Below are 288,358 nucleotides of genomic sequence, written 5' to 3'. Positions count from 1 at the left end.
TCTTATTTAGGGATGTAATGGAAAGCTACACTAAGATTTAAAGAGATATTGGAGACTCCATTATTCCTTCCAGTGGAAGTGAAATTGCCTTCAACTTGAAAAAACAATGTGCTACAAATGTTTATCACAGTGACCATCTCTGCCACAGGAACAAATCCCGCCTTTCACGTCTGTCTACTTATTGGTAAATTTTGAATGGCAGTTAGTCAATGAGACTGATGGTGCTTTAATGATAGTCACAAAAACCCAATTAAAAAGAAATCATGGAAAAGGGGTGTTTCCAAATGTTCATAAAGGGTTAAGAAACACAGTGAAAGTATAAACATTTAATAATCACACTTGAGATTGGAAAAATATAGGCACCTTTTCTTAAAATTTCAATTGAATTAATTCACAACCTCACCCAGAATAAGAACAGAGCAATATGCCCGAATCTTTGGCTAAATCCTTCATTGTCAAAGTGTTGAGTTATTGCAAAGACCTCGAGATTTCAGAATAATGATGATACAGAGCAGTAACTTTCTATCACTGCACAACATGTACAGACCAATAAATCTTATTATAACATAACGTGGAGCTCTAGAAATGCTTAAAATTCTCTTAAATGCCAACTCACTAGTTGGTAGAATGTAGCCTCCACAATTCACTGATAGAAAACTAAGGTGAATGACCTCACTATATTCACAGCAGAGAAGGGGGGATTTGTTTAGCTAATTACTCTACAACAACCTATCTGGTCTCCAGCCTCTTCTGTCGTATCTATTTTAATGAAATATATAAAAGTTTGTAAACAACTTGTCTGCCTTATAAGTGTTTCCCCCAGGACTATTTAAAGATCAAAAAAAGGAAATTTGAAACGTGCAATCTGGCAAAAAAACAAAAACAAGCCAATAAACAACAAAATAAGTGCTTTTTCAGTAGACAAACTGGCAGCTAATACACTCTTATCCCACACCCTCCAACTCTTTCCTTACTGCGCCAGTCCCGTTATTTAAAGGATACCTAAAACCATGGACCTGGGAGAGCCCACCTTGTTTCCAGGCTTGTGAGCGACGCCTGTTTAGCACAACCGTTTATAAAGTTTCTAAACTACCTTGTCCCTTTGCATTCTGATCTTCACCCCTGCTCCTTAGCTGTCCAGCACCAGGTGGGCACTCGATCAATACCACTAATCAATGCTGATGATTCCTGGCTCCAGCCGCTTGTCCCTTTCTCTTGCTGGGAACACCACTTCAGGATACCGCTGTTCCAGGGAAATTCATTCGGCCCCTCGCCTTGCCCTGCTTTTGATACAGACCAGCAAAAATCAGTTTAAGACAGTGCGAGTTTACCAAGAACTCTAAGACAATGGTTTCCTGAAGGATAAACTGTCAAAAAAACCTTTGAGCAGGGAATACACCCACTGCAAAACGTTCCGCTGTGTCGTTACCTGACGCTCCTATTGCCCCCTGCAGGGACTGAATCCAGGGGCAGGAGGGAGTTTCTTACGTGGGCATAAGCCTCGCGACTCTGCCTGGTGCACACTCTCCTGGGATCTTGTAAGGACACCATCAACAATAACAAACAAAAGGAGAGAATAAAACATACCAAATTCACCACCACACAAAAAGGTGAGGCTCGCAGAGGCATCAGCTGTCCCTCGAAGGTCTGGCCTGGAATGCGCCCAGCAGGCCGTCGTTCGGGTCCCGTAACCTCGTACCCGATCTGGGAAGCGAGGCAGCACCAATGGCTGAGCCCCAAAATGCCAGAAAGCTGGTGAGGCTGAGGAACAGAATCCGGTCGTGCTGAAGTCAACTCCCGGCCGGAAAGAGTTAGTGTGCAGGTTCCCATTTTAGGAGAGTAACGCAGAGGCCCTGGCTGCGGGCTTGGGGACCTGAGGATGGGGAGGGACCCTGCAACCCCATCGGTGGGAGGGTCCTCTCGCCCTGTCTCACTCCTTCCCAAGCTCCCTTGACCGGGTTAAAAAGGAATGAGGTAACAGTCGAACATGGAGTAGTCATGGGGATGGGAACGATGCTGGGACACGGGAGGGGACCTTCTAGGCCGCCATCTCCTCACCTGTATGGTAAAGAGCGTGTGGACGACATTGGAGAGTCTGTTCCCCAATGAGAACTGTGGCAAAGACGAGCGTTAGGAAACCAGAGATTTCTCTCAGTATATTCCTTTACGAAAGCCCCGTCAGCCCCGGATCCAGTAGCACGGTGGGTGGGATGGTGCTCATGAGTAATTCACACCCAAATTCTAGACATATGAAGAAGACGCTATCCACCCACTGTCAGTCGAGCATGTGTGTGGAGTTCTGGCTACAGATGGGGCGAGGAACCCCGATCACCCATTTACTCTCAATCCCAGCTCTTGATTCCAAGGCCTCCCCTCCTTCCTCTGTTTTAAAAATGTCTGGTTGGCATAAATGCTCGTGAAATAGATCAAAACAAATTGGTTAAGTATTTACATTGAAACTATTCCTTTGAACCAGTTAACATGTTCCAGATAACTAAGCTTATTGACCGTGTAGGTTTGTAAATATATATGTGTTTATAACGTTCTCTAACACCAAACAGCTAATATCTGCTCTGAATTAATACAGTATTCTAATGTTTAGCCCTCCTTTACCAAGGTTAATTGTTAATTATTCTGAGGCAGTTATTTATGTGCTTGGAAGTGGATTTGCTGAGCCTGGGTTCTCTGTGTTATGCGTTAAAATTTGTAAGAGGCAAACACACTTGCATAAAGGCAAATTAATTATTTAGGGAGGAAAGACTTAATCAAAGCAGTGGGCCACGACAGTAATTAGATTTCAGAAAGGAAAGCTAACAGCGGCACAATCCATGATTATTTATTGTTCTTCTCTTCAAATATCAGGATTCGATCTCTAGCCCTGAAAATATACACGGAAAGGCACATACGCCCTGCGTATACCTGAGAGGACCTGCTCCCTGCTCCTCTGCCCCAGCCCTTTCATTATCACGGCTGAAAGACGGAGAAGCAGATCACTTACAGCATTTCAGAGCAAATAATCCACTTGGTCTTTGCTCAAGGCTCCAAGAAACAGACCTTTGAACAGCGACAGCTAGAAAATCCTGAGGCATCAGATGCAGCTAATAGAGGATTCTCCTCCTGTGTTCAGGAGTCTTTGAAAACTAAATGGCATAGTCCACAGCAGGACATGTGACAAGACATTTATTTTCATCTATTTGCTGCATGCCGTTGAAAACTAGAAATATCAAATTAGATCAAATGCTTTAAAACAGGTTAAAATCGATCCTTTCCTTGCGTTTTGGGTTCTGCCCAAATAGTGCTCAGATCGCAGCCTCCACAGCATGAATATATATTTCATCATAAGAGGGAAGGAAAAGCCCCCGATGGTGATAATCACTGTCACCAAACTGGAAGGCTAATTGTCAGAGGAGTTCTCTCCTCTCTGTGCAGTGAAATGGGCTTCACTCTGATGAAGGGCTGAGCAGGAGTGCCCGGCCTCGTTGGGTTGAACTGTTTTGTTCCGGTTCTTTCAGGATGTTTAAAATCATTTCATCTATCAACACAGACTCATCAGATTTAAAAAAAAAATCCAGTGAGAATTTTGTCAAACGGAGGCTTTATTTGGTATTTTTGTTTTGTTTTGTCCCTGCCAACCCTCTTTGAGGGATGAAGGATGTGGAAGCCCGCAGGACACAGAGCCCTTGTGACTTCGGCCTGGTGCGTCTTTATTTATTTTTATGACTCCCATCCAAGGGTAAGCAGCACCTTTCTGAAAGAAACTCCAGGCCCTTCACTGCCTTTCTCTCATCATTAATCCTTGCAACTTCCCGGAGCAACAGAGAAGAGACAGCTCTTGGCACCCTCCTTTCATAGCCGGAGAAGCTGAGGTTTGGGAAGGTTAAGTGACTTGCCCAAGGTTATTTAGTAAATTAGGAGAGGCCACCTGGGAATAGAGCTCTGGGTTCTTAGGTTCTGGGGCTGCAGCCAGGAAACCTCAGCCATAAAGAGGCTCTTCTGTGCTTGATTTTGTTGACCTACCTATTTGTGTAAGCGACTAAGTAAATATTTCAGTTCTTCTGCCCTGTCGTCCCCCTGGACACCACACCAGCACGCGCGCCCCACCACTCAGGAGCTGTGCGGGAAAGCATAGCCCCGCGTTCCAACCAGCAGATAAACTCACGGACTGGCTGCAGGGCCCCAACGTCGTCTATTGTTTTAGGCCCTATTGCTTGGAGGTGTCGCTCCTACTTCCGATGCTCACACTGAGAACTGGGCTCATATGCCTCATTATGGCCATTTAAAAAGGGTTGGAATGAGAACAACTACTCCATTAATACGGACTTTCTTTTAAAAAAAGAACTTTAAAGAAAATTAATTGGGGAAGGATAAAGGTGGTGTGTAATTCGTGTAATGAACGTTCTACACGTCAAGGTGCTTTGACAGGACACACAGGATTAGCATCCATACACCGGCCTTAAAGAGGCCACACCTTAGTGCCCAGGAGTGAGTAGCGTCAAGGTACAGGGAAGAAAGAAACCGCATCTTAAGGAACACATTTTGCTGCTTGGCCACAGGGCTAGAAATAGAAGAATGACAGAAGTTTAAAAGGTGAACTCATACAGAGATGCTGCCTGGGGGTGACCTGTCCTGAGGAAAGAGGGAGAGGCGTATCAAAGTGTGGGAGGAAAGAAAAGCTTACCATCTCCAGGGCAAGCATCGCCTTCTCGCTCGTGTGGACGCAGGTTTGTAAGTACAATAGATCCTTTGGTAAAATGCTCACACCTCAGGGGCTGAGACTTTTTTATTTTTGAATTGCAAGTGCTCCATCTAGTGGCCTGTTCCTGAAACAACAACCTCATGGTGTGACTGATGTCATCCTTTGGATGCAAATCTTTTAGTTCCAGATTTTTATTATTTTTTTAAATGACTAATGCCTGCATCAATCATAGAAAACTACTGAGAATTTAGCTTCCGGAAGGCACAGCTGGCAGTGGCTTCCAAGAACTAAAAGTATCTGTATATTGGCAGTTTGAATGGAAGCGTTTTTTCTACTACTGACATCGACTTCCCTGATTCGTTATTATCTAAAATGTAATTATCATGACATTTTTTCTGGGGTGAACAGAAAATTTACTAAGATTTTTACTTAAATTCAACATGTATTCTTCTGTGAAAAATGAAGGAGAGTCAGGCATTCGTTTGGCCCTGAGTGACCAAACAGAATGTGCATGAAGCTCTTTTGGTGTAATATCCCCAAAGGCCTTGCTGTGCAGAGAGGGGAGGAGTCTTCTGACCTCTCAGGAGTCAAGGCTGCCTGACGTGGCGGCATTGTGGGCTGCAATGGTCTCCAAGTGTGAGAATATCCTACTGATTGTGTCTGAGGAAACTTTCTTCTCAATGGTATAAAGATGGTACTAGATAACATTGGAATCAGGTCCGGCATCCATTTTCATTTAGTCCTACTTGGTCTATAGAAACTCTGAAACTGGCCAATTGTCCTTTATAATGAAAGGGAACAGGCTGGCAGCTCGGTTTCCATGCCCAGGCAACAAGAGCCAGTTAGAATTCCATATAATTATATTTTGCATTCTCTTTAGTTATTCAATGGCAAGTGATACTGCTTTTTTATTAGGTGACAATATAAAATTGACCTTTGAAATAAATTTATGTAAATAGAAAGGGGGAAAAACTTGAAGAAAAAGTCTTGGATAAATAATAGTACTGGAGTTACGCGGATATAGGACAAATCAAGAAGCTGGACATGGATGCAGGACTGTTAGAAACACGGGCGAGGTCAGACTGTGCTCGGGGAACACCCAGCCTGTTCTCCCCTGGGCCTGCCACCTGTACCTGCCGGGGTGTGTTGTTCCTTCGACCTCCATTTTCCTCACCTGCAGAAGGAGGCTTTGGTTTTAGGCGAGCTCAAAGACACAATCAAACCAGAGCTTCTTAGAGCAATCTTTAAACTGGAATTATTCTTTCCCTGAATTCAGAAGATCTAGAGGGAGATCAGAAAGAAATAGAGCATCCTAAGAGACCCTTCATGCAAGAATGAAGAGGGACACGTGGAAGACGCGAGAGTGCAGAGTGGTGGTGAATTACATCTGGCATCTGAGTTGTACTTAACCACAAACCCCAAATTATAGTCATGTTCTCCAAAATTCTAGCTCATGCATAGTAAGGACTCATCAAATCAGAGAACCATCAAAATATATAATTTCTTATTATGGGGTACCAGGAAAAGAGCAATATCCTTCCCCTTAAAGCCATGCAAAAGACTTCCCATGGGATATAACGCACCTTCTAGTGCCCTTCAAATGGGCTTTTCTTGGTGCAGAGGGAGTGCTTGCTGGGGAGTGCTGGGTGCAAGGTGACCAGCTAAGTCTGGGTCCATGGGGCTTGAGACCCTCATAGCAGAAAAGCACAGCATGTGAGCAGGGCAGTGTCTAGTTCAGGTTCACGAGGGCGCCATCTTCTCCCTTCACTGAGTTGCCAGGGTTAACTGAGCCCTGGGGGCCGGGCCCTGCGCTCACGGTCTCTGTACACCCTCTGGCCCAGTCCTGACGTCAGCCCTGCAATGTGTGTACTTTATCCATGTTAACAGACGTGGAAACTGGGGCTTAGAACCAGTAAGTTCCTAACCAGAGGTCACCTGGCTTATGAGCGGCAAGATCAAATTTGAGTCTAGGTGTCTCTGTGATCAGGGAATGCTGATTCCACCTCCAGGCAGGATGGGAGGTCTGGGCTGCACACTGGGAAGCCGTGGCTCCCCATCCTCTCCACGACAGACCAAGGCAGCGGGGCACAGAGAGACCGGCCTTTCACCTCTCTGCAGTGTGACTGGTAAGGTTAATCAGTGCTGAACCTGCCTGGTGGTCCTTTTATCAGCCCCCAGTCCGCAGTATTCATGCTGTGATGCCCAGAGTTACAAACTCCGACCTTTTGTTTTCCTCCTTCTAACCCACCTCTACCCATTTACACCCATCAGAGTGGTGGCCAGGCTTGAGGAACTGGAGCCACTCAGTTATGTGCTATGCTGGTTATAGAGGGACACACGTAGGGCTGTCCCCATCACATAAGGGGAAGGTGGATCCCCTTCCTTTCTTCCCCATCTCCCTCAGGAACCTGTAGGATGCTGCCTTCTACAAGGGCAGATGGGCCTCCCATGTTCTCCTCCGATGCCAGTTGCAAGAAAATGCAACGAGCAGCTAAATTCTTGCAGCCCTATGACATGACACCCAATGTGCTGGAGTGGATACCACCCACCAGGCACTGACAAGGCAGGACAGGGTAAAATAAGGGGAATAGGACCCCCTGCCTGCTCTTGAGACCTTATAGGGAAGATGCAAAATGGATACAACTTAGAAGGTGTTGTCAGGTGTCAAGTCACCTCTTTGCATCTCAGTGTTTTTAATTTTCTTTGTAAAGTGAGATAATCGCACGACTTGCCTTGCAGGATCGTCTTGAGGATTAGACAGAAACACCCATACACTTAACACGAGACCTGGCATGTAATAATAATGTTGTACACCAACATCTTCCTCATCACCATAATTTGGAAAAAGAAAGTATTAAACGGTGGAAGACGTTTGGGGTGAGCTTTGGTGGCTGGGTTTGGGCAGGTAGAGAATCCTGAGGCAGGCAGGGTGACATTCTAGGTGAGGGAGCTAATCTGAAAAAAAAGTAGGGAGCTGAGAAAGCTCAAAGGAGAAAAGGTAGTTTTAGGGAACTCGACGAAATCTGGTTGGGCAGGAGGCAGGTCTGTGAAGGGAGTGGTGAGCCGGGCGATGCAAGGCCTGCGACTCCGAGGCAAGCGCTGGTTTGAATTGGCAGAGGAGACCCGCCGAAGCCTTTTGACGGGTGAGGATAACCCTGGCTCTCGTGTAAAGGCGACAGAGAAGGGGAAGCCGGGCAACCGGCCCGGTGGCCCTCACAGCACCCAAATGGCAGGCAAGCGCATTGACCTGCTGCTGCGCCCTGAGCAAGGTGACCAGGAACGCAGACACCATCGCCACCTGTTCCTCGCCCTCTGAAGCGGGGCTTCTCTCAGGTGGAGCAGCGGGAGGCCCCATTATCAGAAGCTGGATGCCCATTGCCCAGTGCTCTATTGGGAGAAAGGGAGAAGCTGGGTGAAAATCCAAGTCCATTCCCTCCAAGATCATGGCCCCTAGTCCTTCTTAGAGGCAAAGTTCAGGTGAAGGTTTGCAGAGCACCGCTGACCTTTCTAAATGCGGTGAGGGTCTCAGGAGGAAACCAGCTCCGGGTCTGAGGACACCTGTCTCAGGAGATCCCCTTCCCTCCCTTGGCCAGGTCGTGGTGAGTGGATGTGGTCTGAGACACGGCTGGACAAGTCACGAGGGGACGGAGAGGGGCTTTGGGAGAGGCCAGGCCCAGAGCTGCCTCGTCTTGCAGTGGCCAGCCACCCTCTCCTCTGGGAAGCCTACAGGTCTGCCCCAGCCTCAGCAGGGCTGTGAGATGGGGGCGCGAGTCTTCTGAGAGGATCCCCTACAATGCTTACAGTGCGTGGGTAGGTGCTCGGTGATCCTAATTTGGCTCACGGGTAGAGTAGGGAAGGAAAATACTGAAGCCAACATACCCGTCTTCACAATTAAATATTGGTTGATTTTCACTTGTAAAAAAGTGTCCATTTCCCCTTTTAGAATGTTGGGACTCTAGGTCTTTAAAAAAATGACAGTCAGTGATTATCTTAAATCCCTCCTCCCCCTCTTGTTGTCCAGTAGAATCAAATAAGAGAACTCTGAGGCCGCCTGGTGTGGCCATGGACAGGCCGCTGGATGCAGGGCCGGGAGTGAGCACGTTAAGCTCCCGGGCTCTGCAGATGCCCGTGGGGCCCTCAGCCTCCGCGGGCCAGTCACTTCCCTTTCTAGTTCTCACCTTGTCATCTGCGTGATGATGGTGTCTGGGGCCCTTACAGTCTAAAAGTGAGTTCCAGTCTTAGAAAAAGCAAGTGCCAGGAGTAGCCTTATAGTCCATTTTAGTTCTACCCCCAGCCCCTTTCCCTCCCTGAAAACTGGAGAACCCCAGGTGGAGCAGACAGGGTGAATGCCCTACAGTCCTTCCAGCTGACTTTGCAGCGGCCCCTCAGCTTCTGGCCACGCTCTGAGCCCTCAACAGGCCTACGTGACATCTGGGAGGACAACTCCTCAGCTGCATTGCTGCTCCTTGTAGCACCGCAGTGGAAAAGTATGGTCCCTGACTTGTCACAGGCAGCAGGGAAGCCATGTCGGCCTGTCCATGAGCAGCCTGAACCGAGACAGAGGTGTAGGCTCCTGTTACCCTTGGGAGTCTTGATCTGCTTCTGCAAATAAGCCTGTTTTCTGAGTCCCAGATCTGAGAGCGTTCCAGGAAGGCTAGGAGAGCTTCCTCTCGTTTTCCCCTTCCCCTCGGGGCTGCCTTATGGGGCAAGAAGCTGTCCCCAGTTCCCCTGGATGACTCGATAGAAGAAAGGCATTTGGGGCTATTTACCTCTTGAGTATAAATCTTTTACCTGACTTGTCAAAGCCAAAATCTTTGGCCCCTTAACCCATGACTTTGAGCCCGGGTGTGTCCTTCATGCCAGCCCCTTGCTGGATTTAAAGTCCAGCACGGCTTCTTCCCTTGAGTTCAGGGAGGTCTCAGGCAGGAGAGGAAGAGAGAGGCACAGGGATTGTTCACTTCAGTCCCCTGGAAGGAACTTCATTGCTACTCTCTTGAGAGTATCACCACTGTTTTTACATTTGGGGCCTTAATCAGACACCCTGGTGTCTCTTTCATTGCTTGTCCCTGTGTCATGCTTTATTGAGGCTGCCACTGCGTCAGATAATCACATTCACCCTCCCCGGCCCCCCCTTCACAAACCTTCTTGGAAGGCTGAGCTCATGACTCATCCTTCTCTGATAAAAACTGACTCTCTGAATTCATCAGGGCCTGACATCGGGCTGCCCCTGTCCCCATTAGGCACTGCATCATTGACTGGTTAGTTAATTTCAGGATTTGGGTTAGGGTCATAGAAATGGTTGCAAATGTTTTTTACATCAGGCTCTTCGAGCCCATCAGCTTATCCAGGATCTAGGAATAGCCTCCAATGTGAAGTACAGTCTGTCCTTGCGAATTCCTTGGTGACTAGCGCTCGCCTGAGAATGAGCCGCTGTTCCTCCTACCCAGCATCCCCACCTTCTCTTTACGGGGTCCATCTGCTGCGAGGCTGCTGACCCCTTTTTTCTTCTTCGGAAAATGTCTGTCCCTGTACTGTTGGCAGGAGCAGCCAGTATTAAACGGGCCCTCATCTCTCCCTTTGTCTCCCACAGAGAGCCACATAATCCTGAAGGTTACAGCTGAGGACCCCAAGGCCCACAGCGACAACTTCCTCGTTATTGGTAGAGCCTGGACGTCAGGCCTGTGGCTTCCCCAGCCCTTCTCATCCCACAGGTGCCCTGACTGGCCTCTCCAACATTCCTGCCTCTGCCACCACCACCCAGCCCTCCATACACTGGGGCATCCACCACGCAGGCCTCTAGCCCTACCTGCAGGAGCCTTGTAAGGACCACGATGGCCCTGGACTCCCAGTTCAGATTCAGGGAGTGTTCTCTCACAGAGGCAATGTTTTCAAAGGAATGTGTATTGTTTATGAATATGAGGAATATGGCTCAGCTCTATAATGATATCTGGAATGGTCTAGACAGAGGTCCATTATTGGACTGAAAGCTGTCTGCAATCCAGTTCTGCACATGTGACCAACATTTCTACTGACTGAGCCAAGCTTCTGCCTCATACTTGCTATAAGCAATGCCAGTAGGGTAGAGTTGTGGGGACAGACATGCCTGTTACTGGCAGCCATGCACCACAGAGGATCCTGGGACTTGGAACCAGGCATCCGGGTTCACCTGCTAACTGGTCCACTTTGGACATTGCTGTCCTCTGGGTGACTCCATGTTTCTCAAGTGTAAACGAGATTGGTTGTGAAGATGGAGTGACACAATTATCGGGAAGATCTTAAGAGTAGGTGTTCAAGAAGTGTTAGTTGAATAGGAATTCTAAAACTAGTAAGTGGTGCCATGAGCTCCAAAGGCTATTTATAGGTTGTACAATTCGGGTGCTTACTCCCTTTCTGTTTCCAAAACCATTATCTTTCCCCCTTCGAAGCCTCACTCTCTTATCTTTAGACACTTCCAGATCCTCCTCCCATAACTGAGGAGCAAGGTTCCTGCTGCCTTAAATCTCACACCCTTGGCTAGTGTGCTGGACACCAGAGTGGCCTCTCCCCACACCCACTCAGTCACTCAGCAGGAGGCACAGGGACCATTGCCAGGTTTAGCAAATACAAATACAGGACATCCAGTTAAAATCTAATTTCGGATGAACAACAAATAATTGCATGGGTCATTGTCATAATTTAAAATGGCTCATTGTTCATCTGAAATGCAGATTTAACTGGGAGCCATGCATTCATTGTGTCTGCAACAGACGTCCTCAGAACAGGGTCATCGTAGCCACGGGATGATAAAACTGTCTCCAACCTTGAGAAGATTCAGGGTTAGTCACAGATATTTTGGGGGCTTCACTCGTGTCTCCTCTATTACTCATTCCCTAATCAGGATGTGCCAATACCCAAGGGCTGCCTCTCAGCACTGATCTCCCTCCTGGCCTCCCCAGCTCTCCAGGAGCTGACCTCTGAGGGGATGGATCCCAGGGTCTGTGGGGTTTCAATGGGCCTAAGAATCTGGGGAGAGCAAGGGCTCTGAAGCCAGATATACCTGGCCTCAGATCTTTGGTATGCCTCTACTTACCTATATGATGCTGAGCCTTGGTTTTCCCATCTGTAAAATAAGTGATGACGCCTCACAGGGCTGTCAAGTGGATCCCATGAAATGATGTGTGTTAGGGGCTAGCACTGTGTATGGCAGCTAGTAAAGTGCCCCATGAACACTAATTCCCTTTCCTGATTATACTGCGCCTATCAAACCGAGGGGCCCAGGACCCACACCCTGGTCTAATGCTATCTGCTTTAGTGGCTTTTACAACCCTGTCTCTCACTCAGGCTGCAAGTCGGGCACAACCTTGTTAATTGATTCAGCAGCCTTGGCCCGCTAAGCTCGGCCTCCCCGCTTGCCTCCTCTTGGTTATCAAGAAGGCTCTGCAAAGATTGCCATCAGCAAGGCCGTCCAGCCTTGTTCCTGAGTGGGTCGCACCAGTGATTTGCCGTGATGGATAGCGTGCCTCAGACGGCCTGCGTAATTGTGGCGAGCGGGCCGAGTGCTGCAGCCGCCGCGCTGGGGAAATTCAGACCTGCAGGGAACACGGCTCTGCTGAGCCACAGCCATTCCGAAATTAGACCTTTCCTCCGCTCCATCATTACACGGGTAAGCAGTCAGAACACTTCCTGAATGCGAACCACATATCAGAAGTGATTTATAGAAACATCCACATGTGTGTGGATGGGTGGCAGAGCCAGGGAGGGAGGGAGGGAGGGAGGGTGCCTTGGAGCTGGCCCCAGGCCTCGGGGCTCTGCACGTCTCTGCTGGACCAGCGCCGGCGCCTCAGCCGCAGCTCTAGCAGTCTGACGACTGTTCCTCTACTACAGGGACAGGGAAAGGCCACAAGCTACTGGGCAAAAGAAATGTGAGGATCTTTTAGTTCACAGACTTGCCAGACCATAAGGCCACCTCTTCATGCATGTTAACAGCTCAGACGCCCTGATCCTGCCCCAATGGTACATACGATTCAGTGGGTCTAGCTTGGGACCTTGGCATCATCTCGGCTCCCTCGGTAAATGGTTCTCAAACTGTGCCCTGGGGAGCTTTAAAGTACCCCAATGCCCAGGGCTCATCCCAGACCAATGAAATCAAAGCCACTGGATATAGGACCCAGGCACAGGGGCTTTCTAAAGAGCTGCAGGTGATGCCGATGTATGGTCAAGTTTGAGACCATGCCTACATAATTTGTTAAACAGGCAAGTTTGGGAAATATCAGTTCAGGGCAAAAGCCTAAATTAGGAGAACCAAGAGCAGGTAAAGTCATGTTATGGGGGCTATTCTCAGGCATTGTTCTGAAACCTGAACACCTAGGTTAGAACCACCTAGTTTGTGTACTTTTCTAATAGTTCCCAAGACCTCAGCTCAAATTCACTGAGCCACATCTATATAATTCTTAAAGGTCCCATAGATCACTTGGATGCTCCGCAGGATCTGGGAACCAGTGACTTTGGAGAATTTTTAAAAGGTTGTTTTTTTATTTATTTATAATTATGTAGGAGGTGTGAGGGTTTGAGCTCCGCTACAAGGAAATTTAATGACGACTGAGCTTTTCTGGACACTGGGGGGGTTTTTAAGTTTTTGTTTTAAAAAAGATGTTTGCTTGATGAGTAGAAATTATGAAATAGATGCCATGCTCTAAATTTTAAACCTGGTGTTCCCTTAACTCTTGAGCTCTCAAGTAGGAGAGGAGGTGACATACCCACTCAAGGTGATTTTCCCTTCTTGGTGCCACTTCTAGACAAAGCAAGGAAAAGTTCAAATCTCCCTTCCTTCTCCCCATCACCACAACAGGGAAAAAAATCGCTGAATCAGAAGCTTAGTGAGGTCCCTGGAACCCATAGCCTGGGTCGTCACAGGCCAGTTGTTTCCTGTGGGGGCTCCCCCTGGTGACAGCGAGTGGGATAATTTCTGATTAGAAAAGCCCCGGGCCAGCAGGGGCTTTGTGAGGCTTCCTTCAGTGGTCTGGGAGTGCTAGGCTTGGGTTTATCTCAGACAGGGCTTCTCTGAGCCACACATTTCTCAGCAACTCTCTCCAATTTTATTTTCAATCCTGCCAAGGGCAGATTAAATGGCTACATAAGTGGGAAAATGCAGAAGACTTTGAAACAGATGGTTGGCTGAGCAGGCTCAGTGACTTGCCAGGCGCTGGATTGTGTTGCCATATGAATGGAAATCCCATCGTGGCTGGGTTTTTATTCCTGCAACCTATGGATGACAGCGGCTCCCTGGTCCTCCTGGCAGTGGGGCCTGGAGCAGTTACCTGCCATTATCTGCCTCCCATCAGGGCTCAGCTTCTTGCCTCTCTGGATTTTCCCGGGTTCTTTTCTCTGAAAGGAAGTGTCATTCTAGACTAATTTCCTGGTGGTGTAAATGATTTAGCAGGGCTGATGAATATCAATAGAGCTGCAGATGGGTGTAAGGCTCCTAATGAATGTGACAGTCACCAGTGCCAAAAAATTTTCCAACTTGCATTTAGGATGAAAACAAGCTTGAATGGTACCCACAAAGGTTACTTCTTTAATTATGCATCATACATTTTAAAGTCTCTAGTCAGGTGTCAGCAGATTAGGGCACAGAGGAGAGGCTGTGTCCATGGCCATGTGCTGAATGCACAGGAGCCAGAGAACCCTGAGTTCGAATCCCAGCTCTGCCACTAACGAGCTGTAATTTTGAGCAGGTTATATAATTTCTCAAAAGTTGATTGTAAAAGGCAGAGAATAATACTTGGCCTCGGGCATTTTTAAAATAATAAGCATGAGGAAAGGTAGTGTTTCTGGCATTCGTAATTTAACAAATAATTATTAAGTATCTACTGTGTGGAAAGGGCTGTGTTGGGTGCTGGGGATTCAGAGGGTTTCGGAAATGAGAGGAAGGAAACAACTGGTCAACGGCCTGCTAAGCAGGGGGCAGAGAGCCCACCGAGCTCAGGCAATACGGGGTGTGTTGTCTCTAGAGAATTTAAGGACAATAATAATGCCAACTAAAGGTTGATCTGCTTTTTATTATCTACATGGGCCAATAATTCTAAACAATGCCAGTGAGTCATGGTGGGTAGTCATGTCCCAGGCCGCTGCCATCCTTGACAAAGGTCTATCATTACCCTCACTGAGCCTGCCTATTTGTCTTTTCGCATCCAAGAAAACCTACCTTTGGAATATCAGAGTCCTCCCCTTTTTCCAGACTCCTCAGGGTACAATCTCCCGACAGAGCAGGGAACCCTCACTGTTATGTTGTTGCCCAAATACCATCTCTGTGTGCTGGAAATGTTAATTAACATGTAAAAGAAGTATGTATCTCTCCATTTTACTCTTTATCTAGTCTCAGAGATTCTATCCCCTTACTTTGCTTTCTCCCACCTCCATAATCTACCGCCAAAGGGTTTCATATAACCCCCTTATGACTCCTCCTTTGATTGTAATGTATAAAATAAGCTGCAAAACTGCCATTCTCTGGAGCATTTTCTCAATCTGCTGAGATTTTGCTTCCTGGCAATTGTCAGTTTGGCTCAAATGAACTTATAAAAATTCTTCACAGTTTCGGATGTTTCTTACGGTGACATCCCCCAAAATCTCTTGTTGGTCTAAGTTCTAGAAAACTACTGCAGTGACTGTTGGGTTTTAATACTGTATATGTAAGCTTCATAGTATTTCATTTTTAAAATGACTTATCCTCAAGTAAATACTGTGTTCTATATGGAGGTTAACTTGAAGAACCACCAGTTATACAATGCGCCTCCTTTCCTCTCCGACGTCTGTGGACTCAACCACGGGAGTTTGTTCTAGAGAAAGTTTGCAAACGTTTGCAATTGTTGGAGCAGTTGGTTCTGGTGCAGGTTTTGCTTCCAGGCCCAGGTGGTACCACCTCTTCCTGCGTTTAAATAGTGTTGAAAATAAACAATAGCCACTCAGTGATTGTAAAATCAAAGAAACAAAGATGTTGAATTCTACCAGGTCTGTCATTTCTGTGTAACCTCTTGGAGGTTTTGTATTTCAAGTTTAAAACAAGGAAACTGAACTGCGAGGTATAATATTTTGGTTTGGCAGTGCACCTTTAGTTCATACATGAAATATTTTACTGAATTTGAATATCTTTAAAGCTGCAATTGGCTCTTTTTTTAAATGGTTAATTATTTGTTTTAATACTAAAGAAAAAGTAGAGAAGATAATGATTATCACTGATTGTTAAGTAATAATTACTGGAAAAAATTTTATCATACGGAGAAGGGAGTGTTAAAAAATGATCCACTCCAGATGTCAAGTTTGTGAGGTATGTCACTGTAACGAATTGCACAGTGTGTTTTTTTAAATTGGAATTGAGATAAATGGAGGCCCTCCCCTTCTATCATGGCACTCCTCTAAGGAAGAAGCTCACAATGGAAGAGCTAGATGTCTATAGTCTTTCTGAATGATGGTCTGATTCTGTGGCTTTAAAAAAAGAATAGTAACTGCTCTTATGGGACCCTTCATATATGTCAGGCCTGGAACTGGCATCTCACAAATATTATTTAGTGATTTCAACAGTACAGTGAGATGGGTATTATTATTCCACTTTAACTGATGAAGTAACAGACTTGGAGAAGTTTGCTCCAAGTCACAGAACTAGTAAGTGACAGAGCGGGGCTGACACTGTGCATTTATTACCTGATTCAAAAGCTTATTCTCTTAACCACCATGCCATCAAAAGACGGGGACACTGATGCTGACATTTCAATTCCTGACTAGATTACAGGAGAGGCTTAAGGCCAGTGAGATTCTAGACTTTGCTTGTCCAAACAACCATGCAATTAATGAGATAAGACACTGACGCTTGCAAATCAAATCAGTCTCAGAGCTAAAATGCAGCAGAGGAATCATGGAGAATTTCATTCACAGGGAATGAAGCCGAGGCCCTGCGGAATTATTGCACCAATAACCACACAGCTACTGCTGGATCAGAAACCTACACCAGGCTACCCCAACCCTGAATCATGCACAGTAAGCTGTTTTTCCCTTTCCAGTTCTCCCACTCTTTTACCTCCATGGGTTTGGTCTTGGAAAGGGGAGATCCTGCCTGTATGAAGCATTAGCCTGGAGGCAGCAGCCTGACAATGTCGCTGATAGAAGTGTTTGGGCCAGAGTTAGTGCAGGTGCCTTGGCTGGGATGACTTTGGACATCTACTATCTTCCTTGGGCTATAATATCCAACTTCCTAGACACTGCTTAATGTTGATGGTGACAACCTGTTTACACCTGGATAAAGCTTCACCTTTCATTGTAGAACCATGGGAGGGGTTTTCACAGAACAAGTCTCTACAGAAACCCCTCCCATGGTGCTCTTTCGTCTCCTCTTGGGTCATTCTGTCCTAGAAGATTTTGTAACTTTATTGTAGCTCAGTTCACCTGCCTGGCTTTAGAGAATTTGCATTATTTGCCCGCAGATCTGATTCTCCACGAAGAAAATGTAAGCCCCTTGCTTAGTCATTCTAGCAGTTTAACGCGTATGACTATTGCTTAGTGTGGGTTCCCAGGCTTCACTCCAGATGTTCTGATTCAATAGAACTGGGTCCTTGAATCTGCGTTTTCAATGGTTTGTTGCAGATGCTCTGTAGGTCCCACTTTGAGGTGCTCAGAAGCAATGACATGTTCTTCAATTCTTCCCTGACCCTTGTGAATGACTGGTCCTTGGTAAGTTATCTGTTGACTGAAAATTAAGACACTTCTATTCTTCCCCTGCAGATAAACACTATTTGGAAAATTTTGTGACTACTTTAGGCTCAGCTTATTTTAATGATCGCTGGTATTGATTCTTCATGCCGTCATTCTCAGACATTGTTCATAATTTTTTTTAAGGGTCCAAAAGTTGTGTATAAAAGGAGAAGTTGCTTTATCAGCAATCTGGTTTAGAAAAGCATCAGCAACATTTCATAAACATTTCACATTAACTGTCAGGAAATAGTTTGAAAGGCAGACTAAGAAAGAATAATCCATTTGGAGGTGCTTATAACTACAAAAAAGATACAGCTTAAAAGAAAACATTGGGTTTCCCTTTCCTGATGATATAGAGACCTTCAGTTGCAATGTCAAAAAAGAATTAAAAAGATTCATAGAGCCTAAATTCAAAGGAAACACAACAGTCATTTTTACAATAATGAGACCTCCCAAGCATAATATAGGTGGCAGAAATTGAAATGTGATAGAGCCTAAGAAATCTAGGATATTCCCTTAAAATATAAAATAAAATCCCAGGGTTCTTCTGCCAGTTTTTGTGACAGTCATTATTTTTACACTTACACCAAAGTTTTAGGAAACCAATAGGAAGCATATATTCCTCGAACATCTGTCAACAGTTTGAGACCAAAAAAAATTAACAGAGGACTTGATGATTTGCTCTACAAGTCATTACAGGGCATCATTCAAGGTATTTACCAATTATTATAGCATCTCCTGGCATTAGTGTTCTGCTGGAGGTTTTTACCCATTATTTTCAAGAAATTCTATTTGGGAATCCATTTTCAATATGTGACTTTATAATCAAATTATTATACAGCTCCCAACTGAGCCACTTGGAAGTTTGGTAAGAAAATACAAATTCCCTTCCCTTTTTACAAAAATTTAATCTAAAAGCCAAAGCAAACCATTCTAAACCAATCATCTGTATGGTTCTAATTTCAAAATAGGATAATTTAAAAATTTAAACACTCATGTGCCTTTCTTACCAGGGTCTTCCAACCATGTCTTGTCTACAGCTCTCTGAACTTTGCACCTAAATGCATTGGAGGTGCTGTTGTCCCCTGAAATGGCAGAGGAGTGTTTGCTGGTCATCTCCTAGGCTCTGTATCAATTTGTTTTGCCCAACAGAGTCAGATGAGGATTTATCACTTATCTTGAAAAGAAAAATTCTAAATCAAACTCTAATACCAAGGTAAACGAGCAGGAACAACACTATGTTTTCATTTCCCTTGATGCTAAGGAATATTCTGAAGAGACGCTGGTTTCAAAATAGAGCGACTAGTGACTATCCAAGACTTCAGCAGATTTACATTTTTTTCTGAACAAGCCACAGGGGAACAAAGGTAGAAGAAAAATCAACTTCAGGACATAATCACTGTGGTCCTTAATTTCTCTAGATCAGTTTCTAGATCAGTTTCTCTTATAGTGTGAGGAAATAGTGTTAGCTAACTTATTTTTTTTCCAAAAATAATGATGGATGTGAACGTTTTTATCACCTATGCTTTTAAGAAAAAAATAAAATGGAACAGGGCAACATTACCTTGTGATTACATTTTATGATGACTTGTTATACAGTTTTTTTGAATTTACAAACAAAACAGCCCTGTGACAATTCATTAATCTAAAGCAATGAATTATTCCTACCCTAGATGACCAAAAATTAACTGATTCAAAAGACAGTGCTTTTTAAAAATTCAGGGTTTAAAACTGAGTCCCAGACAGGTGTGGAGCTCTCTCTGGCCCTGTGAAGTGTTTCCCCCTTCCTGTCAGCTGTTTAACCCAATCTTGCTCTTCCCTGGTGGTGTTAGATGACAACAGTGCTATAGGTTTGCTCGGACACACCTGTAGGCTCTACCTGTCTGGAAAGTTCCTGGACCTGGACTGATAGAAGTCATTGCAGGCTGAGAGTCAGGGATTCGTTTTAGGCCTTCCACTTAACCTGCATGACTTTGCTTAAGTCATTAAACTTCATGCAGCCTCAGTGTCCTCATCTATAAAATGGAGAGATTGGCTCATTCTTTTTAGCTCTAGCTTTCTAGATTGTGTGGCATATCACTTTCAAGTCCCCTTCATTAGTCAAGAAAAAGCTAGAAACTGTCAAATAACAGGAGCCTCTATGGTTTAACATTCATTGAGGACCTACAATGTGCCAAGCAAAATTTGAGTACTTTATGCCCACCACACTATTAGAACATAGGGAGTTCTTTTTTCAAAAAATTCTATACATTTCAGTGTAGAATGCTCCCGAAGTCTTAATTGCTTTTATGGACACAACTTGACTCAACCAATATAGAAATCATAGTTATGTTATGGTTATATACCATTCATACGTCAACTTAATAGGATCGCCAGTGTCAAGGACCAAGGTAAATCTTTGAAGTGATTTATAAAGAAAATCTCCATTTATAAATATTCATTGTAACATGGTATAAACACATGTAATACCCAGACATGTTAATTTCACTTATCTGAAGCAATATGAGTCACATAAAGGGCACAGGTCACCCAGAAGTGACAATCTAATCTTCCTGGTGATAGACTTTGAATAACTGAGGTTGGAACATCCTGGGAAAGGGAATGTTAATGATAAAGTATTACCCAATGTTCACATTTCAATGTCAGTGAATGCTGGTTCTATCTCAATACAGAATACCAACTTGCAAAGGCTTGCCTATATTCCAGGTAAATTTTGATGAACTAAATTTGCTAAAGTCTAAAAGATCTTGCTCTTTTGTGACCTCTTTGCATTTGTACCTCTATCCACTTATAAACTGTACTTGAGGCAACCAGTACATAGCTGGATAATACAAAAGAACCTGCACATTTAAGGTATTTACGGTAGCCAACATATTGTAACGGGAACATTTCAATCCTTTAAAAGTAAATTAAATAACAAGTTATAATGAATTATAATCACACATAATCACACCCAAACTATACCAGCTACTCATAGGAAAATATCCATTTTCAAATAGGCAAATGTGCCCTACCAGACAAAGGGATTGAGCCCACATGCTTACTCAAAATGGGCACACACGGAGCAAGCTTTGCATGAAATTCTTGTATCAGACCAGTAAGGTGTGTAGTTTGAGAGCCAGGGAAGTGCTCTAGCTAAGGACAGCCATGGCTAATGTTGGCATGCCAACTACTCTAACACCTTTGTACTAAAACTTGAAATATTTCTAACAGCACTTTCAACAATACAAGTATGCCTCAAATCCTGGGTGAATCCATTCATTTCTTCTTTTTTTTTTTTTTAATTTCAACAAATATTTATTGACTGCCTACCATTTTCCTAGTAAGATATCCTGGGAACTACAAAAAATAGACCAAGTTTCTGCCCTCATGACACATACATAATAACGGGCGAAACCAAGGTAGTATAGGGCATAACTAATGCATTCAGGTGAGTTAATTTTACCAAGTTAATTTCTCCTATGGCCATAGCACTTTGAGTATCAAGACAGAACTGGGCACTTGACCTAGGAAACTGAATATGCCACTGTTCTAATTCCTTGACTTATCTCTGGTCTCTATACATCCCTTTCAATGGCATCACTCTGAAGTTGTGTATTTGCCATTAAGGTGTGTTAGAAAGACACTTAAACTTTCATAGAAAGATAATAAGGCAAAGTATTAATCACTATTTTTTCTTTAGTACTTCTGTTTTCACTAGTGGAGAAAAACTTGAATTCATATTGTTCTTTAAAACTACTTTTGTTATCGTCTTGGAGTTTTTGAAACAGGCTTATAGGGAGAAAGCTAAGTAAAGGTCTTGATTCTTTTTAACTAAATGAAGTCAAGATCCTCACATAAGAGCAAAGTAACAGAATGATGTTAGAGAGGCCACGGAGCTGGTGTTCACATCACAAGTTGAGGTGAGTGAACATGATTTCCAGCAAGAAAGCTTCTATCAAATTCAATTTCCTTTCACAAACTTATAGTGAGTAAATGCAATTTCCATTCCAAGCAAGCATGTCTCTGAGATTAAGGATATAGTCCGCAGAAAATAACAATAAAGCTTAAACTCAGTATTTCTCCAAGGAAATTATCACAAACAAGTCAGAGAATGATTTAATGATAACAAGATACAGAATAAATATAAACATGGGGTGGGGGATTAACCTTCACCCTAACAGTGCTTCTTATATTCTTAGTATGTTTACAGTAAACATCTTCTGTTTCCCAGCTATTAGATATCAAGATGGTCTAGCTCACTCAGTGCCCTGTATTCACCAAGCCCTGTGCCAACATTCTTCAAAGCTCTTCATTAAACTGATCACTGAAGCTTGTGATCCTCTGGCTTTGGTCACAACTGCAGCCAAGGCTGAATCAAATAAATTTCCAAGAAGGTCTAACCTTCTATTTCCATTACTGCTTAGTGTCACCCCATGCTTTCAACTGGGTGCTTACTGCCTTGGAACAAGTGATGGTGCCTAAAGAGAAAAAACAAGGCATTTTCTCTGATTTGTTCAAAAGCCCAACCCTCAAAGGAAAACTGAAAGGATGCTTGTGCAGAAGCAATAAAACCGATTTGTGAGAAAGCCCAGTTATGTAAGAGAATGCTTGCTGGTCCAGAGATTAGAAAAGATTCCCTCTAGCAGAGGGAGTGGCAGGGAGGAGCCAGTGCTGGGGGCCTCAAGGGAGCCCTCCCGACCCTGCAATCACAAACACATCCGAATGGAAGAAACCCATCCGTTTTTCCTAGGCAGAGCATGGGGTGTGGTAAGATCTCAGGTTAGGAGACCAGTCATATTGGATTAGGGCCTACCCTGATGACCTCATTTTTAAAATTTATTTATTTATTATAATTTTTAAAAATGTTAAATCACAGTTGACATACAATTATTATATTAATATTAATTTCAGGTGTCCAACATAGCAATTAGACATTTACATAACTTATGAAGCGATCACCCAGATAAGTCTATTACCTGTCTGACACCATACATAGTTACTACAATATTATTGGCTATATTTCCTATGCTGTACTTTACATTCCTGTGACTAGTTTTATAATTCCCAATTTGTACTTATTAATCCCTTCACCTTTTTTCTTATTTTAATTTAATTACCTCTTTACATACTTTGTCTCCAAATATGGTTACATCCTAAGGTACTAGCAGTTAGGACTTCAACACATGAACTTATGGGGGACACAATTCAGCCTGTAACAGCTGCCTTCTGGTCACTCAAATTGCAGCCCAAAGTGACCTCTTGTCCTCTCTGCTGATTGTCTCTACTGCACTTAATGCTTAGCAGCAACTGGACTTCTACCTTTGTTCCCCTCAGCTGGGGATGGTCACACCGCACTCTACATGGTGAGAATTTATTAGAGTAGAAGCTGCTTCACAGGTTCCCCCCACTTACAAATTCTGCATGTGAGTGGTCACTCACACCCTCCGTAAGCCTCCCTTCCCCTTCCCCTTCCCCTTCCCCTTCCCCTTCCCCTTCCCCTTCCCCTTCCCCTTCCCCTTCCCCTTCCCCTTCCCCTTCCCCTTCCCCCACACTGAGGGGGCCTTTCTCTAGAGCTGCTGGGCCTCTACTCTGACTGGCCAAGTTGTGAGTTCACCAGGAATCAGTTGTTTTTAATCCCCAAACTGCATGTGCCCTGTTAATATATTCACACAATTTAACTAAATATTATGGGAAGCAATGAAATATGAGTGCAAAAGGAAGGAATTATTTATATGAAAATGAAGATGGCTGTTTTGGAAAGGCTCCCCAAAGGGAGCTCCTAAAAAGTACCATTAAGTTAAGTTACGCGTGAGTGAGACAACTGTAAAAGTCGCGGGGAAATAACAACTCCAGTCTGGAGGCCTCTGCTCTCAGATTACTCTCCCGGTGTCTTTAAGTTCTTGGTCCACTTTAATGAAGCCATAACTTTAAAGAAACCAAACACTGAGAATGGTAGCCGATGTATTAGAAATGTGTGTTGTGACTGGCAACCCCAATATCAGACCCAGATTTGAAGGAAAGACTTTGCCCTCCTATACTCAATGATTCCTGAATGAATATATAACTTTATATTTTCAGTTAAAAGAAAATGTTTATGGTATGTATGCATCTGTTCTTTAAAATTGACTCCCCATTTTATGTATGTTTTCCAATCAACTATCCAACTCCTCACCCCTCTTAGCTACTGAGAGGCACCCTCCTGAATAAGCTGTGTGTGAATGAAAGGTCTACTGAAGTGCATTTTCATAAACAAAGAGCCACTTGTAGGATCTGCTGAACTGCAGGCAGCAGCTGACTGACCTGAGGCTTGAGAAATAATAATACTTCCTTCCAAACAAAGGGCTCGGGACAATCGCCTCAGAGGCAAAGTCCGAAGCAGAGGCTCCCTGTCTGGAGAGTGGCTGCAGCCATCACCGTGCTGGCCTGGAGGGGAGCGTCTGCACTGGGAACCCTCCCCACACCCCCCCCACAGCATCCCCACCCCACAGGTCGGTCCACTCCGCAGGGTCTGAGCTGATGTTCACGGAGAGCCTGCTCACACCAGGCAATTCCACTTTGAGAAGGTTTTACAATCTTTTCCAGAACCGGTTCCCTCTACACTTTATCAGTATGGCCTCACGGCCCCGTAGGAAATGAAACATTTCACAATTACCCGCCACAGAAGGGGCCTAATCCCCGCTCGGCCCCTGTCTGCTCTAAGACACCAGGCGTCACACGGAACACACCTGAGTGCTTTCGGTTACTGCGCACATTAAAGAAGTAAGAACCACTGGCTACTGAGTAGGGTTAGAAGCAGAGACAGTGATTCCTACAGATTTTCAGATCAACTAAAACGTAGCCAGTTGCAGGAAATCTTGATGGGAAGTGCATTCTTTTCTGTGTAACCCACAGACCTGGTTGGGGCAGAACGTTACAGAGTGAACATGCTGCAGGGAGGAAAAGGTGCGAGCTCGGCCCCGCACCCACAGGGTCCCAACAGCTGGAGTTCCTGGTCACACCCAGCACAGAGGCTGCGGCTGGCACACGGGGATCCCCTTCGTTACCCAGCAATGGCCCTGCTTCCAGCCCCGGCCACGGGGCCGTCCCGGTCCCTGCCTGCGGCACAGCATGCACTGTGCAGTCACCTGGCATGTTTTTCTTAAGGAAAGAGTTAAAGGGCTTATTAACTCTGACACCACTTACAGAATTACACTGCAAATCATCGGCTATTTTCCCCTCATATTAAAGCTGAGATACAGGAAATGAATCCCCCCCGCCGTTCTCTCGCCCCATTACTTATCGATAAGCCTGTTTCCTTTCGTTGTCCTCCAGGTTCGCTTGCACCCTGGTTTCCCTTCCTGATCTTTGCCTTCCTCGCCTCCCTCCCTGGCTGGCTTGCTCTCCAGTATTAGGACACCCAAAGGAATTAAGCAAACAAATTACAAAAATAGCCTCATGAGTTGAATAGAGAGTATAGACAACGAATTCTAAAGCTGGAAAGGCTGTTAAAGATGAAATTCAATTCCTTCCATCACTAAGCCGAAGTGAATGGCCACGGCAGCCGGTGGTGGGGACTCCTTGGCTCTGGTGGCTCAGCATGTGGCTCTCGGTGGGCACCAGGGACGGGCCTGCTGATCCAAGGCCCTGCTGCCTCTTTGAACTCGCTGAGGCCTCTGCTCCCAAGACCAGCAGGTCTGAGACGTCGGGTGTGAAACGGCTTGTCAACTGGATAACGTTTTGAACATTTTAAAGACTGTGTTTATCATCCGTACATGCCACGACTCTCACATCGCCCCAATTCCGAAGCGACACGGAGGCACCGTGAGGACTTGTGCGAGCGCTCCGTGTAGAGAGCGGTCTGGCCTCTTCAATTCTCACACTGCAAAGGGCCCGGACTCTCAGGGGAGCAATAAGAAAAAGAGGGAGGGTTCCCCGCGCTGGGCCGATGTGTTATCCTTGTCAGCACCCCGAGTCACGTGCGAATCCATTCTCCGGACTGTTCTCTCAGTTTAAACAGGAAGAAAATGTATTCTGTGAATATTCTGAGCATTTTCCCTCCTCTGTTTGTTTGCTTGCTTCGTATTTGGCTGAGTCACTGCCTGGCCTGCAGGTCTTATCTAAGAGATATTGTACCTTTGGCCCAGGAATTGCTAGAATTAAGTTCATGGCTGAAGGGTCTTCCAAACAAAAGAATTCTGTGGTATGGAACACGCCACGAAAAATACTGCAGAGAGCTCTAAATCTTTTCCATCCTGTAATCATCACCCCCAAGGGATACTGTGTTCATTACTTTTATTTCTTTTAAAATACAGAGTAAGTTGTGCTATTAAAAACTGTAGTGAAATTGTACTAACTTCCCCTCCCTCTCATCTAGGGTCAAATAGACCATGAGGAGGTTCAATGCCACTGGCATCTAACATTAGTTGGGATCACGTGAAGATAGACACAATCCCCGTCGTTCTTTCAAGCTGACTGAAGTCAATTTAACACCTCCAGGGCCTGCAGCGGCTCCGGCACCCCTTAGCTGAGCCACAGCATCCTGTGACAACATGGGCACCACGTGGTCTCCAGAGATTCCACCCAAAGCGAGGTACAGTGGCACAGAAAGGAGGGCAAGAGAGGTGCAAAAGGCAGAGACTGGCCCTAAAGATGAGGGAGGGGTGGAGGAAACACCCTTAATTTCAGCCACTGTATCAGAAATCAAAGCAGGAATCTGGAGGAAAAAATGAATCCAAAAATCTCATTTCCTCTCAATTTAGAAGAATTTTAAAAGAGTTTTTTCTAAAAGCAGAAACTGCCACCAAGGGTGTAGGAGTCAGGCTAGCCGGGGTCTGTGACTGGTCTGACAAAGGCTAACTCTTACGCAGATGGCCAATAAAAACACTTAGAGAGTATCATTTCCATAAGGCTTTGTCGACTCAAAACACAAGCCAATTGTTTGGGTCCAATTTATGAAGCAAGGTCTTACGAAGGTTATAGGGTGAGGAGGCCTGATGACAACTAAATTGCCTTAAATGGAGCTCAAAATACCACCTTAAACATTCTCCTCTCCCAAGAAATGCTTAATCATAAATCAAGGGGCTCAAAACGTATTAAAAATGACGAATTGAGCAAGCACTTACATCTCATTTTTTCCTTTTAATTCACCAATGCATCAAAGATTTCTGAGGGATATTATTCCACACAAAAAAGATAAAGTGCACCAGGAATGCAAGATTCCAGGGATAAAAGCGGAGATTAAAAATCAAATGGAGGACCAGACTTAATGCTGAAACTTATTCTGAAAATAGACATACTCATTCTAAGACAAGGAGATGAGGACTGTCTGTTCTGAACTTGCAAGGAATGGCGAATCTCACAATAATTGGACACATGTTTTTCATCTCGGAACTTATGAATCCATTTTAATGTATTAAAGTTCATGGGTACTATTTGTCCACAAGTAAGCTTTCATCCCCCTTTCCCAACCATGCATACTTAATGGGGATTTAATTCAATGGGGAGAAAAACCTCCCAAACTTACTAATGTTTCCTGAATAGCAGCTAGGCTAGCTTTAGAAGAAGTTTTAAAGCACGTGCTAAATGAAACTTTGTGTGCAAGAATTGTTAATATTCTAGTACTTTTGAATAACAAGTTATTTTCATGTGTGCCTTCTATATGCAGAAATTCTCAGCAATAAGAGTTATTAAGTGGCTAACACAAGATGCCAGTTTGTCTTGACCTGGAGCAGATTAGACAGTGAACCTGGCTGATCATAACCCGCCTCCCCAGGAGGCGCTGCTTTGAGCACTTGGCGGGCTCAGTGCGGAAGGAAGAAACATCAGACTCTGGGAACAGTGCTCTCTTCTCCCTTCCTGTGGATTGCAAATACCTAGAAAATTCAACCGATTCTAAAGGCAGTGAACCTGATTTTGCCCTCACAGCCTTTTTCAGTCTACTTGCGGATATGTTTTTAATTGCATTTGAAGTTGAAAACGAATTTCCAGTGAGAGCGGGTTCAAGCTCCAATCAAGTCAGAACTGAGAGGTTATTGCTTATCCACACACCCCCAAATTCAGGGAGGCTTTCCGAAGGCACGCACGAGGCACATACATTTAGAAATGAGAAAAGGAATGGCCTAATTCTCTCAGGGAGCTTCTTTAAGGCCATGATTTGGGTTTTAGGTTACAGCTTTTAGACTCAGGATTCCATTTTGGGGGAGGTCAGTTGGAGGACAATATCCTCCTGTGCATTCCAATATATGGAACAGGAGATTAAGCATTCATAGGATCAAATCAAAATAAAAACAGTGTTTGGGGTTGTTCGTTGAAGAGATCATAAATCCACCCGAGTCCCCAAATTTGAAAGAAATTGAAACAAATATGCTCTCACTCAACCACAGTTTCCTTGCTACGGTCTTGCAACAGGAAGGAGCTCTAGAAGGACTCATGGTTCCCCATTGTCTGGGTTCTGTGTCTGCCTTTTCCCTCTCTGAGACCTGCTGAGGGCAGGGGCTCAGGGGTCGGTCCCAGCCTTGTCATTCACTCGCAATGTATTCCCAGACTTTCTGCCTCAAAGTATCCAATGTTAAATGGGCTCTTATCTTTCTACTTCACGACAATATTTGGGAGGACTCATTAGTGAGCAAAATACTAAAAACCTTTAAGAGCTGCTAAAGTGCAAGAAGCTATTCGATTTTTTTAATAGCTGAGTCCAAAAAAGTAAAAGTAAAATTCATGCCAAGGATGCTTAAGTGATCATTTAATACTCTAACAGTCCAGAACATGAGTCCAAACGACTACTAGTGCCAGTTTTAGCAAGCTGATCGACAATAAACACGCCTAGGTGTTTTGAAACTCGAAGTGACAGTGAGTAAAAGAACACAGTAATATAATATTTGAATTTGGCTACGTAACTATTATAAATTTTAGTAAGCTAAGGTAGTTAGATGAAGAGTGCCATCATATTTATTCTCTACATTCAAATGATGTGGGTTTAAACACTAAAGTTAATTTTCATGAAATTCACTAGTCAATTATTCTAGATGTTTTATCTACCATAAACTATTAATTCAGAAGATTCACTTTATTGATGGAAGGCAGAGCATCAGTTATCATATATTAATTCTACGTGTTCTCTGTGGAGATTTTCAGAGGTGGCCTGGCTCATTTTCTTAATATCTGCCATTATAATGTCCCCTGAAGAAAGTGTTGTTTCCACAAAACTTCTTTATTCTGAGCCTGCAGTGTTGCTGGTTACTGGTTTATTTATTTATTCCTCTTGGTATATATAAAATAAATTATGTTTATAATTTTACCTTTTGCAATACTTCATTTCCAAATATTTATAAATGCATAAAAATATTTGAACCATGTGGAAAATCAAATGCATTAAATAGAAAAAGTACCACTTTTCTCTCATTAAGCATTTGGAAGTTTAGTGAGAGGTTTCAGTTTCTAGAACCTGATGGAATGAGAGACTATACAACTAGAAATTCAAATAAACCATGGATGATTTTAAAATCAGGATAAGGTGCACCTCTCCAAGTTGGGTCCCTTCCAGGTTGCCACAGCGAAGCATGTTAGCTGCAACTTGCATGGGCATAGTGACTTCCTCACAAGTTGAAACAACCACAATATCCAGGCTAAATGCTTTGTACAATTTACTGTGACTTCATTGTATTGGTGTTAATATGCAAGCCCAGCAAAAACAGATTTAGACAACAATTCTGGCTGATCTATATTCCTATGCTTAAGCTGAAAGGCGTTTGATAAAGAGCAGCCAAAAAAATCGCAAACCTGACAAGAATCAGTTCAACACAATGGGTCCCAAAACCACTCCTCAGACTTCCCAGGCACATCTTCCAAAGGTAGATAAAAAAGAGATAAGAAGCACCCTTGATTGATCAGAGCGTGCAGAGCATATAACATACTTACATTTCTCTATAGTTGGGGGACTCGAGATCCCAAGGAGAACATACAAGATATAGAGCCACAAACAAAGCCTGACATTCCAATTATGCCAAGAGTATCCTAAAAGCAGGAACACAGCAAGAATAACAGCATTAAGGGGCACTCCAAACATACATTAGGATCTAAATATTTTCAGGGAAGCTGGAGTCATTAGAGAAAACTGGGATGGAGCATTTTTTTCTCTGTGTCCTTGTTATTTTAGAGACCCATGAATATTAAGCATTTCTTTCTGGGATGGGTAGCATTTCCTCATCAGGAAGCAAAATCACTTGTCTGCCTACTCCCCTATGCTAAATTGTTTTGAATAATGGCAATTAAAAAAAATTTTTTCTAGATAACTGCAATATAGGTTTGGTTACTTCTCTGACCAGTATAAAACCATCTGCCTGTAGGAGGGGCCAGTGGGCAGGTTCACCAGCAGGGCGGGTCTCCGCGCTCTGGGTGAGGCCTTCCTGCCCACCAGCCTCTGTCCTGTGCAAGGAGGTGTTCTCCATATTTTCACACATCTGGTTCTTACCAAGCCCTGATCAATTCTGGCATATTAAAATTCACTATTGTGAAATCCCTAAGGCTTAAAGTTTCTTAGATGTATTTCAAAAAGTTAATAAAAATTTCTTCTTAAATTTTTTATTAGGAAATCATGGAGGGAGTGGAGATTGCTTCCCAGCACAGTCTCATTTCTTTTTTGAAATAAAATATTTTCTAGACTAACTTCAGTACATCTACAATATCTTTGTAGAGGTTATAAGATTAATGACAGTGAAAAACTGCAAAAATATTTCTAAAGTGACCCCAGAAACAGATCTAAAAGAAAGAGTTTCTGGCTCTCAAATGAAGATTACCTTTTTTGCTTCTGTTGAAGCCCTATGCCAATTCTTCATCAATAACAATAGACTTGGTATTGTCACTGACAGCACAAGGGACACCAGTGCCCCAATCACACATCAGTTCTGCAGGCTTCTACTCCCTGGTGCTTACAAACAAGCAAAGCAATGGTGGACAAGGGCCACCAGCTAATGTGATACCCAGTGGCACGCTCAAAGAAATTACTGCAGCTAAATAGCACTTACCTGGTATTTACTCTCCAGAGTACTTGAGTGTCTGGAGTGGCTCTACAATCAAAAGTATCCAGGAAAAAAAAAAAAAAGTCCTTTACTTAGAACTCAAGACTGTGATTGGCTGGATCAATTATATGAAAGGAAAGTACTGTGTTAATTGCCAGCTACATGTCTATAAGCCCAATGCCTCCATCCTAGCACTGACCAGCCCTGGGGGGGGACATCAGACAAGAAAGGAGAACACAGCTGAGATGAAGTCGGGTAACGGTGGAGACCAGCGCAGAGGAGAGTGAAAGCGGTGCTAGTGGTGACAGCGGCCAACAGAAATGAAAAGCACTAACAAGGACAGTGACCCAGTCCTCGCAGAAGGAGAGGGGCAGCCAAAAGGCCTACACTCGAGGCAGAGAAAAAGCAAAGTGACCGAGAGAAACCCAAGAAAATGTCAAGCAGGGGTCCTGTGATATGGGCAAGAGGAATCATTTAATGAACAAATTTTTTTTTTAAGTTTTTGTTTTTTAAATATGTCTTTATTGATTTCAGAGAGAGGAAGGGAGAGGGAGAGAGAGAGAGAGAAACATTAACGATGAGAGAGTCATTGATCGGCTGCCTCCTGCTTGCCCGTCACTAGGGATCGAGCCCGAAACCCGGGCATGTGCCCTGACCGGGAATTGAACCCCTATCGCCTGGATCATAGGTCGATGCTCAACCGCTGAGCCATACCAGCCAGGCTTAATCAACAAATTCCTAGTAAACACCTACATTTCTAGGGACCAGGAATGCAAAACTGAATAATTCACGCTCATGCTCCAAGATGCTATCAATTAAGTCATTACATCCTAAGGACCACACCTCATATATCGGCATCTAGATCATTCACGGTTCAATCAGCAGTGCCAGTAAAGCCTCTCCAATTTAAAAAACGAAAAGCCGCTGGTCCATAAACCACTAACTGTACAGAATAGAAGGGCTCCTTCTCCATGGGCACTGGCTGGCTATGTGCTTACTCCACCGGGTAATAATAAAAGCATGAGAACTTCCCGGAGTGATCATCAAATTGAAAACCCTTATTTAAGGAGCTAGGAAATATGGGGATGTAGAACCTTAGCAAACATGAAAGGCAAAGCCAGACAAACAAACAAACAAAAATTACAAAAACTTAGGTTTAAGTAGAAAACATGGTCTCAAAAGCCACAGCATCATCCCCCATGGACTGACAGAGGCAGAGTAAGTCCATGCGGTTTTAACCTCTGCACTCTAGTCTCAGTTTTCTCAGTTATGTTGCATCTGTATCAGGGAGACATCAGGAGACACCAGACACACAGACATCTGAATGCAAGACCCGGGGTAAATCATTCCCACTTGTTTAACATCAAACTGATGAAGCATTTATTTAAAAACATCCGTGGAGTTATAACAGCAGAGGGGGAACCCACAGTTTCTTTCCTATTACAACCACATGTTAAGACAATAGGCTTCAATAAAAAAATTACCTTCAAACACATTTTGTATGTGGGGGATTTGCTTTATCCCTTAACACTCCAGGTTGGAGAGACCATCGAGCGCACATTCCTTTGCAAAACTTAATTTTCTTTTGAACCCTGCATTGACCCTCAGTTTAACATCGTTCCAAATGCAGTCTACTTTGCCCGCACAAGATATTGCAGCTAAGCAAAACTGTTCTGGAAACCTCATAAATTGTATGAGCTGCTCAATTTAGGCCTGAGGGAGTAAATTGAAGAGAGCTAGCCTGTCATACCGTTTTAGACTGTTTGCCACAGAAATTGAGGATTAGTTCTAGATTGATTGAACTAGTTATGGTGGCGACTATATATATATATATGTGTGTATACATATATATATATACACACACACACATACATATCCTGCTATTTTAGTGATTTTTACCAAGCCGTCCTTTTACTTTAGTCCTTGATGCCATGCTCTATTTAATATACGTAAAGTGGGTTTGGTGTTGGGGTGAAGAGGGTACAAGGGAGGGACTGACTGGGTGCTCTCTAAGAACCCAGAGCTTTACTGGGACTTCCACACATTTTATAATTCATTCCACTTTAACCACTGTTCACTGGATGCCTGCTATGTGCTAGCTGCCTGGGATTCAGTATTGAACAAACAGAGGTAGACCCTCTTCTTATGAAGGTTATGGTTCATGTGACACCATTTAAACTGTGAGTCAGATAAATTCCTGACTTCAACCTTATGTTGATTTAGAAATCTAACGCTTCAATTTACTAGCTGTGTGACCTTGGTCCGTTTTATTGATGCCTCAGTGTCCTCATCTGTAAAATGGAGTTGCACTGAGGAATGAGTGAGAACAAAGAGCTCATGTAAAAGGCTGGTGCAGTGCCTGGGCGCACCTGGGTGGTGTCTGCCTGCCTTCCTCAGCATGGTGCTCAGTAGGACGCCGAGGTGATTTTGTAGATTTGAGTAGGGGTTTCACCCTTATTATAGTTACAGCCACCAGGGGACAGTAGGAAATATGACGTGTCAGTCCCAGGGAATGAAACAGGGCCACTAAAAACACATTTTGTTTTTGTGCTGTTTCATAAAAATAAACAAATGAAAAAACAAACAAAAAAATTAAACAGTCATTTAAAGAAACTGTAATCAAAGCAAAAGGAAAAATAATGTTCAGTTATTCGAAAAATATATGTTGAGTGCCTAATCTGGGCCAGCCTCTGAAGATAAAAATAGTACCTGCCTGTGGAGTGGTTTGAGGATTAAATGAGTCACAACAGTCCTGAAAAACAGCAAACAGGAACTCTGTGCAGTTATTATTTGGTGGGGACATGTTTTCAGAGTGGCCAGGAGAGAAAAAGTGGTACCGTTTGTCATCTGCCGAAATCTCTGAGTATTTGACTTTTCCTGGGAATCTCTTTTTTACTAGAGGAGCCAAAATCTTTCTGAGTTATCATTTGTTAATTTTTCAGTCACACAGGCCAATTAAAATAAAAGGTAATAAGATGGAATTTAAATATGCCACATGTAAAAATTCTCAAAAGATTCATTGGGATGATTAAGAGAAATGCTATGTCTGATCAAAGTCTGCCTTATCTCATAGAAAATGAATCTAAAATGTTCTGTAGGTTTTTAAGTGATAGTGTCAATTACACAAAGAAGTGTTAGGATAGACTGGTACTGATCCTATATTTTTTCTTCTGATTCTTTAACTTCTAGTATGTGACTTGTGAGAGCATGGTTGCACCCCTGTTCATGCAGAAGACAGCTGCAAATCTGGGGTGATGAATACGCACAGACATTTGTGAATGTAAAATCCAAAGTCATCATTACCCAACATCTATAATGCAGTACATAAAGGTGGCAAAGTCATTCACGTGATTAAATACATTAACAAGGTATTTTAAAATCTTCCACTTTAATGTCTTCCCCATTTGAATACTGTCACTGAGATGTTTGCCCATAGCCACTGACTGTATTTTTAATGATAACTCTCACTGTGGAGTATCTGTCAGCACCTGCGGATCGCTCCTCAGCCCCAGTACAGAAAAGGATGAGATATTCCCTAACGGCGACATGTCCCGTTCAGCTACCTTGAGGCAAGAAAATATTAAAACTCGATGAAGGCAAGAAATTAAAATGGGATGCAGATTTTTTTTTAAAAAAAAAAGAGGATCTGAAAACAGACTGGCCTCTATTCTACTCAATAAGTTGCAACGTTAAGAGGGTTATCAGATAAAATACAGGATTTTTATGTAATATTTAAGGCATGTTTTATACTAAAAAGTTAATCCTTGTTTATCTGAAAGTCACATTTAACGGGGTGTCCTGTGTTTTTACTTGCTCAATCAGGCAAGCCTATACATAGGACACACATGTAACACAGAATCTTCACTCTTTGAAGATAAATACTGAGAAGACTTTACCTGACTAGGCAGCTGGGTAGACAGGGAGCAGCTTATGGAATTTGTCAGGTCCCTCACTATCCAGCACAGCAGAAAGCCCAAGAAAGTGCTTCACCTACTTGTCCATTTCTGCAGGCCACATAGAGCTGGCTGCAAAGTGGCAAGTGACAATCACTCGAAGCACAGAGCCTAATGAGGCAACGCAGTGCCAATTACAAACAAAGCTAATGATGTACAGAGTGAAACATTCCAGCACTCGCAGCCATGGTTCTAGAACTCTTCTCTAGCCTGTCTTCATTTACAGCAAGCAGCGAGCGCGTTTAAGTCTGAAAGAAACACGGTGGCGATCCTAAACAGTTCATCTGCCTCCTCCCCGCTTCCCTCTGCCATTTGTAAGGCAGCTCTTCCTCGCGTCCTAAGTACCACATGCTCTGTTTTCTTGGCCTCATATTTCTCCAGAGAAAATGCACTAATAGCCAATAAACACATGAAAAGATGCTTTACATCATTGGTTATGCAAATCAAAGCCACAGTGAGATGCTTCACGCCTACGAAGGTGGATATAATTTAAAAAATGAAAAACAACAAGTGTTGGCAAAGATGTGGAGAAACGGGAACCCTTGCACACCGCCAGTGGGCATGTAAGATGGCTCAGTTGCTTTGGAAAAAAGTTCAGCAATTCCTCAAAAAGTTCAACATGGGATTTCCATATGACTCAGCAATTCCATTCCTAGGCAGGTACCCAAGGTGTTCAAACAAAAGTTTGTATGCAAACATGCATAGCTGCATTATGAATTCATAATAGCCAAGGGTGGAAAGAGCCAAGTGTCAGTCAGTGGTGAATGGATAAACAAAACATGATGTATTCATACAGTGGAATCGTGCTCAGCCACAATGAAGAGAGCACTATAGGTACTGTTATCAGGACGGCAGTGCCCTTAAGAGAAAGGACAGGTCTGCCACTTGCCTTTCCCTTCTTCCAGCGGGACGATGCGGAGAAACGAAGGCAGCGCCACCTTAGATCGCAAGAGGAATTTATGTGCTGAAGGCCGCAGCAAAGCTGGATCAAGACCCAGGGTCCTCATACGGTTCTCACACATCACCTTGTCACAGAAGAGAAAAATAAGCTTTCATTTTGTTTTGGCAATTATCAGGTTTTTGATATAGCAGCCGAGCCTTTGTGCTAACTAATCCAGCAATCTCTAGTTTGCTTATGTACTTGCTTCTAGCAATATGTCATCTACGAATATTTATATTCCAGAGTGATTCCGGATGACTTGGGGAAACCAATCACTATCTCATCTTAAAAACTGGAGTAACTGCAAATGAAACAGCCAATCTTTGCTAATATCTAATAACAAAGGGGAGTGAGGCAAGTGCCAAGTAAAAAATGCAATGTAAAATTGACAAGTACTGGATGCCTATCATGTTCTAGGCAGGATGCTAGGTGCTGTGCATAGAGTGGTGGGCAAGAGTGATATAGTCCTGCAGCCACAGAATTTGCAGTCTGGCTGGGAAGGTGGGCAGGGGCTATGAGAGGGTGCATGGAAGCACTCAGTATGAGTACTTTACCTATTCTGGGCCCAGGGAGTGAGGCAGGGGTGAGGGAGATGTGTGTGCAGGATGATATGGTGCTTAGAAAAGGCTCCTCAGTTTCTGCCTCCAAACTACACAACTTTAACAAGTTGAGTGTAACTACAGAAACATCTAAGCTCCTACTATGTGCAAAACTCTGTGCTAAGTCCAGTGAGGGATACAAAGATACGTTGTATGCATAAATAAATTGCAAATTAAATTTAATAAAGGATATTCTATGGTTAAGCCTCTTAAGAGGACACACATACAGTATTATGGGAATGAGGAAAGTGATCATAGTTCAGAGTTCCAAAGAGGAGGAAGCTGTGAGAGAAAGAGCTCCAGGAATCTGCATATGAGTCATCTTGAGTCTTTAGTTGAATATTAATTCAAATCAGGGCAATACTCCATGAGGCCAGGCAAAGAATAACTACCAGTGAAAGAAAAACGACTTAGGAACCATTAACTGAGAAGCTACTGGAGCTCATGTAGTACTAGAAGGCATGTGAGTTCTGGCAGGCAGGGCAGAAAGACCTTGCTGCATATCAGGAATATTCGGTAGATTCCAAAAAGGCCACGCTTTGAGAGTAGGGGTAAACTAGCCTTAAAGGATGTCTAAAATTAAAAAGAATAACCATACCAAGTCTTGGTGAGTGTGTGGAGCAACTGATTCTCATACATTGCTGATGGTGTTCCAAGCACTCAGGAAGATTTGGCTTTTTTTCACAAAATAAAGTTAAACACACATTAACTGGTATTTACCCAAGAGAAATGAAAACTTACCCACACAAAGAGTTGTACACAGATGCTTATAGGAGCTTTATTAATCATTGCCAAAAAATTGGAAACAATCCAATGAATGACTGTATAAAAATGTGTGGTTTAGCCCTAGAGGGTTTGGCTCAGTTAGAGCTTCAGCCCTCAGGCTGAAGGGTCCTGGGTTCAATTCTGGCCAAGGGCACATACCTTGGTTGAAGGTTCTGGCCCCCGGGCCATGTGCGAGAGGCAGCCAATCGATGTGTCTCTCATCAGTGTTTCTCTCTCTCTCTCTCTTCTACTCTCTCTGAAAAGCAATGGAAAAAATATCCTCTGGTGAGCATAAAAAGAAAAAAAGAGAGAAAATGTGTGGCTTAGTCATGCAATGAAATCTGCTCAGGATTAAATGAGTTACTGATACACTAACAAAACGGGCAAATCTCAAAAACATACCGAGCCAAAGAAGCCAGCCCCCAAAGAGTAGACATACTGTATTTGTAAGAAGTTTTAAAACAGGATTACTAATCCATGGTGTGAGAAAACAGATTAATTGTTGCCTGGGCTGGGCATACAAGGAGGCATTATGACTGGAAAGGGGTAAAAGAGGGCTTTTTGGATGATGGAAATATTGGATATTTTGATTGAAGTGGTAGTTATATGGGTCTGTGTAAATGGCAAAATTCATGGAATATCTACACAAATTGGGTGCATTTCATTGCATGGGTATCATACCTCAGTATAGCAGTTTTATTGAGATGAAATTCATATAAAAGTAACCATTTTAAAGTGTATAACCCAGTGGATTCTAGTACATTCACAATGTTGGGAAACCACCACCTCTATCTAATTCCAAAACATTTTCATCACCCCCAAAAGAATCCATATACCCATTAAACAGTTATGCCCCATTTCCCCCTCATCCTGCCCCATAGCAACCACTAATCTGCTTTCTGTCTCTGTGGGTTTACTTGTTCTGGATATTTCATATAAGTGAAATCATACAATATGTGACTTTTTGAGCCTGGCTTCTTTCACTTAGCAAAATGTTTTTCGGGTTTGTTCATACTGAGCATGTATCAGTACTTCGTTCCTTTCATGGCTGAATAATACTCCATTGCATGCACGTACCACAGTTCATTTATCCATTCATCTGTTGATGGGCATTTGGGTTGTTTCCAGCTTTTAGCTATAGTGAATCCTCCCCCCCTTCATTGTAGTAATGTGATGTATTAAATTGCATTGGTTGATTTTCCTTATTTTGACCCTCTCTTTCGTTCTTGGGCTAAATCCTAATTGGCCATGGAATATAATCCTTTTAATTTTCTGTTGGATTCTGTTCGTTAGTGTTTTGTTGGTGATAATTTTTACATGTATATTTGCAAGGGCTATTGCCTGCAATTTTCTTTTCTTGTGGAGTGTTGGTTTCCGGGTGGAATGAATTTGGAAGTGTTCCCTCCTCTTCAATTTTCTGGAAGAGTTTGAGTAAGATTGGTATTAATTCCTCTTTAAATGTTTGGTAGAATTCACCAATGGATCCTCCTGGTTCTAGACATTTCTTTGCTGGGAGGTTTGATTACTAAGTTAATCTCTTGTTATATAGATCTGTTCAAATTTTTATTTCTTCTGAGTCACTTTTGGTTATTTGTGTATTTCTAGGAATTTGCCCATATTTCATCTAGGTTATCTATTTTGCTGACCTACAATTGTTCATAGTATTCTCTTTTAATCCATTTTATTTTCTGTAATGTTGATTAACAACCTACTTTTATTTCTGATTTTAGTTGCTATATTTGTGTCTTCTCTTTTTTTTGATCAGTCTAGCAAAAGGTTTGTCAATTTTGTTGATCTTTTCAAAAAACCAGTTTTTGGTTCATTAATTCCCTCTATTGTTTTTCTGTTCTCTAATAGAATGGATTTTTTTAATAGTATGGCAAAGAAGACAGATAAATCAGTCCTAATTAAGAACTCTTTGGGGGGTTCTTTGAAGGGGTAGGTAGAATTTGGCCCTTAAATTCCTAAAAAGCAAAGTTTTATTTCACATCTCTCTCCCAAATTGAGAAAAAAGCCTGGAAAATTGTGCCACTTTTGAAGAGTTGCTAATTTAGAAAAGGAGACGCATTTGGAGAAGTTTGTGTGTTTATTTCACCTCTTTTTTAGGGCTTTGGGGTAGTGGTTAGCTCCTAAAATGCTAATACTAAGGAAAAAACTTATACGAGCAAATCAGCTTACCTTTCTGTTCATTGCTTCTTCCAACTTCCTGATCCCCGACAGCATGGAGTATGATTGTTGGTTTGGAATCTGAAGTAATACAGAGGCCTATCTTATTTATCAAAGGGCTACATGCTTAGGTCCTGAAGAATGTGTTTTGAAAATGAGTGTGATCAAAAGAAATGGTATTAAAAATAGTGCTTAAAGGTAGAGCCTTTCAGACTCTTTCAGACGCAGGGAGGAAAAACAATTTATGCATAAGTATCTTGGAAGCTTGTTTTAGAATTTGAAGATTGAAACCTTTTCTTTTTTACCATTTCCAATCATGCCACTTCTTTTAACATATATATTAAAGAAAAGAACAGAACAGATCAAGGTGGAAAAACAAATTTCCTAAAAGTTTTAGACCATGTTTCATCATTGCATTCCTCATGAAATTCACTCCCCCACACACAAAATGCAGCGATAAGCTATTACCTTAAGAGATGCTATCAACTTTATTAGTATGAAAATCCAGGTTCTATCTATCAAATCCAGTAAGGTTTTGTTTGCAGCTAATGATTGAAAGGTGTATTTTTCTTTTTGAAATTACAGTGAGCTTTGAGACACATACACACATTTTATTCTCCATGTTCAACCTCTCAGTAATCTTTTGTTGTAAAAGCAAAACGATTAGAAAATGGGAGTCTTCAGTTTAATCTTTTGTAAACTCTCCTGAATTGTTCTCTAAGTAGTGTAAAAGGAGAAAGCTCACTCATCTCACACAACTCACACATCGATATCAGTCCATCACAGCCAGTAAATGTTAGTCAAATGAGGCAAATTCCACCCACTATGTCATCAGCAGGCTCTTACTAATAGTTCACTGTGGCTCTAGCACCATTCTGTTGTGCTCAGAAATAAATTCAAGGTATATATTATGCACTAAAGAATATACTTGCATTTAGGTCAGTCCAGCTTTCTGACTGACCACTTACAAGTTAAATAGCTGCCATGTAGGAAGGCCCAACAAATTTTGCTGCTGATGTTAATACGTTATATAATTTTTAAAACCTGCTGGTGGTCAAAGTGTACACACATTTCTGTAAAGATCCCCACAGCACTTCCTCCACAGTGACGTGGAGCTGTGACATCAGTATTTTTCCAGAGATTTATTTTATTTCTAAATAAAACCCAACTCAGCAGATTTACAATCATGATACGAATGATCAAAGCTATCCAAACATTGAAAAAGGGAACTATTACTCACTGGAAATTCTGTCCTTATCCTCTTACTTGCTTGAAGAACACGCTTTCACGATCTCCTCAGACCACATAAGAACAACGAACAAAAGGCTGTTGAATGGAAGACACCAATTAAGACACAGAAGCGTCGGATAAAGAATTTCCACAGTAAAAAATATTTCACATCTTGCTCTTCACCTGAGCTATGCTGGTCAGATACTTTGTAACACACTATGTCCCCTTTTCTCTCTCAGTCTGACATTGATAATAAGGTCCAGGATGGAGACCTGGTGGTGTCTGATTGCCATGTACAAATTGCCAAGCACTGCTTGTCAGTGCCACACACTGCGGGGGCCGGGGAGCAAACCGGCAGCCAAGGTGCATGCCCTTGACAGGGAATCAAAGCCGACGCTCTAACCACTGAGCAAACTGGCTAAGGCTATAAGAGATGTAACTTTATCACGTGAATGAGGAGTGTCTTAACTAGCAGGATATAAGACTCAATTATGTGTTTGCAGTACAACAATCGCACACTAGGCATGGAAAAGAAGTCAAGCTGTCACACTTGACAGTTAGCTGCTTCTGCCTTTGCCATTAACACTCATCTGTCCCTCGATCACTCACTTGGCCTTCTGCTCACACTCACAAGCCAACAAGTTGGAACAGGCCCCAAAGCTTTAGCAAACGTGAGTGAGAAAATACTTAAAGGTAAGATAATTGCGTTAATTTAATCCCACCCCCTCCAACCCCCCTTGATCAGGATGCAACCATACCTGGCCCATTTGGGCAGCTCCCAGGATTTTGACAGAGGAAGTTTGAGAAGTTTACTGTTATATTGGGGCATTTTATGATGCAGAGAAGCAGCCATGCAGCCTCTTGATGCTGGGAAGCCTTCCTGCCTACACAGCTCAATACAAAAATCACATCCTTTCTGTACATCTCCAACCCCTGAAAGTACCCACAGCCATCCATGGACTACTAATGGCAACCAGGTGAGACAGCCCGCCTCCCAACTGCTGTAGGCGTTAAGTACCTACAGGCCAGGAATCTCTTTCTCCATCTCCCACCTTCCCCCACTCCCATGCATTCAGTGGGGGTGTTTTAGATAAGACAAGTCGACAATCCTATTACCATTCATCAAGTGCCTCCTACCTTGTGCTAGACACTGCTCCAGGGGCTGGGTTAAACGAGACACCTGTACGTAGGTCCAGAGCATAACAGAAGCTCTTAGAGCCACGCCCATCTGGCGCACAGATGTTGCAAACATCGGCCTCAGAGTCCAGGCGCCAAGCCTGTTAGTGGGAGTTCACACCAGCCCTTGATGAAGAGAGAATCTAAAAGGAACTCGGCAGTAAAAAAGGTGAAAGAGGCTTCTTACCCTCAGAACACAATAACTTTTCTCTCCACCCTCCTAAGTCCCTTTCATTTTCCGCTTTTCCCTCCAGCCATGCGGCACACTTTTCCATTCAAGACTGAACCCTCCAGGGAGCAGGGTCTGTGATTGGCTCCCTGTGCCTCGCTCTGCTGAATGAGGTTCCCTTTCATCCCTTACAGTCACCCCAGCTCCTGTACCCACATACAGCTAATCCCTCCCAAGTGGACTATCGTCTCTCTGCTCCCTATTCCACTTCAAATGGTCATCTCATCTCTCACTTGAGCTACTTTCATAACCTAACTTCCTCTAAACTGTCTTGTTAGTGGCAGGACAGAGCTCAGGCAGAAGTCATCCATCCCCAGAATCTATGCTCCATCTACAACACTCTACTAGCTCTCAGCACACACATCTTTCCTCCGCACTGACGTGTCCCCCCATAGAAGGGACAGCCTCAGTCTACTGTCACAAAGGGACACTACTAGCTTTCTGAATGAGACAGTTCCTCATAGTGTCAGGCTGTCTCAGGAATCATAATACATCTGGCAACCCTGGCCTTAATCATTAAATTGGGGTAGTACTCCAGTGTTTGTGACAATCAAAACTGACTACATATTTCCAAACAGAGATGGGGGATGTGAGGCTACATGGGTGCAGCAGTCCTCATTAAGTTTTATTTTTCAGTTTAATTTGGCCGCCATATTTTCCTCTCATTACACTTAATAGTGTCTGATTTAGCAATAGGTATCCATAATTACAAACAAAGCAAGTGCCCAAGAATATGCAGTAATTTTTAAAAGAGAATGTTTCCAAAGAGTCAATGCACTCCAGCACTGTGATCTTAGGTAGATTGCTTAGCCTCTCTCTGCATCAGTTTCCTCAGCTGCAAAATGGAGATATAAGGACAGATGATTCTTGTTCCCTTTCAATAGTATAGAATTGTTCTATGAAGCACGTCCCTGGCCAGGAACTATATTTCCTTGGCCCCTATTGCATCTAGGTGGGGCTATGTGGTTAGTTCTATAAAAGGTGAGCAGAAGTGATGTGTGTTACTTTCTGTTAATGTGACTTGAAAGTAAGTACATCTTCAGTACCTGTTTTTTCAATTGCCAGCTAGGTATCAGTATCCATAACATCCTAGGAAGTCACACATTGGAAATGAAAGAGCAATAATGTGGAAAGAGCCTGGGACCCCTGGATCTCCATTTGGAGAAGCACCTGCCAACCAGAAATACTCATACTGAACTTGAATGGATAAGAAAGCTTCTATTGTGTTTGAGCCATTATACAATTTGGAGTTTGTTAGGGCAGGAAGCATTGCCTTAACTAATACACATATCTACCTCCTGTGATAAATAATGTAAAGCACTAAGGAGAGCTCCTGGTACATAGTAAACATTCAACAAATGTTAGCTATAGTTATTTTAATTATTATTATCTTTCTATATTTTTTAGTGGGGCTGAAGACATCAAAGTCTCCTCTATTGTTTGGTGAAAATTAAGTGTGTAGGATGATTTTGGATGCCCTGTTCTACGTGGGACTGAGGGGTTTCCTGAGATGTAGAACTTTTAATGTAAAAACGGGATGAGTTGGCCACCCTATCTAGGGCCTCTGTAATCGGTTTCCACCTCACCTTCCCCTTATGAGTTTATGGGTGGGAAAGATATATTTTCTATTGAAAACATAAGGCTTGGTACCCTGGTTTTATAAAGGCAGCTAGTTTCACTTGAATAAAAATAGTCGCTTTCTGTCATCATGGTCATCATGCCATCTGTGGCTAGCACTTTAAATCCTTGGAGCATTTTCTGACCAAAAGACAATACTAATCTCCATAAGGGAACTCTGAAGGGAAGGGAAAACAGCATGGGACAGGTTAGAACTGCTTGGCCAGCCACCTCCCCCATCTTCCAGGGCTAAACCTTGATGAGGCTTGCATTTTGTTTTAATAAGGGTAGCAATCCCTTATTCCATACTGCTTAAGAGCATGAACTGTGGAAACAGATTGCATGAATTCTGACTTAGTCAGCTCGGGCTGCCATAACATACTGCAGACTGGCTGGCTTAATCAACAAAAGTTTATTTCTCACAGTTCTGGAGTTTGGGAAGTCCAAGATCAGGTTTCTATTAGTGTTTGGTTTCTGGTGAGAGCTCAGTTCCTTGCTTGCTGATGGCTACCTTCTCACTATGGCTTCGCATAGTCTTTCCTCTGTGGTGAGTGCAGAGAGAGAAAGACAAACAGGGAGGGAGGAAGGGAGCAAGGAGAGAGAGAAGAAGAGTCAGAGAGAGCAGGTTCTCTTTTGTTTCTTCTTATAAGGGCACTATTAATCCTACCATGAGGGTCCTACCATCATGACCTTATATAAACCTAATCATGTCCCAAAGGCCCCATGTCCAAATATCATAACATTGGGGGTTAGGGCTTCAACACAAGATTTTGGAGAGACATAAACATTCAGCTCATAACAAATTCAATTCTGGTTCTGCCACTTGTAATCGAAGTGACCTAGGATGAGTTACTCAAGTTCTCTCTACCTCATTTTCCTCATCTATAAAATGGGAATCATTTAAAAAACCACCTCATAAGGTTATGAGGATTAAATGATCTAATAGTTGCAAAGTGCTTAGAAAAGTGTTAGTTGTTGTTAACATTATTATTTCCCCAAAAGACTGCTTTATACTTCTAATACAAGCCTATTTTATTCATTTTGCAATATCCTTTATTCAGATCTACCTCAATGCCTTTGCTCACATTAGTTGTGTTCCCTGGAATGCCCTCTGTTCTTAATAATCATTATTCAAATGTCTCCTAAAGTTCTATTTCTTCTGTGTAGCATTCTCTGAGCATGACCGTCCTCTTCTACAAGCATCTATAGTTCTTATAGTCAGTATCACATTTCAGTAGTTATTATATATGCTCATCGCTCATTGCTTAATTGTTTGAAGTATATAGATTTTTCAACTAAAAATTATTATTAAGCACCCATTATATACCAGGCACTAGGGAAACAGTGATGACTAAAGCATGATCCTTGCCCCTAAGTTTCTTATAGCAATAGAAAATTCCATTCCTCCGATGCCTCCAAAGTCTTCCATGCTCATCAGTCCTGAGCCAAGTATAAGGGGAACATTTAAAAATTTACCTGTAACAGTACACTCAGGGATGTATTTGGAAAACAAAGAATCCCACCCCACAAATCAAATTTGTACAATGCTCCCCCTTTAATGTAACTCAACCCTCATGGTAAGCACTGAACTAAGCCCAAGTGGAAACCTCATCATTACAACTGCACCAAGAATTTTAAAATGGTAGCTTCTCAGGAGGTGGAGGGACTCTCAATCAATCTAGATATCATGGTTAATCATGTATTTCCTTCCTCAGAAGAATGTGTCACTATTTGTCTCTTCTCTGCAAAGATATCCAGGCCATTAAATCACAAAGGAGAGAAAAGACAAGAGGAGAATGGATTTAGGATTACTTAGTAATTGCCTTAGGACTTGCACATAGAATATACAAGATGAAAGAAAGTGAAGACACAATCACTTTCAATAGTCCCTTGGAAAAACTCCATCCCCAAATGTCCTTCATTCTTGTTGCTATTTGTTGAAGGTTTGCAAAGCTGACTAAGAGTGTTTTATGCTAATTGGCTTTATCTGACATCCCTTTATCATTTGAAATTAATAGACAGCCTAGTAGATCCAAGGTTAATGGAATATCTTCTCCACCTCAGATTTGCAACTTGGCGTTTTCCCCAAAACACCACTTTCATCTTTATATAAGAAGTCGTGCCTATAAAGTCTTCTAAGAAAGGCATGCTGTCTAATCCCATCAACCTTTGTGAACCATTCCAGAGGGAAATTGTAGAAGCTGTCTTCTCTTGGCATGCTTGCTCCTAAATACCCAACAGATTTGACATCCTCTTAGCATGGCGGGGAGACAGCAGCCTGACTCATCAAGCACCAAGCAACAGCTGGTCCCAGAGCAAAGTCCCTTCTTCCTTAACTCTTTGGAATGGTGCCACCTGAGAAAAGGAAAACTTAATGTGAAATAGAACCAAACTCTACCCCGGGGGTGCAAAGATGATAAAGGTCGTCTCTCTCTCCTGCTTCTCCCCTTCTAGGAACACAGACTGAGGAGATACTTGGAAAGGAAGGGCGAAAATGTTATAAGACTGAAAAGACTCTTGGCTGAAGGCTTCTCTGAGTGTCTGTGAGGGGCAAGAGGAGAGGAGAGGAGAGAAAGTACATAGGGTGACTGTTCTGACCTTCAAGGAAAAAAGTCAAGAGAATCAGCAGGTTGCCAAAGAGACAGGAGAATTGAGGGAGGCAGATTGAATGCGAGCCCGTGATGGTAACTTCATATACTCTAGGCTCCAAGAGCTCCAAAGCCTCGGAAGTCTTAGATGGTACTATTCCAGTACTTAAGACATACACAAGGTATAAAGAATCAAACAGTACAAAACAAAACTCAGTTCATGTTGTATATACACCTCCCATTTCGTCCCCCTGTATCCCACCCCAGAAGTAATCATTATTCTGAATGTTTACCACGGCACACTTTTCCATGCCTTTGCTACATACTAATTGCTTTGCATGGATTTAAACATATTTACATCTATATCAGATATAAATAGATGGGGGGGGGGATTTAAAAAGCTTAAACAAAATATAATTTATTCCTTTATCACATAAAAAAATATGGAAGTAGACCAATCCAGGGCTGATATAGTGATACCCAAGAATCTGTTTCATCCTAGCTCATGGCTTCCATCTTCAATGGCACTTAAAGTTTGTTGCTTGAGTTTCACTCATTGTGTTCACATTGCTGGCGGGAAGAAGGGAACAAGACATAAGGGCAAACGAAGGTCATTAGCAGCTGAACAGAACCCCTTTAAGAATTTCCTGGAAGTCCTACTCATCACTTCCACTTACAACTCATTGGCCAGAACTAAATCACATGACCATGCAAAGGTGTGCGGTCTCCTTTATTCTGGGAAGCAATTTGCTGAGTAATATTGGTGTTCTATTACAAAGAAGAAAGTAGAGAATCACTTAAGCAGCTGTAGCCTCTGTGAAGATTCATGGTCTATATGTGCTTCTTTTTGCTTAATTCCATTTCTGAGACTCATCCATGTTAACAATTACAGCTCTGGTTCATTAATTTTCACTATTTCCTCCCTCCCTCCCTCCCTGCTTTCTTTCTTTCTTTCTTTCTTTCTTTCTTTCTTTCTTTCTTTCTTTCTTTCTTTCTTTCTTTCTTTCTTTCTTTCTTTCTTTCTTCTTCTTTTCTGCTGTTCTCTCTCTCTCTCTCTCCCTCCCTGAATCTCCAGTTCACTGATCAATACTGAATATAAGTGGTCATAGCAGGTCTTCTATTCTCATTCCTGATTTCAAAGACTGTTTTCTTAACATTTCACCAGTTTTAAGTTTGCTATAGGTTTTCATAAGGTTTTGTATTCAGCCCCTTTTATTTCCCCTCAGCACAAATATTTATTTAACATGCAACATGAAAGGTGCTAGGTGCTATGAAGTAGATAAAGATATACAGGACATGATTCCTACCTCAAGAAACTAACAGGACCATTAATGACATGAAATACATACAAATAACTTTAATACAGAACAGATTGGAAGGTGACAAGTGAAAGACACAAATCAAGGGTTTAAATGTTGCATCATCTCCTTGGAGGATGCAACTCAATGAATATTGAGTACCTACTCTGTGCAAGGATTAGGGAAGGCTCTATAAGAGGTTATTTGAATCTCAGAAGTGTTTCTAAAAATTAAATGAATAAAGTCTTAGGCGAGTACTAGGGATAAGTCTGTGTTTAGTACTATGATTATTTAATGATTTAGTTCTAAAAACCCCAAGGTTTTAAGAAGAAGAAAAGGAATTTTATCCCCATGATAGAGCTAACCTCTAAATTGTACAGAACAAAAAATTTTATGTCAGTATTATGGAAAATAATGTTTCAGGTACAGAGATACATTTTAGACATAAATTTGAGATGTAAGAGTTGTAATGCTATTTTTACAGAAATGGGAACAAAAAAATACTGCCCATAAATAATTGCTTTTAGTGCCCTTAGAACTTGATTTTTTTTGGTAATTTTGTAGTTAAATTTAATATAGTAAGCTGCAAGGAAAAAATAATCATCCTCTAGGGCCTGGATAAAACCATTTTTGGTATGTTTTTCTCATTACGAGTAATTACAGGTAAAACTTGATTGTACCCTTTTCTGACTATCGTTAAATAAAGTAAATAACCACTTTCCTAAATCATTGGACTTGGCAATGTTACATATGTATTACCACATAGAAAAAAAAGACTTCCAACATTTTCCCATACAGAACATCTATCAATCTTATTACTGTACTATTGTGTAGCTAAAATCTTGTCTGGCTCAGTTGTGTGTGAAGGTGAGAAAAAGCAGAACCTGATTCTCTTGGGTAAAGTGTAATAATTCTAGAGAAACCAACAACGAAAGAATGATGGAAATGATCAACAGTTTCCCTTGGCGCTGAGATGAAGAAAGATGTCTGAGAAGTGTCCGTCCCACTGGATCAGTAGGAAGTCAAGGTCACCTCCTGAGACCATTTGGGGTGAGGTGATGGCAGGGAAGGGGCCCCTTCCTGTGGAAGATGAAGGGAGGGTGAGGGAGAGGAGACAGTGAGTACAGACAACTCTTGCCAGTGGTGAGTCTGCTGCTGTATCTCAGCTTCTCTCAGGGGAGTCGGAGTCCCAGAAATCAATGATTCCCTAATACCAACTGTTGATCCCAAACAGATGCGTAAAAGAATTGTCACTGCTCCAAATCAAAGTGAGAAATATAGGGATTTGTAGGAAGTTGTGCATAAAACTACATTTATTCAGTTTAAAGAATTGGCTCTTACTCTGAAATAATGATTCCCCATCTCTTGGAGGAGGTGGGGTGGGAGTGGAGGTGGGAGAGTGGGGAAAAAACACCCTTTTCTCTATGAAGTGATGAAGAAAGTAGGAATATTTTAGTAACAGTGTTTTTGGTAAAAATGTTCTAATTTAGTAAAGTTTTAATAGTTGGAGTTGTATATTTGTGGGTTTTTTGTTTTTGTTTTTTTCCATTTCTGTTGTTTCTTTGGTTTTCTGCCGGCCTAGGATCCCAAATGTTTTGGAATCAGACTTCTTACTGCCTTGGACAGACCATTACCGCAGCAGACCCGCCTGGGATACCCCCTTCCTCTCAGGGGCCTGTCTTCTCCTCCCCAAGCCTCCTCCTCAGCTGCCGTGCCCTGGGGAACGTGCAGGGTCCCTTTCCTTAGCCCAGCGGCGGGGAGCAGCAGCACAGAAGAGAACATAATGCTGCCTCTTCCGCTGCAGGGCTTCTAACCACCCCCTCCGGGCTCCTCGGGGCCCTGCAGGTCCTCACGGGGCATCTGCCTGCAGCAGCTCCGCCGCGTCTTCTGGGGGTTGTGGTAGAAGAACTTGTTCGCTTTGATCTGGCAAGAAGCTGCCCACATGGCTTTGGTAGAGAGATACTTAGATACGAGGCAGGGGTTCAGAGGAGCTCTGGGGAGATGTAAGTTTGAGAGTTACCTCCCTACAAATGGTCTTTAAAGTGATGGAAATGGTTGTGATGCTTAAGAAAGTGTGATGGAGAAGGGGCCTGGAACTAAGCCGAGTCCCAGCATTTGGAGCCTGGCGGGTAAGGAGGACAAGGTAAGCTTCACTTTAAAGCGAGAAGTGTGTTTCTGTGTCTTTACCCTCTGTGCTGGCTCTGCGTGGTGAATGGTGCAGCCGATGGGGAACCAACATGACCAGCCCCGTTCCTCACACGACTCCCTCTTAAGGCTCGAGTGCGTCTCCTTCCGTAACAGTTTCCTCAGCGACACAAAAAGGCCCCTGTGGTAGCAGCCACTGCCTCCCTTACAAGGTTTGGTGAGAAGTGTCAAGATGGAATTAAACTCAGGCGCAAAGATTTACATCCAAATGCCAGCTATTTTCTCCGACTTTAAGAATAGTCCAGACGTCGTATTTTAGGCCTTTAGAAATACTAATAATGCAAACGGAATCAAAATCATCATTCATATTATTAACAAGCGTTTTTGAGTAATGTTTTGAGTAAGTGCCTAATAAAGTTTAAGAAATAAAAGTAACTCATGTTTATTAAAGAGGAATTACTAGGTCTCCATTCATAAGCTTCAATATCCTGCTTAATGGATTCCATACAACATAACACAGAAATCCAGTGAATGAATTATGGAGAAACAGTCCACAAAAATTATATGGTTTCCTCTTTTACTGTTGGTCCCCCTCCATGAAATAACAATGAGGAGTGTAGCTTGAATAAAGCCATTTCTTGTAACAGAATGAAAGCATTAGGGTGACACTGGTTGTATTTCAGCAGCCTGGCCAGAACATCAAAAGCTTTATGGTCAGAAAGCGCCCCCTTGTGGAAGACCTGAGTGAGAGAGGGTGCAGAGGAACCAGCCTTGCGCCAAGACCCTGCGCGAAAACCAAGGGCGAGGCCATGAATAAAACGCCTGTTGACCACATTTTGTAAAGAGCTGCGTAAGGAAGCAGGCACTTCATCAAAGAAGGAAATGAGTGTAGCCGGGTGGAAAGGAGAGCCTGGGGCAATTAAGCTTGCAGGCTTAGGTTCTAGAAAACTTGAATCATTTATGATGAATTATATATGAAAAAGCCACTGAATGAATTGTAAAGTGGTAAAGAAGTGTGTTGTCTCTGAACTCAGGCTGCCTGGGTGCGGATCTTGGCTCTGTTAGTAGCTGTGCGACTTTAGGGAGTCATTTTGCTGCTCTCTAAGCTGCAGTGACCCCATCTGTAAAATGAAATAATAACAGTGCCCTAGGACGTGCTGGTTGTAGTTGTAGAGAAGGGTTGTTGTGAGAGGCAAATGAAATAACGATAGAAAGTATTTTTGGTGTAGTGACTGCTATACTAAAATAGCCATCAATGTTACCTGCAGTGTGTGCACGTAAAACCAGGGAAAGGCATTTGCATCTCTATTTTTACAAATGGTTTCCAGGTTCAGACATTCGCTGACTGCAGAGTTTGGAAGCTTTGTGGCTCCGTGAAAGTTGTGAGATTGAAGATTTTTGAGCTTTCCTGCAAGACACACCACAGATGATCAGTCAGCTTCCACTTGCTCACCTGCCATGTGCATCACCGAAGGTGTCCAGACGCAAGTGAGCAATGTGGCCAACTCGTGCCCGCTGCAGCTGAGGCCAGCTCCGTGGGGCTGGTGGGGTGGGTGGGGTGGGGCAGGGGGCAGCGTCTGTGAGTGACAGGTAAAGGCAGGGATGGGAAATCCAGCCAGGGCACGGGGCGGGCACGGGCTTCCCGGAGCCCAGAAGAGCTGTCCTCTAGGACACAGGAGAATGTTCTCAGGCAGTACCCGTTTCCTCTCAAGCAGCCACGTGGTGCCAGGGGGCAAGCAGAAGAACAGCAGGATAATTATAGGAAGTTTTCTGAAAGTTGTTTTAAACAAACAAAAAGAAAGTGTTAGTCTTTCCGTTCCCTCAAATGTGCTGCCAAAAATTCAGGTATTTGAAAATGTCAAGAAGCACTAGTGGAACTAAGAATCTCAAGCTGGAAAGAGGGCGGGCAGGCGGCGAGCCCAGGTCTGAGGCCCTCCTCAAGGAGGAGGCCCGGGGAGACTTGCTGCTGGGCGCCCTGCCCACCTCTCTCCTGCAGAGACAGAGTTCCCACGTGGGATTATTAATGCAATTTTTATGAAATAGTCATCAGATGGGGAATTCCATTTTAATTAACTAACATTTGAAGTTACCCGACTTTTTCCCCTTTTTAGGCACTATAGGGGGTGAGTTTCTCTTGTTTTCTCATATCACAAAATGAGAGCTCAATAAGCTTTGGAAATTAATTCATATTAAACAGTGTTATAAAATGAAACAAAACCAGCTTAATGATTCTAATAATTGATATCGGGCTTCCATGACTCTGCAACCGTGCCATCCTCGGGGCTTCGCTTGCCGGCTCCTTGGCCCGGGTCATTCTTTTACTATCGTCCCCACAGCACTCTCTCTAGCGTCCACCATGCCTCTCCTCATTGGCTTTCTGCAGTCCCCATCTAGCCTGCTCACACCTCTGGGTAACTCACGCTTTCTGCTTTGTCTTTTCTTGATCTGGGCTGACAAGTGTTACTTGAGAGGAAAATCCCCAAATAGTTCTATTAGAACCCATCATGTATTTGTGCTCCCAAAATCTGATCTGGGACCTCAAGGTCTCTTGCAAATCTTTTATTCATTTCTTATTGTTCCCTCACATTCCCTGTGGGGTCTGGGTCAGACGTATTCCTCTCCCCTCAGTGTCTGACGAAGGCCCTAGCAGCCCAGCTCTCTGCCCCTTCATTGGCAGGGCACCCAGGGTGCCCACTCTGCCTGGAGGAGTTATTTTGGAGTCAGCGACTTGGGGTTAGAGACAGCAAGGTTGGAATATTTATTTTCCAAAAGCATAGAGCCAATTCTAAGCCCTGAACATCGACAGAATCCAGAGAGTGTAGCTAAGGACTATTGTTTTCTTCCTGTTTGAACTTGTCTAGAATTACTCCCTGACTTCTTAGTTTATCTCATTTATGTGTGTGTGTGTGTGTGTTGGGGTAGGGGAGATGGCGGACAACCCAGTCTTCCTGGCCAAAACCTGAAAATGAGCAAAGTGCTTTAAGATCTAACAAATGCTACTCTAGTAAATATTGGTTTTGATACCATCTGAGCCCCGAGGTACAAAATATGAAAATTCCAATGGTTATTATTCAGATCAATCAGTAAGAAACACAGTAACGCCTTGGTGGAGCTTCACAGTTCAATTAGCACACACAGCATCCACTCCACGCTTTCCGGATTCAGCTCACATCGCCCAGGACCCTGCACGGGCAAGGCTGTGGTTAAGGATATGTCATGGTGAATCAACAAAATATGCAGTTTGATCAGCACATTCTGAGTGCAGATCATTAAAATATGCAGCCAGAACCCCCAAGTGCATGAAAAATTAACTAACAAGTTTTGTATCTTGATCACTTTAATGAGTGAGAAGTCGCTGAACAAGAGTGTCAAATTGTACAGTCTGGCAAGGGGGCAGATGATTGCCTGTGAGGAGCCGGGAGGGCCAGAGCTAATAGTGTTGGTTTTCAAAATACCAACCCTTAGAATTCAATGTCAGAGAGAGCTGATTAGTATTAAGATGTTGTCCAGCCTGTTTCCAGCAGGATGTGATGAGATGTCGAGCCTTCTGATGTAAATGAAACATTGATTCTGCCTTTCAGGCTTCACTAAGTCTTAATGGACTCAGCCATGCGCCTGGAAGCCCCTGCCAATGGCATCGTATACACATGTGTGGGAGTAAGAGGCAATGGCAGCCTTCTGGAAATATCTAAACCATCTGACCTTGAAGAGCAGCTAAAAGAAAGAGGGGGAAAAAAGTTCTTTAATCAAACTGTATCAGAGAGGCCCCATGCCATTGAGAAAAAAGCAGGCCTTCATAAACCAAGAATGCCCAGCTAGAAAGTTGGTGGGGAATCTGAGTAAATTAAACCCGAGTGGTTGATGATCACCGAGGAGACATTTGAATTGGATTGTCACAGAAGACTACAGGGCCTGCTGTCACCCAGCTATTGGCAGGATGCTGATGGGGAGGTTGACAACCACTTTTAACACAGCCACACATGCCCCCGGTGACTTGGCCCGTGCATAAACGAGGACTTGAGCACCAGTCTATTAATTCTGCCCTGCTACTTTATCTTGGCCGACCGGCTGGCATTGCAGCTGCGGGAGTGTCACTTTCCCAGGGCATAAATTTAGCCCCTTCTATAACGTGGTGGGCAACAGAAATATGGCAATCCCAAATAAAAGCAGAGCACAACTCCCAATGGGAACATTCTGCAGACAAAGGAGGGGATGGGCTGGCTGGCGAATGCTGAGGCTGGAGCTGGCTGCCGCTGCCCTTCTGTTGAACGTGTACTGTTGGGGCACAGGAGGGGGGACAAAGGTAGATGTTTTTTTATTGTCTTTCTCAATTTGATTAGACTTTTCCAAAATATAGCACATGGACATACCCAGAATGACTTTTGGTCAAATGTGGCATATGGACAAACTTTTTAAATGGTGATAGTTAGGATTCTATTTCCAGATTATTAGACAAAATAGAAATAGCACATCAAATTCACTAATTAACTAATATTATTTTTTAGAGTGAGATAAAGATAGTAAAAGTGAGTTTAATTAAAGTAAATTTAAAGACACATTCTACATGTATAATAGGACAGGCAGTAAATGGATATATCAAAAACCATAAAGGGATTTTCAAAGGCTGGAGTTTAGCCTGACTGGTGTGGCTCAGTGGTTGATTATTGACCTATGAACCAGAAGATCGCGGTTCGATTCCTGGGTTGCGGGCTCGATCCTCAGTAGGGGTGGGATGTGCAGGAGGCAGCAGATCAATGACTCTCATCACTGATGTTTCTCTCTCTCTCCCCCCTCCCTTCCTCTCTCTGAAATCATTAAAAACATATTTTTTAAAATCGGTACTTAAAAACACAAAACAAAAAGAAAATGACAAGTATTTCAAAGCTGCCATTGTGCCCCCCCAACAGCAACCTTGCTCCCTCCCTTTTCCAGGTACCTATTTTACTGAGTTCAAGGTCAATCGTTTCCTTGTTTTTCTTTATAATCTTACTATGTGCACATGTACCTCTAAGCAATAGATTATTTAATATTTCCTGTCCTTCAATCTTACATTAAAAGTCTCACACTGTATGAATTAGTCTTAATTTGCTTTTTCATTCAATATTATACTTCTAGTAGTGACATGTTAATGTGCATAGATTTCGGTTATCCATTTTCGTTGCTGTGTACTATTCCACTGACTGCATCACAATAATGTACCCACTACACTGTCCATTTTTGATTGTTATGAGCAGTGCTGCTTTTACAGGTCTCCTGGTGCTCCTGGGAGATTCCCTTGGGTATACACTTGGGAATGGAATTGCTAGGCCCTAGGTATGTGCTTCTTCCACTTCATAAGGTAGTGTTGCACTGTTTTCCAAAATAATTTTACTGATTTACACTCTCACTGTTTACAACAGCAACAAAATAAAATTACTGGCTCTTTACCTTACACTATATACAGAAATCAACTCAAAATGCATTAAAGACTTACATGTAAGGCCTGAAACTATAAAACTTCTACAAGAAAACATAGGGGAAAGGCTGCTCAACATTGGTCTTGGCAATGATTTCTTAGATATAACACCATAAACACAGGCAGTAAAAGCAAAAATTAGTAAGTGAGACTGCATCAAACTTAAAAACTTAAGCACAGCAAAGGAACAATAGAATGGAAAGGCAACAAATGGAATGGCAGAAAATATTTGCAAACCATATATCCAATAAGTAGTTAATATCCAAAATATGTAAGAAACTCCAACTCAATAGGAAACAAACAAACAAACAATACTGTATTGTGCATTTAAAAACTTTGTCAAGAGGGGAGGTCTCATGGTAGGCATTCTTACCACAAAAACAAAAGCAAAGGGGCACAGAAAACTTTTTGAGATAATGAACATGTCTATTATTTTAGTTGTGGTGACAGTTTCATGAAGAGCATATGCATATGTCCAAACTCGTCAAATTGTATATATTAAATATGTGCAGTTTTTTGTATAGCAAATATAGCTTAATGCTATTTTAAGAAGTATTTAACATGTTTAAAAAGTGCAGAAGTTATTTATTGAATTAATTTATTGAAAAACATCAAAGAAGAACTAAATTTTGAAATTATAGCATGCTATGGATAGGAAAATTTAGTATTATATAAATATTAACTCCCCTCAAATTAACTATAAATTTTATATTCCAGTCAAAACTTAGATAAAGTTTTACATGGAAGTTATAATCTAATGCTGAAGTTTACATGGAAATTCAAAGGGCTGAAAATCCCCAGAATAATTTTGAAAAACAAAAATATGAGGCATCTTGCTCTACCAAATGTGGTAATTAAGACAATGTGATATTAGTGCAAGATAGACTGTATACTAAAAGAACAAAACTCAGAACCCAGAAACAGAACATCCCCTAGCAGGGATGGTGCAGATGGAGATGGCAGTGTAGGTCACAAGGGAAGGGATAAACTCCTAAGTATATAGCCCCCTGACTATCAGTTGACTATACCCGGAAAAATAAAACAGAGCCCTATGTACCACCACACACAACAGTTAATTTCTTGTGGATTAAGACTTAAATGTGAAATGCAAAACTTAAAAAACTTTGAGGAGATAGTAAAGAAGAACAAATTTATAATCTCTGTGTAGGGAGAGATTTGACACAAAAAGCACAAAGCATAAAGAAAAAGATTTACAATTTTGACTACATTAAAATAAAGGTATCAAAAGACATTGAAAAATGTCATAAAGAGAGTAAAATGCAAACCACAAACTGGGGAACGTGTTTGAAATGCTTTTATCTGGAAAAGAATCCTTATCAAAAATACATATAAAGGACTCTTATGAATCATTAAGAAAAAGATAAATAACCAAATAGAAAAATGGGCAAAAGTAATGAATAGGCATTTCACAGAAGAACATATGAATGGCACATAAATATTAAAATATGCTCAAACTCATTGGTTAGCAATAAATCATAATTTAAAACCAGGGTAAGATACAAGTCAAGCAATATCATCTGTTGATGATGATGTAGAACTAAGAACTCTCACCCTTTGCAGATGAGAATGTAAATCAGGATGCTTATTTTGGCAAATAAGTAAACATTTTCCAGTATAGTGGAGGATTCACATAGTCTATGACCTAACAATTCCACTTCTAAGTTTATAGCCAAGAGAAATACTTGCATATTTGTGCCAGGAGACATGTATAAGAATCTCCAGAGCAGACTCTCCATAACACAAAAATGGAACAAGTCAGATGCCCGTTAACAAAGAAAAGATACAGTGGGACAAAGGCATAGAGTGGAATACTATGCAGCTGTAAAAAATAAATCAACCACAACTCCATGGGTGAATCACAAAGAACCAGAATGTTGAATAAAAAACCCCGAGTCACAGAAGAATATATACTACATTATCCAAGTATATTTTTTAAAAGTGAAATACTTAGATAAATACCTAGGCTATAAAACTATAAAGATCAACATAATGATTGTATGCAATTCAAATAGTGCATTATTTCTGGATGGGGAAAGGGAGAAAAAATTGGGGAGGTACACACATTCCAACTACAGTTAATGTTTATTCCTGTAGCTGGGTAGTGAGTACGAGTATTGATTTGATCAGCCCTTAAATTGTATATATAAACATGTACATTATATACACTCACTGGTATGTATTGTACAACTCACAATTTAAAAAAGACAAAATCAATTTTACAGCTAACAAATATGGCAAAAATTGTGAAGGTATCACTTGATTGACCAAGTAAGGGTCATTCTATGCCAGAGAGAAAAAGGGGCTGTGATCGCAATATACACACTGTCAAAGGTCCCATTAATTCACTTGGTGCATATGTAAGTATTTGGTACCTGGTTCATAATAGATATTTGATACTGTTGGCGAAAGAAAGGAGGAAATGAAAGAGAAAGGAAGGGAGAGAAAGAAGGGGGTAGGGAAAGAGGGAAGGAAAAAGACAGAGAAGGGATTGGGGAGGGAAGGAGGGTGGCTGCCCTAGACTTGTGAATAATTGATTACACACAATAAATAGATACCTGTTTTCTGGACAGAGTTCAGTCTCATCTTGACTGAGGGAGAGCTCTATTCTCTTGCAGAATTTAGCCCATTGTGTCTTGTGTTACTAATGGTTACACTGACAGCTACAGCACACCACTGAGACTTGCTTGTCAAACATTAAGTTCTATACCATGTTATAGATTTTTTTCTGATAGAGTCATCACTACTACTTATGCGGAATGACAGAAGCTGCCTGATAGTATTTAATCTAATCCGAAAACATAAGAAATAACCCAGCTATGTAAGACAGAAAAAACCCAAAGGGAATTTTTTTTTTTTTGGAAAAGTCAGGACAGGAAGGGAAGCATTAAGCCTATAACTAAACTCTGACCGAATGTACCTTTCGCCTTAGTTGGATGAGAATTGGAACAGTGGGTAATAATCCAGTACATTGATTGCATGCTTAAATTTGCATTTTAAAATTAAAATTTTAAGGTTGAATGAATACAAAATAATATTAATAACATAATTTCAAAGTGTAAAATAATGAAAAAAAAGCCCTACAAGAACTTGAGTACACAACACACAGCTTTCAAAAATGGAGCATTAATGCAATCTTAGAAGAGCTTCCCAAATCCTCTCCCCTCCCCTTTCCATTACCCCACCCAAAGTAACACCTATCCTGAATTTTGTTTATATCATCTCATAGTTTTTATGTATAGTGTTCAGATTTGTATATATTCCTAAAGACTAAGTTCTTTGCTTTCACAGATTTTAAAACATCATATAAATACAATAATACTGCATTTTTTCTACCATGACTTGGTTTTTTACTATTCGGCGCTCGTTTTTTGAGACTTGTCCATGATATAATGTACATACCTATAATTTATTCATTCCCGTTGCCCTTTACAATCACATTATATACATAGCACAACAGACTTATCAATTTTCCCTACTGGTTGGTATTTCAGTTGTTTCCAGTTTTTGTTAGCCTGTCGCGATGAACTTCTTGTACATGTGTCCTGGCTCACACGTGCAAGTTTCTCCGGGCCGAGGCCTAGAGAGAGGTTACGGGCTAGAAGGGCACGCGCAGCTGAGACTTCACTAGGTACCGCTGTTCCCTGCAGCAGCTTACCAGCTGGCACTCCCACGGGCACTGACTGAAAATCTCTGTTGCCCACACCTTCGCTGTCATTCTTGCCACTCTTACGAGTTAGTATTCGTCAAGTTCTCTGATGTGCTGACTTATGTCGCTCTCGTAAGTAACCGCAGATGTGACTGAGTCAGTGTACAATCTACACTTCGGTCTATGCCCCTGATTTGAAGTTAGTGGCCCACGCTGAGTTGGGCCATGGCCTCATTTGGACATTTATCAAAAAGCAGGGCTTCAAAAGGAGAATAAGTCTGCTGTTTTCTCAACAAAGTGCTGATTGACAAATGTGAGGGGAAAATCATGATGTTAGTAGTAGAAATGAAATATTGTATTTGGCACTGTTGGGAAATCACCCAAGTTTTGTGGGTTTTGACTTCATAACTACAAGATATTTGGATCAAAGTATACTTACTTTAGGTGACATATGAATTCATAATCCACGGAAAAAAAGCCTCGTAAAAATAACTTAACATTAAATATATCTTGCAAAAGGACCATTTAACTTGGCAAAATATTAATGAAATAAAACACATGGGTTAGATTTCCCTTATAATACACACAGGAATAAAATGTGCTCAACGAAATATGCTTTGGCTTTCGCTAAACTAGAAACATCTGAAAATAACCTAAGAGATTTTCTTAAACTATAGCATGTTTCTGGCTTTGTCCACCACTTAATTAAGTGTTGTTTTAATAATGAAGCACATTAGGGGTGGGGGTGTATCCAGCCTACAAACCATTCTTTATGGGGTAGTAAAGATAAAGACAATGGTATACCGACATAGAAAAAATATTTAATTTCACGGTCTTACCTTCTTAGCATATGTTTCATATCAGCCTTATGAGTTATTTTCCGAAATCCCCTTTAGTTAAGAAAGTTAGCCATTGTTTTGTCCTTGAAAATGTAGGTGGAAATCGGTTACGATGGCTCAAGGAGAAAGGAGATTGGTGAGATGTTTCCAGGCAACTGTAACACCATTACTTAAGAGGAACCGAGCTACGTGCGCTGGGGAAGCATAACCGAGTTCAGGCGTGTTTCAAAGCATGTTATTGCTTTATTCGTTGTCTTCACAAAATGAACTCTTGAACCTTTCAAACTAAGGTTGTAGAAATGATACGAACATAACCATAAATGCCATTCTAGTACAATTCCAGTGCGTGTGTAGACTCATTTTCTAATATTATGAAAAACACACCAATGCATTTTAGACATAAAAACCTGACTGTCTCTAGACTTCCACTGCCAATAAAGATCATCTAGATAAATCTAACCAACCCATTGGCTGAGGACAATACAACCCGGACAAGACAAGTTTTTAAGTATTTCGGGGGGGATGTGTTTCAAGCATTGAAAAGACAAAAAGAGTAAAGTGCTGGTGAGCCAAGGTGTGGAGGAGATTGGAAGCCAAAGGAGGTGAACGTAGCTTTGGGGGCCATTTCTTCTACCCGTGGGCTTTTGTTGATTTAAAAAGGAACCAGAAAGTCTAAGAGACCGAGAAGCTGAGTAATACTTTTCAGAGCTTCACAGAGAAAAGGGAAGAGGTGTTAGAGTCTAGGACCTATCAAGAAGGGAAGGAGACTCGTAGAAATCCCTGTGGAAATCCTGAAGGGCTAGACCCTAGGAACAGAACATGGTTCTGGAAATAGAGGATATGAAACTCAGTCTCAATTTACCTCAATACCTAAAAATGGATTGAGGTGATGCCAGTGCCAATGCATGAACAAATATGAATCTTCTTCCTAAGACCAAGACATGCTGAGCCTCACATTATTTCTACAATCACTTTTGTAAATATAGTGCCTACTCTCTCTCTCACTCACTCACTCATTTACACACACACACACACACACACACATACACTCAAATACACATAAATAACCAAGCATCCAGGAGCCAACAGAATATTTTAAAAAAAGACAAAAAAAACAAAAGGTAGTAAATGATATATAGTTTCCAAGTTTATTGAGGAGAAAGGAGAAATTTTAAATGCTCAATCAAACCAAAGCAAGAAAGGAGAAAAAAAGAATCATGAAACAAATAGAACAAATAGAAAACAAATACTAAGATGATAGATTTAAACCCCAATAAAAAAAGTAATTAGATTCAATAAAAATGGTCTAAATGTTCTAATTCAAAGACAAAGGTGATCAGATTGGGGGAGAGCAAAATGTGTAAATGTGTATCGCTATGCCACAATTTATTTAATATTTGGTTTGGGGGTATCTCAACCTTTCATTATCTCTAAATATAAAGCTATGTGTTGTATATGTCTTTTTTAAATTTTATTTTATATTTTTTAATTTCTTTCCCCCCAGAAACTAGCTAAGATCTAGTTTCCAGATCTTAGCTATTATAAATTGCTCTGCTACGAACATAGGGGTGCATAAGTTCTTTGTGACTGGTGTTTTGGGTTCCTTAGGATATATTCCTAGAAGTGGGATCACTGGGTCAAATGGCAGGTCAATATTTAATCTTTTGAGGAAACTCCATACTGCTTCCCATAGTGGCTGCACCAGTCTGCATTCCCACCAGCAGTGTACCAGGGTGCCCCTTTCTCCACACCCTCCCCAGCACTTGTCCTTTGTTGATTTGTTGATGGAGCCATTCTGAAAGATATGAAGTGATACCTCATTGTGGTTTTAATTTGCATCTCTCTGATGATTAGTGACGTTGAGCATTTTTTCATATGTCTCTTAGCCATTTGTATGTCCTCTTTGGAGAAGTACCTGTTTAGATCCTTTGCCCATTTTTTAATTGAATTGTTTGTCTCCCTTTTGTTAAGTTGTTTGAGTTCCTTGTATATTTTGGATATTAACCCTTTATCCAATGTGTCTTTGGCAAATATGTTCTCCTGTACAGTGGGCTCCCTTTTCATTTTGTTGATGGTTTCTTTTGCTGTGCAGATTTTATTTTGATGCAGGCCCATTTGTTTATTTTCTCCTTAGTTTCTCTTACCCTAGGAGATGTATCAGCAAACATTGCTACAAGAGATGTCTGAGATTTTGCTGCCTATGTTTTCCTCTAGGATTTTTATGGTCTCATGTCTTACTATCCATTTTGAATTTACTTTTGTGTATGGTGTAAGTTGGTGGTCTAGTTTCATTTTTTTGCATGTACCTGTCCAATTTTTCCAACACCATTTATTGAAGAGACTGCCTTTACTCCAATGTACGTTCTTGCCTCCTTTGCCAAATATTAATTGAGAATAATGGCCTGGGTCAATTTCTGGGTTCTCTGTTCTGTTCCACTGATCTATATGTCTGTTCTTGTGCCAGTACCAGGATGTTTGATTCCAGTGGCTTTGTAGTATAACTTGATACCTGGTAGTGTGATTCCTCCAACTTTGTTCTTTCTCAGGATTGCCATGGCTATTCGGGGTGTTTTATGGTTCCATATAAATTTTTGAAGTGTTTGTTCTAGATCTGTGAAATATGCTGTTGGTATTTTAATAGGGATTGCATTGAATTTATAGATTGCTTTGGGTAATATGGACATTTTAATGATGTTAATTCTTCCAATCCATGAACATGGTATATTTTTCCATTTGTTTATATCTTCCTCTATTTCTTTTTTCAGTATCCTGTAGTTTTCTGAGTAAAGGTCTTTTACATCTTTGGTTAAGTTTATTCCTAGGTATCTTATTTTTTTAGTTGCAATGGTAAATGGGATTGTTTTTTTAGTTACTCTGAGAGTTCATTATTGGTGTATAAAAATGCCATTGATTTCTGGGTGTTAATTTTGTATCCTGCTACCTTGCTAAATTCATTTCTTAAATCTAGTAGTTTTTTGGTGGAGTCTTTAGGATTCTCTATGTACAATATCATGTCATCTGCAAATAATGACAGTTTTGTTTCCTCCTTTCCAATTTGGATGCCTTTTATGTTATCTTCTTGTCTGATTGCTGTGGCTAGGACTTCCAGTACTATGCTGAATAAGAGTGGTGAAAGTGGACATCCCTGTCTTGTTCCTGTTCTTAGGGGAAATGGTTTTAGTTTTTGCCCATTGAGAATGATGTTGGCCGTAGGTTTGTCATATACAGCCTTTATTATGTTGAGGTATTATCCCTCTATTCCCACTTTGCTGAGAGTTTTTATCAAAAATGGGTGTTAGATTTTATTGAATGCTTTTTCTGCATCTATTGATATGATCATGTGATTTTTGTCTTTCAGTTTGTTTATATGATGTATCACGTTTATTGATTTGCGAATATTGTACTAGCCTTGCATCCCTGGAATAAATCCCACTTGGTCATGGTGTATGATCTTTTTAATATATTGCTGGATCCAATGTGCTAATATTTTGTTGAGGATTTTAGCATCTATGTTCATCAGGGATATTGGCCTGTAATTCTCTTTCTTTGCAGTGTCTTTATCTGGTTTTGGAATTAGGCTAATGCTGGCCTCATAAAAGGAGTTTGGAAGTGTTCCTTCCTCTTGGATTTTTTGAAATAGTTTGAGGAGGATAGGTGTTAATTCTTCTTTGAATGTTTGGTAAAACTCCCCTGTGAAGCCATCCAGGCCAGAGCTTTTGTGTGCTGGGAGCCCTTTGATTACTGCTTCAACTTCATCAGCAGTTATCAGCCTATTTAGGCTTTCTGACTCTTCCTGATTGAGTTTTGGAAGGTTGTGTTTTTTCTAGGAATTTATCCATTTCATCTAGGTTGTCCAGCTTGGTGGCATATACTTGTTCATAATATTTTCTTATAATCCTTTGTATTCCTGTTGGGTCACTTGTTATTTCACCCTTTCATTTCTGATTTTGTTTATTTGTGTACTCTCTCTTTGTTTCTTGATGAGTCTGGCTAAAGGTTCATGAATCTTGTTTATCTTTTCAAAGAACCAGCTCTTCATTTCATTGATCTTTTGTATTGTTTCTTTAGTCTCTATGCCATTTATTTCTGCTCTGATCTTTATTATTTCTTTCCTTCTACTTACTCTAAGCTTTTCTTGTTCTCTTTCTAAGTTTTTAAGTTGTAGGGTTAGAAAGTCTATTAGAAGTTTTTCTTGTTTTTTGAGGTAGGCTTATAGTGCTATGAACTTCCCTCTCAGGACTGCTTTCATTGTGTCCCATAGATTTGGAGTTGTGTGTTCATTTTCATTTGTTTCCAGGAAGTTCTTGATTTCTTTCTTGATCTCTTTGGTAACCCAGTCATTGTTTAAAAACATGCTTTTCAGCCTCCATGTGTTTAAATGTGTTTTAGTGTTTTTATTGTAGTTGATTTCTAATTTCACTCCACTGTGTTCTGAGAAGATGCTTGATATGATTTCATTCTTCTTGAACTTGTAGAGATTTGTTTGTGTCCTAACATGTGGTCTATCTTTGAGAATGTCACATGTGCACTTAAGAAGAATGTATATTCTTCAGCCTTGGGGTAGAATGTTCTCTAAATGTCAGTTTAATCCATCTGATCTAGTGTGTCATTTAGGGTCACTGTTTCCTTGTTGATTTTTTGGTCTGGAAGACATATCCAGTGAAGTCAGTGGGATGTTAAAATCCGCTAGTATGACTGTATTGCTGTGGATCTCTCCCTTAAAGTCCTCTAGAAGTTTTTTTTATAAATTTAGGTGCTCCTATATTGGGTGAATTTGGTTTATCAGGGTTATATCTTCTTGTTGGATTAATCCCTTTAGTATTATGTAGTGACCTTTCTTGTCTCTTGTTATGGTCTTCATTTTGAAGCCCATTTTGTCTGATATGAGTATTGCTACCCCAGCTTTTTTTTTTTCATTTCCATTTGCATGGAAAATTTTTCCCATCCCTTCACTCTCATCCTGTGTGAGTCTTTTGTTCTGAGGTGGGTCTCTTGTAGACAGCATCTATTTGGGTCATGTTTTCTTATCCATTCAGCCACCCTATATCTTTTTATTGGGGCATGCATTTAATCCATTTACAGTTAAGGTTATTATTGAAAGATGCTTATCTACTGCCATTTTGTTTCTTTATGCCCATGTTTCTCATTCTCTTTATTTCTACTTCTAATTATAGCAGTCCCTTTAACATTTCCTATAATGCTGGTTTTGTAGTGATAAAGTCTTTTAGCCTTTTTTTGTCTGGGAAGCTCTTTACTTCACCATCTATCTTAAATGATAGCCTTGCTGGATAGAGTTGTCTTGGTTTCAGATCCTTGCTTTGCATTACCTTGAATACTTCATGCCATTCCCTTCTGGCCTGTAGAGTTTCTGATGAGAAGTCAGATGACAGCCTTATGGGGGCTCCTTTGTAGGTAACAGATTGCTTTTCTCTAGCTTCCTTTAAGATTCTCCCTTTGTCTTGAATTCTTGGCATTTTAACTATGATGTGTCTTGGTGTGGGCCTCTTTGGATTCTTCTTCTTGGGACTCTCTGTGCCTCCTGAACTTGTGTGACTTTTTCCTTGAACATGTTAGGGAAGTTTTCATCCATTATTTCATCAAACAGGTTTTCTAACCCCTGCTTACTTTAGACCTCCTCTGGCACTCCTATAATAGGAATGTAGTTACATTTCATGCTGCCCCACAGCTCCCTTAGACTGTCCTCCTGTTTTTTAATTGCTTTTTCTTTTTGGGTCTCTAATTGAGTATTTTCTACCCTGTCTCCTAATTCACTGATCTGATCCTCAGCTTCCTCTAATCTGCTGTTTATTCCTTCCACTGTATTCTTTATTTCTGCTATGTCATTCTTAATTTCCTTCATAGTTTCCATATCTTTTTTCATGCTGTTGAGCATCCTTACAGTCAGTATTCTGAATTCTATATCTGATAGATTGCTTAGCTCCATTTCATTTAGCTCTTTTTCTGGAGGCTTCTCTTGTTCTTTCATTTGGGGCTTGTTTTTTGGTCTCCCCATTTTGACTACTTTTTGGGGTTTGTTTTTAAGTGTTAGGTAGATCTGCTAGGACTCTCAGACTTTTTGGAGGGTCTCTGGTTCAGGCCAATGTCAGACGCAGTTTGTGACTGGCCCTGAGTACCCTGTTTGGAGCTATCAAGAACCCTAGGCCTGAGGTCTCCACTGCTGGGGCTGGGTGCATTTGTACAGGATGCAGATGCAAACCAAAGTCTGCTTTTCTAAGGCCCAGGTCCAGAAGCAGATCAGGCAAAGATTCAAAGCACCCTGAGGCCTGCCTCTGCCTGCGGACTGATTAATCGGATTCTCTTAATGAGCCTCAAGCTCTAGAAGCTCCACAGGGTGGGGCTTCTAGTTATCAGTCTCTTAACAAGCCTCAGGCTGTAGAAACTCCTCTGGGAAGGGGGAGAGGCTTTATAGCAGGGTGGGGCAATTGCTTCCCCCTCAGGCAAAAGCCAAAAATTTCGCAGGCAGAGAAAGCGGTATCCAGAGTCTAGGGAATGACTCAGCACAGGAATCCAGATGTGCGTCCCCTGATCTCACTCTCCATAGCCCACAACCCAGACTCTACCCACACAGCTCCAGTCCACTCCACCCCCCCTCGGCCGGAGCCCAAGGTGAGTGGCTGCACATGAAACGTTGTGTGTTGGCTCTTTAAGAGGGTGCCTGCATTTTGAGCTATCTCTCCCTGGCAGACAGAAACCTGGCTGCTTTTCAGAGCCAGATGTTATGTGGGCACCTTTCTCAGGTCTGGTGCTCTGGGCTGGGCAGCCCAGCCTTTAGTTTAGGCCCGAGTCCTCAGTGGGACCCCCCCCCCCCCCAGCTGAGATCTCCCTTCGGACCTTCAGCTGCAGCCTGTGGGAGCCCAGCCAGCCTTCTCGCGTCCACAGTTCCTACCATTCTCTGTACTGTATTCACTTTTCCTCCTTGGTTATGAGGGTGCTCCCCAGCTCATCTTCAGTTGGTTTTCAGGATGGTTTTTCTGTTTTAGTTGTAAATCCAGATTGGTCCCGGGAGAGTTTCGGTGTAGCTTCCACTCAGCCCGCCGCCGTCTTGGATTCCCCAGAATAATATGCAGCTTTAAAGAAACAAATAAGCTCTCAACATGCTGCTATGGAAAAAGCACCAAGATCTTAAGTGGTTAAAGCAATATGCAGAATTGAGTGTATATACAGCTAATTGCAATTTATGTAAAATTGGGGAAATAAAACATATATTTACATTTGTATTTGAATTAAGAAATTTTGAAAGGATATATGTTGTTTCTTGTAACAGAAGGTCGGGCAGGAACTAAATAGATGGGGGACAGGGGTTCGAGGGTATCTTTTCACTGTACACCTTTTAATACATATTAAAAAATTTTTTTGAACTATGTGAATGTATTACATTTTTGAATTTTAAATTAAAACAAAACATTTCTACAGTAAATAACCTCCCCAAAACAAAGGTGAGACATAAATTAAATTTACTTGCAATATGTGTAGCTGACAAAGCCTTAGTGTCTACGATACATAAAACACTTATTCAAATCAGTAAGAAAAAGGCTCTCCATATTAGATCCATGGAAAGAACATGAGTCTTAAAAGACATTTAAAAGAAGAGGAATTATGAATATATTCAGAATTTGAAATGTGTTTAATTTCATCATTTATCTGGAAAGGCAACTTAATACAAAAAAGATAGCATTTTCATTAAATAGGTCATTAAATTAGAGTCTTTGTTGAGTGTTGTCAGGCATGTGACAAAAATGCCCCTTCTTGTGGGAGTATTGGTTGGTACTGACAGTTTGGAGTGTAAGTTGGCAGTGTTTAGTAAAATAAAAAATGTGCATACCCTACAACTCAGTAATTTCATTTTTGGTATGGATCCTAGACAAATTTCTGCAACTGTGCACCAGGAAGCACTTGCAAAGATGTTCCTTTCAGTGTGTATTTAACAAACACTCATGTAGCACTTACTACATTCCAGTCTGGTTCTAAGTACTTTACAAATATTATCTCCAGATAATCCTTATAACAACTCTAAGAGGTAGGTACAGTTAACATCCTTGCCTTATAGGAAAACAAAACAGAACAAAACAAAAAACCCTGACATACAAAAAAGAAGAGTAGGATTGCGGCCCAGAGTGATATGGCCAGTAAATGTTAGGACTGGATGTGAAGCCAGGCAACCTAGCTCGAATGTGTTTTCTCAATCCCAACAACACAGTGTTTCTTCATAAAATCTTGTACACCACTTATAACTTTATCAGTGAAGGAATAGATAAACAAAATGTGCTAATTCATAGGGTGAAATGCTATCAGCTGCTATATACACCTATAGATATTTATTTATAATTCATATATGAATAGTTCTCAAAGCATCTTATTGTGAAATAAAATTTCTGGAAAATTTGTATACAGTTGGTATTATTTATTTCTTAAGTATTGTATAAAATGTACCAATGAAACTATCTGGGCCTCATGTTTTCCAGGGAATGGAAATCCTGGACATGTCTGAGTTTTTCTGTGCCCTGTAATGGGCTCTTGCAAAGCTGGGTGGCTGAACACAGAAATGGTGATCCTGAAGGACTGTCCCAGGTTTCAGGTAAGAAAATTTACCTACAGAAAATTATATCATCCAGGAATTCTCAGTGTTTATATGTAATTTACCCATTTTAAGTTGCTTTAGAATTTATATAATTGCCATAAGGAAGCATCTTAGTCTGATTTTGTGGCTAAAGAGAATGCTCTTTATTTCAAATTTACCAAGGATGGGGTGGGGACAGGAGCAGAAGGGGGTAAAATTAAAGCAGAGCAATAGTCTGTGAAACTAATTACCCAAAGGAATTTATGAAAATTGTGTACGCATGGATGGATTTCATGATCAGGTTTATTGAGGTCAAACGGTATGTGGCTAGGAACCACCAAACAAGTCTAGGTGGTTAAAGTGGAACCATTTGAGGAACTGAATGTGTAGTTAAAAAGAATTAATTTGGAAAGTTCCACTTTTAGGTACACTGAATGACTGACTACATTCTTTCTCAGGCTTTTCCGGCCTCTACTAGTTGTCGGTGGGAACCTGCAGTTGTTATTAAAGGGACTCTTTTTGTCATAGTTGGTTCCTAATGAGTCTCCTAGTTCATTTCCTTTGCAAGGAGCTGCCCTATTGGGGACCCAGAAGAGCCCTCCCACAAACCTGGGTTTTGCTGATTCTGTCCAGTAGAACTTTTTAAATGGCAAATGGCAGAAAGCCCAACCTAATTTCACATAAACTAGTAAAGAATTGGCTTACAGTGAAGGGCAGAGCTTGTCAGCTTCAGGGGTGGCTGGTTTAAGGGGCCGAAATGAAGTCACTAAAATTTGGTATCTTGGTGGCAATATGGCAAGAGCAACCAGTCCTCACGTTTTCTTATCAAGTCCAGCAGGAACGACTCTGTCCCACCAAAGCCAAACATTTGCCTATGTCATGACTCTGACTGGGCTGGAAGGAGTCACACACCTCCCCTAGACTAATCACTACTGTCAGGAGAGTGCAGTTTCTCTGACTGGCTAAGACCCATTGTCTGTGTGAGTCAATTCTGCCTAAACATTGTTTCCCAAGACAAATTTGGGTACAGTTTTTACCAGAAGTACGATAAGTGGATGTTGGGTGATAAACACAAAAGAAAGTTCTCTTTACACCGTAAATATGCCTTTTAACTGAGCCAGCAATTTATTTACATGGCACCGTGTTGCCAAAGACACAGAAGCATTGGTATTTCCAATTGCACACCTTACTCCCCCGCCACACTCACACTGAGTTTGACTGAAAGCCGGTTAGAATGGCTCAGAAGTATTCTGTCATTCTGTGTGTAGGCAAAACCTCAGATCGATAAGGGGACAGAGCCCATGTCATACACTTAAAAGGGAAGAGAGAGCCTCCAGATATAACAACCCACTGGGTACCACCAATTAATTTATGCATTAGAGGCCTGAAGAGTCTTCTTAAGAGAGAGAGATGCAAGGAGATGTAGGACTGCTTGTAAGGGGCCCCCGTGCATTAAGCCTGAAAGGCGATGTTCTGTATTTGGATGGTAAAAGGAAGTGAACTAGCAATTTGGATGGGTGCAAGAGGACCAGTGCTGGCTGGGAAAATCCCTAGCGCTTCATTTCGTTTTCGGTGTTTCATCAGCAGTATCGGCAGCATGCTTAGGCGTTTTGCTCCTTTTGCTGGTTTACTTCTCTTGTGCTATTTTATTCCTATTATACTTGGCTTAAATACTACCTCACTTCACTACTTCCCTCTCTCCATCCCTCCCCAGGCATTTTTACTGATGCCTGCCCGATAAAGGGCCCCACATCTGATATTAACCTAAAACTTCCTTGATTCCTTCAAGTGGGTTATTCATTAACAGAAGTTAAATTACTGGTTGTTAGGCAAATCTTCTCATTCTTTCAAACGACCGATTCGCTCAGAAAGCTTCTGCAAATCTCCTGTAGAAATAAGCCAAGCTTTGTGCCAATTGTTAGCTCTAAGCAGAAGCTCGGGAGAGGGAGAAGTTACTCATTTGCCTGACTCCACGCGGTGAGTCCAGGGGAGGGAATCAAGTGCACCGCAGCCTTGACAAGCGGCACAGGGGAGCTCGGCGGCTGCCCGCAGGACGGGACAGGGCAGGAGCTGCCGGGACAGGGCTGGCTCTGAGCATGGTCCTGGGGCCAGACGAATTGCTCTACAGATCAAGCATTTTGCCTTCTCTTTCCTTTGATGGCCAGAGTTTCCCATGCTAAGAGGTATGACTATCCTCTTTCCTGTCCTTTTGTTCAGCAAAAACAAAAGCTAATTAAAGTAAATGTCGGAAGCTGCAGTGAGACAAGGACTGGGCTGCGGGAGCTGGGCAGAGAAACTTCCAGGGGCTGGCTGCTTATGCAGATAAAGCGCATTTGGGAGTTGTGTGTCTGGTTGTGTATGCGTGCTTTCCAGTTATTAGGGTAAAAAAGCCACCTCTCTGTGGGTTGTTAAAACATGTCTCTAGGCCTCAGGAGCTGAACACTGTGCTTCTATGTGCATTTTTTTGTTTTACTCCATAATAGTCTAGGCTCATTTCTATTTCATACTTTTGTTCACCTCAAGAAACATTTTGCAACCAGCAAAGAGACTGACCCTGCCTATGGTTTTCAAAGAAAATTCAGTAGCTTCATGACAGTCACTGAGTAGGACTATCACATTACTATTTGTTGTTACTACATTTTTTTTTTCCCATTGAAAGATTTCAGATATCTTAGAAACCATAATTGAATCTAACCATTTCTTTGTTCTTTCAAATATGTATTTTGTTCCTTCAAATTGCTATAGTAATTGGTCATTGGGTTTCATGACATTCATATATGTTTTCAATTTAAAGAATAGGAAAAAATACTTAAGACATTATTGGAATTGGTCATGCAGTTGTTTGATATATGGAATTTAAATATAAATAAAGCTACATTTAACATTGAATTTTCCTTGTAGTTTGAGAGTTTGGGTATGCTTTCTGGAAAAATAAACTACAAAATTTGAATTAAGATTTTTAGCAAGCTGCATATCAATTCCAGAGCCAGTAGGACCTGCAAAGTTCAGCTTTACAGGTGCAAGTGGATACACTATGAAATTATTATGACAGATCACAGATTCTTGGTTTAGAAAATTGGTCAGACTTGAGGATGTTTCCCTCATTCCCTATGAAGAAAAATGTTTCCTGCTTATTTGTGTTTCAATAAGTTGCAATACATACTCAAATTTAAGTATGGATTTTGAGTGCTTGCCTAACTAGGTCACCAATCCTATTTTGTGTGTGCTTATGGTAACCAGCCTGCTACTTAGAACTTTATGAGTCCTAGCAATAGGCCAAAGGGCTGAGTTCTTCAGCATCATTTAGAGTAACCCCGCCTTGGAGGCTTTCAGTGGAAGTGAAGTGCAGCCACATGTCGTGGCGGAGGAAACCAAGAGCCGCCCGGGGACAATGGACATCTTGTGGAGAGGGCTGAAATGTATGCGGCCAATTCCCATGGGAACGCCTGTGGTTCTTTCACACTGTGTGAAAAAGATTCTCCTTGAAAAGAACCTGTAATCCTTTCTTTCAAGGGAAAAATCTATCTGAGAACTTTATCGACAGTTTCTAGAACCCAAGTGGGTCTGTGTGAGTCAGAGGGGATTTTTAATATAGGTGAATTAAAATGCACAGTAGTGTTGTTCAAAGCATAATGTGAATAAATATTGTTATCCTAGAAGTGAAGAAACCAGAGAACATCTGACCCTGGAGGTGGAAGCTAGAGGTTAATTTCCTTAGAATAAATTGGCTTCCTGAGTTTTCCTGTATTTTCATTCAGCAGAATCTACTGATGCATAATAGTGTAAACCAGCAATGTTTTATTAGCATCCACTGAGTGTAGGTCACCTTGAAAAGTCATAAAGAACATTCTCTCCAGTGTCCTGAAGGGAATTATACACTCCCTCCTCACTGTTACTGTTTGGCCATGGTGGCGGTAATGCCACAGTCAGGCTTTCTCTCCAGGGAACACGATAAGTTTGCCAAAAAAAAACAATAGGGACACATTCAAGATAGTTCATGAAGTACCCAGATTGAAGACTGAGGTAGAGTACAAGTAGGACATAAATATGGCACAAATGGGAAGAACCTGGGCATTTTTAACACTGTGCACTCAGTGTTAGGTAACTGTATAGCAGTACATTCGTTTTTAAAAAGGATCTCATGGGGACACGTTAACAGGAGAATGGCCTATAAGAACAATATTACTAAGGATATTACTGCTGTCATTTCTTGTGCGGTTGCTATCTGCCAAGGTCTGTGTTAAATGCTTTACATAATCTCATTAAACCTGCCAACAACCTGTATCACAATTTTCAGGTGTAAATAAGAAACCTGAGGCTCAGGGAGGCGAATTAATCTGCCCAGGTTTACACTGCAAGCAAGGGCATAGCTGAGCCCAGTTGTGTCCAGGTTCCCACTTCTTACTGGAGTCTCACAGTGTCCAACTCTAGACCCTACACTCTTAAAAATGTTAGAAAATTAGATAAAATCTAGTGATCAGAACCATTAAGAATGAACAGAGGAAAAAGAAGGAATGCCAAAGAAATATAAATTATCCATTAAAAGAAGAGATGCTATCACTACCTGTAAGCGAGAAAAATTACTAATAAAAGAATATACTTACTTCCAGATGACCAGATTCTCTATTTTTGTAAAAGAAACTCTTTAAGGGGACATTTCTCCATGTGTTGATGGCATAAAAATATATGATTGATCACCAAGTGTCTATGAATAATTATGAGGTCATTCCCCTGGAGCCCATGACCTGGTTCGGTGGCAGATGTGTGGCCACCTGACCACACCCTTTGTGGGTAGCACTCTGGGAAGACAGGGACAATGTCCACATCTTCGTGATCATACAGATGAGTTTATCTACAGCACTGCTACCAGATAAGTGATTTGATGAGCAGTAGACCTACTACACGAACAGGCAAAATAGGGGTAGAGAATTATACAGTGTTTGTTTTTCTTTAATGCAAAAAAAGTGTGTGTGTTTTTTTAATGTGCTGTTAACTGGTGAAACAATAAAAGAGGGTGTCAGTACCTTTCTCCTCTGGAGTGCCAAAAGCTCAAGCAGGATAATATATTCTCTGCAATATTTAAAGTACTAATTGATATATCCGGTTCAAGTGAATTTTTATGAAGAACCATCTAGCAAATAAAGTGAAAAAAGAGGGTACACTAAGTCTTCACTTAACGTCATCTATAGGTTCTTGGGAAATGCAATTTTAAGCAAAATGAGGTTCAGTGAAACCAATTTCACCATAGACTAATTGATATAAACAAGAGTTAAGGTCCTAGGGCATATTTCTGGTCACAAAAAACCATACCAAGCTTTTAAATAAAGACCCAAAACACTTCTAATAATAAACATTGAAATAAAGGTATAAAGGTGAGCTACACATACATTTAAGAAAGATTAATAAAAACAAGTCAGATCATTATTTTCCAACCCGTTTTTTCCAGTTCAGGGTTTCCGGTGGCTGGAGCCTCTCCCAGCAGATCAGGACACACGGCAGGAACCTCCCCGGACAGGATGCCCTTCCACTGGGGGCACACTCACACCCCCCCCCCCACACACACACACGCACTCACTCGGCCTGGGACAATTTAGACAAGCCCATTCACTTCATGGACACATCTCTGGCATGTGAGAGGAAATGGAAGCACCCAGAGAAAACCCACGCACACATGGGGAGAACTTGCGTGCTCCATGCAGACAGTGGCCGCCGGCTGGGACTCGATTCTTTTTTCCAATCAATGTTATAACAAAATAATGTTGAATAAAAGAAGACTATTCGAGAACCTGCTATACGCATTTTTGTTAAGTAAGTTTGTTCCGTTTATTAGCAACTCCCTGCATTCTTTCAACAATATTAATTGAAAGCAGCGATTTTTCAACCCACATGCTGCAAGAATTTTTAAAACATGAAAGACCTGAATATTTAGTTAAGGGCACTGACCTCTTTTCCCTTAGACCGTCAAATAAAAAAATGACAATGGCCAACACAACAATAGCCATCTGGTGTGAATGAATCAAAATTATACCTTTTTTTGTCAGATCAGCAAAAAATATGTTGTTTGGTGTGCCACAGAGTTGTAGCAGCTAGTTTATGTGCCTTGAGATGAGAGGTTGAAAACCGCTGATCTCGAGGCAGAGCAAGAGGATCACTTCTTCAGGAGCTATGGCTCCTACAGGACAAATGCTCCGTGTTTCAAAATGTGTGTGAAATCTCCAGGGGGGCAGGTGTTAATTAAGTTACAGCTCTTTCTTCCCCGGGCTTTGTGAAATGGCTCCCAACAGTCATCCCAGTCACCTGCTTGAGTTCCTGTTGAAACCCTGTTTCCTGCGTGGCTCCCCCCCCCGCCCCCCCCCATTCTTCCCAGGGAAAGTATAGATTTTCACGAACACAGAGAGTTTTGTTTTCTCTGTTAAAAACAACTCTACTTGACTGGAGCAGGCTTTATGTTTCGCCCCAGGAAACAGAGCACTTCACTCAGAGGGAGCTCTCTGTCCGCCGGGTGAGGTGCAGCCTGTCACCTGACCGGCTCCGGAGCTGCCGGTGGCACTGGGCTGCATTCCTGGAATTCTTTCACCCGGCACCTCACCTCCATGAACAACTTCGGGTTCACTGGGCTGAGTGGATTCCGCTCGCGGTGCCCGGGGTCGGCGGCCTGAGCCTCCTGCCAGCCTCCGAACACACAGCTAAGTGACAGCAGGCGCGCCTTCGAGGAGTAGCACGCAGGTAAACTGAGTGTGCCCGAGACCTGTGACTCCCGAGCTGTGTCACGCTGGGTGCAGAATCCTGTCTCCTTTTGTGGTGTCTGTTTCTTCTTCAAGAAACCTGGCTTGTCAACCAATACCTGCTTAAAAAATGTCTACTAAATAGCGAGAGTATGGGCTTCAGATTAGGCTCCCTGGCACATTAGAAAAAGAAATTATGAGTGCAAAAGTTGGGAGTAAGGAGGAATTTTATAAACCACATATTTTTGTAATTCAAAAAGTATGAGATTTGGAGGCTGACCGACTTGGACGTGAATCTTGGCTCTGCATGTAACCTTGGACAGGATGTTTAATCTCACCAGTCCTGTTTCCTTTTTGGTAATAATATCTACCTGCAGGGTTGATGGAGGACCGAAGAGAAGAAAGTGTCTAGCAAAGAGCTTGCTGTATAGAAAGTATCTGAGTGCACACATATGTGCGTGTGTGTGCATCTGTGTGTGCTTGTGTGTGAATGGTGGGGCATCTGTATACATGCATACAGGCCACAGGGCGATGCCGTTCCCAAGGATCACGGGTTTCCCAGAAGGTGAGGTTGAATTTGATCTGGCTCTGACCTTCTCTGCTGTTGCAAAGAGACCAGACACTTGAGCAAAACACTGACCCGAGCTGCTGAAAAATAAATAACGTGTCTTGCTGATCCTTATCGAGGAAAAGATGGTGTCGTGTAGCATGTGGGGCGCACTTTCAATGAGGACTGACGGGAAGGGAGGCAGCTTACTGATCATCACACACAGTCATGTATACAACTGCACACAGCCCTGAGAGGCTTTGTCCTGGGAGGTCAAGTGCCTTCAGTCCTGGCTCTGCAGCTTACTCTTCATGTGCCTCTGGGCTGGTGGTTTTCCTCTCTGAACATCAGTTTCTCATCACATGGAATTACCATGCGAATTAAGTTACTCAGTACTTGGGAAGTGCTTGGAGCAGTGCCTGACACATGGTTAACACTCACCAAACATCAGCTGTTGGTACCATTATTTTACAAAGAGCTCTTTTACGTGCTAGCAGCTTTGATCTTCAAAACAGTCTGATGAGATAGGCTAGGCAGGTATTAGCCCCATTTTGCAGATCAAGAAACTGAGGCTCAGGGAAGGGAAAAGCATGAACCAAAAGTCCCATAACTACCAAGTGGCCAATCTGGGACTTGAACCTCAGTCCCCAGACAAGAAGCTGACTTTGTATGTACTCAGGACACATGAACTGAATGAAACATGCTCTGAAAGGTTTGGCTCAAACACCGTTTCCTCCACAAAGCCAGTCCTAGCCTCTTCTCCAGGAGAGATCTCTCTCTTCCTTGTGCTTCCCCAAACTTTCCTTTACAGTACACAGGAAACTTTTCTCTGGGTCATCCCTGTCTTGTAGATTGTTTGCCAGCCCTCCATCCCTCCTCCCCCCACCCCTAGATGTGTGAAGATTTTCATGTACAGCTGTGTGTTGAACAGTAATGTTTTGCACATGCTGGACATTCATGAGTAAGAGCTGAAGGTGGAAGTGTGAATGTGGGGCATGGAGAGTGAAGTTGCCCAGGAAAAGCCTGTGGGTGCTCCCCCCCCCCCCATGCCCTTATTTCTGCTCCTTCTCAGAGCTCCAGCTCTGATATGCGTGGGGCAGCTGAATCCAATTCAGGAAGTGCCAGATATTGACCAACAAGCTGACTGGTCAGGTAAAGTCATTTCCATCCAATGTCTTATTTTCCTGAATATTCTTTCACTGAGACTCTGTCACTGTAACTGTCTAAAGAGGGGAGTGGGGGCTGTAGGGGAGAATGTGTTAAGAAGAAAATTCAGGGAGAAAAAGTCATAATTTTTAAGTTTCGCTTCCTTGTGCCTTTCCTGCTCTCTGCTTGGCCTAAATCCCAGGGCACAGATGGGCAGGGGTGCAGGGTCAGTGTAGGAGGGAAGAGGAGTTCGTTTTTCTAAGACTCTACCCATCTCTTCATCCTCAAATGTTATTCGTGCTCTGAGGGCCTTTACTCCTAGTAGTAGCCTCACATGGGATCAATATCCCACAGTGGTTATGAACTTGGAGCTTAGCACTCTGGATCCAAAATCTAGCTCTCAGTTTACTAGCTGTGTGGCTTGGGCAAGTTATTTAATGCCGAGGGTTCCTCACCTGTCGAGTGGGGATGAAATATCCTCATGTAGTTGTTATCGGGGTTAAATGAGTTAATGTTTACAAAGCATCTAGAACAGTACCTGGCACATAGACAAGCATATATAAATATTGGGTGTCATTTTTCTAAAGCTGGTAGGTAGTGTAAAAGTTGCATGTAGCCAATATTACCCTTGAAATCTCTTCAGCGGCTTATGAATTGCATCTTTTGAAATACTACTGAGAGCTCATTTAATTGTCTGGTGAAAGATTTGGGTTGTATTTAGAGACCATGTTGCATAAAGAGTGTGTATTTTTAAACTTTAAAATTGCAATCAGCCCAGAGATGTGCTCCCACAGTGATAGCTCAGAAGGGATGCCTGGGATGGCCCAGGAAGCAACAGCTCCCCTGCTCCTTTTCATACTCCTGTGGAGCTCCTGCAGAGGGAAAGCTGGGCAGAATTGCTGATTGCTTATATTAAATAAACCACTCTTGGCTCTCCCTCTCTGTGCATGTGACTACATTTGTATGTTACTTGCATGTATGAGATGACTCCGCTGTAAATTCTGGGGGAGGCCCATTAGCCTGAAGTTAGGAGAACAGCACTACCATAGCTACCGTGGGGCCTTGGTGAGTCAGCAGACCTCCCTGGCCACTAAATGCCAGCTAAGATCTCTGCAGTGATTTTATTAGGCCCAGAAGGGAGCTGATGAGAATAATCAGATATTTAATTTGTACCATTTCTCTACTCTCTTTGGACTGTTAATTGAGTGAGAAGTACAGGGGGGCTTTACTATTTCTGCTGTGGGGACAGAGAGAGGACTGCCTGATCCCAAAGCCCTCCTCTTTCAGCCTGCACTGAAATGTTATCTTCAAGTTCAATGCTCAAGTTCATGCTCACATTCTGTCAAGCTTTATCTATGCACACAGTCCTGGGCAGAGTCCTTTACTTCACTGCTACTTGTTTAGAGAGTGTATACAAATAGGGCAAGTATTGAGGTCATCTTCTAGACTGAAGGTTGGGGCAGCTTCTGTGGTCAATATAGCAAAGAAGCCCGGCCAAGAGGGTAAACATCGGTTTCCATGTCCAGGAAAAGAGAGGAAACCAGACAGTGGGTCTAAAAGATGTTTCCTGTGTCCTCACTTTCCTTTCATTGCCCTTTTCTGTTTGGTTTCTATGGGAATCTCTTTGGGGGAAATCTGGCAAGTGTTGGGCATATTTGTTGCTTGTCCAGTTATTTCCCAGTGGCATAGAGAAAAGGAGAGGTACCATATAGAGAAAAGAGAAAACTAAGTGTGGGATTTACACTGCTTTTTATGGCTCAAATTAAATTCTGGAGAAACCTAATCCTTTTTTATGGGACTTTTTGAGGCAAAAATAAGGAAAGATCTCATATGAAGATATCAAGCCAGAATCTGTTACTCTATGCCAGCAATTTTCAACTGGTGTGCCACCAGGATTTTTAAAACATGCAACACCTGACTCTTTAGTCAGGGGCACTGACCTCTTTTCTCTTAGGTTGTCAAAGAAAAAAAATGACAACAGCCAGCATAACAATAGCTGTGCTGAATGAATCAAAATTATACCTATTTTTGGTCAGATCAGAAAAAAAAGTAATATATTTTTTGGTGTGCTGCAGAATTTTAGTAGTTTATGTGTGCCATGAGATGAAAAGGGTCAGAAATCGCTGCTCTATGCATATCTCCAAAGGTCTTTTTTCCCCTGCTCTCTGCTGGGCACAAAGCTCACCTTTTAAGGTCATGTTTTTCTACTAATGGCTACATTGTGTCATTTGTTTCTTTTGCAGAGATTGTCAAAGAAGACCTCAAAGTCTGGAGAAAAATGACCTTTCAAGGAATACAAAGTACACCTCCTGCTACTTGTTTTTGTCTTACTGACCTCTGATAACTGGGACACATGGCCCTGGGCCTACAGAAAGTCAATTGACTATCAAACTTCTCACCATGCATCACCTGTTCAGACTGGTCTTGGGGCAAAAAGATCTTTCAAGAGCTGGGGACCTCTTCTCCTTAGATGACTCTGAGATTGAAGACAGCCTGACAGAAGCTTTGGAGCAAATTAAAATAATTAGCTCATCTTCAGTAAGTAAACTAATTTTCAGACTACACCTCTATTCAGACTAGAAATTATCTATTCTAGAGCCAAATAATTATATCTATCCTGGGGGAAGGATCTTCGCGGGGAAAAGAGAAAGAATCACTAATATGGGTCTCTCTTGACTCTGCTCTGTGGTTTAGCTGGCATCTAAGGAGTAACACCAGGGAAGCCATGGACTTAGGGGGCAGCTAAGCCACCTTTTGCCCACTCACAGAGACCAGAATTCTGGAAACTGCAGACCAGAGTGGGATTCTCACAAAAGGCTTTTCTGCAGGTTATTTCTATATCCTTGGAATGACATGGAGAGGAGAGAGAGCAAGTCCAGGGAAAAGCAGACCTGCCGAGCTGCACACCAGCATCAGCAAACAAAGCAGGGTGTGTGGGGGCGTCTGAATAATGAAAGAAGGCAGGATGACACCTCCTGCCATGCAAGTAACACGAGACAAGGACAGCCGTCACTCTGCTGCCAGAAGTGACAGTTGCCCAGGGCTTGATAACACTGATTCTCTTTGCTTCTATATTGTCTCTGTTTTGTTTTGTTTTTCCTTCCTTTGCTCTTTTTCCTACACCCCTGCCCCCCCACACACCATTTAATTCACCTCCCTAATTATTAGCCCCCAGTGTGATCAGACACATTTAAAATTTCCATTCACCCTCCCATTCCTTTGTTTCTCCTCAATGTCAAGATTATATGTTCTGAAAGTACTTCCAAAGAGGGTGGGTGTGGAGTGCCTGGTGTGCTTTGATCTCGACCTTCCTGGTCATGCTTGGACCCTTCGCGAGCCTGGTCCCATTTCAAAGGCCAAGGCCACCAAGCATCCTCTCACACATCCTCCCAGCTCGACACCGTTTGCCAACACGTGGTGTAAACACCCACGGGGCAGGGGAAAGAGGCAGGACTCAAGCCACAAAATACCAAATTAGCAAATGTGTACACTTCAGAAATAAAAGCTTTCCTTCCATGTTATAAAGAAGAAATGTTTAAAAGGCTTGCTAGCAACCAATACAGCTTCCTCCTCAAGCCTGTCAGCGTGTTCTCTTGCCGGTGGCCATTAACATGCCACATTCCCCCAGTGGCCAGTGAAGTCACTGCCCAAATACTCTTCGTTTCTCAGGTAATGTCTTTGACAGCAATTATGTGTCCACATTTTTTTCCAGAACATTAATCAACTTAGTCTGGCTCAAAATACAAAGTATTCCTGGTACATTTCCACTTTCTGGGTAAGATTTATGTGCTATTTCCAGCAGCCCATTCATCACTCTCCTCTAGAAATAAATTGGGTGAGTATGCCACTGATTTTTGTCTAATCTAATAGCATATATGTATATATATGTATATATATGCTATTCTAATAAATATTACCTTATTCATAATATTTATTGGATATAATAAATACATTGTATATATCCACATTCCCTGAAAGCTATTTCCACTAGAGGTCACTAGTGTCAGTAGTTTTTGTTGTTTTTGTTTCCTTCAATTGCTTTGTCTCACAGATGGTAAATTCAGAATTTTAAGACTGGTGAGTTCTGTCCATTATATGTCTCACTGTTAACCATTGGGGCTGGCAGGCCCCTGGTCATCAGGAGCATTGTCCATCCTTTAAGCCCCCCAGTCAGCATCCCACCAGACCAGCAGGTCTGCAGGTCAGGAGCTCTCCTGTGTCCTTCATTTACTAAGGTCTCTCATAACTCACCTCTTCCCCCTCTTTATCTACAACTGTGGCATAGAGCAGATGGGTGGCAGAATTATCATCATCATTTTTTTAGAGGAATCATGGAGATCAATCCAATATTTAAATTTCCTAATCAGTCCTAGTTATAAATGCATCCATTTGTGGAATTCCTTCTCCCTTTCTATTTCTTTAAAATCCAGGTCTAGTTTCATTATCCCTTTAATGATTTCTAGTGATTTTAGTTCTTAGTGATTACTTCTTTCTAAAAAGACTTAATTGCCCTTTTGCGTTATATTTTGTCCTTACAGAAAGTAATCTATTCATATAACCTCAAGTGCAATCTCTACGTGAGGGGATCCCAAATTTATGTGTTTAGGTTTGACATCTCTCCCTAAGCTTTGAGCTTATAGTAGTTGATATCCAGCACCTCAAGATCAATATGTCTTAATTAGAAGTTATCATCTTTCTTGCAGTTATACTGTCATTTTCCTAAATCTCTCGGTTTGAAACCTGGAGTCACTAATGACCCCTGTCTCTCACTCTCCTCTTGCCCTGTGAGTTCTGAAGACACTGCCAGAGAAATGCCTCCTCTGCTCATTCTTCCCCCTTCCTGCTGCTATCACCCTGGCTCAGGCCCTCAAGACAACTGATCTCCTTGCCTTTGGTACTGTCTTTCTCTAGTTTATTCTACGAACAGTTACCAGATTAAGCTGCCTAAACCAGATTTTATTACAGGTCCCTCCATTGTTCAAAACCTACCCATGATGCCTCCACGCCCATGACATTCAATGACCAATTCCAGGGATTAGTCCACTGACCCCTCACACCTCCTCTATGGCTTACTTCCCTGTTATCTGCGTCCCATCTTCCCTTGTGATCAGTTCTTTCCTGATGACCCTGGGTCTCAGTAATCAATTACACTTCTTAATTTCTTGTTAGAAACATAGAACCTTCTAGAAGGGACCTTCTAAATCATCTTTTCCAACTTCCTTCCAGGGCAGAAATTTCTTTAGGATTCCTAACAAATAGGTGGCCTTTCCTTCTGCACTTGCAATGATGAGGACATGGTATGTTTCTGATATTTTTCTGCTTCTTGGTTTTCCTTTCATAAATTTCCCCTTCCCATTGCATGAACCTTGATGGGGCTTTGGTCAACCTCCCCTACTTTGCCTCTGTGTGGAGAGAAGGGAGAAAAGAAGTGGGGACATCTGACCCAAGAGATAGCAATCAGAATTTCTTCCCCAGCAATTCTGGGGGGGAAATCAGCACAGGATGATTAACCATGATGATGGTGGCTCCCAAAACTACCCTTCTAAGGCCAGGTAGTGCGGCTTTTTCTTCAAATCTTTGAGCCATCTAATATCTTTATTATTATTTTAGTAGTTATAGAGACTTTTTCTGTTGCTTATAACCAATGAATCCTAATTGGCAAAAAGATAGCTGTTTCACTGTTCAAATGGCTTAACGTGTTCATCCTTTCAGCCAGATGAAATCTTATTTTTTGTATTGTCTATCTATTGTGCCTTCCCCACCCCCCAACAATCAAAAAAATCTAACCTCTGCTCCTACAAGAACTTTAAACACATGAAGATGGGCATCAACCCCACCTCTGGCTTCTCTCTTCCAAGCTAAACATCCTTAGTGCCGCATGTTTTTCCATGACAAGGAAGGGGCGGGCCTATGACAGGGAAAGGCTACATCACCTCACATTTCCAGTCTTAGGTCTGGAAATTCAATTTTGTCAGTACATGAGAAATGCTATTCAAATCATGCTATTCAAATGCAAGACTCAGAAGTATAAATTACAATGCTGGCTCTCTGATTTACAATATAAAATAAAACTCATGTCAGTTAGAATTCTTGTGTGTTCCATACTTTTCTCTCCAAGTCTATTTACCCAATCTTTCACTGGACAAGGAATGTTATTGTTGATTAGATTGCTTCCTCCTGTTATAATTACATTTCAGTTCTACCTCCTTGAGATTATATTTCACTCACCTGAAGTCACCTATGTACATATAGCATCTTGGGTTAGCCCAGTAGCTCGCTAATTCCACTTATACACGTGGCTTTTAATGTTGTTGTTGTTGTTTAATCCTCAAAGGACAATCTTGTTTTCAAGTTCTTGGAAGATGTCTCATTATAGCTCCCAAGTACTGCCTGAATTCTCAACGTTCTAGTTACCCTCCCCTGGAATTTTCCTAACTTATTATTGCAATGTATCGTTGCCCAGTACTTGAGCCAATTGCTTAGAACAACTGCTAATACCAGTCAGACACTCTGTTTCAAAAATTTCTTTTCTACAATAACATCACCCAATTGGCCAAATTCATACCGGGATTTGCCAAGATCCTCAGGTTGAATCAAGACTTGTAATTGGATAACTTGAAAAAAAATTTTAAGTGAATTATGTCACATTTTAAACCATTGCAATAATATTTTTGTTTTTAGGCCCTTCTTCCAGGATACCCATACCTTTTAAAAAATCATGATCTGTCCAGTATGTTAGTTATCATTCCTAGCTTTGTAGATCTGAACACTCAGTAAGCAAACCTCCAATCCTTCTTCTAAAGTCACTAACAAAATAATTGAAATTTGCTAGAGTCCACTTTGCAGTTCATGCCTCTTTTTCTACTTTGCTTTGAAAGCGTGACTTCGCACTACAAATTCTGAGTGCCCCAGCTGACTTTAAGTTTTGTCTTTTCATTTCAAGTCCGTCTAATAATCACTTCTTTACCTAATAGTCACTTCTACTATCTTGGCTCTGCCCCCGACAGCTTCAGGTGCGCCTGCCTCCTTGTGCACTCACCGCTTCTCCCCCTCCCAGCCCCACCTTTCCCAGGACGTCCGCCCATGCCTCATTGCTCCACCATCTTCCAGTCCTCTTTAGCTTTTTTATAACAATAAAAAAATGTTAGGCACTCAAGAATCACCCAATTTAAGCGATAAGATAAAATTTAAATCACTTGCATGTCAATCACTCATCCATTTCTCCTCCCTTTTCTCCCAGAGCTAACCAATATCCTGTCTGTGGTACTTATTTATGCATGTTTTTATTTTTTTGCTACATGATCATGATTCAAAATCACTTATAGTGTTATATTTTATGTTTTTAAACTTTATGTAAATACACTTATGAGCTCAGTATTATGTTTTTGAGGTTTAGCTGTGGTGGTACACGCAGTTCCCATTCATTTGTTTTCAGTGGATAGAGTATTTCATCACGGGACTACGCCACGGTTGTTTATCTATTTTTCATTTGATGGATGTTTACTGTTTAAACAGTGCTACAGTGAACATTCTTATGATTAGCAATTTTGGCAAATGTACTAGTATTTCTAGTGTATACACTCAGAGTGAAGGAACTGGTTTGGGGCTTTTGTATGTTTTCAACTTTCTGACATACCAGCAAATTGCTCTCCGATGTAGTTATACCAATTTACACTCCCATCAGCCAAGAACTAGAGTTCCAGGGGCCTCACCTCACCAATCTTCGCTTTTATCAGATTTTTAAAGTTTATGTCAATTTAAGTGAAACAGTATCTGATTGTTATTAAATGTGGCAATCCCCTCATTAGTAGGGTAGTTGACCATTTTAAAAATAAGTTTATTTGCTATTTGCTATTTGGCTTTCCTTCTCAGTAAAGCGCTTGTTTATGGTTGGGTTTGGTTTTGCTTTTTGTTTTTCTATTGAGATTTAAAATATATATGTTTTCTTATTAATTTGAAGGAATTTTTTTCTGTATTCTTGTACTAATCCTTTGTCACTTATGAATCTCTTACTCCAAATGTAGCTTGCATTCCACCTTTTATTATAATAAGTATTGGTATCTAGTAGGACAAGTATCCCCAATTCTTTCTTTAAAATTGCTTTGATTTGATTTTGTTCTTTAACAGTTTTGTATTAGGCTTCTCAAGTTTCATGAATAATTCTGTCAGTATCTTGATTGGAATTTCATTATGTCTATAGATTAACTTGAAGAAGATTAACATTTTTATGGCACAGTCTTCTTATCTGTAGATTTTGTATATTTATCCATTTATTTAGCTCCTCTTAAATATCTTTCAATAAAGTTTCATAATTTTTCCCCTAAGGATCTTGAGAGTCTTACAAATCTTTTTTCAGTTTGTAAGTATTTTATATTTTTAGCTGAGATTATAAGTGGAATCCTTTTTAAAAATTGTATTTCACAACTATTTTTAAGGTGATTATAACAGAAATGACACTTGTGTAGTGATCTTGTACCCAGTAGACTCATTCAACTCTCTTATTAACCCTGATAATTTGTTTATAATTTATTCAACAAATTTACTTTGAAAATAGAAAGTATCTTGATTTTAAAAACTTTGTTAATTTTATTGGTCAAATTTACTATATCCTCAATAGATTTATGTTTGCTTGAAATGTCAATTACTAAGAGAGGTGTTTTAAAATTTCCCACTACAATATTGGATTTGTCAATTTTTCCTTGTACTTTTGGCAAGATTGTTTTATGAATCTGAGAGCTTTTTACTTATGTACATACAAGTTTAGGGTTGTTATTTTTTCCTTGGAGAAATTTTCCTTTAATTATTATATACTGAGCATTTTTATTCTATATGATATAAAACATTTATAGTATTGTCTTGCTTTCGATCATAAAATTTTATATCAAAAATAAGGAACTAAAACCAGAAACTAAACCAGTATTCTTGCTCTTATCAGTTTTATGTGAAATAGCTTAGGAAATTGTAGCTGACACAATACACCATGAGATATATAAAAGGTATAGATATAATACAGAAATATTTCCAGAAAACCCATGAGAATGACCTGAAACATTATCAAAATTAGGAGTGGAGCTAAACATTTGGGTAAAAAATAAATACAAAAACAAAGCACAAAATCAAAAAGAACTGTAGTTTGATTTAATCATCAATAACTAAAAGTTCTAATGAGGAAAAAACAAAGATTTTGCTAACAGCAACAATAAAAATATAAAATACACTGGTAAACACTTAAAAATTTGTGAAGCTTAGATGAAGAAAGTGCCTAAGTTAATATTGTAAAGAATTGAGAAATGGAGCATGTAAACAGAAAGATGGCCTTGAAATAGAATCTGATGCATATAAAACAGTTATTGAGAATGAATTATTCAGTAAATAATGGTGGGGGAATTGGATTAGCTATTCAGAATACAACGTGCTTATTTGCTTACTTCCATAAATATCAGATGGATTTAAGAACTAAGTGAGTATTTAAGAGATTAAGTTCTAAAAACCAAATGTTAAATGTGTTTTTTTTAAATATATTTTTATTGATTTCAGAGAGAGGAAGGGAGAGGGAAAGAGAGACAGAAACATCAACGATGAGAGTCATTGACTGGCTGCCTCCTGCACGTCCCCTACTGGGGATGAGCCTGCAACCTGGGCATGTGCCCTGACCCGGAATCGAACCTCAATCTCATGGATCCTAGGCATGATGCCCACCCCTGAGCCATGCCAAATGTTCAATGTTTTGTCTTATTTTTTAATCTAGAAAAAATATGGGTGAAATTTTATTAAACCTTTGATAAGGAAAACTTGAAGTAAGAAGAATAACTGCTGTAGGAGTTACAGAGAAAGAAAGGAGTTGGAATAAATGAACATTTGCATGTACTTGGAGTGTCTGTCAAATACAGAAGTTGGTGAGCCTGGTCGCCCTTGGGCAAGGGGACTGGGGTGAGAGGGAGACTAACTTTTCACTGTGAATTCTTTCTTTTATCTTTTGAATTTTTGTAACATGTCCATGAATTTCATTTTTAAAAAATAATGATTTAAACAACTTAAATTTCCAATTTAAAAAAGTAAAATCAATAAAATCCCAAAAGATTGACATATTTCACTACCTAAAAACTTAGCATGCCAATAAATAGCAGCAAAAAATAATAATAATAAATCTAAAAATACTGAAGCATGGAGACACATTCACACGCAATATGCCAAATGTTGACTTAATATTATTAATAGAAAAAGATATCGCACCAAGGGAGGACCAATAATAATGAAGTCATCTAAGGAAAAATAAACATAAGATACAGTGGGCAATTCCCAAAGGAGGAAATACGAATGGCCAATAAACATGACAAAATATTCAGTTTCCCTTCTGATCAAGGAAATTCCAAGTACAATAGCAATTTGACACTGTTTTTTTACTGATCACATTAGCAAAACTTAAAAATACTTTGCTCTTGCAAAGGTACAATAGGCAGGGCATGTTTTCACCCAGCTGACGAGAGTATAAATTAGTAAGACCTTTCTGGAAAATAATTCGGCAGAATGTATCATATGCCTTAAAAATATTCCTGTCCTTTGCCTCAGAAATTCCCACTTCTATGAAATCTAGGCTAGAAGTGACCCACAGTGTGGCGAGGGCTTCATCCTGCCTGGCTAGCTCAGTTGGTTAGAGCATCGTCCCGATGTGCCAACATTGTGGGTTTGATCCGATGCCCTGTCAGGGCACATACACAAATCAACAAATAAATGCATAAATAAGTGGAACAACAAATCCGATGTTTCTCTCTCTGTGTGTCTCTCTGTGTCTCTTTCTCTACCCCCTTCCTCTCTATAAAACCTAAAAAAAATAAAATCTTTATATTTAAAAGAGAGAAAGAGAGAGAGCTTTGTGCATGAGTCGGTTACTGCAGCAGTCGTTGTAACAGCAGGAAAACGCCGTCGGAGCTGGAGCTTGCAGTGGGAGAGAGGGCCCGTCACTCCCTCCCTGGCGGCACGCGCTGGTGCGGGAGCCACGCTCCTCGCTCTTCTATGGTGCTTGCAGCTTTGTCGCTCTGCCAGTGGAGTTCACAGGCAGACAATTTCCAGATTAAAGCAAAGGGTCTATTTTTCACATGTAGATGTTTTGAAGGGTCACATCATCCCTCAATAAAGATGATTAGACATTTGAGGGAGAATTAAAATAGAGCAATGGCGTTGGGAAACGTTAAAGTGGATTTGGCAGTCATTTAAACTGCAAAAGGAAAGATGAAATGATGAGTCCTATTGTGTACAGAGAGAGAAGGCTTAGGGAAGTTGGAAGGTTACTTAAAACATTTCACAAAAGTTACTGAAATGTCAGACCAAAAAATAATGGACTTAGAAACTGAAATAGCCTGAGGATTAAACCCACATGCAAGTGAATAATTAAGTTCCTTTGGACTCTCACCACTCCTTGTCTCTGTGTCTGTGATACATGGACCTTGTCTATTTGAGCATGTTTCCAACTCTGTCTTTTCCTCAAGATCCCCGTCTCAAAAGAAGAAGGCCCTTGTATTGGGCTTTGCAGCCTCGCCTCCTAGCGTACAGTGTGACACACCTGTTTGTTAAATGACTCAGTTTGTATTTGGTTGGGTCTTTGAGGGATAACTTTACAGAATATCATTTAACTCAAAGGTTTTCTTCCCAATAGGATTACCCAACCAATAACAATGACCAGGCAGTGGTTGAAATCTGCATCACAAGAATCACCACAGCCATCAGAGAGACAGAGTCCATTGAAAAGCACGCGAAGGCCCTTGTGGGGCTCTGGGACTCCTGCTTGGAGCACAACCTGAGGCCCTCCGGGAAAGACGAAGACACTCCCCACGCAAAAATCGCCTCTGATATCATGAGCTGCATTTTACAGGTATGTCGATGGGTGTTCAACATCGTGCCTACTTGATACTGGCTTGGCCATTTACGTGAACACATGATGTCTCTGAGCCAAGAGCCAATGTTCTGTAGTGTTTGGATACTGTAAAAAGATACCACAAACCATCAATAGCTTAGCCAGACAGGCTGGTCATTAATAAACCAAGAAGGTTCTATCAAGCCCCTACTATATGCAAGACACACTGTGAGAAGCTCAAAGGAAAACCAAAGCAAGCTCTAATCTCTTTGGAGAGATAAGACACGTGCGTATAAAAAGCTGACAATAAAGCAATGTGTACCAAGATTCAAGTGAGGAATATTGGAAAATGCAGAAAAGGAGACCTTTTTCATCCAAGGAGACCAAAGAGGAAGTGGAGTCTGAACTGAGGGGCGATGAGCTTGGAGTATGTGAAGAGAATTAACTCAGTCATTTTTAAGTGTATTTCTATATGTACATGGACTCTCCATAATAATAATATTAGCCTGTTCTGATCATGTTTAAATTCTTTCCTCTGGCATAAACATCATTTTGGAATTTTGGCTCAGCCACAAAACAGTTATGTGAGATTGAAATGTTGGGCAAGACACTTAACTTCCTAAGCCACAGTTTCCTCCCTGTAAAATACAGAGGAAGCAACATTGTCTATGATAAATTTTACCAACCAGTGATGTTGATGGATGTTTCTCAAAAAAGAATTCTGTGATCAAATAAGTTGCTAAACACTGAATTCAATATTTCCCTTTTGAGCTATCACAATGCTTCATAGTACAGTATATTAAAGTCTCCAGAAAGTCGTGCAATAAAGAAAGCTGGTTAGCTGTATAGAACAGCATTTTCCACTCTGATATGACCATGGAACTTTCTCCCCCCCCCAACACAACATCTATAAACAGCCCTCAGAACTAAGGTTCCACTGGGCACAGTTCAGGAAATTCTCATTATATTAAAGCATCTAGCTCTGTATATGGCACCTAATACTAGTTTTGTTTCTTCTTTTATTTTTTCTCACAGTTGTCTATGCCTAACTGGAGCATATTTCATATTTCACATTCAGTCCAAGGACTGGTCAACTGAACAAAAGACTCCACACACACTATTGCACTGGTTTTTCTGTTTTGTTCTGTTCTGTTTTTTATTCTTAGGGTTAGGGGTGGGAGAGGAGGAAATGGGGATTTGAAAATAATTAATGAGAGATGAATACTGCTTGGAATTAACAACAAAGACTGAATGTATCTTTCTTCATCGGTTACCTTGAATATGTTATTGACATACATCAGAAACAGATTATTTTACTCCAAGTGCCACTCCACAGACATTCACACAGAAACTCACACAGCAGCCGCGCTCCTCAGCTCCCACTGCCATTTCAAAACATCGGTCTAGACGCTAGAACATCGCCACCCAACAGAAACAGAATGCAGGCCACAAGCACGAGCCACCGATGTCACTGGAAACTTTCCAGTGGCCACATTAAAAACAAGTACAAAGAAACACATGAACTTGATTTGATGATATACATTCCTTAACGCAATATATCCAGAATGTTATTATTTTAGCATGTAATCAATGTAAAAATTAATGAATGAGACATTTTACTTCTTTTATACTAAGCCTTATAAACGTGCTGTGTGTTTTAGCACGGCTCTTTGGAGTACTCACTGTTCAGATGCTCAGCAGCTTCACGTGGGCAGTGGTTCCTGTGGTAGCCAGTTTTAGAGAGTCAGGAAGATTTTCTGGGTGGAGATCACATTTGGAAAGGGTTATGGACAATAAACAGGAATTTCACCAAATAGAAAAGGTGGTGGTGAGAGGACATTCCAAGCAGAAAAAACCAGTTTGTGCAAAAGTCCAGATTTGTGAAATAAGACCAAGGTCAGAAGAGCAGGCTGCCCTTCCAAGTGCCCTAAATTCTAAGACAAAGGATATTTCATTCTGGGTCGGGGGTTATGTCTCCTACTTAAAAGTTGGGGGTGGTGTGGGAAAGAAGGAAGAAAATGCTTTTGAGAAATGAAAATGCTAAACTTACTGCTGGTCAGTGACTCAGTGTAAATGAGTCTGTAAGATTGTTGAGAGTAGGACCCCAAGGACAAGCACTGATATTTTGGGAGGACATAGAGAGAAGGGCAAAGGGATAGGCCGCTTGGTTGAGAGGGACAGGGGACACCATGCTGTAGAGCCAGTGTGGGTACAGGGTGTCCTTCGTGTGCCCTGCAGGCAGGAAGCCCTAAAGGCAAATTTGCCTTTCAGCAAAGGTCACGATGTATCCTGGCCACCCCTGGGGATGTGATCCCAGGAAGTCAGCCCAGGAACCACAGGCAAGGCTGTGGTCGCGGCCAGCACTGGCATTTAACTTTCATCAGATTTTAGGAGAACTATTTGGCCTGCAGTAAATACTGAAAAGATGATTTTTATCCTACTTGTAATTTGGGTTCTTGTGGGAACCATGCATAAATCCAGATGACTCATATTCTGTTCTGTTTTTTCAGTAAAATAGAGTAGATCAACTTTCAAACGATAGCCTTAGCATTTGTAGCTTGCACAACAACAAAAAAAGAGTGATTTCCTCTCCATCCACCCTTTCTCCCCAGACAAGCGATCCCAGCATCAGGAAAGGGCCCACCAGTTCTGTCCATGTCCTTGGCCATTTCACTTGATGTTTTTTTCTGGCCACTTCACTGTCATTTCAAACTTAGGTATGTTCACTCACACAAAAATCTTTCTGTCTTATTTTCCCGCCTTTTTGAATCTTACACCAACCTACCCCAAGGGACCATTTTTATTCCTCTTTTACTGAGTAATTATAGAGGATGGGTGAAAGTAGGTTTACAGTTTTACAAATAAGTAATACAATAATTAATAGATAATAATATAAGAATAAACTCTGTGTTTCATGCAATCACAACTGTAAACCTACTTTTGCACACCCCTGTATTAAACCCTTTCTTTTCTTGGTCACTAAATTTATGGATTTGCCACATTAACCTTAAAATTATATAAAATTCCAGAATTCACCTTCTAGACACTCCTCAATATAAAATTTGTACAGGTGTGCAGCATACACTTCTGGGTCTGCCCTCTTGCCTTGGGAGATACACTTTTACCAACCCACCCTGAGTCCTTAGACAAGTCTCCCAACCTGTCATCTAGAAAACAAAGGATGAGCCAGATCACCTTCTGGTTTGAAATTCTGATTCCCTTAGGAGATGCTGAGAGGCAGAATAGCGAAGAGCTTTAGAGCTTGAAGGCCTTAGAATCAGATGTACTTGGTCTTACATAAATGAGAGATAACTTATTTTGTCTCTCTAAGCCTCTGTTCTGCCACCTGTAAAACAGACCTAACAAAGTTATTGCTCACAAAGAACATCTTTTATTATAAAAGCCATCTCCCTGTGCGGTCTAGCCACTATCCAGGAGTACCTATGACCAGGGTTTTGTCTGGAGTTGGTCAATGCCTATTTCTTCGCCCCTGGAAAAATCATGAAGGGGAAGACACCCTCCACAAGGCACATTAGATTCTAGGATAAATCCAAACCTGGAGAGGGTTGAAAAAAATTAAAATGTACCTCGAAGGTTATAACCATTGACATAGCTGATGTGCTAGAATGAGATTGTAGAGCAGCTACAGCCGCTTCTCCAACCAAATCACTTAGCAGAGCTACTGTCAAGCTGGCTCTGCATTTCATCTTTCTCTTCTTTGCTCACACTGTTGATGAGCCCTATGAGGAAGATTGCCCAAGGGGGTTATCTGGAGGAAGGAATGGAAATAATCCCCAAATCTACCGTTGGAAAATCAGAAAGTATTTGTTTTTCCTCTTTAGAAGGATCCCACAGTTCATTCTCTTTGATTCCACACTTCAATTTTTTTATTTATTCTTCCCCAGTTAATGTATGAAGATTCAAAATCTGTCCCTGATTGGCATTGCATGCGAAGCACTTTGGGCAGTTTTGAGAGCATTTCTAATGCAACTCTTAGAGGCAGGGCTGGTTATTTTGTTTTAGAAGTTTACTCAATAGACAACCTAGCTGTATCATTTACTTGCAGTGCAATCTTGAGCAAATTAATCTTTTTGTGCCTTCATTTTTGTCACCTGTAAAATGCAGGTGACAAGAGTAGCTGCCTCATGAGTTTGTTGTGAGGATTAAATGAGTAGACATTTTAAAAATAGACATAAAATCTTTAGGACACAGAAAGTGCTGCATGAGTATTGACTCTGGTGCCATCATTAACATCATCGCAGAAGACTCTAGAATAGCACTCAATACTTTCTAAGAGGCTATTAATTTAATTACTTGTTACAGCCATTGTTCATTGTCTATGTCCCCTTCTCCAAAATATAAGCTCTGTTTTATTCACTGATGTAGTCCCAGCACCTAGAACAAGTGAACGGCATACAGTCGATGCTCAAAATAATATTTATTGAATGAATGAGTGAGTGAATGATTGGACAAATAGTTTAAGAGATGTGACTGTTTTCTGGCTTCCACACTTTCTTCTAGAGTGGGCCAAACTACTTATTTCTCAATTAATGCCACATGAGGCAGTGGCATGACATGAAAGGAGACTGGGACACCCCTCCAGGTTTCTGAGACCTGCTCTCTTATTATGTGTCAAAAAATATACTGGGAAAACTTAGGAGTATGTGCTATATAGATTTTCCATATAGCCATGCTACTAAGAACCAAGCATTTTATATGTAAATCCAAATTTAGTTTGATTATCTAATCAATGATGCCAGGTGGATAACCATAAAATAACTATTTTAATAAATGGCGTTTACTATTTCTTGAGGCTACTCTTTTACAGCTCTTACTTAAATTCAAGGCCAAAGAGCTTTTGAGTTGCTATCAGCTCAGATAGATATCTCTTCTACTTAGCTTTATTCTTTTCAATCTTAAAACTCTGGGAAACATTCCCAAAGTGCATTTTCAAAAGGAAAAATCTCCACCAAAAGCTCAAATTGGTGCTAATCTAGTTAAGGAATATAATTCTTGGCAGCTGTAGAACAAGGGCCTCTTGTTTTGCTTCCCCAGCCAGATATAACTGTCTCCATGAACACGTCTTTATTTCTACCCTGTATTTCACTGAATTTGTTCCCTGAGAACTGGGCACTGAGTTGCATGTAAGACGATACACGTGCCAGCAAGCTCACGCCTGCACTGAGGGGCAAGATCTCTCACAGGCTCTGGCATTAGCAGCTGCTGTTAAAGTGGTTTATTTGTACGCGTGTTCATGGGCCTTTCTTGGCATGTGTGCCCTTAGCATTCCTCTGCTCCACAGAATCCAAGCGATATAACAGTTTCGTGGGCCTGGGGTCTACTGCATTAGCAGCTCCTTTTGCTTCACTTGAGAGCAAAGCTCAGCTGTCAGAAGGAGATTGTATACTACCTGTCAGGTCCTAGGGCTTGTGTCTGTCCAGCCTTATCTTGGCTTCCCAGCTCCTCAATTGTATCCTGTTGCTATCAGCAGCGCCCCTGGCTTCTTGATACATTAGGAACTGTCTAGACACTTTTTAGAGATTGTGAGCCTTTGGTCACAATCCCTTAGTGTTTATATGAACTACTTGCTCTTTGCTTACTCAATGTTTCACTTCTCCTATCATGTAAGAGCTTTCCAGATGATCTATGTGGGAGGAAAACAGAAAAATTGAGTGTGTTAAAGTGTATGTGTGTTTAAATAATGACATTATACATATCTCAGGGGTTTTTATACCTTTCCCTTGGAAATACACTTTAAAGACTTTAATAGCCCCCCACTATTTTTCTCAAGAGCACTTAGAATTGTGGTAAAAAGAATATGATCAGATTGACAAAGACAGCCTGTTATTTCATTGCTGCTGGCAAGTGTTAGTTCATGACCAAGGTGCAAAACATTAGTTGCTGGGGATACTGACTTTCATGGACCTTTCACCGCGCCTGTCTGTGTTCACAATTAGTTGGAAACACCTGAGTTGTACTTCCCAATGCTGCCAGCTGGGGTTTCTCAGCAGGTTACAGGTAAATGTGCTTGGAGACATAGCCCTCTCATGGAACACCCACACCTCTCTAGCTGCCAGTTGGCTAAGGACTCAGAGTAGATAAAGAAAACCTGGGCCTGCAGTTCATTGTAGGAAAGCCCCAAGAAGAATTGTTGGATTGTATTTTACTCTCAAAATGAGGGCTTGAACCTGCCATCACAGGGACAAAGATATGTCACCTTAAATTAGCAAAAGTCTACACAGAATGGAGAAATAGACTTTCTATGGGGGCAGCCCAACAAATTATATACGTAAGATTGAGAGGTTTGGAAAACATCCAAGGCTCTAATTGAGGTAATATGGATATAACTTCAGAGGAGCAGGGACAGAATATTATTATAATTGAGAAAACGGACACATGACTCGGCCTTCCTAAACACTACGTGTCTGAAGAGTAAGTCAACAGGAGAGGATGCTCAGCACGGGGTCATAGTTTTGGCACATTCATCCAGCTCTGTCCGGGGGGTTGAGTCTGAATCTGATGAACAGGAAAGTTCCAGTCTCTAGAGATGGTAATTTGCAGGAGTGTTATTTTAGTTAGATTTCACATGGCCTAGATGAAATATCCCTCAGGATTTCTTTGCTCCAATCTGATCTTGTGCCCGTGAGTGAAAATTCTGGTTAGTAACCTGGTTCCTGACATCCTAATAGTGTGATAGGTGTACCCTGGATGTGACCGGGGAGACACTGCGGATGAGTAAATTGGCCTGACTGGTTGTGCACCAGCCTTTTGGAAATTCCTTTGTGTAAGTTAGTGTCAGTGGATCCAAGAATTCTGTGTGGCTGACCAAGCACATACCCTGACTTCCAAAAGTGAGGGGAACAGCCAGCCTCAGGGAGGCCTCACAGTTCATCATATCAGTGATGGCCTAGTCCAATCAGGCCCAATCAAATCCACCAAGAAGGGAGACACTGGATAAAGGCAAAGCCTACTATCAGAGAAATAAGGCCGCAGGCCATGGTCTTGATAGTTGTATAGAAGTTCCTAACAGAGATCTAATAAGTGAAACTGCTACATAAGCATGATTTGTCACCAAGGGTAGGGTCAGAGCTTTCAGTGTGACTGACTTAATGGTGGGATGTTGGATTAGGTTGTTGAACATCTGTTTTCTCTGCTCAGAAGTCAGTAGACACGTGAGTGTGGTAAGTGGGTGAAACGACAGGAATGGATTAAGGGTTGACTACGTCAATTTTTTTTAGGGTCTGGGAGGAAAAAATGTTTAAGCACAAGAGACTTAACAGGCTCACTTAAAAAAAACTTAGGGGTAGAACTGGCCTAAGGCACAGCCATTATAATGCATGGGGTTCAAATGATATCACCAAGACTGGTTTTTCTGAACTTGTCTCTCAGATCCATATTGCCTTGAATGTCAAACAAATTCTCTCCTGAGGTCACAAGATGGTGACCATCTTCCATTTTCAGTACTTTGAATCCATCAGAAAATAGAATCTCTTTCATAAAGCCCTTTAATGGCTCCTTAATTATAATTGAATAACTTGCCCATCCCTGAGCCCACCAGCTGGACCAGGGAAACGTGATTCTCTGGTCAGTGTCTGAGTCATTTGACCACACTTGAAGTCAAGGGTGGAAATGTCTGAGTGAGAAGTACCTGAGATGATAGCTGTGGAAGTTGGAATCTGCTAAGGAGTTTGTAACAACTCACCTGCCCAATCAGCTAGCCCTGAAAATGAATGGAGTTTGGGCTCATACTGAGCCATTGCTGTCCGTGGGTTATACCAGCAAGAGGGGTAATTCCTACCACATTATGTTCCCAATGACAGCTGTAACAATAGATTTAAATGTTTTTCATTAGATACTTGATTTGACAAATATTGAACACCTACCATTAACCCAGAATTGCGGGAGGTATTAGAGGGGATAATTCACTGTGGAAAGATATAGCACTTTTCATGTGAACAGTTAGAGAAAAACAACCACTTTTTGTTTCTTATATAATATGAAGTCAGCTTCCCAAACACATTGCACACTATGCAAGTTTTGCTTTATATTTAGTCTAAGGGGTGGAGTTGATGCTCAGAATGGTTGATGGTAGTGAAAATATACCATTCATTTTTAAGAAACTAATTTGTACTTTTCAAATATTATTCCCAAATTAGGTAATTAAATGCTGATAGAATTGTTTTATATGTAAGATATTGATGTTCAGTCACAAAGTAAATCAAGAAGAGAATTATTTTAAGATCAAAATTCCTTTACTTTTTAGTCTTATGTTCATTCATTTTTTCCTTATGAATTTCATTAGCTGAAACTTTAGTTTTTAAGATACAGTCAGAAAGCAATTTCTTCCACATTCCTTGGGTTATTTTCTCAAGTATCAATCTAATGTTAACCTTCTCATCAATGACTCCTGATCACCCTAGCGATTGATTCCACACTCCTTAGCATATATGCCAGACCTTTCATTATTACAACACCCCTGCTTACCTCCCCAGTCCCTTCTCTCACAATTTTTCCACATGTACCACACTCCAGCCATACCGAACGATTTACAGTTCCCCAAATGTACAACCTCTCTCGCCGCTGTGCCTCCATGGGTGCTTTTCCTTCTGTTCATTCTTTTTCTTGCCATCACCCAGCCATCTCCTATTCATCCACTAGGTCTCAACTAAGACACCACCTCCTCCATGCAGTCATTCTTAACACCCCCTGCAAGACTGGGTTAGGTGCTCCTTCTTTGCTCCTTTAGTGTCCTGCTCTTTGCCTATCATGACCATCATTAGTCTATGCTATTAACTGCCTGTTTGCCCTAAGTCTCCCTAATAAGAACGAGAGTTCCCAAATTAAATGAGAATAGGGTGGGACCTTTGTTTTCACGCCTGCACTTTGGAAGCTTAGCTCAAGAAATATTTTTTGGATGAATGAATAAATGAATGAATAATGAGCCTCTTACTATGTTGTTTTCTCGCATTTTCTCAGAATTACAACCGGCCCCCTGTGATGGCATTAGCCATCCCCATTGCAGTGAAATTCCTCCACAGAGGCAACAAGGAACTGTGCAGGAATATGTCCAACTACCTGTCCCTGGCTGCAATCACCAAGGCAGACCTCCTGGCTGATCACACAGAGGTCATAGTAAAGAGCATACTCCAAGGTATGGTGTGAAGGCTGAGCTTGGGGGCATGTTTTAGGAGTCGTTTAAAAGTATTTTCAGTGTGTGCAAAGTGAGACCTAGCGTATTGAGCGGTACCTTAGATTCCCTGCTTTATAACTAGTTGACTTGTGAACATGGGTAAGGTTACTTGAACTGGCTGAGTCTGTGTCTCTTCACTGGGCAGATGGATTATTTGGGCCCATTAGATAAGTTGTAAGCTTCCTTCCAGCTCTACATCGCTCAGTTTGGAAACTGTCTTTTCCATGCTTCTGGTCACCTTGTCCATCTACTGACTATGGTGAGTCTGTCTGTCTTCACTGAGTGAAACATATCGCACCGTTCTCAGTGGCAGATGAAAAGCCTCTTCTTCCTTTGGTTTCCAAAAGCAAGAAATGTTAGATAAAATACACCAGAAAATGCGGGAAGACTTCTTAAATGTGAACATTACCGGGGACTGATTTGTGTTAGCTACTTTCATAAAAACTCAAATCAGGATACCTCTGTTAACTGTTTTTACATTGGAATGAAAGAGATCAAGTTAGTCCACTCAAAATATTTTCTTTGTCTTGCGTTTTTTCCTTTGATTTCAGATCTATCAAAAACCATGTTTTTACGTATTTTTTAAATTTGGGATCAGAGAATATATGGTATTATTTGATAGACACCAAAATGTCCACAGTGCTCATTAATAAAGCTGTATGAGGCCCATGAGTATCTCGGCCTACACTTTACTGACACCCCTCCCCGCATGCTCAAGTTGAACATCACGCCCCCGTAAAGGTTCCCGGACAAAGTATTCCTTGGAGTCCCCAAGGGAGCCTAGACGTGCTCTCCTCCTGGGGTGTCCAGGCCAGGCCACAGCCTATGCTGCCATTCTTTCCACGCTTCCCGCATGGCCTGCTCTGCTGGTTCCCCCTCCACCCCCGGGCCCAGCAAATGCCGTGGCTGCTACCACCAAGGTCCCGGGAAGGACCTTCTTGACTGTTCTTTTTTTTTGTGCTGCTCCAGTTGAAGTTTAGGAGCCACCAGCCCTCAGTCCACTAATTCCATGTGGCAGGATCAGGGGGAACACCTGTCTTTCTCCTTGGTGTTACATTTTGGTGGAGAGGCCCCAGGACAGGGTTGCGTGGCTCCCGGTGCCAAGCTGTGCTACCAAGTTTGCGGTCAATAGACAGTTCTGTTTTATCTAAAACTCTCTCTTCCCAGGGATCCACTATCAACCCAAGAGTTGAGCTAGCAAGAAATGAGTCCTCTAGTTCTCAAAATGCCTATGGCCCACCAAGGACCAAAGTTCTGTTTATTGGACCAAATGTTCCCAAGAAGGGTTCTTAGCACCCCACCTCCACCCCAACCCTCCAGACATCTGACCCCAATGGTCTGCCAGATGCCCAGACACAGCTGAACCCCAGCCACGACAGTGAAAGTTTATCGGTCTCCCTGTGCTTCCCTCTAAAGATTTGTCATTGAGATTACTAGTCAGTATTATACTCTTGGCTACAGGATTGAATTGCTAATTTCACTTTATACAAATTAAATTCACTAAAAGTCCAGAAAAGCAATTATGTTTTTTTCACCACCTTGGCTACATATTTGGAACAGACTTTATAGGAATTACAAACACTTATAAACACCACACATTTTAAATCCATGATAGTTAGACTTGTAAGTAACTGATATATGGAGAAAAAAAAATTGAATTGTCTCTTTGTAGCTGCCAAAAACTTAGGTCATGTATTTGGGTGTTTTTTTGGTTTTTTTTTCTTCTTGAAATGCAGTTGCAATGACAAAGAAATCTTTTGAAATGCAAAATACACTTTCTTAATTCACTGCAAGCATTTGAAATAAACAAATGATTTGGTTTATTTGATCTGGCACAACGAAAATTACCATAAAATAAATAATAATTTGACCTAAAAGGTTGGGGCTACATATTTCAGGGTTTAGATTTTTAGGACAAATATGTCGTAAAACTCCCCAATCACCCACATGAGCACATCAAACTTTGAGCTACAAACTTTGGCTGTCTCTGAGTAGTAAGTTTATTGCTTTGCAAATCTTGGAGATATATATATATCTACACACATATATCTACATATATATATATATGTATATATATATACACCCTGCCAAACAGCCTTAGGAAACAGCAAAAATATTTGTTTTTTCTTTTCCTATAGTTTTCTCCCTTATAGCAATAGAAGGAAGGATATCTAAAAAAACAAACAACCCTATAACTAAAATTATCCTTAATGGAGAAATATTGAATCTTTTCCCTTGAATTAAAAAATAAGACAAGGATGTCACTTGGGTAATGAATTTGTTTTCTCCTTAAGTCATATCAGAGGTAATTTCATAATTTGTAACATCAGAACCTTTTCAGAGTGGGAGAGTTGTTTTTCAGTGGTCCTGAGTAATTCTCCAAACTTGTTCTTTGCCCGGTGAAGGTGCTCTGTAGAACCTGGCCAGTATTGGAATATAAAAGCATTACTAATGCTTATCTTTTACCCAAGAAGATGACAGTATTATTGGAAACCCCTAAAATTAGGGTCTCTCCAAATCTAAGGGATTATTTAAGGGCTTGCAGAGAAACCCTTTCCAAACGTTGATGTGGAACTCTGTGATGCAAGGCATACCACTGGTATCAAAACTAAAGCAATGATGCCCCTTCCTTTGCATTTCTGAACCCATGGTCATAATAAGGAAATACAATGTCTCTGTCAGTATGCCTTTTACATGGTCCCCTGGCACAAGTAGCTAGATGACCTCAAATGATTTGAAACTTAAGTAGGAAGTCTTTGGAATGAAAATGTAATATTGTCTCAGCAAGAGTCCAAATTCCTTTCTTATTGGCAATAGCCTTAAAAAGACTGTCTAGTTAATTATGATGAATTCACCTCATTTCTTTCTTGATGTGAGACAAAATTCAAACCACTTATTAGTGAACTGTCTCAGAAGAAATGGAGATAGCAAATTGACACCCCCCTCCCAATTTATAATGACAGTAATAATATGTACCACATAAGGTAGATGTGAGGCTTAAATAGATAAAGCAGATATATTTTGCACAATGCCAGACCATAGTCCATTATGGTTACTATTATTCCTCTTAATATCATCATCATCCTTGTCATCATTAATTATTATATGCCATGTGCCAGGCCCACACTAAAGTCCTGAAGGCAGATCCATGTCCATTGGTGGAGTTTAATAATCCCTAGGAGATACTTAGCCACTAAAATTCATGATACAATTATTCTTTTCTTTTTTTAAATATACTTTTATTGATTTCAGAGAGAGGAAGGGAGAGGGAGAGAGAGAGAGATAGAAACATCAATGATGAGAGAGCCATCGTGGATCGGCTGCCTCCTGCACGTTCCCAACTGGGGATCAAGCCTGCAACCCGGGCATGTGCCCTGACCGGGAACTGAACCTCAGTCTCCTGGATCCTAGGTCAATGCTCAACCACTCAGCTAGACAATACAGTTATTCTTAAAGGAAAATGTTTTAAGTTCACCATATTACAGGTTGTTGGGAAAGAATTTATTAATCAAATACTCTAGGGAATGGGTGACTAAACAATATTATTAAGAATATTCAACCTGAATATTTATATACATAGGGAAATATTAAATTTAATGTTGTAAAAAGCCAACCTAAGTGTGGGTTAAGAAATAGAGACATATTTTGAAGCAGAAAAAGATAAGAGTTGTTGACCAAATCTTGGATCAGGTGCTGGCCAGAGTTTGTACCTTTTCGACTCCACCAGCAGATGGTGCTGTGAAGTAGAGTAAGACCTGCCCAGCGATGAGCGTCCCCTGCTGAGCTCGGAATGACTCATCCACAATGCAAGGGAATCCTTACATTTATTTGTTTGTATTGTTGTTTGTTTACTTGTTTTCTATTCAACACACAGGGAATGACTTGGGGAAACATTCTTTTAAGATAACTCTTTTATTTCAAGTATTATTTTATGGTTTAGAAAGCACTTTTAGACACATTACTTGTTTTTATGTCATTTTCATAATAACCCTTCAGCAAGGTAGGCAAGTCCTGGTATCCCTAATTTTTTGGCTAATTTGGATGCATAAAGATTAGTTGGCAGGCTCAACTTCTTATAGTTAGTAGGTAATGGCAGTAAGATTTGAATGCTGGATTTCTGACCCCAAGCCCAATAAGCTTCTTCTATACTTTAGATTTATAAAACTGAATGCAAGTGTCAGCAATCTGAGTTTTCAAGTTCACCGGATTTAGGAATATTTAAATGAACATATACATTACTTAGACCAAGATTTTTAACTTCAGGAGTGCTATTTCTTTGTTGTTGTTGTTGTTAATCCTCACCTGAGGATATTTTTTCCATTGATTTTTATAGTGGAAGGGAGGGAGAGGGAGAGAGAGAGAAGCATTGATGTGAGAGAGGCACGTTGATTGGTTGCTGTCCGCACACGCCCCAACCAGGGCTGGGGATCAAGCCTGCAACCCAGGTATGTGCTCCTGACTGGGAATTGAACCCAAGACTCTTGGTGCTCCAGCTGATGCACCAACCACCGAGCCACACCGGCCAAGGCATGAATACTGTTTCTTAAGTGACTAAACGATAGTTCTTTGTTAAAGTGAAGTTAATTACACAATTGTAAATAGCAAGCTCTAAAATTCTTAGTAATCAGATGTTCTAAATATATTTTAAAGGAATTAATAATTGAAAACCAATTTACATTATAATAGAAAAGGAAATATTATCAACTCTGTTTCATTCAAATATTATCACTGCAAAAAAAGGTGTTCCAGTGACATACATATGTATCTGCTAAAGTGACTAAATGACAAATTGTCACAATTTTCCTGGAGCTGAAGGGTTTCCTGGGACATGGGACTTTCAGTATTAAAGCTGTGACAATCCTAGGCTAACCAGTTGGTCACCCTAACACACACATACAACATTTTATTATTTGTGCATATATAATGTATTATATTTTTCTTCCTAATAGCTTGAATGATCTTGCACAATTATTTTACTATGCCATAATATAGCGATGCCCATAGCAACCTTTTTTTTAAAATCCTCACCCGAGGATATTTTTTCCATCGCTTTTCAGAGAGAGAGGAAGGGAGAGAGAGAGAGAGAAACATCGATGTGAGAGAGACACATCGATTGGTTGCCTCCAGCATGCACACTGACCAGGGCTGGGGATCGAGCCTGCAACCGAGGTATGTGCCCTTGGCTAGAATCGAACCCGGGACCCTTCAGTCTGAGGGCCAACGCTCTAACCACTGAGCCAAGCCGGCCAGGGCATATAGCAACCATTTTGATAAATGAATGTGCTAAACTAAGCCAGCATACTAATATTTTTTTTAGATATTTTATCTCAGTTTTACACATTTTTTACTGTCTCATTTCATTGTCACTATGTATTCTTAACCCCTTTAAACGCTGTTGTAAAAAAGAAGAAAGTCGGATAGCCAGACTTTGTAAGAACTATTTTCTAAGTATAGTCTATAGTTTAAAAAAAAAATTTTTTTTAATTATAGTTGGCATATAATATTATATTAGTTTCAGGGATACAACATAGTGATTAGACATTTATATACTTTACAAAGTGATCACCACATCAAATCTAGTGCTCATCTGGCACCGTACAGAGTTATTACAATGTTATCAACTTCATTTCCTATGCTGTACATTATATTCCTGTGGCTAATTTATAACTGGCAGTTTATAATACTTTTTAATCCCTTTCACCTTTTTTGTTCATCCCCTCACCCTGCCCCCACCCCTGGCAATCATCAGTTTGTTCTCTGTATCTATGAGTTTGTTTCTGTTTTGTTTGGTTTGTTAATTTGTTTTGTTTTTTAGCTTCCACATACAAATGAAATCACACGGTATCTGTCTTTCTCTGTCTGACTTATTTCACTTAGCATAATATCCTCTAGGTCCACCCATGTTGTTGCAAATGGCAAGATTTAATCTTTTTTATGACTGAGTAATATTTCATTATAAATATATGCCACATCTTTTTGATTCACTTGTTTCTTAATGGACACCTGGGTTGTTTCCAAATCTTGGCTGTTGTAAATAATACTGCGATTGACATAGGAGGTCTGTGAGCATTTTGAGGGAATAAAGTCCATGGTCTTTTTAATTTTAAAAAAATTTCTCTACTGGGTAAGGATTAGATTAGGTCGTTGATTGGTAGTGGATTAAAGATAGAAGTGCATTTTTCTCTCATGTAGAAGAAGGCCAGGGACTGGCGACTCAGGACTGGCAAGGAAACTTTACACCACTGGAGAAGCAGGCTTCTTCTCCGTTGTTACACTGAATTTCATGGTCTAAGATGGTTGCTGAGGTTCCAGCCATCATTACCATATTCCAGTGAGGAGAAAGGGAAAGAGAACCGCATTCAATATTTCAGTGTTGGCCAGAACTTAGTCATATGGACACACTCAGCTGCAATTAATGCTGTAAAATATAGACTTTACTCAGAGTGGCCATGTGTGCTATTAAAACCAGAATTCTGTTACTTAGGAAAAGAAGGATTCCTATAAAAAAATGTAAAGTTCACTCACATTTAATTTGTCACCATATGTGTTTGCAGATATCTTGGCCTGCATCATCTTGGGTCTCTTGAATAGACATAATTCATGCTGAAATGTGGAAAAGAATTGAAAGCATTCCTAACTCTCTGCTTAAGGCTGGGTCCAATATTTCTTCTTCCAGATAAGCATTCAGGTCATATAGACAGTAGCTAAACAGGGGTTTACATATGACCACTGTGCCTGCAACCTTGAATTATGTCATCTCCAAGGGTCTAAGACTGGCCTATGACCTCGTAACTGCAATTTTCTTTGAGAGCCATCAGCCTGGTTTTGTGAGTCCCACAGGCAGGATGAAGCTATACTGATACCATAATCATCCTCCAAGATTTCTAGATTCGTGGAACTATTGCTAAAAGGTATTAAGAGTCCAACTCCCTCCTTTTACTGAGAAGACCCAGAGGAGTTAAGTAACTTGTCCAAGGACACCAAGCTATTTAGTTACAGAATGTACTTTGATAATTACCCTTGGCCCAATTCTTCAAATGTCATGAACAGGATATGACCTGTGGTTGCTCGGTCCCTATCTTTAGGTGGACATATCATCACTGTGGTTCTACCAAATTTCCCCTTGACATTCAGAAGTAGCTTTGTGATGTTCTATCAGCCCTGCATCACCTCTATAGGAGGAGGACATTAGTGTGGTAGCGAGTTACCTCCCCATCTGCAGGGTGAAGGGGCTCGACTGTCCCCTCCTTCATGGGTAGTAAGAGAATGTGATGTGCGTTCAGGGCAGGAGTCGTTGTTTCTTTTCAAGATTTTTAGATCTTCCAAATAACAGTCCTAAGCCACCTCTTCCAGGTGTCATGTGTATCTGGGGAACTCTGATAATTCATTTTTTTCCCCATGTTACACAGGACAGAAAGATGTATGCGCTCATAGAATCATCAAATTGGAAGGGACCTAGAGATCACTATTTCTCAATTTCTTGATTTCTTAGTTGCAAAAACTAAACCCAGAGAGATGAATTGCCTTATCCAAGAGCATATTTCTTCCTTATGATTTATTGAAAGGCAAAGCTTAAAACGCCAGTTTGTTTCTAATAATATTAACTTACTATTTACATACTAGACTAGTACCTGAAAACTAATTGCCCATTTTAGATGAAAAAAAGAGAAGTGTGTAGTTGCTCTAAAATATTTTAAATTTATAATTACATGACATGGGCTAGGTTTATAAAATATTTTATTTACAAAAATAGTCTTAATAAAATTAATACAAAACCATTTTACAATATAACTTATATCTTCTCAAAAAAGTGACATTTGATTATAACACAGAAACTACATTTGTATTTGTTAAGTCACATTGTAGTATAAATATGTTTCATCATTATTTTTTTATAATAAGGTACATGCCAATAACAATGAGCAATGGACAACAAATGTTATTTCATTATTCTTACAACGTACAAGTCATCTCTGGACAAAACAAAATCAACCAAAGAAGAGTAAAACAATTGTCCTTCTGTTCAACAATACAGTCTTTTTTAATTATTTGACAGTTTATCTGACAAAGACACAACATTAATTTGAAAGCACCGTGGCATAAAGTCTAGTAACAATATCCCCCAAAGCCTTCTCCAATGTCCTCGTTCAACTGTTTATTCAGTATTTTGCCAAGATAAATAAAGATTGATCTCAACTCTCTCCTTCATTAGTCTCAAGTGTTCTTAATATGCATTGAGGTCTTTAGACATTCCCAAGTGGCATATGTTTAAAATGTGAGTTTCTTTCTTTGGCTTCAAGTAGAGTTTCATGACACTTAGGAAACGTACTGAGCTCCTCCATGTGGCTGAATCTCGGTGACTCCCCACCCAACAACATTTCCGCGGATGTGACAAGACTCTGCACCTCCGCTCTCTCTTATCTCTTCACTGCTGAGAACACGGTCCCAGATATTGAAGCCTGTTAGTCTTCCAGAAAAGGCCAGTGTTTCATCAAAGCCACTGCCCACACAGCAGCCGTTCTTTTCTTGGCCGATCTGCAGTATTCCTCCCTCGGGAACAATGTGACCCGTGGCCACCCCAACAGCGGTCGCCACCAGCTCACCCTTTACCCACAGGGACGCGCGCCCTGTCTCTGAGTCCCAGGAGCTGCACAGATGGGTCCACTTGCCCGGGGAAATGGCAGCCTCGGCAGCCAGCCTGTTCTCCTCTCCGCCCACCACGAGCACTAAGGACTGCGAGCTGAGGTACAGCTGGATCTCATATGGATTCCTCTTCGTGCCGTAGGAGAACAGGATGGTTTTGTTTAGGACATCTGTGGCTTTGACCCAAATGCAGGCACTGAAAGATTCAAGCTTCATTGGTGTCGCCGGATGCACGCTTCCAAAAATCTTCTTGGAACGCATTGGGAATAAAATAGCCGTTTCACAACCTAGAGGCACAAGAAAATAAGAAGAACATGAAAGAAAATATAAAGTCATTCAGAAATGATTCCGGCATTTAGGTAGTTTCGCATGGGCATTTTAATGACTACAATTGAAAGTTATATGCAGTATCACATTATGACTTTAGGGGCCTCTGGTGTATTCTCTGGAGAGCAAAGAAAACAGGGCTAAAGAAAGCCAATTGTCTCATTCAATGAAGCATCTAAATGGAGAAGGCGTGCAGAGAAGCCAAATTGGTCAAACCCACAAAATAATGAAAAACATGTTTTAATAACTATTTCCCCTCCCAATTAGCTTTCTTTGTTAAAACTTTTAAAAAACATTGAGTCACTATGCATTAACTTCAACAATGACACCATAATTTCCAAGAACTCAGAGCCAAACTCGTTTCCCTCTCCTTGACTTCATCAAGATTCTAGAACGAAAACCTGTGAAAGTCAATGGATCTAGCTCAGCCCCTTTGGCCATTGTTAACAGTCACTTTTAAACAAAAACGCTAGGATAGTCGTGTTGTTGCTGAATACATTTTAATATACCACATGTTCTCAGATGTTTGTAAACTTTGCACAGTTTGTAGAAAACTACCTTTGAAAGGCAACAATGTATATGATGACTCACTTTTATTGGGTGCTCACTATGTTCCAGATACTGTTCTCAACACTTTATAAGTCATTTTAATCCTCATATCAGCCCTAGAGATAGTCTTAATATTCCCATTTGACAGATGAGAAAACTGAGTCGTAGAGTGCTAAGTAACTGAGCTATGTTTACAGAGATGATAAGTGGTAAAACTAGGGTTTGGCCTTGGGCACTCTGGCTTGCAGAGGCCACACCCTTAACTTGCACACTGCCTTGCCTTTTAATGGTAGAACCCCTGGATTTGGCTAGAAGAGCCGGAATTCAGTTTGTTGTACCACTAGTGAGCCATGCAGCTTTTGATGAGCCCCCTAATCTCTCCAAGCTTTGCTGTTTTCTATAAAAGGCTCTTCCTTCCATTCTCCTTCCAATATTCTGCAAGTAAGCAAGCAGCAATTATGTAGCACTCAGGAAGAGCTGTGTAGCATTCCCTTTGTAACAACCTAAAGAAGATTTGCCATAAAATAGCTTGGAAAAGTAAACTTCCAGAGCATTTAAAGACTAACTGGTGAACAGACAGAACCTGCAGGAACCAAAGGTCCACGCAAAGTGTGGTCAGCCAAGTGAGAAAAAATAGTCGAAGAAAATACTGAGATTCATAAATTCCTATAAAAGTAACTATAATACTACAGCACAAAATTGGTCCTGTCACACTTTGGTGTTAACTTTTTCACTGAATAAATGGAATTTTTTGAAGATTTTTAAAAATTAATTTTTAATGAGACATTGGTTCTTTCTTCCAATGAAATCAGTAGGTGCATTTTTTTTCTAGCCCAGTTAAATAAATCAAACAAAGATCATGGAACAAAAGATCACATTATGCCTGAGCATTTGAGATATTTGCTGTAATGTTTCAGAAAAGTAGTGTTCAGGAGAGTGCCTACTGCAGCCTAATTAGCCGATTTCCTGTTTAACTAAGCCCAGGCTGGCAGGGTTGATTCCAAAGCCTGCCTTCATTGCATCTCAAAGACCCAGCTTCCCAAGTAGGCTGCACTGGCTATTTGAGTTCACGGAGGGGAACTGCATGCTGGCAGGCTTTTTTCTGGTTTTTTTGGGGGGACACCAGTGATTGAGGCTCTTGATATCTCTTTAAAATGTCAGAAACTGTCTTATAAAATGGCTTTTAACTAATATGTTTTCCTGATTATGTTATCAAAGACCCAAAAAAAATTAAAACCAGGCTCTTCGGAGGCCAACAACAGAATGATTAGGAATCCCTTAGAAGCCAAGCTGGCAGGAAACCAAGAGAAGGGAAATCAAAGCTTGTGGGTAAATGTATCATTGGACTTAATAAAAAATTAGCATTTTAGAATTCAGAAATACATCCCTCTTCTGCTCTAACTAATGTGCAGAGGTGAAGATGAAAATTAGAGTAATTCTTTAGTTTTTCAGGGACATGATATGTACAACGACTTTATATGGTTTGCAAAAGACAAGAAATTTCATTCATTAAAATAGCCACAGATTTATAATTTGTCTCCTTGTCACTTACATTGAGCATCTATTGTATATTTGATATTATGCTCCCTCTCCCCCACCTGAAGCCCTGCTTAATATTTAAGAAAATATGTTCTGTATTGATAAATAATCCTTAATATTTAGGAAAGACTGATATTCTGGTATGGTTCCTGTAAGTTTAAATGAAATGTGCTCTCACACATACTTATGATTTTTCCTCATACTCCATCTAATAAGAGTTGTTCTGTTGGATTGTTTGTAATTGGGTCCTGTTTCTGAGATTCTCAGGAAAAGGGCGATTATATTTTCTTACCTGGAACATCAGTTTTCTAATATAGCCCACAAATGATTGTTGCATCACCATTTCCTAGAAATGCTGACTTACAATGGAGTGTTACTTGGTTCCAAATCTTCTCTTTATTTCTTTCAACCATCTTTAAAATGTATTATTTGGGGCCCACATGCATTTGGAGGTTCATCAAATATCACACGGGACTTTGACAAATTATATCTGGGTTGAACCACCTCTCTCCCGTTTGGCCCTGACCCCCCCCCCCAATCCATGAGGTGGCACCGAGGTACCAATTGGATCCTATACTGATGGTTCCACTTTGGGTCCCTCCCTGGCCAGTTTATTCCAAAGCGCACATCCTGGAACCTCCACTCACCAGCTAATTCCACAGATTCCGGGGCTGGGGCCCCCTCGGAAATTCCACTAACCCTTCATGAGATCAGATTCAGCCTCAAGTCTCTTGCTCAGAACAGGCGGGGGAAAGAGGCCGGCCCAGGGAGTGGAAAACGTCCCTAAAAATGAGTCTGGGCCCTGAAATAGCGCGGGGGAACCGGAGCTCCCCTGGAGAGAGGCCGGCTAAATTTAGAAGAAGTGGAAATCCCTGGCGGAGGGAAGCGAAGCCAGAGCGCCCGAGAGGCCCCGGTTATAACGGGCCAGCAGAGCCCCGCGTCGCCTGGTGGGGTCGGGTGTCAGCCAGGGGCCCTCGCCTATTTCGAGACTATGATGGTCACGTCCACAGCTATCTTCGGGGTTCCTCGGGACTGAAAAATACTTTTTAAAGCCAATTTCCCTGCCTTGCATAGTGCGTCTGAGCTCTTTGGCCGTGCGTGGAGAAATGGGGGGGGGGGCGCCCCTGGAGGGCTGCCTGGCTCGGCTTCCCTCTCGCGCGCTCAGAGAACAAAGCCGCAGGGGCGTCCCCGCCCGGCCAGATCCTTACCTGCGGGCAGCCAGCGCCGGGCCGCCCAGCCCTGCACCTCGGCGAGGTCGGCTCGCGTGCGCTGCAGCTCCTCCAGCACCGCGCCCAGGGCGCCCCCCGCGCCCCCGGGGCGCTGCGCCTCGGCGCCCTCCAGGCGCGCCAGCCTGCGGCCCGCGGCGCGGCTCTCCTGCAGCAGCTCCTGCAGCGCGGGGGCCAGCTTGGCCTCCCCGGCGGCGGCCGGCGGGCACGGCCTCTTGAGGCTGCCAGCGAGCCGGCCCAGCTCCGCGCGCAGCCCCCGCAGCTCGCCGCGGAGCACGTCGTCGGTGGCCTGCAGCATCATGCCCTCCCTCATCTGCGAGTCCTCCAGCATGATGAAGAGCTTGTCCCACTCGGAGGGCTCCCGGCGGCAGTCACACGGCGTGGCTAGGGCGAGAGACCCGCACGTTACCCACCTGCCCAGACCGCCCTCGGTGTGCTTTGTAAAAAAAAAAAAATCTGACCTCCCGAGGTGGTCCCAAGTTATGGCTCATCCCAGCACCCCCTTCCCTTTAAGGACACCTCCAAGAAACTGTGTAAGTATCTCGAGGACAGCCACCTACCTTCACGCCGGTATAAAGTCGAACTCTATGAAATCGCCGTTCTTGTGGCTCACAACCGGCAGCCGTCGGCGATTTCATAGGGTTCAACCCACGAGGTATCTGGGACAGAACTAACTTTTTGAAACCTTTCCTAAAGTGCTTCTCTCTTTTGCAAAACAAACTGTATTTCTTTGTATCCCGTTTCATTGGCTACAAAGTATACGCGTAGCTTCCAGGCGCAGAGGCGGCTGCGTCGCCAGGGCCCGCGGGGACGGGGGGCGAACTCACGGTCCTCGGTGGGGCGCAGCCCATTGTCTATCTCGTTGTCCAGGTTCACGTACAGCAGCTCGTAGTCGTCCGAGGTCTCGGCGCCCGCGGCCGCCCAGAGCACGCAGAGCAGCAGGGCGTAGCGGGGCATGGCTGCGGGGGGACGGGGCTCCCCCAGGCTTCCCGCGGCGGCGGCCCGAGGCCCGCGAGCGTCTGCAGCGGGCGGAGCGCGAGCGGAGCGGAGGCGAGGCGAGTGAGAGGCAGGAGCCCGGGCCCTTAATAAAGGCTGGGGCAGCCCGGACGGGGCTGAGCGAGTGAGGCCGGTGGCACCGCATAGCTGGAGTTCCCCAGATTTTGAAGGGGAGGGGGCTGGGGGAGGCGCGGGAGAGGTGGAGGTTGCGCAATAGTGAGCGCGGAGGTTCGCGCCGCCGTCGGATTAACTGGGGGCGGGTTAGAGGGGAAGGGGCGGGGCGCGCGGGGCGGGGCTGAGGCCGGGCCCCGAGGAGTCGCTGTTGCAACTCCAAGTGGCAGCGCCGAGGGATGAAAGGGCGGAGGCGGGCTGCGGGGAGAAACGGTCCAGGGGGCATCGGGGTGTGAAAGCAAGATCATCCTTTCAGCAGTTCGTGTGCGCTTTTATTATTTCACAGCCTTTTGTGCGCAGAGAACTTTTTTCGCCGTTCCTTTGTAAGCAGTTTTTTATAGTTCTAAACTGTGAAAGTTACGCGCTGGTTCCAAGAAAAACCAACTTAGTAAGAATTTCTATAGGTCTAGAAGCCAAGTCTGTTCCTAGTTATTCTGCCTCGAATCCTTCTGGAGCTGCAACTATACTTTTATAAACACACATTTTTAAATGACAACACGGAAAACTGGTAACCTAAAATGAGAAAGAGCTGGTGGAAAGGAATAATCAAACTTTAGGTATGTTTTTAATAGCCTGATATTATGTGTAAATTATATTATTCCACTAGGCTTAGAGTCAAAGATCATGTTTTTAAAGTTAACTTAGGGATTCCTGTTTCTGCCAATATATGGAGGTCTATGTAAACTGAAAACTTTCCTGCACAAAACACATAGAAGTGTTTAAATTACAGAAATAATAAACATGTTAAATGGTCAAATAAGTGTCCCCTTCCCCCAAATAAGGGAAATATCCAGGGACCAAAGATAGAGAAGAAACCAAAGCCAGAAAGGTAAGCCCAAGAGCTGATGCTGGAGCCCCCCTGAAGGGAAGGTTATCAATTCTGTAACAACCAAGTGCTAGCGACCACGTGGGAGCAAAGCTTAGGTCAGGGTGGGGAGTTAGAAGTGAGACTCTCACCTAAAGCCAGACTCTCAGGTATAGCCCCACTCTCTGCCCTAATACCAGAAAGTGAAAAGTAAGCATGTACAGTTTGACCAAATACAGAGTCCTAAGAATTTGTGATTTGGGGCCTGACCTCACACATGTTCCTCACGCATGTATGCCATCTGGCCCAGTGGGTGTTGCTCAGCTGTTGAGTGTAGACCCATGAACCAGGAGGTCATGGTTCGAGCCCCAGTCAGATCCTGTGCCCCGGCTGCGGGCTCGATCCCCAGTAGGGAGCATGCAAGAGACAGCGGATGGATGTTCCTTTCTCACTGATGTTTCTGTCTCTGTCCCTCTCCCTTCCTCTCTCTCTAAAATAATCAATAAAAACATAAAAAAAGGAGATATCTCAGAATTAGCTAGGTAAGATAGTTTTTCTAAATATATACCCAAGATTGGCAAAACTATAAGGAGAAGTTGACAAATCCATAGTTATGGAGGGAGATTTTAACATACCTCTCTCATAACAGTCCATTTTTGTCATAACTGATCATTTAAATGTCAAAAAAACCTGCTAAAAGATACAGAAACAACTACATAATTTAAAATTCAACTTGTTCTAGCTGGTTTTGCTCAGTGGTTAGAGTGTCAACCCAAGAACTGAAGAGTCCTGGGTTCGATTCCGGCCAAGGGCAGGCTCGACCCCCAATGTGTCTCTCTCACATCAATGTTTCCCTCTCTCCCCCTTCCGCTCTCTCTGAAGAGCAATGAAAAAAATATCCTCAGGTGAGGAGAATAATAATAATAATAATAATAAATAAAGTTCAACTTAATGAAATATAGAGAGCATCACCCAAGTTTCATAAAAAAATTTAATCAAACATTCGAGGAACTCATAATTGCCATCTTACCCAAACTGCTTCTGAGAGTAGAGTGTGCAGAAATGTACTAAATTATTTTTATATGTCTAGTAAGTATGATGCCAAAAAGAGACAAGGACAGTTCAAGAAATTGCAGGCCAATCTCCTTTAAGAACATAGATGCAAAAGCTCTAAATAAAATAGCCAAACGCAGCAACATATGCATAAAAATACATCATAACCAAGTTGAGTTTATTCCAAGACCTCAAGATTGATTGAATGTTAGAAGATCTATTAATTTACTACATTATCAATTTAAAGGTGAAATCATATAATCATGTCAACAGATGCAGAAAAGTTATTTAATAAAACTCGGCATTCATTCATGTTCAAACTAGGAAACACGAACTTAAGCTGATAAAATGTAAATACCAAAAATCTGTAAAAACATATATGTACATAATGGTGAATCCTTAGAAACATACTCTTAAAAACAGAAATAACAGCCTGGCTGGTGTGACTCAGAGGGTGAGCACGGACCTAGAATCCAGGAGATTGGGCTTTGATTCCCGGTCAGGGCACATGCCCCGGTTGCAGGCTGGATCCCCAGTGGGGGGCGTGCAGGAGGCAGCTGATCAGTGACTGATCATTGATGTTTCTCTCTCTCCCCCTCTCCCTTCCTCTCTCTGAAATCAATAAAGATATATATATATATATATATGTATGTATATATATATATATATGTATGTATATATATATATATATATTTAAATTATTAAAAAACAAAGACACAGGAATAACAAAAGGATACTCATGGACACTGGTTCTATTCATCAAAGTGTCGGAAATTCCAGCCAGTAAAGCAAGACAAAAATAAGCCACATGAAGAATAAGTTTGGAAGAAAAGAAACAAAGTTGTCATCAATTATTTGGAGTTGATTATCCATATGCAAAAAACATAAGAGACTGTAAAGACAGGTTATTAATAAGAGAACTGAACATGTTTTGTTGGGTGGAAGATCAACATACAAAAATCAGTTGCTCTCTTAATATCAGCAAACAACGGAAAAGACATTTCTAAAAAAAGCTTCCATTTACAATAGCAACAACAAATATGGGATACTTAGAAACCAATTTAATAAAAGATGCACACGGTACAACTAATATTACAAAATTTTATTGAAAGATGTAAAAAAAAGTCTACTTGGATGGAAGAATATATCATGTTCTTTAGTGAGAAGACTCAGTTTCACAAAGTCAATTGTACCAAATTAGTCTATACATACATTCAGTGTGGAAAAATAAAATCCCAACCTAGTTTTTCAAGAAAGTTGACAAACTAATGGTAAAATTCATGTGAAGGGGAGAAGAAGAATTTGAAGAAGGTGAAGAAATTTGTCCTGTGAGATGTAAAAGTTAATTATAGTTAAGAAAATATGTAATCAGTGAAGGTATGATAGATACCTAGAAACAGACCCAGACACATGGGAAACCTTATTTTGGAAAGAGGTATTACAAATGAGAAGGGCAAAAATTGTTGACTACTTAATAAATGGATCTGGAACCATTGTTTATAATAAACACACACGCAAATATATAATTAGACCCCTACCTCATATGTACAAAAGTAAATTCCAGATGGATTAAAGACAAATATAAAAACAAAACCATAATGCTTTTAGGAGAAAATGTAAGGAAAATTTTTATGAACTTAGGGTAGAGAAAGGTTTCTTAACCACAAAAATAAACTGTAAAGAAATTTAAAAATCAACTAGATTAAGGTTGCAACTTTAAAACTGAAAAACAAAACAAAAAATAGTGTCTAGATTAAGTAAGAAACATCTACAAATCAATAAGAAAACACAAGCATCCCAATTGAAAACAGGCAGAGGATATGAATGACCAAATCATGGGAGAGGAAATGATCTGTAAACATATAAAATAGGGTGTGCTAGCCTCATGAGTAATTAAGGAAATGAAAATTAAACCAAAAAAAAAAAAATGAGGTGGCATTTCACACCTCTTCAGAGCGGAAAAAAACAATGTCTGTCAAGACCAAATGTTGGCAAGGATGCAGAACAACAGAAACATGCTGCTGGTGGATGTGTCAGTTTTTATAATCATGGTGGTTGGTAGACTAGTGTCCCCCCCAAAGATGTCCATGTCTTAATCCCCACACCAGTGAACATAGTATGTATTATTGCAATGAAGATGGAATTAAGGTTGTTATATAAAATGGGGAGAAAATCTGAGATTATCCAGACGGGCCCAATGTAATCACAAAGGTGCTTCAAAGTGGAAGAGAGAGGCAGAAAAGAGAACCAGAGAAAGGTGTGATAAGGGAAGCAGGGTCAGAGACATGCTGTGGTGATTACTTTGAAGATGGAGGAAGGGGACCCCAAACCAAAGAATGCTGGTGGTCTCTAGAAGTTAGAAAAGCCAAGGCAACAGATTCCCTCCTACAGCCTCCAGGAAGGAACCCAGAGCTTGTAACATCTGAATTTTAGCCCAGTCAGCCTTCTGCACTTTAGAAAAGTCTGATAATAAATTTGTGTTGTTTTGGACTGCTAAGTTCTTGGTAATTTCTTATGGCAGCAGTAGAAAACTATCATAACCACTTTGCAAAGAAATTTTAGATCTAGAAACTGTCCCAGGTACATACCCTCTGCTTTGCTACTTAATTATATGATCTAGGGACCATCAGCATCACCGTAGAAGTTGGTTGAAATTCAGATTTTCAAGCCCTACTCTCAACCTGCTGAATCAGTATCTGTGTTTTAACAAGCTGCCCTGGTGATTTCTAAGCACACTGAGCTCAGAAGCAATTCCCTGAGCAGCCTCTCATTTGTATACAAAGAAATAGGTATAAAAATTACAGCACTATTGGTAAAAGCAAGTGTTCATAATAATATATCTTTCAATCAAAGAGTGTATGAATCAATTGTTACATATTTATACAATGGAATACTATACAGCTGTGAGAATAAACAGAGAGCTTCTTGGAGATAAAACTTCAAAATAATGTTGAATGGGGGAAAAGTGTGTGGCAAATAGATATGTTCAATATGATACTATTGATATAAAATTTAAAGCATGCAAAACAATACTATAAAATGCTTATTGATACATACACATTGTTATACACTTTAATCAAAGTATAAAAACATTCATGAAGATGATAAATACCAACTTCAGGATGGTGGTTGCCTCTGGGGAGACAAAGGAATGAATGGATGGGAAGCAATTATGGCATAAGGTTAAGCTCTGACCAGCTGGTTGGTAGGTGCAGCAGTGTTCCTTATATTATTGTCTGCATTTGTCTAATGACTTCAAATATTTCATAATTTAAAAGAATATGCTAATTTATTAATAGAATTTGTAGGATTTCTACACCAAAGTGTCTTCATCAGTTTCTAACTCAAAAAAAAATTCTTATGCATTTATTTTTGTGTTATTTCATCAAAATTCAAGTAAGCTGAAAAATGACTAATCTGGAGTTTTCCCCTTCAATGCTCCAGGGCCCTTAGGGAGCATTGTACCAAAAGCCTCATACCAATTTCCCGTCTTGAATTCCAACAACAGTCCTACTCAGCATGACCTTTTTTAGAGTTGATCAGTTTGTCCATATAACGAAGCTCTGTGATCCAATGTGCTCTGTATAGTTTGGGCATTATATTTAAAATTCCTGACCCTTTAAGGAAAAGCTCTTACTAAAAATAAATAAAATAAAACCATATTTTCCAATGCACACAACACTTTTTTAATTTCACCCAAGGATATTTTTTCCATTGCTTTTCGGAGAGAGTGGAAGGGGGAGAGAGAGAGGGAAACATTGATGTGAAAGAGACACATGATTGGTTGCTTCCCGCACCCCACGGGGCTAAGCCTGCAAATGAGGTACAGAATCGAACCCACGACCCTTCAGTCCAGGGGCCAAGGCTCTAACCTCTGAGCCAAACTGGCTAGGGCTACACACAACTTTTTTTTTTTTTTTAAAGAAAACCCTGACTATTTCCAACACCTTGTACTCTATGGGCATCTGACTAAAATCTGTTTAAGACTAATTCTATGAACCACATGTGGAAAAAGCAATTCTCATTATTTATTGTCATCAAATACATTCAGTTTCATCCAGAATCAGCCTTTTATTAAATTTACTTCCCTTTACTCTCATATCTAAATGTCCTTTATATATGAACCTGTCCCCACCATTTAATAAAGGTCTACATATGTGTAATCACTGCTTATTTGAATCTTTATGTGTATATTTTCTATATACAAAGCAAAATTTAAAGTAAATAGAGGCAAGAACATTCTTTTTCAAGAAATCCATAGGAACCAGTTCTCCAGAGACAGTTAAGTACTTGAGAGGAGTTTGAGAAAAAATCCATACCATAAAGTGATGGGCAGATGTTTCCCATATGTTGTTTGCAGATAAATCCCTATAGTTTATGTAACATTTTTTCTTGAGATTTTGCCGTTTTAAATCCAGTTGTTCATACATGTCTTTAAGGCAAATCACATGTGACAAACAAGCTGACTCTAAACTTCCCTTCAAACAGGGCAGAAATTAGGGATTTAAATTTGCATTGCTACTTTCCTAACTATTCATGAAAATAAGGCATAGTTTCCATATGTTAGTTGTGTAAGTCATGTGCCTGGTATTTCTCAGGAATGTGCACACATTCCTCTGCACTTTTTTGTTGTTGTTCAGTTTCATTTAGGTTCATGCTTGTGACACTGCTTAGTTTTCACTTAAGCTACATCCAAATGTTCTCATCAGTGATTCTTTATTGGAACTGTTTGCTTCTCAAAGGTGTGGTTTGGTTACTGTCAAAGTTTCCTCTCCCCTCATGGTGCATTACTCAGGAAAATTTTTCATTAGATAATAAAACTGATCATGTCGTAAAATATTCCCTTTTATGGAATGGGTTTATATTGTGCTTTCGAGATTTCTCGGAATAAGCAGCATAAGGTACTATGTAATTTTCAGCAGAAGACTTGGACATCAGCTCGTGCTATTTAATGAGTAAAGTGCAAAGGTTACTGCATCAATAGTAATGCTATTTCTCATGCTTATAGATGGATGAAGTCATCATTCCCTTTATTGTTTTCTCAACAGGTAATGCCATGTTGTTGAGGGTGTTACCTGCTGTGTATGAAAAGCAGCCTCAGCCGATTAACAGACACCTGACAGAACTCCTGGCCTTGATGCCTGAGCTGGAACAACCAGAACAATACCATCTCCTACGGCTTTTGCACGTAGCCGCAAAGAGAAAGCAACCAGAGGTAAAGAGTACATGATAAACTTGATGGTCCACACAACCAGGCATGTTTTGGGGTATGTGAACAGGATGTGTACTTCAGGCTAACTCTCTCATATGTCTATACATGCCCATCTTTAAATGAAAGCACTCATCCACTTTTTCTAGAACCGTAAAAGTCAGGAGGTGATGGCAGACATTGGGTACTGTCTTGGGGTTCTCCTGAGAAACAAAACCAATAGGATTTGTGTGTGTGTGTGTGTGTGTGTGTGTGTGTGTGTGTGTGTGTGTGTATTTATGACTTCTTATGAGGAATTGGTTTGTGCCATTATGGAAGCTGAGAAGTCCCACAGTCTGTCATCTGCAAACTGAGGACCTGGGAGAGCAAGTGATGAAGTTCAAGTCTAAGTCTGAAGACCTTAGAAACAAGAGAACTTATGGTATGAACTCTAGTACAAGTCCAAAAGTCTGAGGACCTGAGGGCTGGTGGTCTAATTCTGAGGACAGGAGAGGACCAATGTCTTAGCTCAAACAGGCATATGCAGGCCCTTGACAGATTGGATGAGGCCCAATCTCCACACTGGGGAGGGCAATCTGCTTTACTCAGTCTACCAATTTAAATGCCAATCTCATCTGGAAACACTCTCACAGACACACCCAGAATAATGTTTAAGCAAATATCTGGGTACCCACTGACCCAGTGAAGTTGACACACAAAAGTAACCATCACAAGTACAATAATAAAACACAACAAATGGGCAAATCTGTAGCCATGGAAGGACAGCTTTAACTTAGTCCCAGGAATCTATGGTTTCTCAGACAGAGCCAAGGAATGCCTTTGCATGCCTTGATTCATGAAGAAATCAGCCTATATTGACAGCAAGGCTCATTTTCTAAATAGCAAATTAGTTCTTGCTCTTTGGATTCAAGTAAAAAGATTGTGATAATTAGGATGCTTATGATTATCATAACAGAGCACCCAACCCACAGTAGGGTAAGCAATAAGAGGACTTTATTAGCTAATGTGATGGGAGAAAAAAAACTTCAGATGAGTTTTGACCCAGGGGTTCCAAAATAATGTGAACAGACAGTTTCTCTATCTCTGTTTCTCAGATTTCATTCCTAGGTTTTGGCTTCATTTTTCTGCAGGCATTCTCTTTGTGAGCTCAAGATAGGTGAGAAGGGCTTTCTAGACACTTTTGTTCTCCGACTTTCACCACCAACAGCAACATCTGAGAAAAAGTCCTGACATTCTCTGTCTAGGACACATACTCTACCTCTGGAGCTTCTCCTGAATGCTGAGGATCCTCAGAATGAAATTTGAGGCTACCAGGAAGGGCGAAGTAGAAATGGATTCTGGAGGGTACCAACACATGCACAGTGAGGAATAGTGGTCAACCCAAGGTTGTACCAATTATGGTTGCATCTATGCTCCATACTCTGATAATGTCAGTATCCTTCACTTGAAAAAACAATCAACACTAAGTTGAAAACTGGAACATTTGTGTTCAACATTCAAATTTACCAAAGGAAGGCAGGCAAGAATGGTCATCTGCATAATTAAACCATGATAGACAGCAAGATCCTTGTGGTGAGAAATGAATTCTTTTCTTCTGTATCAGACCTTGATATAGTATCTAATAGCATTCAATAAACATTCATAAAATCAAACTGAATTAAACAGGGTGATAGGTTTTCTGCAAATGGCATAAACAGGGAAGGCACTGAATTCTGCTGTAGGGGGAAACAGGTAAAGTATGCCATGCAGACCCACCAAGAGAGTGGCATCCGGGCCAGACCTGGATGAATGTGTAGCTGTGTTCCAGGTAGAGCAGAGATGCAAAGGGCCTTCAGGAAGTGGAGACAAGGCTGGCAGACCTGGAGAACAGGCTTGAGTCCCACCCCCCGAGATTTCAATTCAGTAGATCTGGAGTGGGGCCACCAATTCTGCTTTTTAAAAAACAGATTCCTGTAGGTATTGTGGGTGCTGAGTATGGATCCCAGAAAGAAGAGCAAGGGTTTAGGAAGTACCTACAGTGATGTGAACGGGCTCCACCTGTGCCAGGATCCTAACTGGTGGGTAGAAGTTGTGACAGGGCACTATCAACCCTTTGTTGATAGAAACAAATCCCATCAACACTCCCCTTCATGTTAAAGCAGCCCCCCTTGCCCTCAGCTCTTCATTAGCTCACCCTTGATTGCCGATAGCTCACAGGCAGTGAGCTAGAGAAGCGCCTGGTTCACCGTCTCTCTCTTAAGTTGTTCCTAATTAGACAGTGGGCAAGGGGAATGGGAGGAATGCAGTGGAAGGGTTTACTGAGAGAGGAACGTGAAATAAGTGCAACAATCCGAAATGAAGGCTGAGGCTTTCGATGATAGTCTAGTTCATTTAACTTCAGATGAAATAGGAAGCTAACTGAAGAGGTTCTTGACCTTGTGGAATTTGGATTAAAGTGGAGCTTTTCTTTCTGCATAAAAGCTGTGCCAATGCTCTGTGACTTGGAGGTAAAATGTTTGGGTTCTCCAATGAGGGCCAAGTGCAGGAATGCCTTCCTCACTGCCCCCCTTCTGTGGCTGGTTATAATCTGGCTTTTCATGGTTGAAGGGTCAATCGTTAGCCCTTGAAAAAACATATTCTCTATGGATAGCTGACGAGTCCATTAGTTTGCAAATGTGGCATAGCTTCAACATCAACCATACATCTGTGAGCTTCCACGTGGTTGGTGGAGCAGGTGGGTTCCCTTCCTCCATCACTGCCCTCTGGGTATCGCTCTCTAAGGAAACCATCCTTCCTAGGTAGAGACAGGCATTTCCTGGTAAGGGATTCATGGCTGGAAGCGCCAGAGAATCTTGAGAGTCCAGTTATAGGAAGAGGCCTGGTGATCAATTTTCCAAGTGGCCTTCTGGAGCTAAGTCTGCATTCTTGGCTGCCACAATTATGCTCTGGTCTAGCCAATGAAAGGAACAGACTTTAGTAACACATATGAGCATATCTGTTGTCATCCCCAGGACATGGGCTTCTAGCCCTAAAGGTACAGAAATAGATGGCAGCAAGTGGCAAGTTCAGCCCTCTGTAAATTAATGGCCAGACCCAGAGGAACTGCTTTTGCGGTCTGGCCCTAGAGAAGAGAGTCATTTTCTAGGAATTATCTCTCACCAGTGTAGAGCATTTCTATTTATATACCTAGTCCTACAGCACCAAACACAGCATCCCCAAGCTGACATGACTCAGAGGTCACAGATAGTGGTGAGAGGGAGTGTAACGCGTGGACACACACACAGTAGCTCTGCCTTTTATTCTATACATTTAAGTTATGCTGCTACGTTTCCAGATAGCCCCATCCATAAGGTGCCTGTGGCCTGGGGTGATAAGATGTGTCTACAACACTTTCGTTCAGTGATAAGATACTGAACATGTCAGCAGACTGCTATGGGGGAAAAAAAAGGCAGTGATTAATTCTGCTCAGGAAGGATCAGAGAAGATAAAGATAGGACCCTTCCCTAGGCTACTTGCTCTACAAGGTTCTGCTCTGGACCTGTGCCCCCATTCCCATCCCCCCCCCCAACACCATTCAAGTAACTGGGAATCCCTTTTCTACATATCTCCATCCTGCTTCCAAGGCTTGTACAGGCCTGTTTCCTGCGTCTGTGCTCCCAAGGACAGGTCATGTCAACAGTGTGATGCCACAGGCCTGATGGGTGGACGGATGAGCTGTGGGCTCATTATATATGGGCTGGAGTACCCACATACATGCATAGGAGACTCCTTGCAGGCCAAAGCCAGGGGTAGAAAGAGAAGAGAGGGGCAAGGGATGGGGGCTAGGGCTCATTCTTCCATGTTCCTTCTACAAAAGCCAAATACTGTAAATTCAAATAGAGCCTCCCAGATTCTTGTAAAGATATGTGTCAGGTAGAAGGAAAAAACTTCTTTTTAATAACTGCTGAATATTTGGGTGTGTGGCCTGGGGGCCTCCATTTGTACTGGCCAGGTCAGGTCCTGCATATGTTAGGATGGCCTGGAGGGAAGGCTTCCCAGAAGTCAGAGCTGAGACTGCCTTTGAAACTATGAGAGTTCTCATTGTGTTCAAGCCACTGTGGGTCGTCAGTGGCATGTTGCCGAGTCAGAGGGCTCATGGGGGAAGAGGCGGCAGATCTGCCCGTCACTGAAGACGCTGGAATGCTGTGGCACTGGCTTCCAGTCGGGGGCTGTGGGAGATCTTTGAAGTCTTGACATGATCAGGTGGGGCTCTAGGACCATGGCGCTGATGGGAGTGAGGATGCTGAACAGAAGGGAGAGAAACTTTAGGCTATGAGGCCAGTTTGGAAGCTTTCTCAGTGGTTTGTGGAATGGGGCTCATGGACTGAACCAAGTTCATGCCAGCTTCCCCTCTGCCAGCCATCTCTAAGGTCTGAGTGGCCCCTCTACTCTCAGCAAAGACAAGGCTTCTCTGAGACATGAAGCAGCTGCCAATGGGGCAACACCAAAGAGGCCAGACTAGAGGATTGCCCTGTGTACGGAAAATAAAACTTGTCCTTATTCAAGAATAATCCATCTAAAGCCCAAAACATCGCTTCCCTATCACACGTATGATAAACTTCAAGAAATATCTATCTTTTCTGTCACCACCATAATAAACTTTGGATTATCAGGAAACTATAGCAAATAATCAATTATTGTCTAATTGGTAAAATTGGTACCACATTGTTCACCTTGTTCAGGGTGTCTCTCCTCTTTGCTTCCTTTCTACATTCAACTCTGGTCAGGCATATGTGTTTGGGCAACAGACATAATATACTCTTGCACGACTTGAGGTGTTTGGGTGGAATTAGAATGAAATTTGCGTGACTGGGAGCACATGTCACAGAGATCTTGGTGTTCCAGGAAAAGGACATGAAGAGGAAGGCCTGGGAAATGGAGCACTATAGAACGGGCAGGAAATGTGTAAGCATTTCATTCCTCAAAGCCTCGGGTTAAGTGTGCCGCCCTGACCCGGAGCAGCTGGCTGACGCTTCTGCCATGTGTGCCAGGGATCCCTCGTGGCTTCTCCTGAAGGACAGTCGCTCCCTCTGTGCAGGAAGCATTTACTGAACTGTTCGTCCGCCTGTGCCAGTTGCCAAAAACTAGGCCAGTCCTTTCCTCCACAAGGACTAGATATGAATGTAAGGTTTCATTTTACATGTAGGATAACTTTACTTATCTCAAAACTGTCTTCTTTTAGGCCCCTGTTAGGCTATAGGGCACATGGCAGTGTATACGTTTAAATATTATGTGCAGCTATTCAAAATACGGGGTGTGCTTATCCAAGTGTTACTCTGTAAAATCATTTAGACTTGCCTTCCTTTGATGTGTTCCTCAGACTGACCTTCTGGCCAGGCTCTGTGCTAGGCACCGAGTATACAATGGTGTACAAAATAGAAATGATTCTTGACCTTGCAGAGCTTTCAGTCCAGCCTGCAAACAGACATCTAGGCCAGCAAGAAGAAGAGAGCGTGAGAAGGACCTGCTCAGAGCCATTTAGGGTATGATCGGAGCTTCAGAAGGGGCACTAGACTAAGAGAAGGGAAGTTGAGGAAGGCTTTTTAAGGAAATAACAGGTAATGTGACACCTCTGGAATGACTAGCAGTTATCCAGCAAGACTGGGGCAATAAGAATTACAAAGTGAATCACATGAGTAAAATCCCAGATGCAAGAGAAAGTTTAGCAGGTCAAGAAAACTTTAAAAAATTCAACGTGATTGAAGTGTGTGATATATGATGAGATCTGGATGGGGAGAGAATAGAATAGGTGGGTGAGGAGATGTCTAGAAAGATGGATAGAAGTCAGTTCAAAAAAGGTATGAGAGCAATGGCAAATTAGTGAGGAACTGTAAGCAGGGGAGGGTCACCGTGGTGGCCACATGTGGAGAAGGGATTGGACAGGCAAGACTGAAGGCAGGGAGAACAGTCGGGAAGCTGTTGTAATAACCCCAATGCAGGGAGATTGGCTCAGTGGTCTCCACTTAAATGCCCTTGCTGAGAGAGGACATCCCTGACCCCCAGCTTAAATTAGGACCCTGGGACAGTTTCACAGCAGCCTGTATTTTCCCTACATGGAATTTATTAATACAGTTGTTGTATGCATTTCTGTTGCAATTATTTGTTTTGTTAAATGTCTCCTTTACTAGGTAGTGAATTATTCCATGAAGTCAGGAACCTGTTATACTTGTGAGCAACTGTAACTCCAGCACATAAAACACCTTGCAGATAAGAAGAACTCAATACATATTTGTGAATGAGCAAATGGATAGATGAGTGGACATGAGGGAAGTGGGCAGATCTGTGGGATACTTGGGAGGTGGAATCAATAGGACTCGATGGTTGAGGCTGCTGATTGACAGTCAGTCATCAAGAATGAGTCTCAGATTTCTGGCTTGAGTTTCCAAGCAGAGACTGGTGTCACTTATGGAGAAAAGACACACTTGTGGCTAAGAAGTGAGAAAAGCAGGTTTGGGGCAGGGGGCGACTGTGAGTTCAGCAGGCTGAGTTATGCATCGGATTTGATTTTAACACTAGAAGCTACATTTCGAGTCTATTTTACCAAAAATGTAACAAACTAAAATGACAAACCAACAACAAACAAAAGAAATAAGCATGTAGAAATACGGATGAACAAATAGTTTTGACTTTTATGGTTCAGTTTTCCACAGGTTGTCCTTTGTAATTCTTTTATTTTAGCAGACAAAAAAATTTATTAAATTATTAGTATGTAACATGTCTGTATTAATAAGGTGACTTTATTCCACAAAAATTCACATTTTCCTTAATATGAGCTATCACATCTTTATAGTCATAAACATATTAAAATACAGCAATATTAAGGTATTAGGAATATAGTAGAAATTGCAATAATTTTTTATCTTATTACATTTTTGTGATCAGAGTGAAGAACTGAAGAAAAGTGGGAGCTCTTTTCTGCTTTCTTATTTTTATTACTAAATGTTTCCAAACCATATTTCTCCAATTTGAGGCCTTTGATTAAAGTCATCAAGGATCTTTTACATAGTTTGTGCTTTAAATTATAGCTCTCATGGTCGTTTGAAAGAAATAGAACACTTCTGATGAGGACACAACGCATCAAAACTTGATTTATGAACAGCAGCATTTAAGCACTTGTAAATTTTACTCTTCAACAGAGAGCACAGATTAAAAGAAAAAGAAACTGAAGTCTGTGTGATTTTATTGTAAATTTAAAATTCCAGACTTGGGAGATCTGCTTCAGTTCCAATAAGGGTGATAATCTCAGAACGTGTTGAGGTCAGATTTAATACAAAAAAATATTAGAGTGATTCTGATTTAATTAATTTTCCTCCTTGTTTCTCTTTCTTCCATCCTTCTCACCTTTCTTTTTTGTAGGTGGTTCAGAAGTGTATTCCTTTCTTAATCGGGCAATTGAAGGACTCTACCCATAGTGACGTCATCCTAAACATCCTCATAGAGATAGCAGGCTACAAACCAGTATCCTTGAACGGTTTTCTTCCAATGCTGAGAGAGATCAGTGAGAGATTTCCCTACCTCATTGGACAGATGGCGAGAATTTGTGGAGCTGTTGGGCATGTTGATGAAGTAAGTTTGGCTTTTTGTTTCTCTCCATTTCCCTAAATTCCATTGGCACACAATCTATTGAAGCTCTATGACCTACACATTTTCCCTGGGACTTCTGAGAGTTCCCATTTCTATTTCAAAACTTTTGCATGGACAGTGGCCTCTGGGTCAAGGGCACATTATAGCAGGGCTACATGGAAGGTTCAGAAAGTGAGGATTTCATTGCTGGAGTGTCACCTGAGGAAGGCGAAGGGTTAAAATGGAGAGAGCACTATGATACATTCAAGACCACTTTATAATACCAACAACCAATAAAGGAGTTTCATCTCATTTCTGTTCATAGTTCTGTTTAACCCAGGAGACCATCAGTAAGCACAGAGTCAGAGACCCCCATTATTAATGAAAGTCCATAGTTATCCTGTCAATAGGGGCCTGGACACAGTATGTTTTGGCCCCTCTGGATGATGTTACATGGGAGAGTGAAATAAATGTTCATGGATGTTTAAAAGTCCTAGCCTAAATATTTGCATGATGAAGTCTTCTGGCAGGGACAACAGGATGCCACCAGATCTTTTGGGGATTAGGCGGCTAAGAAAGAATTTCCAGAAGTTCAAGTTCTAAAGCATGTGTGCATGCATGTGTACACACACATGCGTGTACATCTGGTGATTTTATATTGTGATTTAGGATTTTTTCTTTTAAAAATAAAGGCAAATATATAATTGATAGAAGGAAGCTTTTACTTTTACCCACTGACATATAATATAGCTTTCTGTACGATAAATATAAAATTATACAACTCTTAAAAGGGATTTCATAGTTTATCAACTCAACCCCTTGATTCTACACAGGAGAAAATGAAAAACTGGAAAAGTTAAGCGACTTACCCAGACCCAGACCAGGTTAGTTGGTGACTCCGTTGGAATAAGATCTTTGGTATTCTTGACAGTCTTTGCAAATGTTGTGTTCAAATGGATCTTTGGTTCTGCTGAGATTTATAGAGAGCCTGGTGCCTTCCTCCTGATGTAGGGCTTTCTTTTCTAGATTCCCCAAAGAAGGTGGGAGAGCTGAGCTCCCAAGCAGCCTGCACAGGTCAACGTGAGGGTGGATCTTGTAAAAGGATGACTTTGGTAGGGTCTTGCCGCTTAGTCTAATCCCTTTCTATCCATTACTGTTGGGAATGTCTCTCACCTGCCACAATCTGCTTTCTGGTAACACTTTCCGGTGCCTTTGTCACCTTTGCTGCCAGGAGAACCTGCTCATGTGCCCAAGGGCTTTTAGGCCAACTTCAGCTGACAGCTCTTTGATTGAATCTGCTGGCCTTACAGATTTTTTCATGGACCAAGAAATTCAACCTCTGATGTGGGAGGCCCTGGAATCTTTAAAGTATACTCTTCATCTACTTTAATGGTATTCTTTTTGTCACAAATACATTCATTCATGATTCATTTAAGTATAGTAATGCACATTGCATTACTATTATGTTATCCTCACAGATAACGTAACCTATAAAAAACAAAAACTAGCCATATAACAATTATGCCATTGTAGGTTTTTTCTGTACTAAGGTAAATCTAAAAGAGAATGGTCTATTAGGTGACATTTGTGTCACTACAGGTGGGAGCAGAAAGAAGGGATCCAAATAGTATTAGGAATCACTTATTTCAGAATTCAGAATATTCTCTCCCCCCCCCCCTTCTCTCTCTATCTATTCATCTATGTTTCTCTCCATCTCCCAATCTCTCTTTCTAATGTGCCCATGAACACATTTATGTTTGAGGGAGAAAATATATTTTCTGGTGGTTCTGATTCAGCCTTCCAGTGGAAAACAATTCTAAAGCAAATGCTTCCCAATATATCCAGATATCAGGATTACATGGGAAACTTTTTTAATAATATAAGTTCTTAGGCCCCATAGAATACCTATTAAATAAAAATCTCCAATAAAAGGACCCAGACTCTGGATTTATGGGACCCTATGCCAGGGCAATTCTGATGCAGTGGTTTATGGATCAGTATTTTAGATCCTTTGACATAAAGTATTTAAAGCATTTTCCTCTTTTAAACTTAGAATCAGGCCTTGTCCATCACCCATCCTGCCCTCCCCCATCCACCCATGCTGATCAGTTAAAACTTTTCCAGACTACTGGAAACTAAAGAAGTTTAGACTAGGTGTGGCTGAGAGTAACACAAAAATTCAAGACAACAGTGACTTAAGCAAAGATACACATCTATTTCTCTTGCACATAAAGAAGCCTAGAAGGCAGTCAGTCTAGAGCTTCGTGTTGCAGAAACCCAGGATTTTTCTGCTTTGTTGCTCTATAATGCTTGAGCACACTAGAAAGCACACGGCTTCCTCCTCATGGTCCAAGATGGCTCTTCATCTCTACCTGTCAAGTCAGTATGTCAGCCAGCAGGAAGGGGAAAGGGAAGAAGACTTTTTCCAGACAAACACAACCTACTGTTTATATCCCGTTGACTAACTGGAACAAAGCTGCGCATGACCATACCTAGCTGTAAGGGAGGCTGCAACGTGCAGTGGCCATGTGCCCAGCTGAGTGAGAGAGGAGGGCGGAAAGCATGATGGGGGACAAGGAATGCCTCTGTTGCAGGTCGTCGAGTCATTTCATTGTTCTGGGTCTCTTTTCTCTTAAAAGTAGTTTTACACTGGTGCGCCTCCCTTCTGGCTCTGATAGTCTTTGATTCCTTTATTCCATTTCACTTAGAATCAGCCCGACCAAGTTGCCTATAATTGTCAGCCAGGCTCCTTTACTCAGGAGTAATGCCCCTTGTTATTTGTTTCTAATGCCTAAATAGCACCTTTAGAAAGTCTTTCTTTTAATTTTAAAGAATGATAAAGCTCAGGTGTCCCAAAAATAAGTATAGTAGTCTAAGCAACTATTTGTTAACTGTTTGATCTGAGTGAACCTGTTCGACTTTCTGGAAATCTTGTGGAGTCATATTGCTAAAGACCAAAGCCACCAGGCAAGATATATAGGGTGTCCCAAAAAGTGCACACACACGCTTTGAATTATTGTAAAGGCAGTGTCTACTAAAATGCATTTCCTTTTCAAAATTGAGCTACCACCTGTTAGAATGTGTACACATTTTGGGGGACACCCTGTATATACGTGTGTATTTCTACCGCGCCTCTTTCCTAAAGGAAATGGGAAATTATTGTAGTACACTGCCAGGTGGGCCTGAGGGCAGAGGTTGGGGATGGGTTCTGGACGCTCGGAGGAGGAAACTGCAATAAAGAGAGAGCCCGAGAGCTTGGCCCTGAAAGGGCCGCCCCACTCTCAGGTTAGAGAGCTTGGGCTGTGCTGACGTGATGGGCAGGAGAATACCGCAGAATCTCGGTTTTCGAGCATCTCCGCTGACCAACAGTTCGGTTACGACCGCCATAAACCCGGAAGTGAATGCTTGGGCTTCCCAGCTCCCCTCGGAAGTGGAACACGCCCCTAGCTTCCGGCCTCCGCCGAGGGCAAGACCCCAGGCCCAGCTGTCGGCGGGGATCCCTCGGTTTCCCAGCGTTTCAGAGCTCGAGCTGGCTTCCGGGACAGACCACGTTGGAAAACCCAGGTACCGCTGTATATGAGATATGGAAATATTAGAGTGTTAATGACGAGGTTGGATCACGGGGAGGCCAAGGGAGGCCTCAACCCAGCGGTTGTGTCCAGGTTCTTGCGACCCGCAGGAAGCAATTCAAGAATGAGACAGAGAGGTTTAGCAAAACACAGCAGATTAAAGTGACATTACGCACTTAAGAAGGAAGTGCGGGCGAACTCAGACAGCGGGTCACACTGAGGAGGTCTGGGGAGAGGGTTTTTTTATCAACTACGGGCAAGGGGCGGGAATGGAGGTGGTTTGTGGTCTCTAACTCTGGGGGGGGGGGGGATGGTCATCAGCGCAGCTCATCTCAGGCCCTCTTCCGATGGCGGCATGGTGACCTGGAGGGCAGAGCCGCTTCAAAACTGCCATGTGCATCCACATGGCTGCCAACTCTGGCTGAGACTGGTTTTGTTTTTTCAACTGTTTCTTACCCCAGGAAATTGAGAGGGTGGCAATGGGGAGACAGGTGTCCAACCACAAGTCATATCCACAGTGTTCTCAGAAAAGGCGGGGAGAGGTAGAGCCCGGGGCCTTGGTTTCCTACGCTAGCTTTCCTGCTAAATGGGACCTTAGTAACTAACCTCAGGCCCTAGGATCCTCTCCTCATCCTATCCTGGCCTCATCTAAAAATTGACTTAATTTGAAATTTTTCTCTTTGTCACCAAAGTAAAAATTTCAGATGTATTCAGGGGTTCCAAGTATCAAATTATTTTGTTGCTAAGATTGAAAAGATTTTGGAAATGCAGAAACACTAATCCAACTGAGTATCTTTCTCCAACTTTTGAAATGCACAATCTGTGGCTAATTGGAGCCTACTGTTCCACCCTCCCTTGTTGCCTAGCTTCTGGAAACTGCATTGTGTGATCCTTAAGCGGAAGAAGGGAGTATGCAGGCCAGAGATAGTCTCAGGGGTAGAATCAGCTCAGAATCAATCACACAAGTTATTAATTGAGTTATGCTTCACCTTCTGTGCTTGTGTGAAGTCAGATGTAAGAACTCCAGGGTCAGCTACAGCGAACCAGGCGGGTGCATCTTTCAAATCAGGGCCCATCTGAGTGGGCAAACTGTTTCAACAGCTTGGTAGCTACATCACAGTTTTTCCATCTGCATTGCACCCAGCAGAGGGAAGTTGTATAAAACAAAAAATAACCCCACAGATCCATGCTTTCTCTATCTCCCAAATTACCTCAAGGATCTTTTTTTCTTTTTTGCCCAAATTTACATGAAAACATGCTTACTAGCCATAAAATTCTTCATCACTATAGGAGGCTATACAGGGACTCACAGGCCATTTTCAGCTATGTGCTGACATCCAATGCATATCTGTTGGATGGAGAGTGAACATGGGAGGGCCAAAGGGCAGAGAAATTTTCTTCTGGAGCAACCAATGAGTTGTTGGCCCTGAGGTGCAGCCTTCCTTGGCGCTGTCAAGTAGAGGGCACAGTTGGTTCTTCATCATACCAAGATTCACCCCATTTCTGCAGAATGCTCAGTTGAACAAATGTGTAAATAAGAAATACCATTTTATTAGCTATGTCCTCAATATGGCAAAATAACACAGGACCTTTTGTCTTTCTCACATGGAGACCTTTCACATAACAGCAGAAATGACTTCTTAGTAGAGCCTAAGGTTCCATCTCCAGACACACATCCAGATAGCTCATATTAAGCCCTTAGCTCAGTGCTTGGCATACAGTAAGTGCTTGATACATTTCAACTAGTAATAATAACAGCAGCAGCAGAAGGAATATAATAAAAGCTTGCCTAGCTATCGAGGACTAATAAGAGAGGAATGTGCTTCTTCCCACTCTAATGCATCTTCTGTATAGTTACCAGTTTTCTTCCTAAAATTACAACCATGATCCCACTTCCTTGCACAGTCCTCTGTTGTCTCATCCATTGCCTATAGGATACTAGCTAAACTCCTTGCTTGACCCCAACCTCCTTAGCTAGCTTTAGCTCTTACCTGTCCAGGCTACTCCACCCCCCTACATTCTGTCTAGTAGCATTTTACATCCCTCCCTGAGCACACCTTGCACTCATATGTCCTGATCTTCACAGCCTATACTTATGCCTGGATAGTTCCCACCCACTTCTACTACTTATTTTTTCAGACCCAAATAAAAAGTCACCTCCTATGTAAGTTCTTCCCAGTTTCTTTAGGCAATCACCACCCCCACTCCCACCACACTTTGGTTGTACCTCAAATGTCATACCAACTGTGCCATGCTATAATTTGCCTGTTCATGTCTATTTCTTCTCCATGAACCTCTGAGCTCCCAGGAGAAAGGAATTACACCTTATGGATCTAAAATCACCTTTGGCCAAAAGAATAAATGAATGATTGAGAGTACTGTTAATTAATAACTGCTTTTATTCAATCAAGTCTCTGTTTCTTTTCGGAGACATAATTACAACTTAAGAGAAAGGAGAAAATATATTAAGAGGGAGAGGACTGTTGATACTTAAGAGCCTACACAAGTTATCTCTGTTATCGAACAGCTGAGAGATGAGGCTGGGTTTGACAGGGTACATGGAGTCATTAACCAGAAAGCATGTGATGACGCATGTCCATCTACGATTCTAAAAGATCCTGGCTCCTTGGTAGGTGACATAAGAGAAAGATGACATTGAGTGGGTCATGAAAGGTTTTCATGTATGAGCCCCCAGCAGGCAGCAAACTGGTGGGAGTGCAGTTCCAAGAAGGAACATTTATCGCTGTAGACCAAGCAGTGATCAGCACCTAGGATATGCCTGTGTAAGAGTCCATTGCATGAATGACCTCACGTATCATAGGGATTTCCATACAGTACAACATAGTGACTAAGAGGATGGGCTCAAGAGCCACGCTGCCTTGGTTTGAATCCTGATTCAGCCACTTACCAGCTGTGTGACCTTGGGCAAGTTCCATCACTTTTCTTCTCTCGGTTTCCTCATCTATAAATTGGGAATAGCAATATTAGTCACCTCATAGGTTTGTTGTGAGCATTTAATGAGTTAAACCATGTAGAAGAGTGTCTGGCAAGTGGTAAACATTCAGTAATTGTCAGCACTTCACTTTATTACTTCCTTTCTCAGTGTTGCCCAGGGCTTTCTCATTGCATGTATTTGGATACAGACTGAAACTTAAGCCTAACAGACAAATTAGGGAAGACAGCAACCAGGTCAATGGCTTGTTTTTTCCCTGCTTCTCCAGGAAAAGAGGCTGAGTAGATGGATATGCATAGGACAGGTCAAAATAAGCCAGACAGAAAAAAAATAGGTAACCGCATGTATCATTAAAGGTGTTGAGCAGAGCTGGTTATATCCTTTCTCTTTTTTAGGAAATATCTAGTATGTGTAGACTTTTTTTCTCAGAGTGGAATGTATATCTGCTTTATATACATTGCAGAGCAGTTTTCCTAAAGGGACTAAGAGTAACACAAACAATAATAAAGCCACATTTTGTAAAAAGGTTTATAATTTAAAATAGGTTGTTTTCTTGGGTGCACTGGAAGTACATTGCTTTTCATAAAGGGCAGGTGGTCCCCAGCTCCCTACCTATAAAAACAGCTCAAATAAGTTTGCAGCAATTTTTTAAAAACTCTCATTAACTAAATCTGAAGTAGTTTAAATTAAATGTAGGCCAGACAGACTTTCCTTGTCCATAGAGAACTGAAATAGAATGTTTCAATTCTAGAAGCTATTTTTTCATTATTTTCTTCGCTCATTAGACTCTCTCAGCTGTGCCAGTGGTCTTGGCCCACTTGTTTGGGTACTGGAGTCATTATAGCCCTCCTTCCTAACACAGGTCAACGTGGCAAAGGGACTCCTTTAGAAATGGCTTTGAATTTTTGCGAAGTGGAATTGAATTCATGTGTTCTATCCATCTACTTAAGTCTCAGACGAATTGAAACAATTTTAGTTTAATAGTCAAATCTTCATTAGGACCCAGTCTCAATAGAAGGCACACCAGTTTGTAGCATTTTCTCCGTAGCCATGTTTCCCCCACATTCAAGACCTACAAGGCAGCAGGCCTATGTGGTGGAAACAGAGCTGCTTTCAAATGCTCTTCACAGATGGTCTCCTGGCACGTGGAAGGATGCGGCGCCCTCTGTTTCCCTTAGCTGGAGATCAACCCCGCACCTGCGGCGTGCCCTCTGCCTGCAGCCGCCGCCAGGGTGGGGGTCAAATCCTGCACCCTCTGCCTTGTTTGCCTAACTGGCTGGTGCGTGCGTGTTCATTGCATCCTCTCTGGGCTCAGAGTCACGGACACTTTTCAAGTAGAGAAGTGACACACATCTTGCCCAGGTCGCGTTTCTGTGACATCCGGCAGGCCCTCCACAAAAACACTTTCAGGAGGAAAAGGAAAAGAATGACAAGGAAACCGAAAACCATATTACTCAGCTCATCCTGACTGTGGAAAAACATCCTGCAAAATAGGAGCTGGATAGACAATTTGGGCCTTTAACTTGCAAACCAAGACTGAAGGATTTGGCGCCCATTCTGCAAGAGGAAGGACCTGTGACTTAAAACCACAGTTTCCCCAAAAGTGATGAAGTTAGTTAAAACTTTGGTGGGCTCAGTGACTTTGGGGATTTGTTTTCTCAAGCCTTGGTTGGTGTCAGGCAGCTACTGCTTAGTGCTGTAGAATTGTCATCAATTAGGGACGATTTTTTTTTATCCCAAAATAAAACTAGCTTTATTGTTTTTTTTATATCATAAGACGGTTTCATGCTAATTGTAAATAATGCTAATAATAAGCTTGCACAGTATAAAGAAAAAGGAAAACATTTTTGAGTATATACAAAATATACTTTCAAATAACTGCTGATATTCCATAGCCTCCCTTCTTCAGTGGCATAAGATTGAACTACTGATTGTCTCTGGGTGCCAGACCCAGTGCTGGTGGTGGAGACACAGAGAGGAGAAAGACATGGTCCCTGCCTTAGAGGACTCGCAGTGAATGGGGTCGAGGTGTTACCAGGAAACCCAGGTGGGGCTCGGGCTGCCTGTCGCTGTGTCTAATTCAATGGAGGCAGAGTTGAACCATGTAAGGCGTTTATTGAGAAGGCCGGCCAACCAAGAAGACAGGGAGCATACAGCATCCAAAACCGGTTTTAAGGAGTGGCCTGCCGGATAGGGTTATATGGGGCCAACCGAGGCTGGGACTGGAATGCAGCTATGTGCAGGCCCGGAGGTCCGCAGAGGTCCTTCTTTTGTTCTTGGTCATCTGGCAGTGTCTCGATAGGGTGATATTTTAACCCATTATTCACAGCAATCCTTAATTGCTTCATCCGGGATCAAGGGGAGTGTACAGGGACAAAGGCCTAGGAGAAAGAAACTTAAGGAAAAAAACCTTAAATCCCTGCTCACATAAGTATATGTGTTCTACAATTTTATAAGTAATGTAATTGCATTTTAGATTTATTCAGGTGCTCAATGTTTGGAAGTTATAAGTGCCCCTATCAGAGGGAGATGTACAAGCAGATGATTCAAATTTAATTTGGTGCCTCTTACTCCTGACTTCTGAACTGGATCAAGAAGGAAGCAAATAACCTTGTGTAGGGGAGTTCGAGAATCTGTTAGAAACTGGGCTTGTCGGATAGAGGGATTATGTCAGGGGAGGAGGAAGAGGGTGTCCACAGAAGCAAGGGCAAGAAGATGGGGAAAGGCCTGGAGCTTTCTGGAAACTCTCAGTGAAGAGTTGCAGGTGCCTGGAGCATCGAATGCAGAGGGGGAGCAATGAGGCTGGGAGGTAGACTGGGCTAGATTATGAGAACTCCTCATTGATTAGCAGGCAGTTCCTGTCTCCTACCTTCTCTCTCCAGATGTGTTCAGTACTGGTGCCTAGTGACCTAGGAACAGTATTTTGTTTCCCTTCATGGTGCAGACAAGTAAGTGAATACTGTGTACATCAGTTCCTAAGAAACTGAAGAGCCTGGTAAAAGGACAAAAAGTCCCCCCAAGTAGTTGTAAACCTAGAGTAGTAAATAATGGTTCCAGAAGTTACATGTTGCAACAATTCTCAACAATGGCTTATAATTATCAACTAATTCAGACCAACTGAACAAAGCCATAAAGGCTCGCATGTCCTCTGTGAGCGGGCAGCTTGGCAAGCCCTGTGACGCCACAGCAGTGTCTAGAGGGAGCCTCTGCCCGGCCAGCTGCCCCTCAGGATTCACGCCAAGAATGGTCAGCCCGGTCCCCACCCATCTGATCTTCCTGTCTTCAAAGGGGCACAATCTGACTTTCTCACACTAGGATCTGTGAGGGGTAGGCCTGTGCTTGCCCCAAGAAAAACAGAAAGTCCCTTCTAACCTTGAGCTCAAGAAGTGAATAACGAATCCTGGGTTCACCAGAAAGGACAACTGGCCATTGACCACAGGGGTTGAGAAGGTGAAGTAGTTGCTAATTCCAGCTCAAATCCTGCTCTCTTAAGATGGCAGCTGAAGTCTTTGCCCCCTGCCCCCTCTCCCCCCCTCAGATTTAAATCTTGATATAAGTCTGCTACTTCCAATTGCCAGCATCTGCATTTTTTTTTGCCTATGACAAACCAAAGCAACTGCCTGCATGTAAGTGAACTGGATAAAGCAAGATTGTCTTTCAATAAACAGTTACCCTCCCAAAACAAAACAAAACAAACACTTCCCAGAGTCCTTCTTCTCTGTGACAGCTCCACATTCCTAAAGCACTATTTGGTTACCAACTCCTTCTTATGACTGGTAGGTACAAAGTAAATTAGGGAAGGACAATACAGCCTCCCTTAGAAAGTGACAATAGCCTTGAAGTCAAGATGCATAGATTTTATTAACCTGTACAGTAAGTATAATGGGAACAGTAGATATAATGACCCAACTCCTCTGTTATTCTATTGAGAAATGACAAGATTAAACTATGCTGTGTTGTGAATGTGCCCCCTGCCCCATCCATATGTTGAAAGTTAACCTCTAGGTGAGATATTAGGTGGTGGGGCCTTTGGGAGGTAATTGATTAGTTCAATAGAGTGGAGCCCTTCTGAATGGGATTAGTGCCCTTATAACAGAGTCCTAAGAAAGCTCCCTTGCTCCCTTCCTCCATGGATCCAAGCACCAAATCTGCCAGCACTATGATCTTGGACTTCCCAACCTCCAGAACTGTGAGAAGTAAATGTTTGTTGTTTATAAGTCATCAGGTATGTGGTATTTTGTTATAATAGCCTGAAAGAACTAAGACAAACCATGAGCTCATGTAAGAATTCTACTCAACCCTACCTAGAAATCCTAAAAGGCTGTTTTACTTTATTCCCACTATTTACATAAAAGTGAGCTCACAGGTGAGTGGAAAGGAATTTGGAAGATAATTGTTTTCTCCAGGCTAGGATATTTCAGACTTCTTCATTTGAGCACACCCTGGCCAGACACACTTTCAAACCCCACCCTATTAGTGGCAATTTTTTTGAATATTTTTATTTACTTATTTATGTATGCCCTACTTACTTCCAGCAAGCAGTTAAGGCATTTCTCTATGACAAAAAAAAAAAAAATTAACCCAAGGCAAAATCCAGAGACGAAGAAAGGAAACATTGGAGCAAGGTACAAAAACAAAACAAAAAACCACTATATCAAACTCTCTTAGCTAAAGAAATTGCCACTCTCAGGCAAGGTTTATACTTTTGCAAACTTCATTTTTCCTTTTCATTCTCCCTTAAAAGTAATGAAATAGTACCCTGTCAAATATTGCTGTCCAACTTATTTGGGTAGTTAAATCTCAGCTACCATGAAAAAAATCTGCCTACTTTTTTTGAAAATGACTGGTTGCAAAGAAAGATAGGCATCTTGTATTTAATTATAAAATGAGTAAATTATGTAATGTAATGAGTAAATTATGGAAAGTTCAATTGTAGTTGATGTATAGTTTGACTGAGTTAAGTCTTACCATATTGTTAATGAGCACAAAGTATGTGTGTTTTTTTCCTGGCAAAAGGTTCAAACACAATTTCTTTTTATTCCTTTCTCTTTTCTTTCTTCCTATTTCTTTTCTTTCTTTATGGACCCATAATCAGCATCTTTCTTCAAAACCATTTCCATGATTGGGCCAGAAGCTCTGTGATTACTTTTTCTATCATTCTGTGGTTACACCACATTTGCTAAACAGATATTGTGTAATTAAAGATGGGCTGCTTCTTTGAGCTCCCTAGAAATGTTTCGATGCTAACGTCCTCAATGGTCTTTCAAAAGTTTGCTTAATTGAAGCAAAAGAAATAGTGGAACCATTGTTCAGGATAATCAATGAGAGGTCATTTACATGAGGGGACCATGGTGGAGGGAGAAAAAATTCTGGCTCAGGATAATTCATTCTGGGTCCCTTTAGCCCACACAAAAGATTTACCTTTAAGAGGCTAAGTTCCCAAGCCCCCAGTTTTTAGAGAGTAAATCCAAACTATAGGGCCTCTAAATCTTTTACCAACCCACAAAACAACACTATGGTCAAAGTTCAAATTAGATGGACTTCTACAAGCTTTAAGGTCTGTAAGTATTTGGGGGTCAATGCAAAGAAAAGATGCTGGGAAATAAACTCCCAGCACAAATGGAGAGAGATTTGGGTCTTCAACATAAATGTGCCCCTGACTAAATGCTATTTGGGGGAAAATAATCCTAAATTGGAAAATTTTATTTGACAGCAGACCATGTCCAGTTTTCTGCCCTCATTATTGTCTCAAATAGCAAGGCAGAAAGGTAAGCTACCTTTCACATTCTCTGATTTCTATTTTAAATCCCAAGTCAGTTTCATTTAAACATCTTTTTGAGGAAGACATAGTAAGTTCCATATTTAAATAAAAGCCATTATTGCTTTATCATTACAAAAATTATACCTGTTGTTTTTACAAGGGTGGGGCTTATTTTAGCATTCTGTGCCAAAGGCGTAGAGTTGAACTGAATCCAACTGATCCTTAATTTTTGCCATGTTACAGAATTTGAGTCTCATTGAAAACAAAGGATACATCTGTTTTCATCAGCTGTTTCTTGACTTTCATTACTGGGACTTATTTTTAAAATTGTTTTGCCTAGACAGTATTATTCTACTAAGCATGATTTATTACTCTCCCATGTGCCCACAGAAACTATGAGTTCCTGAAATAATGCAAACTGAATCAAAAATAATAAGGAAAGAATGGAAACTTATTCCATTTACATTGATTAAGTAATCATTTAGAATATGTAAATACATTTAAATTCTAATAGCATTTTTATTTATCAGTGGGAAGAAAAATATGATCAATTACTCAGAGCTGATAAATTAAAACATTGAGGCATGTTCAAAGGATAAAAGAAAGAATTGAGAGATGTGAGTTTTTGGAATGCTATTTTAAAAATCAGCTCAAAATTGGAGGTTTATCTAAGAGAATTTAACAATTTTTTTTGTTTATCTCTACTTTATTCCACAAAAAAAGGATCTCAGTGAGCTTGCCCTCTCAATGCTCTGTTAAAAGAACTATTAAATCTTAGCTTTTAGATATGATAAATTAATACTAGTGTGCAAGTGTTTTGCACATATTTTTATGCTAATATTTTAAAGCTAGAAGTGCATATAATTTTTAAATAAGGTTTATTAACTGTATAATTATTTTAGAATTTATAGATTACTGGATAGCTTGACCACTGCTGCCTTGCCTACTCCAATAACTCTTTGTAGGATTGAAAATGTTACAATAGAAGAATATTTTTACTTCAGACACAAGAAAAGATTGGGAAATAATTGCAAAGAGAAAAAGACCTAGCTCTTGTCCATAGATAATAAGCTAATATTAGGTTCAGGTCACTAAAAAAAGCCTTAAGTTATACAGCGTTTTGACTTAATAATGTTCCATTTTTTAAAGAGGAAACAGGCTTTCACAGTAAAATGAGTACATTTCACTTCTAGGTAAACTTTCTGGCAGGTTACCAAAATACTGGTCCATATTTGCTTTATTCTGAGCTGGTTTGGGGGTTTTGGACACTGCTAGAAATTCTGAACCTTTACCGGTTCACAAAATATGTTAACTGGGAAAAAATTCAGGGAATAGATTGCTTCTGAGACAGCCTATTTTCAGTTTTTGTGATAATTCAAATATGTCTGCATTGGCATTTCATATTTTTGACACTCAAGTAATAATAGCTAACATTTATTTAGCATTCCCACATGCCAGACGTTGTTCTATATGTTTTGTTTCTAACCTACTGAATCCTCACAACCACTGTATGAGGCAGGCACTGCTATTAACCTGTTTTGTAAACTGAGGCAGTAACTTGCCCAAAGCCCATCACTGGCCAGTTGCGGTGCCAGGATTCAAATTTATGAAGGTTCTGAGCCTACCCTGTGACTACCACTCTACATCCCACGGACCTGCTCAGACAAGAGGCCCAGCTGTGAGGATTTACATGGTATTGTCACATTTCTGTTCTCTGAGGGTGGGATTTTCTCTGTGAATATTATCCAAAGAACTTCTTTCAAATTTATTGATAATCTGGACTGCTGATAGTCTTATTTGCCTTGCTAGTCTCTTATTTGCCAATTCTAATTTACCTGCAGTAAAGGAAGCCTCTGGAAAGCTAAACACAATCACTCCTTTTCACAAGGGGAGATTTTAGGCAGTGGAACAATTAGGTTTTTGCTAGAAGAAAGAGCTATCAATCTCTAGGATGGGGGCAGTGGAGGGAGCCCTGGGCAGTGACTGGGATGGAGAAATCTAACGCATCGCTTGGATGAACCGCTGAGCCCAGCCGGAAAGCAGTGCAGGCAGGTCTCCCATGACTCTGACTCAGTTACCATTTAGGATGTTCTAAAAAAAGTGACTATAAACTCTTCAGTCAGTAGAATGTTTGAAATTTTATTTTAAAGGTTAGTGCCTCAAACTCTGAAAAACAGAATGGGTACCAAAAGTCTTCCAGTATAACAGGACAAGAATCAGGGAGCCTCCAGGGAGGGTAGAAAGGAAGGGAGAAGCACTGGGAAGGGGCACACAGATGCCTTCAATGGTATTGCTAATGTTCTATTTCATTACTTAAATGTATTTATATATAGCCTTCCACATGTAGCATATATTCCATAATGTCAAAAACAACTCAAAGCCATTAAACATTTACTTTATGCCTAATAGTTTGCCTGGCATTGAGAACAATATTTGTAATAAACACTGGGGCTCTATCAAGGGGTTTATTTTTTAATTCATTGATATTTCTGGTCTCATCAGATTTTATTCAAAATAATACTTATAATACCAATTGATCACTATTATTTTTAAAAAATCACTTATTCTATGCCAGGCCCTTTATAGGTATTATTTCATTATTCCTCAGAACAATATTATGAGGCATTTATGCCAGCTAAGATGAGTTTGGTAATAGCATACTCAACTGAAACTGTCTTCAGTAATAAAAATATTTATTATTTCATATAACAAGAAGTCTGGAAGACATGATGGGTTCAAAGTTATTTAAAAGTTCTACAGTGTCATTGAGGACCCTTGATGACAAGGCTCTTTCCATCCTCTCTCCACCATTCTCGGTATATACTGACTTGGCCCCAGAAGCATGCTCCCTCATGCTTGCAAGAAGGTGCCACAGACCCAGGCAGTATATGATGTGGATACAGCAGTGTCTGGTTAAAGAAAAGCACGTGTCCTTCCCTGTATCTCTTTATTTGGGAGGAAAACCTTTCCCATCAGTTTCTCACCACAGAAAACATCACCTCAGATCCAAATGCCAAGGATAAATTCAAATACCCATCCCCTAGTTACAAATGAGGCTGAGAAATAGAATAGCTGTCACTTTCACTTTATGACAGGATGGTTGTTCTGCCCATAAGAGAGGAGGTAATTGGGTAAAGTATGACTGTTGATAGGCAATCAGAAGATTCTGCAATTGAATTGTTAGCTCCAGTTTACAATGAAGATGCTGAGGCTCAGAGAGGCTAAATAAAATGCTCAAAATTATACAGCTAATAAGAACACTGAGCCAGAAATCATTTCAAGTGTTCCACTACATAAATACAATCATAGCAAGTAAACCATCAGTACAGCCATTTACCAATAGGAGGTAGGAAGATTAAAAAGTCTTATATTGCTGAAAAGTATTAGGTTTCCCTCCTCCTGGTTCCAGAGCTGTGTCCAGGAGTAGTGGTGTTGGTAGTGATTTTCAACAATAAACATTACTCTATGCCAAGCAACACAGTAAGTGCCGAAGGTACGGAGATGACCATGGCATGCCCAGCCTCTGAGGGGCGCGCCAGGGAAAGAGAGACAAGTCGACACATCAGTTGCAGACAGGGATGTCAGAGCTGTGATGAAGATGCATCAGAGGTCTGAGAGCACAGAGATCGGAGCAACCAACCTTGGCAGGGAGAGTTAGGAAGGGTTTCACAGAGGAGCTGACATTTGAATTGGTTTAAAGATGTTAGGAGTGTTCAAGGAAAAGCAGGGGAGGCAGGGCCCCAGTAGCCGAAGGTCTGCCCTCCTGGAAGACAACTGTTTCTAATGGAAACCGCATTGTGAAGGTTGGTAGAGAAAGAGAAAAAGACGTTAGGGGTGTCCTTTAAAAATGGTAACAAACATCTAGTCACAAGTAGCTCCAAAAAGAAGCAGATTTCAACATATCCAATAGCAACACCGCTTCATAAATGTTTTGCCAAGCATATCGGGACCTATTTTAAAAGGATTTGCAAATAAGTTTCTCTTTGGCTTTCTCATAATTATAGTTCTCATTCAGGGAGAGCTCCCTAACTCAGTGTCCCAAACCAAATAACTCCCATTAATAAAGAAAAAGGGCATTATTCTAACTTTTTTTTTGTCTTATGTGGAGAACAAAGAAAGAACGGGTTTCAAAATATTTCATGTTGCCCACATTTTTCATATTCTGCTGTAGAAAATTGAGCTGAAAAAAGCAAATGGCTGTCGCCAGTCTTCAATCTGCATACCCGAGTTGGGTCATGTATATAAAATAATGTATCATAAGGAGAAGAATTAATATGTGGATGAAAAACTGTTAGAGCTCACATAGGTTTGGATGTATGATCAGCCCCTTGTATCTGTGGGTTCAGCATGTGTAGCTTCAACTAACCAAAAACCGAAAATATTCTTTTAGAGTGTTCCATTGTTGCCAGTGTGGACTGTGTAGTCAGGCCTGCTATGGTTGTGTTTGTGCTGAACATGTACAGAATTTTTTCTCTTCTCATAATTCCCTAAACAATACAGTCTAACAGCTATTTACATAGCATTTCCATTGTATTAGGTAAGCTAGAGATGGTTTAAAGTGGTATCTGCAGGGGGTCTTGGAACCAATCGCCCTCAAATACCAAGGGACAACTGTACAGTAATTTGCTGAAGAAAGAAAATCAAAGTTTAAAGGCAATAAGAGAATCTGCTCATGGTGCAAAGTAGAAGGAAAGACCAACTGGAAAATGTGCTGGAGACCTAAACTCAAACCAAACTCCATCTGACCTCGGAAAATCTGAACTTACATTCTCAATATGATAGTAATGGCTTAGTGGAAAGTCATGTCTTAACAGTTTAGAACATCTTTCAACTCTGTAGATATGACTTTCCCATTTGGAATGTCTTTCAACTCTGACCAACCAAGATAAAAGCAAGTATTTTTCTTTTATAGGAGAGCCACAGACGTCTAAGATCAATGGATTGATCTATCTGTCCATCCATCTATCTGTCTTTCTATCCACCTCACAGATTTTGTATTTGCAAATTCACCTACTCGCTGAAATGTGTTTGTGACCCCAAGTCAATACCTGAGGCACTTCTGGAGTCATTCACAGGCAGGCACAGAGCAGTGAAAAATTTGAGTCGGCGGACACACAGGGTCCCAGCTGAGGTCGAACAAGTCAATGCTCAGCCTCCTTGTTTCAGCTCTCTTCCTGTAAACAAGTGTCTGTTCTTTTGGGGGCCTATTTAGTGCCACATTTTTCTCTTTTTTGTGTTTTTTGTGGGTGATTTCACTGTTTAAAATGCCCCACAAGGGTAGTGTTGAAGTGCTCTCTAGTGTTCTCAAGTACAAGAAGGTTGTGATGTGCCTTACGAAGAAAATTCATGTAATATATAAGCTTTGTTCATGCATGAGTTATTGCTATTGGCTCTGAATTCAATTTTAATTAATTAACACCATATATTAATGAAGATGTGTTTAAATAGAAACACATATAAAACAAAGTTTTGTATTAATGAAAATGTGTGACCAGAGGCTTGCAGGAATGTAATCTGTATTTCCCTTAGAAGCAATGCTTCAGTATTCACTAATTTAGTGTTCAAAGTGACATTTTAGAGCATAACTGCCATGAACAATGGCAACTGACTGTGTGTGTATACACACACACACACACACACACAGAGAGAGAGATAGAGATAGAGATAGATAGAGAGAGAGAGAGAGAGAGAGAGAGAGGGAGAGAGAATGATATATAATCATATTCCAGTGATGTGAGTATACTGAGCAGAGTCATCTAAGGTGAAATAATTTTCCACCTCCACCCAGATTCTAGAGTAGGGTGACTGACTGTCTCAATTTGCCTTTGATTGAAGGGATGAGGAACTTTCAGTGGTAAAACTGGGAAAATTCCAGGACAAATTGAAAAGAATTGGTTTCCCTACTCCAGAGTTTCTCAAAGCTGAAGAATTGGGGTGGGGAGATAGACCCATACAAACCTGTCAACCTTTCCTCTAGAGCTAGTAATCCCACCACCATTAAGAAAGAGACTCATGCCTGGTCAGGCATGGCTCAGCAGTTGAGCATCAACCTAGGGTCCAGGAGATCGAGGTTCAATTCCCAGTCAGGGCACATGCCCGGGTTGCAGGCTCAATCCCCAGTGGGGGGCATGCAGGAGGCAGCTGATCAATGACGACTCTCTCATCATTGATGTTTCTATCTCTCTCTCTCCCTCTCCCTTCCTCTTTCTGAAATCAATAATGATATATTTAAAAAAAGAAAGAGACTCATGGAATAAGTACACCCCCAAGTAGGTAAGCACCACTGGCCCCACACAGGCTTCTGAGGACTCCCAAGGAAGCCTGCATCTCCCTGGCAAAGCTTCCTTGAGAAAACACTGAGGATAAACTCATTTGATTTACATTTGTAATGGCCCTCACAGGTGTCTCAGGTGTGGGAAGACCTGAAAGAGTTGAGCTGTGAAGAAATATAATGATTTTGTCATTATAAAATTAAAAGGCAATTAATAATAATAAAAAAGCAAGACTAACAAATGCTGAATAAAATATTGTCATGCAGACAGCTAAATATATTATTTTCTATTACTGGTTTGTAAATTGATAAAGGATAGAAGAGAAAAAAGTATGGATGTTAGGGCCAAATGTACATTTCCTAAATCATCAAATTCTCAACATTTTAGAGATTTGGGACTTCACATTAAAATTATCTGAAAGGTTTAAAAAATTCCCATGCCTGGAGCATACCCAATTCATTAACATTGGGGAGGGAAGGTTAGCAGACATTGGAATTATTCTAAAACTTTCCTAAGTGATTTTAATGTGCAGCCAGGGAGAGCCATTCCCTGAGAACCACTCACAAGAACAGTGTTCAGGAAGATTTCGGGGAAGTTCAGCAGAGAACACTAGTCCGTTGGTGATGCTGCTGTAGGTGCAAGAGAGAGGAAGGCTGCACTAAACGGTCTTTTTCAGCCCAGGCCAAGTGGAAGCATTCAGGCTCTGTAATCAGGCCGATCTTGATTCAGTCTTGCTCTGTCTCTATGGCTCTATCACCTGTATGACCTTGGTCAAGTGATTGGCCCTCTTGACTTCCGTACTCATCCTGATACTCATTTTACAAGGTTGTAGTGAGGATTAAGTAAGGTAGCATTTGCCAAGTACCTGCCTTAATTAAGGGAAATTATTGTCATCGTGACTAGGCACCTACCCTTTCATTTCTGGCCACTTTCTGAGTTACATTCTGTTATCCTAACAAAGAATAACAAAGGAGCTTTATGATATGAGTAGCAGTATTTTAAAAACAAAACAAATAAACCAATAAAAATGAATGGAATGGCCTAGGCAATTTTGCAAGCATATAATCTAGTTCAGGGGTCAGCAAATTAATGCCTGTGGGCCAAATCCAACCACACCCATTTATTGGCTTATCTGGAGCTGTTTTACCACAACAAAACCATATAACCCACCAAGCCAAAAATACTCACTCTCTGGTCCTTTACAGATAAAGTTTGCAGATCCTTGATTTTAGTTCATCAATTCTCAGTGTGGTTCATGAACCCCTGAGGTCCCTTCAGGGGACCTGTGAGGTCAAAGCTATTTTCACAATAATACTCATACATCATTGGCCTTTTTCACTGTGTTAATATTTGCAGTGAAAGGACAAAAGGAATGATGGTAAAACTGCTAGTGCCTTAGCACAAATCAAGGCAGTGGCACCAGAATGTACTCATATCTGTATTCTTCATCACCATGTGCTCACAGGAAAAAGGGAAAAGCCAGTTTCACTTAACGTAGAGTTTCTCTGCCTTGGTTGTGGGGGGATGTTTAGCAGCATCTCTGGCCTCTACCCACTAGATACCTACTACCAGCCCTTCCTCCCTTTCCTCAGCTGCAACAGCTGAAAATGTCTCCAGATATATTTTTTAATTTCTCAGTTTTAACTTATTATATGGTAAATATCAATAGTATAATTCAGATTTTTAAAAAGCTCTTTGAGATCTCCTGTGATTTTTAAGAGAGTAAAGGGGTCCTTTGACCAAATAGTTTGAGAACTGATGGTCTGTTTTGTATTTACAGAGTATTTATAATGTTTATATCACTAATTCAAAAATAATTAAGTGAAAGGACCACAAAACTGGTGAACAAGATATAGTAAAAAGGAATAGAAAAATATGTGCATGGGTGGGTTTGGGATTTTTGACAGGAGGGGTTGGGGTAAGCCAGTGAGGACCCAGCTGTAAAGACAGAGAGGGCAATGTGACCTTGAGCAAGTTAGTCTTCTATCTGTGCCTCAGTTTCCCCCTTGTGAAATGGCACAAGGACTTACCTCATAGTATTATTGGGAGAAGTATATGAAAAAGTGCATTTAAAAAAACATGTAGAATAGACTTGTCACCTAGATTAATTGCTCTCTGCAGGTCAGCTATTATTATTTTAATAATAATAAAAAATCAATTTATGTCAGAAGGGATGAAGTCAGGCCTGCAATTAAGATGTGCAGGTGCTGCTGACCCTGTCCCCACAGTGGTGTGACTGAAAGCAGGAAAAACGCAGTCACTGGCTCCAGAAACAAAATATCATGGAGCCAAGAAAGAAATCAGAATCTCCTAACCCCCTTCTTACCCTAACATCACACTTTCTAATCCCAAATTATATCTGTTACCCCTGAGAGATATATGGATGCATTCCAACTTTCAGAACAAACCATGTGAGGTTGGCTTGGCTTCATATGTTAGTTCCAGAGCCATGATTTTTCTTGTTCCTGCACTGTGATTAATTTACCCTTCAGCTCAACTTGGCTGCCAGAAGATCATCCAGAATTATGTTGGTTTCAGCAAATACCCACACAGCCTTCATCACCTTTAGGCAGATGAATGCTCTAAAGAAAGGGCTTGCTAATTTTTATAACAAGAAGAATTTTTTTTTTTTTTATTCTCACCTGAGAATATGTTTAGAGAGGAAGGGGGGAGAGGGATAGAGAGAGAGAGAAAAACATTGATGTGAGAGAGAAACATCAATCGGTTGCCTCCTGTACACAGCCTGACCAGGGATCAAACCCACAGCCTAGGTATGTGCCCTGACCTGGAATCAACCCTGTGACCTTTTGGTGTACAGGATGATGCTCCAGCCAACTAAGCCAACTGTCCAGGGTAAGAAAAAAATCTTAATGAAACCATAGGGACACTTAGATAAGAAATGAAATGCTTGTGACATGGTGTAAAAAAATTGCTAAAGAAAAGTCTGAATCAAGCTGAGGAAGTCACTTGAATTTTGAAATTACATTCGCAGTAGTAAAATGTCACATCTCCCGTGTCCCAGTTCTTACATCTTCTGACCTCCCTATATCGACCAGGACGACTTTTACTGTTATAATATATTAATGAATAAATATCTCTTTAATTAGCTGTCAGGCTGTGTATTCTACTTCCCCAAGAGATGTGTTCCAGTGGAATTGTGCATGGAATCTTTGAAAATCAAGTTAAGTATTAAAGAGTAGGGAACTTCACTACTTAAATCTGTTCTGTAATAAGCATTTCTTGTAAAGCACAGGTTCCTTTGCAACTATATATTTTATTTGTCAGGCCATATTTTGGCATGTAAGATTGCTTAAATCAATGAACCGAGATGTACTCACTGGGTAGAGACTATAGACTCAATTCTGTGCCAGGCAGATGACTGATGTATGAGAAGTAGCATCTTTAGGACACTTGACTGGTATATGTAACACACTAGAGAATTATAAATGAAAGGGGGATTGCAGGTCCCTTAAAGGCAGAGACCAATTCTCATTCACCTTTGTCATCTAGAGTCTAGCACATAAGCTATGGACAATATTGAAAGATGCCCAAAGTAAACAAATGAGTGAGCATGTCCTGTGGAGAGGAGGTAAACTTTGGATACCTGCTTGATAGGTGCCATCATCTGACGGATGGATGGACTGAGGGTGCCATTGACCAGGCCTCTCCTGCCAAGGTAGAGATAGTGAGTCACAGGCTTGGGGACTGGCCAGAGAAGGACACAAAGTTGGGATGTGTGGGGTCAGATTATTAATGGAGGTTAAAAGATTAGGACCTGGCAAAATAAGTTAATGAGACTACTTATATATTTATAAGAAAGGAGTCACAGGAAAAATGTTTTACTTTAAAAAGGTTTTCCTGGAAATCACGGGGGAAAAAACACCTCAAAGAAGCTGATTCAGAGGCACTATGAATGAAGCACTGTTTAGCTTCAGCCAGCTCTCTAAGTAAACTCCCGTAGAACTGTCATCTGCAGGTCATGGGACTCTGGTTTTCTTTTAAAACATAGACCTTTGTTCTTCATTGTCCTTTTCCCCTCCAGATTTGCTGAGGTATAATTTACAAGTTAAATTATAGGATATTTAGCCCAGCCAGGCGTGGTTCAGCAGTTGAGCATCGACCTAGGATCTAGGAGATTGTGGGTTTGATTCCCTATCAGGGCACATGCCGGGGTTTCGGGCTCGATCGCTAGGCGGGGGCTTGCAGGAGGCAGCTGATCAAAGACTCTCTCATCATTGATGTTTCTATCTCTCTCTCCCTCTCTCTGAAATCAATAAAGATATATTTGGGGGAAAAATTAAAAATTAAAATAAATAAATTATAGGATATTTCAAGTGTACAATGTGATGATTTGATATACATTGTGAAAAGATTCCCCCATTGAGTTAACACATTCATTCCATATTTTATTTATTTATTTTTTTTATTGTTGAAAATGTTACAGATGTCCCCTTTTTTAAAATATATATATATTTATTGATTTCAGAGAGAGAAAAGGAGAGGGAGAGAGAGAGAGACAGAAACGTCAATGATGAGAGAGTCATTGATCAGTTGCCTCCTACACACCCACAACTGGGGATCAAACCTGCAACCTGGGCACGTGCCCTGACCAGGAATCGAACCCTGATTGCCTGGATCCTAGGTCAACACTCAACCACTGGGCCATGCCCAGCCGGGAAAATGTCCCTTTTTTATCCCCATTGATCCCCTCCATCCCACATCCATTCCCACCCCCAGGCTTTCCCCATACCAATGTCTGTGTCCGTGGGTCATGCTTATAAACATATAAGTTATTTGATTAATCTCTCCCCACCCAGTCCCTGCTCCCTGCCTTCCCTCTGAGATCCCTCAGTCTGTTCCATGCTTCTATGTCTCTGGATCCACTTTGTTCTTCAGTTTATTTTGTTTATTATATTCCACGTATAAGTGAGATCATGTGGTACTTGTCTTTCTCTGACTGGCTTATTTCACTTAACATAATACTTTCTAGTTCCCTCCATGGTGTGCCAAAGGATAAAAGATCCTTCTTTTTAACGGCTGCATAATATTCCACGGTGTAAATGTGCCACAACTTTTTTATCCACTCATCTACTGATGGGCACCTGTACTGTTTCCAGATCTTACCTATTGTAAATTGCGCTGCCACAAACATAGGGGTGCATAAGTTGTTTGTGACTGGTGTTTCAGGTTCCTTAGGATATATTCCTAGAAGTGGGATACTGGGTCAAATGGCAGGTCAATTTTTAATCTTTTGAGGAAACTCTATACTGCTTTCCATAGTGGCTGCACCAGTCTCCATTCCCATCAGCAGTGTACTAGGGTGCCCTTTTCTCCACACCCTCACCAGCACTTGTAGTTCATTGATTTGTTGATGGTAGCCATTCTGAAAGGTATGAAATGATACCTTATTGTGGTTTTAATTTGCATCTCTCTGATGATTAGTGACGTTGAGCATTTTTTCGTATGTCTCAGCCATTTGTATGTCCTCTTTGGAGAAGTGTCTATTTAGGTCCTTTGCCCATTTTTTTAATTGAATTGTCTTCCTTTTGTTAAGTTGTATGAGTTCCTTGTATATTTTGGATATTAACCCTTTATTCGATGTATCATTGGCAAATATGTTCTCCCGTACAGTGAGCTCCCTTTTCGTTTTGTTGATGGTTTCTTTTGCTGTGCAGATTTTGATGCAGTCCCATTTGTTTATTTTCTCCTTAGTTTCTCTTGCCCTAGGAGATGTATCAGCAAACATATTGCTATGAGAGATGTCTGAGATTTTGCTGCCTATGTTTTCCTCTAGGATTTTTATGGTCTCATGTCTTACATTTAAGTCTTTTATCCATTTTGAATTTACTTTTGTGTACAGTGTAAGTTGGTGGTCTAGTTTCATTTTTTTGTTGCATGTATCTGTCCAATTTTCTCAACACCATTTATTGAAGAGACTATCTTTACTCCAGTGTATGTTCTTGCCTCCTTTGTCAAATATTAATTGAGAATAATGGCCTGGGTCAATTTCTGGGTTCTCTGTTCTGTTCCACTGATCTATATATCTGTTCTTGTGCCAGTACCAGGATGTTTGATTCCAGTGGCTTTGTAGTATAACTTGATACCTGGTAGTGTGATTCCTCCAACTTTGTTCTTCTTTCTCAAGATTGCCATGGCTATTCGGGGTGTTTTATGGTTCCATATAAATTTTTGAAGTGTTTGTTCTAGATCTGTGAAATATGCTGTTGGTATTTTAATAGAGATTGCATTGAATTTATAGATTGCTTTCAGTAGTATGGACATTTTAATGATGTTAATTCTTCCAATCCATGAACATGGTATATTTTTCCATTTGTTTATGTCTTCCTCTATTTCTTTTTTCAGTGTCCTGTAGTTTTCCAAGTAAAGGTCTTTTACATCTTTGGTTAAGTTTATTCCTAGGTATCTTATTTTTTTAGTTGCAGTAGTAAATGGGATTTTTTTTTTTTTTTAGTTTTTCTTTCTGAGAGTTCATTATTGGTGTATAAAAATGCCATTGATTTCTGGGTATTGATTTTGTATCCTGCTACCTTGCTGAATTCATTTCTTAAATCTAGTAATTTTTTGGTGGAGTCTTTAGGATTCTCTATGCGCAATATTATGTCATCTTCAAATAATGACAGTTTTGTTTCCTCCTTTCCAATTTGGATGCCTTTTATGTTATCTTCTTGTCTGTTTGCTGTGGCTAGGACTTCTAGTACTATGTTGAATAAGAATGGTGAAAGTGAACACCCCTGTCTTGTTACTGTTCTTAGGGGAAATGGTTTTAGTTTTTGTCCATTGAGAATGATGTTGGCTGTAGCTTTGTCATATATGACCTTTATTGTGTTGAGGTATGATCCCTCTATTCCCACTTTGCTGAGAATTTTTATCAAAAATGGGTGTTGGATTTTGTCAAATGCTTTTTCTGCATCTATTGATATGATCATGTGATTTTTGTCTTTCAGTTTGTTTATGTGATGTATCACGTTTATTGATTTGCGAATATTGTACCAGCCTTGCATCCCTGGAATAAATCCCACTTGGTCATGGTGTATGATCTTTTTAATATATTGCTGGATCCAATGTGCTAATATTTTGTTGAGGATTTTAGCATCTATGTTCATCAGGGATATTGGCCTGTAATTCTCTTTCTTTGCAGTGTCTTTATCTGGTTTTGGAATTAGGCTAATGCTGGCCGCATAAAAAGAATTTGGAAGTGTTCCTTCCTCTTGGATTTTTTGAAATAGTTTGAGGAGAACAGGTGTTAATTCTTCTTTGAATGTTTGGTAAAACTCCCCTGTGAAGCCATCCTGGCCAGGGCTTTTGTGTGCTGGGAGCCCTTTGGTTATTGCTTCAACTTCATCAGCAGTTATCAACCTATTTAGGCTTTCTGACTCTTCCTAATTGAGTTTTGGAAGGTTGTATTTTTCTAGGAATTTATCCATTTCATCCAGGTTGTTCAGCTTGATGGCATATAGTTGTTCATGCTATTTTCTTACACTCCTTTGTATTTCTGTTGAGTCAGTTGCTATTTCACCTCTTTCATTTCTGATTTTATTTGGGTCCTCTCTTTGTTTCTTGATGAGTCTGGCTAAAGGTTCACGAATCTTGTTTATCTTTTCAAAGAACTAGCTCTTGGTTTCATTGATCTTTTGTATTGTTTCTTTAGTCTCTATGTCATTTATTTCTGCTCTGATTTTTATTATTTCTTTCCTTCTACTTACTCTGGGCTTTTCTTTGTTCTCTTTCTAAGTTTTTAAGTTGTAGGGTTAGAGAGTCTATTAGAAGTTTTTTTGTTTTTTGAGGTAGGCTTGTAGTGCTATGAATTTCCCTCTCGGGACGGGTTTTATTGTGTCCCATAAATTTGGAGTTGTTGTGTGTTCATTTTCATTTGTTTCCAGGATGTTTTTGATTTCTTTCTTGATCTCTTTGGCAACCCATTCATTGTTTAAAAGCATGCTTTTCAGCCTCCATGTGCTTAAATGTATTTTAGTGTTCTTATTGTAGTTGATTTCTAATTTCATGCCACTGTGGTCTGAGAAGACGCTTGATATGATTTCAGTCTGCTTGAAATTGTAGAGATTTGTTTTGTGTCCTAACATGTCCATCTTTGAGAATGTCCCGTGTACACTTAAGAAGAATGTATATTCTGCAGCTTTGGCGTAGAATGTTCTGTAAATGTCAATTAAATCCATCTGAGCTAGTGTGTCATTTAGGGTCACTGTTTCTTTGTTGATTTTTTGTCTGGAGACATATCCAGTGAAGTCAGTAGGGTATTAAAGTCCCCTAGTATGACTGTCTTGCTGTGGATCTCTCCCTTAAAGTCCTCTAGAAGTATTTTTATAAATGTAGGTGCTCCTATATTGAGTGCATATATGTTTATCAGGGTTATATCCTCTCTTTTTTTTTTTTTTAAATATATCTTTATTGATTTCAGAGAGAGGAAAGGAGAGGGAGAGAGAGAGATAGAAACATCAATGATGAGAGAGCCATTGACCGAGCCCACAACCCGGGCATGTGCCCTGACCAGGAATTGAACCCCGATCGCCTGGATCCTAGGTCGAAGCTCAACCGCTGAGCCACGCCTGGCTGGGCAGGGTTATATCCTCTTGTTGGATTAATCCCTTTAGTATTATGTAATGACCTTTCTTGTCTCTTGTTATGGTCTCATTTTGAAGCCTATTTTGTCTGATGTGAGTATTGCTACCCCAGCTTTTTTTTTTCATTTCCATTTGCATGGAAAATTTTTCCCATCCCTTCACTCTCATCCTGTTTGAGTCTTTTGTTCTGAGGTGGGTCTCTTGTAGACAGCATCTATTTGGGTCATGTTTATCCATTCAGCCACCCTATATCTTTTTATTGGGGCATGCATTTAATCCATTTACATTAAAGGTTATTATTGAAAGATGCTTATCTACTGCCATTTTGTTTCTTTATGCCCATGTTTCTCATTCTCTTTATTTCTACTTCTAATTATAGCTGTCCCTTTAATATTTCCTGTAATGCTGGTTTTGTAGTGATAAAGTCTTTTAGCCTTTTTTTGTCTGGGAAGCTCTTTACTTCACCATCTATCTTGAATGATAGCCTTGCTGGATAGAGTCGTCTTGGTTTCAGATCCTTGCTTTGCATTACCTTGAATACTTCATGCCATTCCCTTCTGGCCTTAGAGTTTCTGATAAGAAGTCAGATGACAGCCTTATGGGGGCTCCTTTGTAGGTAACAGATTGCTTTTCTCTAGCTTCCTTTAAGATTCTCCCTTTGTCTTGAATTCTTGGCATTTTTAATTATGATGTGTCATGGCATGGGCCTCTTTGGATTCTTCCTCTTGCGACTCTCTGTGCCTCCTGAACTTGTGTGGCCTTTTCCTTGACCAGGTTAGGGAAGTTTTCTGCCATTATTTCATCAAACAGGTTCTCTAAGTCCTGCTTATTTTAGACCTCCTCTGGTACTCCTATAATATAAATATAGTTACATTTCATGCTGTCCCACAGCTCCCTTAGACTGTCCTCCTGTTTTTTAATTGTTTTTTCTTTTTGGGTCTCTGATTGAGTGTTTCCTACCCTGTCTTCTAATTGGCTGATTGGATCTTCAGCTTCTTCTAATCTGCTGTTTATTTCTTCCACTGTATTCTTTATTTCTGCTATGTCAGTCTTAATTTCCTTCATAATTTCCATATCTTTTTTCATGCTGTTGAGCATCCTTACAATCAGTATTCTGAACTTATATCTGAGAGATTGCTTATCTTCATTTCATTGAGCTCTTTTTCCGAAGACTTACCTTGTTCTTTCATTTGGGGCTTGTTTTTTGGTTTCCCCATTTTGTCTACTTTTTTCGGTTTGTTTTTAAGTGTTAGGAGATCTGCTAGGACTCTCAGTCTTTTTGGAGGGTCTCTGGTACAGGCCAATGTCAGATGCAGTTTCACTGGCCCTGAGTACCCTGTTTAGAGCTATCAAGAACCCTAGGCCTGAGGTCTCCACTGCTGGGGCTGGGTGGGTTTGGACAGGATGCAGATGCAAACCAAAGTCTGCTTTTCTAAGGCCCAGGTCCAGAAGCAGATCAGGCAAAGATTCAAAGCACCCTGAGACCTCCCTCTGCCTGTGGACTGATTAATCTGATTCTCTTAATGAGCCTCACATAGTAAAAGCTCCACAGGGTGGGGCAGCTGGTTATCAGTCTCTTAACAAGCCTCAGGCTGCAGAAACTCCTCAGGAAAGGGGGAGAGGGTGGGGCAATTGCTTCCCCCTCAGGCAAAAGCCCAAAATTTGCAGCCCAAGAAAGATGTCCTTCACAGTCCAGGGAATGACTCAGCACAGGAATCCAGATATGCGTCCCCTGATCTCACTCTCCATAGCCCACAACCCAGACTCTACCCACACAGCTCCAGTCCACTCCACTCCCTCTCCACTGGTGCCCAAGGTGAGTGGCTGAACATGAAACATTGTGTGTTGGCTCTTTAAGAGGGTGCCTGCATTTTGAGCTATCTCTCCCTGGCAGACAGAAACCTGGCTGCTTTTCAGAGCCAGATGTTATGTGGGCACCTTTCTCAGGTCTGGTGCTCTGGGCTGGGCAGCCCAGCCTTTAGTTTAGTCCCCAGAGTCCTCAGTGGGACACCCCCCACCCCCCCAGCTGAGATCTCCCTTGGGACCTTCAGCTGCTGCCTGTGGGAGCCCAGCCAGCCCTCTCTCGTCCGTACTTCCTCCCAGTCTCTGTGCAGTCTCCGCTTTTCCTCCTTGGTTATGAGGGTGCTCCCCAGCTCATCTTCAGTTGGTTTTCAGGATATTTTTCTCTACTGTAGTTGTAATTCCAGTTTGGTCCTTGGAGAGTAGCTTCCACTCAGTCCTCCACCGTCTTGGATCTCTCATCTATCGCATATTTTAACTGACTTCAGTTACACAAGACAGTGTTATCAACTATAGTCACCATGCTATCCATTAGGTTCTCAGACCTTATCATCTTATAACTAAATGTTTATACACTTTTATTTCTCCCATCCCCCAGTCCCTGGCAACCCCTTTCTAGTCTCAGTTTATATGAGTGTTTTGTTTCAGATCATACGTATAAGTGATACCATGCAATATTTGTCCTTTATTGTCTATCTTATTTCACTTAGCATAACGACCTCCAGGTTCATCTATGTTAATGCAAATGGCAGGATTTTCTTTTTTTATAGCTGAATAATATTCCATCGCATATGCATGCATATATATGTGTGTGTGTGTTATATTTTCTTTAACCATTCACTTATCAGTGGACTCTTGTTTACATGTCTTGGATACTGTGAATAATGCTGCACTAAATGTGGGAGTGCAGCTGTCTCTTCAAGATAATGATTTCATTTGGCTGTATATTCGCAGAAGTAAGATTGCTAGATCATATGGAAGTTCTATTTTTAATTTCTTGAACATCCACACTATTTTACATAGTGTTTGCCCTAGTTTACAGTCCCACCAACACTCTTACATGTTCTTCACTGTTCTTGGCAGGAGAGAGCCAGGAGCTGCCTGCCATTCCTGGTGAGTCAGCTGGCCAACATGGAGCACTCCTTTCACCATATTGTTCTGCTGGAAATTAAGAGCATCACAGACACATTCCCCTGCATCCTGGGCCCTCAGAGCAGAGACATCTTCCGCATGAGCAACAGCTTCACTGCCATTGCCAAGCTCCTTACCCGACAACTGGAAACCACCAAGCCCAGAAGTGACAGGTGAGCAAGAATTACTGTGAACTCAGATATCTATCGTAAACCCATGGAGGCAGAGCACAGACAGCTACACTTTCTTTTGTAGACATTAAACTTCCCAAAGAAAGCCAAACCCACTATCTCAACCTAGAGTAACTTCTAATTATGACACTTGCCAGGACATTTTCTAAATATGGGGTACTCTCAAACACCATCCTTCAAGGGGTTCACAGTCAGAGTATGTTGCAGGGTTTTAATCGAAATGCATACAATGAGCTATGGAGCATGAGAGATACACTGACCAACAGCCGGGCAAGTAAAGAGTACTTTACAGAGAAGGTGAAATTTAAGTTCATTCCATATTTATTGAGTAGCATCCATGTGTCAAACATCTGTTTAGGTACTAGAGTAACTTGCAGAGGATGAATGAGAGTACCCCAGATAAGAGTAGAAAGGACACTCCTCACATGTCAGGATAAAAGAGCTTAAGAATGTGTGACCTGAACTAAGGAAAAGCAGTTGGTTCAGTGTGGCAGGTTCAAGGTCATCAGTAAGCTGAAAAGTTAGATCAGAGTCATATTATCAGAGGTCTTACACACTGTGTAAGGAAGCAAGGGGTTTGTCCTGTAAGCAACATGGAAATTTGGGAAGATTTTAATCCAGGGAATGATCGCAGCTCCTAGCCTCGTAATTACCAGATAGTAGGCACTCAATAAATATTTTCTCACCAAAGGACTAGATGAATGAGGAAGTGGCTAGCATTGTGGGGCACTGAATGGATTTGGCAGGAGCAGAAGACTGACGAGAGAGAGAGTGGCCAGCATGCTAGTGCTGGAACCTTGACAATAGCCTCCTTCAATTGTGTTCTGTGGTGGGGAACTTAAGAAGTCAGGGCAGATCATTATAAAGAGAGAGCTCAGGATTATGAGGAATTGATCACTAGTAGGAAGTATGGTGAGGAGAAGGAGAAAAGAGTGGATGAAATACACTCTAGCTTGAGTGGAAGATACACGTGGAAGATGATGCTGATAACCAAGAAAAGAGGTAGCAAGAGGGGAGCCAACCTAGAAGGTTCTCTTTGCCCACTGTTCAACAGAGAATATTATCTGGCCAATATGATCATCAAAGTCAACAATAACTGCTGATCCGAGGAAGACAAATGCAAGTGCCCCTTTCTGTCAACACCATAGTTTTGCTTGAGCATATAAAGACCTGTTGTTACCTGGTTCAACATATAGATGCCTATATACCAGGGTTTCTAACTCTGGTACTGTTAAAATTGGGGCTAGATAATTCTTGGTTGTGAAGCAGTCCTGTGCATGATAGCATATTTACCAGCATCCCGGGCCTCTACCCACTACGTGCTAGTAACAACGTTCTCTTTCAGTTGTGACAACCAAAAGTGTCTCCAGACATTACCAAATCACCCCTAGTTGAAAATGACTGCTATCTACATGCTCCATTCAAAAATAGCACTTTCACAGACCTCTGACCTGCCTAGCAACAGCTCAAACACGGCAGCATCCAAGAAATCCAGGGCCAGCCCCATGAAGGGATGACTTGTCATTTATATGCAAGCACAGAGTCACTGCTGGCCAGCTTTCATGGTGTGGTTTCGGAAGTTTTGTTTAGAGCTTCTACAGCTGGTGCTTGGGGGAGCCATTTTGTATTCGGCCCACAGCCGGCCTGCTGGTTCTCCCAGTGATGACTAACATCTGGATCAGATGTGAGAGCTCAGGCACATGTTTTGGCCAGCCACTCATCCGTTCTCTATTGCCTCTACAAATGCAAAGTTGCAAGAGGCCAACTGACATCTGTGAGATCATATGTGTGAAAAAGGTTTATGTAAAGAGAAAACATGTTATACAAGAGTATTACATTAGGCATTCTACCAGGAAAATTGATCCTTAATAAGTAAGCCCAAGCCAGTAAGTAATACTCAGTCTCCCCATGAAAAGAAGAATTTAGCAGGTATGCAGATAGGAGGAGAAAACATAAGGCCTCACTATCAAAACATGAGTCTTCATGTATGAGAATGCCTTTTAGTGTCTCCTCCCTTTATACTTTTCTGAGAAAAAGAAAAAACAAGGAGGAAACTTAAATGCGAAGAGAGAAAAGGTCGCCAGTCACCTCACGCACTACTGCCACCGCCATCACTACCACCTCAGTCTCTTCCATTCAGAATACTTCACCCCGTTCAACCCTCACTGTCAGTCTCCTTCTAATCGATTACAATTATTCGGTGGGAACTGCAAAATGCTGGTGTGGGAAGCCAAGCTTTTGTATTAACTGCTCATCCTCTCTAGGACGGTTGCTAGGGCTTCTCTCCCAACATCTTTCCCCTGAATAGCCTTCATTGTGACCATTTAGCTTCAGTGATTTTAATCTGTGCCCCACAAAGCAGAAAGGTGGACACTTTTGTCTAAAGCATCCAGCAAAGTCTGATCCTTACAATTGGAGGGGAAATGAATAAATGAAGAGAGCTTGAAAGAAAATTAAAGATGATAAAATTCAAAACAGATGTCATCTAATTTACAAATCTGACACATAGCCCAGCAGGCCAGATTTTAGACTTCAGGCCAAAACTACAAGATAATCAAAAGAAAGACAATTAGCATCCTAGAGAGAAGGGAAAACTGGAGCAGACAAGAGCCTCCTTTGTGCAGAGACTCTGCATGAACTGGGTGAGCTTTGTTAGATGCATCAGGTAAGCACACTTGCACCTTTCTTGTTCCTGTGTTTTAGAGAGAAAAAAAGTGTTTATATCTAAATAATAAGCTAACAGAGGCTAAAGAACAGGCCAGCAGAGGAAAGCATTTGAGAAGATGTTAAGTTAGGAGAATAGGTTGATACCATTTGAAACCGTGTGAGCCTTCAGTAGCTTCCAGGCAGCCACTGTCCAGGACCCAGGGGAAGGTGGGAAAGGAGAAGGTGACTCTGGCATCTGTGCTGGCTAAGCACATAGACTGGAAGCTGCCTGTGCCAAATGCATGCGGCTCCCAAGAGGCTGCTCTCATCAGGCACCATAGGAGTTGGGGAACAATTTGGTAGAGGTGGTCTTAGTAGGAGGTTCAGCGCAGGCCCCAACTGGGGATGGAAACTTTGAGGGATGGAAATTGTGGGGGAAAAGCAGGGGTGGGAAGTAAATAGGGGAAATGAGAAAAGGTAGGGAGAAAAGACAACAACAAGAAAGGGCACAAGGGGAAAGCAGAGGGAAAAGAGAAAGGGCACCTGCCCAGCCCTAAGTCCTGGGCCAAGGTGGGGGCTTGAGGGATGGGAGTGACAGTTCCCTCAGACCCAGCTTTCAAACCCTAGCCAAAATCATCAAAGGCATGGGGAAAATAGTTGTTTATAAGAACAGTTTTAATACAAAGTGTGTGATTAAAACTTTCCCAAATCTCTGGGTTGGTTGAATGGGTGGTATGTTCTTTTGTTGTTTTGGTGGTGACAGTGCTAGTAGTGGTGAGATTTTATGTTTATTTTTTTTGTTTTTAAGAATCAGGCCTGGAAAGCTTTTTAAAAAGGAGAATGAAAGGTAAATTATAGTCCAAACCAATTGGATAGGTGTATTTCTGATTTAGGTATAAATGGAAAGAGATGACAGATGGAGGGGAAAAAATAAAACATTGTGTGGCCTGGCCGGGGGGCTCAGCTGCTTGGAGCATCACCCCATACACCAAAAAGGTTGCAGGCTCTATTCCCCGCCAGGGCACAGCCAGGTTTCGGATTGGATCACAACCCATCGATGTTTCTCCCTTTCTCTCTCCCTTTCTCTCTCTCTAAAAAAATCAGTAAAAATATATCCTCAGGTGAGGATTAAAAAAACACATTGTGTGTGGGAGAATGAATGAAAAATAGAATAAGGAGATCATGTTCAGAGGAGGATGGCTCCAGGAAATCTGCACTCCTTGGAGTAGCCCCTAAATTTCATGCAATGAACATCAAAGAAATGGATGACAAGGGAGAGCCAGGGGTTTGAGTGAATGTATGGCCCTAAGGTGTAGACAAGCAACGTGACCTGCGAAGACCCTTTCTAAACTGTGAGACCCTTTGCAACCTGTCATTCCAGAGTCCCCATCTTGACATCCTGGGAGTCACATCAGAACCTAACCCTGTGTCATATACAGTCCCTGAAGGCATTGCCCGGGAGCTTGAGAGTGATGCCTCTGTACTGAGTCCACAATAGAAACTGCAGAGAGCAGGGAGCCAAGTTCTCAACAATTTTGCAAGAAGGACTGTATCTGTAGGTCTGATCAAGCTTTTAATTAGCTCCTACTCTTAATGGAGGGGAGAGGGCCTTGTCTCTCCCTGTTGCTTGTGAGGGTGGCTTTCTTGCGATATCCCAAGAAAGGGAATTTTATGAGATTTGCACGAGAGGATGAGATACAGTAGAAAGCTTTATTTCGGTTGAATTGCAACCCTGGGTTTTCAAAGTCCCATTTCCCTTAGTCCAGTCATAGAAGAAGTGTAGCTGGGGCTTCAATAGAACTAAAATCAGAGCCCGTGTCCAGAGTTTCCTTACCATGTTGGAGCTGGGTACAGTCCAGCATCAGACTAGCTTAGCTGTGTTTCCTACTGCAACCCATCAGTCCATTGCTGTGAGGTCTGCATGGCTGTGGGCCATATGGGGGAATGCAAGGAAGCAGGAACAACAGAGCCCCCTGAGTCAAGAGTCACTAAGAGCCAAGGGAGTGAACGCCTTTGTTTAGGAGATTATGTATTCCCAAATTTTCGTGCACTCGCAGTGGCCACACCCATTCTTGCCAGGTTTGACTAACAGGCAAGTACTTTCCCTATGTCACCCCAACTTTACTGGGCATGCATCTGTATTCCCTTCCTTGAATTCCTTTCCCCAGTGTTTTGCAGGGAATAGGCCAGTGGCTCCCTGAGGAGTGCAAAGCTGCAGCTTCCTAGTGAAGCTGCCCAAATGTCATGCCTACAATGTCTGGCCTTCCCTTTGCTCCTTCCCTATTATTAATAACTAGCTAATTACAATGGTATCACTACCACATGACAGATTCTGTGCTAGGGGCTTTTATTATTATATTGTTTAATCCTCACAACAACAGTCTCTAAATATATGTAAGGATTATACAGAGGCATGATGGAATAAATCTTGAGGACAGGCAAGAACAAAATAAAATTCTCTACCCAATCCCCACTCCCCTCTGGGTCCATGATAGTACTTAGAGGGCAATAGTGTAAATGCCCAGATACCAGCTCATGGAATTTCCCTTCATTTCTTCCTTCTGTGTAGTCCAAGGGATCCCATATTTACACTGCTCACGATACATCATGGATAATTCAGAGGAACTTTAAAGGAATGTCAATGGTGATTTTTGCCTTTTTCCTCCAACAGTGGTACCCACTAACCATTACATTACGGCCTAGAATGCCATTTTTGTGCCTCTCTTCCCATTGAAAGCTGCCCTTCTCCAAGACTCCAGTTTGGTACCACTTCCCCATTAGGCCTTCCCCACTCACCCCTGCCCATGGAGACTCCTTCTGTCCCCAACCTACTACAGCTCAAAATGCTTTCCCACTCGTCCACATTCACAGTCCTGCCTTGAGTTTTAGATATCTTTCCTTGTGCCCCTCCAGTGTCCTCCAGACTTGAGAGAGCTAATATTCAGAATCTTTGCTCAATGGAAATAAATAGTCTTAAAAGTGCTTACAAGAACTCCCACCTTTTTAAGCAAGACATGTTTATACAAAGAGAAATTGATTCTTTGAGAGCAACTGTTGGCTCAGGGAATGTACATGAGGAGGTTCAGGACCATAATTAAAAACATGCGATGTTCTGGTCAGCATTGCCCCCTGCTTAGAAAAAGCTATATGTAATTTCACTCCACCACAGTAACCAGAGTTTTAATAAAAAATAAGTATATCTTTCCAATCAAGAGAGGTTTATGCTGGTCACCGGTATAAAAGGAACATCCTAACTGCCATTTGTGGCAGTAGCTATGGCTATTGTTACCCCTCCTTGCATAGGGAAGGAAGGCAGGCTTTTGGGTTTTTGCCCCTCTTCTTACTGAAGAGGTTAAATCTGACATGTGGTACCACTTACGTTCCATCTGTTGTTCATTTACTCCACCATTTGTCCTTCCTTAAAGCAGCACTTATGGTGATGTGAAGGTCTGTAAAGGTATTTCAGGAATTCGTTTATCAGCAAGAGATGTAGGTGGGAGACATCATTATCAGCTTTGGAGACAGTGAAGGAAGCCCAGGAGGTGTGAGGCCCCGGAGGGGCTGACTCTGCAGATGGGGACAGAGAGGGCTGGGGGGCAGGGCAGCCCTGGCAGGAGTGGGAGCAACACAGTTACAGCTTTGCCAGGGGAATCAGGCCCCTTTCCTGTAACACAGCAGTGTTCAAAATACAAGACACACCAAAGAGGAAAACAGCTTTTCATCAAGCTCCTATGGCTTGGTTTCCCATTACAAACAAGACAGGAACACCAAAGCTTTAGCCTGGAGGAAAGGAAAAAGTGCACTGCGAGAGAAGAGGTGAGAGCGACCCCTACAGCCGCTGTGGGAAGGGTGGCAGCCGAGGCTAAAGCAGTTCTTACTTGACCCCCTGACCTAACTATTTGCTATTTTGGTTCCCCAAGAGCTCCTTTTTGGTATTAACCCTAATTGAACCCTGAGGTTGCTATTTGGATGACATTTCCTGAGTTTTGAGCACCTTTTCAGTTTGGGTTAAAGGGGATGGCAAAATTCATGTTTCAGATCACTGGGAAGGGTTGCTCAATGATTAGATGTTAATTCTATTCTGGTGTCTTTTCCTACAGGGTGCTACTCAAAGATATTAGGGTACAAAAATTCTTGCTGGTTACTGCACTATCACCAAGCCCAGAATAACGGTTACTTATTCCTGGAGTAGATTCAGATACAACCTGAACCAACCAGCTACTGAAAGGCAGTGGGGAGGGGTGGGAAGTGGGTGAGCTCTGGAGGCAAAGTTTAATGCTGGATTTACCAGTTGACCTTCAGTAAGTTACTCAACGTGTCTGTGCCTCAGCCTCTCCATCTGTAAATGGAGAGAGTAACAGGGGCTGCCCCACTGGATTATGGGAAAAGTAATACATGTAGCAAACTAGAATATAGAGCACCCTATGCATAGAAAGCCCTCAGTAAATATTAACAGCATCAGTACTCTGTTCCAGGTGGGCATTAGAGTAGGTAATCTCACTTAGTATGTCCATTAGACCACAGCCACTCAAAGCGTAGCTCGTGAACTACATCTGCAAACTGATCCTTACCACCTGGCACCAAGGTTATTACAGAGATTGAAAGTAGGAGTTTAGAACTTCTGTAGCGATTCGACATTGTTGCCACACCCTAGTGCGTGAACGGTGGACTTATACCCCGCATGTCTTTCTCTTACTCATTTTATTTTTTTGGTAATTTATTTTTACTTTATTTTACAGAAATATTGGTCTGTGACATATGAAAATTAAATTTTAAAAAAGGTGTTTAAGAAGCATTACATTAGATCCTCGAAGCAACTGAACCTGGAAAAATCTCTAAACTTTCTTTAATAACTAATATTTTGCTCCCCAAACTTTCCTTTGGGACCTAAAGAGAGGTTTAATAAATGAAAGGTAATGAATACACAACATGTCAGCTATATGGAATGGCTCAGCTGAGGAAAAACAGTTCTTAATGATATTCATATTTATCATTGGAGAAAAGTGGACTTTTTAGGCCGTTAGCTAGATTTTGCTGTAGGTAAATGCTGAATTCTAGGTGGACTAGGAATTGTCCCCATACACAGGGTTATGTGTATGTAGAGTTCTAGCCCCAGCTTAGTCATCAGTGTGTTTGACTATATTTCTCCATTTCTGGGTAGCTATTCTACCTATTAAAAATAGGGTAGGATATCATATTTGGGGTGGAGAGTATGAAAGGATGTACCAAAAAGGGAAAGTTAATCATTTCCTGCCCTAGCCTCAAAAGCTAGAGAGTGACACAGACTAACTTTTGCCCTCTCCATGGCTGATACCCCCACCTTAAGACCGGCTGCCAGATACTGGACCTGTTCATGTTCCCAGGCTGTAAAGTTAGGCTAGAAAAAGAGGAGCATATTATTTTTACAGTTCTCACCCCTGATTCAAAGCAGTCTCATGACATTACCACTTTCCATTTTTATACCCCTTTATAGTTTATAAGTGACTCGTGCCATGTCCAGATGGCCAGCCATTCATTAGGAACCAGCGGCCTTCTGTTCAGGCTGCTGCTGACGCAGTCTGCCTATTCTAGTCTCCGGGATCTCTACTGAAGATCTGGGGGACATTCGAACAGTCTTTATCAATGGCAAAAACGTTAACCTCAAAACTGATAAAGATCTAAATGTCTTGAGGATGAAAGCTCAGGGATGGGAACTGCATACAGTTCACCATGCACCAACTGCAAAACCGAAGACTGTGCGCATCGTTTTCGGTCCCCCCTCCCTGCAGAGTGAGTGGCCCCTTTAGCTGCCTTGCTTGATAAGGACAAACGCCTCTGCCCTGCTCTGCTTCAAATCCTGTCTTTTCATTGTCTGGGCTGGTGCTGTTCAAACATGTATGTGTCAGTGGGGCCCCTGGGGCTTGTGTTAAGATGCACATTCTGATTTGGTAGGTGCAGGGCAGAGCCTGAGATGCTGCATCTCCAACAACCTCCAGGGGATGTTGATGTCCAGTGCCTGCGCTTTGAGTAGTGAGGGCAGGGGCTCTGCACCTTTGGCTCGGCCTTTTTCCATGCCGTTTTCCCTCATGCTGGCTGGATGAAAACTGAGTAACAGCCTCTGCATTTGAGTGGTCCTTTCCTTGTATCAGGGCTTTTAAACTTTTATTCTGATTGTAGGGAACCTCCCTCTATGTTTGCAATTGCTCAGAATTCATACATGAAGTACAGAGATTTTGAATATCAACTATTTCTACATCCCAGTTCTTATATGCTAACCCAGCAGGGAGGACCGCTCTCCTTTAGTCCACACTCTGTGGGATCTGCAGTGGTAGGAGGGACAGGATAGGCCTCCCAGGCTTTGAGCAGAAGAACCTCGTTTTCCAGGTTTGGTTTTATTCATACAAGCCCGCTATCTTTTAGAGTCAAATGTCCTCACTGGGCAGCAGCCACCCAGGTTTTACCATCTGACTTTTTCATGCCAGTTCTGTCTGGACTCCTTAGTCAAAGCCGTTATCTTACATAAAGCTTTCAGAAACCTGCTGATGCAGTGTCATTAACACCATTTTAAATGACAGTAATGAGACAAGGAGTCGTAAAGAGACTTGCCACATCCCTGATAAACAGGATACTGGAGTCATGAACCTTGGTCTTTTCCCTGTAAGGCCATGTTTAGTTCACTTCCCACAATCTTGTGTGAATCTTGGTGAATGAAACAGACCATAGTCATTTCATTCGATAAAGTTCTCCCAAAGGCATGACCACATTCTGGTCCCTGGATCACTGGGCTCCTGTTGGACTCTGCTCTTACCCACCAAGCAGGTCTGAGGCAGAAGAGAGTACCAAGAACCTAGACTCACCATAGTCCTTTCCCTTAGTACTTGAGTGTGGCAGTCCAGCAGCATTGCTCACTGCAGTCCCCAAATAGACCACAGCACTGTGGAGATGGGAGATCGTCTCTGCCATTCTTATGACTGATGGCCCAAGAAATTGCTGGAGAGTACAGAGCATAGCATCCTGAGAATTTAGGGCTCTCATATGGGTTCGGTCCGGTATGTTGTCCTAGTTCTCTAACAAGCTTAACTTTGCAGGAGTACATATCCTGGACATGGGACTGAAAGCCATGCTCTTCAAACATTAACTAACATTACTTTTCTTTGATTTAAGGAGCCAGAAAGAGAGGCTGCCAATCTCTCCACGTCTGCCAACTTTGTAGTCTCATCACTCAGCTTAGTGAGAGCAGAACGCTGCCCAAGGGCCAATTTGTTTCCAAAGGGAGTCCCGCTCACACAGAGGGAGGTAATTAGGCTTCCCCTGGGCATCCCTAGAGGTATTTTTTTTTTTATTTTACTTTGGCAACAGAGACCAGAAATCGTTCAGACTGGAAATCATCTGAGCCTCTTGTAATGTGGCGTGTTGAGTTAAAGCCAAGTTAATATTTAGGGGATTATAGAACTCTGACAAAGATTTCCCTAAAATTACTTCAGGAGTTAAAAGTGACAAATGGGAAAAAAATAGCCCAGCCCACTGGCCCCCACCCTAAACAGGACCAACGGCTCCACCAGTTCTTTCACATTTGGGATGCGTTTCCTTGCTCTAGAAGGACTGTAGGGTTTATCACTGGGAAAGGCCTTTGTTTTTGAATAAATTCTCTTCAGTCTTTTAAAACTTAAAAACCAAGAGGAGAAGACACAGTGAATGTTTATTATAAACTCAAACTTTTATCTACCATTTCCTGACTTTCCAACCTATCGAGTCTTCACTCGCACTAACTCTCTGCCAGGAAAACCGAGTGACAAGCCCAGGTGGAGTGATTACCAGTGATGGCCAACCTCACAGCTTTGGTTGCCTTGGTGACTCTTCGTTACTACCCCTGTCCCCTGACTTCTGTGTTATACAAATTTCCAAATCGGGAAGACAATAAAGATGTATAAACAGGGAGTCTGTGGGGAGGAGTCTACCCCTCAGCCTCACATGTAGAAATCATCACTTTTCTGGCCCAGGCATTGTGTTGCTGATTGGTATCTCTCCTTAGTCGGCCCTTTGCAAATCTCTTTTCTCCTATTCTTGTTCCTTGTTTCTCTCCACATCTGATATTTATCAAGTGGCACACACACACCATGGACCAGGGAAACAAGACAGCACCTCATGGGCATGGGGCAGAACACAGGAGGTTGGGGGCAGGGGGAGAAAGCTGGCTTTAGAAATCAAGATGGTCTCAGTTCATTTATTCCACAAGCACTTCAGGTACCTGTGTGTCGAGCATGTGCCAGGCACAGGGCAAGGAAGACGAGAGGTACGGGCCCCTGCCCACGAAGCAGCGGGGCTTTTCCAGGAATAGGGTTGCCACACTTAACAAATAGAGATACAGAACACCCAGTTACACTTTAGATAAAGAACAAATAATTTTTAGTTTAAGTATAATCATTTTAGTATAGTATAATATAGTTTATCCCATTAGGGACATACTAAAAATTTTCAAAAAAATTTTGTTGTTTAGCTGAACTTCAAATTTGGCAGGGTCTCCTATATTTTACCTGACAACCCTACCCCAGAGACACCTGCCCTGTGCCTCTTGGTGTTGGTGGAGATCCAGGGATAACTCATAATTTCTCTCATGCCCAAAGTCCCCTCTGAGGGATGCTTTAGGCGATCTGAGGGCGAAGGAAGCCACGCTCCCAGCTGGGAGAGCTCTGACTCACTCAGGCCAGGGCGCTTGCTAACCACCGCCTGGTACCTGGAGACGGGGCAGGGAAAGGGAGCTGTGTGACTGTCCCCTCCTAAAGTCTCATACCATTGCATCCTCCAGGGACATCACTTCCCTCTGGGATATGGAGTATTGACCAGCCTGTGTCTCAGCCACTGATGTTTTTCTACACATTAACTCAAGGTATAGACAGGGCAGATTAAATTCCAAAGGAATAACAGTAATGAAAACAATTAATAATAATAGTATAATCTAACATCTGTTGACAGTCTGTTATGTGCTAGGAGCAGTGCTTCACCCTGGTTCTGTCATTTCGTCATGAGTTAAGTACAGTATGGTCCCCCTTTTATAGACGGAGAAGTGGATATAAAGAGTACAGCAAATAAAAGATCTCCATAAGAAAGAAAATTTTATTTTTGAAAAATCAGAAACTGATCCAATAAAATTATCTAGGAAGATTTACTATAATCATGTGAAATTTGGCATTTGGAGGATGGGAAATTTTTTTTCATGCAGCCCCAAAGGGACAAGACGAGACTGTAATTAGGGGAGGGCAGATCAACCAGAATAGGGAAGGGCGTAGGGGGAGGGAGCAGGGGAGCTGGAGCAGGGCAGAGAGCTGGCCAGGAAGTTCTGCAGGACGCCCCTCTCCACCGCTAGCACGGGCGCCGCAGCAGACAGGTGAAAGCGTTGCCCCTCAGCTGGGAGGGCACTGAGCAGCGCCTGAGGCCAGAGGTTGCCTGGATTTCTGGGCGCAGCTCCTAGGTGTGGCTGGTGGCCACCAGTTCGGTTCTTTCCCTGACTAGTACTGGAGGAGCCATTTTCAGGCAGAGCTCAGGATGCTGACAGAAGGTCCCCACCAGTTGTTTCTACTGGGCCCAAGGAGAGCAGGGAGTAAGATGGCTAGGAGGAGGAACTGGAGTCCGAAATCTCCCTCCCTCCCTCCCAACCTCCCTCCCTCCCTCCCTCCCTCCCCACTAGGGCAGGTGGGAAGAAACAGTTGTGGCCTCTAGCTCCAGGCCCACCCAGACCCACAGCGACCCATATGCTATGATCACTGGATCGCTGGGACCACTCACAGCCACTGGAGGCAGAGTTTATTTGCTTAAAAAATAAAATAAAAAGAGAGAGAGGCAAAAAGGTTACATTCTCCTACAAGCTTTTCAACAGGAGCTGTGACCTCAGTAGGGGACCCTGTGCCTTGGCAGGGAGGGAGCCAGGAGACCAGCTGCCCTTACCCACTTTCTTCCATCTAATATCCTGCTGGTGCTTTCCACTGGTCAAACCCACCCCCCCCCCCAAAAGCTATTATTTTATCTGTTGTTATAACCCAGAGTTTTATGTATAAAGAGAAAACTAGTAAATTTGTGAGAAATTATTCCTTGAACAACTCACATGTTTTGAGATTCAAAAATTTGTATAATGCCCAATATTTGATATATGCATATTGAGGTGTACTCTGTGCTTTATAAATTTTTAAGTTTTGATAATCCCGGCTATGGAAATTTCTGAAATAAATTTCTTGGAAGCAAGGAAATGGATAGAAAATAAATATTCCCAAAATCTCTCATCCTGAAAGGGTTTATTGGCTCTTTTAACATGAACATTGGTAATCATCATGGTTTGTAAAATACTATTCAATGATAGCATTTTCTTGGTTTCATTTGTAATAGGAAATGAAGCCATTTCTGGCTAGGAGATTCCAAGCTTCCCATCTGTTTGTGGGAAGCCAATATCATATATGTGTCAGAAAGGGAAACATGTTCATGATTAGCCTTTATTCCCATATACTGATTCTTGAAATCAACTCATGTATGTTCCAATCAAGCATGGTATGGATAATAAATTTTGCATTATGTATGAAAATGTAGGAAACCTATAAAAGTTATATTAAAAATGTATTCAAATTTTCTCAGCAATAGCCTACTCGACAATAAACAATGTCCTAGTTACCTAATAGATGGTCCTCTCTCCTTCCCAGCTTGCACCATTAACATCTGCCCCTAGCTGGACTAACAAGGGGATTCCAACCACTGAGGACCCCAAACTGTGAACCCTCCCCCAAGGCCAGGATCCCTCTCTTGGCCAGCCACAAAAGCTGCAGGAGCCAACCCTGCCAACCAACTTTCCCAGGGCTCATCAGAGACATGGGCCAAGAATGGGTGGAATGTAACTGAAGAAAAAAAATTGTACCAGCCCTTTTGTCTTGGTTTTCCTTAAAAAGCAGTGCCACAAAAAATAATAGTAATAATTATATTTTCTCACCCTCACCTAAGTACTCTGCCAGGTTTACTTTGGCCCTTAAGGAAAAATAATTATGTTTACAAAAGCCAGGATGTTTCTGTAAGTTTGAGGTCCTTTTCTTGAACCTCTAGCAAAAATGCTAAAAGAGCCAAGTAAATAAATACATGCAGAAAAAGCAACAGAATCATTAAACCATCTTGATGAATAGACTTCTAGGGATTATTAACCCTTATGTTTGTAAGGAAAGAATTAATACTAACCCCACATGATGTGATTGATAGTGATTGTTAAAATTAAAATAGTTCTAGGCAGGCTCATATTAGAAGGCAAGTCAGGGAAGATAAATGCAGGCTCATTTCTGCAATCATTCAGCACCTTAGTGAGCATCAGTGAGCGATTTCTGAAGCTTTTCTGTAGCTCTTACTCTACCTGGGGCATGGTATTTACTTTGGGCTCCAAAGTTATTCCAGAAATAGCCCCTGCCTTTTTAAAGGAGGTGATTTTAATGACCCACGGAGTGTTTTTATAGATTCTGCTATAAAAAATATTTGGAACTATTAATATCATTCATGAAAAATCTTTTTATTTGACATTAAAATTCAGTAAGATGTTTCTTGTTTTGTAAGATGAAAGAATGACACTGATTTCCGTAAAATAACAAAACCATGAGCTTACATAATCCATTCAAAATGTTCTTATTCTATCAGTTTCAGCACAAACAGATCAGCACATGTAAATTTTCTAGAAAATGTTTGGCATGAATTTCATATGAAAACCATGCTTTTGGAGAGCTAGATAAAGAATATGGTAGATGACCATAACAACTGCTTTTTGTTCTCTGAATCCTCCAAATTGTTTCTAATGCAAAGTTGACATAGACATCAATGTTTCTAAGCTTCTGGCAGAATAAACTATAGAAACAATTTCAAAGACCTATGTTCGTAGTTGCTATTCAATAAATATTTGTTAAATGACTAATAAAAATGTATCAGGTAAAGCTTTCAGTATTGAATAACAAGCAGTTAAGAGAGCAATGCTCTTCCAAACGGGGTATGTGACCAGCATCTCCTGCAATGATTTTTATTCTCTTAGGAGAAAAACCAGTCCTGAAATTGAACTCCCTGAGAAGCTAGAAGGAACCAAGCTCACTGCAGCTGAAAATGAAGACCATGAAAAGCTCCAAGTTAAAATACAGGCTTTTGAAGACAAAATAAATGCTGAGACCAATACCCCTGGATCTATCAGAAGATATAGTTTGGGCCAGGTTTCCAAGGAAGAAAAAAAAGACATTAGATTTAACAGGTATAAATTTTGCTTGGCTGTTTTTTTTCAAGTATGCAATTCATGTTTGCTATTAGTTTTCTTATCACACTGTTATGGGGTGGTTTTTAAATATCTTTTACCTATAGTCACCCAAAGTTCCATCCTTTCATGAATGAAATGTTCTTTACAATGTTTTAATTATCCAAAGAAATTCACTTTTTTAAAAAGAGAATACAAATGGGAAACAAACCTATGGCTTACTTTTTAAAAACACTTTAAGTTCTATAGATGTGCTACTATTGAGAATGACTTATCAAAAGCCTCTCTGAATTTCTGATGAAAAAACTGAAGCAGAAGTAGAAAAAACAATATAAGTATGTATATCGTGTTCCAGCCAGTTTTGCCATGAAATTGACTTTTAAATCTTTGTTTTGGGAGGTGATCTAGATCTTCAAAGTTCTGGCTTATTACACAACTTGGAGGTCTATGTTTTATCAAATCTGTTAATAGCACAGATTTTCAGTTTCACACTCTAGAGGAAATAACTTCTGGCCCAGTGTTATTATTCTTTCTTTTCCTTGTCAGTGAACGGTTGCTCTTTACTGTCTCCGCCTTCCCTTTGTTTGTATTGTAGGTCAAAGAGTCTGGCTTTGCACACTGTGCTCACAAAGGGCATGAGTTCAGATGATGGGGAAGTTGTTGAGAGTGGAGATATACCAGCCAGCATCTCTCTTTCAGAAATAGACACACTTAGCCAAGGAAATAAGTCACCCTTTAAGGTCAACATTGATGGATCACAGCTGGGGAATTCTTCAGTTTCACACCCAAGTATTATACATATAGAATCAGAGAATCTGCCAGAAACAGTAAAAAAAAACTACCAGGAAGAAACTCCAGAGAGGACTGCAAGTCCCGTAGAATACCAAGATAAGCTCTACTTGCACTTAAAGAAGAACCTCAGCAAAGTGAAAGCATACGCTGTGGAAATCGGAAAGAAGATTCCAGTCCCTGACCAGTGTACCATTGAAGGTAAGTGCTCTGAACTCCCCAAAGTTGAGAAATTTAAGACATCATTGTGGGGGGGGGGGGGGGGGAAGAAAGGCTCAAGATGTCATAAATTGTATTTTCTGGTTCTTTTGCAAAATAGATCATTTTGAAACACCACTACATTATTTTAATTACTTTTCCCCCAATAAGTTCAGTCATCTTTCTGATTCTCATTTGAATCAACTTAAGCACGTCTGATTTTTTTGAAACTCAAGATATATTGTTTCTGGTTCCTTGTTCCTAGTATTCAGAAAAATCCTACAAAGGGGTCCATGACTCCCAAAGCAAGCTCTAGGGCAGGGGTCAGCCAGAGGCGTATTTCTATCCACATAATCATGCAAGAAACATATACACAGCATTGAGCTCCAATAGGTTTTTCTTCCATTCATTCAATGAGCATTTATGAAGCAGCTACTATATGCCAGGTGCTGTGCTAAAGACTGAACTTTGTGTGAAGATTCACCTGTGACCCAAAGAGACACAATCCCTGACCTCTTGGAGATTAGAGTATTGAAAGAAAAGAGTACATGAACTTTTTGTATTCACGCAATTTTTAAAAAAATATTATATGAGTACCAAATTTTCTGGGCCTCCTTACATTTCATGCCCTAGTCCTTCCTGTCCCTGGGAAAGATGATGGGCAGAGGGCCCAGGGCAGGCTCACCCCCTGGTCATGTGTTAAACAGGTCTGGGTGGCTGCTCCAAGACAGTGTGGCGCTAATTAGATCTTTCCTACAGCCATTCTTAGGCAGTAGGCGTGTTCTTCCCTTGGGATTTAGATAAAAGTCTTAGCCCTCTTCTTGGACTTGACATCTTTTCAGAGGCTATAGCCCTCACTGAAAAAGCCAGGTAGCCTATCTTCCAGAAAGAAACATAGTTGAAGGATAGTGACTCCGATTCACATTCACCCACCTAATGACCATCATCGCCTCCAGGTTTAGGAACTAGGAGGGTTTTTCCTATGCTACTTTCTATCCCTTCTCCCACTCCAAAGCAGAGGAAGAAAATATTCTCACACTAACAAAGGGAAGGGAGGTGAGTCAAGGGTTTAGTAATGACGAATATTATCATTTAATATGTCTGTCTGGAATCTGACATTTTCAAAGGTGTTTACATTCACTCGTTGGTTAGTCTTCTTAAAACTTTTCTTTAATGGTGACAATAAAAGTGATATTGCTCATATTCAATATAACTTTTGGATAATTAAGTATACCAGGACTTGGAAATAGCTAAAATCAATAAAACTCAACTAACACAAACTCTCTACAATTGACATTTCACTAATAATCTATGTATTTATGCACAAGCTGGAGAATTTAATATGAGAGGTTAAATGAATTTCCCATTTTGACAGAGAAAGTCTGAAGCAAATATAAAGTTAGCCACATTTCCAACTACAAGAATAGTTTCTGTTTTGAGGTTTTCTTGTTTTGTTTTAAGTTTAGCCTAAAGCATTAAAGAGATGCTATATAGTGAAGTCCTGCAAAGTTACTTCAAGCACCTAGTTGTCAAAAACACATGATATTTCTTATTGCCTTCAATTACTTTGGGAGTCTGAGAGTTAACTAGGTGACTTGAGGGTTTTTTCAAAATATTGAATGAATCCATCATCTTTACTTAAAAATATATATTTTTTCTTTTGATGTTTCCTATCAGGAATGACCTAAAACTGAGTGTGCATATTTTTAAGTTGACACTTTGGAATTCATTCATACTTTTATAATTTCCTGGATGCTCTTGGGAAATTCCTCGCACAGATATATGTGTGAGGGATGGAAGATTTATATGACTCACTGTAAATATATCCACCAAGAAAGGTCTCATGCTGACTGCAGGGGACACATTGTTATTATTTCAGAGATTGTGTAAACCATTCAGCAAAATGCTAGCAGTCATCTGGGTGACACAGTCTTGCCTGTTCTCATGAGTTCACTTGGCTCAACAATATCTTGCTTCTTTCCTTAAAGATTTACTGAAGAAAGATTTAGGCTTAGAGATTGCTATGTTTAATATGTTGTTGGTATATAATGTCTTTCTTGCCAAATTATGCAAAGTAATCAAGAAACAAAGGGAAGCATAAAAATCACTTCCACAACATTAAAGTTAAAAAGACAAATAGCCAGCAGGAAACAAGATCAGCATCAAAGGGTTAAGAATAATTTTATACTGGCATTACAAAGTCCATACTTTTATGTTTTTATAACATGACAGAACAACCCTTTAAAGAAGTTCTCTTGGTATTGGTTAGAATCATACACCAAAACTGATATTTTATTTCCTATATTTTGAGCTACAAAAACATCACTTTCATATGGTTCAACTTAACACTTCGGTAATAAACTGGGTTGAAGGAACAGGTCCCTCACTAGGAACAGTACAACAGAATTCAGAATGTGATGAATTAGGGTCACAAATAACTCTCCTAGCCCAGCCAGCTATCGTATTATTGCATGATATTGATCATAGTGGCGACAGGCAATGGAGTATAAAGAGATCTGCACAAATCTATCAGCATGTCTGGAAAAACTGTCAAGCCCCAGGTTTTATTGAGGTTGGGCCAGCCGCGTCATTTTGTTATGAAAGAGTCTCTTATTCCCAAGTCAGTGATTCTCTCCAGGGCCTTAGACACCTCTGGCACGGGTGCAGGTTTGCCAACCACTGCAAGCTATGTATTCATATGCAGAGTGATGATCTAATATCACTGCCTGATTACATTTACATACAAGACCCAAGGAATTCAGTTCATCTGCTAAAGGGCACGTGAAAAATCTGAACCACTGGCATTCATTTATGTGGACAAAAATCTTTAGAGGTTGAAAAAAACCCTCATGATATTGAAATAAATCCTTGAAAATCTGGCTCATCACTGGAGTCCCATAAAAGATGATATAAAAGCTTACAAGAACCCATCAATGCAGCTTCGGTTAGCTTTGAAGTAGTTCTCGATTGGGTGAAAATAAATCCCATCTGTACAGCGTATCAGCAAGCCTGACTTGCAGAAAGCTAATTTTAAAGCTAGTAATGTTGTCCATGCTCTAATAGACCCACTTGAGGTGATTTTTCTTGACTTGAACAGATATAAGAATATATCAATGCAAAAGAAAGTTCATTGTCATTATCAAGAGGCAGAGGCTGTTTTCACGATTAATTACAAATAAAGCTTCCTATTGAAATTTGCACATAGTCAAGTCCAACCTCGTGTTGGGATGACAGCAGGGCCAAAGCCAAGACCAGCCCTCACCTGGTCCTCAGTTGGTCCAATCTGGAGGACTATAATAAGAACACTCACCCGCTTAATGGCTCTGGGGAAGGTTTCTTTCTTTTTTTAAAATAGTTTGGTTTACTCGTGAGACTAGGATCATTTATCCATGTGGAGAATTGTAAGATATGGAGGCAGAAAAAAGTCCTAAAGCTTTTTCTCACAATTTGAGAGGGGAAAACATCAAATAGGAAGATGTTACCAATCTCCCGAAGCCTCATTTAATTGAAGTGATCCTTTGGGCCCACTTGTTAGGAAAAACTTTTCTGAGGAATTTTTCTTGGTGCTTTGAAATTTATCTTGGATTACCTTACCTTACTCACCAGTCCCCAGTTCTCCAAAGTGTGGATTTTAGTCAAAAGCAGACAGCTATAGTGACAACTAGATTCTTCCCTTTACTTTCTCCTGCCACACATATCCTGGTTCCAGTCACTGCAGTGGCCCACGAGAAACGCCCAGATACTAAGGAAGACCTACAAATCCTTTTGAAAAGTCCCCTCCAAATTACTCTATTGTGTTAACACCAGATAATCACATCATCAGTGAGGATATTACACTCTTAAATCCACAATGAAACATGTTGCACAGTCCCACTAGAGGATATCGAATAACTTCTTCTCGATAATTATATGTTCAAAGATGACTCCGTCTTAAAAAATAAAAAAGGTTTGATTTTCTTTGAACATTAAAGAAAGAAAAATGTCCTAACAATGCTATTGGACAAAAGGGTATGTTGTTTATCTGCATCTGGGTTTACCTGATATTTCTCTACAGATAAGATGAATATTTATCCAACCAGGAAGCAGCTTAAAGTAAAATTGGTCTGTACATGTACATTCTTGGGCCATTTTCTGTGAAAATTCAGGAGAGATTATCTACTTTAAATTAAATGAGTCATCCAAACCCTTTGAAATGACAGTTTCTCTAATATAGTGTCCACCTTGGTTATGTCCCTAGTAAGTTGCAAGGGACATACCTAAACGGAGCGTTTTACTGTAACTTACGCTAACGGCGGCCACATTAGAGGATGGAGGGAAGGAGGGAGGAGTCGGGTTTAGGAGCAGAAGTAGTTTGCGGTGGCACATTTCATATTCTTAAAGTATTTTCTTCTAACTGTATTATTTTTTAATAGGAGGTTATATGGCATTACACTCTTATATTTGCAGGAGTATTTTCATCTTGTTTTAGGGAAGTTCCTGTTCAGAGATTATCATCAGTCATCCGTTACTGTTGTTTGGAGCTGGCCTTTGCTCCCGAGCACTCAGTCTGTAAGAAATGGTCCCAAGCACTGAGGGTCCCGGCAGAAGAGTCCATTCAGATCCAGTTTGCCACAAACCAAATTTCAAGAAAGTGAATGTTATTCTTCCATTTACTTCCTTTATGAAACTGGCAGTATATGCCCTTTAGGGAAACAAAGTGGTCCCTGGATATTATCAAATCTCATTTATAAAACGAGCAAATCTATATTTCTGAGTACTGTTGGTGATGAAAAGCTAGTAGCTGGGGAACTAAAGAGAGATTATATGGCTAGGTAAAGGATTTCAATACGACAGGAAGAAAGAAAAAATATAATTTCCTCTTGTTTGTTCCACAACAACCATCAAACTTCAAGTGATGGTTGATATTTTTCCAAAACTGTAGATAATTACATAGTTGGTAATCAGGGGACCAGGTGTTTGATAATTTGGCAGGCATTTATTTATGTTATAGTCTATTTTCAGAGAGGGGCATGGTTACTAACTGCAGGTGAGCCTGTCTAAAGCAGAGAGAACCCTGTGTCACATGTTGGAAGGTATACTTGGATTGAATGAAAAAGAGCTAAGTGAAGGACACAGAATTCCTGGCTTTCCTCTGTCCACATTGCTGCCCTGGGCACATTAGAGACCAGTAAGAAATGATAAGATACAACTTTTTCTTTTCTTACAAAAAGATTCAGTGAACTTTTAAAAATAAATTGTTTTACAGAAAATAATCATTTTTTTAGATGAAATATATCCAACAGCCATTAAAATATTATGCCACCATTGAAGTGAGCACAGATGCAGGAAACGTAATGCCACTGCAGAAACTCTGAGTATGATTCTACTTCTCGCATCAAACTTCCTAATATCTAAGTAGCTTTTCAGATTGGCTTCTTCTACTAGTAGTATGCATTTAAGGTTCCTTCATGGTTTGGTAATTCATTTCTTTTTAGAGCTGAGTAATATTTCATTGTATGGATGTATCCAACATTGTGGTATCACACAGAATAGTATTACTGCCATAAAAATGATCTGTGCTCTGCTCTGGACCATTCACTCATTCATTCATTCATTCATTCATTCATTCATTCATTCATTCATTCATTCATTCATTCTGCAACTAATTCCGAGTGCCTACTACTTGCCAGCATCATTCTAGGAACTTGGGAAACATTGGTGAACAAAACGGACAAATATCCTTGCCTTCACGGAGACTGTTTTAGTGTGAAAAGACATATAATAAATAATAGAAATGGTAAGTAAACTATGTACGGTGTTAGAAAGTGTAAAATGCCATCATAAAAGGAAAAGTGGAGCTGGCTAAGAAGAACCAGGATAAAAAAAAAAAAAAAAGGAGGGGAGAGTTCTAGAGGAAACACATCAAACTACTACAGTGATTTTCTCTGAAGACGCAGAATGGGAATGGGGGTTGAGGAGAAGGGGAGAGGGAAGGAGAATCTTGCATATTTTAAAGGTTTGGACAGAGATGCTGGTAACTTTGACCCAGGTGAAAACGCCAGATGCCCCAGCATCCTGTCTAATCAGAGTCTATAGGATTGGGCTTCAGTCCCATCTCTGTTGTTAGGCAGTTTCAGTTCCTCAAACAGGTTCTTCATCTCCTTGTGCCACCACCTTCTCACCCTTATCCCAAAAGTGTATTACAAGGTCATGGATTTTCTACCTGTGCCCCTTAAAGAGCTTCAGGGGCCCCTTCAAAGGGCCTCAGACTTCCCTCTTTCCTTCTTTCCCTGCCCTGCAAACATAGCAGCTGTGAGTTAGCTGAGTTTTTATACTGACCTTCCTGATAGATGTTTAAACCAAGAATTCTATAGTTTAAAGAAACTTGAAAAACACTCAGCTGGATCATTTTTGAGGTCCTTTTTTTTAAGGTCCTTTATGCTCTAAGTTAATTATTTCTAAGCCCCTTATGTTAAAGCTGGCAAACTGTAAAACGTTAGTTATTTGGCCAAGTTCTTCATCAGTCTCGACTTTATTGCTAATATTATATCTCCATTATAAAGTTTAAATAAAGCCCACTTTTATTTCATGTTAATTTCCTGTTCTTTCACCAGCATCTGTATTCATCAATTTATTGCATTTTCTTGAGAGAAAATAGGCCAGATTGTTTAATACGTTTGAGGTATGTCTCACTATCTGCCAAGATTTATTAATATTTATCAAACAGCAAATGATCAATTATGATTAGCAAATTAATGCATTGTGTCTGTCCTGGCTGGTCTATTTCTTTTTTTTTCTTTTTTATGTTTTAATTTATCTTTATTGTTGAAAGTATTACAGATGTCCCCTTTTTCCCCCCATTGATTCCCTCAACCCTGCACTGCCCCCAGACCTTTACAACACTACTGTGTATGTCCATGGGTTATGCATAGGTGCATATAAGTTAGGTTAATCTCTCCCCACCCACCCTTGCCTTCCCTCTGAGATTCATCAGTCTGTTCCATGCTTCTATGTCTCTGGATCTATTTTGTTCATCTGTTTATTTTGTTCATTAGATTCCCCATATGAGTAAGATCATGTGATACTTGCCTTTCTCTGACTGGCTTATTTCACTTAGCATAATACTCTCCAGATCCCACCCTGTTGTTTCCAGGTCCCACTGTGCTGTCTCAAAGGGTAAGGGATCCTTCTTTTTTACAGCTGCCTAGTATTCCATGGTGTAAATGTCCAAGAAGATGCATGACATGATTTCAGTTTTCTTGCACTTGTGGAGACTTGTTTTGTGTCCTAACATGCGGTCTGTTTTTGAGAATATCCTGTTTCCTTGAGGAGAATGTATATTCTGCAGCTTTGGGGTGAAATGTTCTGTAAATGTCAATTAAATCCATATGATCTAGTGTGTCATTTAGAGTTACTGTTTCCTCATTGATTTTTTTGTTTGAAAGATCTATCCAGTAAAGTCAGTGAGGTGTTAAAGTCCCCTACTATGACTATTGCTGTCAATCTCTCCTTTAAAGTCCTCCAGAAGTGTGATGTGGGGTTTTTTTATTGGAACATTTAATCCATTTATTTTTAAGGTTATTATTGATAGGTACTTGTCTATTGCCATTTTATTTCTTTATGCCTATGTTTCTCATTCTCTTTATTTCTACTTCTTACTACAGCAGTCCCTTTAACATTTCTTGCAGTGCTGGTTTGGTGGTGATAAAGTCTTTTAGCCTTTTTTTGTCTGGGAAACTCTGTATTTCACTATCTATTTGAATGATAGCCTTGCTGGATAGAGTAGTCTTGGTTTCAGATCCTTGTTTTGCATTACCTTGAATACTTCATGCCATTCCCTTCTGGACTGTAGAGTTTCTGATGAGAAATCAGCTGACAACCTATGGGAGCTCCTTTGAGAAATCAGCTGACAACCTATGGGAGCTCCTTTGTGGGTAACAGGTTGCTTTTCTCTTGCTGCCTTTAAGATTCTCTCTTTGTCTTGAATTTTTGGCATTTTAATTATGATGTGTCTTGGTGTGGGCCTCTTTGGATTCTTCTTGCTTAGGACTCTCTGTGCCTGCTGAACTTGTGTGACTTTCCTTGACCATGTTAGGGAAGTTTTCTGCCATCATTTCTTCAAGCAGGTTCTCTAACCTTTGCTTACTTTCTACATATTCTGGCATTCCTATGATGTGAATATTGTTGTATTTCATGTTGTCCCACAGCTACCTTAAATGGTCCTCCTTTTTTAAATTGTTTTTACTTTTTGGTTCTCTGATGGAGTTATTTTTTCTACTCTCTCTTCTAATTCACTGATCAGATCCTCAGCTTCCTCTAATCTGCTATTTATTCCTTCCAATGCCTTTTTCATTTCTACTATGTCATTCTTAATTTCCTTCATAGTTTCCATTTCTTTTCTCATGCTGTTGAGCATCCTTATTCTGAACTCTGTATCTGATAGATTGCTTATCTCCATTTTATTTAGCTCTTCTGGAGAGTTCTTTTGTTCTTTCACTTGAGGCTTGTTTTTTGTCTCCCCATTTTGGCTGCCTGTTTGGATTTGTTTCTATATATTGGGTAGATCTGCTAGGACTCCCAGTCTTTTGGATGGTCTCTGGTGCAGGCCAATGTCAGATGCTGTTTGTGACTGGCCTTGAGAACTGATTGAAGCTCCCAGCACTCCTCACTGGGGCTGACTCTGTTTGGAAAGGACCAAGATTTGCACCAAGGTCTGTTTTTCCAAGCCCTGGGTCCAGAAGCAAATCAGGCAAAGACTCAAAGCACCCAGAGGCTGATTGTTATTCAGTTTCTTAATGAGCCTCAGGTTGTAGAAACTCCACAGGATGGGGTGAGAGGTTTTCAGTGGGTGAGGCAATTTCTTCCTCGACCAGGCAAAAGCTGCTTGAATGGTAAATGTCTGCCTAAGGAAGATATCCTCTGCAGTATGGAGGAATGACTCAGCACAGGAATCCAGATAGCTGCCCTCTGAGCTCTGTCCCCCAAGCCAGCATCCCTGAATTCTCCTCACACACTGTAGTCCACTATGCCCTCCCTCTGCCAGAGCCCAAAGTGAGTGGCTGCACATGAAATTTTGTGCATTGGCCCTTTAAGAGGGTGGCTGCATTTTCAGCCATCTCTCCCTGGCATACAGAAACCCTGCAGCTTTTCACAGCCAGGTGTTATGTGGATACCTTCCTCAGTTCTGGTGCTCTGGGCTAGGAAGCCCAGCTTGGGGTTTAGGCTCTACAGTTCTCAGTGGGAAACCCCCGTAGCTGAGATATTCCTCCGGAACTTCAGCTGATGCCTGTGGGAGCCCACTGGCTGGTCTATTTCTATTCAAATTGTATGGTTTACCTTACTTAATGGAAATCAATCTTATATCAAACTGTTTATGAGAGCCTATAAAAGTATATAATAAAATAAAAAAGATAATTCACTGAATGTGAGAAGGGGCAAACAAGAATAGAGAAATAAAATAAACCCAGTAGTTGAGTTATTTTTCAGAAATTTATATCTGAAAATTTTCACAATTGCCAAATGTGGTTTACAAATTTTCTTTTGAGCACCCTAGTGACCACAGTAATGAGGGAAACAAAAAATCAGTTAAAAATCCACAGTGTCCATAAATAAAAATATAATTGTTTACTTATTATTTGGTTGGTGACTGCTGTACTAACTGAAGATGGTTCATCAGAAGAGGTGTTTGTATTATGCAACAAACATGTAACCACTAAATATAACAATAGAGCAGTGGTTCTCAACCAGCAGCAATTATATCTGCAAGTTGGGAACTTTTTGTAATGTCTAGAGACATTTGTGGTTGTCATGACTGGAGGAGGAGAGGAAGGGGTTACTGGCATCTAGTGGATGCTGCTAAACCACCTACAACAAATAGAAGAATCCTTGACAAGGAATTATCCAACCCAAAACATCAGTAATGATTAAGTAACCCTGAAACAGGGCCTTTCTTCTCAAAATGTGATCCATGGACCAGCAACATAGACATCGCCTGGGTACCTGTTAGAAATTCAGATTCTAAGGCCAATCCTAGACCTACTGAAACAGCATCTATAGTTTAATAAGGTCCCTCAAGTGATTCATATGCACATTAAAGTTTGAGAAGCATGACTACTATAGAAATAAGACATTCCAGCAGGTCCCAATAGTAAAGAAAAGAATTTTCTTCCTTACAGTGAATTTGTGATTTAATTAACTGGCTTTGTTTAATCATCACCTCTCAATTGAGGAGATGAGTGTTTCTCTCAAGGACACTCAGACACCACCATCAGTCATCTGGACTGTTCACAGCACCCAATTTGTGGTTCCCATTGTCCTTTGGTTCTTCTCAGAGGATATAGGTTTTACAAAAGGATAAATTGGCTTGGAAGACAGGAAACTGTACTCGTTGGTATATGTTTGAATTTTTAGTGTGTGACCTGAGATTTTATGTACATCATATTTAGTTTCTCAAGAAAGGGAGTTTTTAAAAGCTTTAAAATACCTACAAATATCAAGTATGTTTCAATCATGCCTAGCCATGTTGTGTAAATGAATTAGAAACATATGGATTACATTTCCCTTAAAATATACAGAAAATTAAAATTAAGCAAAAAAAATGTAAGCTTTCCTAAACTCAAAACATCGAAAGGCAGTTTGAGACAAGAATCTATATGTGAACTCACCTATCATTGATATTTAAAGATTAATCCAATTTACCCTTAATCCTCCTAAAAGGAACTGAATTTATTGTATTTTGGACCATTTTTACTGAATCTATATGATTTTTTTCTAAGTTCTTTTTAAAAGAACCTTACAAATATGTAAGTAACAGCTATCCTTTCCAGTAAATGTAGACAATTAAGACTGTTCCTACATCCTTATCATATCTTCCTACTCAATTTATTTTATAGTCATACCAGCTCAAGTACAGTTATACCTTAGGGGTTTTGTTCACTTGTTTTTAACAAAGGCTTTGATTTCTCATAAACAATTGAACCTACAGTAGAAGAATCAAGACAAACATAGACATCCTTAGTATTCTTACAACATTGATATTGTATTATCTGGCAGTAATTACAATGTCAAATATACATTAAACACTGAAGATATTTGTTAATGTTTCCAGAAATTTTGTCATGTTAAATATTGCATTCCCTGGACTATTGTATATTTTTAATTTATGTGCAACAGCAAGAAGAATATTTTGTCTTCTTAAAGTAATTCAGTAACTATATAAAATTAAGGGTTTATTTGAGAATTTGAAAGTACTAAAATATGAGGAGATTTCCAAGAAAAAGATTAAACAATAGTGTATTGCTATCCTTGGTTTGTTAGTGTTTTCTGTAAGTACCTTTCATGTAAATTATATTGCCCGAATGGGGAAGGTAACCGATCTAAATTCAAATTAGAAACTGGTTTTTCAAACACTTGGAGTTTAAGAAATTCCCCAATGCTTTTCATCAAATAATGCTATTGTTAACTTTTGAACTCATGCACATTTTAAGGAAATGTAATTAAGGTGTTTCAAATTCACTTTCACTTTATCCATCAAGACATGGTTTGCCAAAATCTGATCCCTCCGAGGTGTTTTACTGATAATAGAAATCTCATCAAGAAATGACCTTTGCTGGCATTAAGAAGATGCCTGCATCAGATTGCTGTAATGATGACCCTAATGACTTTTGAAGAAAACAAAAATCTTTTTCTGGTTTTGGTCATTCCTTTCCTTCCATCTCAGATACTGTTAAAAACAAAACAAAACCTAACTTGACATGGAATAAGCTGGTTGTGGGCAAGGTTTGTACAGGGAGATGTAGATAGACTGCTCTACTCAATCATGTTAGGTAAGGTTGGGCTTGGAACTACCCATAATAAAGTAATGGTGGGGATTAGGGACCATAGAGAGTCTGAGAATTCCCCTTCTCTTTTCTAATCCAAAGTCTATACTTTCTTGGGCAGGAGCTGTAAATAATTTCTATTAGCAGTGCATCCCTTTGTATTCTCACCCTTTCTCCCTTTCCTCCAGACAGAAGGGGCTGAAGTTCTCCAGGCAGATGAGGGTCGGGAGACACAAAAACTTGAAGAGAGAGTGGGGGGGTATGGTGTCCCCAGTGAATGCACCAGTATCGTAACAGCAATCATAGTTAAAAGCTGCTTTTGTACCCGCTCACCCAACACAGGGCCCATTGTCTGACACCAGCCCAGGAGGAAGAGCAGAGTAGACTAACATTTTTAAAATTTAATATCTAAAGAGTTGTCAGATTTCCCTCTGTGAGTAACATTTATGTCACTGCTATATTGGACACAACTTATTGAATCTGGATCACTACCTTTCTTTAAAAGGATATTCTTTTGCCATACCTTAGTAAAATATATTTCTTTCCTTCCTGTGGCATTCACTTTGACACCAAGATTAAATGTAATGTTTCCAAAAATGTTAACATTTTTCAAACAAGTTTGAAAAATATTTCCATCAAGTCTTGTAATATTAATTATTGTTATTAGCTTGCATTCTGATCACAGGTTGGCAAACTTTTTCTGTAAAAGACCAGATTGTAAAAATTTTGGACAGAGACAGGCCATGTGGTCTCTGTTACAACTGCTTAACTCAGTTACTGTAGTGTAAAAGCATCAATAGATAATACATAAGTGGATGGGCAGGACTGTGTTCTAATAAAACTTTATTAACACAAGCAGTGGGTCGGACTTGGCCCAGAGCCATAGTTTATCAAGCCCTGTTCTAGACAATCAGTTTTTATTGACTGCCACATTCACCCACAGTTTTATGTTGTGGATGGTGTTTAAGGATTTCTGACACTCCTCCTAACACACACACACACACACACACGAGACTTTCAGTAAACATAGCTGCTTGAACACGTTTACCGCCACTACCATTAAAATTCCACTTAAATGATAATAAAAGAATTAAAAAGGCATAAGCTTAGGAGAATGGAGGAGAAGACAGCAGGCAAAGGATGTCAGCAAAATGTCTGACAAAGTAAAGAGATGCAAATTTGGCGGTACCCAGTGTCTATAATAACACTCGTGGTCCAAGAGAGGTGCCACGTGAGAATTTTGTATAATTCTACTAATATCTAGTGACCTAGTGTTGAAGGGGCACAAACTGCTTCTCAGGGAAGCTGGGTCCTAACCCGATGCAGTCGCTGGCTGAGCTTATTTGTGAAACTCCAGTGAGGGGGTGAGGGTGGGGGTGGGGGGTGGCTCCAACTGTAAACATTTGGTATTCAGTGAGCTCGTGGAATGAGAATAATCCAAGAAGAACAATTTTACATCAGTGCTTTCCTGATATGAGCTATCCTGAAGCCCTTTCCCTCCAACTTTCTCTCTGAGGCCCAAGGGAATGCTTGCTCGTACTGGCAGTGGCACTCTTAGGACCCACTGACGAGATCCCATCATGCAAGGAAGGAAGGGGCACAACATCGGAAGATAAGAAATGGCAGAAAGAAGGCTTCTGGGATGCTGATTTGCATGTCTGGGTCCCTGTCCACAGAATAAAGTGGCAGGCAGGAGGAGGCTGGTCGCTATGGTGCCTGGTGGACTATTCGAGTGTCTCGCTCCACAGCCCTGTGTGAGCCCCGCAGACAAAGGCAGTGTGTTAGGAAGTGGTGTGCTCTGTTGTGACAGATGCACAACTTCAAGGGCCACTGGGGTCATATAGAGCAGGCTTCACTAGCTCTGAGCCAATAACTTCCATCGCTTTTTCCCAACAAAGTATTTGAAAAATTGATGAGAAAAAAAATATGCAAAGTTGCCTGAATGTTTTTGAGACAGACACTTTGTGTGCTTTGTTCACTCTTTTGTCCCAAAGCAGACACTAGTTATAGTCAGGTCCCATTTGCTCTACTCAGAGGAAAAAACATTAGACTACTTGAGGTATTACCACCACCCTCACATCTCTGTCATTCCTTTGATTCGACCTCCTGTCCTCATAATAAATCTTCCTATCTTCCTCCTCTCTTTGATGTTCTGTCTCCTGTCCTCAGTTCATTGCATTTGCATTTTCTTATCCCATGTACATTCCTTTCAGTCTTTTGTTTGGTCTACTCTCTTTGAGAATGTCAAAGAACACCCCCCTCCCTAATATGCCGTACTCACAGACGGTGGGCTTTTCAACAGCAGCTCCTTGGAGAGCATCTCATTGAGCATAGAGCATCGTAACATCACTGAAGGCGATTGGAGGAAGGGGCCAGTTACTGATTTTCAGTTTTGACAGAAGGTAAAATTAAAATCAAACCAAATTCAGTAGCTCCTCCTCCCCACATGGATCGGGAAAGGCATAAAAATGCAAGGAACAGTGCGCCTACCCTGGGTGTGGGGCATTGTCCCTGCCATCATTTCCCACTAGATGTTGTCTGCTCGTGCTGGCATCTGGTCTCCAGCCTACTGGGTTTTACATTAATGTGGTTTCCTAAGGCACCTGTGCGCCCAGGACCATCTGTGAGGACATCTGCAGACAACCTGCAGTTCTTTACCTTGGATTTATGCTAAGTGCTAGTAGTATTTGGAGAAGGGCCAGAGAGAGGTAAGTAATGGGCATTGGCCATGTTGGACCCGCAGGTAGAGCTTCAGTTATCTCACTAGAGCAAGGTACATGGGAGGAGTTATAATCTTTAAAAGGAAATAAAATTAACCTTACCACCTTTTGTTACACTCTTTATTTTATTCTCACAGCACAGAATAGTCACACCATTTCCTATAAATTCGCTGGTCTGATGTCAGTTGCTTTGTGTGAATGTGCTCTCTCGAAGCTGGGGAACCCTTTGTAAGTCATCCTTTCTATGGATGTTTGGGAAGTAGACTACCCGGGCTGCCAGAAATTGTTTTCAAAGTTCTCTTCCAAGAGTTGCCAATGGATCTTAGAAGTCATCCAGGCCAACTTGGCTTTGAAGTTATCTATCCAGGTTTATATAAATTTTAAAAGAAAAGAAAAGAAAAAAAAGCTACCAGGTCTGGCGAGGTCTTTGAGGAATGGGTATACCAACCCCATTTTCCAGGTTTTTTCCCCGCCCTTAGGCCCAGACCTGGACCACTTTATCTTCACCCCTCGCCTCGCTCACTCCTGCTTGTCATTGATGTCTCAGCACAAAAGTTGCTTCCTCCAAGCAGCCCTCTGTGACCCCCTCCCTTGTCCAAATTAGCTGTTCCCATATTGTTCAGAGAGGGGGCCTTTTTTCCTGGTTTTTTCCTTCATAGCACTCATCATATTTGTATTTTTCGGTATTATTCTTTATTGTTTGTCTCCCTACTAGACAAAATAGGTAGCACATCTTTTATTTACTACTGCATTGCCAATGTCTACACTGCAGGAACTCAGTAAATGCATGTTGAATGAGTGAACTTTTGAAAATTCCTATGAATTTGTGTCTATATTACATTAAACCCCTTTTAATAATTATTTCTTCTAATGCTTAGAAAAACCAAATCTTTAAAAGGAACTCAGTCAGCCCTTCATATGTTTGGATATTTGGGGATTTTATTTTTTCATCTTCTATTCTGATTACCTTCTTCCCAGCTAATCCTGGTCATTTGTGTTTGGATGTGGTTTATGCCTCTAGTTTCAGGCTCCAGTAATTCCTCACATGAACTCCAAATAGGTCAATGTATTATTTTTAAGAATAGCTTACTTTACTGAGACTCTTTGTGGTACTTAATAAATATTTATTGCAAAAAAAAAATAACCGAATCAATTATTTTATTTAATCCTGATGAAAAACCAGCAGTCTGGCTATTATTGTCCTCATTTTATGGAGGAGAAAAGTTTAGAAAGTCAAATAGCCTGTCCGAGGTAACATGACCAATAGATGGCAGGGTCAAGACTTGACCTTGAATTTGTGGTCTTGTCGCTGTCTGTCTATCTCATGCTGCCTTTCTGGATGTGCCATTTTCATCCCCACATCCATGCCTTTGGCCATGCTGTTGCTCCTCTAGGTGTCCTCTGCTCCATTTATATAGACCTGCCATTCATGTCCAGATCCCGTCTTACTTCCTCTGTCCTTAGTGGTTCCAGTTACTACTAATCTTGCACTTTACCTTGGATTGCCATTTTTTATATTCATGTATTACTAATATCTCTTTTTAAATTATAATACTCTCATGAGTCTTTTTAGAGTTTCAATACCCAGCCTAATGCTCCATACGTGATAAATCTCCAAAGTATTTATTAATAAGATCGTTATGTTAGACATTTCCCTGGCGCAGGATAACAAATAAAATCAACCTTCTTCAGGCTTAACAGATATCCATATTGTTACAACTGCATCCATGAAAAATAACCTGTAACGTCTTTCAGAATTTATGCTGTAAGAGCACGGTTCATGTGAAAATACCTTCCTCAGAGGCTTTCGACCATACTTGTAGGCTGTAGTATTGAGTTTCCCTTAAGACTAGAAGTATGTTCTAAAATTAGCTTCCAAATCCCAGGTATATCCTCAGAACTGTCTGCACAAAATTAGTTGCTTTCTACTCAGTGAAACCTCATTTAGCAGTAGTGAATGAAACAAGATGTTCACTAGTTTTTCGATGTCAGACACATGATTATGAAATCAGCTTAGAACAGATCCCTAGTGGACATCCTAGGAAAGCCGGGCTTGGTTAGGAGATGCTAAAGGCCACCTCTTGCAAGAGCTGCAATGAGTTTGAGGCAGTTGACATATACTGTGTGGAAGCACCATGCATTTTGCACCAACCTATCCGACATAATCAAACCTCTTGGTAAATACCTATCACTCTCTTGAGGCTGGTGGCTGGTGGCTAGGCCAGAAGGTCTTAGTTCAACTGACAACTGGAAAGAGCAATGAGAGATGATTCTCATATAGATAATTTAGGCCTGTTCTTCTTTCCTCAGAAGGAAGAAATGTAAAAAGACCCATTTTAATAGGGTTTAATAATAAAATTTCCTAAAATTTTCTTTGCCCTCAATCTGGTTGCTGTTATACATTTTGCAGAGTTGTCAAGTAATTGGTAGCACATGGAATGGTACCTGCAGGGGATCATGGCTTGCCTGCCTTGTTTGCCTCTGCACGACTTTTGATAAATCTCTGCTTGGTGGAGCCAAATGTTTATTTATAACACATGGGCTTCCACTGACTCAGTGTGACCACAAAGTGACTCTGTATCATTTCCAGAAATCAACTACATTAGCATCATGCAAATATATATATATATATTTATATATATGCATGCATACATATGTATGTATTTGATTTAAAATTCATATAAATTCCAAAATTACTTTTGCATCTGAAAATTGTTCTAGCCTCTATAAAAATATCCCAGACTTATTTCTAATCATATTGATGTTGACTATTTTGTGTTCTTACTGTTTAGACATGTAACTTGGATTTGGAAACAACCAAGAGTGCATGGTAAGAAAAAGTTGACTTCTTCCAAATGAACTTACCTCAGAGGATTTGTGATTGGATAAGTCCTCAGGTTCCTCTTTCTAGAGCTGAGTCAGATAAATCATTGCTGTTGGAGAGTGAATTCCTTCTAGTGGTAACCTAAAATTCACCGAAGAAGTAATAAAAGTATCAATATAGCCATATAAAATAAGTTCAATTTTAAATTAGTTTCACAATTTATATTTTTATTTAGGGGGGAAGATTAGCTAAATTTCTGGAAATATTAGAAATAACATGGGAATTAACACAAAAATATGAAAAATGTTAGTATCATAGAATTATAAGAAGTCAGTCACCCAATCAGAAATGGTCCTGATTTGAGCACTGTTAGAAAGGTTTGCTACTCACCTGTCTGTGCAATCAGGGGACCAGGGAAGTGACTACAGATATCACTATTCAGGCACATCTCCTTCACAATTAATATGATGGCTTTATTTTTAAATGTGGACATTATAAGGACAAGGAAATAATTGTTTATGGCCGTTTCTCAACAAGTGAAACATAGAATTACCTTATAACCCAGTAATTCCAGTCCCAGGTGTATACCAAAAGAATTAAAAACAGTGTTCAAACAATAACATGTCATAAATGTTCATAGTAGCTCTACTTATAATAACTTAAAGCTGAAAACAACCCAAATGTCCATCAATGAATGAATAAATACACATGATTAAGGCAATCACTTGTAAAATAACTTTATTTCATTTTTCTGATGATTCAAAACAAAAGCATGTGCATGCTTGTTTGCAAACTGATTGAAGTTTCTGCCGTGAATGGGAAAACAAGCACGGTACTTTTACTCTGGGTGGGGATGTTGCACACATGTGCACGTGATAGGGCCAGTGGCCAACCAGATGCTGAGAAGGGACCATGTATTTCTCAACCAGTAATGTCATAAGTAGTACTTATGAGAAATTTAGTAGTTTTTCCTTAAGCACAAATAAGTTCAACAACTCACATTTCTGGGAACCTACTACAGAACCAAGCCCTCAAAATATCAAGATGATTAAAGTGATGTCTACTCTTGAAGACTTGTTTGATATGTTTTCAAACAGCCACTTCAGGAAATTGTCTTCGCTTTCGAGAATCTAAATTTTTTTACCTCGGAATATCTTTTCTTGTTTCCTAAATCAAAGTTAATGAGATAATTGTTATTCTGTTTAAAACTTCTGAACTTTAATTTGGGAGTGATGGTACAGTTTTTGTCTAAGACAAAAGTATATTTTACAAATCATATGAAATTAAAGCTTGGTTAAGTGGTTCACACTGGCTTGTAAGGACTTCCTCCATTTTTCAGGCAAAATCAAAGGTATTTCACTCCTATTATGTTTTAAAAGTAAAATATTTTAAATGGGGGAAAAAGCATTTAGAGTGATAAGCCTGTTCTACATTTTTTCCCCAAATTGTAATTTATAGATGACTTCAAAAACATGTTTTATCTACTTTGAAAAAGATCTCATTAGACAAATTACCAGTTTCTTTTCCTCCTACGTTTTTTCTATCTAATTTAGGATATTTATACAGTTAAATGACAGTATTATTTATTCATTCTGGGTCAGTATTTTGAATTCCATGTCTTTGAAATACATCAAAGAAGAATTAAATGGGAGATGGAAGAAATGGCTTCAGTGGTTCCTGTCTGTCTAGTGTCAAGGAGGAGATCTAACAGACCCTGTTGCCATCTGTCCTGTTTTGAGTGCTCAGAGCAGATCCTGAGAGCCCTGGGCAAACATCCAACCCTGCTTGGAGCAGTCATCAGATATATTTCTTTGGGTGCCTCTAGACCCCATCACCAAATCATAGAATTTCAGAGCTAAAAAGGACATTCTAGTTAGTACGGCAGTTCCTCAAAAAATTAAACATAAAAAATTTGATCTGGCAACCCAACTTCTGAGAATATGCCCCAAAGAATTGAAATCAGAAACTAAAAGAGATATTTGCACCCCCATGTTCATAGCAGAGTTACTCACACTAGCCAAAGATAGAAACAACCCAAATGTCCATGAACAGATGAATGGGTAGACAAAGTGTGGTACATACATACAATGGAAAATTATTCAGCCTTAAAGAGGAAAAAAATTCTGATATATCCTACAACATAGATGAAACTTGAAGATGCTGTGCTGAGTGAAATAAGCCAGACACAAAAGGATAAATATTGTATGATTCCACTTGTCTGAGTGACTTAAAGTGTTCAAATTCATCAACAGAAAATAGATTGGTGGTTGCCAGGGGCTAAGAGAAGAGGGGATCAGAAAGTTATAGTTTAATGGGTACAGAGTTTCAGCTGGGGAAGATGAAAAATTTCTGGAGATGAATGGTGGTGATGATTGTACAACAATATAAATATATTTAATACCACTAAACTGTGTACCTAACAATGGTTAAAACGGTAAATTTCATGTTATATTTAGTTTACCCCAATAAAAAATATCCTTACCCTCATGGAGCTTATAATCTAGAGAGAGAAAGATAATAAACAAAACAAAAAAAGTAAAAATTTAAAAAGTACATTCTAGATCAGTTTTTAGCCTTCCTCATTTTACAGATAAAAAGCAAGAGGACAGAGAGAAAAGATAACAATAGTCTACCCGTTAAGACTCTGGTTGTCTGACTAATGGGCCAAGGATTTTTCCACTGAACCAAACTTCCTTTTGAGATACTTCTATTACCTTTATTTTCTGATCCATTCGAAGGAGAATGAGCTCTGGAACCTGGACTCAAATGCCAACTCATTTCCTTCCTGGAAGTTTGACCTTGAGATGTCCTTCTCCATAAAACAGGGATAACAAGACCAGCTTCATAAGGGTTCAACGTAATTTATTACACCTACACCTTGGTACAAAGTACGGAGTCAATGAAAATTAGCTCCCTTCCAGCTAAGTCCCTCCAGTGCCTTCTCTGAATTTGTTGCTTACTTATATGTTCAATGTGCGAATACCTTCCATCTAGCAATTTTAGCAAAATATTCCTGTGCTTAAATTCTATACATCATTCTAGAAATACAGTTTGGATGTGGAGAAGGATGGCTCAGTTGAAAAGCCTGGGAAACAAGCCAGACACTTTTAGTTGACCCTTATTTAGCTGGAGAACTTTCACAGTGTAAGTTTGGTAAATAATTCAAAACAAGAGCTAGCATTCCTTTTTCCAAAAAATAAAGCCAGCTCTTTGATATTTCTACTAGCTATAATAAAATCAAAGCCATATTCTATTTTTATTCTTAAAAGGCACTTATCGCTAAATAAAAAGTATATGAAAGCATAAATTATACTTAACTGACCACCCTGTGAGATGAGTCATGTGTCTAGTCTCCCAAGAAGAATGGTGTGTTTCTCAGACCCAATAGAGATAAGTAGGAAAATAGACACACTTATCAAGTGATAGCCGAGCATCACAGGCCATTAAAGTGAACACCACAGCCCCCCCTTTACCTAATTCCACAGCTTTCTTCACCTCTAAGGCACTCTAAGCCTACTCATTTTGATTATTTCCTCTGAGTCAGAACCCTCTCCTACTTTCTTCTACCATATTTAAGGATAAAAGAGCTTCTCTTTATAGATTTGTCATGGCTCTAGACTTTGAAAAGATTTGTCCTAACATATAATAACTTATAAAAATTAATGCCTTAGGTTATATTTCTAGGGCTGGACGACTTGTGTGGTCTTGTTAAAGACAGACAACTTGTTTTGGATGTCCAGCTCAGGTTCAAGTCCTTTAGGCAATGTGACTGTGAAGGAGGTGGTATCACTTTGTGAACAAAAAATAGGTCTTGCATTTTGATGAACTTGAGTCCAAATCTTGGTTCTGCATCTTACTTGATGAAGTCACTTAACTCTTTGACCCTTAAACCTCTTAAGTGAAAATAGAGATAATAATAGATAACTTTGAGGATGAAATGATAATTATATAAAACAACTAACAGAGTGATTGGTATAAAAGTTAACACCAATATTTGTTATTCTGCATATCAACTTGCTCTAATATTTTAAGTAATTCACACACACATGTATAAACTAAAATCTTATTTTTTTACTTATGGTTTTGCTTGATTTAGAATTTCCACTAGACTTTTACAATATTATTGTAAAATTATAACTCCTTTCTGCAACTTTATGATTTCATTTAAGACTATTTCTAATTTTAGAATGTTTTCCAAAATGTTAATTGGTATACTTTCCACATTTCTAATGTTTTGAGGTGGGTTATTTTTTAGCATTTTACAACCATGAAACAAATACAGAAGTATTTTTTTTAACCAAGATCATAACATAGCTGGCATCTGTAATACAGCTAAAATACAAGTGTCCAAACTAAGGGATAATACTCATATTAATAAGTAGCTCTATCTCTCATGCTAGATATGACCATGTGGAGTGTGTAGTTAAAAGTGAGATAAAATTTCAAAATCAAAATTAATATTATGTTATTATACTTCTCATTTTCATGAGAATATCCTACTGTTTTTATATTTGTTGCTCCAGAAGAAAATAGAAAGATTGTAATAAAATATTATTATGTTTTTAAGGAAGCTTCTCTATGCCAAGCACTATGGTAGATGCTAAATACACAAAATTTTTTAAGAAAGAGAGGAGAGAGGAAGGGAGAGAGAGAGAGAGGAGGAGGAGCTGGAGAGGGAAGGTAGGAGGGAGTGAAAGAGAGAGAGATTCTGCCTTCTGTAGTGTGCAACAGATAAAAATACTAACAGAATGGGAGCCAGGCCTCAATGTTGATGTGGGAGTTACAGATAAGCAAGGCTAAAACTGTCCACGTAGAATTGAAGGCATCAATATGAACTTATGTTTAACTTAATATAGATAAAGACAGTTACATATAGAAAAACTTTTCATATGTGTACATACAAGTATTAGTGTACACACATGATTACCTTGCTCTATTAGCTGAGAGGACCATGGAGTAATGACACCTCAGCAGCAACAAGCACACCTGGCCCCCAGATCTTGGTTTCTATTACCATTCTCCAATAAAAGGAACCAAAACTCCTTGGAGAAACAGCTTATTCTAAAACAGGAGCAGGAAACATATACGATTAGCCAGGAACATCTTTTAGTTCCAAAAAGTAAATAAGTGTTAAAATAAATAAATAAGTAAAGACCACATGCACAATGATGGGGGCACATCACATGGACACAGGAGCCAACTGAAAGAACTCCTAACGGCCAAAGCTGGAACAATCAGAGCAAAAAAGAAAGAAAGAAAATAGCATTGAATTTTGAAATAAACATCTATAAGTGCATACTGATAGAATAATTGACTAAATAATTTGAATAAAGTAACTAGAGGAGGAAGAGACAAATCTATGCAGAAGAATTTCACATAATTCATGTAGCTACTCTGCCCTCCAGGAGGGAAGCAAACTGCCCGCTCCTGGGATGTGGCTGCACATAGCGACTTCCTTTCAGAGGGTACAGTGTGGGAAGCGGGGGGAAACGTGGTGAACACTACCTCAGCCAGGTGGCCAGGGTCAACATCAGCAGTCATAAGTCATGTTGATCAAATGTACTCTTGGTATGATATGATAAAAATGGCACTTCACCTCTGTGGTTTTCCTTCCAAAACTTCATTATCTCACGGACTTAAGATAATTTTATATAGATGCTATTTCTGATGGTTCTCCCATTTGCTGTTCTCTCTCTTCACGTGAGTCTAGAAAAATAAACAACCTTTTGGGCATCAATTGTATGAGTAAACCATATCTTAATGACCCATATATACTAAATTTACTACCTGGAATTACCTTGAACATTTATGCCTTGTGTGATTTTTTTTCAAGGTGTTCCCTGCACTTTACATGCTTGTCTCCCTCATATTTTTTCTAAATTCATGATCATCTTTTACGGTTCACCTCAGTGAGAGCAAGCTTCTCATTTCTCTGAGTGGCCATGATAGTGTGTCCCTCCATTATCTCATGGGCAAAAACAATTTTTTATAAGTGTTGTTTCTAGATGTTTATAAACAGTGTTGTTTGCAGACATTTTTCCTATTATAGGGTCAATATCCTGGCCCCTCTTGCTCTCACACAGTGTCTGACATTCATTCATTTATTCAACCACTTATTGTGTGCTTGCCATTCAATACCATTGAATGAACAGAAGGGAGAAAGTTATAGAGAAAAATTAACAACTAAATACTAAATACTGTGGGGAAAACTTTCCAAGCCAGGAAAGCTCTAAAGAAAAATGAGAAGAAAAATATTGATACAGGTCAGCTTTACTGAAAATATTAACAGAAACTGTCTATCACAGAACTGATTTATTTTTCCAGCCAGTGTATATGTTTCTAAGTTAAAGGTCTGTCCTCCACCACTTTGCCCATTTTATGTGACCTGGGACCCCTGTGGTTTGTATATAGAAAGTTGGTAGACTCAGGGTGAGTAAATAAATCTAAGCAATGTTCATTTTCAAAAGGAAACATGAAGGAGCAGTAAGAATTTAGTGAAGGAAATAGACAAAAACTTTTTTCATAGCAGAGGTCTAAAGTCCAACTTGCAACTGACATGCCACTGCATGGATTCTTAGGAAAGAACTTTCTTTGCTTTTGAAACTTTCTATTAAAACAAACCTTGCTGCTATCTCAATGTCTACATACATTAGATTTATTCCAAATACCGTTTTTGTGTTGCTCTTATGATATACTTGGTATCTGATTTCCCTAGTATAGATTAATTTAAATAACAGTTTTCAGAGCATCAGTGCCAAAATATATTTTTCATTACCCTTGTCAAACAATTTCTGATGGGGCTATTTTAAGCTGATATTGTGCTCCATTCTCTTCTGAGGTCTTTCTTTCCCAGAGCCAGGCCTCCTGGCCTTTCCCACTGAACCCTCAAGCTCTGTTTACATGTCATGATCCATTCACCCCCAGAATGCAGGAATAACTTCTGACTTTAAACAAGGATATAGGATGCTCAACCCAACATTTTTTTTAGTTCCCCCAAACAATTAACTTTATGAAAACTAGTTCTTTCTTTCATACCACTGTTTCAGAAGCACAGAAAGCTGTTAATATTAAGATTTCATTATCTATTTCTAAATTGCCTTGTGGCTTTATTGTTTTCTTTCCAATGCCTTCTCCTCTAATCTGTCCTGGCCGCTCTCCTGAATGCTTCCAAACGCTTCCTGAAAAGCCTGTTATGCCTCCCTGATGGTGCACAGGTAGGGACTGACTCTGCCACCTTATTAGAGTCCCCATCCACTTTTATTAAACTCTAATCCATTTCCATTTTTAATAGTAGGGCATACTGAATCTATTAATTTTCAAAATGTTTCATATAAAATGTAAGATTAATATTGAAACAGTATATACCCCATGAACTATTAATATGACTACATATTTTAAGATCCCTAGTATGGTAGTGCCCAAAGCGTCCCAACATGGCATCAGCTCAGGCAAGTTCAAATCCTGGCTCTGCCACAGATTAGGCAGCCTTTGGCATTTTTTCTGGATCCCTTGCATCATTCATCTGTCCAGGTATTCTCTGTGGAGCATCTATCGTGTGTCACGTACCAAGGCTCAGTGGTGAACGAGGCAGCGGGAGCGTTTCACTAAGCTGACCCTCAAATGGGCTAAGTTTCCTCATCTTTAAAATAGAAACAATGATGCCCGTCTTGCAGGATGGTAAAGATTAAATGGCTCCTCCCACGTATGCCTTCTCACCCCTTCTGCTCTCCTGCACCACCGCTCCCTTGGCCCTACAGGGCGGTCTCATCAAGCTTCCCTGCTGAAGCTCCTCAAGGTGAAATGGCCTTTTCGAGGCTGCCTGTGTGGCCCCTGCACAACCAAGTGAACAGTGCCCCTGGTTCCTGACGCACCGTCCACCATCCCCCAAATGCCCAGGTTTCCCGCATCCACTGGCTTTTCCCTCCCAGGTGGTTATTTCAAGGTGCCCGATCAGAAGGAAAGGACACAGCATCTCCCTGTTTATGGGAGAAAGGTTTTCCTCTTCCATGTAAGTTGCTGGGAGATTCCTCATGCATTGTTCATTAAAACCAGAGCAAGAAGGGTAAAATACAACTTTTCCTAAAGCATCTGCGTTTAAATCTGCACCCCATGAAGTGGACCCACTCACAGATACACAGCTGTTGGGACTTGTTAGCTGTCAGACTGAAAACTGAAGAATGTATTTCTGAAGGTGTGTGTGTGGTGAAGTATAAAGTGTAACCGAGAAGAATCGAATGTTCAGTGCTATGTGTATTTCTTTCTAGATTCTGTTAGAAGTTGTGTAGCGAAGTTGTTCTTCACCTGCTCCTTGAAGGGTCATTACTGCCTGTACAGTAAATCCAGTTTTATTCTCATCAGCCAAGAACCTCAGCCATGGATCCAGATCATGTTTCTATTTCAGCAGGTGTGTATAAGTTAAGTTCATTGTGGCTCCTTAACGAGTCATGGAGTATGAGTTTATAATCATTTTTACTGACTTTTTCTTTGACCAAAGTTGATATGTAGGTAACAGCAATTCATACACATTTCATCATTAATTTTAATAAGGATATTTTTATATATTAGGATAATTTTCTTATAAAAAGCTCTAGATTACTAATCAGGAGGCCAACCCTATTAATATCTATTAATAAAAAATGAGAATAAAAGGGAAAATACTTTTTGTTAAACAAACAAGAACAAAAACAGCTTATTGAGGGGAATAGCTTTTCTTATGTAGAGCTAGCCTTTATTATAGTCTATCTCCAATCAACTTGTGGGTCGACACATCCATTTTGACATTGTTAAAATACTGGAATGCTACTTTTTACACACACACACAAAAATATATATATGTGAAATTACATACTGAGAAACTTTTAACAATAAAGAATTTTATGCAAATATTTTAGCATTGAAAGAGATTCTTATTTGGAAATATGTATCTTGAATGCATTACATTTTCATGTAAAATTTGAATATAGATTATAAAGTGTTCTTAATAGAAGATACCTTAGACGTCACTTTTACAGATAAGAAAAGTGAAGGCAGAGTTCAGACCACCTGACTCCTGATCCAGTGGTCAATGAGTGGACGCAGGCAGGTGCAGGGAAAAAGGGGGGACAAACGAAAATTCAAATGTTGTAAGATGCTTAAAAATTAGGCCAAGTGGTAAGATAGTTTATTTGTTTCTATTAATAAAATACTTCTGTAAAAGCCCCTACAAAAGCCACCAACCAGATAGTTATATTTTTTATAAATAAAGACAGCTGAATACATCATGACGGTAAGGTGGAACTATAGTAATTAAGAGACAGCTTAGAAGTGCCTTAAAACTACCACGTTTTCCTCTAAGACTTAATAACATCTCACAGAGAACAACTCACATTTTTATGTGAATCGAGTTGTATTGGAATGCAAAATAAAACCAAACCAAAGAACCAGCCTCGACATTCCTTCCTTTCCGTAGAAGAATGACCTTGCTTTACTTACTTTACTTACAGTTTTCAAATTGTTTTCATCAGTGACTTTGTATTTGGTTTGAGCTTTGTTCTTAACAGTCATTAGTTTTCTGAAAACTAACCAGGAAAACTTGCTTTTATTTTTGCCCTTTATCTTATTTTATTGACTTAGCCTGATTCTTTGTCTTCCCTGTTAAGCAAAGTCGCCACAAAGCATGTTTCCACTGCTTTTCTTCGGTCATGGTTCCTCTCTGTTTCCACAGCTTTGATGCTGTGCAGTCCGCAGAAGCCCTGACTTCACAATATCAGTAAAATGTTGGACTGAAAATAAAATCTTTGACTCGATAATTACAAACCCAGCCTTGTATGCTGGACCAGACTCTTCTCTGAATTTAACACACTCGTGGAGCTCTCCATTCACTGATTCAGGTCTAAATGCTTCTCTTTGGATTGATGATTAATTAAGTCAGGCTTCCCTTCTCTTTAAATTAAAAAATATATGCTGCACAAGTTTCTGATAATAAACAAGAAATCCCCAGATGTTTCCACATTATGGTTGAGTAATCAATTTAACTGTTACAGGCTCTTAGCATTTTTTTCTCTAAATATGTTTTCATTAGTTTTTAGAGAGAGAGGAAGGGAAAGGGTGAGAGAGATAGAAACATTGATGAGGGAGAAACATCATCAATTGGCTGCCTTTTGCACACCCCCTACTGGGGGATCGAGCCCAAAACCTGGGCATGTGCCCCGACTGAGAATCCAACCAGTGACCTCTTGGTTCATGGGTCGATGCTCAACCACTGCGGGCTTAGTTAGACTTTTTTAATCTGGGGGCCACTTAAAGTATAAAATTCTTCACCTTTACACACTCAGTACAAGAAACAGCTTATCTTGATGACAGTAATGATGTATTTCTGGGGAAAAACTTATTTATTTTTATTTACTAAATAGAAACTTTTTATACAAAAACTACCTAGAGAGTCTCATAAGTCAATGCTTGGATGTCATTGCCATGGAAAATAGGATTTTATAAGCCAATATCATTTTATCATACCTCAACATAAAATATAACACATATGGTGTTGTTTGTATATAAATAATATGTTATGCCCTTTGTTGATGTTCTGTATGTTTTTATAAAATTGTTTCCTTAACTTGAAAAGTTCACATTTATAGCTATAACATCACAACATGTAAATGACTATTAAACACATAATTGATTAGTAAATATACAAACTTTTTAAATCTTCTTTGAAAATTTTATTTTCATTAGCTTGATTGACATATATAAATGCGATTTTCTTTACATTAATAATCCTATTATCTAAAACTTAGAATATCTTAAAGCTCTGGGAGTATTCACCCATTATACACTTAAGGATTTTAAGTGTTTTGTTCCCCACACATCCACTCACACTGTTCATATTTGAGTATGTGCAAAATGAACACTCAACTATTTAATTTCTAGTCTTCATGATCTACTCTGATTTTGTGCTTTAATTTTATACATTAATTCTCAGAGCTTTGAAAAATAAATATAAATATGTATATTAACCATTTCCAATTAGGTAGCATGTTTGGAAAATGATGGAAGTAAATACTATGTTACAAGTTTAGGCGTATTTATAGAGATCAGTATCAACTGCCTTGAAAATCCTATTTAATAATTTTAATTTTCCTATTTAAAAATTAAAAGCCTAAAATGCATCATATGTTCAATCTTCAAAATAGATTTCTTTGTTGTTTTATTTAAATTTAAGCCATGTTAAAATTCAAACTGAGCCCAAATAATTCATTGTAGTCAATCAAACAATCTCGTTGAGACAAGAAATAATGTTTTTCTCATTAACGCCCTTTCAGAGCCTGTTTCCCGAGCCCCTGTCCATCCAGAGTCGCTCTGTGCAGTTTCTCAGGTCTCTATGGGAGAAGACCCAGGCAGAGGGTGCTCACAGCTTTGAAACAGCCATGATGGAGTCCACATTTCCGCAGCAGAAGGTAAATGCTTCTTTACCGGGATGTGTTATTTTAAACTGAGATTCAAGATTATCTTGGTTGAAACAGTTTGCCTTTTTCTCAACAGTTCAACTGTTTCCTTTTTTCCTTGACCTTCTTTTATTATTATTTTTAAAACACTTTTTAAGTAATATAGCGCCAAATTTCATGTGGACTCGGTAGAATGATATCAGTAGACAGGGTCATTGCCTATTGTGACTTTGTTAAATTGACATTTGTGAAGTAGAGCACAGGGTGCCAGATGGTGAGCCCCATACAACAAAAGACCACAAGAGAAACTGAAATAGTAAGTGTATTACTCACAGGTCCTGGAGGGAGTACACGGCAGGCCTTGAGGGGCCACTTGGGGAAGCTAAGGGAAGGTGCAGAGAGAAGCAGGATTTGGGGCACATGCCTTTATTTCCATCAGTGGAGAAAGTGCTTTGGGGTTCCCAGGCTAAGGCTGGATTGTCCAATTCAAACCAAAAAGAATGGGGTTTGATTCCCAGTCAGGGCACATGCCAGAGTTGTGGGTGAATCCCCAGTAGGGGGCGTGCAGGAGGCAGCCGATCAATGACTCTCTCTCATCATTGATGTTTCTGTCTCTCTCTCTCTCTCTCTCTCTCTCTCTTCCTCTCTCTGAAATCAATAAGAAACATATTTAAAAAAAAAAAAAAGCTTCTGCCTGGAGTGACACATCCCTTTTCATAGTTCAAAGTTCAAAATTCATTGGCTGAAGCAAGTCACATGGCCGACTCTGACTTCCAGAGGCAGGGAAATGGAATCTTGTCATGTCCCCAGAGTAGAGAAGAGCCAGTTACATTGTGGACAGCGCAGGTCCTGCCTCTCCCGCTGTCTGCACCTTCCCTTCCCTTCCCTTCCTCGAGGCCTGCTGTGTACTTCCTCCAGGACCTGTGAGTCACAAACCTAAACATGAATAGCAAGTATTAGAGAACACAATGAAAACATATCATTTAGAACAGCGACCAAATCTATAAGGGATCTAGGAATAATATAAAAAAAGATGTGAAAGTTTCTGATGAAGAAATGTTTTTAACTATTAATAAAAACACATGGTGTTTTTCTTTTAAACCTGGATTAATAGAAAGATACACCCTCCTCATAGCTAGGAATACTCATCGTCACACAAATAAAAAAATTTCCCAAATTAAAATATAAATACAATTTCATTTTCAGTAATAATAGCAACAAATTTCTTCAAGGAGTTTGACAAACTAATCCTAAATTTGAGAATAACCAAAATGATTCTGAAAAAGAACACAGAGGAGGAAATTTTTCTACTAGGGAAAGAAAATGTATTCTAAAGCTATGAGAAGGTGAGAGCATGATTATTGCTGCAGGGATAAAGTCAGGGTAAGAACAGAGTCCAGAGATAGCCCCAAGCATGTATAGACACTTGGTAGATATCAAAGGGGGGTTTCAGATTGAGGAAAAAATGAAATATTTTAAAAGTAGTATGGGGACTTTCCAGATTGAAAAGATAAAATCAGATCCCTCCCAGACACTATAGATAAATCAACTCCAGATAGCAGCCTAAATGTAATCAATGAAACCGTAGAACCAGAAGAAAATACCAAGGGCTGCCTTTATGACCTTAGGATAAGAAAGGATTTCTTAAGATCTAAGTGAGCAGAAATCATGAAGCAAATATGAATAACAGATTTGACTACATAAAATATTTAAATTTCTGTATGACAAAACACACCATAACAAAGTTAAAAGGTAAGCACAAGCTGTAAGACGGTATTTGAAATATGTATAACTCATGCACAAAAATCTTCTATAAACCAACACAGAAGAGACAAAGAATCCAAAAGAAAACTCGGCGAAGAACATGAACAGAAATTCACTGAACAGGAAACTCAAATGGTCAAAAATGTAAGATATGTAGACTCACTAAAAATTATTGAAATAATTGATTTTAATTACTAAAAGTGATAACACCATTTTACAATGATAAAACTGGTGAGAATAAAAAATTGAGACAGTAAAAGTCTTGGCAAAGACATGAAAAAATGAGAATGTTTATACACAACAGATGTGAATAAAACAGGTTTACCTATTTAGAAAAGAAGTATTTAAGAAAAAATATATGTAATTAAATCAGACTCAAAAATAAAAATATATATGTAATAAATATATAATAATTAAATTAGACAGCTAGTTGCCAGTCAATGTGAGAGAGTCAGTAGCTTTCCAGAAGACTTAATTTCATTTGCAACTTATCCAAAAAATACTTAAGCATCACCCCACAAAGGATTCCCGTATCTAATTAACACATTCATTTCCTCACATATTTATCTCCCCGCAGTGAGAACATTTAAGCTCTCTCTTAACAGAGCTTAAGCATTTTATCAGAGATGGTCATTTCTTTCCACGTGGAAGTTTTGTATTATAATGTACAAAAACATTCTGTCCTAGACAAGATTTAAAACAAGTTCTCCTTCACAACCTTTTTAGAAGAGCAATCTGGCAATAGCTGGTTATATTATAAATTCATTGCACTCTTTTATCTTGCAATTCCATTTCTAGGTAAAACTCTCACATGCCTGCACTAGGAGACACATACAGATGTTAGCTGAGCACTGTTTGCACCAAAAAACCAGGAGCAATGAAAAGGTACATCAATAGAAGAAAAAAGAAAAATGTTGTAGTATAATCATGCTACACAGGCAATAAAAGAGAATTAATTAGACCTATTTGTAGCAACATGGGATAAATCTTGAAAACATAATATTGAGTTTTAATAAGCAAGTTGCAAGAGTATGACATGCATAGTATGCTAGCTTGCATAAATTTTTTAAAGACACTAAGCAGCACTATGCATTATTTATGGGTACATGTACTTGTGATCAAAATATAGCATCATATTCAGACTCACCCCAAATTCGTGATGGCATTGTTTCTGGGTAACGAGGAAGTGGGGGAAAGAGGGAGAGAAATGTTGCTGAGGAGGAGATTAAGGAGATCTCAATTTCATCTGTAATTTTGTTTTTTAAAAATCAGACAAAACATGAGCACTTGTTAAGTTTGGCTGGCAAGTACATGGGTATTAGTTATATTGTCCATTGTACATGTTTGTCTTTCTTTTTTAAATTTAGTTAAACTTATAACTAATGCCTAAGAGTCTAGGCTTGATAGATTTGACTCCATAAAGTTTATAAAATCCAAAACCTGTCTATACAATAACATGAATGAAAATATGTGTAACAAGGATAAAAGATGAAGTTTAATATCCTTTAAATACTTAACTTCATTCAAATTAATAATCAGTGGGCCAAAGACATGAGCAAATAAGACTTGGAGTCCAGAAATAATATTCAGCCTCATTAGTAGTCAAGATATAAAAACAAATTAAAATAACGTGTCCCTTTTTAATTCATTTTTTAAAAGACAGTAATCAGTGCTGGCCAGATTAAGGGAGTTCAGGCATTCTCACACATTTCTAGTTGAAGTGTAAATTATTTCAACATTCCTAAAAAACAATTTAGCAATGCGGGTCAAGAGTCTAAAAAATACTCATATCCTTTAACACAGTGATTACACTTCTAGGAATTTGTTGAAATTATCTGAAATGTGTACAAAATTTAAGACACACATACCAAAAAAGCATGGTGGAGTGATTTGTAAACAGCCTAGATGTGTAAAGATGGGAGAATGAGAGTGTTTGATAGAAATATATAGATATAAGTATAGATATAGAGCTATATATAGAGATGGAAGAATTAAAGTAATATATCCATCTATATGGAAGAGTATTAAGGAACCATAAAAACCATGTTTATGGGAAATGTTTAATGACATGAAATAATACGTCAAATACCACATTGCAATATACAAAATTATTTATATAAAGATTATTTGGAGGATTGCCCACTAAAGCAACCAAAAGGAAATATACCAAAATGTTAGCAATGGTCAGCTCTGGCTGATGGGACTAGTATTTTCTAAATCTTCTCTAAGAAGTATGTATTTCTTTTATAACTATGGAGAAAATATTATTATAGAAGTGCCACTTTCAGTTATACTGTTTTGTGTAAGGAAATGTAAATGAGCAGCTTACTTAAAGAAGGAAAATTCCATTTTAAGATCATTTTCATTATAAAATAAAGATTTTTTAAAAGGGTAGAAAACTCATTGATTCATTTAAGAAATGGGGAGAATGGCTTCCATGGAGTAACTAGAGATACAATAAATATTTCCACCCTTCAGAGGGTGAGGCGCTCTGATCATCAGAGGACCAGACAGTTGACGAAGTCAGCTGGGGAATTGCTAAAGGACTGGAATTTGAGAGACAAGTCTCCTTTATTGACACACATGTTCCAGTTCCCAAAGCCTGGAGAAATTCCGTATGCCATAGAGATGAGGTCTCAAGACTATGCCCATTATGGTAACAAAAAAATTAAATTTGCTGCTGAAATAAAATGGGCCCCATCTGGCTAACATTTGGAGGTTTGTTTTCAGTCCACATTGCTGCAAACACACTTGACAGTTCCCAGGGTAATTGGCAGTTCTGCCCAAGCATAAATAAAACTAAAGCACCAATTGTGTGTGGAACAAAAGGAGACCTGATGCTCCCAAGGCTTAGATTTAGTGTTTTGAGATACACTGTTAATACAGTACTTTAATAAATAAATGCATAAGGAAGTAAATGAGAAATAGGCTTATTATACAAAGGCTGTTATCTATTCAAATTCTTATGAGATATTTAAGGCTACATGTGTGATGTGCGTGAGGAGTGCTGCAGGCCAGCCTCAAGGGAGAGCAGTGTGAATCATGCTGTTTGAGAAGGATTGGCTATGTTTAACTTCCCTTTCAGAGCAAGCTGAATGGGAATGGGGTAGATAAAATTTAGGTTTGGGATTTCAGAAGCTTAGGTGGGGGTGGAGATCTTGGGCTCTGTGCTCAGAACCAGGAAACTCTGATGGGCAGAATCTAAAAATCGAAGGTGAGGTAAAGAGATTAAAAGGATGTGTGAATAAGTGCCTATTCAAAGAAGCCAGGCCGAGGGGTAAACCCAGTGATTAAGGGGTGAACTCCAGGAGAATGCAAATCATGATGGAAACTGGAGGGGAGGGGGTTGGGAGGGCAGACTGAAGGTGGGATGTGGGTGCAGATGCAAACATCTGGGACACTCCCTGTGGAGAGCGAGCCAGTTGGGAGGATAGTGGGCATTAAAATACGGAGTCTGGGTTTTTAAAGAAAGAGGAAAATGGTTCCATGTAAAGAGAATGACATCAGCAATGACATGGAGGAGACCAAAAAAATCACAGTGAAGACGTGGTAAATGTGACCCTAAGTTCATTCATTCAGTTAAAAATATTTGGGGGAAATGCCTGCTCTATGCCAAGCACTGTGCAAAGGCCTGACTTACACAGTCATGCTCTACCCCGATGGAGATAGTAACGTACAGGTAAATAAATACGCAGTTCCACCCTGATACGTGCCTGAAGGAAGTGATGAAGGGAGCTTATGCTGGGTGGTCAGGGAAGGCGTCGCTGAGGTGGTGTCTGATTAGTTTTCCTGGCAAAGGGAACGTTTTGCACAGATCTTGAGATCAAAAACCAAAAAGAAAGAAACACTAAGAGAAGAAAAGCAAAACCTTGGCATATTAGAGCATTGTTCTCTGAATTTAAGTCACCTCAATGTTTATATTTATTTACCTATAAATTATAAACATGTATTATTATACTCATTTCTATTCTAAAACATGTTCAAAAATAGAAATTTTGAAAAATAAGATAAAAAATAAAGTGAAAGTTCTAATATCGTCTTCTTCCTACCTCACTATGGATGGTTGTGCCCACCCAGGAGGGAACTCACTCCCCTTCCACAGCGTTGGAAGAAGTAAAAGGATCAGAGCGGAGCCCAGTGAGCAAAGGGCAAGTGAGGAGTTCCTCTGGGGGGACTGACCTCTGGCCTTGCAAGCCGTAGCAAGGAGCTCAGATTTTATTGCAGTCTGTGGGAAGTCGCTAAAGAGTTTTGAGCAGCACACATTACCCAGCTTGTCTTCAAAGATCACTCAGTCTGCTGTGTGGAGACTAGATCAGAAGGGGGCAAAAGCAGAGTCAGGGAGATCATGAAGGAGACAATTGCTGACCCAGACGAGAGGAGAGAGGAGCTTAGACTGGATGATCCTAATCAGGATAGGATAAATGACACATCACTATAAGTTTTGGAGCTATCAGGACATAACAAGCTAAGGGGGGGGAAAGGGGGGAGGCTTTCAAACATCTTAGATTTAAAATACCTGTGAGGTGTTCCAGCGGGACTGTCTAGCAGGCAAATGTGAAGCGGTTTAGGACAGAATATAACTGAGGGCATCGTGGGCACAGAAGTGATGAAAGCCCTGGGGAGATTAAAGCAATCTGAAGGGAGTGTAGAGAGGAGAAAGACCCAGTTCAGGATTCAATCCAGAGAGCAGCTGAGAGACAAAAGAAACCCAGAAAGTGTAGAGGTCACAGATATTAAGAGAATGCCCAAGAAAGAGAAAGGGCATGGATGAGATTTGGCAGCCAGGTCAAGGAAGAAAAATACAGAAAAGTGTCCATCCCTTTGTGCAACTTCGGATGAGCAGTTTTAATGGAGTTTTAAGAGCAAGGTGCAAACAGGAGTCAGTGGAGAAATGCTGCAAAGGAAAAACTGAGGGAGGAAAGAGCACATGTAGAGAGCTGTTGTAAAAGCTTGGTGCTGAATGGGCTGGTAATGGAGGAAGTATGGAGATGGTTTATATGGAAACCCCAGAGCATGTTTGTAAGTTGTTGGGCTGATGCAATAGAGAGTGAAAATGGTAAGCAGATGAGGGGGAAAAGTCACTGCGTGCAGACCCAGATCAAGTAGTGGATTTGATGGAGGAAAGGTGAGTGAGTTCTTTTTGATGGCTTTTCATCTTTTTCAGTGAAATAAGAGGTGAGGCTATCAGCTGAAAGGGGGGTGGAAAAAGGAGGGGGAGAATGTGGGAGGTTTGAGGAAAGAGAAAGTCTGAAATGAAATTCTTAGAGAAAGGAGCCATGAACTTACTAGAGAAAAGTAGCAGGACAGTCAGGCAATGAGGAACATTTATTTGGAATCTGAGATGATAAATTTAAAGTAAAATAGAGATATGATTTGTCTCCAGCAGTGATCTGCTGTGCTTTTTTTTTTTTTTTTTTTTTTTTTGGTTCAGTGGTAATGAGATGGTAAAAGATTTCAAGGAGGTAGGGGAGATCCGTGTTTGAGAAGGTAGAGGGTAAAGATGCAGACCAAAAGGAAAGATTTAAAATGCTGACAAAGACTGTACACATAGGAAACCTGATTTGAGGAACAGAAGGATGCTCTTTCGAGCCCAGAAACAAGTTATTTTCTGAATGAAGAAGACGATGGATTTGTGCTGAGCATCTTTTCACAAGAACCTTCTACTTTTCCTCCCAGACCCAACAGATGCTCTGCTATTCCCCTTGGAAACAAGGACACAAGCTCATTTATCACAAGGCTGGCCAAGGCTAAGGCAGACAGCCGAGGCAGGGGAGAGAGGTGTGACCAGGGCCCTTTTCACCACGCTCCGTGCACAAGGCTTGCAGTGTGAGGTAGCACCCGGAGAGTATTAGCTTAAGCACGAGACGAATTTTTATCACAGTTTCTGCAGTATCAGTGGACTCACACTCCTCCACCATAGCCTCGTAATAGTTCATCTGGGATTAACATGATTAATGTAAGAGGAGAGGCTCGAAGGTGAAAAGAGTCCTTAAGAGTTAACACGTCTTCTGGAGACTTTTACAAGCACAATTTTTATTGATGACTTGGGACCACTGAGTATAGAAATGCAGCCAAAGTCTAAATTTTGCCTCCCAAAATACTGTCTCTACCTTCATTTGAATTCATTTTTCCCCTTAAGAGCTATACATTATAACAGTCTATAGGCCCCTCATTTGAACAACTCCTTACAGCTTATTATTTTAAGTGACTGCGTATGATTTTGTAAACACGTTGAACCTAAGTGACAGTTCCATTCACTATTGAAAGATTAAAAAGTTATTACCCTTACAGTTGGCTAATTGATACACACTATTATCTCCCTAACCACTCTCCACACATACTGTACGTTTGTTGTACATAAGCTTTTTTAAAGAAATTAAAACTGGCATAGAAATATTTTCTTGGTTTGTTTGAATCTTGGTTTATCACATATATCGTATTGTACTTCCTTCATGTTACACAGCCAGACTGTCCTATAATGAAGCATGTCAATTTTACTACTGTGGTGAACATTCCTTCACAGTCAGCCAGATGTTCTGCATCAGTCAAGGAAACTTAAAAAAAAAGACCAAAAAAAACTTTAGAAAATAGTTAACGAAATAACTCTATTCCTGGGGGAACAGAAGTATGCAGTTCCTCTGAAATGTCTGTCCTAATCCGACAGTGGTTTAGGTTCGTTTCTTAAATAATCAGTGCACAGGGAAATGTTTGTCTTTTTCCCTGAATGTGATCATGGATAGAGTGTGAATACTGCAAAACACTGGGCACTAAACTATTAAAATTAACAGCACCTCTTTTCAAGCAAAGTACAAGTGTGGTGGTTAGAAGCTTAGGATCTTGATTCAAATCCTGCCTCTACCACTTATCAGTTCTTTTAAGTCCTCTGTGTCTCATCTTCTTTACCTGCCAAGTGAGAAAATACTAGCACCCACTTCACAGAGATTTTATGAGATTTAGAAGATATGATACATGTAAAGTTCTTGGAACAGTGACTGGCACATAGTAAGTGTTTAATGAACGATAACTAATATTGCACCTCCTCCTCAAGAAGCCCCCAAACAAAATGAATGGCAAAGGTTCCATCTCTTGAGAATGAGCTTTATTTTCACAAGAGCTAAAAATGTATCCAGGCCCAGGTCTATCATAAAAGGAGACTATGCCAATGGAATAATAGTTTTCCAAGTTAAAAGCTGGGTTTCGCTAAAATAATGAAACATTTTCTTATGTGGCTTATGAATATACTCTAAAAACAATCCCAAAAGAGACTCCTCAAAATGTTTTGAGCAGAGGCTGTGTCACTAAAATGTGAGTAGTCCTTCAAGTTTAACAATCATTTCAAAATATAAATTCTGGGTTCTTAATCTAAAAAATCATAGTAATTTAAATTTCTCAATAGTAGACATACCAGGAAAGAGAACAGCAGCACTATTTGCTTTTACTCTCAGAACCCTGAGAGTTGCACGTAGATGGGCCGACCTTGGGTTCTAAGCACACAGTATCCTCGTGGAGGCCCTGAGGGATTAGAAGACTATGAAGTGATTTTTTTTAATTCAGTAAACAAACATTTCCTAGAGTCAACTTATTTTCAATACATTTTTGCACTTTATACTATTTTCAGTGTAATTTGGGGTTCCTATTGAAGACCAATCAGAAGGGAAGGGGCCTTTTTAAAAAAGTCCCCTGTCAAGTACAGTGCATAGACTCATTTGATGCCTCATTCCAGGGTCTGGAAGTTCCTTCTACGGTCCCCCTGCAGCCAGGCTGCTCATGCTGAAGGTGTGCCCCTTTCCCCACAATCTTTCACGGAGCTAATGGGAAGCACTAGAATACCCCCCACTCTAGTGCTGGTCTCGCTAAATAGTTCCCAGACCTGACGGCCTGCAGGACTCCCTAGAGAACTTATTCAAGTGCAAGTTTCCAGGGTCTCCGTGGATCTTGCAAATGGTGCTCACTGGGGTGAGCCTGGGACTCCGAAGTCTTTGACAAGTGATCCAGGTGATTCTGAGGCAGGATGTGTCATAAAATACTTTTACAGAAACACCAGAAGAGAGACAGAGGCAACTGGTATCCAGTTGACTTGGCTGAGTCACATTCCTCCACGGACGTGCTCTGGGAATCTGGAAAGTTGGTTGACCTCGCTGTAGCTCAGTCTTCATCAATAAACCGGGAACTAATCCAGCTGCCTCACAGGGTGGCTAGGAAGGGGAGATGAGACGATGCATTTAGTTAAACGCCCGGCAGAGCACCTGGCACGGAGTAAATGCCCCAAACAGCACCTATAAAACCATTACTTCATTAATTCTCAGGCTGAGGTTAAATCACCTGTTCAGTTTTCTCTTTTCTGGATTTGTAACAATTTAGATCTCTCTGTGGCTCTGCTCTGGATTTTTTTCCATTTTCAGCCCCTTCGTGAGAACTGAGTGCTATGGTCGTCTGATCGGCCGGGAGCCTCATTATAATCCTCTGTGTGTGTCTAATTATTCCCTAGGCCGGCGGCCTCCCCGCAGCTCCCATTCCGGCGGCTCACTAAGCGCCCCACCGCCCGCCTGGTTCCTCCCCACCCCTCCTCGCCCCCCTTTCCTGCTCCCCCTCTCAGTCCTCCCGTCTTTTTTGTGCGCATTTCTTTATCCCGAGCATCCAAGCCTCCCTCTCATGCTTGTCGTGGTCCCCTCCTTTCTGCACAGTCGTCGCTTCCTTCCCTTGTGAGCCTCACCGTGCCACCGTTCTTATCTCATTACCCGCGTCGCGCACGGTCCTCGCTCTCCACCCATGCCTTGCACTGCATCCTCTCTCTGCTTGTCGCAGCCTGCCCCTTCCACCCTCCCCACTTAATTCTTCCATTTATAAATCACATCGCATCCCTTTAAATGCCTTTATCATTACACCCATCCATTTATGCATCTCATTAGCCATTACCCATGCACATTTCTATGTGCGTTTCCATTTGTACATCTCATTATGGCCCATCAAACATGCACATGTCATCGTTCCCCTTTCAGACGCTCACATTGCATTACATCTTGTTATGTGTGCATCTCATTACATTCAGTATCCCGAGGTTTGACAACACGCTAACAAAAACAGGCAGATAAGTACGTTGCTTGCTTTTAGAAAATGAAATATGTTTCTCAGGCACCTAACATCAGTGTTTCCTAAACAAGTCATTCATTTCAAAAAGATTTACATTTATTTATCTAGCTAAGAGATAAAAAAAAAAAAAAGCCCTGTATTTTATATGTCTCAAGAAGAGCTTCTCAGTTTGCTTTGTTCAAATCATCATCATTGTCACTACTTTGTATTATTTCTCTACAGTTAGTGTAATTATCCATGAATTGATTTGGGGCAAAAACTCTCTGAAGGAGACAGTTTAGGGATCACTGTCATTTTACAGATTGAGGCCTGCATTGAAAACACTGAGAAATGAAGTATCTCCAAGAATTGCTGGTGAATGATGGTGGCAGGACACAAACTCAGATCTTCTGGCTCTGAAACCTACCTTCTTTACTCCATACCATTCTGCAGGGGGAAAAAAATCTTATTTCTAAGTGTTACTTCTGTCATTTATCCCATTCTGTACCAGTTATCTAAGATAGAACTTGATGTCAGCATGTTGTAGGTCTGGTTTGTTTTCTAAAATAAAACAATAGAACATAGTCCAAACACCTGGCTTATCTCTGTCTCCCAGCTTGAAGAGCTAGATTAAAAGAGGCCTTAATAGGGCACTCCCAACCCCCAACAGGAATAAATGCAAAAATCAAGAGAAAGACATAGTCCATTAGTGACCGTCACCCCAAGGCCAGCCTCTTACAGGTAAAAGAAAGGGTCTCCTCTACAAGGGATGTGAGGGGTACCAAGCAAGACCCCCCACATGCAGAATCTTTCCTCCTCACAGATGCTAACCCCAGCCAGTCTCTTTGCTTCACTGAACTGTGTTCTCTGCCTCACTTACATTTTTATGAAATTCAGAAATAACTGACAAATTCAGAAAAGTGAAGGACAATACTTGTTCCCTCCACAAGATAGAAGAGGTGCTTACATTTCTTCCATATCTACTTCAAATGTTTCTCTTTACAAACAGAAAGAAACAGTGGCAAATACTCTCCTGAGGTTGGTATGTATTAGTTCCATGAATGTTTTTGTACTATTGTTTTAAAATTTTACATGTGTGTTATTATATTTTGCATATCTTTTGCAATATGCTTTCTGAGCTTAAGATTATCTTTTAAAAATGTATCTGTTCATACTTGTAGCGTTAACTCATTCATTTTAGCATCTATAAAATTTTCCATTGTGGAAATAGGCCATAGAGTCCTTTATCTATTTCTCTACTGAGGGGTAGTTCAACTTATTACATCTGCCTTGATCACTATTGCTTCACCAATGCTTAGTGCTATGCTCTCTCTGTTGAACGACTAAATGAGACATTTGAAGCTCCCACATCATGGGAAGTAATGCCTTCTCCCTAAGCCCATGGTAGAGTTATGATAGTTTAATCCCCTTTGTAACTGCTCCAAGTAGTAAACACATCAGTAAAATAATAATTCTTAAAGGAAAACTAGACCCTGGCTAAATGTTGGCATGTACTAGTGTATTAAAATAATTGTACCTGAAAAGGGTGGTCTGATTCCCAGGACCTGGAATGCTTCTTATGATAGCAAAAGGCAATACAAATGGAGAGAAATGCAATGCTTGCTACAGAATTGTGGCTGATTTTCCCCATGGTGTAAGAAGCAAGGGTTTAAGAAGTCACTGGAGAGTGCTGCAAGCTCCTGATGCAATCAGACCAGTACTGCTGTGGTCAACAAAAAGATGGCCTCTTTCAGAAATGGGAAAGGGTCGTTGAATGGTAATTCTTTCAGAAACTTCGGAACCTAGACAGGCCTTCCATTATGATGTGGAATAGGAATTCTTCATGTTATGCTGGTGGGAATGTAAATTGGACAGCCATTTTGGAAAGCAATTTATCAGAAGCTAGTGAAGTTACGGATATGCATAATGTTACATTTGTAATGTCTCATGCAAATGAGGTTTCTGGAGCAAAGCAGATTGTTATTATTTCCAGTGAATCACCTCACCAGTTTCCCTTTGCCTCAGTTGTCTGGGGCAATGCTACAAGAACCACATAGCATCCTACACATCCTGCACTGTAGTTAGGGAACCCTGAAAGTATAAATCCGGATATTTAGATAAGGGATGGACAGCTGTACCCATTCTTCTGAAAGACAGGAAGAAAAATCTTTGCTCCTTGGGAAAGATCCTGGGTTCCTGCTCTTACCCTTTGGGATACACCTAAAACTCTCTAAGGGGAGAATAAGACTAGTGTCTCCAGCTTGAAAACCAGAGATGTGTCCAAATCCTGGGTCTCAGCCCCACTTTGAAAGGCAAACTCATACTTCTGGGAACAGAAATCTCTGTAGATGATCCCTCACTTCTAATCAATCATAAAGTAACTTTTTTAACCCAGGTCCCAAGTTGCAGTAAAATTTGCTCAGAAAACCCAAACTGTGCAGAAACGTAAAAATATTTCCTCTACAGCCTTACACCTACCTAGGATCCAGCAATTCCACTCCTGGATGGTTATTCCAAAAGAAAGTTCTTGCTCACGTCCACAGGGGGACATGTGTGAGGATGTCGATGATTGCCATGGTTCATGGAAGGGCGCAGGCGGAGGCACACCTGGGCCCATCGCTAAGGGAATGGTTAGGTAAAATGTGGTGGGTGGAGGATGCATGCTGTGAAGTCACTTTGCAGCAGTAGAGGCAACTAACTGACTACACATACGACACCCTGTAGAGACCTCCAGTGAAACAAGCAAGAAATAGACTGCAGTCTATGGCATAACATCATTTGGGAAAATGAAAATATTGTTCGTATTTTTCAAGAGTATATATCTGTTCAAAGACATATAGCAAACTCAAAAGAGTGAGAACTTATGTAAAGGGGAGGTGGGAGGAGCAGGGGTAAAGGGGAAAATATAAGACAAGAGAGGGACCTCACCCCCAACAGAATAACCTCCATAGCTGAGGAGCATGGTTATCTCACGAGTGGATTTCCAAAGGAAGAAAAAGAAAGCCCCTCCAATGAGCTCTCCCACATCAGCACCCTGAGGCCTAGGGCCACTTAGTAGTGCATAGTTGTACTAGATGCTCAATACCTGGTTGCTAAATGCATGTGGCCATCGTCAATTAGGAAAAAAAACCCAAAAACACACAATTCTTTGCTTTCCAATATGGAAGGAGACCATGTGGGGTGCTGACTCACTGCCAGCAGTGCTGGTGATTACGTTTTACTGCTGTCACCACTATAGAAATGTCAGCGTTTTCTTAACATTTTGAACACTGGTAATCTTTTGTCCTTGCTTGCACTTTGATTAAAAATATATATATTTTGCGGGTTTTAATGGGCTAAAAAAATTTTTTTAATTGTTTTTAGAAAAAAATTATCAAACATTTATGCAACTTCACTCAATGTGCCACCTTTATTTTCTACTCAATTCATATGCTTATATTAGCATTTCTATAAACTGCTTTATTTAAACTCTTGTCATGTTTAATGCCAACATTCTGTAATCACATGATTTTTTTCATGATCCTTAGATAAGTGAAAATTTGACTTTTTGAACCAAGTCAAATGTTCTATCACATTTGTCGGTTCTTAAATAAAAGGCTTCTTCAGAACTTTTCTCTGAAATGAAACAAAGACGAGTGCTTTCTTCCAGCCACTCGGAGCCAGACCCACAGTCAGAACTTCCAGGATTTGCCAAGAAGCAACTCAGCGCTTCCCAAAATACAGGTTCTCCAAGGATAGGAAGATAGTCAAGTCTATTTCATGATCTCCAGTAAAAGTAAGAAGCTTGCCATATTTACCTCATCTGTTCATGTGTGCCTAGAGTTATCCTACTAATTTGGGATAGAACAGGGGAGACAGTGAAACATAGCACATGTTGAATATTAAAACACACTGAGTTCTTCCAGATCAGCACCCTTGCTGCCTCTGCTTGAGTCTGTCTCCCACCTGTTGCCCCCTCCCACACAGCCCCGCCTTCTACCAAGTTTCAGAGAAGGCCCAGCGAGTTCAATTTTCACCCTTCCCCTCTCCCATATTGCACAATCTGGAATAATAACATCTCTGATTTTTAAGAATGGAATTTTTGCTCTTGCAAGAAATATTTTGTCATATGAAACCTTCTGTAGCAAAGTATGAACATAAGCTCATGAAGACTGACAAATCCCCCAAATATTAATTGAGAAAGATCAGCCAGCCCCACATCGGTTCCCAAGGGTGTAGTATTAATTTCCCAGTCAGTGCATATCAGGAAACCTGGGGGAGCTTGTTTAGAAATGCAGGTTCCCAGGCCTGAGCACAGGAATATAGGGGTAGGCTTCCAGGAGTGGAGCTTGTATCTGGTGTTTATGAAAAATTTCTCCGGGCTCCTATGCCAACACCTCTTGAGCACTAGTAATCTGGAAAAGCTGAGTTTGGGGAATATGAAGTCAGCATGCTGTATTGATGAAGTCAGACAAACATTCTTCTTCAGTTACGAACATTTTACTCTAAATCTTCTTTTATAAAATTAAATAAAATGAAGTCCTATAATATACATAGAGATGCAGGTACATATTTTTAAAAATAAATATTTTCTAAAAGAGCTTTATAGTCATAGTTGAATAGACATGAAAATTGAAAACCTAAATGCTACTGTTGATATAAATTTTAGAGGTAGAGTCTATGTGTCTAAATTAGTAAAAATTTATAAAAATGTATTGAACAGCTACTATCGGCAAAGTGCTACACTAAGTATTTTTAAAAGCTACAAAATAAATCAGTCTTCTTGCTAAGCAGCTTTAATCCAGGTGAGGGCCAAAAGATCTACACTAGAAGAAGCTCAATAACAATCACAACCAAGCACAAGTAATAGTGTATTCCAATTTTCCTCTGTGAGGAGCACTGTGAACCCAATGAATCACTTTCTCACTTGCTTTGAATAAAGACTGTCCCCTTCATCTATTTATTCTTGGTTCCTGACACCAATTGCTGTAAAAACTGTTATGAATTGAATTCAATGAAAATATTTTTCAGAAATTAAAATAAATTTAAAAATTAAATTGTAACATAAGTATTTTTAGAGTCCTTTTGTTAGTACATTCATTCAACATACAGTGTTTCTTATAAGTCACCACGCCTATACAATGTAAGACAATATAAATAATATAAAGATGAACAATATAAAGATGAATCATTAATTTTCTTCCCTCAATAGATTTATTTCATACTCTGGACTCCATGTAATTAGAATATGTACACTAGAAATGGCCATAAGAACATAAAGCCTTACTAGTATATAAAAATATTGGGGATTATTTAAAACAAAACAAAACAAAACTCTTGTTTGCGTTTCTTAAAACATACTTGAAGTATGTGCCTAGAGTTGATCCTATTAGCCATAGGCACACAGAGCACATAAGGCAATCCTATGTTCGTATCTGTGCAAAAATAACTTTAGAACATAATTTAAATGTGCCAGAATCCAAACTTCTTCCAGATGTATGCTTTCACTGATTTCTGGAAAATTGCTTCTCAGTACCCTCTCACAGTACATAGACCACATTATAACATCCAGAGGCCACTTTGCACTTTTATGGAATCCAGAGCGCTGACTCATGCTGTCACTGTCATCAAAATAATGTTGTAAATATCCTCTCATCTTTCCATGCTGCCTGGCTTATTTTTCCCCTAAGAGGCTTCACACGGGACTTTTTATATAGTTTCCTGAATTCCTGATCTCATTAATGATTTTTTTCTAAAACTAGAGGAACTCTCATTTAATCAGCTGCTTAAAACCATTATTTTCCCTCCAGGGACTTTTATCCCTCTTAAATTAGATGGTGTTTATTAGAAAAATCCTTCTTAATGGCATGCTTACTACGATTATATATTTTTTTCTATAAGTCAGCAGAAATAATTTGGACTTCAATATTCTTTGGGTTTTATTGAGGCCTGGTTTGGAGTGCACTTGGAAGAATGGGTCCCATCTAAGCAGAATCATTATTTTCATTGAGAATTGGCTGACAGGGTGACCTTCCCTTCCTCTTCAGGGCACAATCTCAGTATTGCTTTTCAGTCCTGCATAACAAATTACCACAAACCTAGCAACTTAAAACCGCACATATTTGTTATCTCACAGTTTCCTTGGGTCAGGAGTCTGCTCTTGGCTTAGTTGGGTCCTCTGCTCGTGATCTCAGAAGGCTACAAGATATTGTCCGGGCTGTGTTCTCATTTGGAGGCTTAAATGGAGAGGGTCTGCTTCCAGATTCATTCAGGTTCTTGGCAGAAACAATTAGCTGGCTTTGTAGGACCGAAGGCCAGAATCTCTTACTGGCTGTTGGCTGAAGGCTACCTTTATGTCCTAGAGGCCACCCACAGTTCCCTGCCATATGGCCCTGTCCAGGGGCAGTTCACAACATGGCAGCTTACTTCTTCAAGTCCAGGAGGAGAGTCCCCTTTGCATCTAGCAGGACAGGTCGGTGTGTGTGTGTGTTTGTGTGTTATGATAATCATGGGGTTGATATCCTATCACTTTTGCCATATTTTTGGTTAGAAGCAAGTCACTGATATCCCTCCCACACTTAAGGGGAGGGGATTATCCAAAGGGATGAACACCAGGAGATGGAAATTATTGAGGGGTTATCTAGGGTCTGTCCACTACAATCCCATGGAAATGAAATTCTCAGGGAGTGACTCTACTTAGATATGAATGATTTTTATTACTCTTCCAGAGTCTAGCTGTCTTAAAGGAAGTTTATAATTCTCTAAACAAGTCTCAACACACACACAGAGAAAGGAAGCCATATAGAAATCCGTGGGCAAGGCCTGGGGAAGCTACAGGACCCAAGAGAGTAAAGAAGATTATGTCAGAGAAATAATGACCTCAAGCTTTTAAGAAGTCGAATTTTAAAAAATTTAGGCATCACTAGTTGGTTTGTGTTTGCTTGTTTTGTGGTTTATTTTGCTTTGATTTCCCACCAATATTTCGAACTCCCTGTGTTTCCTCTGTCTCTCTATTCAAGTTGGCTCTTGTTGCCGACTTCACCAGTTTCCAGAACTACTGTCATCTTCTCCCCTCGGGTCCCTCTGCGCAACACCTAAGTTCTCTGAAGGAGGATTTGTAACCACCTGCTTTGGACCTCAGAATGTGAGCACTGCGATGGAGCTCGCCATCTGCCTCAAACTTTTTAAGTAACTCTTTATCAAGACAAACCTGGGACATTTCTGGTCTCAGAACAGGAAAAATAAAGGAACGCTTAAGTATTAGTTTAGTACTTGGTTTGCTAGCACTGTTTGTGGAGAATGAAAAATTGAACTTTAATTGTGTGCAAAACAGGGAAGTGATTTGCACGCCAACGGCCAAGTACAGACTTCAGAGACTTAGCAGTTTGAAACTGTTATTTATGAACATCTGCTTTTCCCCCATAAATTTTAATATGGACTTCATCCTTTGAAACCTATAAAACTCCCAGGTGCTTCTTCAGTCTTTATCTTGGGAACATGGTTTAAAAAATAAAAAAATAAAAAAATTTAAGCCTCCTTTTTTTCATTAAACACATTTGAAATCACTTTTGTTGAAATGACATTCTGTATATTCTGTGCCTGATGGAATGCCTAAAATATGGTATTAAATGTTAGCAACTCGAAATGCTGTGTTCAGCATGTGGAGCCTCCAGAACATCCAATCCAAGCACACGAGCTGTAATAGCCTTAATAAAGAATATTTGAAGAGCATTCACTTCTAGTCCCAGTTTATGCCTTCCATTATTCCACATGTATTTATTTAATGTTTGCTTATGTGACAGGCACTTTTAGGTGCTGAGGTTACAACAGCCAACACAACAGACAAAACCCCTGCCCTCGATGGGTTTATGTTCCAGTGAGTATACATGTTCTCTAAAAAGAAGTCCCTTTAAAATTCTCATAATACCATTTGTACAGTCCACCCACAAACTTTGCACTGGCCTGCAAAGCAATGATATTAATCCATTCCTGATGTTGGACTAGACTCTGGGGATACAACTGTGAACAAGGTAGATATATTTCTGCCCTCAAGGAGCTCAGAGTCCAGCATAGTTCTCACTTCTGTCAAGAAATGTGGGCCTGGGAAACCAGAACTTTGGGGTAGAATGTGGGTAGCCTCTTAACCATGCTCTATTTTATATCCATCATAAGCAGTCCATCCCTCAGCTCTTAGACATACTAGGAGCTGTTACTCTAGTTACAAGATAAGAGTGTGTGGACCAGAGGAAAGGAAATAAAATCACAGCTCAACAGAGGACAAACACATAAGTTGCCCGGGCACATGCAAGGCTAGCAAGGACATTAAATCCCTCTTAGGAAAGCAACCTTTTAAGAATGCAATTCTGGCCACCCTGTAGCAGGGGAGGCAATCATTTACATAATAGGAAAGCCTCAGGAGGACAGTAGTGCTATTTAATTTGGTTAGGCTAATAGTTTTCCATCCATTTACAGTGTAATGGAACCTCTCTCCTCTGCCTCTTAAATAAGAACACATTGGCACAGTGCCACAGGGCACATAAAACATGGGCAGTCTTCTTGGTGTGTCAATTCTACTCAACCATTTGGAGGGGGGGGAAGTTAACTAATTTACTGATAACTAATTTAAGACATTATTTTCCATTAAAACCAATAGAGCCATATTAGGGAATGGAATGTAAAAATTTGCATACACTTTTAAAATAAAGCATGGAGCTAAAACAATAATGGAGCCAAGGGTTGAAGGATTAAGCTCTTCTCCATATTTCCCACCAGCTCTCTGCAAAACCAACCTAATAAAAATATCTTTTTGATATAGATCATTGATTCTCAAGTTCACATCAAGGGTACCTAAAAGACATATCCCCCAACAGCATTCCTCTCAACCATGCTGCCACTTGGATATCCCTTCTTTTTAGAAATTCTGGTGCTGCATCTAGATGTGATAAAATTCTGGTTACTTCAGGCTCTGACCCCTCACCACCTCCCCTGGCACCCAGCCCTGGGGCCCGTGCTCACTGCCGTCTGCATTTAAGACACTCTTAGATCAGCTTATGTTCCCTGTGCTTTGTGTTCCCGAAACAGGATCTGGACCAGGTACAGCTCCATCTGGAAGAAGTGAGGTTCTTTGACGTGTTTGGCTTCAGCGAAGCAGCAGGAGCGTGGCAATGCTTCATGTGCAACAACCCTGAAAAAGCAACCGGTGAGAGACACCCCCGTTACTACTACGAATCACAGATGCCCCTGGGACTGGCAGGGATCTCTGAGCCCCTGTGCTAGCTAGCTGGCCCTCTTCTTGCATAAACATTCTGAGCTGTAATAACGCACAGAGGTGCGCCTGATCGCCTCTGCTTCGTGCTGAGAAAGCTATCTCACCAAAGTGAGATATTGGAAGGGAAAGACACATAAACCAGAAATGAGCAAGAGAAACAATGCCTCACATCTATAGCTGCCAAGAAAGCAGGGCTGGCCACTTTGCCCTGGAACCATTCTTCATTTCCACCCAAATGACGCTGAGGGTTAGAGAAAAAGGAGCATTCTGTCCAGAGCCTCAAAGAAACGCGAGCGCACTTAATGAATGAATGAGCACACAGGCCGTGGTGTCTCCTAGTCACCCCTTACACTTTGCTTTATGATTGAACTGTGTAAAATAAGTGAAACACTTAGAGTAAAGAATGATTTGAGGAATAACTTCATAGCTGGTTAGTCATCCATTCCCTTCCTTTCTGCTGCCAAGGAATTTAGTCTACTTTCCTTCCCTAAAAATAATAATTGTTAGTGAATATAAGCCAAGCTCTGTGCTACACATGTCAAATGCCTCATTTAACCTTCACAGTAATCTTGTGCGGTTAGTACTAATATTACCTCTGCTTTTACTGATGGGGAAACTAAGGCATAGCGATATGGTAACTACCCAAAGTCACACAGGTAATGAGTTAACAGTGGCAGGATGGGACCATTTCACCCCTCTGTCCCCTGGTTGCACTGGCCCCAATCTGACCACTGGAAATTGGTTGGTAGGAAGTCCATGTTCAGCAGTTATGCTGTCCTTGGACTATGTCATCAGTGATTTGCCCTAGGAGAGGACACAGAGTTCTCAACAGCAACACTGCTCAGAAACTGCAGTGCAGACCCAGAGAGCACAAAATGCGGCCGAGCACAAAGCCACTTTGTAGACAGCCGTTGATTATACCACCTCACTGTGCCTTCGATTTCAGAATTTTGTGCGGCTTAGAGACCGCCCGTTGTAGCAAGTCTGTCCTCTTGCTAACTGCCAAGATGTTGAGGCTGAATTGGAAAAAAAAAAAAAAAAGTGTTTATCTGGCCAGATGGAGATGTGAGGGGATCGCAGAGAAACACCAATTAAAATGTATTACCCCACGGATGGCAGAGGCTGGTCGATATGGATGTGGCCTTTGTGGGGCACAGATTGTTGGCTGACTAGAGTCAGGACTGAGCTGATCCAGAGTGAACACCCCAATTTTTACAAAGTTAATTTGAGCAAATAGGGAATTGGGGACTTGAACGTTTCCATTATAAATGTTTCTAATTTCACCTTGTGAAAAGAGCTTTAAAAAAATTTCGAGAGCGTGGCGAAGTAAGGTGCTTATCTTCAGTGGCTCTGAGAGGCCCTTCAGAATTTTCATTCCAAGTAAGCTGAGTCCTTAGTTCAATAAATGGTTCATTGTATCTGGCCAAGGGAGGCCTCAGGAAAGGCACTGAATGTTAAAAATACAAAGTGTTCCTTTAATATATGTTTTCTCAAATTCACTGCCATGCACTTGAAAAGAATATTTTGCACATTCACTCTTTCTTATTTGTGTTTCTCACAGTTAAATATAGACTGAGAACATATAGCAATAAAAATTCAAACAAGGCCAAATATTTTATAGCAGAACATATTGAATCAAAATGTTTGGCCCTGAAAACTTCAGTGTACTTGGATTCCTTTGCTCATTTCCTTTTCCTATATGAAAGGGGGTTTGAGTTGGAGAGAAATCCTATTTTAAACTAGTATTTTCACCGAAAGCTCTTGAATCCCTGAAAAGTTTACATGGTTGTTGATCTTATCTTCTTATTTTTATATCAGCATATAAATTATATATCTAATCTAAGTGAAAGGTCTAACAAAATACTGATGGCACATATTTTATGCATGGAGATAATATTTGCATTCATGGCCTGCTTAAATTGTAGGTTTACAGATGATCAAGACATAGGACTAAGTATTTTGTGATTTGGTTATGCATGGCTGGCACCGTGGCTGCATCTCATTTTTCATGTATGTGATGCACGTTTATTGAGTTGGTTGAATGTCTCCTACAGGCCAAGTGTTGAATAATGAATAAGGTATAATATCTTTGCTCCAAAAGGATTCATAATCCAGTTAGGGCCAGAAGGCACAGATGGAAAAATCTAGCACACTTCCTTGTGTATTTTTAGCATGCAGTAAATACTTGTTGAGTACGTGAATGAATGAACGAATGAATGAATGAATATTTAGAAATGACAAAGCCAAAGCCTTGAATATTAAAATAGGACGTTTCAAGATTGTAACTATGTGTTAAGCATGTCACATACATCACTATTCCACACCCAGTACATTTGCACTCTGGTAAATGTAGGTTGGTGCTTGTTTCCTCCTTGAGAGAAGTCACCACATAGAAAACAAAGGGTCCCCTTTCCTTCCTGTCTAGTGCCGGACATACTGTGCCCGAGTCCTGTTACTGCTCTGGGTTTCATCAGTGGCCCCGCAGGTCCAGATGTCCTGTCATCCTCGGGGAGGAGGGTCTAAAGTAGTAGAATTGGAGTCTAAGACAAAAGGCTGAAGAAACTGGATTTGGGTTCCTTTGTTTTTTACCGTACTGACAAATGATACAGTAATTGTTGTCAAGTATTCATTGTCCCAGTATTTAAAACAAATATTTGCAGCATTTCCATAAATGAGGAACAATGCATGAGGCAATTAGAACTTCCTGAAATATAAGTACTTCTTAACAATGTGTGGACTAAACTATGGGACTCCAGAAATTGACTGCCAATCCGCTGGTTTACATGGTCACCTTAAGTAAAAGTCTCATCACTCCACCATTTCTCACACGTCTTCCCACCAACTCTACCATCAACACATAGAAATATCTGTGTTTAATATCTGGTAGACAATAAAATATATCTTTTTATCCAATTAGATGCAGATAAAGTCAGAGGAAAATGAATGCTAGAATAATGTAAAGGTCCCAGACGGTTGTAATTGCTGGCATTTATCATACTAAACATGTGCTAAACTTTGCATGCATTTTTCTTATTTTCTCATCATTTTGCACATGAGGAAACTGAAACACAGAGAGGTTAAGTAATTTTCCCAAATTAACACAGCCACTAAGCAGTAGGACTAGGATTTTAATCCAGGTTAATTCCTGAATCTGAAACTTCAATCTCTAGGCCAAATCCAAGTTAAGGACATGGAATATTGGAAAGTCCAAGAACAATTATTCCATTTTCTTATCATGGGAAGACCAATGAGTGAGCTACCTCCCTGACAATTTATTCTGCTCAAAGAAGAGCAGGGACTTTACACGATAGCGTGTGGGTCATGATTACATGCGGGAAATGGTTACATTAGAAGCTATTTCCAGACCCTCCAACTGCTGATTCAGTTTCTGATAATCATTGTGTAGAAGTCCAGAGTAGATTAGAAAAGTACTGGGATACGTGCCTGGTAGTGTTTATTGCCAATCCCTTGACTCCACACAAACAAGAGGATGGAGATTGAGCAAGTAGGTGTAACAGAACTGAACATATTTCTGGAAAACCAAGCAAGTCGTTTTATCAGTTACCCCCGTGTCTTGGAATTGCTGGTGCATGTTAACAGTAAGAGTTAGTCAGCTGGCCATCCTGGAACACATCTGGCTCTCTCTTCAGTCCCATTTTTAAAAGGATGAGGGAGAAATAGGTCATGACTTTCACTCATGTTCTTGAGACACGAGGGATATCTTTGTTCTTACGCCCTACAGAAAACTTCGAGACGGCTCGGTTTTGGCACTTGTGTCGGCCTCCACAAATCTGAATGTTCCCCAGGGTCATTGCTGTCTGACTCAGACATTTATGTGCTGAATGTGATTGTCAGTAGGGGAGTCTCCTTAGATTACAAAGGAAAATGAACGAATTTTTTTCAGACAGCCTGCTATCATGATTCTTCCTCAGAACTTGATGCCCAATGTTTGTGCTATCAGAGCATGCTGCGCAATTGTATCATGGCAAGTAGCGATGGTTTCAGAGTTCTGTCAGGATAAGAAAAGCCTTGGTAAGGAGGTTCGTGGCTGTCCTTTGCTGGACACGTTCAGTGTGGGCTAGGTGACCTTCCGTTCCAGACACCAATGTGAAAAAGGGCTACGTGGCCTCTGAGGACCCGACCATAGGACACAAATAGCCTTGTGAGTCCATTCATATGGAACTTTTCCATTTAATTTCAGTGCCAGTGTTCATGGAGCTTTAAAGGTGACCAAAGAAAACCCATTTGGGATTTACGCAGTGGCTGGGTTTGGATTGTAATGCCTTCCCTCCTACCAAATGCCAGAATATCGTTCTATAAGCCAAATGTTGTTAGAGTACCAAAAGTAGCACAGTGCTTGTGCAGGACATTTTCACATACATACACTGTTGGTGACTCCTGAATATGTATTGATTACGTAAAACCTCAGCTCGTTGTTCAAAGATACTTTGAATTCCTTTATGACAAAACAAATACACATTTATCAACTTAATAAGTCACCATCCTGGAATCTTCTACCTTTTCCCCTCTCCCCATCCTCATGGTCTGTGCCCCTCTGGTATGGGGACTCCTCTCTCTTAAACCTTCCCACCTTCTCAGGAACTCTGCAGGATGACTACCATTTCTCCCTTCCCTATTCAATCTCTCCATCCCACCGAGTCCTCCCACTGGCTTCTAAACTCTTTCAAACTGGCTTAATCTCTCCGTTCTCTTCGCCTACTGCCCCTCTCACCTCCTCTTTAAAGCCAAACCGGTTGTCAGTGCGCAGTGCCTGCACGCCCTTGCCTCCTCTCCTCCCTACTCAGCCCCTCTGCCTGGCTTCTAAGCCCATTTGTCCATGGCCATTAAATCCTGCAAGTCACCCACGCACTCAGTGTGCTTCGGTCCTTGCGTTACTTGCCTTATAGCCGGGTTGAACTCTGTGGACCATTTCCCCCTTCTGCAAACGCGTTCTTCCTTTGCCTCCTGTGACACACACTCCTCCGCTCTCGCTCCCACCCCCTGGGCCTCTCTGCGTCCTCCCCAGGCCCCTTCCTCTGCCCAGCTTTCCCCGCCAGCGCACCCCCTCCTCCCCGCTCCCGCTCTCCCGGTCACTCTCGCTGCTCTGCAGCTTCGCGCCCACCCCAGTGAGACAGCTCCCCAGCGTGTGTCTGCGGCCCAGGCCTCTCCTCCGAACTCCACATTAAGCTACCCACTGCCTGCTTGACTGCTTCAAAGGTACCTCAAACTCAGCTCGTTTAAATGAAAACTTAGGATCGTCTCACCCTTGTCCTAAAAACCACTTGGCCTTCTTCCCGAATTTCCTAGCTCAGCCAACGCAACATCACTTATTCTGTTGCACCAGCCAGAGACCCACTGTTTCTCCCTCACCCCCACCCAGTCCATCACCCAGTATTGTGGATTTTACCCTCTTAACTGCTCTCAACTCTGCCTGCCTCTCTGCATCACCCTGGAGCAAGATACCACCGCTCCTTACCTAAGATAAAAGCAGTATGGCTCCTAACCGAGCTAATCTGGACCCTTCTGATCTCCCTCGCACACTCAGTCAGAATGATCTCTTCAAGGCAAAATCTGATGGTGCCAGCCCCTGCATAAAACCTTACAGTGGCTTCCCACGGCTCTTATTTTGAATACCAAACTCCACAGCGTGCCCCTCGCAGCCTCAGATGCAATGGCCTCTCCCAGCTCTCGAGCCCCATCTTCTCCCACGTGCAGTCTCTTCCTCTCTGGTCTAGTGGGAAGGGCCTCCGCTCAGTTTCCCATGCACACCACACCTCTGCCTGACATCAGGCTTTTGTGTGCTGTTTTTCTGCCCAGAGTGCTTTCTCCAATCTTCACCTAGTTAATTAACGTACATTCTAGTCTTCCATTACAACTCAAATTCATTGTCACCTCCCTAACTAATACGAAGATCCTCAAAGCACCTCAGACCTGTCCTCATAACATGTTACAGCTGCCATCTTATTTTTTTATGTGTGTTTGATGAACATGTATTTCCTCCAGTAACTAGTAAGTTCTATGAAGGAAGCTGCCCTCATCCATTCATTCTCAGTCCCTGGTACACAATAGATGCTCAATAAATATTTACCAAATAAGTGAACATCCAAAATCTGTATCTTGTTAAGTAATTTATTTTCAAAAATATTATTAGAGATCATTTTATTTTACAGAGAGTATGGTATTATGTATATATGCATATAATCAAATGCATACAGAGTATGGTGTTGTTTACATTATACATAAACTTTCCAGTGCAGACATTGTAAAACTTCCATTTATTGCCAAATGGTTTGAGGCCAAGTGTTGAACCACAACAAGTAGAATTTGTGTTAAATAATTCCACAAAAGCATTGTAGACAACGCCTTAGAATGTTCTAAAACACCAAGAATGTACAGGCAGGTGGGACAATAGCTAGGATGTTCTCAACTTGTACAACCCAAACACAGACCTGAAACAAGTATGTCAGATCTCTGTTTCCCCATGCAAGGAGAGCTCTACAGTGGGAAAGCACTCAACATTTAAATTTTCTGAAATCCTATGGCCAGATGTTGCCCGTAATATCTATTCATGAGATCATATCAATGGGATGACAATGTGGGACCAACATGGGAAATGTGTGTGCAACCCTTTCTTATTCAAAGATAAGTTCTAAGATTGAACAATTATTTCCATTCATTTCCACCATCCCTAATCTTTTCCCATGGGTCCCTATCAGTCATTACGCGGCAAGTCTTGGCCAATCTTCCTTGACAGCTTCCCATAAAACACAGAGGTGACCATACTTACTGCTCAGAACTACTGAACAGGTTACCTTCTTGCCAAGTGACTTTAGAATTTTTGTTTCATTGATAACACAATAAATAATCCAAATTCCATAAACACTGATTCTGAGCATTTTTTCTTCTGCAACTCTGTTGATTGAAGCCAGGGACACGCATATGATCTTATATTGCTGTCTTATTTTTCAATTTCATGCAAAGGTCATAACCATTTTCTTCCCACTATTGGTTTTGCAGTTTTACTATTTTATAAATTATGTGATCTATTACTGTGATTTATCATGAGGCTACTATCATTTCCTAGAAGTTCTTGACCTTCAGTAGAATCACCTGGGGATCTTGTTAAAAATGGTGGGTCCCTCATCCTATCCAAAAACTGCTTCAGTGGGTTTGGAGTGGTGCCTTGGAATGTGCATTTAATAAGCCAGCAGGTAATTCCGATGTAGGTGGCCTTCAGAACACAGTTTGGGAACCATTGCTCTACAGGCATATAAAATAGTAGTTCTGGGGCTTTTTAGATCAATCTTTCAGTGATTGGTAGAGAAGCCAAGAAAGTATACTACATTTTGATGGGCATGAAATTATTGAGAAAGGAAGCCTTTCAGTCACATATGAAAGTGCCCTCAAAGGTCAGCTGTCAAATTCAGTTGGTAGTAGTTTGGACCCACAGCATGTTGTAGGATGTTACAAAATCTATGCTGGATTATGCCTCCTCATGTATTCACTACTGACAAGGCACGGCGCTCTAAAATGCTGCCCGAGTACTCACGACAAACATGCCATTCATTACGATCCTCAGTGATTTCAAAAACCACAGACGCTCAGTCTGCTAAGTGTGGCTCCCATGACCTCCTCATTTAATAATGCTTCTATCCCTCTTTAAGCATATTCTCTGTAATCATAGTTGGCTTTATTACAACTGGCACACACACACACAAATCAGTAAAACCATGGAAGGAAATTAAAGTAAATTTGAGACTCTCAATACATACAGAGAAACTCCCCTACAGACTATATAGGAGTTGTAAGTCCCAGAAGCAGGGATTTCAAGGGGAGAAAAATTTTAAGACATATTTTTTCTCAGATTTTATTTTAAAACTATGTATTTAATATTTATAACTTTTCTTTCAGAATATGTCTTCTTTTGAAGGTATTTATCTAAGAATTCAAATATCATAAATTAGATTCATGACAGGGTCAATTATGGGGTATTCATGCACAATACAATACTTTCAAGCAAAAATTGCATAAGCCAGAAAGTATAGAGTATAAGGAATTGCAGAGCCTGGAAGTCGGTGTGCAATATGAATAGTAGTTATGTGAGTGTCACCATCTACCATCCTAAGAACAAGCAAGAAAGAAAGAAGGAAAGAAAGAAAGATCCTTCCTAATGGGGCTTCAAAATACTTTCAAATAAAGTCCAAAGTGACCTCCCCATGCCCACTCGATACCCACCTCTTTCCTGGATCTTACACCTAGGAAATCATGAATCACCCTCACACCCTCAGCCTTCAACTCATCACTATGTCCCAACACAACTGCTTTACACACTTGCTTCTGAGTTCATTGATTCTTCCAGCTTCTTTAGGTGTTTTTCTTTTCATGTGCTTTCCCTCACACATCCCCTTTTATTACCTCAGTCGTTTTCCGAGCGATTCCTGGAATATTCTCTCTCCCTTCTTCAGCAGGGGCCCAGCTCTCATGTTACCTCCTCACAGTTAGAAGTAGAATTTCCTTTCTTCGAGTGCTATGATGCTTGGCTTTTACTTCTCCAGTGGATTTCTCCAGACTTTACATAGAGCTGTAGAATTTATAAAATGCTTTATCTCTCCACAAGATGATAAATTCAAGCTCCCTCTGAGCTGGGCTTTATAAACCTTCAGATCCAAACACAGTGCCTTACAGCCTATCTGGGCCCAAAAGTATGTGTGAGATGGCTGGGTGGTTGATAGATGACCAGAGGGAGATTCTTTATTGCTTTACTCCTCCTGCTGCGGAGTTTCTGAACTTTAAAGTGTCTGCTTGGTATTATTTCATTCTTATTCACCAACTTCATGTCGAGTAAGATTAACACCTTCAAAATGCATCTTTTATCAACATAAATATTTTCAATGCTTGGCGCACAAAATAAAAATACAGTTACTGTATAAACTCTTGTATTAGCATTCTGAAAGACTTTTATGTAGATAAACGTGGTAACAGCTTGGGTTCCAACTGCACTAAAGAATTCAGTTTAATACTCCATCGTTTTTTCAGCCAACTGGTAATTAAAGAAAGGAACAGATCCAGCTTGGTAGAGAATGTCTTAGCCAAATTGTGGTGCTTTGAATGAAATAGTGTGCTAATTGGCAAGTGAGAAAATATTTCAATGTCCCGTATGCATTGCATGCAAACAAGGTAGTTTTAGACACATGCTTATTTCCTCATAGTCTCATTCCACATCATATTTTTCAAATGAAATATGATCATCCTTAGAAAGAATTAGTTCCATGTTTTAACCATGAAAAGACTGTAATATCATATAAAAATTATTGCTTACAAGGATGTGACATAGGCAATAGACCTATTAAAATGACACATGGTCAGTCATGCATATGCTAGACATAGTTGCAAAAAAAATTTAACACATGAGATGGCAGCTGGAAAAAATTTTAAGTGTTCTTTTTTTGACTCTTGAAACTATTTTTAAATTAATCCTACAGCTACAAATAACCTGGCTTTTACAGAAGTATCTAAAGCTAGCTCTGATGCCTAAATTAGGGCCCTCCTACATGTAGCTACGTTAAAGTTCTACTAACATTTCCTTCCTAAAACCCTTTCGATGGACTTTTCTCCTGGGATTAATTTTCACTAGGCTACAATGAAAAGTCTTTGCTTAGCAACATTTCTCTACAGTCCTTCCTTTGTTCTCAAGTAAAACTATCATTTTGCCTTGAGTCCCTCACTGTCATTATGGGCATGTGGGTATGTAGGTGTGATATCCCATCCCTGCCTTGTGTCAAACAATTTCTTCAACTACTTTGCCAAGTGCTCCTCGCAAACTTTGGACACATACCCTTCAAGTGAAACATTTGGATCTGCCTTGAGGAGAAATACTTGTAGCTAGTCTCCTATGTGCTTAAATATTACCTAAATCAATCAGCTCAGATCTCATGGTTATTTCAGATGCTTCTTTGAGTAAACATGGAACACTAAGATAGGAAAAATGTACTGCTAGTAAACGACATTGCATTAAATCATCTTTCCATTAAAACCAGGGAAGAAGGCAATGTGATCACAAACTGTGAAGGGAAGTCTTTAATAAAAGGGGGGTAGGGGGAGTGCTTTGCCGTCTACCTAGTGTCCTCACATAAATTTCTTTATTTTGATTTTTGATCTCTCAACATCTTTGTTAAGCAGGAGGGAGCTACTATTATTTCCTAATTGCCAATCAGAAAACTAGTTGAGAGGACTCGAATCTAACTCTTCTGAAATTTTATTTTAAAATCCTTGAACATGACAGATTAGCAATTTTTTCTCTCTCATTGGAAAGCATGGGAAATGGGTATTTCAATTTTTTTAATCTAATTTTGGCTTGGGTTTTTTGTTGCTGGCTTGTCGTTCCTCTTTCCTCCACTTGGATCTCCTCTTGGACCTTTCCTTCCTCTTCCCAGACAGGCCGCTGTGCCCTTCCCGGACTCAGCGGCACCCTGTTAGGAAACACTCACTGAACACCCAGCCCAGGCCGACGCTGTGCGAGGCTGCTCCTGCTCTGGGAGAGCACAGCACCTGGAGGAGACCCAGGTCCTAAATTCTTTACCTGAGGTAACTGCCGAGTGTAGAGGCTTCTCAAAGCAAGCTCCTTGATTACAGAAAATTTAAATTCTCCACGAACATTGCTAGCTTTAAGAAGGTCTAAGTCAGATGATTCCTAGTAAAACAAAGCAGAACACAAATCGTTTTCTTGATTTGATTGTCAATACTTCTTGAGTTCCTGCCTTCCCTGTCCTCTGTTATGCACAAATACTAACCACCATGAAGCTTCTCAGAAGCTGGGAGACTCTTCTAAACACTGATGTCTCAGATCAAACGTCACTTCTAATGTCCAAGCTCTTTTCTGATGACTTAAGTGCATGTGCACCAACCCCCAAGTTACTCACTCTCTGTTCTATTTTTATCATAGCCCTCTCTCTATCTAACAATGTACTTGATATGTATTTTCAGTTTTTAGCCTTAATTTTGTATTGACAATGGGACATCCAATTGAATAATTATCAAAGAAAAAAAAAAGCCAAACCAGTTCATTAGAACTTCATGAAAACTACACATTTCATTATTCTTACCTTGAAAATACAGTCAAGGTAGACAAACCCTCCTCTGAAATACTTATTTGACCTACATTAGAAAAGAGAAACAGGAGGGTAGGAAGGATAGGTTGTGTTCATATGTTCAAACAGGCACTGTCCAAACTTCTAAGTGATAGAAAAATGTCTTTACTTCCAAATTGCTGTGAAAATTGAACATAAATCTGTATAAGTAACTCTTGTCATACTCCCCAGAAATCAGATGCTTTTATATAAGTTTAAAGAGTGACTTTTATGTAACTGGTAAAAGAAATGAAATTCTTCCACTCGACATCTAAACTTCTGACGTGGTAACAGATCTTCTAATGCTATGGTTATGTGTAATCATAAACACTCTATCTCAATGTCAAATTAATCCATTCATTCAACAAATATTTATAGACTCCCTATTATGTGCCAGTTAGATGCCTAGTGATACAACAGTGAACAAAGCAGAGATGCTGCCCTCAGGGAGCTTTCAGTTGAATGGGGGGATGCACAGACACATTAATCAGATAAACACCAATAACAATCCACAGATGGTGATGCCTGATGTAAAAGAAACACACGGGATGCTAGGGGAACATATAACAGGCAAAGCCACTTTGGCCTAGTTTTGGGGAAGGTCTACCAAAGGAAGCAACGTTGGAGTTGGGACACGCATGATTAGTTGTCAACCAGGCAAAGACGGGAATATGGGGAGTGAAGAGAGAGTATGTGTGTTCCAGGGAGTGGGAAGATCCCGTTCAAAAGAGGTAAATTCGCCTCTGCAGCTGTTAGGGCTTTAGGAAAACATGCCTTTTGGAGCGCTGTATAGACTTTTGCTGCCAAATAGCTAAATATACTTGTTTTGTGATTATTTATGAAGTTATATTTCTAAGCAGCTCATGTGAGCAGAATATCATGAAACAAAGTAGTTATGAAGCACAGAAAAGCTGGCTATCTGAATGAACCCTGGAAACTGCTAACCAGATGCTCTTTCTGTGAAACCATATTTCTTTTAAAAATCTCTACGAGGTCTTTCAACACTTTCCCATCATCTAAACTGCGCATTCTTTTAGGGACAAAGGGGGAGAGGTTAACCAAATTCATAATTTATCAGCCCACTTTCCAAATATGCCTACTGGGTTCTGGTTCAGCGGACAATTCTGACTTTTGATCACTTGCCAAGTAAATACTAGGAAGTAAGCGGCTTGATCGCTCTGTTACCTTCGACAGTTGTAAATCAAGACGGCCAGCCGCTCATCGAAGGAAAACTGAAAGAGAAACAAGTCCGATGGAAGTTCATCAAGAGGTGGAAAACCCGTTATTTCACACTGGCTGGGAACCAACTTCTGTTTCAAAAAGGAAAGTCTGTAAGTTCCCCTGTTGTTTTTTACACGTGCACGTTTAAGGTCGTGATTTCCACCAACCAGCGAGGTAGGCATTTTGTCTTGAGTTAAAATACCAATTTTTTTTATTTCTCCATTTTTCAGTTTCACAGTGTTATTTTATTACCCATGTTCCTTTCCCTGTCTATTCTGTTCGTTTCTATGTTAGTCGGCTCACTGCCCCTCTTCGGTTTATTATAGGAGCTGTTTTTTGTTGACTTAGTTTTAGAAGATAAACTGCTCTGTCAAACTGCGCCTTTTGTTTCCTTGCGGATCAGCTCCATAAACGTATGGCTCATCATATTGACTGTGATTTCTTTTATAACTACAGGTTTTATTGAGAGGTGGGGACCTAAGGAAGGGGCACCGTAGGCAGGGAGGAAGAAAGAAAGGCTGGCTTATCTTAAGTAACTTTTGAAATCAACAAAGTTCAATTTGCTTAGGAAAAAAAGATGACTATCTTTCATTCATGTGATATTCAGTTAATGAATAAAACAGGATTCTAAAAAATTAATATGTGTTCATTTAATAGAATTTTCAGTCTGAACTAGGTTGCTTAGCAAATGTCTGTATTCTGAATTTTCAGTAGGAAACCTGTCTCCCATTAACAATGTAAGTTATTCCCTTCTTTTCAAATCAGCTTGATTTATCATTAAACTCTCCTCATTCAGGATCAGGGGAATAAATCTTGGCCTATTTCTTGGGTATTTTTAAATATAATAATAATAATAGCTCAGCAGTGATTATCATCTGCCACACTGGATTGCCCTAAATATCCTTTGAGGTCAGCACCATTATTGCCATTTTACAGATGGGGACACACGGCTCAGAGACACTGATTGGCTTGACCACAGATTGAGCCGGGAAGGTGAGGAAGGGCAAAGGTAGAGTCGGCTCGGGCGGTATGGCCCCAGCCGTGTCCTTGAGTGAGTGCACAGCACTGCTTCCGTGCGCGCTTAAACACGGAACCAGTGGCAAGGCAGACTGCGTCGGGGTTAGTTAATGATAGGTGTTAAATTACTTAAAATACAATGCACTAAGAACTTATGCACTGTATCTTTAGAATGCTCATTATAAAATGTATTTTAATTTATTACCCAACCAGGATCAAGTATTGTATATTTGAATTTGACAAATTCTAATCAGTACTCTTTAATTCTTAACCAATACACCTTCTTGTTAACTTTTTAAATGAAAAAGAGACTTTGATGACACCTACTCTGAACTCATGTTACTTTCTTCATCTGTGTGTATTATAAAATATACAGATGGATTTTTCTGTGGCTGAAGATCTTGTTTAAAGGGAAGTAGAATGGTGTGTTCAATTTAGCCAGTTATTGGAGATTTAAAGAAACATTTTTTTAGCATAGGTTCACATTGAAGCAAGTTTAAAGTGTTATAAGTGGCCACCTGAATTTCCTGTTTTCAGTAAAGAAATCAGGAATAGAAGTTAAGATGTAGTGATTTCTCAGATCCCTTGAGACAAGGCAGAGCCAGTGCATAGAGTGTTTTTCCTGAACTCAAATAATGACCTTTATACTTCTTGACTCAGAGCTTTTAATAAAGTTTAGAGAATAAGCTATTTTATAGTTGGCTAACTTGTTTGACATCTTTATTGGGAAATAATGGTTTGACATTCCAAAAACCTGAGAAAACATATGGCTCAAATATTGGGAAATAGTATAAAATAGTATGAGGACCACAGCAAAATCGCCTTCATCCCCAGGGACCTAGTAACCTAGCAGTGGTCAGCAGTCTAGCCAACGCTTCAGCCACATCGTAAAAGGCCTTTCTTGTAAATGAGAAAAATGTGCATTTTAAAATAAAAACTAAAAGACTATAGTGTTATTTTCTACTATCAAGAATACTGTTGCATTCTAAAGGTCTTGATCTCTACCAGCCAGCTAGGCAACGGTGTCCTTTGACTTCCCATCCATTTCTGTCTTGGTTAATTCACTGTCCCTCTTCAGATAACTATGGTACCATTTCTTTCTTGATCAGTTCTTTCATTTATCAATTTCTATACTGTAGACTAACTGAAAGAAATACAATTTTATTAGCTTACAGACAAAGTATTGTCTAGTGCAGATAACTTCCAACTTTATCCTATATGTGCCCTAAAAGAATTTGGAAAGATCTATATTACCTATAGCATTTTAAGTTGTATCAACACTTTTATCATAAGTTTAAACACTTGTGAAAACTGTAATTTCTGTTGAACTATAAGTATTGTCATTTTAAAATAAAAAGATTACATATCTTCTTTAAACATAACCATTGAAATTAAATACCATAGCAATTTGACACCTAACACTACTCATTCTTAAAATTACATAAAATAGTTCTTCTTTAATAGAAATGTTTACATTGTTTCATTTTTCCTTGAAGTCATATTTTTGTTCTGCCTCTTCCACAGCATTTCACTGTAATCACCCTGTCATTTTTCACTGCAATAAAACTATGTATATAAATTGAAATTTAATTTTAATTTCTTGTGACCATCAGACTCTAAATATTAAGATTTTTTATTTTTATCTTTTAAAAAATTATATCTTTTATGAAAAGCCATAAGCATAATACCAAACTTATTATTATATTACTAGTCATTAAACATTAAAAAGCGAAATGCTATTGGAAGTGCATCTCTTAACGAAATAAATGGGGAGTGATTATGCGGCCTTGTTTGAAAGATGCTTCCCTGACATCAATATTCTGAATTGCTTTTTCTGTTTGTTTGATGCTCTTGAGATTTTTCCAAGTTGCATAACATACCATAGACAGTTTGGGATGAGTGAGAGGGGTGTCCTTTCATTGCAAAGTGAAAGGAGGGTGATTGTACAGGAGGGTGGGGAAGAGGAATTGGCGAGATCCTCAACCACAGGGACATTCTCCAGTAGACAAAATGGAGCCAGGGATGTTAAAGACCTGAATTTTCTTTAAAGAAGTAGCTGACCCCCTTAAAACTATTCTGCTAGCCCATCATGATGACCCTGTGTTGTAGACCTAGACTTCTGCTTCGATGCAAGGAAGATGTAAGTCATTAAATATTCCTTCACTTAACGTTTGTAGACAAATCATGCTTCCAATATTCCACAGTTTCAAAGGCACTTTAATCTACTTAAACATTGAAAGCCTTTTTATTTAATTAATACCCTTCCTCAGAGATAGCACAAAGTAAAATTCAGTTTCATGCCTCCCAAATTATCTCAAATTCTGAGTTAACAATGCTCCAAATTGTGCTACTGCATTTTGCTCTATTAATACAGTGTTAACATCAATAGAAAATGATATAAAATCAAAGAAATATGGATTAAGCATTTTTTCAGTCCCGCTGTCTAATTTCTATAAACTGGCTATCTTGTGCCAATTTATGATACAATAACAGGGCCAATTGCTCACTCCTTCATTTTTCTAACGACTCTTCGAGGCGTTGGCGCCCAAAATGACAAAGACCTTGAGCCACATGACGTGAAAGGATTCTGACCCCCTTGGAAAATTCTCCAGTAGCCAGAGATCTTTCCATCCTCTGGGGGCCAGCTCATGTGTTTTACTCCCCACGTGCGTTTCAGAAAGACGACCCCGACGACTCCCCGCTGGAGCTGAGCCAGGTGCAGAGCGTGAAAGCCGTGGCCAGGAAGCGCCGGGGCCGCTCGCTGCCTCGGGCCTTTGAGATCTTCACGGACAGCAAGAGCTACGTGTTCAAGGCCAAGGACGAGAAGAACGCGGAGGAGTGGCTGCAGTGCATCAACGTGGCCGTCGCCCAGGCGAAGGAGAGGGAGAGCAGAGAAGTGACCACTTACCTGTAGGGGTGCGCAGGCCCGCCTCACACCGTTGCCGTTGCCAATGTCAAGAGGAGATAAATTCCCCGAGTCGTGTTGCTTTTTCTAAATACCAGCAGGACAGTTGTTCCTCAGAAGCAGCACCCAAAGGTGGCAGGATTCTTGACACATTTCATAGCCTAGTGGCATCTGCATTAACTTCAGAATGTCTGTGTGACACACACGGCAAAGAAGAGGAGCTGCGGATGGGATGGGGCCGGGAAGGGGAGAGTCGGGTCAGGAAGCCTGTGGATATGTCATTGTTCACTGTAAGAAAACACCTTGAAAAGGTACCTGAACTACATAGGAAAAGTCAAATTAAGGACAATGAGGAAAATCATGTAACTTACTTGTAGACATAATTACCTTTATCTTCTCCTAATGCAAATGCAGCAAACACATGGTAAAAGAGCTCTGAAGTTAAGCCAGTTAGGTAATTAAATGCCTATGTTTCAGAGCTACTTATCTGATTATCCCTTTTGGGTTTGTATGATAGGATCTAAAGTTTAGATACTTGGCCGTCTCTCCCATCCAACGCGGTAAGTGAAGCTAGGGTAAGCATAGGAAGCCATTTCTCCATCTCTCAAAATATGTGCCACTGCCATTCAAACTTGAGATTTTAAAGTTCTGTGCTTTCTTCTTTGTACTCAGCCTTTTAATACCTCCAAATTACAAACATTTATTGGGTTTTGCATTACCCATACTTTTTTTTTTTTTTTTTTAAGAATTAAGCTGTGGTAAACAGAATTCTAGGATGACTCCCAAGGACCCACACCCTGGTATATAAACTTCTCCCCTTGAGTGTGGTGGAATCCGTAACTTGCTTCTAACTAGTAGAATATGGCTGAAGAGACAGACGGGTCTCTCTCGTGATTATGTTACATTATATGGCAAAGGTAAAGAGATTTTTCAGATATAATCAAGGTCCTTAATCAGCTGACTTTGAGTTACTAAAAAAAGATATGCCCCTAGGTGAGCCTGACCTAATCAGATGAGCCCTTTAAAAGATGGCAAACAAGTCAGAGACTCTCTTTCACTGGCTTGAATAAGCCAGCTGCTGTGGGTCCTAAAGCTTCGAGGGAAATGAATTTTATCAGCAACCAGTGAGCTTGGGAGAGGATCCCGAGCCTCATATAAGAACCCAGACCCAGCCAACACCTTGACTTCAGCTTTTCGAAACCCTGGGCAGAGGACCCAGCTAAGCTGTGCTTGGACTCCTGACCCATGGAAACTTTGAGATAATAAATATGTGCTTTTTTAAGTTGCTAAGTGTGTAGTGATTTGTTATGCAGCCATAGATAACTAATACAAAAGCAAACTCGACTATACGTAGAGGGATAATTTTTTCCTTGAAATTTATTAACCATGTGATTTAGTATAGAGACCTGGAGAAAGATTACAAGCAGTCAGTACCCTTAATTCTAACTTGACTGCTGCTAACTCACTAGGATAGAAAATAAAAAAGAGGCCAATTGAGGAAGGAAACAAGTCACTTTGAACACATAAAGTGTGGGGGTATTGTGAGACACAGGAGTTATTACAAGTGGGAAATAGCATTCTGAAGGTCAAAATTTGAGCTTGTTGGATATATAGATGGTTACTGAATATGTGGAATTAGATGAAATTACTCAGGGTGAACAAGAGAAAAGACCTAATAAGGGCTTCCTTGGGACACCCAGCATTTAAGCAAACGCAGGCCTGATGGCTGACTAGTGTTCAGAGATGTCATAGACCAGGGGAAATCAATGTCACAAAAGCCAAATAAGTAAGGTTTTCAGGGAGGGGAATGGAGAGGAGGGGAGGGGAGGGGGAAGAGAAAGATCAACAATGTGCGGTTGTCGAGAGTAGTCACTTAATATAAAGCATGACTTTTGCCATTAGGAAGCAATTGGTATCATTGGTAAAACAATTTCCTTGGAGTGATGAGGTAAAGTCAAATTTCAGTGGCCTGAAGAATCAGCAGGAGGTCAGCAGTTTAAAGCAATAATTGGACTATTCTTTCAACAAAGTGGGGCTAAGATGGACAAAGTGTTTTGCTGTTTGTTCTAAAAATGAATTAGACTTAAGGGACAGAAGTCTAAAATATAGAAAGAGGGAAAATAATCTTGCTTGAGCAAAGTTTTCAGAAGTGATGAAAAAAGATTAAGCAATTTATGGAGCAGCTTCCACACAACAGGTACCATGCTTGGCCTGGAGAGACAAAAATAAAAAACCCAACTCCTCCACTCGAGGAACTTACAGTGTAATAGAGGAGACAGCTGTGTACATGAAAATTGAAATGCACCCTGGCCAGTGTTGCCCAGTGGTTAGAGCATCTTCCTGCACACCGAAGTGTCTCGGGTTCAATTCCCAAGGACATGTACCCCAGTTGCGGGGTTTGCTTTTTGCCCCAGGTCAGGGCACATGCAGGTGGCAACCAGTCAATGTGTCTGTCTCTCATCGACATTTCTCTCTCCCTCTCTCTCTCTCCCCCCTCCCTCCCTCCCTTCTACTCTCTCTGAAAAAGCAATGGAACAAATATCCTCAGGTGAGGATTCACAAAACAGAAAAACTGAATTGCTCTGTGGCAAGTACCTTGATGGAGGTTTGCAGAAACACGGGAGAAGGCACCACTGCAATTGACTCTGAACTCAGCGTGGGCTCCCTCCCTGTTTCCCAGAGTTGTCAAAAAATGAGCCTGCCTTAGAGAACTATTAGGAGTGTTGTGGGCAGACATGTAGCAAATGGTCAGTAAAGGGAACCACCTTGCAAAAGGCAAAGGAGAAAGAGGGAACATGGTCCATTTGCAAAACAGCGGGTCCTTATCTAGGATTGGGACACACGGGGCCTGTTGGGGAATGGTGCAGAATGATGCTGGGAAGGCTGGCAGGGCCATGGTGTAAAGGGCTTGGCTCCATGCTAAGGATCTTGAACTTTTTCTTTAAGATGGTGAAGCCCCATTAAAAGGTTTCAGGAAGAGAGAAATAATTTTGATAGTGGTATAGAGAATGGATTGCAGGGATATCAAATATAGCAGGGAGATGATTTGGGAAGTCCAGTTCTTGGAAAGTAGTGAGGACCTGGACTGATGTAGTAGCTGGGGAGATAAAGGGAAATGAAAATGCAGGAAAAATATTGAAAAATGGTCAGTAAAATGTACAGGATACTGATGGATTGGGTGGAGCTGGGGTGTAGGAATGGGGAAGAGTCTGATGACTCCTAATGTTTTCTTGGGAAACTTAATAAATGATGGCAGCATTCACTGAGTTAGAAAATTTTGAAGCAACCATTTGAAAGGTGGGGCCGATGGCAAATTTAATTTTAATGTATACATTCAGAATATAGACAAGTGATTCACCTTGGACTAGAGGAACACCTCCTCCTATGAAGTTGGACAGGAAAAGGGTGAGAATAGGTATAGTTGTAAATGATTCTCTAAATATTATTTTTAAATCTACCAGCTCCATCTTAAGAGTCAGTGAGTTACCCTAGCTGGTTTGATTGATTAGGAAAAACTGGTGACTGATGGATAGAAATAAAATATTAAGTGGCATTGCATTAATCATTTACATGCCAGTGTTATTAATCATTTACATGCCAATAGTGTGCTCGAACCTCTCATAGCAGAGGCTACAGTAAAGCGCTGGTTATGTACCGATTCTGTTTTCACTCGATGCTTGTCCAGAGAAAGAAGAGAGTGGCCTGACCAGCTCAATGTGGGGGAAAGAATTACTTTTGCTGTTTGTTACAAAGTCCTTGCTATTTCATTAACGGAATGCCTCTAGTTTATAACACAACGCTCAGAGCCTTGGAACCAGAGCTAAAAAGAAGGAAATATATGGAGAGTAAACAGTGTCCTTTCCGGTTTCACTCCGTGATGCAGTAATTCCAAGTGCAGGCAAATTCTCCCGGGTTCAGAATCACACTAGGAATTTCAGAATCATCAGCTTCCCACTGATATTTCTGGCACTTCCTCCGCGTTGCCAGCTAGCTTTCCACAGACTGGCCTTTCCCAAGAGGGCTGCCATTCCTGATCCTGATCTAAGAAGAAACCACTTTTCTAAACATGTTTAAACTTTTTTAAATGTTGGTATGAATACAATTATAATCATGGACAGAAATTCAAGTGGTTTTCATTTTTTATTTCATTTTGACTCTTTTTCCCACCCAGATAGCCATGGAAATATAAATGTTTATGTGTGAGAATCTCATCTGATTATTTCTTGAGAAGGTGGAGTTTGGTAAAAATAAATGTTCGGTACTTTTCTAATACTGGGTTTTCTAGAAAATCCTTAGCTGGTGATGTTGAGGGACATTTACTGGATCATCTTCAATTTATCTCCTTTAAATTGAAATGATCCTTTTGGGTCTATTGACTGACTTATTCTCAGGCATAAATAAAGATTACCTGGATGCAAAGCATTTCCCATTTTAGGAAACAATTGTGACATGAGGTGAGAGACTATGTGAGCCTAATTCAAGGTGCACTGAAGGGAAGTAAATACAATAAATGTCCTCGTCAGAATTTCCAGTCCCCAAAATCTAAGGTTTCAGATAAAAGCCCAGAAAAACCCAAGATGTCATCTTGTGTGTAGACCTCTTGGTGCCATTTCTCCCCAAAGATTCTTCTGAAAGACAGAGGGGTTGGCAAGTCAGGGAGATTTCTACCAGGAATTTCTATCAGGCAGTGGAGTGTAGAGAAAGTGGCACAGGCTCTAAGCATAGACACATGAAGATTCAAGTCCTGGATCCACCAAAACTAGATTACCAACCTGAGCAAAACGCTCATCTCTCGTTTCTAAGTTGGGATCAGATGGAACAGAATTGGTATGAGGCTTAAATGTCCTGTGAAAGCATCTGCAGAGAACCTTTAAAATAGGTGCTTGATAATGACACTCCACTAAGGAAGAAAAATATCCTCCCAATGAAATTATGATCCGATGACTTAATAATGTCCAATGAGTAGTGTTTTACTTCAAAATGTCCTTTATCTATTATTTGAGGGGTTTGGCAGTTTCTTCTGACTTTAAACGCTTTGTGCAGTGTGTGATAGGTAATTCTTTTGTATCCATTTCAGCAACAAAATGAAACATGGATTTATCTACATGGCAATGTCTTTCTCTCTTAAGTAAATCATTTAATGGTTGCTTTCCACCACATGGAACTGTGGGCATTCCTCCAGTAACGGCTCTTTGGCTCACTAATGTCCTATTTCATCCCAATCCTCTGTTTCTGTGCTTTTCTGTGTACATGATAATATTATTTTTTTGAAGGAAAATCATATAACTTTTTTTTCATATAACTTTTTAAAGACCTACTAAACAGCATTTAACACGTGTAGTGTCAACCACGCACATGACTCAACTGAAGCAACAACACAAAGGGCTGGCAGCAAGCCTGAGTGAGAGGCAGTCACACGCATTCCTTACAATTGTAAGACATCCCAATTCAGAACTGCTAAATATGGGAGAAAAACTGTAAAGAAATGAGCAAAAGTATTAATTTAAGAGTTCCATAGGTTTTTTGTTTGTTTTTTTTTTTTTCACAATAATCAAAACTGTATGTAGAAGTTTTTGTGAACAATAAAGCATATGGCAAATGCAAGAAACTTTTAAAATCTACTAAAATGGTTACAGTGCCCCCACTGCATCCATTCTCAAAAGCATGAGATTGACCAAGAAAGTCAATGGTATAAGTTAGTCCAAGTCAAAGGCCCAACCAGGGAACACCAGTGTAAGCCCTGGTATCCAAAGACCGAGCACTAGGAGTTCTGGTGTCCAAGGGCAGAAGATGGGCATCCCAGGTCAAGAAGAGAGAAAGAATTCACTCTTCCTTCACCTTTTTTGGTACATTCTGGCCCCCAATGGCTTGGATAATGTCCACCCACCACAGGTGACAGTGGATGTCTTTTCTCAGTCTACTGAACCAAATGCTAATCTCTTCCAGATACACCCTCACAGACACACCAAGAAATAATGTTTTACCAGCTCTCTCGGCATCCCTTAGGCCAGTCAAGTTGACATAAAATTAACCATCACACACTCTGTTTCAATGGAAATAAATATGGCTACTGTCCACATACAAGCCATGTGCCTGATGCCTCTGTACCCCGCTTGCTGTGCTCGCCTTTATCCAAGTCCCCTCCCTGGCAGGGAGGTTAGGTAGGGATGGACCGAGATGGCCGGGGTGAGGGTAGAGGCCTTTGGTGTGTCTTTCACCCACTGTGACAGACTGGGGAGCCTGGAGATGCACTTGAGGTGGTGTCTGAGGAGGAATTCCACACCAAGTAGGAGGAGCATTTCCAGAAGAGGCCCTCAAGGTCAACCGTACCAGTGGGGACGCAAGAACTGGGGCCAAGTTGGAAACTGGGGAACCAGGGGAGAGAAAGGCCTAGAGCAGAGTGGGTGGAACAGGGAGTGGGCTGTATGAGCTTTACAGAATTAGGACAGTTCCCAAAGTTAAGTTTTTTTCAGGTGCCTGCCCAGGGGAGGCGGGTTCTGATGAGTTAGGTTTCTACCTCCTCCTGTGTGTGCTTCTATTACCAGGTTGCACAAGGCCCTAGGCATGTACTTGGCGGAATAGGTGACCAGCTCTGGGAGAGGCCCTGGCTCCTGGACCCTGTCATGGGAACCCCGGCCTCCACAGCACTTTCAATATTGGCATTCTTCTCATTCTACACGCCCCGTCCAGTTCATTTTGAATGTGTTTACTTGAAAGAAAAACTTTCTAGTGGCCTGGGAGGGGGAGCTGGATACCCTGGAAATTTCTTGTGCATTTTTTGTAAAATGATAATCAGACACATTGTGTTTACATAGTTCCTTATGCCTTGGTGGACAAACCTTTCCAAAGCTTGCATCGAATAGAAAGAAAATGTATTTCATCTGGTTTTCAACCAATAAAATGATTAGCATTCACTTCAAGACTTAAAACCTAGAAGTTATAAAGTATCAAATAATGTAAAAATGTAAAATATTCAAACAAATGGCAGACTCATTTCTTCATAGGAATACCAGTGTTCCATGAGCCCTCCTTGGAAATAGGGATAGGGGACTTAATAAATTCTAATTTTTTCTTTTTGAATTATTTTCCAATTCTTTTTTGCTTCATTTTATTTTTTAACTACCAGTCCACTTATATCAGGATAATACACGCATGTCAGTATAGTACACATTTATAGGCATATATATACACACATATTTTTACATAGGTGTGATAACAACAAACAGTTGTTTTCACATGTACTTTGTAGACATCAATCTTTTCATTTCATTCTTTTGTATTAGATTCCCTCCTCCTCTGTCTCTCTAGGCTGGGATTTTGTGTAATCAGCAAGATCTCTATGCGTGTTGCACTGCTCTTCACAGAGATTCACTTTACACACCAGATTTCCCCTAGGAGTATTCTGTTCCCTCTTAATTCAGAGCTATTATAATTTGGAGGAAATGAACTAAATGTCTTTTCTCTTGAGAGAGAAAAACAATGATCCTGTTTGCCAAACTAGCACAAAAACAAAAAACCAGAATCAGGCCCATCTTTTTCACTTAACCAAAACCACAGTTGAGAAATGTCTATCTAGAAAAATTAACCAAGAAATATAATACTTAGGGTATGTGTGCTTTAAGTACTGATTTGAGAGCATTTCAATCAGGACTGGCCCAAACATTTCATAGAGGGTTATCTTTTCCGCAGAAACACCCATCACCTATGCATTCATGTTCTTGTAATCACTGTAATACTGTTGTGTCCTGAAACCCTGCTGTTATATCAGCTTCAGGTGAGTGCAGATATATCTCACTGCAGTCAGTACTGTCACAGTGAGGTTCCAGTATAAAGAAGCCACCAGCAGAATGTAAGGCAGCCAAGGAAACTAGGCCAAGTTCTCCCAACTAAGGGGACTCAGCAGTTATCGTTCAGTTAACAGTATCACGGGCTGTTGGAGTTCAAAGAGTCTTAGAGCATGTAGGGTCCAACTGCCCCCACCCCACGGAGAAGTCCCTTCCTTGTCATCATTGGGAGGTGTCATTTCAGCTGCTAACACTTATGAGTACAGAGAACCCATTGTTTTATCACCAGTCTATATTTTTTTAATATTTTTTTCTGATTATGAAAACAAATCAAATCTCAGAAAATTCAGAAAACACAAAGATTATTAAAATACAATAACAACTCTCAACCCTTCCTAAAACAGAAGTGGCATAATAATCCCCTCTATCCCAAGACTCACAAATATAAAAAAGATGCAATTTCCCTGTACCACTTGGCAAGTCAAAGGTAATGGAACTCAGAGTTCTTCAGGCCTTAGTCCAAGCGCCCAACAGCTAAACCTTCCAAGCAAATAGATAAACAAAAGCAACAACCTAAACCAGAGCTGACAAAAAGTCATGCAAATTAAATTACATTTCCTTTTTATGAGGGAACTTGCTTCTGACAAAAATATTGAGTTTCTTTCCTACACTTTTTTATAGCATGTTCTTGTTCCTTTTTAAATCTTGTAAGAATTCTCTAACAATCTTCATGTTCCTTAAATCCTACCACAGCCAAGGACATTCCTCAAGGCTGGCTGTAGTTAACATAAGGAGGGGGCAATTTCTGGACATTTTATTTCACTGATTTTTCTGGGGAGTTACTAAATGTTTAAGCGTGGAATTCATCCTAAAGCCCTTCTGGTTGTTTGCTCGGAAAAAAAAATTGATTCAGGTTGCAATGACAGACCCTTAGACATGCCTTGGAATTTATATAAGAAACCAGTAAGTTGTTACGAAGATCACTGAGATCTATATATCGTGACTTAAAGGTGAAAAAATAAACATAAGATGCAAAGATGTTTTTAATAATGTTTTTAAAAACAGTTGCATAACATGTATTCAAAATAAGAGTATGTTATTAAATAGCATTTTTTTTAAGAGTTAGAATACAGACCAGGCACGGGAAGTGAGCTCCGCAGGTGAAGAAACAGTTGTTTCCTAAAGTGAAGTAGTATGGGTTCTGGAGCATAACTTGGAAAAATTATTATAATTTTGTTTTATAAATCAAATTTTTATTTATAAGTTTAAAGAACAGTTCTCACATTTTCACAATGTTTTAAAAACTGGACAAGTTAATTTTGATCTAATCTAAATTAAAGTTGGCTTTATTTGGTATCAGTGCAGTAAATGAAACTTCAGTTAATTCAAATAAATTGAATAAATACCTTCACTCAGCTGGCCTTTCCCTCTGCTCTGGAAATAAGCAGTCGCCCTTTTCCCTTCCAGAGTTGGGCCGTTGGGTCTCAGACTTTAGATCCTACTCTTTCCATTCTCCTCCAAAAATCACCAACCCCATTGGCACCGTGTGTGGAACCTTCCTTTCCTGGCTCTGCCGTGGCCTTTCGTGTGGTCTGTAAGCGTCTCTCTGTCGTGGACATACTGACATGGAAATTAATAAGTTCATTTGCATTAACTTAACCCTTCATCCCTCTAGGATCTAATCCGTTCTCTTGTTCCTTTAGCCAAACATTTCTTGATGGGTTGTCCCCACCGGTTCCTTGCACGTGACCCCAGCACCCCCACCTTCCCCCGAGGTGAAGCTCTGGCCCCTGCACTCTGCTCGCCACAGTCACTGCGCGTTCGTCAGTGGGCCCTTCTCAGGCCGCGTCCCTTGGGAACGACCCCGTGTGGCCTGCCAGTCAGCCCCTGCTCAAGAGCAAATTTCCATGCATCGGTTTGTGTAAAGCTTAGATCACTTGGGTTTTTTGCAGTGGTTGAGAACATAGATTTTGTTGTCAAGCAGACCTGGCATCACTATTGAGTAGTAATTTGACCTTAAGGAAAAAACTCTTAAACATCTCCCAGTCTCAGTTGGCTCATTTGTAAAATCAGATAACTCTTCTCCCTGGGGACGGGAGGATTACATAAAAGAACACGTGTAACATTCTCAGGGTATGGTCAGTTCTCAATAAAAATTGCCTGCCCTGCTTACTCCACCTTCCTGATTACTCCCCAGCCTCCTTTGCTGACTCTTCCCCATTCTCCTGTCCCCAAATGGGGACTTCTCCCGAAGCCCTGTGCCGCCCTCGCTCTGCAAGCTCTCCCTTAAGTACCTCATCTGCTCATTGCTCCCAGTGTAACCGCACACTACAGCCTTCCAGTTCTGGGTGACCTCTCTGCCAAGCCCCAAACCACCCCACTTCACAAATTGCCCTTAAGGACATGTTCCCATGAATGAGCTGTCGTCCCTGAAATTCAGCACGTAAAAGGATCTTACCTTCTACCTCCTCCTACCTCCCCCCAACCTCCCCCAGTGGTGTCACAGACATGAGACCTCAGAGTGATTCTTAAATCACTCTCTTCCTCACCTCCTTGCCCCTCACATACCCAATATCCTGCTTTTATTTTCTGGTCTCTCTCCTTTCTGAGGATGCCCTTTCATTCCATTCACCCGCACTCTATCTAGCCCGGCCCTCATCTTCTCACACCTAGATTATTAAAATAGCCTCTCAGTTGGTCTCCCTGTGCTTCCTCCACCATCAGCAGATTAATTTTTCTAAAATGACATTTTAATAGTAGTGCTCCCCTACTCAAAATCCATTGACACTCTCCCCACACCATTGTCTGCAAGATGAAATAAAATTCCTTAGTCTTAAGTTCAGGGTTCTCCACACCCTGACAATAATCAACTTTACCAAGTTTATCTTCCAGTCAAAATCCTTTAAGGTTAGAAACTGTGTCTAATTCATCTTTGTATCCCCAGGGTATAGCACACATTATCCTGGCGCGTAAGGGACACCCAGAGCCCCTCTGCTGCTCACCGCTCATGACCCACCTGTGGAATTTCGGAACAGTCAGCAACTCCAGGTTTAAGAGGTTTATAGTTTTCAGTTTCTACATTACTTTATTACCAGGTTGTGATTTTTTTTTTAAGATATTGTAATAGCTTTCTATGTTCACCTCTTAACACTGAGTTCCTTGGTTTTATAAGCTTTTTGTCTGTTGTTTAGTTTAGTTCTTGCCTGTTAGTAAGTTTTGTCACTCAGAACATTAGTTCGGTTTTGTCATAAAAAAGTAATAAGGGGCTATTAATATACTTCATTTTGGTTTCGTAACATCAAGAATTAAAAAAAAAAAAAAAAAGTAAAAGATGAGCTGCCAAAGAAATTGAAGGCAAAGGAAAATCTAAATCAACTTTTTCTGACATTAAAAAATAATATTTATTCTCCAAGCCAACAGATAAAGTTGTGCAGTGTTTTCAACATGGTGAGAAGTGACAGATAAAATCCACTCTCCTGGTGCCAGTGGAACTGTGTCTATCCTGTGGTTGGGAGATAAATTTTTCTAACTTTCCCAAATACTTACACAGGCTTTCGGGGGTCCTGCTTGCTTCTCCTACAAATGCAAACTATATTGCTTTATATTTTACTTTATATACTTCCAGACCTTTCTTTTTGCTACTCAATTATTGTATATGGATAGGAAGAATTTTCTAAAAAAAAAAAAAAAAATAGAACCATACTGTAATATTCTTCTTCAACTTGCTTTTAAAGAATAATATGTCAGGAACATCCTTCCTAGAAATATGTTTACATGAACCTGTATACCAGGCATGCGTCTAAGGACTGGGGATAAAAAAGTGAATGCAGAAAGAAAATCTTTTGGAAAGCTTAATTTTTAAAGGAGGGGCGGAGGGGACAAGAAATAAAAGTAAAAAGAGATAATAAAGTTCATTAATGGTATGTACTATAAAAATATAGTTAAAGGGCCAAAAAGTGGAGAGGAATGAAATTTTAGAGAATGTGTTGATCAGCCCAGCAGGAAAAGAACGTGGCCCTCAGATGTTTCAAATGAAGAGACGTCAGTGGAGAGGCTGTTGAGGGGGGTGCCGGGCAGAGGAGGGAAGGAGACACCCTCCCACAGACTAAGGGGCAGCGAAAGGGAAGAGCAGAGTCACAGGAGAGCCCGGCGCTGGCAGAGCCGTGGGGAAGGGTCCTCGGAAGTTGTGGGGATGCAGCTACTGCCAGAGACACAGGCCTGAAGCAAAGAGGGAGGGTGCGGGGGAAATACGCTGGCCTCCCTCTCCCCACACACTGCCGTCCAGCTACCCTGCTGGGCCAGCCACGGGCAGACCCCAAAAGGAACCCAGAGGGCATGGAGGTGGTAAGAAGCAGTCAGATTTCAGATAATTTGATGATAGAGCCCGTAGGTTTTCCTTATTGGATCCGAGGAGCGAAGGAAAGAAAAATACCTAGGTTTTTGGCCAGAGCTACTGATTGAATAGAGCTCCCATCATTGAGGTGGGGGTGGCCTGGGAAGAAGCGGGTGATGAAAGTTCAGGGTTTGGCTTTGGACATGTCTGGCTTAAGAGGCCTATTGGACATACAAGTGGAGATGACGTGGAGGCAGATAGGTGTATGAGCTTGGAGCTTAGAGGAGACATAAATTTGGGATGCATCCCCAAATAGACGACCATGAGGCTGGTTAAGATCCCCGGGAAAGGGTACGACAGATAAGCAAAGAGAATCGAGGATGCTGTCCCTAGGGTCCTGCAGCATTTAGAGGCCCAGGAGATGACATCAAGCCAGCAGAGGAGCTGGGGAAGTGTCCAGGGAAGTGGGACAGAACTGGAAGAGGCTGGCGAGCCTGAACTCAAGTGAAAAGAGCGTTTCTAGGAAAAAGGAGTAGTCGTCAGTATCACGTGTGATTGACCAGGGACCTTGGCGGCTCGGAAGTCCCTGGTGATCCTGATGAGAATAGTTCCACTGAGGCAGTGAGAACAAACCCCGACTACAGGGCCTTGTAGGGCGATGGGCGGAGGTGAAGCCCGGGCCCCAGGCACACGAAGCTCTACGATGAACAGCTGTCGCGGGGAGAACGGAAGGAGATGGTTTTTAACGTGAGAGACATTTGTATGCCGATGCAAACAATGTCTGAAGGAGGCGAAGACTGATGGTGCGGAGAGGAGAGGGCATCACTGCAGAGGCCAGGTTCTGGAGGAGGCGCAGGCGGGGCCCCGCTGGGTCGGCCAGTGGAGAGGCCGCCCACCCAGGCGTCCACAGCGGGAGGGGCGCTGGGGGACAGGCGGGTGGCGGTGGAGATGGGAAGATAAAGCCCACCTCTCCCCCCGGCCTTTGCTTTCTCAGCAAACTGAGCAGCAGTGTCATCGGCTGGGGCGAGGCTAGCGGGAGGTGTCAGGGGGCTGAGGGGACACGAGGAGACGTGCCACGGTCCCTCTGGGCCAGAGGAAGGCTACTTGCGTGGAAGTGGCACGACCGCTGTCTGCGGCAACGGCAAGCCTGTGACCGGCCAGGAGAGGGGGTCTCAGCCGCTCCCTCCCTCTACAGTCAGCTGCTGGGTGCAGGTGAGCAGGCGGAGAATTGGGTGGACCCGGGATTTGGGGTTTCCCTTTATAATGACTGCACGGTGGTGGACTTTCTGTGTGTAAAATGATTTTGAGTGTTGAATTAGGGAGTCCAGCTATGGCTTACTGATCCATCATACTAAGAAAGTGAGCTGAAATGGTTAAGCAATATTAAGCATAACTTAATCTAGGATTCCATTATATTTTTATATTGGAGGCTTTGAGGCTATTTATTTTGAAAGAACATTAGAGATATGTAGGGAGGATGATGCCATTTGTAATGTCACTTGATCTTTAGAATTCATACTAAGAAGTAAAATTTGAAAGCAAACCTGTGAAGTAGTTTATCGGTCGGTGGGTTACAGACAAATCTTTACATATCCCGGCGTGAGTCTGCAGGTTGGCTGGGCTCAGCAGGGGCCAGGCTGGACTTGAGGCTTTCGGTTGGGTTCCTCGGCCTTCTTTCTAAGGCCCACACTGAAGGGGCCCAGTTACCCCCATCTATCCCTTTCCTCATCTCCTAAACTGGTTTTGAATTGTGGTGTAATGGGCCCCCAGGTTTTTGTATTTATGAATTGAACACAAACTAGCCCTCAAAAAGACAGCCCTTCCTTCCCTCCTAATCTGCTTTTGTGCTTGGAAAAGTTCCCTGTTTAAGATCCTTAAGCTCTATAAATTTAAAAGAACTCCATTTTCTCAGGCAAGCTTTTGGAAATTCAGATATGGTTTCAGAATGGAGTCTGTCTGGAAATGGGCCGGGGGTGGGGAGGTGGGCAGGGACTTCCAAGGGCTGTTGCAAATGACTGATTCCACGTACCAGGTGTGAGGCAGGAGTTCCAAAGTCCACTGTGCTATCATCAAGTATAGTTCTGTCACTGGGTTCTTAAATATTTATACAAAAAGAAATGAAAAGGGAAGACCAAAAAAAGGTTTTCTTTGAAGTCTCAGAGTTGTTTCCTCCTGAATGCAAAAAAGTGTCATTCTTGCCTCTTAGCAAAGTACTTTTCCTATCAATTCATCATTTTATTGCTTCCCTGTCTTCTCAGAACTCTAACGGGGGTCTCATCCAGTGGTCAGGAATCTTTTCTTTTTTTTTTACTGTTTCCAGAGACCTTGATCTTCTCTTTTCACAGTTTCGTTCTGTTGATTCTATTACTCAGTGCTCTTCAAAGGTTGTTGAAAACTTGACACTGTATCCAGACTCTGTTTAATGTATTTAAACGCACAGTCATGTAAAGAAAAGTGAAATGTATTCTGAAGGTCATGATGAATCACTAAACATATTGTTGGGTATTTTGGTCATCTTTCCTTTTCAGTGAGTAATTTTAGCTTCCTGGATTCTGTGTTCTCTAGAGGCACTTAACCTACTTGCCAAACCCCTTCAAACCCTCTCATTGCTTTCCCAAGTGCAAAACATCTCACTTCTTTTTTGATCTGTGAATTTATGAGGCAATCAGTCCAGAATCATGGCTTGCATTAAGGCCTGCAATTCTTCCATGTTTATGGTTAGCAAGAACCCTGGGCCAGAATCACGGGACAATGCAAGGCCAAGCCAGTCAGAGACAGAAAACCTGTGCTTTAGGCTCTATTACTATTATTTAAGAAAATTGCTTGGCTTCTTGAGTTTTAAAAGAAAAAGAAAGGAATGGGTTTGTGACCATTTTTAAGCCTTTTGACTTTAGAGTATTGGCCTTAATTTAATTTGACCATAACTAGCTTTTACATTAAAAATAAATAAATAAACAACTGACTGTATAGACACATTTTTAAAATCCAGTTTATTATCTAGATATTAAAATTCTCAGATATGGCACTAGATTTTTCAACTTTGTTGTTTAATTTGAGATATTTGCCATATTAAGAATTTGTATAAATAAAATTGTTATTTATTTTCCCCCATGCCATCCCAGCTGTCTAATATTTTAAATTTTTTCTTTTAATGAGTATTTATTAAGTGTCTTTTTATCTAAGTGAAAAGGATTGTTCTTCCTCTATTATGACCCTCAGGATATAATTTCTTGAAGGTATATAGATATATTATACTTAATTAATTTCCAGTATAATATCCTGGGACAGTTGAATTAACTCAGTGGTTATTCAATTAATAATAATAAATGCATTTTTCAGATTCAATCACTGATCACTTGGTAGTAATTACCTCAATAGAACAGCAAAATGTAGTAAAAAATAACTGTTTGACTTTGTCTGGATTAAATTAATAAGGTTTACAATGCATTTCAATGGATAAAGACAAGAATAAATGCCTTTGGGGTGAAATTGCATGAAGTGATTAAAGGGAGCAATGCTGACCCTATTTTAAACCATAATGGCTTTACAATCTAGTCTCTTCACCAATAATTGTTAATTCCCAATATTTTCCAGTCCTTATGGGCATATTAAAAAAGGGAAGATTGTATATTAAAAGAGACTTCCCTTCTGGCCCCAAATAAGAATATAAATAAGGAACCTGAATCTAATTATCCAGCAGTACATTAGTCGCCCGAAGAAAATACGTGTAAAATTTAAAAACATGTTTAATCTTTTAGTCTTTTAAAAAATCTTTTAGTCTTTAAAGGACCTAGAGAAACCGTCACTTCTCATTGGTACGTAAATAAACGTATTGTGTACACTGTTTCATTTCTTTCAAATTTAAAATTTAAAGTAGACCTTACTCTTCTTTTTCTTCCCGCCCCCTTTTCCCCTGCTTTCCCTTCCCGAGAGCACAGTCGTGGAGCCAGGAGGGGGGGCAGAGGAAGGTAGGCATCTGCCCCCAAAGGAAAGAGTCGGAATGGCCCGGAGCAAGGGTCAGAGCTCAAAGCAAGGGAGGGAGTGGCCTCTCAGGAAGGCTGTCCCAGTGGGGGCCAGGGCTGCAGCTGGGTGTCCTCCAAAAGGGCAGCCTGGCGTGGGCTGTCAGAGCCCAAACACTTTTCTTCTGTTGCTTCAGCACACATCTCATTCCCCAAATGAAATGACAGCAACCTACATCCTAAACAATGTCTTTACCATGCTTACAACTCACTCATTTTGTTGTTGTTTAGATTTTACCTTTAGGCTACTTTTTTTGTACCTGTCCATCTCCTCTTACATACGGTTCTCTATTTTTCTAACCATAACTTTATGTAATCCACAACTTTTTTACATACATTATACATTAGGACTCTTAAACTAGTTGTTGTTGGCCACATTCTGAACTTTTTTCTTGGCTCCCAGGCAAAGATTTTGAGCCATGATTTCGGGAGCTGCCCGAGGCCAGTCAGCCACTCACTGTGGTCAGCACAGACGTCTTTGTCAGTGGGTGGTGCTGTAGAAAAAGTTGGACTGTTTTAGTGTATTTTGTCATTAGTATTTTATAAAAAGTAGTGTGAAATGGGAAAATAGAATGGTTGCTATTGATGAAAAAATAGGTTCGATAAAAGTAATAAAATTGAGACAAAGATGGAAATCAGTGGACATGCCAAAAGCTATAGATTTTATGCTTATGCAGATGTTCACTGGACGTAACACAGGTGACAGTGTGCTCTATTATAAGGGGGCGGAAAGATCGAAATTTGATATGTTAGAAATGCATGTTTGGAGAACTTATGAACCCCTATGTTCATAGCTGCACAGTTTACAATAGCTAAGATCTGGAAACAGCCCAAGTGCCCATCAGTAGATGAGTGGATAAAAAAGCTGTGGGACATTTACACACATGGAATACTATGCAGCTGTAAAAAAGAAGGATCCCTTACCCTTTGAGACAGCATGGAGGGACCTGGAGAGTGTTATGCTAAGCGAAATAAGCCAGGCAGAGAAAGACAAACATCACACGATCTCACTCATATGTGGAATGTAATAAACAAAATAAACTGATGAACAAAATAGATCCAGAGACATAGAAGCATGGAACAGACAAATCTCAGAGAGAAGGTCGGGGTGGGGGAGTGGGCAGGGAGAGATTAATCAAAGAACTTACATGCATGTGTGCATAACCCATGGACACAGACAATAGTGTGGAGAAGGCCTGGGGGGGATCAATGAGGGGAAAAAGGGGACATCTGTAATACTTTCAACAACAAAGATAAATGTTTAAAAATTTAAAAATTAAAAAAATAAATACATTTTTGGAGACTATGTTTAAGTTGGTATAATTAGACTTACCTTATAATACAGGGTGGGGCAAAGGTAAGTTTATAGTTGTTCATATGGAGAATAATATAATAATAAATAAGAATAAATTCTGTGTTTTGTGTACTCACAACTATAAACCTAATTTCCCCCACCTTGTATATGTTTAATATTCAATTTTCTTTCATGCTTTCAGGAAGGTTTGATATGTGAAAGTAACAGACTGCCTATATGGTTCACAAGTGAACAAGTCAGCTCCTCTCCCAAAATTCTGGCAGCTTCTCCAGAGTTGTCATTTTCAGCAGCCAGAGAGGGACAAAGGAGAGCGATCATGGAGGTGTCCAAGACAGCCACCCCCGCCCTCAGCAATGACCCCGGAATTATAGATCACCCCACCCACCCATGAATCTCACACACAAGTGTCCAGGACAAAGGACCGTCTCTTGTTTCAGCCGCGGCCCTGGTTAAAGCCAAGGTTGCCGTAGATTTTATATAAGTGTTTCACTAGGATTCAAAATTCAAAGTCAATTCTGAGGGCTATGCCTTACCTTCCTTTTCCAATTTTAACATAAAATGTCTAGAAGGCGGCCCATTAAAGATAGAGGAGACGCAGAAGGGAGGCAGGTGAAGGGAAACGGGAGGAAGGGGTGGGAGGTGAGGGAGAGGAAGAGAGAAAAGGGAAGTGGGGGGGGGAGGAAAGGAGAGGGAAATGCTGACATGCGGGGTAGCGGAGGAAAGGCCTGCTTGGAAGGACACAGGCCTGACCCTGACCCCTAGATCTGCTCTCCAGCTTGGAGTGTTCCTTCTAAGTTCCTTTCTTTTCCCTCAAGATTAAAGGACCAAGAACACGCGGCAGAACCCAGGTCGCTGGGTTCTTGTCCCCCTTCCAAGCCACCGTGTTAGTAAAGGCCCATCTTTACCTTAACTGAGCCTGTTGTCTTCTTGCATCTAAATAACACACCTTGGGAATGTCAGAGTAATCCCCTTTTTCCAGACCCCCCCGGCACAATCACTGCACCAGGGCAGGAGACCACAGAGCCCCTCGTTGTTATTGTCATCTTGTTATTTATTAACTGTTAACTATCCTGTGCCCACCAATGTAGAAGGAGTGTCTATTCCTTTTACTTTTTATCCAGTCCCAGAGATCGCCCACCTCCCTAATCTATCGCCAACGGATTTCATGGAACCCCCTCCCGCTTCCCCCTTTGATTGTGATGTATAAAATAAGTGATAAACTTCCATTTCTGGAGCATTTTCTCAGTCCGTTGAGATTTTGCTTCCCAGCAACTGTTGTCAGTTTGGCTCAAATAAACTCATAAAATTTATCTACAGGTTAGAACATCTCTTACCTCAACAAAAGTGAGGGAGAGTTCCAGGAAACTGAGAGAGGCCTGCGTTTTTTAGTCACAGATAATGCTTTTCGCATCAGACTCCTGGGCGTCAGCCGCCGGTCTCAGTTACCTTGAAGACATTCTCTCCTTAGCAAAACAAACTCATAAATTCTGAGAGCGACCCTGAAGTTATCTCCTCCTGCTTGATAGAGACACCACATCAGCAACTTATGACTACATTTGTGAGAACAAATGCAGTTGAGCAGGAAGAGCAGTTAACATATGAACAAAGGCCTAATTAAGAATTAAATTATTTCATTCTAGCTGCCAAACATACCAGGAGAATATAGTCATAGTTTCTCCGTAGCACAGGCCACTCTTAGCTTCATCTGCCTCCTTTCTACACTCAGTTAGGACCCAGTACTCTCATCCGCTGGCTTTCTATTTAATTTTATCTCTTGTATTATGTATATTTTGGTAAATAATCTTAAATCCTTTCTGAGATAAGAAAGGCCATGAACAAGTAAATATGTGTCCATATACATTCTGATTGTGAATATATGAAACACTGATCTTTGGCTGGGTCAGTTATGTTTTCACACCATGTCTACCTACCATAATAATACTCAATAAGTAATTCAAATATACTACCCTAAATTCTTGCTATTTTATAATCTTTGCAGCCCTTAGCCCTTAATATATCATAAATAATTAGTGGAAAAGTCATTTATATCCAAAGTAACTGCTTCAGGGTCTGAATTCAGCCATATGATCCCTTTGGCCTTGCTGGACTGATTCACACCTCTTAGTGTGTTAGCAGAATTTGCTAGATTGCTCTCAAGAGGAAACAGAAATATTTCCTCCCTCAAGGTACTCTCTGACTATAAAAACAGCAATAGTTTGTTTTCAAAGTTGGAGGTGGGAAAAGAGAGAGAGCAAGCGTAGGAGGAAAACAGGGAGAGTAATTTTGACATGATTTTAACTCTCTGATCATAGAAAGACATGTGTAACTATTTTCAGTTTTCGAAATGGAAAGTCAGATGCAAGTTAGGTTGTCACCACTTCTGGTGACAGGACCAAGGCAGGTCTGCCCTGGCACAGTCTGGAATGTGTGGGTTCTTGACTTCATGCGGGAAAGATTTCACAGTATGAGTCCAGGTGATTTTGAAAGTGCATTTATTAAAGCTAAGGACAGTGAAATAAGAAAAGGGCTTAAGATCATAGCAACAGGAATGAGCCTACTCGAGGCTGCCGTGGCCCTTTAGAAAGTCACAGAGGCAGAAGAAGTGAGCCATCTGGGCCACATGGACTCTGGAAACAAATTACAGAGGCAAAAGGAGGGCCCTTTGAGACAGGTTCAGGGAGTTAGCCCAGGACAAGTTGGTGCTGCCTGCAGCTCCCCCAGTTGCAAGTCTCGTGGGAACCCTTAGAGCTTAGGAGAAAAAAAGCAAAGATACATGCCTGAGGAAAGAAGAGGGGGGAAGGCAGTGGTGTGCTCAAGAGAGAGAGCATGCCCTGGGTCCTTTGTGTCAAGGGTATTTACCTGTTTTCTAAAGGCTGAAATTTTAAGGAAGGTCTCATGGAAGGATCTCAGTAGCATATTCATCAGCTTTCCAGGTGTGTCCTTTAATATGCTGATTCATCAAAATCAAGCCTATAGAAGGGTCAGGATCATTCTCTGGTCAGTTTCACCTTCAAAGAATGTCACCAGAGAGGGACCAGGACCAAGGCAAGTCTGCCCCAGCACCATCTGGAATGTGTAAACCATCTGCTCCTAAGTGTCCTTGGTTAGGGGAGATAAGACCTTGTGACTTACTATCTGGCTGTAAATTGCTCTGCCTTGTTCACCTATCTGTCTCAGTTTCTCCATTCCACTTGCCAAGAAGTTTTCCTATACTGTCTCAAAGTAACAATAAAAATTACACATCATGTTTACCCTATTAGAGTCCATAAATGTTGACATGAGGACCGATAGCAGGAAGACCACATTTTCTCAAAATATTTCTCAAAAAGTTGTGTGTGTGTGTGTGTGTGTGTGTGTGTGTGTGTGTGTGTGTGTGTGCATGCACACGCACACATGCTCATGGGCACAAATGTATGTAATAAGGTAGGGCCAGTCAGGAAAACTGAGGGCCACAAGAAAGTCAAAATTTGCTGTAATGAAAAGCCCTCCCTTTGATTATAAACAAAATAAGGCTGATTCCCCAACTTAATATTCACGAAGAAAATGATTTCTAAGAAAAACATGGTTTTAATTTCTTAAGCTCTAATGATTACTCCTACATCAAGCTGACACTCAGTAGATTTATTTCCAACCAGTCATCACTTGTGATGAGTATGTTTTCAAAATGCTTTGGCTCACAGGGAATATAAAATTGTGATCCCAAACCACCTTCCTAAACTGTGGCTTAGGACAGATTCCAAGGGAAAGTGCTGATAGGGCAAGTAGTGCCATATGCTTCTACTATCAAAGCTTCGAAAACGCTGGGTTTGTTTATTGTTTGCTGGGGGGCTGGGTTTGTTGTTTGTTTGTTTTCGGTAGCGCCGGCCCCTGACATCAAAGCTCCAAGACAGATAGTACAGACTGAAATCTCAGATCTTGACACAAAGGTTATTAAACTTCCACAGAGCTTGAATAGGCAGAACTAAACCCTATTTCCTGGAATCGAACCATGGGGTGTAGAAGGAAATTGAACTAGAATTTCCATTCAGACATTAACAAGGAAATTAAAATATTCTAGGAAAACATCTGAAGATATTAAACACAAAAGCTCCACGACTTGTTCCACAAAGCACAGAATGAAATAAGTTTAAAACCCCTTTAGCAAGTAGAGGCCGCTGGCTGTGTGCATAAGGCAAGGTGAGGTGGTTAAGCACAGCATCACCCGGCCCCGGCACGCAGCCCTAGTGACCGTCACCTCTCTGTGGGGGGGTCCCCAACATTGCACATTGTTACTGTGTGCCTAGCCTCACTCTAGGCTTGAGCAATACAGAGATAAAAAAAACTCTGTTATCAAGGCCCTTATAGTCTAGAGAAAAACTAACCAGCAATTAATGCAAGAGGCAGCATAGCATAGTGACTAAGAGCACAGACTTAGAAATGAGATATCTGAGTCCAAATCCTGACTCTGGGTTATGGCTTATATGGGCTCTATGACTTTGAGAACGTTATTAACTTCTGGGCCTCGGTGTTTCATACATGCACACACTCGCATATGTATATGTATATATTCACCTGTATACACCTACAGTGCAGTGGATCCTTGAACAACATGAGTTGGAACTGCGAGGGTCCACTTATATGCATATTTTTTTAGTAAATATAGTCAGCCCTTCGTATTTGTGGATTTCACATGCACAGATTCAACCAACTGCAGATGGAAAACGGTATTTTCCTTCCGTGGTTGGCTGAATCTGCAGATGCAAGGAGCCAACTGTAGAGCCAAAAGTTACATGCGGACTTTCAACTGCTAGGGATTGGCATCCCAACCATCTCCCCACCCCGTGTTGTTCAAGGGTTAACTGAGTGTGTGTGTGGGTGTGTGTACATAATTTTTATATTTATGTTTATGTTACTGTATATATTACACACTCACAAATCAGTACCTCCCTCATATGGTAGTTGTAAGAATTAAAATACAGTCATCGCTTAGAAGATTGCCTTGCCCTTAGTAAGTGCTGTGTTTGTTAAATAACTAATTAATAGAATACCAACAAGGGCCATAAGAGAACCATCTGAGAATGAAAAAGGGGCATCTCCACCAGCCAAAGGCCATCAGGAGTGGCCTATCAGAAGATGAAAGAGGGCCTATATTAGACTCAGTAAGAACAGGTCCAAGTTACTCAGATGGGCAAGAGAGAGAAGTGGTGGTCCTTAAACCCCCAGTGTATCCAAAAATGGCAAAGGAAATGAAACTGGAAATGGAGCAAGGGTTCCTCCCAATTTACAGAAGAAACTTTCTTGTCTTTCTAGATTTAAAATTTAAGAGGAGTTTACACTCTACCCCTAACATATTTATGTTTATTCCAAAATGAAAATAATGGCTTTTATTTCTCACCAGTAAAACTGATGTTGAGGCAGACGTGCCATGCCTCTCCTGAAGGTAGGACACGCCGTGATCTGGGACGCAAGCGGCAGAAGGATGACAGTACGGAATTATTGGAAAGAGTGACATGTTCAGTATTAGAGCGTGAGCTAGCTGGGGTTTTGGTGTTCACAGAGTAAGCAGCAGGACCACCAGACAAATGCTACCCCAAGAGGAAACTCCATAGCAGGCATCCTACAAAAAGCTCAGAAACTGCTGTAGGGGAAGGAGCCTACCAGAGATAACTGAGAATGACAAAAAAAAAAAAAAAATCCATATGGATAGATAGATTCTCCACCCTCTTCACCCCTGGCTCTTAATATTGAAAGCGCAGCTAAGATCAGAAGGAAAAAATATATTATAGAACCTGGTGCAATTCCAAGAAAGGCACCAGTTGTGACAGCAATTTCACCTCAGAGCTGACTGCCCCCAAGATGTGTCCGCAAGGTGGTGTTTGTAGGCGGCTTCTAGGTAGCCGTTGTATATGCACACCCAGAAAGGTGGTTTTGTCAACACTCTGAGTCTAAAGCCATCTCTCTGACTTTCACTTGCATTAACCAAACTCACAGAAATATATAAATATAAAGGAGAATGCTAAGTCATCAATTTACAATGAGCAAACAACTTTTATTGAACTGGAATACCAAATAATTACTGAGAAATTTGTCTACCAAGCACGGAGCGCAATACTTTACTGGTTAACCTATTTAATTCTGGAAACAGTTACAAGGTAGATGTCAAAGAAACTGTTCATGCTCATTGATATCTCTGTAGCTCTACATTTTCCTGCCTCCTTTCAGTTCCACTGGACAACTGCATGTGAGCAGGGGTGATGAGGGTCACTTCTGAGCAAGGCGGCCACATGCGCGGGGTGCCTTCCCTGAGCTCTTTCCCGAACGTGCAGCTGAAGGGAAGGAAGCGGTGGGCCCACAGGCTGGAGGAAGAGGGAGTGTTGAGGTTAAGGCCATCACAATGAGGTCAAGCTGTTCACCTCTCTAGAAACACATTCTCAAGGACAAGTCTGGCCCAGACAAGATTCCAGACCCCAAAGTAAGCAGAGGGAGACGAATGCTGGACTGAGCCTGCCTCAGGCTACAAGGAAGAGTGCCAGGGCCAGCCTGGGGAAAGGGGCCATTTCAGAGGGGCTGAGAATGGGGGCGTTTGAAGGTGACAGGGTATGAACGTCCCAAAGGCTGGCAGAAGTGGAAAAGTAGAGGCTCTGGAATAGCCAAGGAATGATGAGGAAAGGGGCTGGATGGGTCATTAAGATAGTAAAATCTTAGACCAAGTTCAAGTTTATGATATCACAAATCCATTATTTTAATATGTAACACACACAAATGTGGACATCTGATACACTTGGAATCCTGCCTTATTTTCATTAGTGATTTTTTTGCATCATACCCATCTGTCATTCAGGCTGGTTTATTTTAAATCCTTTAGGACATAAGTTTGATACAAAACTTTAATTTAATATATTTACCCTTATTAATAAGAATAAATCATATGGAAACTGATAAATTCTTGGACCAAACAATAAATTTATATTTTGATTTTGAGATAAGGGATCATGAAAACATGAACTCTGCTATTGTCTTCAACCAGTTATTTCCTTTTTTATTTACCAAAGAGAATATGGGTGATGTTACACAGATACAAGAGCCATTCTTTTAAAATAGTCTTCTTAAATAGTCCAGATGTTTAGCATATTCGATTTTTCAAATTGCTACTTTTTTATTTAATTAAGCATGGCTTCACTCTTCTATTCTTTTGGTCAAAAACAAAATAATGGCCCTCGCCAGTTTGGCTCAGTGGTTAGAGCATCAGCCTTCGGACTGAAGGATTCCGGGTTCGATTCCGGCCAAGGGCACGTACCTCGGTTGCAGGCTCGATCCCTGGCCCCAATCGATGTCTCTCTCTCACATCGATGTTTCTCTCTTTCTCTCTCTCTGAAAAGCAATGGAAAAAATATCCTCAGGTGAGAATTAAAAATAATAATAATTTAAAAAATAAGATATTTCAAAATACCTTTGACCTTGTCCAAAAAATTTCCACATAGCTTCCAGGAAGCCTTTATATTACTTTGTGCTTGGGATCCTGATGTTCTCAAACATAATAGGGCTTATCTCCAGATAGCCTTTAAACTGTGAAAGATACCCTCAGTATAAATAATCCAATCAGCTTTTACAAACACTATTTTCAAGCCTTAAATGGACTATAAAAATCTACACTGAGACTTAGAGGCAATTTATATATTTTATAAATTCTGAGACTCCCCTACTTTTCTACACAGGAAAAAAAAAAAAACCCTTCTTAAATTTTTTTCCATAGAAAATTACAAACTTACCATTTCCTTCTTCCAATCTCCCCTTAATTATATGGAATTTTCCCATTTTTTTTAATGCTGAAATTCAATCCTTCAGAATTCCCAGTTTGTCCCATAGGGTTGAATGGAATGCTCAGCATTTTTGTATATTATGCCTCATTAGGCAAGTAGTCAACCAAAATGGACATTTATGATAGACTTAGAGTTCTCTCATTTTAAATAAGCACACACTCGAAACCTTGTAATAAATCAAACTTCTAAATATTCACTGAGAGTTTTACACTGAAAATAGACTCTCAGAAAAAAATCATACAGCACCAGTGTCCACAAGTCAACGTTGTCACAAAGTCTGAAGGAGTCGGAATAACTCAGCAAATAGCTGAAATCACTGGGACCGTTACAACTAAAATATGAACTCTTATTTAATTAAGCAAAGAGCCAGAAGAAATAAATGTAAAGTTGTTGAAGGAGATAGAGCATGACTCAGAAACACATAAACTAAGCCCTGCTTTGTGGTATTTGGTATCCCTGCGCCAGGCTAATTAGGCGAAGAAGCAGATGGCAAAGCCAAGGAAGGCTACAGATGACTCAGTGATTCAGAAGGAAAGCCTACTGCGACCTGGGAGAATCAGACAAAGAAACTAAGGTTGTTCCCGCTTGGAAAGAAAAACCCGGAGGCGGCTCTCCCATCAGACTTCAGTTTAGAATAGCCCTCAGGCGTGCCTGGGAGAGGCTGCTCTCCAGTGGGACAGAGCAGGAGGGGACGTCATAAATGCCAGCACTGGGATTAGGTACAACCTAATAATAATTCTAATTCATAGAAATAGAGGCCTGTTAAACTTTAGCCTGGGTCACCACTGTCTGAAAGGTGTGTGACCCTAAGGCCCCCGCAGGTCCCAACACAACAAAGTACCAGAATGAAAACAAGAAAGGGACTGTAAAAGGGGAGAACAGAAATGTCTTGAGAAATTCAGGAGGGTGTCGCATCACAGCGTGAGGCTACCTGAGAATCCTCTCTAATTCCGATTTCCCTCAAAATTCCAGTCTTTCTAGCAAACCCCTGTTCCAGTGCTCCAGTGAGCTCCAAGTCCCTCCCCGCCTCCTGTCTCCTCCTCTGTCTTCCCCCTTCTCCCCTCTCTCTCTGTCCGGGTCACTCCTCTCCTTCCTCACCTCCAATTTTCTTTCTCTCCCTCCTAGACTCTCTTTATTCCTCCCCTCGCCCCTCCTCCACCCTCAGCCTGTTTCTCTACCCACACACACTGTTCCCATGGCTGAGAAGGTGGGGACTGAAAATCCTTATAGTACGACTGGTTTTTTATTGGCACACTTTATGCCAAAATACTACGGCACTGTGCTTTCCCATAAACTATATAAACTTCCTCACCAGCTCCACGCGATGGGCTGAATTGTCTCCCCCACAAAACTCGTATGTTAAAGCCCTAGCCCTCATTGTGATGGCATTTAGAGATGGGACCTCTGAGAAGTTTAGATGAGGCCATGAGGGTGGGGCCCCCATGATGAGATTAGTGCCCTTATTAAAGAGGAAGCGACCCCAGAGCTTTCTCTTTCTCTGCTAAGTAAGGGCACAGTGAGAGGCGAGCCCAGGAAGGGGGTTCTCCTCAGGTGCCAAATCTCCTGGCGCCTAACCTTGAACTTCCACTCTCCAGAATTATGAGAAAATAAGTTTGTGTTTCTGTAAGCCACCCAGTCTATGGTATTTTGCTATGGCCCCCCAAAGTGACCGATATACCCCCATTTGCACTTTTTGAGGTGGTGGAATGAAGTGAAATAAGGAAGATACAAGCTTGCCAGTCAAGAATCAATCAGTTACTTTGACTTAGAGTCCCTTCCATATAAATACACAGTGAGTTCAAACACCCTCTAAGACTTGTCTCTCCTCTCTTGTGCCAAGGGGCAATTGAAGGGGAACGCTGACCCCAGGGCTGGCCTCCTCAGGGATGTCCCCTGTACTACCTGGTCATACTTCCTGGTGACATTAGTGGTCAGTTCTCTTGGCAGAGCTGGGGGTCTCGGGTCTTTTCCTCTGTTAACTGGCTCCCTCTTAGCCCAGGCGGGCCCTGCAAACCCTCTAAGTCTGTATCCACCACCCACGGCCTCCAGCCGCCCTGAGGGAGGCCTTCGCTGGGGCTCAGCCCACCTGTTCCTGCCACAGCCTTAGCAGGCCTCTGGCTTCAGTTCCTGCATTAGGGTATGTAAGACCTTCTGGATCCTTCCACATCACACGGAAGCGGGGACGCCATGCTTGACCTTCTCTGTGCTTAGATGCTACCTTCAATCACTTCTACTTTGTTGCCTGGATGATTCCATGTTAGATGCTGTGATTCTCTTAGATGTCCTGAAATGTTCTCAGTCTGTATCTAGGGAAACTAGAAACAAACCTTCTTGCTCTGGGAATATCTACCCTTTAAAAATTTTTATTTTAACTCCCTCTCTCCTTTGGCCATGAAGATATGAGGAGAAAAATCAGGGTCCACTTATTTGACTTCCCTCCCTTCCTCCTCCTGAGCTTTGCTCTCTCTCCTGTCTTGGGTGTAGAGTGTGCGAGCGTGTGCTTGCGCGTGTGTGTGTGTGTGTGTGTGTGTGTGTGTGTATCTGTCTCCCTCTCCCACCCCTCCTCAGTACCAGCCCCCCCATACACACACAAAGCTTCCTAGGAACTTAAAGTGTTATCTATTTTCTCTTCCTATTGGGTGGAAAACACTGTCTCAATTTCCTTTAGAACTTCTTTGATATTGTCCTTTCTTTCCCTGAGAAATAAGCCTTAATGGTGAAGGGTGAAGGAAGAACAGGAATTAGGAAAAATGGAACTATTATATCAGTTTTTTAATAGCATTCCATGACACACTTATGTACCCAATTTATCACTACTTAATGGGGCATAAATACAAAATAATCTAACTTTTCCCTAATCCTTGCTGTGATGTTGTGATTTATATATATTTGGTCTTCCACTCCTGGCACAGGGATCCTTAAACCCTCGGGATTTCCTAAGTAAGCAGAATAACAAAAGTGTCTTTGTTAGGCTAATGAAGTGACTTTTGGAAAGCAGATGGACTCTCGCCTCCCTAGGCAGAAGAAATGAGTTCTGACCTGCAATCCCTGAGATGTGTCTCACAAAATGTCAAGGTCCCTTCTAAAGATCCTGTAATTCCATGAAAACCGGCATAGTAGAAGCAAGTTACACTTTATGACATTAGGCAGGTGATTAAAATTCATTGCCCTTATTTCTGAGTGAGTCAAAGGGGTTTTTTTCTCTAATGTTGATGTGTTACTGACCAAATACTTATTTTCTACAAGTTAGCAATGACCGAATCATTACTTTTCCCTTCTTTTACTCCATCTGCTGTTTAATTCTCTATTTTCATCAGCATCTTTACTGCAGAACCAGTTCCTGCCAATGAATTTGGGCACCATGTATGCTTTTTTTAATTTTAAATGTGGTTAATCTGAGCAGAATTCAGCTTTTATAACTGTCTCAATATGCATAGCTCTAGTGATATCCAAGAATCTTTTCCCTGAAATGTTTTTGGATGTGTGTGATTAGGTGGTCTACATCTTTAAAAAAACTAAAAAAAAAACACAAAAAAAAACTTGTTAGAATCTTTGCAGGAGCATCAATTTAATAGTAAAATGCTGCCTCCTTCTGGATAAATTGTATCAGGCATGATAAGCTTGTAAAGCTGCTATCCAGGTACATGATTTTACAAATAAAATTTTTTAAGATTTAGAATTCTAGATTTTTTAATTAAAAAATAAAATTAGAGGACTGGAGTAAACCTTGAAAGATTACCTAGGTTCTTCCTTTGGGGCTGTAAGACACCTAAGCCATCTAGCCTGTATAGCTGATTTGGTTATCTTTCTTTTAAAGATCTCTCAGGAATAAACTGAGCAAGTAAAATATAGATGATAAAATTGCAATTAGTATAATTTTCCCTTTTAAACCAGGCTACCTTACCTAACATGCAGCTGGCATTGTCATTTATGCATGCACACATATTCGTACTCCAGGCCTGGAAAAGAGAGTGAGTGTGTGTGTGTGTGTGTGTGTGTGTGCACGCTCAATGACATGCCTTGCAGTTCTAGTCTTAATCCTGTGGCCAGTAGTCATGTGAACTTTGGCAAGCCACTTAATCTCTCTGCGTCCCAGTTTCCTTATCTGTGCGTGGAGGAAAATAAACCTGTTGTTACCCACCTCGAAAACACCCTGTGAGGCTCACTGAAAGCAACAAAGCACTACGTGAGGTATTAAACTCGCGTTATCTTGAAGGATTTAAATAACCGCATGCCCCAAGTGAAAGAATAGAGCCAGATTTGGGATGAACAGGAAGAAAAATACCTAATGATGTCCTAATTATTGCGTAACCTCGGCTAGTTTGGTTACACTCCAATCAACCCACAGCCTACTATCTGGAGAAGAGCAGGAGGAGGTTACAAATAGCACCAGACCACAATCACACAAAAGTCAGGGCGACTCTCAGTGCTCCAGTGTCCCGAGAGGCGCCAAAAGAGCAGGTGCGTCCAGTCAAAGCTAATCTGGTCGGACCCGAGCGAGTCGTTTGCTCAGCCTCATGCTTGTGCAAACTTCGCCAAGCCCTGCTTGGAGCCCAGGCCAGGATGATCAAGTGCTGGCGGGGCCCTGCTCTATTAAAGGGGCTTTCATGGTTCTCCAAGGATCCTTCAACCAAAGTGGTACTAACCACAATCCAAACCAGCCCAGAGTCCAAAAGACGCTCCGAATATTCTGATCGCGCCCTGGCCGTGTGGCTCAGTTGGCTGGGCGCCGTGCCATGCACCGGAAGGCTGCCAGTTTGATTCCCAGTGAGGCCACAAGCCCCAGTGGCGGGCTCTATCCCCAGTTGGGGGCGTGCAAGAGGCAGCCGGTGGATGTTTCACTCTCACACAGATGTTTCTCTTTCTCTAAAAATCAATAAAAAATCTTTAAAAAAAATTCTGATCCTTAATCAGCCTCTCAGTAGTGGGCATGCAATGTAGCCACTCTGTGCTTTGATTTTGTCTATAAAATAGGTAAACAATAGTACCTACTTCATTAGGCTGCTGTGAAGATCGAATGAGTTATTATTACAAGTAGAGCACTCAGAACAGTGTCTGACATAGAGGCGCTCAATACACGTCAGCTGCTGCTCTGCCACCACTCTTATTACCATCACACTAATTTGTTTGTCCGTGACATTCATTTACAGACAAGTGATACGTCTCCCTCACAGCTCTTCAATTTTCTGAGACTGAAGGTCAATCCTTTAAATCCTCCGGCCGTCAATATTTAGAATTGTGTTCCTATACTAATTACCTGACATTACATATGCACTTCTTTTTACTTTTCAACTTCAAAGTAATAAATTATAACGACTGGTGTTATTTAATGACTTCGTAACCAAAGCAAGCAACAACTGTTTGTTTTGCAGCCATATAAACAGATGGACCTAAAATAAGAGCTGGACCTTATGCACATTTCAAGCTGTGTAACATTTTTTTATGATAAGAAAATATTCCAATTTCATTTCACTCCAAGAGCAAAAGCAGCTATAAAATCCCTGATTCAAAACTATTTTGCAAATCAACCTAGGAAAAATACTAGAAGGTACCAAAGCTGTTTGGATTGAGGACTAAAAATGGCACTTGGCCACTAGATGGCATTTCAATTATGTAGCAGATTTCAGCTCACACTTGAGCTAGTTAAAGCCTTAATTGGTTTGCACTTGGTTCAAGCACTGGCAATTCATGTATTTTGACACTGTGGGAACTCTCAGGAGTTGGCAGAATTGAAGCTTAGGAATAGCTACAGCAAGTTCTGCAGCTACAGACATAAAACCCTTTTGGAATTATGAAAAGAGAGAAGTCATTTTAAATTTCTGCCTGAAATCTTCAGATCACTTTTTTTTTTAAAGTAAATTATTGAGGGTAAGATTGAGAGACTGGATAACTTATGTCTTTTCAATTCACCGGTGTAACATGAAGTCTTAATAACCACAGAGCAGCATAATTCACTGTCCATGGATACCTCCGAGCCTGGCCTGTACCGTTTTACCAGGTCCAGCAGCCTAATCATATCTGCCATTTCCTTTTCAATTAATTCTTCGGGAAGGCCAGCCGTGGACTTGTGAAACGTCCCAGGGGAGAGAGAAATAGAATCTAATCCTCACTGAATTAAAAGCCTGTTATAAAGAAAGGAGAACAGTTAGGTCAATTATTTTTTTCATCACCTACGAGGATATTAGCAGAGAAACATTTTAAGTTTTAACAGTAAGGTTTTAAGAGAGCCATAAAGATGAAATAAAATGGGCACTAACATAAACTACAAAATAAATGTGTGTGAGTTCTGTCCACATAATAGGAGGGACACTACAATCTGGGGAGATTTTGAATAGAAACACCAGGGACCGAGTAAGTGATGCTTTCTAGCTCTTTTCCAACATTTCAGAAGGTGCCCCCAGCAGATTTAAAGCCCATGGTGCTAAATTCAAGTTGTCCACTAGATGGCCCTATTACATACCGAATTCCTCTCAGGCAAGCGGTGGAACATTTATTCTACCCCCATGATAAAATAAAGCAGATTTAATTACAGATGTGATCGAAGGTCTCTTCTAGGAGAAAACCATGCTGTGATCATCTAGAAAGTCTGATAATAAAGAATCGGATCTGCACAGAAACTCCATTTCTTTACCCTGACCCTTTCTCCTCCAGCTGTCCCCTTCCTCGGTCAGCATCGACCTGTCTTAAGAACAAAGCCTCAGGTCTGTTTACAAGGGAAACAGAGTTTCTGTCAAGCTAAAGAGAACATGGTGACTTCAGCTGTGTTTCAGCCCCAGGTGCGTGAACCTGGGAAGACCCTATGGACCACACCCTCCCGGAACCAGACAGAATGACTCCTCGGCTGACGTCAGGACTTCTCACAGTAATCAACTCCTCCCTACCCTGGCCCCAACCCTCTTAATCACCGTGATTAATAGCCCCCCCCATACTTTGTCGCCATGCAGGTCATCAGGGAGCCAGGTTTTAGAGCGCTAGCTTACCTGTGTCTCCAAACCTGGCACCATTTCCTTAACCAATAAACCTCTTTCTATGGTGCAAACTCCTGCTGGGATTTTATTGGGCTTTGATGCACGCAGGCAAATGAACCCCTTTAGTCCAGGAACAGAATTATTACCAAAAAGGTGGAGAATTGAACTCTCCCAAATGCCCCTTGAAAGACAGAAAAGGAAAGTAAAAGTTATAAATCCACAAGGAAATAAAAAATAGGAGAGAACAAAAAGATCACATTTTTAAGAAGCTGGCAACCAATGGCTGAGTGTGACAAACCTAAGAAGAAGCTGAAACCCAAGCACCAACAGAGGGGCACAAGTGAGAGGCAAGCCTATTCCCCACCAGAACCCTGGGGGCTCAGAGATCAAACAACCCTCCACCCCTTACAGTCCCCCCAGGGGGCCTGGAAATGAAGGATCTGGGTGAACGGAAAATAGAATTAAAATAGTTGATACCTACTGTCCATGTAAGAAATGCCCAAACCTGTAGAGAATTTTTATGAGTTTATTTGAACCAAACTGACGACATACGCCAGCAAGCAAGCTCTCCAATGCTCCAGAGAATAAGTTTTGCAGCTTCTTTTATGCAACTGAAATTAAGGAGGGAATTTAGGGAAAATTAGATGGAAGTGGGAGAAGCAAGGCAGGGACTGGATTATAGGATAGTCAGCAATATTATGTGCTCTTTTAGTTATTTTATAGGTGTGTTAACCTAGATGCACAGAAACAACCCACAGAGCTTGCTTAAGGCAAAGATAAACCTTTTAGTAAAAAGTTACAGGCCTGGGGCAGGACTGCTCACCATAACCAGCCCAGTTAGGAATTTATGATCAGATCACGCCGTGAGGTTACTCCACAGAGCCACCCCCTTTCCCACCCACACCACACACCGGCCGCAAGGCCCGCAGCCCTGGGCTCACTCATCTCCCGGGAGCTGCGGGCCGCGGTGCGCGCCCTCCCCAGCTGGAGAGCGAGGCCTCTGCGGCCCACGCGGGCAGGCCCACCAGCAGCCGGCTCCCCGCCCTGACCCCACCACTCAGACTCCTCCCTTCCCACCAAAACCGGGTTCTTCAGACTCACCCCGAAACACGGACAGTCAAGGGTCAGCAGAGATTTCAGGAAAGCCTGCAACATAAGAGGCACAGTCCAAGCAAAAAGGAAAAAAACATATCTATATTAGAGGAGAAAGGGACAAGGCAGACAACAGGAGAGAATTTCAAAGAAACTAGTGTCCTCTGAAGAAGAGGAGAACCAACTGGACCCATGATACTAGAATAAAGTGTTATTAAACCTTTTTTTTAAAGAAGCAATCAGAGAAAAAGGGCTTTGGAAACTAAAAGTATAATAACTAAAATAAGGACTATTTCAATAGAAAGGATAGAAGATAACTTTTTAAAACTTCTCATAAAATAAAACAAACCAAAAAAAGGAAAAAATAAGAAAAGGTGATAGGAACTTTAGGAGATAAACCCAGGCTCCCCAACGTCAGAGTAACAGAAGCTCCAGAAGGAGGAATGAGAATGGCTCGAGGGGGAAATGACTGAATAAATAATAAAAGAACATTCCCCCAAACTGAAAGGAACGAGTTTCCAGTTTGAAAGCACCTACCTAGTATTCAGCTTATTGAGCAAAAAGAAAAAACTCTACGGCTTGTTACTGTGCAACTTCAGAGCATGAGAAATAAAGAAATAATCCCGAGAGACTTGCGGGGGGCGGGGGGGGGGGGGTGTGGACAGGGGGCCACAGTTGCACACAGTGAGCAAGTAATCAGAACGTTCTGGAGGTCTGAGCCGCACTAAACCTAGAAGCAGTAGAACAATGCTTTCAAAATATTAAGGGCAAATTATTTTTACACATAGAGTTCTATACCCAACTAAACTCTCAGTGAAGTTTGAGGGCAGAGTACAGGTCTTTTCAGACATGTAAATTCTCGGAAAACTTACCTTCAATGCACCCGCTTCCACAAGAAACTACTTGAGGACGTTTTCTACCAAAACAAGGGAGACCTGGGATCCAGCCACATGGAATGCAGCCCCGGAAAGAGGCCAAGGAAAGCCGGGGGTGGTGAAGGGAACTGTCAGGGGAGGCGTGCAGCCACCCCACGATACACTAAACCTGTGTGGAAACTCTTGGGAGGGCGTCTCCAAGAGGGAGAAAAAAAGTAGAACTAATACATTTTCTCATTTATTTGATCTTGCTGAGAGGGGATTTTACTCCTCTCTTGGAAATTATGGACGTGAAATAGTGTAGTGATAGATACAGTAAAAGCTAAGCAAACTTTAAAAACAAGATAATGTGTGATCCTTGATTAAGTCTTAGATGTTAAAAAATTTAAAGCCATAAGATATTACTGGGACAGTTGGGGAAATTTGAATAGGGGCTATAGGGTGTCCCCAAAAAATATATACACACACTTTGAATAATTATAAAGGCACTGCTTATTAAAATACATTTCATTTTAAAAATTGAGCTATCAGCTGTTAAAGTGTGTATACATTTTGGGGGACATCTTATATATATTAGAAAATATTATTGTGTCAATGTCAAATGTCTTAAGTATGATAAAGATGTTGTGGTTAAGTATATTTCAAATCACCAGTATGGTTGAAGAGAAAACAGACTGCCTGGGGAAAAGACTTTTCCCCAAAAGAGGTGAGTCTGAAGAAATGAATGCTTTCCAGGTGGGAGGAAAGGCATTACAGGCCAAGGCGAAGTAACATTTTGGAAGGCACAAGGTCAAGACAGAGCATGGCACTTTTCCAGTCACTCGACAAATATTGGACAAGGGCCCACTATGTGTCCAGCACAGTCCTAAAGCGGTGAGATTACAGCAATAACTGAAGACACCAGCCTCCCTGCCTTAGAGGGGTGCCGTTCTCGTGGTGGGTGTGGAAGGAGGGGCAGATAATAATGGTGGAGAGAGCCTTCCAGATGGAGCAAACTCCTCGCAGAAATATCCTGAGGGGAGGTACACCCAGGTCTGTTGGAAAGACAGCTGGGAAGCCAGGGAGGCTGGAGGGAAGCGACAAAGGAGAGGAACGGAAGTTTCCAGAGTTGCTGAAGGGTCAGTTCAGGGAGGCTTTTAGGACATGGTGTGGATTTTGCCCTTCATTTTGAATTTATTGAGCAAAGGAATGAAATGAGCTGTTTTTGGTGTTAAAAGAATCACTGTGGCTTCTGTGTTGAATAGACTACAGGGGGTCATGGGTACCAGCACTGAGGCCAGTTAGGAGGCCCCTGTGTCACAGTTGCTGGTAGGTCAAGAAAGGTGAGGTGTGAGAATTAACCAGTGTGTGGAGGTTATAATGACCTGAACAAGAACAGGTTTGGTGGCATGGCAAGGGTGAGACCCCGTTTGAATGGGCCCATGAAAGAATGGAAGGTGAAGTTGGAGGAGTGTTGGGGTGTTTGCTGTGAAGGAGAGCAGAAAGATGGGGCAGGAGCTAGAGGACATGTGAGAGAAATTTGTTTTTTAATTTTATTTAATGATTTGAGAGAGAGAAAGAGCACAAGAAACATGGATTTGTTATTCCACTTATTTATACATTCCTTGGCTGATTCTTTTTTGGGCCCTGACCCCTGACCCGGGATAGAACCCACAACCTTGGCATGTCGGGACAGCATGAACCAATGAACTACCCAGCCAAGGCTTGTTTTTTTTTAATTAGACAAAGCACAGATTGTGTACTGATGAAAAATAATTCATCGATTGATAATTATATTAGCTGACTGTGTTAAAGAACCAAATCCAAACAAGTACATTTGCAGGTCTAATTAACTTTATTAAGCAATTTACAAATGGGCAGCATCTCACTCAGCAGGTATAAGGGACCTCTGAGTGACCGAGGGTTGGACAAAGCGGAAGGATTGTACAGGCAGAAAGGAGACGAGACGAGAGCGTTGAAAGGGTGTATTATTTCAGGCGATGCCACCTTCCCTTAGGGGAAAGCAAGGGGCTCTATGAGGGAAATTACTTCACTAGTCCTGACCAGGAAATTCTAGACTGATTGGTTTAAAATGCCATTCCTGGGAGTGACTGAAACTCCCGTTAGGTTGGGTATAAGTCTTGGTGGGGCTTGGCAAAAGTGACTGCATTTTGGGTATGTTTCTTTTTTGCTATTGGTCATTGATCTTGGGCACAGCAAAATGACCCCCCTTAGCTGGGAGCGTGGACAGTCCACACACAGAAATGGGAAGGAAGGCAGAGTATCCGGCCTAGATGCGGGTGGAATGGGGCCGTGGTGGTTAAAAGCAGGGAGCATTCTATTTGGATCGCTTCTGTTTTCTTAAGAAAAATAAAATGATGGGAGAGGTGTAGAAAAAATAAGAGAAGGTATGAAAACAAGTTCTCTAGGAGAGTGTGCATGTTATCCAGAAGGGTTCCCTAGAGAGGGTGAATGTTCCAGGGAGACGTGTAGTTGACGGAATGAAAGGTCCACTGGGGTTGAGGTCATGCATTTAGAGCAAGGCCAGTTGGCAAGCTCGAGTGTTTTTCTGCAGCTATGGTATGCTGAGTGGGTTGAGTGGGTTTAGATTGGGAGCTGAGAGTTAAGCAAGGGAGTAATTATAATGACTGATCGTGAAATTCAGGCCAGGTAAGGAGAGTGTTGAGAAATGGTGTGGGGTCAAGAGGACTGGGGGAAGGAGTCAGCTGCAAAGGTCGGAGACACAGCGTGAGACTGAGATGATGGCGAGGATGTGCTGTGACACAGTTTAGAGCAGGTCTGTGGGAGCTGGGCAGCTGCTAAGGGGAAAGGGCATGATTATTGGAGAAGGGCAGGTCAAGGAACCATGAGACCTGGTTACTGGAAGATCATCTACTTGCATATTGAAATGAGTTGCTTCAGAGAATGGCAGTGAGCCTACAGATGAAAATCTTCAAAACATGAGAGGGGAGAACCCAGGAGTCCACCATGACTGCAGTGTGGAGGAGTGGAATAAGGTATCGTCTGATGACCTAAGACTAAACCTGGGAGGAGGGGTATGGGGGAGAGAGAAGTGGTCTGGAAGTGGCCAAAAGGAGAAAAGAGAACATCCACTCCCCAGCTCCCCATCCAGCCTCCTCCAGGCCCAGGCAGCAGGGGGCCTGTGAGCAGCTGCAGGGAGCAGTGTCCTGCTGCAGGGTGGGGGTTTCCGGGACAGCAGGGAGGTGAAGGGAGCATTACAGATGAGACAGAAGAGAAGGAATTTGCTTAGGGTGACCAAGTTTAGCAATACCAGACATCAAAATCTAATGTCCAAGTTGTGCTGACCACCTCAAAATTATCTATAATCATTGGGCTTTCTGAGCCTATATATGCTTGATATGTAAAACCACAACAAAAGCACAACTCTTCTTCTCAGGTTCCAATTATTTTTAAATTATGGAATGCAGAACAGTGTATCTTCTTTCAACATTGGGATTTAAAACATAAACCAAACTTCAAGAGTACCTTCAAAGGCTTTAGCGAAATACAAAATATATTTCTAATCAATTTCTGCAAGTTCCTGTTGACCAAGTAGAATAAGAAACAGGAAAGAGACGAAGTGGTAATAAGAAAGCAAACTTCAGTCAGTTGGCATTAGTCCGTATTAGTGAATTCTATTATTCATTTTAAATTAGACATTAACTCCTTATTACTAGACATGGTCACTCAGAGATTGGGGAATTGGAAATAGCAGCAGAAACTCTGCCTCCTTGGAGGTCTCTTTAGGCAAGTGACTGTGCTTTATGTTCCCAAAGTCTAGCAGGATTAACATCCACTGGCAGAACTGGGAACAGGTGCCGCCACATTGAGAAGCATACAGGGTGGCCATATAGTTGGAAACACTGGTATTTTGTTATTTCACAGATAGAATACCTGTAATTACTTATTTGGGGGCAGCTAGAGCTCTAAACTTTTAAACTTTTATAATTATTCTGTTCTATTTCCTTTTATGGTCATTTATGGGAGAGATTTAGAGGAAAGGAAATTTCGAAAGGCGGGTACAAGTATCAAGAAAATATGAAGTTGAAACAGAGAAAGCAAGGTGGGAGTGGAGGGGGGAACAAGGGGAGAACGCGGGAAGGGAACCAGAATCATGGAAATCGGGGGTGGGGGTGAGGTCGTGAGGCAGGCAGGCAAGAAAAGGCAATAGGTGCCCAGGCCGAGCCTGCTCTGAAGACAGCCTCGCCAGCCGGCAGGAGTGCTGGCATGGTGAAAGCAGCGGCCTGAATCCCCGCCCGTCACAGCAGTCTTTGGGTCTATTTCTCTGTATGTAAAATGTAAACAAAACCTTTGCCCTTTGTAAGTTTCTTATTTTATTTCTAATACACCTTTATTTTCTTTTGGGCTTTAAATAGCTTAAAAAAAAAACATCCCAGTCCAGTGGCTCAGCGTCGACCTATGCTCCAGGGGATCCCGGTCGGATTCCCGGTCAGGGCACATGCATGGGTTACAGGCTCCATCCCCAGTGGGGGGTGGGGCTGCAGGAGGCAGCGGCTCAATGACTCTCATCATTGATGTTTCTCTCTCTCTTCCTCTCCCTTCCTCTCTCTGAAATCAATCAAGATATATTAAGATACATAAATAAAAAACAATCACTCCTGGAAGCTCTTTAAGTGCATTCAGCATGCAGCCTTTCAAGATGCCACTCCTGGATAATTCAAACGAAAACTACATTTAAACTAAATTAAAATTACATTAATTTCATTAAGCCAGAGTAGATACTTCTTATTCCAGCCTCCATATATACAAAGTTGCCATTCTGTGCACGCCACGCTGCCAGTTCACACCCGCGAGCTGGGCGTGCTGCAGGGTGCTTTGAACCAGCGCCCAGCCTGGGAGGAGGAGAGCTGGGGTGAGGCCTCGCTTCCCCCTTATTAGGACATGGGCTAGTTCACAGCCTTCTCTTGAAATTGAGGGAATTACAAAAGACGTTTCCTTTACAGAAGAGGTTCCGACAGGCAGGAAACAGGAAACCCCCCACCCGGCCTGCCCCCCAGGCTGTAGCAGAGCCGGGCTGAGCCGGAGGACTCGGCTGTGACGTCACAAGAGGCCGGCGCCGCGGGGCCGGGGAGCGGGCCTTACGTCACGGCGGCCGGAGAGCGCCCGCGGGTGAGATCCGGCAGCTGGCGGAGGGAGCCGCGCGGCGCCGCCACGCACAGGAAAAGCACACTGCGCGTGCGCCGCGCCGGCGCCTTGCCGGGCAGCTCTTCCGGCTGCTGAGCGGCTCTTCCCCGCAGCCTGCGGCCCGGCGGCTCGCGGCTTCCTAGAAATGGCGGCGGGGCTGCGCGCTTCCCAGTCGGCGGTTGCGAAATCATTTCGCACCCTGGAGCCCGTGGCAGCCCGGCCAGGTCTGGCACGAGTTCTCTGGCAGAGCTGAGCGTGATTGCCCCCGGGCCGAGCCCCCGGGGAGGCTCGGCGGGGCAGCCGGGCCTGGGGACTACACTGAGGTCGCTGACGGGCGTGGGCACCAGGCTGTCGCCGAGATCCTAGGAGGGGAGAAGGGCTCCCCACCTGCCGGGGCCCCTTCGGGCACTTTCCCCGCGCTACGTGTAGCCTCCCGGGAAGCCCCCCTCTAGGCCTGTGATGGCCCTTCAGCGGCTTGTGGTGAAAGTGATCGCCGGAGTTCTGGGGTAAAAGTATAAAATGTCACAGCGCCTGTTTAATTAAAGCACAGAAAGCAAGCAGAATGTTAATGAGGTGACTTACTGAGAAGGTGCAGGCGAGCAAAATGCAAACGACGTGGTGGCCTTTGCGTTTAAAAGTAGTTTTTGAAACTACTGAGGGGATAGAATCAAGGTTCTCCAGTTTTTGTCGTCCCTGAAGCCACTTATTTCTCCCTGAATTTGCTCAGCCCGAGGAAGAAAGCAGGTTGGGGTTTCAGCGTCTACAGATCAAAAGAAATCACACGATTCACCAAAACAGTGCCTAAAACAGCTCACCTCCAGATTCAGCTTTTCGGTTTGAAGCTGGGGTAGTCCTGCTAGGACTTCGTGAATGACTATAAACTAGTGAGTGAATGTATGTGTAAAACTATTCTTCTTTTTCTATTCTTAAAATTAGGTATACACTAGATATCCTTAAACCTAAAGACAAAACAGCTAGTAATCCCGCCGGTATCTCACACTGATCCCTGCTTCTTGAGGCTCCAGTGATAAGTGGAAACACTGTACACTACAGGAATTATGTATTAGCTACAAATAGTCGCTCTCAGGAAGCAGGAGTTAGATACCTCTGAAATGTTTCCATATTTGTGAATAGAAAAATCTTGTGATAGTTTGAAGGTGTGGCAGATGAGTAATACCCGGTTGTATAGTGTGTGTGTATGTCACTGTCACTGTGAGGATACCTTTCCCTGAGGCAAAAGGAGACTGGGTCTCCAGTGAGCTTAATGTCACAATGTACATAATTTAAATAACCCTAAGTAAAATTTCTTCCAAAGCACCATATGGTGGGGCTGGAGAGAGTTTGTTGTTTTAGTTACACAGAAAGATATCATGGATCGTTCTCACTAGTAACAAATGTTACACCTGCCCTGGAGAACCAGTGTTGCAATAGATCCTTTAGATGCTGTCATGGAAGGAATACTGACTGGGCATCAGAAAAAGAGTTCTAATCTCACTCCTACAGCTCTAAAATCTTAGTCATTTTATTATCTCTGAATTTCCCTTTCCTCACATTTAATGTGGTTTTTGCAACTCTCCTGAATTCTCCTGTGGTATTCTGCCCTTTGTTTTTTAGCATTTGATGTACTCTGCTGGTCAGTCCTCACCACTTTAGTCTTTTTTCTCTCTCTCTCCTCAGATGTTTCTTTCTAATGAATTGACCATTACATTTTCTAAGTTCTGAAATGGCCAATAGACCATAGAAAGACATTTCTTTAGGTTCCTACTATTTTGGTCTTAACACCTAGCCTAACAGTGTTCGGTGGGTACTCAGAGGTTTGTTGAAATAATTCCTTCCATCTCTGCAAAGTTTCATTATGGACAGTTTTTCTTCTATAAAACAATGTGCATAAGATCTGTTATTAAGAAAGCTATTTATTGTCAGAGAATCATCCCATAGATTATTAATTACGAGGAGTAAAGGGGCCTTTACAATGCATAAATCTGGTGGACCCCACAGTAACCAATGATCAAAAATTAGACAGTAATTGGACATTGTGTGCCCCTTGATGTGAAGCTTGGAGAAGGATACATCATTACTGGAAAATTGTTTAACCTGAATCTAATAAGGACACAATCAGACAAATCCAAACTGAGGGACATGCTGCAAAACAGTTGGCCAGAAATCATGCAAAATATCATAGAAGACAAAAACCCTAGGGAATTGTTCCAGATTAAAGAGACGTGATAACTTTCTGCAGGGAAGTTGATGAGAGGCTCCTCTATTTTTGTTTTATAATGTTCAAAATGGCTAATGTGATCCTCAGATTCCCTGAGTTACTTCCTGTTCCCGCTGAGAAAACTAATTAAATGTGTAGGGAGCTTCAGAAAAGCTGGTTCTTATTGTTCCTAAAAGTTTCTGCACTGAAAATCTGCTTGCATTGACTTTTTATTGTAAATTGAAAACAGTACTAAACAGGGTCAGCTACTTCATCGCTCAAAATTAATTTTCAATCCTTACAAGGAAAATGGAATCATTTTTTACAATGTTATTTTCAGGAAACTGCTCAGTCCTTTCTATTTTTAATCGCCTAACCCCAATCTGAGGGAAACGAATAATAAAAATGAAACCACTAGAAAAGCTTGAGGAAGTTAATGTTCTTAATATTAGAGTTTCTGATTTATAGCCCTTGATTTTCTTGTTGAGGTAATCACTGCTTTACACCCTCGGGAGCTCCTGGGAGCCTCCAGAAATGAGGGCCTGGTCCTCAGCCCTCCATAGTCCAGTCCCTGCTGGCTTCTGCAGCCTCATTAGTTCCTAGTGTGCACGCACGCATACACCTAATATTCTATCACACCATAATATTCCTTGTTTAAGTCTTTCAGTTAAGGTGGGTTTAAGAGTAAATGAATACAAAAGTTATTTGTTTATGAAACTGAAAATCCCAGGGATAGAATATAGGATATGGCTACATGCAGGGCCATAAATGAAGTTACTGGATTGAGTTTCTATCTCTGGTCTCTGCTTTTCTTCTCTGCTGGCTCCTTTCTCAAACCGGTTCTCTTCTCCGGTGTTAAGAGGGCAGTCTGTAACCCTGAGTTTACATCCTACTCTCGGCAATCCCTGTGGGAACAAGCACTGGTCTCCCCCAGCTGTCCAAGGTTCTGGCAAAGTCCTGGATTTGATTGCCACTCTGAACTAGTCACTGGGAGGGAGCGGAGGGGGATGGGAGGCGCTGACTAGTTCCTGAGCTGGGGAAGAGGTCAGCTCCTCCTCAACCACCTACACTGAGAATAGAGAAGTTATGGTCCCCAAGGGAAAACAGAAGGGTGATTGAGTACTGGGCAGGCTAAAACAACAGATGTCCACTGTATTTCTCAACATGCCCAGTAATCTCATACCTCCCTGCCCTGGCTCCTGTCTCCCCTCTGCCTAAAATGTGATTCCACATTTATTCTTCTCACAAATGCCTATGTAGCCTTTAAAACCCAGATCACATATCACCTCCTTTTTGCCACTTTGTTTGCTTGTTTATAAAATTAACCCATCCTGGGAACCATTTCTGTACCTTGAACCTATTTCTATTATTATCAGACTGAATTGGAAAATTTTAAAAAACAATGAACTGCAATTGTAGAAGTAATATTTGCTCATTATAAAAAAAAATTTTCAAAATGTAATACTACTCAAAGAGTGGCCTGTAGACTGGCACCAAACTCTGAACTGTTTGTTATGAGTTCCTCAGTGAGCTAAGTACAGAGATTGAGAGTAAATATCTTTTTTTTTTAAATATATTTTTATTGATTTCACAGAGAGGAAAGGAGAGGGAGAGGGAGAGGGAGAGAGAGAGAGAGAACTATCAATGCTGAGAGAGTCATTGATCCGCTGCATCCCACAACTCGGGCATGTACCCTGACCGGGAATCGAACCCTGATCGCCTGGATCCTAGGTCGATGCTCAACCGCTGAGCCACGCCTGGCCGGGTGAGAGTAAATATCTAGAAGTTATGGCAATTTGACACAATAACTTTGTTGAATCTAATAAGTAATTCAGGCTGGCATTTGCAATTTATTTAAAATTTTTGTTTTAGTAACAACTCATCTTTATTGGATTTTATAAAAGTACCATTCCACACCATGTTGGATATGGGTAGTGTGCTCCCTTTTATATGAAATTAACCATTTGTATAGATTATATATATATATATAGAAGGATAGACATCTGGGGAAGGTAATTAGATAATTTTGATGAGAGATTGGGGGATACAGATAGGTGGGAGTGGGGCTTTTACCTTTTTACTTTGTGTAGTTATTGCAAAGCTTCTCAAACTAGTTGGTCAATTTCTGACATTAAATATCATAAAGAATGAATCCATCCAAGGACTAGCTTGACTGGGTCATTTGCAGACTGCTATTCGCAGTCTCCTCCTTGGACTGTAGTATCCTCATATGACAAAGAAAAGAACAGATGCTAACTTGAAGCTGGCTCCCAAAGCAAACCTGTGGTTTTATTGGTTTTATAGTTTAGTTTATTAAATTGGCACTGGTGTACGCCAGAGTGGTTCAGTTCGTTGAGTGTCATCCTGTGCATGGAAGGGTTGTCGGTTCGATTCCTGGTCAGGGCACACACCTGGATTGCAGGTTCAGTCCCAGGTTGGGGGCCATGCAGAGGGCAGCCAATTGATGTTTCTCTCTCACATCAATCTTTCTTTCTCTCCCCCCCTTCCTCTCTCTAAGCATGTCCTCAGGTGAGGATTTTTTAAAAATTAAATTGGCACTGGCCTTAACTCTTAGTCCAATTTCTGGACACACCTCCAAAAACTGTCCCAGAGCCTGTGTCCACAGGCAGATACCAAAGTACTTCACTGTATTGCTTTTTGTGAACTCTCATTCCTGCAACTCTCCAGTGACAGCAATTCCAACTGGCCTGCTATTCTGCAGCCCATCCCTGTACAGAACAGACATTGTGGGCTGCTTCCCTAGCCCACTGTGAGGACACCGATTTGAGCGGAAGTGGAAACATGGCTGATCTGCTACAGCGTGCTGCAAAGAGAACAGGCTCAATGGCAACCCGCAGCTACTAGGGAGAGAGGGCTGTGGTGGTAGGAGGGACACTTGAGGGTGGAACTCGGGACCAAAAGGAAAAGGCAAGACCAGGCGGCCTATGCAAGGCATGAGGAGAAAAACATGCAATTCACAAATTTTGATTAAGTATCTAGCATACACATAGTGTCTACCAGGTTCTGTGGAGAATACAAAATAAACACAAAAAAAGGGTACTGTTTTTAAAAAGTCAAGACGTACACCCATGAAGTGATCAAATAACAGTGCATAGTAGTATAGAATCGTGTCTAAATGTACACTAGAGGTCATAAGTACTTTGAGAGTCCAAAGAGGGAGAATTAATGAAAGCTAGACAGGGTGGGCAAGGCTTCTGGCAAGAGGTGGAACTCCATCTGGATCTCAGAAAAATTGTTAGGATTTGATCAGTAGAGAGGAGAATTAAGAATGCTGCAGGCTTGAGAAACAGAATGAGGGAAAGTGTGAAATCTGGTAGTAAATGATGTGAGTGAGACAGGTCTGGCTGGTCTTGGTTCAGGCAGAGACATGAGGGGGAGGGAGGGAGATAAGGTGAGGTGATAATGCAGTAAGGAAATGAATGAAAGGCAAGTTTAGATTGTGGAAGGCCTCAACTCCCAAAGGTGTTTGCGCTCTATCATCTGCGGAGTTTTTAATTTGAGGAAGCAGGGTAAAGAAACTGATATTTCAATACTTAAACTGATTTCCCAGGATGGAGGGTGGGAGAGAATGGAGTCAAGATCATTTAAAAAACTACTGTAGCCCAGCCAAGCATGGCTCAGCGGTTGAGTGTTGACCTAGGATCCAGGCGATCTGGGTTCGATTCCCGGTCAGGGCACATGCCCCGGTTGTGGGCTCGATCAATGACTCTCTCATCATTGATGTTTCTGTCTCTCTCTCTCTCCCTCTCCCTCTCCTTTCCTCTCTCTGAAATCAATAAAGATAAATAAATAAATAAATAAATAAATAAATAAATAAATAAATAAATACTGTAATGGTCCAGACATCAAGTAACAGCAGATATGGCAGACTAGACAGAACTGGCAGATTCATGAACAATTTCCTTCCTTGAAGGAAGGAAAACAGGACTGGGTAGCTAAAACAGAATAAAGAAGATTTAAGAACCAAGGATGAGTCTGAGGTTCAAGATGTCTGGATGAGCAAAGAATTTTAGACCCACAAGGGGTCTAGTCATACTCTTTCACTTCAAGCAATGATAAAATGGTTGTTTAAAGTCTCAGAACTAGTGCTCAGCAGAGCCAGCAGCAGAATGCCCAGGCTAGTGCAATCATGAGATTTTCCAAGCAGTATATGCCAAGAGTTGATTACATATATATCATTTTCAGAATGACTACTGCTAATGATGAGAACCACCAGACCAGAATGTGATGTCATAATAACCGCCACAGGACTCAATGAAATATAGTCATGTAACTACATGAATTGTTCGAGCACAAGTCAGACACTCTGATTTCTGCTGTAAACAGAAACTTGATTAGCAATTTCTCAGGGTTATAAATGCTCCCTGATGGCATTAACCATGAGTAGTTATCTCTTTTCTGCCTGCTTTTTGCACTTACTGGTCACCTTGACATTTGTCTCTGTGTGTACCATTCTCTTTGTTAAGGTGAGGACTTATACTTCATTTGAGCTCAGCCCAAATTACAGCGCTGTGTTATTAAATTCTGGTGGTCTACTGATGAATAGCCGATTGTTGAAGAAATTAATAAAATTATACCAATTGTGAGTTTAGGATTAAAGAACCTGAAAGTGTAGATAATGGGAAACAGGCTCCCCAGAGAGGCTACAGAGACTGATGGAATGAGAACTGATTTAAGAATCAGGAGTATGATTGTTTATTAGTCCCAGTGAGGCCACTGATAATTCTGTCTCTTTAGTCCTTATCTGAAGCCTGCAGGTCTTGAAACAGTAGAAGCACAACTTTAGTTATCATCACTGATTTCCTTTTAGGCCTGGGTAAACTAAGGGCCTACTGGAAGGACCACTGTTGAGAAAGAATATACAAAATATATTACAGACTTTTTTTTTTTCTAGTGACAAAGAATTTAACCATTTATCTTCCTAATGAAAGAGACTCACTTGCCTGAACTCATTTCTACTAATGTTCCCATACTATTAAAACATATGCTTAACTCTTTCCAATTCTGTACCCTTTATAACTCTGAATAGGTCTTAGTATTTCCCCTTAATGTTGATGTTTGGAAGTAGGTACATGGGAAAACAACTTTCTTCATAACTTAGAAACAATGTAACAACTCTTCCAAACCATGTTTGTTTGTGTGTTTTTTTCTGGAATTTAAACCTGAAAAGGATAGGCTAAAGTAATAAAAAAAATCCCACTGCTGCTTATCCTCTGGATTAATCAGGGTGTTGTTTTTTAAAGAAATTAAAATTAATAATATTCCCATTTGATGAGTTAATGCTAAGCAAATAAAATGTTGGCTCACCTCCCCCACCACCTATGTTGAAGCTGAAAGGAGGAACAGTGAAAATAGTTCTATCTATTGGATGTAATTTGGGATATAGTCAGAAGGGAGAAGGAAATGGGCATAAAGTTGTAGAATTGTCTAAGTGGTTCTGCTTTTCTGGAAATGACTGCCAGACACTGGAGGTAGGGAGGAGGAAGATATTGGGAAAAGATATCTGGAGTAGAGCAAGTAACCCTGCCTCCTTCCAGAATTTGTCCCTCTTATGCCTGTGAACTTTTTTGGATTAACTATGGACCTAGAGGGTAAAAATATAACATATATCAAGACATCACCAAGTCAGTTTATTGGAGAGGCATGGTGCAAGACCCTCTAAAGAAGAGAAAATTTTCCATTAAAAATACTCTTTAAAATAAGTTAAATCGCTCTCAAGACATTACAATTATAGGCAGTGATTTTTATTGAAGCTCAATGTTTCAATGAAACATATTGACAATTAGGTTTTGTTTTTTTCAATTGATGACAAACAAGAAGTTACAAAAATAGCACAGAGTTCCTGTGTACCATTCACCCAACTTTCTCCAAGGATACTATCTTACACAACCATAGTAGATTATCAGGACCAGGAAAGTAGCATATTATCAATTAGTCTTTAAAGATTTCAAAATTTGTTATAGTATTTTAAATCCCTCCTGAATATTGGGATGATTCCCTGGAAGCAGCCTAGTCAGAAAGGTGAAGGAGGTGACATGCAGAGACATTAAGTGCTTTATCCAGCACCAGCATTACACTCTCTCTGAATGTTTCTCAGCCCTGGCTGAACACTGGCATCACGGCAGAAAGGGCAAAATCACTGGCTGGGGCCCACCCCAAATAAGCTCCATCGTCTTCTTTTAAAAACTCCTCAGAAGGTCCTAATGTGCAGCCAGGGTTCAGAACTACTGACATTAGTCTTTACCACGCAGGGTTTTTGTTTTGTTTTTTAAATCCTCCCCCCAGGATATTTTTCCCATTGCTTTTCAGAGAGAGTAGAAGGGGGGTAGGGAGAGCGAGAGAGGGAGGGAGAGACATCAATGTGAGAGACACATTGACTGGTTGCCTCCCGCAGGCTTGCGACTGAGCTGCCTGCCCTTGGCCAGAACCAAGCGGGACCCTGCAGTCCAAGGGCTGCGGCTCTACCTAATGCGCCAAACCGGTTGGGGCTTTCCTGCTTTTTTAAAAGTGAGTTTTTGAGTATGTTTTGCCTTAGTGACATCATTGCCAAAACTGAAATTTATTGAAACTCCTTTTGCCCTACATACCCAATTTTCAATGCTCTTTTCATAATTAAACCTCAAAACCGAGCTAGGTAAAGGAAAGGTCATGGGGCATCTCAACCCTGGACAACCTCTCAGAAATTCGAGAGAGGGACAAAGAGACGGTTGAAATAAACCAAGATCAACTCCCTTTTCTTCCAACTCTAGACTTAATTGTTTGGCTCAGTCTCGTTTTTACTTCAAATTTTAGGGAATTTTGGGTACTGCTAGCTAACATCAGAGAGGAAAAAAAGTACCAGAGACTGATTCCTCCCACTCCGTCTACCTGCGCTAGCCACGTGGGAAGACACGGGCCGCCCGCATCCCCGGAGTACCCCGTGGGGGTCGGGCCCTGGCGCTGTCTGTGGAAACCAGGGATTCCCAGGGTCCCGCGCCGAGCCGCGGTCCTGGGGCCGGGGGCGCGCGCCCCGCGCCGGGGCTCAGCCCTCGGACGCCGCTCGCCCGTCCAAGAGCCTTTTTGGGGAACCGATGTGGGTCACATTCCTGTTCTCTAAAAATACCACGGAGCAGTCCTCCCCAGATTCCTTGCGGGTCACTTAAACGACAAGTTCGTCCGTACACGACTTCGGGGTTACAGCTTACACCCGTCGGAGGGCAAAGGTCGGCCCCAGGCTTCCCCACGTACACGCTGAGCCTGCGCCCCGCAAATGGGAAAGCTGGGGAGGGCGAGGGAGCGAGGCCGAGGGGCGCACGTTCTGCGCACGGCGCCCGGGTCGCGCAGTCACAGGACGTTTTGCCAGGTCTATCTTGGGGAGAAGGTAGCTCGTAAAACTCCCTAATTCTTGCGGCTAAAAATATCACAAGCCGGGCGGCTTGGGCCTGTTCTCGCTAAAAAGACCTTGGGGCCACCCTGACCTCTCCGGGGCCCCAACACGTAGGTCACCCAGGGTGCCCCACACACAGCCACAGCCGCCGGGGTCGCGCGCGAGGAGGGAGCGTGGGCGGGGGCGCCGCGCCCCGGCAGGGCCCGAAGGGACTAGTTGGCACGCGCGGCGGGGCGTGGTGACGTCAGAGCGGAAGCGCACGCGGCGTGAAGCGGCTCCGAGCGCGGCGGTCACGGGAATATCCGTCGCGCCGAGGACGCTGGTTAGTTTCGCTCCGGGTTCCGGCTGCGTTGGGCGTGCGTGCAGCTCGCTGAGACTATGGCGTCCGGGCCTCACCCGACAGCGACCGCTGCCGCCGCAGCCTCATCGGCCGCCCCCAGCGCGGGCGGCTCCAGCTCCGGAACGACGACCACGACTACGACCACGTCGGGAGGGATTCTGATCGGAGACCGGCTCTACTCGGAAGTTTCGCTCACCATCGACCACTCGCTGATCCCGGAGGAGCGGCTGTCGCCCACCCCGTCCATGCAGGATGGGCTCGACCTGTCCAGCGAGACGGACTTGCGCATCCTGGGCTGCGAGCTCATCCAGGCCGCTGGCATTCTCCTCCGGCTGCCGCAGGTCAGTGCTCGGGCCCGGGCCGCCGGGCGCGCCTCTTCTCCCCCCACCCCCGCTGTCTCCCGGTACCACCTGGTCCGGGCCCGGTGGGAATGGCCCCCTAGGGCTTCCCAGCCCCGCGCCCCAACCGGAGCGGGGCGCCGTGGGCGGGAGGACGGGGAGGCGAAGCTCTCTCGGTGTTCGCGGTGGGGAGGGGAAGGGGAGAGAGCGGCGGCACAAAATGGCGGCGCCGCCTGGTGCGGGCCCGCCTGACCCCTGCGCTTCCGTTCTTCTCTCTCGGCTGCAGGTGGCGATGGCAACCGGGCAGGTGTTGTTTCATCGGTTTTTCTACTCCAAGTCTTTCGTCAAACACAGTTTCGAGGTAAGTACGGCGGGGGCGAGTAAAGGATTTCTTCATCCGGAAATGGGAAGGAGGGGGGCGGGTGGCGTTAGCGGCCAGCTTTCCCAGAAAGGAAGTGGCTGCCTTAGGCCTTTGTACCTAGTCCTCACCCACCAGGAAGTAGGGACGTTTTAATGTGTTCTGCGGAACGGATCCCGAGTCCTCTCATCAATTAGAATTTTCAGCCGAATGGGAAACTCCTGTGAGGCTGAGTTTGACTCTGGATTCAAAATTGAGAGATTAAGCAATGAAATAAATCATAGTTTTAATATGGCTGGTAAGCTTATGGCTTGGAAATTTCAGTTTAATTTTATTTCACCAAAGGTTGTCCCAATTGTGTCTTAAAGTTTCTTCATCAAAAGTTCGTTAGACTTTGACAGGGGTACTTTTTCCTAACTATAGGATAGTGTCGTAACCTAACAACTGTTTTTATTGGATCATTGGCTCTTTCAGATTGTTGCCATGGCTTGTATTAATCTTGCATCAAAAATTGAAGAAGCACCTAGAAGAATAAGAGATGTGATTAATGTATTTCACCACCTACGCCAGTTAAGAGGAAAAAGGTAAGATTGGCATTATTGAACACAGCATCTCTTAATACTGTACTGTGCACACCAATCATCAAATCAAAACATTCTTTCCTCTCAAGTTAAAACCCATGCACAGGAAAACTTATTTAGGTGTTGAAATTCACATAGGAACATACTGATACTTGATGAAAAACCCCACAATTAACCAGCTATCTAAAGTTTGTAGAGGCAGTTGCATTTATGGACAATCCTAACAGTGCTGTGAAGCAGTCCTGTGGCTTAAGATTAAACAAGAAAGGGAATACGTTTGGCTCAAGTGTGAGTGTGTTCTGTAAGTTGTTTTTCCCCATCCCTCTCTGGAAGACCGAAGGCTGGAAGTTTAAACACTTCAGTACAAGTTAATATTGTGGCACAGTTTTGTGTAGATTGTTTCTCTACTCGGAAGTCCCAGTTAACGCTTTATCAATTGAGGTTGGCTTTTGTTAGAGTACTTCTCAACATTGAACTACGATATATCGCATAATACCGGATCTGAAAGGACTGCAGGATGATAAAGTTTGAAGTCAAAGGGATTAAACAGGTATTTTGTCTTGGTCAGATACAGTCTCAGCGAGTGGGTTAGAAAAATAACTTAATTGATTGGGTTATATTTAGATAAGGCCTATTTAATTTCTCTTGTAAGAAAATAGAGACCAAAATAGTGTCTTACAGGTGTTGTGGCTATATCATAACACTTTATGTGGACATATGTGTTTATGTGAGGCAGTACCAAAAATTTTAGTTGCAGCACTTCTGTGTCTTCAGGCGACTTCTAGTACATGCTGCAGAAGGATATAGTTGGTGTAGATTAGTTCTTTTCCCTTTTTAAGAAATTGCGATGTTAGACAAATTTGTACTGAGTTTGAAAGGAAGTTACAAAAGGAGTTTAAGTTGTTTTGGGGGTTGGGTGTTGGTTAGTGCCAATTTAGCGTCCTACATGAGTGGTTCTTACTGGCTGAATCTATAAGTTGGCGTAATAGAACTGTTCAGAGAGAAGCAAATAGTAAAGTAGCCTTAAAACAGTCTAGTTAAAAAGTCCAAAACATTGCTACTCAGATAGTTTTCACATTTTTTCAGTTTTCTTACATTTTTTTCCTGCCATCTTTTCTCATTCACCCTAACCATATCCAGGGCTAGACTAATTTTTTTTTTTTTTTTTTTTCCATTTTAAAATATCTTTTAGCTTCTTGGTGAGGAATTCCTGGAAATTGGGAAGATTTCAATTTGGTATTTAGTATGGTGTGAGCTAAAATTTATATTTAGATACCTAGCTGATTCTTCAGGGTGTTCAAAACAAAATAGCTCTAGTGAAAAGGCTCTTTAGTGAAAGGATTCTGTGTTACCCTAAAGGAAAAGCTTTCTATCATTC

At 41.2% G+C, this 288,358-nt stretch overlaps 3 protein-coding genes across 8 annotated transcripts in view; 2 read left to right on the top strand and 1 right to left on the bottom strand.

The window, feature by feature from the left end:
• The first annotated feature begins 69,479 nt into the window (after positions 1 to 69,479).
• Positions 69,480 to 237,738, top strand: VEPH1 (ventricular zone expressed PH domain containing 1). 4 transcript variants are annotated; one of them, XM_081139203.1, is made up of 16 exons: positions 69,480 to 69,821; positions 74,099 to 74,364; positions 78,300 to 78,594; positions 79,769 to 79,891; positions 87,710 to 87,925; positions 96,884 to 97,058; positions 117,455 to 117,621; positions 124,990 to 125,199; positions 155,235 to 155,455; positions 170,139 to 170,348; positions 170,944 to 171,338; positions 196,942 to 197,081; positions 199,978 to 200,112; positions 219,994 to 220,111; positions 232,501 to 232,637; positions 236,222 to 237,738. In XM_081139203.1, exons 3-16 carry the CDS (start codon positions 78,457 to 78,459, stop codon positions 236,456 to 236,458), a joined length of 2,622 nt encoding a protein of 873 aa, XP_080995329.1. In that variant the 5' UTR covers positions 69,480 to 69,821; positions 74,099 to 74,364; positions 78,300 to 78,456; the 3' UTR covers positions 236,459 to 237,738. The 4 variants fall into 4 exon arrangements, with proteins under 4 accessions (XP_080995329.1, XP_080995330.1, XP_080995328.1 ...); XM_081139202.1 differs by lacking the exon at positions 74,099 to 74,364 and having other exon boundaries at positions 69,501 to 69,821; XM_081139205.1 differs by lacking the exon at positions 79,769 to 79,891 and having other exon boundaries at positions 69,627 to 69,821.
• PTX3 (pentraxin 3) lies at positions 104,825 to 110,437 on the bottom strand. Its single transcript, XM_081139206.1, has 4 exons — positions 110,419 to 110,437; positions 110,209 to 110,359; positions 109,364 to 109,765; positions 104,825 to 106,027 (listed from the first exon to the last, which is right to left on the bottom strand). The coding sequence occupies exons 2-4, from the start codon at positions 110,336 to 110,338 to the stop codon at positions 105,414 to 105,416; spliced, it is 1,146 nt and encodes a 381-aa protein (XP_080995332.1). The 5' UTR covers positions 110,339 to 110,359; positions 110,419 to 110,437; the 3' UTR covers positions 104,825 to 105,413.
• A 45,996-nt stretch (positions 237,739 to 283,734) lies between the features above and the next one.
• Positions 283,735 to 288,358, top strand: part of CCNL1 (cyclin L1) — a 14,496-nt gene continuing 9,872 nt past the window's right edge. For 2 of the 3 annotated variants that reach the window (XM_081138119.1, XM_081138121.1), the window contains exons 1-3: positions 283,735 to 286,044; positions 286,328 to 286,402; positions 286,874 to 286,983. In XM_081138119.1, coding sequence (XP_080994245.1) covers positions 285,742 to 286,044; positions 286,328 to 286,402; positions 286,874 to 286,983 — 488 coding nt within the window. In that variant the 5' untranslated portion in view covers positions 283,735 to 285,741. The remainder of the gene's footprint in view (positions 286,045 to 286,327; positions 286,403 to 286,873; positions 286,984 to 288,358) is intronic. The other variant, XM_081138120.1, reaches the window with a different exon arrangement.

The sequence above is a fragment of the Miniopterus schreibersii genome (assembly GCF_964146895.1).
Source record: "Miniopterus schreibersii genome assembly, chromosome: 5".
Lineage (NCBI taxonomy): Eukaryota > Metazoa > Chordata > Mammalia > Chiroptera > Miniopteridae > Miniopterus > Miniopterus schreibersii.
The sequence above is the reverse complement of the archived record's forward strand: the minus strand, read 5'-3'. Positions and strand labels throughout refer to the sequence as shown.

Coding starts and splice junctions, on each gene's coding strand:
- VEPH1 (XM_081139203.1), top strand. CDS start 78,457: ATGCATCACCTGTTCAGACTGGTCTTGGGGCAAAAAGATCTTTCAAGA. Junction 155,456..170,138: donor ACCAAGCCCAGAAGTGACAG/GTGAGCAAGAAT, acceptor TTATTCTCTTAG/GAGAAAAACCAGTCCTGAAA. Junction 197,082..199,977: donor TCATGTTTCTATTTCAGCAG/GTGTGTATAAGT, acceptor ACGCCCTTTCAG/AGCCTGTTTCCCGAGCCCCT.
- PTX3 (XM_081139206.1), bottom strand. CDS start 110,338: ATGCCCCGCTACGCCCTGCTGCTCTGCGTGCTCTGGGCGGCCGCGGGC. Junction 109,766..110,208: donor GCTGCGCCCCACCGAGGACC/GTGAGTTCGCCC, acceptor CTCTCGCCCTAG/CCACGCCGTGTGACTGCCGC. Junction 106,028..109,363: donor CCGGCGCTGGCTGCCCGCAG/GTAAGGATCTGG, acceptor TTGTGCCTCTAG/GTTGTGAAACGGCTATTTTA.